We start from the raw sequence: 288,358 nt of genomic DNA on the forward strand, positions 1-288,358 counted from the left end.
AATTGTAGTAGCTTTCTGGAGGTCTCAGGGCAATGTGTTACTTATTAAAAATATTTCAAAAGCAGAGAGTTGCACATATTGAATCAGAAGCAATTGTAGGCAGTCATTCCAGTTTGTAACAGGCATCTGTTAGAGCAGCTGGAATCTGAAATTACCTGCCCAGTTATTTATGGCAAGTCTTAATCCACATGATGGCATTGAGGAAATCTCATATTTTAGTCATGTTTAATTTGTTTGCACATAACAAAAAATTTTATCAAAGTTGCATTTATTTTTATACACAACCAATTCAACTATCTTGACCAAAATGTCTAATCAAATCATCTTTTTAATAATGAACAAAGAATATTTGTTTGTAGCAATTTTATTCACCACGAAGGCACTAATACAACATTAATCCACTTAGAGAAAAAGGAAGATTAGCATGAATATGGAGCTAGATGTAAATTAGTCACATCACTATGATCATATCATATTTCTTCCTGACTCACAAAAACAAGCATCAAATATCTCATTACTTCACTGATAGAAGTGCTATCCATCACATATTTGGCATAATTAACCAGGCTAAACAACTAAAAATATCTTGATTGAGGGAAACACCAAGGAGTCATCCATAGGAAGCCCATTTTCTGGACTATGTAACATCTTACCAGATTTTACTGAATTGTTTTATGATAAATGACAGTAGTCAACTGCAATGATAAAATAATCAGTCTAGTTTTATTAAGATTTGATCATTCATTTCCACATGCACATATGAAATAAATATATGGAACATGGATTTTTCAAGATTTTAAAAATGTAGGATGTTCCAAGGTAGGCAGACCAACTCTACAGTTTACCTAAGACCGAGTGGTTCCTGGAGGGTGGGATTTTTAGTGTTAAAACCAGGAAAGTGGGATGCCTGGGTGACTCAGTTAAGCATCTGCCTTGGGCTCAGGTCATGATCTCAGAGTCCTGGGATCAGGTCCTGCATCAGGCTCCTTGCTCAGTGGGGAGCCTGTTTCTTGCTCTGCCTGCTGCTCCTCCTGCTTGTGCTCTCTCTCTCAATCTCTCTCTCTGACAAAATAAATAAAATCTTTAAAACCAGGAAAATCCTGGATAAACCAAGATGGGTTGGTCACCCTATCCAAAATATTTGAAGGTATGCTCTGAAAATTCTTGAATATTCAATTACTTTAAAGGTTTAAATGAAGATATTCCTCACTAATCTTTGTTGGGCAAGAATAGTTTAGATGGAAGTGGGTAGTACGAAAAGAGCCTGAAAGCTATGTGAGTAGTAATTCCCAAATGAGTGGGAATTGGGTATTGAGCAATTTAATTGAATTTGATGTATACGTGAAGACTGTCTACTTAGTTCTGTGCTCCGGGTCAGAGGCTGCAGGTTTAGAGATGATCAAAGATCAACCCATGAACAAGAATAATCAATAAAATGTAGCCTGTCTTTAAGAAGCAGGTATGTGTTTTATAATAACTCCAATAATTCTCAATGTGCCAAAATGTAATAATAGAGGAAAGTACAGAATTGTAGATGCTGAAGGAGGCTCTGACCAGCAATCATTGTTGCTGCGCAGAGATAAAACATAAAGGTGGTTCCATATACAATGAAAACATGTACAGTGTTTAAAGAAACACTACAAAAGCATTTTTAGTAAAACTAATTGGTTGAGGAGAGCCTAGATAGCTCAGTCGTTTAGGTGTCTGCCTTCGGCTCAGGATATGATCTTGAGGTCCTGGGATGGAGTGCCCCATCATGCTCCTTGCTCAGCAGGAGTCTGCTTCTCCCTCTCCTGCTACCCTTCTCCCCAACTTGTGTACTCTCACTCTCTTTCTCAAATAAAGAAATAAACAAAATAAAACTAATTGGTTGAGAGCATCCTTTTTTGATTATAGACATGTTTTTGCTCTCCCAAATAAACTCACCAATTACCTTTGAGGTAGCTTTTACTAATTTATTTTTCTTAATGAGAAGTGGTTTTCCAGTTTTTGTAAAATTGTTGACTCTCTGAGAATCAACTGCTATGTCATAAATTATGGGAATATACCACATTTACAATTAAACAGATTCCATCTAGGGTCACACTCTCTTTTCTTATTCCAGGTACTCCCTTTCTCTCCCTTTCTGTCACTCACTTTTTTTTAATGCTTTGGTTATTTTTTCCCAACAGGGAAAAAAATTAAAAATGCTGTCAATGCCATGTTATAGTTAAAGCTTTTAATAGTAGTATGAATTGGGTAATAATAAATATTTTATAAGTAGGAACTTGAGTTAGGTCTTCTTTTGATGATTTATGTTTGAGGAAGAATAAGATGGAATGAGGTCCCTGTTGAGCTTCTTCCCATAGTAGACCACAGTAAGACCTGTCGGGGGTTGACTTGCTATAGGGAGATTCACAGTGGACAAAAAGTCACTGAGCTCTATTGTCTCTCAGACAATAATAAGCATCAAGTCTTCCAAAGCAGCTAGCAGAGCAAACTGTTGGGAACCCAGAAGTAAATAAACTCTACTTATTCCTTTTAGAGATTCTCTGAGAAATACATTTCCTGATTAAGATATTTATTTAGTAAAAGTTAAGATTATTTATACATATATTTTTAAAAAGAAGGCTGTAAATGAGAGAAGAAAACAATGTTTGGAGAAGAAAATGGGATAAGGAGAGATTTGTTCTTTTTTTTTTTCTTTAATCACTGAATAGACTTGATCAGACCAAGGTTCTAGGATAAAAGTAGATGCTGAAAATACTTTTTCAGAGAGAGAAATTATTAAATTGATGTCCCCTGAGTCAGTTGAAAAAGAAAGAATCTGGAGTTCAGGAATGTTGCAAACGAGAAAGAATGAGAAGATAGGTAAGTATGAAGATAGATGTTAAAAAGTTAAGAAACTTCCCATCTAGTGACTTTTATACCTTATTCTAAAAATAAACCAAAGGTACACAATAAAATGGTGTGGGAGGTTTGAGAAGAGGAAAGAATGCTTGAAATAGCTTCTGAGAAAATTGGAAATGAAGGCAGACTTGGAAAGCATGAGTAATTGCTAAGCAATGGGGAGGCATTTGAAGTTGTAGACTATGATTTCCTAAAGGCACTAATTAACATGTTTCAGTACTGAACAATCCCAAATCTATGGACCTACAGAATAATTCTCAGTTTGGGCTTCGTTAAATGAATACAACGGAAAAAGAATAAGACAAGTGAGTTGGGGATTTTTGTTATAAATATATTTTCAGTGATGGGTCATGAGTTCTAAGTTGAATAGAGTGTAAGATAAAGACAAAATGGACTAATAGGTGAAGAAGATAAAGTCTAGGAACCAGAGAAATAAATATTACAGAAAAAAGAATACTTAGTAAATATTCCTAAAAATAACTTAATTAGATGTTATAATGTTTAAGCCAAATGTTGAATTTAAGATTTTAAGTTGAGTCAGTAAGGGATATCAGGATACTGGATAACTAAGTCAATGTAGAAGGAACTAAGAATCTCTAATAGCATATTCTAATAGAATAGAATTTTGGTACCTGTAACAAATTTTTCAGTCAATAAGAGGTATTCAGGAGGGGTGCCTGGGTGGCTCAGTGGGTTAAAGCCTTTGCCTTCGGCTCAGGTCATGATCCTGGGATTGAGCCCCGCATCAGGCTCTCTGCTCAGCAGGGAGCTGCTTCCTCCTCTCTCTCTGCCTGCCTCTGCCTACTTGTGCTCTCTGTCTGTCAAATAAATAAATAAACAAAATCTTAAAAAAAAAAAAGAGGTATTCAGGAAGTGAGCTATAGTCAAGAGTATAAATACAAATTAGAAGAACCAACATGAATAAGGCTCAAAGTTCAGATTAGCAGGAGTAGATAAAATTATAATAAAATTCAATTACAATGGAATGGGGTAAAGTTTAAATGCAGGAGGCAGAATGGATGATTTAGAGAGAAAGGAGAAAAATGAGACTTGGGCAAGAAAAGAGAACACAGAGCAATATGTGAAATTAAAGAAAGGATGGATAATAGAGGACTTTTGTTTTCATAATGAGCAAAAACTACTAAAACACTAGGTCTCCAAAGCAAGTATTCTCAGAGTCTTACTTGAATAGACTATGCTCTTGGAGGAAAATTGTCCTAAGGTTATGATATTATTACTGCCTTTGACATCCATTCTCATCTGTTTCTGTGTTTGTGCTTGTTTCAAGGGAAGCTCAAACACTATCTCTCTGAGTCCCTAGGAGCTTGGACTCTCAATGGGAACTAGGTCCAATAATGAGATGCACTTCAGGAAGTCTGGAAGGCAGAGGGGAGCCAGAGACCACATACCTGCATCTGTGGTGGGGGACAGCAATTTCCCATAGACATCAACATTTCTAAGTGTTGGGTCATACATTCTATTGCCCAGTCACACTCTGCTGTTAGGGGCAGTGGCAGGAATGGTAGTATCATCAGCAGTTTTTCTAATACTTGGATCTACACATTTAGTAATATTCCCTTATTTCTGCTTCTTCTGTCCTTCAAATGATTTTGCATGTACCCAGTTCCCTACATTAAATCCAATCCTAGTTTTTGAAAAAACTGAAGTGATTTCTCTATCCTATAACCATGACTAAAGGTCAGCAAGAATAGACATCTCCAATGGTCCTCATTATATATCCAAAACTGAGCACATCTTCTTGAAAGAGAAGTCTACCCCTTCTTCATAAAGAGTCCAATTAATTGTGGTCTAAATGGTCTTTTGGCTCAATGAAATAAATGACATAATTCCCAAGACTCTTATGCAAGCTAGGAATAGCAGCCACTTCAGGTGGATGGGGACATGAAGGCAGTAGAGAGAACCCGAGGTGTAGTGAGGAACCAGAGCCTTCTTTATACACAATCCTGGACCTAAGATAGGACATTAATTGGTTCCCAGGACAGATATGGTATTTGTTTTTCCTTTTATCAGCTCAACATTTTTTATTTTGAAAATTTGTAGATTCACAAGAGGTTGCACAAAAAATGTATAAGGAGACCCTATGTATTTCCCCAAGCAAAATCAACTTCAAACACAACTGTAGTATAATATTAAAATCCAGACATTGGTAGAATCCAGAGTTCATTCATATGTCACCAGTTACACACGTGTTCATTTGTGTGTTTGTATGTATGTATGTGTGTGTATCTTCACAATTTTTTCAACTATATCTTCTTAACAACCACCAAAATCAAAATATTCTGCTGTACTCTTACTGCAAGATTTCTGTGTGTTACCCCTTTAAAACCCCTCCTAACTCCTCTCTTGTCCCTAGCTCAGGGCAACCATTAATTTGTTCGCCATCTTTATAATTATGTTATCTCACAAATGTTATACACATGAAACATGTAAGATGTATCTTTTTGAAACAGTCTTTTATTAATGAAAAAAAGCAGTCTTCCTGAAAATTTAAAAAAAAAAAGCAATAATGTTTTGCATGTTTCGGAGTGATGTATATGGCATTGTGTAAAGGGGATAATATGTAGAAAAACAATTCCTGGGTAAAAACATCTTGATTATAAAGTGTTTGTCATTTTAAAATATGGTTTTAAGTCCAGAAATGACTTTCAAGTAACTCAGCAGTGTTTAAAAAAAAGACTATTGAATTTATTTTCAAAAGAAGGTAATTCCTGCGGTACGTGACCTCATTTCCCATAGGAAACAACTGCACAGATCCAACTACAGAGACTTCACTTTTTTTTTTTTTTAATATTCGTACTTTCAGGCAAATGAGCTTAACATTTATGAACCTTGACAGTGTTTATTTTGGAAAACAATATATTCCACCCACCTTGCTTTTAAAAATCGGAGGAAACGCAACAGAATTCAGCAACCTTTTTTCCGTGTGGGAAAAGTTGAAGTTAAAATAGAAACCCTGAGGAGAACACCTATAACACTGTCTGATTACAGGAGTACCAGAGTGAATTAAATTATTAGCAGGAACATATAAAGACCAGAGGCTCATTTTAAAAACTCTTTCTCTCCTGCTGGAACCCTGTATCTTGATCACAAACTCCACAGCTATTCCAACCCAGGAGCTGAGGAACCATCTGAGCCACTAAATAAACATTTGAACACTTTTTACCCCCAAACAAGTGAGCTTGTGTACACAGATGAATTTTGTACTACTTTCAGCTAGGTGGGACAACTTGGAATATGTAAGTTCAATAATGAAATATTGTGACTCTTTGAGTATTTTTATGGTATGTAATAAAAAGAAGAAATTTAGGCTTATTACATAAAATCTAGGATAAATATCCAACACAAATGTAACAAGGTCGAAGAAACCTTTCCTTCTGTGCTAAGAGTTTCTATTAGCTTTTTAGGGTTGCCAAAACAAAGCAACACAAATTGAGTGTCTTAAATAGCAGATATTTATTTTCTCATAGTTCTGGAGTCTGGAAGTCTAAGATCGAGCTCCTAATACCATTCGTTCCTTCTGATAGCTTTGAGGGGAGATTCTGTTCCAGTCTTCTCTCCTTGGGTCTGGATCACCATTTTCCAGCTTATGTGGCATTCTGCCTGTGGGCATGCTCTGCCCAAATTTTCCCATTCATAAGGACACCAATTGTACTGGCTTACTCTACTCCAGTATAGGCTCATCTTAACTAATCTAAAAAATATATTATTTCCAAATAAGGTCACATTCTGAACTACTGGGCATTAGGACTCGGACACATGGACGGAGGATGGGAATAAAATGCAACCCATAACAGGTTTCATATTATTTGATGAAAATAATCTTTCCCTGTACTTTACCCAAACGTTTTTTCCAGCAGGAATTGGTACCTGCAGAGAAAATCGTGATTGAGCAGAACTGTAAAAGCTTCTGGTCATCTTCCTCTGTGAGTGGAGACAAGTCACCTTGGACCACATTTTGATTTTCAGGAAAGAGTCACTTGTGAAGCTCTTTCTAGTTTTATTACTGTGCAGTAAGCTGACAGTTATTACCTTGAGAATAAAATGTGACAGGGCCTTCACTGATTAGTCTGACAAAGACAACTTCTTTCAATAACCTTGTAAGTGGACCTTGCTTGCAGAGAGATATTGGTAAAATTATGGCAGAGCATCCTATAAGGAAAGTGATTGAGAACCCCATTCCTTTGTTTTGTGGAGTCTCTAATGGACTAAGACAGTCCCCGCTGAGACTCATCAACACTGAAAATACCAGTAGTCCTCAAGAAGAACTTTCAGTAAAGGTAGAGTTATTTCAACCAGGGAACTGGTTTAACAATATAGGAAGTTACTGGGAAAAAGGTTAGTTCGGGTATATTGTAAGTCCATGTCAAACCTCTGTGTCTTGTCACAGAGACATCGCCTGTGAGTATACATCCAAAGAGCAGAAGTCTCAGGAGACCAAAGTAGAGTGATTGTTGTCATGCAAAACATGGAAGACATTGTCCTTGCTAAAAGGTCACTGAGAGCTGCCCAGGGAGCTGGGCTAGCAAGACAATTGTCACAGTATTGGGTAGGAATTCCCTGAATAGGCAACCGAGATCAAAACAATGGCAGATGAAATCCAAGGCCCGCCATTCACTTTTCACCCAGTGTTTCAAGTAGGAGTGGTCCCTTTGGCAATAGTCAGACTGCTACATTTCTAGGAAAATCTGAGAAAAAGCTGCCCAGGGCTGCACAGAGTGGTGGGTCTCCTGGAACAGATCCTGAATATCACACTAATTCTCATAAGTCATGTGAATAATGTAGCAATTTTGAAACATGTGATTTTATATATTTAGCATATGAGCACTAACTGATTTTATTATTGTTCCTGTTTTTCCCTTCTTATAGGAGGAATACACTTTCCTACCATTTTGATATCAGGTTTGACCACATCACTCGCTTTGGCCAATGAAATATGAGTAATGCACAACACCTTCCGGTAGAACCTTCAAGAGTTATCTTCTGGCTCTGCCATTTTTTTCCTTGTCTTTTGCCACAGGACAAGAATTGTTCCAGAGAGAAGCTTTTTTTTTCAAGCAGAATAAAGAGAGAGCAAAGCTACATCAGAACCAATTCCTAATGAACAGGAATGTGAATGAGAATTACAATTTTATTGACAAAGCCTTTAAGATTTTAGGGGCTGTTTGTTACACAGCTTAATTTACCTGGACCAAAATAGGAGATCTTATCAGTTATAATCCCTTTCTTCATTTGATAAAAGGAATTTGAACAAACTCTAGGGTTATTACTAATTTTCTAGAAGATAGAATTTCGGTACTAATATTCTAAGAATTAGAATATTACTGAATGCTTCTGGTGGCAAATAGCAGAAACCCAAATCAAAGTAACTTCAAGTGTTTTTTAAAGGAACTATTGGTTTACCTACTAAAAAGTCCAGAATTGGCGGTATTCCGGATGTCCCCAGATATCTTCACGACTTTGTAGTTTACTCCCTATTCCCTGGTTCTGCTTTTTGTTTTCGTTGGCCCCTTCTCCACTCGTTTTTATCTCATACCAACAAGATGACTTATATCATATGTTCTCAGCAAGAATATCATCTTTAGCTCTGACTAGTCAGGGTTCAAACTCCCATTGAATATTTAATTTTAACTTCTCTATTTCATATATTCTCTCTTCTGAGACCAGAGGGAGTTGACTGGTTCCAGGCTATTTAATTTATGGGCTGGGGTAAGGGGGGGGCTGCTTTACGTGATTAAATATGAATTAGGAACACAGTCTAAGTGTGGCACAGACCAAAGATGCTTATTTCTTGCAGAAACCTCATTTTTTCCAACCACAACAATCTTCCTTACCATTTCTGTAGTCCAGGGGGAGAAATTCGTCAAGTTCCCATTTATCTTATGATAGGGTAGAAGTGTTCTAAACTTTACACAGGAGACTCAATACCAGCTCCCCAAGTACACAGAGCATGAAGCCTGGATACCATGCTCTGCATGGAGGCCCGAACCTCATGCCCTAAACATTAAAGTACAGGTCAAGTTCATATATACACATGCATCCTTCAGCCATGATTCTTGGTTATTGCTGTTAGAGATTATTCATCATAGCTGACTTTTTTTTTTTTTTAAGATTTTATTTGTTTGGGGCACCTGGGTGGTTCAGTCAGTTAAGCTCAGGTCATGATCTCAGGGTCCTCGGATGGAGCCCCATGTCAGGCTCCCTGCTCTCAAGCAGACCATGCTGAGCACGGAGCCTGACACCAGGCTCGATCTCACGACTCTGAGATCATGACCTGAACCACTTAAGCGCCCCCATCATGGCTGAGTTTTAGAGTTTTCTTTTCTAAATCAAGCATATATGATCACTAGATAAAATATAATAATTTTTGATCCATAGCCATTAAGAAAGCAAAAGAAAACTCTAAAACTATTTTGTTCACTTCAGAATTTAACACTGAGTTGAGCATCTAGTAAGCACTCAATACATATTTCTCAAATGAAGAGAGGCAGTAGAACATAGGTTTAAAATTTTGCTTGAACCCAGGTTGCCTGAGTTCAAATCCTACTCTATCACTTGCTAATACAAGCTGTTGAAATTCGGCATAACTTTTAACCTCTCTGTGCTGCAGTTTCCTCATGGGTAAGTAGAGTAATAATGACATACCTGCCTCATGAGGTTTTGGTAGAGATTAAATAGTTAATATCTATGAAGCAGTTAGACAGATGCCTGGCATGTAATAAGTGCTAATGGAGTGTTAACTCTTATTCTTTGTATCTGCACTATTAATAACAAATTCCCTTAGGAGTAGGTAAAACTTTTAATACTACAGAGTACAAACAGTTGTCTCCTCTCCCTAGGTGTAGAGCTGGCAGTGGGATCAAACCTCGAAAAATAAGTGCTAGAAAAAATAGCTCCGAACTGAGATCTGGTGTTTGTGAATCAAGTGTGATAAATTACAGTGAAATCAGCAAGTTCTTAGAGGCTCAGAGCTGTTCTCTCACTCAGCAATCAAGTGGCCAACTGGGGCCAGGTGGGTGGGGACTGGAACCCACAAAAGCAAAAAGAATGTCCCAGTGTCTTAAAAACACCCCAGAAAAAATGTTTAAAGAAACTCCTATTTCCTACTAAGTACTGAATTCCCTCTTAAGGAGTAATCTATTTGTATCAGAATCAAGAATTCCAAAATGTCTCCAGGGAGTACATTGGTAGAAACATCTTTCTAGGTTGGGGAGAAAAAAAAATAAAAAAGACATACAACTAGAAACACTGATTTGGGAAAAGTGCTTCGGTCCTAAGAATTGCCAAACATTTAAGTTCAGTGAAGAATTGCCCACTTCCGGCTTAAAAATACTCATGCTCTTGCAATATACAAAACTCACAGCTGGGGGAGTCCTACTGCTGAATCCTACTGATTTAGATGCACCAATGTTGGAATCCTATCTCAAAATAGAAAGAAAAAAACCAGGCAGGGACGATTTATGTATCAACAGCAGTGATGCTATTTCTACTCCCAACACCGACTGTATAAAAGGTTTCCATTGCATATGAATGTTTTGGCCTTGGTTGCTTTCAAAACTATTTTTAACTGATATATTTAGCAAAATAATGTGTGAACATCTTCCCTAGTTTTGACAGGGCACCTGAAACTGAACTACCCTCTCTGATGAACTGAAGGCCTGGGAGAACAGCAGGGTCTCTATTCGCTCTTTTAACAGGCAGGGCAGTCGTATAGGAACAATCAAAATGTCCACAAAATGAATTTAGTCTGGCTTTCTCACTTTTGGAGGGCAAAGGACAGAATGGATTTGCTTCAAACTATCATAAGCCTTTAAGTCTTTGTTTCTGATTTTAAAGATGTGGGGGTGGCAGGATCAGTGAATAAATAAATTAACATATACAGTATCATCTTCTATTAGAATCAGACAGCTTCATTTAGGACAATATTAACATAATAATTACTTGTGCTTGCAGAAGATGATCAGGTAGATAATATGCTTCTCTACAAGTCATTAATGGAAAGAAATCTACATAATTTTATCCGGAATATATTTAATCCAATTTAAACATATTAGCATATCTGTAGATGCTATCTGCTATCTGAAAAGGATGATATAACAGAGTGCAGGGTTAGCATACCTTGGCAGTATTGATGTTTTTGTTATTAACCGTAGAGAAGTTTATTGTTAGCATAATAATAATTAGTTTAATATGATTTAATATATTAATAAATAATATTAAGTTTACTGGTATATGATACCAGTGATAATAATAATGAATGAATGATAATAATGAATCAAGCATGTTTAAAATGTTTTATTTTATTTATTTTATTTCATTTTTTATTCCAATTCAGCCAGCCAACATATAGTTCATCATTAGTTTCAGATGTAGTGTTCAGTAATTTATCAGAACAATTGTACTACTAAGTATTTACCCCAAAGATACAGATATAGTGATCAGAAGGGGCTCCGCACCCCAGTGTTCATTAAGGAAATATCATTGAGCAAATACTTTTGAGTAATACCCAAAATTGTGTTTTCCTGTTAGAATATACAATTTGAGAAACATGAAATTTCTGGAAATAAATTTAAGCATTTTAGCTTACAATTTACATTTGAATTTGACTAGGTGTTATGATAAAGCTTTTTATTTTACTCAAAGTAGAAATGGGTTAGTGAATAGCTTTCCGTGTTGTTTTATAAACACGTGTATGTAGCTGTATGGATTTAACCATTGATTCTTTTCCTTCCTTCCCTCCTCCCTCCCTCCCTTCCTTCCTTCCTACTTTCCTTCCTTCCTTCCTTTCTTTTTTGCATTTGATTCTTGAATGCCCCTGCACGGACCCCCTACCCCAGAGCTTAAGCTTCATCACGGTGCATCCTTCCAGAGTGTGGTCTGCAAAACGCTTGCTGGGCTCCCCGATAACATGGAGACAGCTTCTGATTGCTAGCGCTACAAGGGGTGGGTTATAGCCAGCCTGACCTTCGACAGAAGATAACAACTCAAAAGCTTTCCTTTAATTTTAGACACGTGAACAAATAATAATTAACAACAAAGTGCTTTGTTTTGTTTCTTCCCATGCTCCGCTATAAACACCCTTTTCACCCGGTCTCTAACAAAGTAGGGCAGATGGCTTACTACTTCCTAACCCCTTTTAAGCATAGACTCCTAAACAAATGAAACAGTAGATGTGTCCGCTCTGTTCAGGAATGCACAAGACATTAGTAAACACGGGGCAAGTTCTTAGGAAAAGTGGCAGGAAATGTAAGAGGCCACAAAGACAAGTCTTAGTTAGATTGTAAAGAATACTGTTGGTAGGCTCAGGAATTTGGCCTTTATAGTATCTGTAGTATAGTATCTGTAATAGTCCTGGATGGAAGGATTTTATGCATTTATAACTGAGCCCTCTACTGGCAGGGTAATCTGTGGGTATAATATACCTTTAGTGGACTTTTTGCAATAATCCAGGTGTGGGCTGATGAGGGTCTGTGCTAAGGCAATGGCCATGGAGAAATGGAGAATGGAATGAACCAAAAAATAATAGGTGGAAGTAATTGTATTTGGTCATGGACTGGGACACTGGAAGAGAGCACGTGCCAGAGAGTCAGGTAGATGTGAGTAGAAATACTGGTTCCACCACTTACTGCTTAAGACTAGTTGGACATGTCATTTAAACTGTGGCTCAATTTCCTCATTGGTAAAATAGAAAAAATAACAATAAATAGCTAGTAAGCTTGTTATGAAGACCACACTTAATACATACAAAGCACATAGTGCACTGCCAACTACGAAGTTAAAAGTCCATAAATTTAACTTCCTATAGGATGGGTAAACACTTAAGAAAATCTCTGAATTTTCTGACTGGGCATTGTATCAGAATGCCACCGAGGCGATTAACACGCTATACTTGGTGAGAATCCATGATTCAATGAGTGGAAGAAAATATAATTCCTATGACAGAGATAAAAACTATTTTACAGAGCACAGGCTTTTAAATTTTTTTTTTTTTTTTTTTTTTTTTTTTTTTTTTTTTTTTTTTTTTTTTTTTACGTTTAGTATTAATGACCTGCAGCAGAATCTCTGGTTGTTGATCTTACCCTGGGCGACCTGTCTTGCTTCTTTGATTAATTGATCCTTGTAGAATTCTAAGAGACAGCATTTGACTCTGCAGCTTTAGAGGCAACCCTTATTTCAAAACTGGCTGATCATTCTAGGCTCGGTTTCCAGCTTCAGGTCATGCCCTTGTCAGGGCGTTCCAGCTGCTCCGCACCAGGAGGCGCCTGGCTCGCCATTAAATGCGTCCTGTGAAGCCCTGGTAACCATGGTGATAATCCTCAGAAGGCACAGCCCCATCACCATCCTGACCTTTTGACCATCCATAGTGAAAACCACAATTCCTTCCTCTTTGAACGTTTTAAATGATACACTCATGTGGTCTGCTTTCAGTCAAGGGGAAATACACTGGCTCGTGCAGACAGCTGCCTCAGATCCATCAAAGCAAGATGCCAATGATAAAACGCTGTTCTAACATAATTTGGGACAAAATGCAATCAGTCTTTTATCTCTAAAGGGCAGCCAACATTTTCCAATTCTTCGACTATTCTGGGGTTAGGAACATCTGCTTACCGTTTTAAAAGACTTTTTTGTATGAACAAAGAAATGTTCAGTGTTTCCCTAAGAGGAATATTAGAAGCAAAGAGTGTTATAATTAAAATGAGACCTAATGAATCGTTTAGCTCTCTAATTCTAAATAAAAAACATTCTAAAAAAAAAAAATTCTAAGTAAAACAAAAATGAGACAAAATGACTGGCCCCAAACAACAAGCCTCTGAATGACCATGCTGAGACTTTAAATTTCTTGACAGGCTTTTTTTCTACTGCATTCTACTCCTTGCTGGGTACCAGAACAGTAGTGCAGCTGATTATGCTGTTACAACTGGGTTTTTTCTATTTTAAGGATCAACAGCAACAAAATAGCACCACCAGTAGTGGGAAGAACAATCTTCAAAGTCAGACAGATGAGCTCAAAGCCAGCTTCTGCCACCCTGAGCCAGTTTACAATCTTTCATGTTTTTAGTTTCCTCATTTACGAAGGGCAACAAGTTATCTGCTCACAGTGCCAGTGTGAGAATTAATTAAAGCCATCCATATAAAACGTCTGGCATTAAGGCAAGTACACAATGTACAATGTACATGCATTTCTTTTTCCTAGTGTGGGGGTGTGGAGAGAGGAAGAGGGAGAAACACTAATTCCAAATTTAATAAAATGATAGCCTGGCTATATTAAATAATAAAAGAATTAACATTAGATTAAATGAGGTTTCTTGGGTTATTAACAGGGTTCCCCTGGAATAAATTATTTAACTTTCCTGAGGTAGTTGAAAATTGGGGAATGGAAAAGTTTATTATTCTGTTTTTTAATTATGTGGATATATTAAATCCTGCCACTGGAAACTATATTTCCCCCCATGTGACGAGTATCTGAGAAATAATACTTTAGTCTCTCTGTATCCAAATAGAGGTGCCAAATGTTGCACAGTTTTATTCATTATTAACTATGCAAAGTTTTTCAACATGTGCTTTGCACCCCTCTTAGGAGAAGCAACTTTAGTTTTATTCAGAAGCCCTATGCATAGGTGTTAAATAAGAAAGGATATTGTATTAAATACCAAATTACAGTATCATGCTTCTCCACTGTGTTAAGAGAGCCCTATGGTGTATTATTGGAACCAGGGCTCTTAGGAGCTTCTGGTTCTGAATCTTCGGTCTGGCGAGATTATGGGTTGTTCAAATTCTCCTTGTGCATTGCAGAATGCCTTGGGAGGTGAATGGTCCCGTGGTACGTGCAGTCCGGCAGACAGTCCGTGTCAGGGATGGACCGCAATGCAGACTTGGGAAATATCAGAATGGCTTTTGCACAAAGCCTCTGTCAAGCAGCCTGAAAATCAGAGGCACTCTTTTAATGCTGTATCTTCAAATAAATAAATTATATAAATCATCCTTATAAAATGTCTTATACCATATTTTGAGTGTGATAGAGATAGAACCGTTTAAGGTTGAGAATCAAAAGTCCTGGATCTCGAGCCCAGTTCTGCAACATATGACTCTGAAAGTCAATTGACCTTCGGGTATCTTGTTTTCATCACCAACAAAATGAGATGAACACTGCTTGTGCTACCTCACAGGACTGTTGAAAGACCTAAAGATCAGAAATATACTTTGAACAGCATAAGAAAAAAATGCAAATATGAGGCTAATGTGATTTTTTTAAAACTTCAGAGTTACTTTTTTATAGATTTTTTTTTTACATGTTTGGAAAAAGAAAGTGCCTTTTTAAGCAGTGTGATCTGAGACATTACATCTTTTGGAATCAAAACAACAGAGTAACTTTCTTATCAGTAGATAGTAACATTTTTTTGTTAGTCAAATGGAGTATATCAACTCTATGATAAACTTCAAAGAAGAAGTCGAATGTTTGCTATAGTTTTTTCCTATATGAAAATAGGGCCGGAAGGTGGCCCCTCATGGTCTAGGTAGGCACCTATTCCCGGATCCCAGGGAGGATGACATTATCAAAAACTCCCTGGGATAGAATTCTAAAATAAACAGGCTGGGTTCAATCAGACACCATGAGGTTGGCCACTTTCATATGGAGCCCTGCTTCCTTCCAAAATTGTAGATTCCTTGGGAGCAGAGAAAGTATCTCATTCCTCTTATTATCCCTCCCTCTTTTGTAAGATAGAGTTGTGTGAATTGTAGACACAAATGATAATTTGTTAAATAAATAATTATCATTTCTATGTGTGTAGCTATTTTGCTAACCAGCATTTATTGAGCACATACAAAGTGCTTGGTCACTGTGTTACAGACAAATCTCAATTTCTAAGGGGATGATATAAACAAAGCTTAGAATATGGTAAGTCCTTAGTAAGTGCTGTGATTGAATTAACGATCATTCTCGCTATTTCCCTTTAACGGATGAGGAAACTAGGTTTCAGAAATGTGAAGCTGACCAAGGTCGCAGGGTCAATATATGTTAAAGCAAAGACTTGCACAAGGATCTATCTGATGGTAGACCTTGTGCTTAGCCATTTTCCTCTACTGCCTCTCCAAACAAGAGGTGGGTATGATACTGAAAGGTTGCCCCAGACTAATGTAGCATGTTTGTCTCTTATTACAAAATTACTTATGCCTCTCTATGATTTGACAATACCTTTAAAAAAAATCTGTGAATAGTGTGGACAACTCATTGTGTGTCTCCTTAATAAGATCCCGTTTCAGATGGTTTTCTCCTCATCGTACCTGCTCATTCTGGCCTTTGTTCATATGTGCATTTCTCACAGGCTGACTTTCTGTGTTAGTAGCTTATGATGCTTACCAATGTGTATGCTATGATATTTCTTTGTTCAGATGAACAATCTCAGCTTTGTGTTACTTTATGAAATATTATCGTTTAATAAAATATATTTATTATAGAGAACTTAGTAATACAAAGAAGCAACAAGGAGAAAAAAGACTTACCCATAACTACATTATTTACTGCTGTCCACAGTTTATTTTTTTAAGATTTTATTTATTTATTTAATAAATAAATAAACAGAGAGAGCATGAGCAGGGGTGTAGGGCAAAGGGAGAGGGAGAAGCTGAGCAGAGAGCCTGACATGGGACTCAGCCCCAGGACCTTGGGATCATGACCTGAGCCAAAGGCAGATGCTTAACCGACTGAGCCACCCAGGAACCCTTACTGTCCACAATTTAGTAGATGTTCTTTCCTATGTTATGATATGTATGTGTATGCTTTTATAAATAATGAACGTGTGGGTATATACATAACCATACACACTATCATACCACACAAACCATACCCATTAGGTGAATTCTGTTTTCTAACTTAATAATATATCTTGAGCCTCTTTCCATTACATAAAAGAGCCTTTCAAATGATTATTTAAGTGCTTACATAGTAATGCCTAATATAAACATATCACATTATTTAAGCAATTCTCTATAATTAAGTACTTTAATTCCTATTGTAAACACAAAGTTGCAAGCCTTATCATGTAGCTAAATATTTATTCACATCATTAATGAGTTCCTTTAAATTACTTCTAGATTTTTGTCATCTCCAAATTTGTAATTTTACACAGAGGGGACAAAGTTTGCAGTAAACTGTCTATAGGAAGGCGATATAGCTTAACGCACAGAGTGGCTTGGATTATAGTTTTCCTTATATATGACTTAAATTCTCTGCAAGTTCCACTGTACCATATGGTCCCCTGTCACAGCATACTAGTCTACGTACAAGCTACATACCCAAAATCCATAAGGGAATTTTAAAAAGAGAAATAGGAATGCTTATCCCAGGAAAATTGTAATTTTGATGGTGTGGTCATATTTTGGAATCATCCTTGCAGTTAAATTTTTAATCTGCAAAATGCTTGAGGGAGCTGGACATAGAGTCTCTAAGTTCCAGAGGTCTAACCATGAAGTATATTGGCCTTTCTAATGAGCTCAGCAATTTCAAGGGAAAGAAAAATGCATTTATTGATTTGGCTCAGCTGTCTCGATTTGGGAGCTGTCCCAGTAATCTCATTACTATGGTATGTATGCTTTTATTCCCTCAGCATCAGAATTAAGTCTATATATAGAGCCAGCAGCTGCATTCTCAGCAAGACCTCAAGGTATCAAATGCACCCAGGAGCTCTCAACTACCCATTTTCATTAACACAAGACACTAATGACAAATATCTCTTTCTTTACCTGAAAGTTATTTCCAGCCCATGGATTTTTTTTTTCATTGCTCCTTTATATATCTTTGTCTAAATTAATGCACAACTTTTTTGATTTCCAGATTCAGGCCTTATACTCTTTAGATTTTGGCAGAGATTCAAATATATTCTAGCAACCTTCTTTTTAATTTGATTCATGAAATTACCATATTGGCCCTTAGAATGTTTCAGGAATTTAATACAAAGAAAACTGTAATAACTAAAGAGAGACTACCTTGTTTCATGTTCTTTTACATCATAAAAAATTTTTTAAATAACTACATTTTTTTCCTCACCAAGAGAACCTCCCTTCAGTACTATTCCTTTACATTTTCCTCTCTTCTGCGAGGAAAAATATACTTATATACAGAAAGTCTGTCTTGCTAGAGTCTCCAATTCACCATCACTTGCCATATGCAGTGCATAAATTTATAATGTGTTAAGCTTCAAGAACAGCTGACAACAAATTTCAGCTTTCCGACCTAAGTTTAATTCCACCTAGACTCTCTGTCCCCTTATATTAGATCTGTGTGCTGTGAAATGCTTTTATGACTAATCAAATATCTTCTGCTGCAAAGATTTTAAAGGCTCTTAGGGAAAATGAAAACCTGTATTAATAAGAACTTGTGAAGTGCTAATGAATTTTGTTTGTCTGAATGCCACTTTTTTCCTCCCTTATCCTTGAAAGGTCATGGGCTTTTGAACAGAGGTTTTCCCTATGACCAAATTCTATGACATTCAAGTGAAATGTTGGGTTACCTTCTTAAACAGTAAGATTAGTCCTTGATTATTACCATATGAATTCCAGTATCCCAGGCAGACTATGTTCATTTTATTTCCATTTGCTAGAGGCAAGATATAGCATAGTTCATCTCTTGCCACTAAAAAATTATGTAATTTTAAAGGAGAAAGACACTGTTTTAGCAATTTCTTTTATAGATAAAATAAAGGGAAGTTAATGCCACACAACCAGATAATGACAGAGCTGCAGCTAAACTGCAGGTCTCCCAAGTACCTTTCAAAATAACACACAGAGATACATTTGATCTTCCTTAAATGTTGAAGTATAAGTAGAAAGCCTACTTGCCTATTTAAATTACAATGGGATCTTCAAAGAAAGAAAAGAAGATTGAGAAGAAAACATTCAGAAGCCTAACAAAGAAAGTGTTTTGCTTATTTGATTAAAAAAATCTCTCACTAAGTAATGTGTCAAATCAAATCAATATTGGGTACCTACTAATCCAAATTAAGATAAAATGAATCCATCTGAGAGCAGCAGGATAATGAAGTAAATTATGACAGAAAAGAAAAGATCCAAAATGGTTCCAAATAGTAAATCATCATTAACTTGAGAGTTTGAAATAAATGATGGACATGGTGAACAGCTCATTAATTATCTAAAAATGATTTTTTTCTTAAATGAGAGATTAGGGCACTTTCTAGAATGATGGCTTCTTGAATAAAAACATCTCAGCCACTTTCTTACTTAAAATTTGCTGAAATGACAAGAGGCATATAAAGCTGGGAGAAAATATGTTCCATCCCTGGAAACTAAAATAGAATGCTGTCAATATCTTGTAACACAGGAAGTCACATTTTGCTACAAATAGGAATATACTGAGTAGTAACAGTAAGAATTAACTCATGACCCCTCTCCTCTGGAACACAATACAATTTCAAATGAACTAACAAAAGATATGTGAGGAGAACACTGCTAACAAATCCCAGTTTGCAAAGGCAGAGGTAAGATATTGATGCATACATAGCAAGCATTCTGAACCAACTGTGCTAGAAAAACCTAGAGGGAGTTTTGCTACCGCAAACTGTGAAAATGAAGCCTCTGTCCCAGCTCTACTATTTCCTCTTCATGTGACCTCCATTAATCACTCTTTTTGTAATTTTCATTTCCTCAAATGTAAAACAATGGTACTTTTCTCATAGGTTTGTGGAAAGGGAGAGATAAAACAATATATACAAAGCTTTAATCATGGTGGTTGGCTTAAAAATAAGCACTCAATATGTGGCAGCCACTACTACTATTAAGCATTATCATCATAATATCATCATGACCTGATATCATAATCATGATTTTCACCACCTAAAGAGGTGTGGACCTTCTTCCCTCTTTATAACAGTGCAAGGAAAAAGGACAAGCTCTCCTATGTGGAAATAGGACAGGACAGAAAATTAGCACCAGAAAGCTTGTTCCTGGTGGTAGATTTATGCAACAAAATAGCATGGAAACTAAGTTCCCTATGCTATAACTGTACCTCAGATCCCAAACCATTTTTCTCAGAATGTTGAGATCAAAGAGCTGGTGGTATAAATATGTATCTACCAGCCCTTTAACTTAAAATCTGAGAAAAGGATTCTAAAATCACTCAAGTAAGAAGTCTATTTTAGAACATACTTCCGGAAGGGAATTCTCATCCTATCTAAATATCAAAGAACAAAAATCAATATGGAACCTGTGGTAGGCTGAAGAATGCACTCTCACCCCCACCAAGATGGACACATCCTAATCCTCAGAACTTTTAAATATGTTATCTTATATTGTAAAAGGGAATTTGTAGGTGTGATTTAATTAAGAATCTTCAGATAAGGAAATTATCCCAGATTATCCAAGTGAGCCCAATGTAATCACAAGAGTCCTTTTAAGAGGGAGACAAGACATCAGTTAAGTCAAAGAGATATGGCAATGGAAGCAAGAGGTTAGAATGGTGCACAGAGAGGGTCACCAGCCAAGGAATGCAAGCAGCCTCTAGAAGCTGGAAAAGGCAAGGAAACAGATTTTTTTTTGAATTCCAGAACTGTAAGATAATAAGTTTGTGTTGTTTTAAGCTACTAATTTTGTGGTAATTTGTTACAAAAGCAATAGGAAACCAAAAAAGTCTTTGACATTATTTTTCAAGAAAAGGCAAGGTTATAAGGTAGCACTTTAAAAACATACAAGAACATTCTTGGAAAAACGATTAATGCAAAAAAAAAAAAAAAAAGATGGAAAAAAGAAAGTCCTCTCTGTGGTATAAGCAAAATTAAAAAATATCTGGAAAAATGCAGAAATAAATATGAAACTGTAAGGGGAAAATGGAAGGAAGGGATAAGCAGAAATAAGAAGAAAAAATGAAAATAATCACCATGATCTGAATGTCTGTGCCCTCCTCCCAAAATTGATATGCTGAAATCCCAAACCCCAAAGTTTATGGTATTATGAGGTGGAGCCATTTTGACATGTTTAAGTCAGGAGAGTGGACATCTCATGAATGAGATTAGTGCCTTTTAAAGGAAGCTTCAGAGAGTTTCCTTAGCCCCTCTGGTTACTTAAAGATACAATGAGAGGTCTGAAACTCAGTAAAGGGTTTTCACCTGATCTTAGGTTAGGCTCTCATCCTCCAGTACTGTGAAAGATAAAAGGTTGTTGTTCATAAGTCAATATGGTATTTTGTTATAGCAGTGCAAACAGACTAAGAGATTTTTTTTATTATTTTTAAAGACTGTATTTTTAAGTGCTCTCTACACCCAATATGGGGTACTTGATAATTGTAAAGCAGAACTTAAAATGACAATAAGAACAGTTAAGTGCAGAAGGGACACTCCAGAAAAAAGATCAGTTATACATAAGATAAACATAAACGGTGATCTCAGGATGCAATACAGTAGATGAAAATGAAAATGCTAGATGGGGAAAGATAATAGAGATCGAAAACACATGCTATTCTTCCTAAGGAAAAGGGTGTATCAAAGAAAAGTAACGAGAAAAAGCACAATAGCAGTACATTGGTTGCATTCAATTAAGATAATATGATTGAAGAACATTAGACAAAATGCTTTCCTTTTTTTTAAAGATCACTACTATAATCAAGCAATCCAACTCAGCTTCACTAATTGTGACAGCATGGGATTATGTGCTTCCTGATGAGAGGCAATATAAAAAACATAATACTATTTATTAATACTTCTTACAAAACCTGTTGAGCCTGAATCTAATCAAACCTTTGACCCAACTTCCATTTTATCTAGGAATATATGGGAAAGAAAAACAAGATAATAATATCACAATCAGATTGATGTAGAATATAGACCACCCTATAATGCAACAATCTCATTGCTTCAAAATAAATGCCATTCAATTGGAACAAGAACTATTTTAGAATACAAGGCCATAAAATCAACTATAATTTATAAATCCTATATTTGGTTTGAAAAATACAACAATAGAAGTTATTTTGGAACAATTAAAGAACTTTGAAGATTTATCAGTTTTAAGATGGAATAATGTAAATATTACTGATTTTTAGGTGGAGATCAGTGTATCATAGTACTGTATAAAAATAGTAATTTTCTTAAAAATATTCATGCAGTGCTCAGGTAATAAAGTCTGTAACTTCTTTGAAATAGTTCAACTTACATACATATACATACATGTTTGCAAATAGGTATGACAAATATTAATGTAATTATTTCTGAGAAGTGAGTTTATCAATATTCATTGTATTATTCTTTATCTTATATATTTAGGAATGAGTGAAAAGCACTGGAAAGAGTAAATGTAAATAAATACCAGATTCACAAAAATAATAGTATAATGCTTTTTGAGTTTGAAGTACATCTAATCAAAATGTAGGACATTAATAACACACAGGTAAAGGCAATTAAAGTATTCTGTGCATCTCAGCATTACCAGAGAAGTGTTAAAAGTAAGAATTTGCATTTGATGATAAGCCATAAATCATGTCGTCTTCTTTAAGGTAGCAACTGAAAGAATAAAGAAATAATTTCATGTTAATAAAGGGAAATAGAATATTTAAAAAGATGGATAATTGCCCCCCAAATCCCCAAAATTATAAAAGTAAATATAATGTTAAATAGAAGGGTAAAATAGAAAATACAAAGTAGAAAGATATAATCCAACTACATCAATAATTACGCTAAATGCAAATGGACTAAATACACTAAGTAAAAGGGTAAGATTAAAAAACAGATCAAACATCAATATAAAAATAATACAAGTAATTATATTCTCATTAAAAGAGAGTATTTGTTAACTTTAAAAACAAAGAAAAGTGAAAATAAGTGGATATCCTTTTATATTATATATAGTGTATATAAACATATAGAATTTATATATGTTATACATTGTTATATTTGAACAGGTTGATATATATGTATATAAATAAAAATGGAGTTATTTTACCTACACAAATATCAGACAATGTAAACTTTAAGGAAAAAAGATTAATTCAAAGAAAGGATATTTTATAATGATAAAAAGTTCAAACTACCAAAAGATATCACAGTCTTAATTTCTATGCACCAAATAACTTAGCTTCAAAATACATAAAGCAAAAATTGACTGAAATAAATGGAAAAGAGACAAATCCACAATCATAGTATCAGAACTCTTCTAATAATGATAGAAAAGACAAAACCCAGGAAGCAGTAAATATATTGAAATCCAAACAACAAAGTTAAATATGAACTGATTGATATATATAAAATGTTATGCCAAATAACTTAAAAGTTTATATATATTTTAGAGGCAGATATAACATTGAATAAATGTTAAGCCATTAAAGAAAGGTTAGCAAAGAATCCCTTTAAAAACTAAGGAGCAGTTACTATGGCACAACAGGCTAGGCACCAATTAGCCAACAGGGTCTTCATCTTGAATGCTCATACCACCTCCCAGACCAGAAAGAGTTAGTTGTCCCTAACTCCATCAAGCCAAGCTCATTTGTTTTATTAGTGAATTCTCTGCATACTCTTTGAAAGGAAGATGTTAGTTACATTGGATTTGGAGAAAAGTATTACTGCTGATGACCCTTTATATTTATTCATATGTTAAAGTGAGATCTCTTTTCACTGCCTATTGATCCTACATCCTAGTAGACAAGACTACGACCAGAATATAAAAGCATAATTCACAAGCTTATTATGCTGCTATTGATAACAGTACTTTATTAAAAAATGAAAAAGTCAGGGAACCTGAGTAGCTCAATTAAGCATCTGCCTTTGGCTCAGGTCTTTATCTTGGGGTCCTGGGATCAAGCCCTGCATTGGGCTTCCTGATCAGTGGGGCGTCTGTTTCTCCCTCTGCCCCTCCCCCTGCTTATGCTCTCTCCCTCTCTTTCTCTCTCATATAAATAAAATCTTTAGAAAAGCAAAAAACAAAAAAAGTCTAGGATAAATAGGAAACCAGGTAAGATATTAAAATAACAGTGGTAAACTGGGACTTTCCCAGAAGAACTAGGAGATATGGTCTCACTAATCTTGGCTCAATTAAAAAAAAAAAAGTGAGATTTCTTTTTCAGCTTGCTTATTTACTAATAGACAAGATGGGATTTGTTGATTGTCTTTCTCCCTGTTCTTTTGCCACAGACTTACTGGACAATTTCTCTTTTCTGTTTAACAGCTGGAGGGCAGAATGACAGGCGGAAACCCTCAGGTGACTTCCTTTTCTTATTCTTGCTTCTTGATTCTCATTATTTTAAGCTGGGGTAATATACATATGTAAAGTTAAATTCTTAAATACACCATTAGTAGAGTGCATTAGCAACTTACTTGTGGGAACTATATCTTCTGAGATGCTATCAGCCTTGATTGTCATCCTAAATGCTAGTTGTTTTCTAGGTTCCCCAAATAAATATACATATTTAAAGAGGAAGGGACAAAAATAACCTGGATGCTTAAAATGTAGCACCCATATTGCAGAGGGGCCATTTTCTAGCAGGAATAGACCTTGAGTGTTTGAGTGTGTCTGACAAGGGGGAGAGGAGGAATACAGAGATGGGCAAGTGTTTTTATAAGAAAGTTTTAATGTTCTTTCTTTTGCATAATATTTTCATTATCTTAGCTTAGTTTGTTCCCAGTGAATTCCTTACAGATTCTTTTTTTTTTTTAAGAATTTTTATTCATTTACTTGACAGACAGAGATCACAAGTAGGCAGAGAGGCAGGCAGATAGAGAGAAGGAAGCAGGCTCCCCGTGGGGGAGAGAGCCCTAACCCACCTAGCCACCCAGGCACCTCTCCTTACAGATTCTTGTAGGTTACCTGTCAGTCTTACATTTATATTCTTCTGGGGTTTCATATATAGTGTTCATAGGTATTTAGTGGGAAATTGGAGAAGATTCACCAGAGGCTTATAGCTAGGTTCCATTTTAAATTAGTAGCCTCTAAATCAATGATTTTTAATCAGAGGACATGAGCAACATGCAGTCAAGCTGATTAGAACTCATTAAAATACAATTTCATTAAATATGGTGTTTCTGTTTTACTCTGTATCTTTCATCCTATCCTCACAGGCCATCAGGTATGCTAGGAAATAATTCTTGCTACCAGAATTAAGACTGACACTACTTAACTACAATTCCCCTGCACAGAGGTTTACAACTATCTTGGTACCTCCCTTTATGGTTCCCCTCCCACCCCAAGAGATAAAACTTTATATTTCTCAGTATATTTGATTAATTGCAAAAAAAAATAGAACTTTAAATTGATGACTTAAGCAAAGGCTTTGGGAAATATAATTCATAACAGTTTGACTATTTCCAGTTACATTGTCTCCAGATAGAAAACAGAGGTAGCATTTGTTCTTTATTTTTCCATGTCTTCTAAGAATTTTTTCATCAACATAAGTCCTATCAACACTGCAAAGGTTCAATTTGAAAAATATGGAATACGTTCGGAGTCAAGATGGCGGAGAAGTAGCAGGCTGAGACTACTTCGGGTAGCGGGAGATCAGCTAAATAGCTTATCTAAAGATTGCAAACACCTACAAATCCAACGGGAGATTGAAGAGAAGAAGAACAACAATTCCAGAAACAGAAAATCAACCACTTTCTGCAAGGTAGGACTGGCGGAGAAGTGAATCCAAAGCGACGGGAAGATAGACCGCGGGGGGAGGGGCCGGCTCCCGGCGAGCGGAGGAGCAACGGAGCAAAATCAGGACTTTTAAAAGTCTGTTCCGCTGAGGGACATCGCTCCAGAGGCTTAACTGGGGTGAAGCCCAGGTGGGGTAAGAGCGGCCTCAGGTCCCGCAGGGTCGCAGAAGGATCGGGGGTGTCTCAGTGTCGCAGAGCTTACCGGTATTAGAACGGGGAAGCCGGCAGCAGAGACAGAGCCGAGGAGTGACTCTCAGCTCAGGGTTGCCTTGAACCGGTCGCAGGCTCGGTCAGCTCGGAGCGCGGCCGGAGGCCAGGGTGACGGGAGTCATTTGGCGCTGTTCTCTGAGGGCGCACTGAGGAGTGGGGCCCCAGGCTCTCGGGTCCTCTGGGCCGGAGACCGGGAGGCCGCCATCTTTATTCCCGTCCTCTGGACTCTACGGAAAGCGCTCAAGGAACAAAAGCTCCCGAAAGCGAACCCGAGCGGATGACTCAGTGCGGCCCCGGGTAAGGGCGGTGCAACTCCGCCTGGGGCAAAGACGCTTGAGAATCACTACAACGGGCCCCTCCCCCAGAAGATCTACGGGAAAACCAGCCAGGACCAAGTTCACCTACCAAGGAGAACGGCGGAATTCCAGAGGAGAAGAAAGCAAAGCACGGAACTCATGGCTTTCTCCCCATGATTTCTTAGCCTTGCAGTTAATTTAATTTTTTTTTCTTTTTCAATTTTTTTTCTTTTTCTCTTCTTCTGCTAAATTTTTTTTAACTTTTACCGTTTTCTTTTTTTAACGTTTTTTAAATAGTTTATCTAATATATATATATTTTTCCCTCTTTTTATATTTTTTCTTTATCGGCTTTCTTTTTTTTAATAGTTTTTTTTTTTTCTTTCTTTCTGAACCCCTTTTTATCCCCTTTCCCCCCCTCACAATTCGGGATCTCTTCTGATTTGGCTAAAGCATATTTTCCTGGGGTTGTTGCCACCCTTTTAGTATTTTACTTGCTCCTTCATAAACTCTTATCTGGACAAAATGACAAGGCAGAAAAATTCACAACAAAAAAAAGAACAAGAGGCAATACCAAAGGCTAGGGACCTAATCAATACAGACATTGGTAATATGTCAGATATAGAGTTCAGAATGATGATTCTCAAGGTTCTAGCCGGGCTTGAAAAAGGCATGGAAGATATTAAAGCAACCCTCTCGGGAGATATAAAAGCCCTTTCTGGAAAATAAAAGAACTAAAATCTAACCAAGTTGAAATAAAAAAAGCTATTAATGAGGTGCAATCAAAAATGGAGGCTCTCACTGCTAGGATAAATGAGGCAGAAGAAAGAATTAGCGATATAGAAGACCAAATGACAGAGAATAAAGAAGCTGAGCAAAAGAGGGACAAACAGCTACTGGACCACGAGGGGAGAATTCGAGAGATAAGTGACACCATAAGACGAAACAACATTAGAATAATTGGGATTCCAGAAGAAGAGGAAACAGAGAGGGGAGCAGAAGGTATATTGGAGAGAATTATTGGAGATAATTTCCCCAATATGGCAAAGGGAACAAGCATCAAAATCCAGGAGGTTCAGAGAACCCCCCTCAAAATCAATAAGAATAGGTCTACACCCCGTCACCTAATAGTAAAATTGACAAGTCTTAGTGACAAAGAAAAGATCCTGAAAGCAGCCCGGGAAAAGAAGTCTGTAACGTACAATGGTAAAAATATTAGATTGGCAGCAGACTTATCCACAGAGACCTGGCAGGCCAGAAAGAGCTGGCATGATATATTCAGAGTACTAAAGGAGAAAAATTTGCAGCCAAGAATACTATATCCAGCTAGGCTATCATTGAAAATAGAAGGAGAGATTAAAAGCTTCCAGGACAAACAAAAACTGAAAGAATTTGCAAATACCAAACCAGCTCTACAAGAAATATTGAAAGGGGTCCTCTAAGCAAAGAGAGACCCTCAAAGTAGTAGATCAGAAAGAAACAGAGACAATATACAATAACAGTCACCTTACAGGCAATACAATGGCACTAAATTCATATCTCTCAATACTTACCCTGAATGTTAATGGGCTAAATGCCCCAATCAAAAGACACAGGGTATCAGAATGGATAAAAAAACAAAACCCATCTATATGTTGCCTACAAGAAACTCATCTTACACCCGAAGACACCTCCAGGTTTAAAGTGAGGGGGTGGAAAAGAATTTACCATGCTAATGGACATCAGAAGAAAGCAGGAGTAGCAATCCTTATATCAGATCAATTAGATTTTAAGCCAAAGATTATAATAAGAGATGAGGAAGGACACTATATCATACTCAAAGGAACTGTCCAACAAGAAGATCTAACAATTTTAAATATCTATGCCCCTAACGTGGGAGCAGCCAACTATATAAACCAATTAATAACAAAATCAAAGAAACACATCGACAAGAATACAATAATAGTAGGGGGTTTTAACACTCCCCTCACTGAAATGGACAGATCATCCAAGCAAAAGATCAACAAGGAAATCAAGGCCTTAAATGACACACTGGACCAGATGGACATCACAGATATATTCAGAACATTTCATCCCAAAGCAACAGAATACACATTCTTCTCTAGTGCACATGGAACATTCTCCAGAATAGATCACATTCTTGGTCCTAAATCAAGTCTCAACCGGTATCAAAAGATTGGGATCATTCCCTGCATATTTTCAGACCACAATGCTCTAAAGCTAGAACTCAATAACAAGAGGAAATTTGGAAAGAACCCAAATACATGGAGACTAAACAGCATCCTTCTAAAGAATGAATGGGTCAACCAGGAAATCAAAGAAGAATTGAAAAAATTTATGGAAACAAATGATAATGAAAACACAACAGTTCAGAATCTGTGGGACATAACAAAGGCAGTCCTGAGAGGAAAATATATAGCGGTACAAGCCTTTCTCAAGAAACAAGAAAGGTCTCAGGTACACAACCTAACCCTACACCTAAAGGAGCTTGAGAAAGAACAAGAAAGAAACCCTAAACCCAGCAGGAGAAGAGAAATCATAAAGATCAGAGCAGAAATCAATGAAATAGAAACCAAAAAAACAATAGAACAAATCAACGAAACTAGGAGCTGGTTCTTTGAAAGAATTAATAAGATTGATAAACCCCTGGCCAGACTTATCAAAAAGAAAAGAGAGAGGACCCAAATAAATAAAATCATGAATGAAAGAGGAGAGATCACAACGAACACCAAAGAAATACAGACAATTATAAGAACATACTATGAGCAACTCTACGCCAACAAATTTGACAATCTGGAAGAAATGGATGCATTCCTAGAGACATATAAACTACCACAACTGAACCAGGAAGAAATGGAAAGCCTGAACAGAACCATAACCAGTAAGGAGATTGAAACAGTCATCAAAAATCTCCAAACAAACAAAAGCCCAGGGCCAGATGGCTTCCCGGGGGAATTCTACCAAACATTTAAAGAAGAACTAATTCCTATTCTCCTGAAACTGTTCCAAAAAATAGAAAGGGAAGGAAAACTTGCAAACTCATTTTATGAGGCCAGCATCACCTTGATCCCAAAACCAGACAAGGATCCCAACAAAAAAGAGAACTACAGACCAATATCCTTGATGAACACAGATGCAAAAATTCTCGCCAAAATACTAGCCAATAGGATTCAACAGTACGTTAAAAGGATTATTCACCACGACCAAGTGGGATTTATTCCAGGGCTGCAAGGCTGGTTCAACATCCGCAAATCAATCAATGTGATACAACACATTAATAAAAGAAAGAACAAGAACCATATGATACTCTCCATAGATGCTGAAAAAGCATTTGACAAAGTACAGCATCCCTTCCTGATCAAAACTCTTCAAAGGGTAGGGATAGAGGGCACATACCTCAATATTATCAAAGCCATCTATGAAAAACCCACCGCAAATATCATTCTCAATGGAGAATAACTGAAAGCTTTTCCGCTAAAGTCAGGAACACGGCAGGGATGTTCGTTATCACCACTGCTATTCAACATAGTACTAGAAGTCCTAGCCTCAGCAATCAGACAACAAAAGGAAATTAAAGGCATCCAAATCGGCAAAGAAGAAGTCAAACTATCACTCTTCGCAGATGATATGATACTCTATGTGGAAAACCCAAAAGACTCCACTCCAAAACTGCTAGAACTTGTACAGGAATTCAGTAAAGTGTCAGGATATAAAATCAATGCACAGAAATCAGTTGCATTTCTCTACACCAACAACAAGACAGAAGAAAGAGAAATTAAGGAGTCCATCCCATTTACAATTGCACCCAAAACTATAAGATACCTAGGAATAAACATAACCAAAGAGACTAAGAATCTATACTCAGAAAACTATAAAGTACTCATGAAAGAAATTGAGGAAGACACAAAGAAATGGAAAAATGTTCCATGCTCCTGGATTGGAAGAATAAATATTGTGAAAATGTCTATGCTACCTAAAGCAATCTACACATTTAATGCAATTCCTATCAAAGTACCATCCATTTTTTTCAAAGAAATGGAACAAATAATCCTAAAATTTATACGGAACCAGAAAAGACCTCGAATAGCCAAAGGAATATTGAAAAAGAAAGCCAAAGTTGGTGGCATCACAATTCCGGACTTCAAGCTCTATTACAAAGCTGTCATCATCAAGACAGCATGGTACTGGCACAAAAACAGACACAGAGATCAATGGAACAGAATAGAGAGCCCAGAAATGGACCCTCAACTCTATGGTCAACTCATCTTCGACAAAGCAGGAAAGAATGTCCAATGGAACAAAGACAGCCTCTTCAATAAATGGTGTTGGGAAAATTGGACAGCCACATGCAGAAAAATGAAATTGGATCATTTCCTTACACCACACACGAAAATAGACTCAAAATGGATGAAGGATCTCAATGTGAGAAAGGAATCCATCAAAATCCTCGAGGAGAACACAGGCAGCAACCTCTTCGACGTCAGCCGCAGCAACATCTTCCTAGGAACATCACCAAAGGCAAGGGAAGCAAGGGTAAAAATGAACTTTTGGGATTTTATCAAGATCAAAAGCTTTTGCACAGCAAAGGAAACAGTTAAAAAAAACAAAAGACAACTGACAGAATGGGAGAAGATATTTGCAAATGACATATCAGATAAAGGGCTAGTGTCCAAAATCTATAAAGAACTTAGCAAACTCAACACCCAAAGAACAAATAATCCAATCAAGAAATGGGCAGAGGACATGAACAGACATTTCTGCAAAGAAGACATCCAGATGGCCAACAGACACATGAAAAAGTGCTCCATATCCCTCGGCATCAGGGAAATACAAATCAAAACCACCATGAGATATCACCTCACACCAGTCAGAATGGCTAAAATTAACAAGTCAGGAAATGACAGATGCTGGCGAGGATGCGGAGAAAGGGGAACCCTCCTACACTCTTGGTGGGAATGCAAGCTGGTGCAACCACTCTGGAAAACAGCATGGAGGTTCCTCAAAATGTTGAAAATAGAACTACCCTATGACCCAGCAATTGCACTGCTGGGTATTTACCCTAAAGATACAAACATAGTGATCCGAAGGGGCACGTGCACCCGAATGTTTATAGCAGCAATGTCTACAATAGCCAAACTATGGAAAGAACCTAGATGTCCATCTACAGACGAATGGATAAAGAAGATGTGGTATATATACACAATGGAATACTATGCAGCCATCAAAAGAAATGAAATCTTGCCATTTGCGACGACGTGGATGGAACTAGAGGGTATCATGCTTAGCGAAATAAGTCAATCGGAGAAAGACAACTATCATATGATCTCCCTGATATGAGGGAGAGGAGATGCAACATGGGGGGTCGAGGGGGTAGGAGAAGAGTAAATGAAACAAGATGGGATTGGGAGGGAGACAAACCATAAGTGACTCTTAATCTCACAAAACAAACTGAGGGTTGATGGGGGGAGGGGGTTGGGAGAGGGGGTGGGGTTATGGATATCGCGGAGGGTATGTGCTATGGTGAGTGTTGTGAAGTGTGTAAACCTGGCGATTCGCAGACCTGTACCCCTGGGGATAAAAATATATGTTTATAAAGCTGTAAAAAAAAAAAAAATTGTAAAATGTCAAAAAAAAAAAGAAAAAGAAAAATATGGAATACACAGACTCATGTATTACTGACTTTGGTTAGTAAAACCTACACCAATTTAATAAAAATTTAGATATTCTTTACACTCTCTATATTAACCATTTCTATCTTATGACTCCACCAATATACAGAATTACTCAAATCTGCTTAAATTAAAGCTTTTCCATTAAAATCAGGTACAAGTCAATGATATTCCCTTTTACCAATCCTTTTCATCATCATGCTGGAAGTTATAGCTAGTAAAAATAAGATAAGAAAAGGAAGTAAATGGTAAAATGTATACAGATCGGTTAGGAAGAAATAAAACTATCTTTGTTCGCAGATGACATTATTGCCTATCTAGAAAATCCAAAAGAATAAACAATAACAACAAAACTGCTAAAACTAATAAACAATTATAACAAGGTTGCAGGATACAAGAGTAACATACAAAATTCAATTGACTTCCTATATTCTGGCAATGAACAAGTAAAATTTGAAATTAGAAATACAGTGCCATTTATTTAAGCAACAAAAAATAAATAAATACTTGCGTATAGGGGCACCTTGGGTATAGGTGGCTCAGTGGGTTAAAACCTCTGCCTTTGGCTCGGGTCCTGGGATCCTGGGATCCTGGGATCAAGCCTTGCATCAGGCTAATTGCTCAGCAGGGAGCCTGCTTCCTCCTCTCTCTCTCTCTGCCTGCCTCTCTGCCTACTTGTGATCTCTGTCTGTCAAATAAATAAATAAATAAATCTTAAAAAAAAATACTTGTGTATAGATTTAACAAAATACATATAAGATCTGGGGCGCCTGGGTGGCTCAGTGGGTTTAAGCCTCTGCCTTCGGCTCAGGTCATGGTCTCAGGGTCCTGGGATCGAGCCCCACATCGGGCTCTCTGCTCAGCAGGGACCCTGCTTCCCTCTCTGTCTCTCTCTGCCTCTCTCTGCCTGCCTCTCTGCCTACTTATAATCTCTGTCTGTCAAATAAATAAATAAAGTCTTAAAAAAATTAAAAAAATATACATATAAGATCTGTATAAGGAAAACTGTAAAACTCTGATGAATTAAATCAAAGAACTAAACAAATGGAGAGATATTCCATGTTCATGAATAAGAAGACTCAATATTGTCAAGATGTCAGTTCTTCCCCAGTTGAACCAATTGAACCTATAGGTTCAGTATAATCCCAGTCAAAACCCCAGCAACTGATTCAGATATTTGTAATGAAGAGACAAAAGATTCTGAATGCTATACTGAAGAAGAAGAAGAAGAAGAAAAAGAAGAAGAAGAAAGTTGAGATACTAATGCCACTTGACTGCAAGACTTGCTATGAAGCTACAACAATTGAGACAGGATGGTATTAGTGAGAGAATAGACAAATTAATGAAACAGAATAGAGTCCAGAAATAGACCCACACAAATATACTCAGCTGATCATTCACAAAGGACCAAAGGCAATACAATAGAGCAAGAATGATCTTTTTAACAAATGGTTCTAGAACAACTGGACATCAATATGCAAAAAAAAAAAAAAAACAAAAACAAAAAAACTAAACATAGCTCTTTATATCTTTCACAGAAATTACCTCAAAATGGATTATAGAGCTAAATGTAAAACACAAAACCTTAAAACTCCTAGAAGATAACAAGAGAAAATCTACATTACTTTGGGTATGACAATGACTTTTTACATACAAAACTAAAGCATAGTCCGTGAAAGAAATATGACTAATAACTTCATTAAAATTAAAACTTTCTGCTCTTTGAAAGACAATGTCAAAAGAATGAGAAGATAAGTCACAGAAAAAATGTGCACAAGACATCTCTGATAAAGGAGCGTTACCTAAGGTATACAAAGAACATTTAAAGCCCAACAATAAGAAGACCAAAAACCCAACTGAAAAATGGGCCAACCACTTTAAAAGATACCTCACTAAACTAGGTACTCAGATGGAAAATAAGCATATAAGATGCTCCACATAATATGTCCTTGGGGAAATGCAAATTAAAATAACAATGAGGTGCCCCACACACCTATTAGAATGGACAAAATCCGGATCATGGACATCACTAAATGCTGGCAAGGATGTAGAGCAGCGGGAACTTTATTCATCACTGGTAGGAATGTAAATTGTTACAGCCACTCTGGAAGACACTTTGGCAGTTTCTTACAAAATTAAAAATACTCATACTATATGATCCAGTAAATCATACTCTTTGATGCATATCCAAAGAAGCTGAAATCATATCCACACAAAAACTCGCACAAAGATGTTTATAGCAGCTTTATTTATAATCGCCAAAAACTCGGAAGCATCCAAGATGTTCTTCAAGAGATGAGTGGATGGATGAATTGTGATATATCCAGACAATGGAATACTACTCAGTTCTAAAAACAAATGAACTATCAAGCATGAAAGGCATAGAGGAAATTAATTTCATATTACTAAATGAAAGAAACCAAACTGAAATGGCTATGTACCATATGATTCCAACAGTATGATATTCTGGGAAAGGCAAAGCTATGGACACAATAAAAGCAGCATTGGTTGCCAGGGGTCTGAGGATGGAGGACAGATGAGTAGATGGAGCACAATACCGATTTGGGTGATTATGATACATCAATATAGGGAGACCTTATGAATATGTGGGAACAGGAGTATATGATAAATCACTGTACCTTCTACTGTAAACTTATAACTGCTCTAAAAAAAGGAGCTGAGTCATTTCAAGCTACATAGGATTAAAAAGTGATCAATAAGAAGGATGTTTAAAGGGACAAACTGAAAAGAATTCTTCCAAGATCAAATTTATAAAATGCCAGAGGGAAAAATTAAAATTATCATTAAATATTAAAAAATAAAGATTTTTAAGTCTTCTGTGACCCCTATTGTTCTATGCTTGCCTAAATAATCTGTTTCTCCACCTGTAAATTTTATAATTATAGTCTTCATTGTTGTAGGTCCTGACAGTTGGCTTTTCTTTTGGTAATGCAAGAGCCTGATTTGAGCTTTGATTTTCCAGGCCTCCACTTCAAGGAAAGTTCTCTCAAACAAACACATTGCCAGCCACATGATGAGATGAAAGACCAGTCCACTCCCACCCTTAAGGATCCTTTGTTTTAGAGATCTTGTTTGATTTCTATAACAGACCATTTGGACAACTGTTGTTGTTGTTGTTATTGCTGTTGTTTCTCATGCTGTGTTTTAAATTCCCATTCTTATGTTTTAAATTCACCAATAAAAAGTGAACTGATAAGACCCTAGTTTTCTACTCTTAACCCCAATAAAGCAGAACACTAGGTCTGTGCACTCTCATGCTCTCACCCACTATCTGTAACCTTGCTAGATAACCCCAAGTGTGTTAATATCCACTTTCTATAAGTAAAAACCTTTTTCCTCCCAAAGTTTCTCAACGGTTATTGTCAAAGAGTATCTTGTGATTATAATAACCACAAGGGTAGGTCAAGCCAGGCACACAACAGTTGAACAGCATTTTTTTTTCTACATTATCAATTCTACTTACATTGTTTTATTTTTTCTGTCTTTAGCAATTTTCACAGATCCATGTAAATGATTTAATTCAAAAGCCATGAGTTGTGCTGTGGCTTCTTTTCTCCTGTGATCCTTTTGTTTTTACACCTTACATGTGCTTTTATAAAGACATATTCTTTGACTTGAATAAAATAGGATTTTATAGACCTCTAGCCAGGAAGATCTAACTTACAGGACTTACGGCCTAGAAAGAAGGAGGTAAATTTGAGCAGACCCAGTTACATGTCAGCACCCAACTAACAACCAGCACCCAGGAGCCAATAGTTAAAAATGGAATATTCTGAACTTAAGTGTTTCAATGAAGATCAAGCCAAAAACTTTGCCCTCACCTCTTCCCTTTGTTAATAGAGCTCACCTATCATCAGTGTCCAAGAGACTAGCTCCACAGTAGCCTCAGCATGAAGGCTATTTCACCTGTGAATTGGGTAAAACCAACAAGTGCATATTTGAGGAAGCAAAAAAGTTTATTTTAGTATTATCTATTTAAGTATTCATCACCTGCCCCCAAAGTATCCAATTCTCTCCTAAATGCTATAGCTGAAAGTGTAATGGCTCCATAAGTCAGGATCTTTATTACTTCACTTTATTATTATTTTTAAAATGATTTTTATTTGTTTATTTGTCAGAGAGAGAGAGAGCACAAGCAGGCAGAGTGACAGGCAGAGGCAGAGAGAGAAGCAGGCTCCCCACTGAGTAAGGACCCCAATGTGGGACTCAATCCCAGGACCCCAGGATCATGATCTGAGCCAAAGACAGCTGCTCAACCAACTGAGCCACCCAGGTGTCCCATTACTTCACTTTATATACATTATCTTACATAAGTCTTATAATTACTCTCTGAGATTGATATAATTTTTCTTTACTGATAAGGACACAAAGGCTCACATACATTAATGAATTTCCCTAAATTAACATGGCAAGAAAGTGGTCAAATTAGAATTTATACACACCTCTAGCTTGCTCTAGAGCCTTGCTCCTAAATGTCATGCTTTGTCAATAAAGTTGATTTCAATCAGACATGGAAGAAACCTGAGACTTAATCTAGTCTACTCTGAGGCCCGAAAAAATGGGTTTATTTTTCCAGTGTGTCAAGGTCAGAGTTTGGACTAGAAATCTAATGTACTAATAATGCCAAGCCCTCTGATCTTACTACAAAATGCAAAGGTTATTTATTGCTGTAATATAAATCTCTGGGAAGAAAAAACAGTTGTCCCAGGTCCTATTATTCCTTGGCTGGAATGACCATGGTCTTCTGATGAACGCCCTATTCTTTCTTTAAAACCCATGTAGTTGGGGCACCTGGGTGGCTCAGTGGGTTAAAGCCCTGCCTTCGGCTCGGGTCATGATCCCAGGGTCCTGGGATTGAGCCCCGCATCAGGCTCTCTGCTCAGTGGGGAGCCTGCTTCTTCCTCTCTCTCTCTACCTGCCTCTCTGCCTACTCGTGATCTGTCTGTCAAATAAATAAATAAAAATCTTATTAAAAAAAAAAACATGTAGTTGTTGGGGCACGGATGGCTCAGTCAATTAAGTGTCTGCCTTTGGCTGGGGTTGTGATCTCAAGGTCCTGGAATTGAGCCTCATGTCAGGCTCTCTGCTCGGCAGGGAGTCTCTTTATCCCTCTCACTCTCCCCCTGCGCTTGCTCTCTCTTTCCTCTCTCTCTCAAATAAATAAATAAAATCTTAAAAAAAAAATCTAGGTAGTTGTCATCTCCTTTGGAAAGCTATTCTTGATATTTCAGGATACTGTTACTCTCTCCTTCCTACATACATCTATTATTGCCTTACCATGTCATCTAAATTATATCAGAATTCATACATCGCATGCCTTCATCTCTTTTAAGATTGAGCCTCTTGAGAACAATCAGCATGCCATTTCATTTCCTCACCTTGTATTAAAAAATAGGTATAAAAATAGTGTATAAGGGCCCTTGGGTGGCTCAGTTAAATGTCTGTCTCAGGTCATGATCCCAGGACCCTGGGATGGAGCCCCACAACAGGGTCCCTCTCCCGCTTCCCCTGCTTGTGTTCCCTCTCCCGCTGTATCTCTCTCTGTCAAATAAATAAATAAAATCTTTTTTAAAAATAGTTTATAAAAAGGCATAGAGCAAGCAATAAATATTTCTGGAATTGAATTTTCTAAATTTCCATTTTCTTGAGAAAACTATGACTAATATAGCCTTCTAAGTTTTATCAAAATACAATCAAATAGGGGCGCCTGGGTGGCTCAGTGGGTTAAAGCCTCTGCCTTTGGCTCAAGTCATGATCTCAGGGTCCTGGGATCAAGCCACACATCTGGCTCTCTGCTGAGCAGGGAGCCTGCTTCCCCACCCCCTCTCTGCCTGCCACTCTGCCTACTTGTGATCTCTGTCAAATAAATAAATAAAATCTTTAAAAAAAATACAATCAAATAGAACTTTAAAGAAATCATATTATCCACTGTTCTAGTCTAGTATTTATTAGAATAGATAACTTTCCATGTCTATTTGAGCCATAAAAACCTAAATATAGAATTATTCTCAATAAAAATGCAATTTTTTCTTCAAATTTTTATTTATAAAACCCACTAATATTCCAAATTTCTTAGGCGACATCCCTTTGTAGTCTTACACAATATCCCTAGTAGTGCACACATTATTATGAATGTGCTTCTAGGATTAGTCCTAGTTATTATTATTTGTTCAGATTTTCCTCATATGCATGGCATCTACTATCCTGATATCACCTTCTGTCTTTTTTGCTGTTAATAAAAATATAAGTATTAGTGAAATCTCATTTCATCTCAAATTTTAGAGGAAATTTGCAAAATATTTACTTTTTTATCACATTTTATCCAAATTAATGATATGGAGAGAAATTGTTCTCCAAGAACAGACATTAGATGAAACAATAAGCTTTATAGTGGTTAAGTCATAAAATAAAAATAAGTAGTTTGAGTTGGAAGAGTCCTCTTCCAGAGTCTGCAGTTTGCCTTTAGGTTATGTTATTTTGGCGAGTGCTACTGAAGCTCATTATTTTCTGATGAGGGTGTTTAGCTTGGAGGAATTTAATGAGCATAGATGGGAAAGTTGTGCCTTAATATCAGGACCAAAAAACTATGGAGACCAGCAGCATTACTAGCATTACCCAGTTCATCTTTCTCCTACCTACAACACAATCAGTGGAAAGATCTTTCAACAGACACCTTACAAAGACTAGCAAGGACAGAGCAAGCAACTCTGCACTGTTGTTCCTTACAAAAAGTTATTGTCTCTAGATCAATGAAGCTTTCTTTCTATAGGCAATTACAAGCACAGAAAATGTCCTTTTGTAGTATCAAAGACTTCCTTGAAATTATATTACATTTAATGTAATTAATATCATTAATATGAGATGTAATCTTTACATCTTACTAATATTGAAATAGAAATGATTTGAACGTTTATTGTATTTTTTTTCTAAGGCATTTAAAACACAGAGTTTTCGAAAATCATTCAGTTTTCCAAATTGCACCTTACATTTATGAAATCCCTCCAGGTTATGAAGATTGACTCTTCGACCTCCCATTAGAGAAAATCCAAAGCAAATCAATAAAGCAGGACACTAGTTTCATATGCCACTGTAATTTTAAAAGACTACATTTTTCCTGAATGTCAACCAACCAAGAATTGCATTAGAAAAGTCTTCAGCTACAATTTACCAACCATAGACTTGAGAACATATTGGTAAGTACATCTTTATTATGATATCTGGATGCATCCTACCCATATTTGAATGGTCCAGAGTGATGAGAAAATTAACTGTATTTCCATATCACATACACCCCTTTTTTTCCTGCGGACCCCTGCTTGAGAACTGTCAATCTTTCTCCAGGTCCCTTAAACACGTGTTTTTGGTTTCTGGTTTTTCTTTTTCTTTTCTTTGCTTTCTTTCTTTCTTTCTTTCTTTCTTTCTTTCTTTTTTTTTTTTTTAATGGCTAAAAGACTGGTATAGAATTCACCCAACAAATGAAGCTAATATTTCTTTTTTTAAATTTAAATTCGATTAAGTAACATATAGTGTATTAGTTTCAGAGGTAGAGTTTAGTAATTCTTCAGTTACATATAACACCCAGCGCTCATTATATCAAATACCCTTCTTAATGCCCTTCACCTGGTTATCCTATCCTCCTAAACATCTTCCCTCCAGCAACCCTCAGTTTCTTTCATATAGTTAAGAGTCTCTTACGGTTTGTCTCCCTCTCTGTTTTTGTCTTATTTTCCTTTTCCCTCCCTTTCCCTATGATCCTCTGTCTTGTTTCTTCAATTCAAAGCTAATATTTCTTCAACCACGGATTATTGGTGAGATCTTATAAAATGTCAAAGGGCACTTATGAAATGAAATGAAAATAAGAACAATAGTAAAGAGTAGTACAATTTAGTGAAAGTATGTACTCACATACTATTATAACTTAAAATTTTAATTTAATAAAAGGCTTTGTTAGAAGGAACAAAATTATTATGGACACCAATGTTTGGAAATATTTGAAATGTTATGGTGAATCCCTGTGGTTAGCAAGAGGAAGATGAGGAACTTACCTAGAGAAAAAATATAAGAAAGAAGAGGATCAAGTTCTATTTGCATATTTGAACCTACCTGAAGGATATGAAGAAGAATAGAGTTGATGCTCAAGTAAGAAGGGCAAAGAACCATGCACAAGTTACTCCTAGAAACCCAGCGACAGGGTTACCTGGCCAATTCAAGAATATTATAATTAGACATGAAGATGAGAAGCAGAGAGGGAGAGAGAGATGGATGGATGGATGGATGGATGGATGGATGACAGATAAATAGATAGATACATACATACATACTTACATGATAGATAAATGAGGTAAAATAGCACTTAATTATGAAGTACCTTAGAGTTTTTAAGGTTCTATTTAGTTTTATTTTAGGTCAAAGATGATTGAGTGACTTTTCACAGTAAATAATAAAGTGTATGTCCTGTTGGGATGGAGTTTGTGAAATTGTTACAGCTACCTTGGTTGCATACCTTTCCTGTCATGTGGCTCTCTCCAAGTCCAATCAAACTTATGAAGGAGAAATAGTAAAAATGGAATTTTATTTCTCTTATGATCAACTAATGTTTACTGAGAGCATACTAGTAGACGCCATCATGTGCACTGTTTCATTTTATCTTCACAACAGCCTGAATGTTGAAATAACAACAGAGGTGATTATCTCTGTCCAACAGTTTATAAATGAGTAAACAGCTCGGGCATGGTAAATAATTCACTCCAAGAAAGTGTTACAACTTCAATTTGAACCAAACCTCATGTGTCTTTTCAGCAGCACACACTGACCACTTTTTTTTTTATTCATTTAGCTGGCATTTATTAAATCAGGTGTTGTAAAGAAAGTGATAAGGACATAGTTATTTGCATGGGGTTTAGAGTCAATCAAGGATAAAATTCCAGCTTTGCCATTTAGAAGCGTTTAGCCTTGGGGAAGTTACTTATCTTCTCTAAGCATTAATTGCTAATCTATAAAATGAGGATTCAAAATACACCTATTTCAGAAGATTGTTTTGATAATTAAAGAAGATATCATAATACAAAATACTCCGTTCAGTGCCTAGGTCATAGTAAGTATTCAGGAAATGGTAGTTGCTATAATTGTGATAAATATGCCATGGCCTCTGCCCTCAAAGACTGCAGATTTAAGGGGAAAGATTAGATATGCACTAAGTGACTGTAATACATAACTGAAAATGACATTGTTGAGAGGAAAGAGTGATAAATTCAGTCTAGGGAGATCATGGGTATCAGTGTGGAGGAGGACTCATTTTATTAGGGACTTGAGGAATTGCCTTATGCAGATGCAGTGACAGGGCATCCCAAGGAGAGGCTTGAACAAAGCTGGAGGCAGAGAAATAAACAAAGAAGACTGAGATTGATTTAAACATATGCTCTTTATAGGAATAATGGGAGAGTATATCAGAGACTTGAATGTACCACTAAGGAATCTATTCTTTAGTAAAGGATAATATAGAACCGCTGAAGATTTTGAAGAGAGGAGTCACAAGAATGTGATTTGAACCAGGTAAGTAAAATAGAAATGCAAAATGTAGGAAAAAAAAGAAAAGGAAAAATAAGAATCCTGTCTTTAACTGCAAAGAGAATGTATGGAAATCAAAATGTGCAATTATGGTGCATGAGCAGAATGGGAGGGTGACACAGAGAAAAGCATTGTCTCTGAGAATGATAGACACATATAGTGGAAGGAGCTGGCAAACTAATTAGGCACAAGGGAGAGGAAAGGAAAAAAATGACAGAAATTGCAAGTGAGTTGAGAGGACAGTAGAGGCACTAAAAAGAGAGGGAAATTGGAAAGACCACCATTGCAGAGCAGGAGATGAACCCTCTTGTAGACACACTGTGTTCCAAACCAAAAAGCCTCATGGAGTTGCCAAGAGAGAGCTCGTGTGACCACAGCTCAGGAAAGAGATTAGGTCAAGGTGACCAATTTGAATCAACACAAGGCTAGGAAGTGAGTCATGCTTTGCAGAAAGAAATTGTCAAGGTAGAGAAAGAAAAGAATCAGGAACAAAAATTGCATGTTGAGGGTGAGCGGGGAGAGTTACAGAAACAATGCTGGAGAAATCAGAATGTTAAAGCATCACAAAGCCAAATGAGAGGAAGTTATAAGTAAAATGAAGAGTCATCAGTGCAAAATGGTGCAGTGCAGTCAATGATTAACAACAAATAAAAGATCAATATTAACACAGAATATAAAAATTCATTGATGAATTCTCTTTGGAAAATACTTTGATGTTTCTCATCATGTTAAACACCTTATGAACAAGCAATCCCACCCCTAGGCGTCTATCTAGAGAGAAAACATATGTCCAAACAAAGATTTGTACACAGATGTTCATAGCAGCATTATTCGTGATAAGCAAGGATGGAAACACCCCAAAGGCCCGTCGATTAATGAATGCATAAACAAAATGTGGTATATCCATATAATGGCATGTTATTTGGCAACAAAAAGGAAAAAAAATACTGATACATGCTATAATAAGAATGAGCACTGAAAACATCATGAAAAATAAAAGAACCCAATCATGAAAGACCAATATTGCAGGACTCCATTTATATGAATGTCCAGAATTGACAAATCCATAGAAATAGAAAGTAGATTAATATTTGCCTAGGAATAGGGGAGATTGAGCAAAATGGGGCATCATTGCCCCATTTTGGGTTATTTTGGGAGATGGGCAATTTAAACATCCTAAAATATATTGTTGTGATGACTGGACAGCTTTGTAGATTTTTAAGTTATTTGTGTGATGAGCACATCACATCTGTTTTCTTTTTTCATTCTAGAAATAACAGTCTGATATAGGTATGAATATCTCCATTTTACAGAGGAGAAAACCAAAAATTCCAAAAGATTAATGAATTTCTCAAGTTCATGTGTAGTCAATAAATAATAAAACCTGTGTTCAAACCCAAATCTGTCTAGTTCCAAAGGTTTAGCCAGGTTAATACGATGGCTTTAAAACCGTGGAAAGTTTTGACAACCAGAACTGTTGTCAGATGTAGAGGATTAAAGTGCAAAGATATATACACAAAAGACCATAGAGGTGATGAAGTGTTGTCAGTAATCCAAAGGCATGCCAGCAGAGGACAGAAGATTTGAGTGCACAAGGGGAAAGAAAGATTTAACGCCATTTTATAATTTTTTGATTAAAAAAAAATGCAAAATCACTGAAGACTTTGCAAAAAGGAAATAAAATAACCAAAGCTCTACTTTTAGAATATTGTCCAGAAAATAGTCTATAAAAGAGATGACTTGTTGAGCAATAACCATGAATATCCACCCAGAACACATATCCTCAAACTGAAATCCTTCCTGGCAATTAGAAGCAGACTGAGCAATCCGGCTAGAAAGGTTGACTATGGGTAACAAGAGGGGAAGTTTGGGAAGTATTTGGCATGAAATAATTATGTTGAACATTTTATCAAGTGAAACTGAGATGAGAATGTGCTAAGAAATATTTATAAAATTCTATTGGATGCACTCTGCCTTGTGCTATTTATCTGTATTGGACTAATAAGAGCTACTATGTTCGCTGTCTCACGTGTATGTTTTTTTTTTCTCTACAAGTGAGAAGTACATGAACATTTTTGGTAGAAGTACGTGTTTGGTAGACGCACATGAACATTTTTCTTTTAATAGTTCCATAGACACTTTACACATTCATCCCTGATTGTAGATCCATTAAACATATGTTTCCTCATTCATTTTCAGACCAATATTCATAACCCATTCTTCATCAAACTACTTTCCAAACCATGCACTGTGCTGGGCCCTGGACACAAAAAGAAAAATAATAAAGGTCAGGAGCTCCTGGGTCGCTTAGTCAGTTGGGCGTTTGCCTTCAGCTCAGGTCATGATCCTGGAGTCCTGGGATGGAGCCCCCGAGTTGGACTACTCCCTGCTCAGCAGGGAGTCTGCTTCTCCCTTCCCCCCTCCCCTGCCTGTGTACATTCTCTCTCTCAAATGAGTAAATAAAATTAGAAAGAAAAAAGAAAAATAACAAAGGTTACACAGCATGTCAGGGGATGTCCACATGTAAACAAAGCATGATAATATGTTAAATGATGAATCTATAAGAGAAGCATATAAAGATCAGTATTTCATATCCATTAGGATCTCACCGTAACCATCTCAAGTAATTATAACAGAAAAAATTTAATATAAGTAGTTGGTTACCCAGAAAAGGCAGGATCTGAGAAGCTACAGAGTAGACAGTGAGATGACATAGAAATTATCCCATAGCAGATAGCCTCTACCAGCCAGAGACTGGAGAAAGAGAGAAGACATAGTTGTAGTGGGTTGAATGGTCACTAAAAAGATATGTTCACATCCTGATACTTAGGTGCAGTGGATATTACCTTATTTAGAAAAAGGGTCTCACAGATGTAATTAAATTAAGGATCTTGAGATGAGATTATCCTGGATTGCTCAGGTGGACCCTAAACCCAATACAGTTGCTCTTATAAATCACCAAAAAAAAAGTAGAAGATACAGAGAAAGAAGAGGAGAGATCATGTGAAGACAGAGACAGAGATGGGAGTGATGTTGCCACACAAGCCAGGGACCCTGGAAACACCAGAAGCTAGAAGAGACATGGAAGGAATTCTCTTCTAGAACTGTCCAAGGGAGCACATCCCTGCTGACACCTGAATTTCAGACTTCTGTCCACCAGGAGAGAATACATTTCCATTGTTTTAAGTGTGTAGTTTGTAGCAAATTATCACAGTAGTCCCAGAAGACTAATACCACGATGTTACCAGAGCTGGAGTTCCCTCATGAACCCTGTCCAGAGGGAGCTGGAATTTCAGAGGGAACATAACTACTGCTAGAAAAGCCACTCAATGCAGACAAGAAGGGGAGGACCTTGGCTTCTGCCCTCCTAGACCCCATCTCCTGCCAGTGCCTCTCCTTGGCTGACACCAGCCGTAAGTCAGCCAACACAGAAGACTGGGGAATGTAGGCTGGAAAGGCCCCCACCCCCCTCCATAGAGGGCAGAGCCAGGAAGGAGGAAGAATATATTGAGGGCCACAGGCTCAGGGATAGCACACTATGGGAATACACTGGCTATATTAAGCTGGATAAATCAGGATATTTCCACAGAGAAGTTGACATTTATTTTTTATCTAAATGAATGAGTAGAAAATCATAAAGCAGTGGAGGAAAGTTCTCTCAGTGGGTGAGAAAAACATGTGTAGAGTCAAGTTCAGAAGCCTTTGCAGTCTTCCTTTCCTCTACTTCTATGCTTTTGATCTCCCATGTGGAAAACTAATATGGGCTGGGTGTAATCACAAGAGGGCAGGGACCCAGTAATTGATCTGAGATGTAATCTGAAGATTTAGCCATTTTAGGTTCAAGACAGAGAGGGTGCAGGAAATCCCTCTGGGAGCTCCAGGCTTAAGCTGCACTCTCCATACCAGTTTTAAGAGCTGGGTTTTTATCTCAGAGTTTCAAGAGTTGAGGAGCACCTGGGTGGTTCAGTCAGATAAGCATCTGGTTCTTGATTTTGGGTCAGGTCGATCTCGGGGTCGTGAGATGAGCCCCAGGTCAGGCACTTCCCTGGGCGTGAAGTCTGCTTAATATTCTCTCTCTTCCTCTGCGCCTCTCCCATCTTTCTCTCTCTAAAAAAAAAAGGAAGAAAAGAAAAGAAAAGAAAAAAAAAGTTTCAAGAGTGTTGTTAAGGCTGTTAGGTGGTAGACAATCTGTAATAGAAGAGTATATTGATAGCTATTTGACTTTTCATCTCATGAGTATAATATATTTATACCTTGTGTATAAGGAATACCAGTATAGGTCAATCCCCTACCTAGTCCCCAAAAGAAAGATTAAGTTTTAGTTCACTTAATCTATTAATATATGAGAGCTCATGACACAGTTGAAGCATGTTTCAGAAATTCAAAAGAAATGTCTGGGCATGAGATAGAGGTTTGGAAATCATCATATAATAATTTCAAACCTGGTATTGGATGAGATCATCTGGGTGGATGGTGGATGAGGACTGAGGCCATATTCTAGGCAGCCTCCCAATGACAGGTGTATTGCCCATTGTTCTTGGAGTATTCTAGCACTGTCCATCAGCCACCTGCAGCGATGTGGTCTCTCTCACCTTATCCTAGAGTGAGCAGAAGTTATCAATAGAAGCATAGCTTTAAAACAATAGACAACCCTTCACCGCAATACCGGTTCTTGAGGTATTGAAATGGATTAGTCCGACAACGACACTGCAAAGCCGTCACAGCCAGGTAACATTATTTTTTAATCTATCAATTCCACTTGGATTTCAACAAGAGAGTTCATGGGAAAGGTGTCATGATCTCACTTGATTTATACCTCCTACAAATATAACTTGGTTTTTAAAGCCTCTGCTTTTTTGTTCTTGCTCACCTTATCCTTTCAATCCTCGCTCACACAAAAATACAGTGATATTTTCTCATTTCACTCCCTTGTTAAGTGACCTTGAAAGGCTAAAGAAGATGTTACAGTAAAGTTTCTAGTCTTAGTCTCAGTAAAAGAGAATGAAAATGCTGGCTTGTCAACTCAACTGGCATCGACTGGTAACAAATGAATGCAGTCCTTCTCCAGGGACAAGGCTATATCCAGGCAGAGGCAGGCATTGCTACAGTGTTGCACATCAGTGAGTGATACACTGCAGATAAAATGCAAATCAACCTGCCTTCTGGGCAGCAAGCCCAGGCAAGACCGAAACCTTGCTCTTTACAGGAAGCGTACCACCCTTCTTGTCTGCATTTCCCAAATGCTTGTAATTTCTTCAAGAGACTATCAAGTAAAGGACTAGGCTCAGTGAAGAAGCCACGATGTAGAGAGGGGGACTTCGACCTTTCAAAGTTATTATCGGATTACCTTTTCTAACGGCAGAGTCAGCTCCAAGGATTTGGATGTGATGGGAATTTTTAAAAGATTTTATTTATTTATTTGAGAGGGAGGTGGGGAGAGCACAGAGGGGGAGTGAAAGGGAGAAGCAGACACCCTGTAGAGCAGAGGGCCTGACATTAGTCTTGATTCCAGGACCCCAAGGTCATGACCTAAACTGAATGCAGACAGAGGCTTAACCTACTGAGCCACCCAGGCGCTCCTGTGATGGGAAATTTTGTTCCTTCACTGATTCATTTCAAAAGACGTTTCTAAATCATCCCAAGTAAATCTGACTCAGAACATTTATGTCTGTTTTCTGGCATTCGGAATATCGATTGCAGCTTTAAAATTTGTAATTCTGTAATAACTAAGGTCTTAAAGACAGAAATGATTTTAGAGAGCATTTAGTCTAACAGCATAATTCCTTCCTAGCAGGAAATTTCCTTTGTAATATTCCAGCAGGAAATTTCCTTTGCGATATTTTGGGACAATTCTGCTTTAGCTGTCTGGGAACAGGAAACCCACCAACTTTCAGACAGCTCATCTCTTTGATTCATAGTTCTAATTAACAGAAAATTCCTCCTGATAGAAAGCCCAAGTGTACATCACATATCTTCCCTGCCCCCACTGTCACTCCACTGAATCCCACCTGCTCTTTTCCATGATAGCTTTTATATAATCCAAAAATGCTTCTGATTTTGCAGAAACACTGCATCCATATCAGCACATGTATCACGAAGGATGTGTCATGCTGTGAAATTGACCAAGATCGTGCTTGCCCTGTGATATTGCGCTTGTCCGGTAAGTGTTAATGTCCCTTTAAGAATAGTCTCTGAGAGGTGCCTGTGTGGCTCTGTGGGTTAAAGCCTCTGCTTTTGGCTCAGGTCATGATCTCAGGGTCCTGGGACTGAGCCCCACATTGGGCTCTCTTCTCCGCATGGAGCCTGCTTCCTCCTCCTCTCTCTCTCTGCCTGCCTCTCTGCCTTCTTGTGATCTCTGTCAAATAAATAAATTAATTAAATCTTTAAAAAAAAAAGAATAGTCTCTGAAATTGTACTAGAACTTTACAATTTGTAGGGACTTTTACATACTCTCTTAATTATGTATCTCCACCAAGTGAGGAGGCAGGTGTTATGGTCTACATTTCTCAGTTGAAGATATTTGTTCACTCAGCATGTGCTAAGCACTGTTCTAGGTATTCAAATTGACACTGGGAAAAAAGGACATCTGCTTCAGTTCCTATATCCTCTAAGGGGGAGATTCAGGACTCCACATACAGGTCTTCAGATATTAAATCCTACGTACTTTATACCACATCACTTACCCTGTTTCTGCAAAAACAGAAGACAGGGCTCCCTGGTCCTGGGCAGTGTGGGGTTAAGTGAGAAACAAACTCTCCATTTGTTGATATAAAGGATCCAGTCAGCTTTTTAGTGACCCACTCTTAAATAGGAATTGACCACCTATTTCCATTTAAGTAATCAATAATTAATAATCAATAATTACCACATATTTGAGGGAAAACTCACTATAAAAGAAAAAAACAAAACTTAAAGAGAAAGCAACAGGAAGGATGCAGAGATAGTATGGGGGGAAAAACTTTTAAAATCTATAGTAATATTCTCAAAGAGATAAAAGATAAATCTATAAAGCAAAAGAGGGTACTTCAAAAAAAACTAGTAAGTGAACACTCAAAAAAAGATGTTAAGAATTAAGAATAAAAAATAATAGAAGAAGTAATATCTTTCAGAAAGTGGGACCTAAATATAATCAGTTGGAAAACAGAGAAAGAAGAAAATTGGGCAATCTTTCAGAATGCCTAATACGCATATAATGAAAGTCCCAGAAAAACAGGGCATAGGAATCTGAAGATAAGAAATTATCCATAAGATAACTTGAGGAAGTTTCTCAGAATTGTAGGATATGAGTTTCCATTTTGGAAGAGCCAACTTCATGTTCAGCAAAATGGAAAAGAGATTTAGGCTGGCACCCCTTAAAATTCCAGAACACTAGGGATTAGGAAAAGATTCTAAAACTTCCAGACAGTAAATTGTCTCTTAAAAAGAATCAAGAATCAGATGGTGACAGATGACCCAATAACAACACTGGAAGTCAAAAACTGTGGAATAATGTTTTCAAAAATAAATTATTCTCAAGGTAGAATTTTATTCAGCCAACATTAAATCAGGTATGAAGGATATTATGGATACTTGTACTACCAAACAAAAATTTTGAAAGGTATAAGAACTAGAAATTAGGGGATATAACTTGGCAGCTGTGTGTGACAGTCAAACAGAGGAGTTAGTCCTAAGACTATATTATTCTTGATGAGCACTGAGTAATACATGGAACAGAATCACTGTATTGTGCACTGGAGTACAACACTGTATGTTAAAGAAAAAAGAGTTAGTTCACACTGGAGCATGTCAAAAACCTCTGGGATATTTATTTTTAAAGATGATGATATTGGGGGGCGCCTGGGTGGCTCAGCGGGTTAAGCCGCTGCCTTCGGCTCAGGTCATGATCTCGGGGTCCTGGGATCGAGCCCCGCATCGGGCTCTCTGCTCAGCAGGGAGCCTGCTTCCTCCTCTCTCTCTCTGCCTGCCTCTCTGCCTACTTGTGATTTCTCTCTGTCAGATAAATAAATAAAATCTTTAAAAAAAAAAAAGATGATGATATTGGAAAATGCCTCATGAATCTGAACATATCAGGAGATTTACACCATTAACAGAGAGTTCAATTATAAATTAAGGATAGCTATAAATTAGTCATAGGTATACAGAAGCTAATCAAATGGGAAAAGGATAATAGCTAACTTCAGGGAGAACAAAAAAAGAAAGTTGGTGAGAAAAAGAAAGCAACTCTGGTATACAGACAGAACTCAGCTCTAAAGCATATTGATAATGTGAAGATAAAATGTTTATCTCCCGCAATGGCTCCTAAAGTGTGGTCCATAGGCCAGTCAAACAGCATCATCAAAATCACTTGGAAAACCAAAATACAAATTTTCTGGATCCTCCCCTACTGAACTAGAAAAGGGCAAGACCAAAAAATCTGTATTTCAGCAAGGTATTAAAGTGATCTCTGCATACTAAAGTCTGAGAAACAGTGATCACACCAAAATTACAGCACCTCTACTAGAGAGTGTAACGGGCTCTTTGCATGCATGTGAGGAAGGTAGGCAGAGAAGTTTAGTAACTAATGCCCTAGCCAGGCATTAATAAAACCAAGAAATGTAACCTAAGCATGATATTGAGAGATATGGAAGATGAGATGGCTGAGAGAGCAGAGAATGCTGCTGTGAGCTTCCTCTACAAACCCTGTAGGACAACTGGGTCCTCGAAACAGACATATTTCTAATAATAAAAATAAAAGTTAAATTTTCAGAAGAGCACTGACCTGCTCAGTCTGCCCAAACTGATATTCTCAGAACCACTGAAATTAACAATGTTTTCTCTTTATAAATTATAAAAATATCACCTGAAATCTTGCCATTTGCAGCAACATGGATAAACCTCAAGGGCAATTATACTAAGTGAAGTCAGATAGAGAAAGGCAACTATATGATCTCTCTTCTGTGTGGAATCTAAAAAAAAAAAAACAAAAATAAAAACAAAACCAAAAAACCAAACTGGTAGATACAGAGAACAGATTGGTGGACGTAAGAGGCTGGCGTAGGGGTTAGAAGAATGGGTAAACTGTTTTTTGGAGGGATTTTTTGCTTTAAATAAATTAAATAATAAAAAAGAAAGATTTTGATTAAAGAGGTTTAAATTATTTTCATGCATCTTCACTAAATTATTTTCAGACTTACTCATATATCATACACCATGGATCACAAAATATTCCAAAATATTCAAACTTCAATTAAAAATTAATATTACTTTGCTATTCAATTACTTTGCTACTAAAAACTAGGAAAATTTTTAATTGAACACCAACATTTGGGGAAAAGCATGGCACCATACCTTTTGGTTTTGAGCATGGTATGATGTGCCTTATTAAATATACATATAGGATTAAAAGAAATTAAAGAGATTATACATATCCGTGTGTATGTGTGTGTAACCCTCATAACAGTCTTTAAAAAGTGGTTATCTCCAGTGTAGAGATGAGGGAGTCCTGGCATCAAGAAGTATTGGAATTATTTAACATCACACAGCTGGTGGATGTGCTTTCCATGACCCCCCATTAAATTAGATTTAGATTGCAATTATGTGTATTTCCACTAGTCAGATTGTGCAGCATCTGCAGACAATTATAGAAGGCAGAGGACTCAATCTTTCTCCTTCGATGTAAGGAGCTCAGTAAGTTAAAAGGAGAAAGTGGCTCTGTAATTTTCTATGTGATCTTTAACAAAGAAAATAATCTATTAATCACCAAAATGCCACAAACCGTTTACAAACCAGTGGAGATACCTTCTTTATCTTAAAAATATAAATAAATAAATAATAAAAATATCTCAGACTCAAATCAACAGATGGAGTGAGTGAGGGAAAATCTAATTCTTTAACCTTATTTACCTTCTTAGAATTCTGTTCCAGGTTCTTCCAGGCAGTAGGAACACAGCCCTCCTGGACTGAACGTTACAGCCCTCCAAGGCCCACTTTGTTTCCTATCCTGTTTGGATACAGACTTGACCTGAAATAAGGCGGTGGGGTAGGGACCTGCCCTGCCTACACGAACTAACTGACCAGCAAAGCCGAGGAAATTGTATAGACTCTCAAGCTGAGGTTTTCTCTCTTTTTAAAGTCAGCATCACTTGAATCCCTTGTACTCTACTCATACTCAATCTTCTTTCTGGACCTCAATGCAAACATCATGTTTCCCCAAGACAAGCAGTCCCAGCCCTGACTTTGGAGCCAATCCTACATCCCTACCATGGACAGCTTCCCAACCTGGGCTCCTGAGCCTGACTCTTGTCCGAGTCCCTTTGGCTGCTTCCACTCAAGGTATTCCCCATTTGAGGGCAGTGTTTTCTTTTGTCCCAGCATTCCATCCCCAAGCTGACTTACTTCAACAGCATGTCCTCCCTGGAATGCTTGCACTCAGAGAATTGGGGGCAGACCCACCTAATTTCACAGATGAGCAGGCCCTGAACTAAGCTCGGCAACCATGCAAAATGATCGCTAATAATGATGTAACGGATTTTGGAGTGAAATTGACTTGATGTTTTGGGACTGGCTGAAAATAAGGATGTTTTCTTTTCATGGTCTGAGTAGAGAATGGTTCTTTCTATTGCCATGAGAGAGAAATTGCAGAATCCCAAGAGACAAACCTGCTACAGTGATTCACTATCTCTTTATTTCTTCATAAAAGCAATGTCAAACATTATCCAAATCATTTCCAGCTCTTCTCCCATCTTCTGCATGAAAGAAAGATCCAGGCATTTTCCCGGTGGCCCAGCCCTTCTATACTCCACTGATCACAAGGTGACAGGGCAGACAGCTGCCCTTGCTGGCCCTATTAGCATCCATTCCATCAGGTGATAAGGCACACAAGGAGGAAGTGAGTCAAGTATTCTAACCCCTTCTATGACTTCCCTCATCAAAGAAATATGTCTTCCCAACGGGAAGTATATTTCTGTTCTTTTTTAAACTTTTTAAAATTGTGAAATGTAAAATACAGCGTATGTACAAAAAGATTTATAAAATATAAATGCACAGTTTAATAAATTTTTGTAAACGTTTTTAAAATGACCTCCAAGGACAAAACAAACAGACAAAACCAAACAACACATATGGCATCCTAAAAGCATTCAGCATACTGTTTTTAATCAAAACTCTCAACTTTACCTGAAATAACCCTGATCTGGCCTTTATGGTCTTTTTTTTTTTTTTTTTTTTTTTTTTGCTTTTTGTTCTAGTTTTAATACTTAGTGTGAGCCTTGAAATCATGTAGTTTAGTTTTGCTTATTTTTTCACCTTTCTGTAGACAGAATTATACAGTATGTATCTTTGATATTCTTTTGCTCATTGTTATATTTTTGAGATGTTCCCATGTGCTTATCTCATGAAAGTATAGCAGACATCCACTCATGCTCATTGGTATGCAGTGTTCCCTTCCATAAAATATTAAATTGCATCCATTCCTGTTGATGAATGTATGGGTTTTTTCTAATTGGGACCATTATGAATAACCTTATTGAGAATATTTTTATATATATCTCTATTCATGCTAAATGTCACTAACAGACATACAAAAATGAACAAGTCAAAAAGCCAAAGGAGACTTCTAAAGGGAACTTTCATAAACAGTGAATTTTGGAACACTGAAAAAAATAAAATGAAGTTTAAAAAAAACAAAGGGAACTTTTATATCTTGTACATTTTTTTTTTCTTTTACTGCATTCCTGAAGAGGAATGCGCAAATCCCTGTTGCCTTACTAGTCTGTTTGTCCTGCCTGCTTTCTGTGGGATGGAAAAATATTTTCGATCACAAGGTTGGAGGAATTCAAGGTCTTAAAACCCTTTCTTTACCAAGGGAATTGCGTACTGGATTCTGGAACTGTCATGCATTATTTGCCAATAATAAAACCTAGAAAAAAGTGACCTGACGTCACTAAGCTCCAGGATTTTTAAATTATCAAATGAAAAAGGAAATAAATTATTATTATAAATTATGATAAATAATTATTATAAATTATTATTTAAATTATATATAAATAATAAATTAAATTTAAATTATATTATGTACAAGACATTTTGCCGTTCATGTACCCTAATGTCCTATTAAAGCACTTCTAAAATTTGGCAAAATAGGTATTATTAACCATATTTCTACTTTGCTATTTCTATCTCCAGAGTTGTTTTGGATAATAAATGAAATAATATATGCAAAGTGATTAGTACAGAGTTGAAATGAAACACATGTTCACATGTTCATTATAATTAATCTTGCCTTATCACTGTCTGTGCATGCATTTTTTTTTAATGCTTCCAGTCACTAAATTCATTGTATCCACATGTGGCCAAATCAGTCATTATATTTATTTATGTCCGGCCCCTTTATTTTGGTTTGTTTCAGTCTAAACGGGTTGTGGGAACAAGAAGGCAATAAGAAATACAATTAATATAAGACATAAACTGAGTTTTCACCCAAACTTAGTAACTTTCTTCAAAATATCTTTAGTCCTCTGATTAAAACACAGTGAAAAACTGGACTGCAAATTGTAAAAGTAGCTCTTTTTTAAATAAATCCCATGTCCCTGGAAAGTACTGCTCAAAGCTAAGGACCACAGTGCATCTCCATTTAGGTTGCAAAGAAAAATAAAGAAAGATGTGAGGATTGTTGCAGTTACATTCAAGATCTGATTTTTCTCTGTGTCAGGTTGGGAGCTTTAGCACATTATTTCACTGTGAAATGATGCAGCTTCTGCAGCTCCCTTTTACAAGGCTTGTCTTGCCACAGGATAGGAAGGGAGCACTCAGTCACGTTGAATCCACTTCTTAGAATAGGAGGAAGCTGTCACAGAAGAGGAATGAAATCATTACAGAACAGCTTCCCCCCCGCACCCATCCCTGCTGGTTCCCAGCTGTTCTCCTGTTTCTATCTCTTGGTGGCCAACAAGATAATGCATCACGCTAACAAGATGAAGACTCCTTAGGTATCATGGCTGCTGATTCAAAGGCAGAGGACAAAGAAGCATATGAGAGCCATTGTGCAGGGAAAATATTTACTGAGTACAAATTGTGCATAATGTACTATGTAAAGCTGTATCAGCAAGCACAGTACAGCTGTCAAATCACAGAGTTATTGCATAGATTTCAGCTTTACCACTCAGCATTATAGATAACGCATAATTATTGTTTTAAAAAAAATTAAGAACATTTATCCTCCAGGTGCCCATCCACCCTCTGGTGCTTTGGTTTCTCAAATCTGGTTTATTTTGCCTTTTTTTTTCCCCAGTACAAATTTAGTCTCTTGAAGCCAATCCCTTGGGAAGTTATGTCAGAATCCTTAGCTCATGTTTATCTAAAAGCCTGATTCCTGAGGCTTCTTTAACATCATGTGAGGGCCTGCAGCAGAGACGGCAGCCAAGGGAAACAGTAGGGATGATGTTCCAGTATCTGAGCAAAAAGAGCATCAGCAGAATCAAACGCTAAGCTTTAGCCATTTGGACCTGGCTGTGTACCAAGCCAGTCCTCTGATCATCACTGCAACTCTATTTCCCAACCCTGGAATTAGACACAATAAAATATAATCCCTGGCAAAGGACTAGTCTGTGAATATAAAGTAATGGGGTTGAGTGGATGGTATGGTTTATGTAATCTGTTTTCTTTCTGGCTGCAGTGTGACAAAGTCATCCACACTACAGTTTAAGATTGGCTATACAATTGTACTAAATTTTCAACAACTCACTAAAAAAATAGTGAGTTTCAAGAGGGAATTAACTATGATTGAAATTGGTTTCATAAGTTGAAAGTTCAAAATAGTGTTCATAACAGCAAGCTTGGTTCTGTTTATCAATATATCGGGTATCTCTTTTGAAATTCCTCATAGACAAAGGAACCAAAATGCACCTTCTTGGAGAGGGAAAGACAGTAAACAAGAGAAAATAACCCATCTAAACTAGCCAAGAATTTTTAGGAAAACCCAGTCTTCTTTATAGTAAGATACCATGTAATTTCAATACTGCAGCTATGAGTCCAGAGGCCAAAATATAAAACTCTCTTTAAAGAAACAAGAGTTTCATGAGTTTTAGTCTAACTGAGGGTAAGGAACAATCTCCATAGCAACAGTTGCAATTATTTAAGTACTTCCTTTTGCCAATCACTATACCAGGGGTTCATATGCCTAATGGCCAAGCTCCCACACAACTTTGCAAAGTAAATATTACAAGTCGATTTTTAGTCCTCCAAATTGAGATCTGGACTCATTAAATAACTTCCCAATAAATTACAGAACTGATGTTGAAAATCAAATTCCACCTCATTCCAAATTCTATTTTATTTATGTTCATTATTCTACTTCAACTTCTTTTTCTCTGAAGGAGACATTCATTTTTTCCTTCATTTAGAAATTAGTCAATGCCCAATATGTATTAGACACTTCTCCAGATGTTAGCATCATAGCAGTGAATGAAACAAAGTCCCTACTCACATGGATCTTACATTCTAGTAATCATTCTATAAAGAAACTCAAAGTAGGAAAAGGGATGGGACTAATGGAATATTATTATAAATAAAGTCTCTTCTTCCTGGTCAGGAAAGATCTCCCCAAAGACATAATATTGAGCTGAATATAGAGAAGAAAAGGGAGAAATATAGATCTTTATCTGAAGGAAGATTTTTCCAGGTAAAGAAGAAAGAAAGCACAAATGTCCTGAGAGAGAATTCTCTATCTTATAGTGAAGAAATGGCAAGGTGGGAACTGCTGGAGCCAAGTAGGCAAGGAAAGAGTAGAAAGTCAGAACAGAGGAGCAGCAGGGACCAAACCTACAGGTTCTTATTGACTATAGTGAGAAATGGGGATTTTATTCTAAATGTGATGAGAAGTCATTAGATGGTTGAAAGTACAGGAGTTGCATGATCTTGTTTCCTTTTGAAAAGGATTATCTTGGCTCCTGTGAGAAGAATCAGCTTTAAAGTATAGGCTAAGAATGAAAGCTAAGAGAGGAGTTAGGTAGCTGTCTCGGTGGTTCAGATGAGTCATGATAGTGACAAATTTGATATCAAAGAAAGAGAAATAGCAAGAAAGACTCCAAGCTTGGTGGCCTGAGTAACTGGATGGAATGAGGTACTACTGTTGACGCTGAAAGGCTGGAACAAGAGTAGATTTAATGGGGAAGGTTTGGAATGAGTGCTCAGATTTGAACATGTTAAACAATAGAAGTCTCAGGGTTTTATCTGGATATGACAAATAAAAAGTTGAATATAGGAATATGAAATCCAAGATGATGTCAGGAATAAAAACAGCTATTTCAGTGGAACATCTAAGAATATCTCTTTTTATAATCATTTGCTATGTGTGATCTTAAATCAATCCAACACTCTATTCTAACTCATTATTAGGTTAATCATTATGAATAATAATGGATACCATATTTAAGCACATGTTATAAGTCAGACATAAGTACTTAAAATGCATTATCTTCTTCAATTCCCACCACACTTTAGAGGAAAGTTCTATTATTATCTACTTTTAATAAACATGAAAATTGAAGTTCAAGGAAAGTTAAATACTTTACCTACTATCCTTCAGCTAATAAGTGAGAGAACTTAGATTAAAATCTAGGAAAAAACAGACCACCAAGGGATATCAACACTATGCAATAGCAGGTAGCTCCAAACACTTATCCTTTTACAGAAACATTTAAAAAAAGGAAGAAAGTGTTAAAATAACTTTTTTTTCAGAAACCTGAAAAATAGTCGTAGATTTACAAAAATTCAAGCGAACACTGAATGGACAAAAAAGAAAACTTTGAAATGTTCCTGTCAGGGATGGCCACTCTCACCACTGTTATTTAACATAGTATTAGAAGTCTTAGCCTCAGCAATAAGAAGAAAAAAAAGAAAAGAAAAGAAATAAAAAGCATCCAAATTGGCAAGGAAGAAGTCAACCTTTCACGATTTGCAGATGACATGATACTCTCTATAAAAAAACCAAAAGACTTCACCAAAAAGTTGCTAGAACTGATACACAAATTCAGTAAAGTCACAGGATATAAAATCAACTCACAGAAATCTGTTGTATTTCTACACATCAATAATGAAGCAGCAGAAAGAGAAATCAAGGAATCAATCCATCTACAATTGCACCATAAACCATAAGACACCAAGTAATAAACCTAACCAAAGAAGTAAAAGAACTGTACTCTGAACAGTATAAAACACTGATGAAAGAAATTGAAGATGAGACAAAGAAATGGAAAAATATTCCAAGCTCATGGGTTGAAATAACAAATATTGTTAAAATGTCTATACTACCCAAAGCAATCTACACATGTAATGCAATCCCCATCAAAATACCAACACCATTTTACACAGAGCTAGAATGAACAATCCAAAAATATGTATGGAACCACAAAAGACCCTGAATAGACAAAGCAATTCTGAAAAAGAATAGTGAAGTGGGAAACATCACAATCCAGACTTCAAGCTATATTACAAATCTATAGTCATCAAGACAGTATAGTACTGGCATAAAAACAGACACACAGATCAATGGGACACAACAGAAAACCCAGAAATGGACCCGTAACTATATGGTCAACTAATCTTTGACAAAGTGGAAAGAATATCCAATGGGAAAAGATAGTCTCTTCAACAAATGGTGTTGGGAAAACTGGACAGCAACATGAAGATGAATGAAACTGGGCCACTTTCTTACACCAACACAAAAATAAACTCAAAATGGATTAAAGACCTAAATGTGAGACAGGAAACCATTAAAATCATAAAATAGAATACAGGAAGTAACCTCTTTGACATTGGCCATAAGCAACTTCTTACTAAATATGTCTCCCGAGGCAAGGGAAATAAAAGTAAAAATAAACTATTGGGGACTTCATCAAAATACAAAGCTTCTGCAGAGTGAAGGAAATGATCGACAGAACTCAAAGGCAAACTATGGACTGGAGAAGATATTTATAAATGACATATCTGATAAAGGGTTAGTGTCCAAAATCCATAAAGAACTTATAAAACTGAACACCCTAAAAACAAATAATCCAGATAAAAAGTGGGCAGAAGACATGAATAGACATTTTTCTAAAGACATATAGATGGCCAACAGACACATGAAAAGATGCTGAATGTCACTCACCATCAGGGAAATACAAATTAAAACTACCATGAGATAGTACCTCACACCTATCAGAATGGCTGAAATTAACAACACAGGAAACAACAAGTCTTGGCAAGGACACAGAAAAAGGGGTACACTCTTGCTCTGTTGGTGGGAATTCAAACTAGTGCAGCCACCCTGAAAAACAGTATGGAGTTTCCTCAAAAAGTTAAACATAGAGCTACCCCACAAGACAGCATTTGCACTACTAGTTATTAACCCAAAGGATATGAAATACTGATTTAAGGGATTATATGTACCCAATTTTCATAGCAACATTATCAATAATAGCCAAATTATGGAAAGAACCCAAATGTCTACTAACTGGTGAATGGATAAAGAAGATATGGATATGTAGTCCATATAAACAATGGAATATTACTCAACCATAAAAAAAATGAAAACTTATCATTTACCATGATGTGGACAGAGCTAGAGTATTATGCAAAACAAAGTAAGTCAGTCTGAGAAAGATAAATACCATATGATTTCACTCATATGTGGAATTTAAGAAACAAAACAGATGGACATGGGGGGGGGATGAAGAGAGAGGCAAACCTTGGAACAGACTCTTAACTGTAGAGAATAAACTAAGGGTTACTGGAGGGGAGATGACTGGGAGCATGAGTTAAATAAATGATGGTATTAAGGAGGGCACTTGTGAGCATTGGGGGTTGTATGTATGTGATGAAGCACTAAATTCTGCATTATACTATATTTTAACTAACTGGAATTTAAATAAAAACCTGAAAAAAGAATTAAACATAAAACACCCCTATCATTCATGGAAATCTGTCAAAACACTAGCTAAATCCAAGTGAAAAGAATAGAGATTTTAAGGACCACACATGAAACATAATACAGTCTTTGCAAAAATATTTTGTAAACATCACTAAACAACTTCAGCCTTCAACAATCAAGAACAGGAAGTCTGATTATCAGAGTTATCACATTTTAATATTCAAATGTCCAATTTTCAGCAACAAAATCACAAGCCATACAAACAAATAGGAAAGTATAGCTCATTGAAGGGAAAAATATTACTCAACAACAACTACTTGAGGATCCCAGACACTGGGCTTACTAGATAAAGATTTTTAATAGATTGTTTTAATAGGCCCAAATTGATGAAATAAATCATAAACAAGCAGTTAAAGAAAAATAGGAAAATGATGTATGAGTGAAGTGAGAATGTAAATAAAAAGAAATTTTACATATAGGGCTGACAAGAACAATAGCTGAAATGAAAAATTCACTATCAGGATTCGACAAAAGGCTGGAGTACACAAAAGAATCAGTAAAATCTAAAAAAAAAAAAAAGAATCAGTCTGTGAAGCAGAAAGAAAAAAGAATGAAGACATGTGAGCAGACTAAGGGAATGGTGGGACACCATCAAAAAGAGCAGTACATGCATTGATAGGGTTCCAGAAGAAGAAGAACGAAAGAGGAATAATTAAATATTTTAAGAAATAAAGTTGAAAACCCCCAAATTTGTTGAAAGACATGAATCTACACTTATAAAAAGCCAAATGAACTCCAAGAGTAAACTCAAAGAGATCCAAACAGACACATTACAATTAAACCATCACAAACCAATTACAAAGAGAGAATCTTGAAAGCAGCAAGAGAGAAGCAACCTGTCACATACAGGGGTCCTCAATAAAATTAACAATGTATCTTCAGAAACCAAGGAGGCCAAAGGGCAGTGATATAAATAAGTGATATATTTAAAGTGCTAAAAGGAAAAAACTGTCAAAGAATTCTATATCTGGTAAAAACTACCTTTCAAAATTGAAGAAAAAATTAAGACTTTCCCATATAAAAAAGAGCTGAAGAAGTCAGTAACCAGTAGAACTACCCTACAAGAAACATTAAAGGAAGTTTCTAAGAATGAAATGAAGTTACTAGACAATAACTTGAAACCAGGTGAAAAAATAAAGATCTCCAGTAAAGGTAAATATAAAAGATAGTACCATTGCATTTTGGTTTATAACACTTTTTTAAAATTTTTGTACATTTTAAAAGGTGTATGGATAAAAGTTTATGTCTGTGTCATTGGACACACAACAAATAAACATGTAACATGTGACAATAATAACATAAAGAAAGGGAGACAGAGCTGTAGAAAAGCAGAGTTTTTAGATGCATTGAAGCTAAGTAGGCATCAATTTAAACTGGGACATTATAACTTTAGGATGTTAATTGTAATCTCCATGGTAACTGCTAAGGAAATATATGAAAATATACACAAAGAAAATGAAGAGGGGATCAAAATAGAACAATAGAAAACAATCAGCTAAACACAAAAAAGGCAGTTATGGAGGAAATGAGGGGCAATAAAGGTATAGAGTATGCAGAAATCAAATAATAAGATGGTAATCTTTCCTTCACAGTAATTACTTTAAATGTAAAAGGACTAAAAATGCAGAGATTGGCAGGATGGCTTAAAAAGACATGATACAATTATATGCAGTCCACAAGAGATTCCCTTTGGATCCAAAGAGACACATAGATTGAAAGTGAAAGAAAGAAAAAAGTTATTCCATGCAAACACTAACCAAAAGGGAGGTTGCAGTGGCTACAGTAATGACAAACAATAAAGACTTTAATTCAAAGACTATCCAAGACACGAAAACATAACATTATATACAGATTAAAGGGCCAATTAATGAAGAAGATATAGCAATTATAAACATATATTCACCAAATCATAGAGTCCCCAAATCTGACACAAATATTGATAGATGAATGGAGAAGTAGGTAGTCCTACAATAATAGCTGAAGGCTTTTATTCCAAACGCTCAAGGCTTTACTTCCAATAGTGGATAAAACACTTAGAGGATAACAAATAGATACAAGAACTAAACTACACTATGTGCCACTTAGACCTAGTAGGCCTATATAAATACTGCCCAACAACAGCAAAACACACATTCTTCTCAAGTGTACATGGAAGATTCTCCAATTTAGACTATATGTAGGTCACACACAGAAAAAAACTTCAATATATTTTGAGAGATTGGAATCATACAAAGTATCTTCTCCAAACATAATAGAATGAACCTGGAAATAAATGTCAAAAGGAAAACTGAAAATACAGAAATATGTGGAAATTAAACAAACACATTTTTAAATGACTAATAGGTGAAAGAAAAAATCAAAAGGGAAATAAAAAAATACTTTGAGACAAACAAATATGGAGGCACAACATGCCAAAACTACGGGATGCAGGAGAGACAGTGTTGTCTGACAAAGATGAAAACAGGGAAGACACAAATCACTAGAATAAAAAATAAAAGTGGTAGCATTACTACTGATTTTAAGAAATAAAAATAATTAAAAGACAATAATACTATGAACAATTGTATACCAACAAATTAGATAGCATTAATGAAATGGACAAATTTCTAGAAACACAAACACCAAAACTGACTCAAGAAATTTAAACAGACCTATACAAGTAAAGAGATTGAATCAGTAATCAAAACCCCCCTGGCAAAGAAAATCTCAAAACCAGAGAGCTTTACTGGTGAGTTCTATCAAACATGTAAAGAAGATTTAACAGTAACCCTTCTCAAGCACTTCCAAAAAAATGATGAGAAGGGAACACTTTCTAGTTCATTCCAGGAGAAAAAAAAGAAAATTACAGAAAAATATCAATTATGAATATAGATGCAAAGATCCTCAACAAATTATTAGAAAATCAACTTCTATAGCATTTTAAAGGAATATATACCATGATCAAGTAGGATTTATCCCAGGAATATAAAGGTATAAGAAAATCAAGCAGTATAGCATACTATATTAATAAAATAAAAGATTTTTTTAAAAAACACACAACTTCCTCAATTGATACAGAAAGACTTTTGACACAATCCAACACATTTTCATGATAGAAAACAGACACACACACACACATATACATAAAACTAGGAATATAAGGGATTCCCCAACATAAATAAAGGGCATTTGTGAAAAACCCATTGCTAGTAATGTACTCAGTGATGGAAGACTAAAATGTTCCCCCTTAAATTCAGGAACAAGACAAAGATGCTCACTTTCATCATTTCTAGTCAACATTGTATTGAAATTTGGAAGTTCTAGCCAGAACAATTAAGCTAGAAAAGTAAATAAATATTTAACTTTTTAAATATATTAAAAATACATATTTAAGTTAACTTTTAAAAATTCTTAAAAATAAATAAAAGGCATCCAATTTAGAAAAGAAGGAATAAAACTAGATTCACAGATAACATAATCCTATCATAGAAAATCTCTAAAACTCTACAAGAAAACTACTAGTTTGATAAACATGTTCAGCAAAATGGCAGGGCACAGGATCAACACACAAAAGTTAGTTGTGTTTTTACACATCAGCAATGAACAATTAGAAAAAGACATTTTGAAAAATTCCAATTACAATAGCTCTGAAAATAAAAATACTTAGCAATAAATTTGGCCAAGGAAATAAAAGGCATGTACTGAACAATATAAAACATTGCTGAATGAAATTAAAGAAGGTTTAAGTAAATGGAAGACATGCTGTGTTCATGAATTGGAAGATCTAACATTGTTAAGATGTCTATAATACCTAGAGTGATCTACAGATTCAATGCAACCTCTATCAAAATTCTCATGGACTTTTCCCGCAGAATTGGAAAAGTTGATCCTATATGTATATAGAATTATAAGGGTCCCCGAATAGTCAAAACAATCTTGAAAAAGAAGAAAAAAGTTTTGATTTCAAAATTTACGACAAAGCTGAACAACATGATATTGGCATAAGGATAAACATATAGATCAATAGAATAAAACTGAGAATTCACAAATAAACTCACACATCTATTGCTAATTGGTTTTCATTAAGGGTGTCAAGGCCATTCAATAGGCAAAGAATAGTGTCTTCAACAAATGGTACTGGAACAATGGGATATCCACATGGAAAAGAATGAGTTTGGACCCCTACCTCACACCACATATAAAAATTAACCCAGAATAGCTCAATAATCTAAATATAAGAATGAAAATCATAAAAATCCTTACAAGAAAACACAGTGTAAATCTTTATGACCTTGGATTTGGCAATGGATTCTTAGGTATAACACCAAAAAACATGAGAAACAAAAGAAAAAATAGATTTCATCAAATTTGAAAACTTTTCTATAACAAAGGACTTTATCAAGAAAGTGGAATAACCTACAGAATGGAAGAAACTATTTGCAAATCATGTAACTGATAAAGGTCCTGTGTCTGGACTATAAAAGAATTCTTAACAACTCTACAAGAAAAAGATCCAATCTAGTTTACAAAATTAAAAAAGGAGTTGAATAGACATTTCTCCAAATGGCCTCTAAACCCATAAAAAGATGCTCAAAACAGCTTTTAAGGAAATGTAAATCAAAACCACTATGAGGTGCCACTTCCCACCCACTAAGATAGTTAAATCAAGTTCAACACAAAATAACAAGTGTTCATGAGGATGTGGAGAAATTGAAATTCTGAATATTGCAAATGGGAATGTGAAATAGTTTGGCCACTGTGGCCACAGTGGAAAATAGCTTGATGGGTCCTCAAAAAGTTAATTATGGAATTAACTATGTTAACCTAATTATGACCCTACAACTCTACTCCTAGGTATATACCCCAAGTAATTAAAAATAGGTACTCAAAGAAGTACATGTATACACCTTAATAGTAACTACTCACAATAACAATGACAAATGGACAAATTGTGAGAGATGTATTCAATGGAATATTATGTAATCATAAAAAGTAATGAAGTGCTGATATCTATTACAGTGTGAATGAACCCCCAAAGCATTATGCTAAGTGAAAGTAGCCAGATACAAAAGGTCACATACTGTATGATTCCATTTATGTGACATATTAAAAATAGATAAGTGCATAGAAACAGAATATGGATGGGTACTTGTCAGGCATTAAGAAGAGGGGAGGAGAGGGGAGAAACTGATTAAAAAAGTGAAGGAATGTGAAATATTTTGGAATTAGATATGACCATCGGACGTGAATGTACCAAATATTACTGAATTGTTCATGCTGAAGTGGTTAATTTTATGTTATTTGAATTTCCCTTCAATAAATTATTGACATATATATTTTTTAAAATCTGGATCAGACTCCAGAGTCGCGACTCTTAATGATAATTCTGTAGTGATATTGCCCAGTATGCTGCAGACTTGACATTCCAAGACCAATCTCAAAACACCGTTGGTGTTTTTATAGCTGTCCTCAGGATACTGGCTTCCTAAACAAGGTAGGAAGACTTCTGGTATGTGTAGAATATTTTAAATATTAGAAGGACCTGCGTGGTGGACACTGGGGAGGATATGTGCTATGGTGAGTGCTATGAATTGTGTAAGACTGATGATTCACAAACCTGTACCGCTGAAACAAATAATACATCATATGTTAATAAAAACTATTAAAAGCATAATCAAGTGAGCTGTTCAGCTAAAGTAAATTAGCATTGATGGCAAGAATTGAATACTTTTCTCATAACTGACACCCAGGGCTTCAAACTTAACCAACAAGACTGAGAATTAATGATGTAATTAAATCCACTCAATGAAAATTTACCACACTGCCATCAATTTTTTGTTTTTGTTTTTGTTTTTCTTGCCACTAATTTCTCTCCCCCTTTTGGCTTTAAAGCCATGACTCTTGAGCTTGTGGCTGTCTCTTCAGACCAAAGTGAAAGAGACACATTCTGTCTGTAGAAAGCACCTTGTTGTTTAGTTTGAAAATAGAACCTTGTTTGCTTGTTTCTAACACCACACCTGTGCCAAAGTGGACTGATCTAGGACAGCCATAAAGAGAAGTGAAGGTTCTGGAATGGCCACCCCTATTTGTATAAATTACAAGATAGCCTTCTATTGGGGAGCCTTTTCACTTTAGACTCACCAAATTCATAGAACAGTCTCTCTGATTTTCACAAAGCTCTATGCATCAGTTCATTCAACAAACATTTATTAAGAACATGTTATATGTCAGGCATCTATATATACATAATTATATACATAATTGTATATAATAAATAGATAATATATTCAAGTACATTAAATATATTTTATTTAAATTATATAGATTATATTAAAATACAATAAAATACATAATTGTATATAACATTATATTTATAAGCTTTCCCATCATCAGAAACTTTGCAAAGGTAAAATCTAAAAGAAGTGAAAGATTTCATGAACCATAAAGTTACCTCATAACAGTTAAATAACATTGTGAATTTTCTAATGCTTGACTCTGAAACAAATTCAACATGTTAAAAATTCTTAAAGGAGACACTTAATTTTCCTCCACATGGAGACTCTCCATTTCAGACTTTTTAGCCAGCTAAGCAGTTCCCTCATAGTCGCCAGCATGCTCAAGAGCCTTAGAAATGGCTCCACCAAGTGCCTCTCACACTAACACATATAGAAAAATGAGGTTGTGAAGGAACTTGTCTCTAGATGTTTCTCTAGTGCTCCCTCCACCATCACCACCTCCTCCAGCTTAGACAAGCTTGCTTCCCTTGACTACCCCACAGCCTCTACCCCATCTCCCTTCTCTGTCTCTCTCTCTGCCTCTCTCTCTCTCTCTCTCTCTCTCTCTCACACACACACACACACACACACACACACACACACACACACAAAATCTCCTTCTAGTCTTCTCCCTCATTTACAGGTCATCCTTTCAGGAGAAAATAATGACTTGACAAAAAAGTAGCAAAAGGGAATATTTTTCCTAAATGCTAATCTCTCTGAGCTCCCCTTAAGATCCTACTTATGTATTAAGAGCCATATTTATTCTCTTAGTTTCCGTGCAGCCTTTCTTGATTGGTCCAACCTATGTTGCCCCCTCCCTTCCTTGAACTTTGGCAGCAGTGGGGGCCACGTTCTGCATTTCCACAAACAGAAGGACTTTCTCCTTAATAACATTCACATTTGGGGTGCCTGGGTGGCTCGTGGGTTAAGCCTCTGCCTTCAGCTTGAGTCATGATCTCAGGATCCTCTCTTTGTCTACCTCTATGCCTACTTGTGATCTCTCTCTCTCTCTGTCAAATAAATAAATAAATAAATAAATAAATAAATAAATAAAATCTTTAAAAAATAATATTCATATTCATGTTCTTTTGTGCATCATTGTTCCATCTCTGGGGTGATTCCTCACCTGTAAAATCTTCACCTATAAAATCTCTACCTTGCAAGATATTGTCAAGATTAAAGGTAATAAAATATTTTTAAAATAAGTATCCCATCTACCACACAGAAGCTGTTAAATAAATAATTCTTCTCTTCCTTTCTTTTGTATCTCCCATAGCCAGCACAGCTCTTGGGTAAATAAGTGTGTCAATAAATAGAAAAAGAGGTATTGATTGATTGTACCCATTTCATATTCTGATCTTTTCTATTCCCTTTGGCATTACATAATTTTTCAAGGCTATAGTGAAAGAATCCACTGCTCTTTATGCTCCTTCTCTTGATTAATTTCCTCCCAATTACTGTTCTGTCTAATTATATAGGGCCTCTTTAGGCCTATCTGCAGTTATTAGCTGATTCAAAGGCTTGTTTGTTTGTGGCTTTCATTTAAATTTTGACTTCAAGGGCTAATTTCTAATGATGTCATTAAAGTAAACAGTTCAGGAAAGCTGCCAGTGTGTGTACTATGAATCCATCACTGGCAAAAGCCCTTTCTCTGCCAAGCATACACAGAATGTATTAAATATTCAGAATGGAAGCTGAGTTTGTCACATAGCAGAGAATATCCCAGCATATCTGCAGCTCAGCGCAGAATAGCAGGCAAAGACTGGAGCCCAGAAAACTCTATCACACAGGGCTGGTATTTCTATTTATGGTAAAGAAGGAGAAGAAACTCTTGGCTGGGCTTAAACATTACCTGAGATCTAGGTACTCCGAGAAGCTTCAGGAGTGCTTGTGAGCATCTTGCTCTCTAATGAGACAAGAACATAACAACCTTCCTGCAGTCCTTGTGTTCCACAGACCTGATGACTATTCTCAGGGGCAGGAAGGTCAGTTAGCCTATCCCACCCCCAATCTCAGCCACTTACACCAACCAACCATTCTAATGGTCTCCATGCCCTATGGCCAAGCTCTATAGGTCACAAGCTTTACATGGCAGAACATTCAGCTAGTGAGCTCCCCCTCTTCATGTCCTTGAGACTTGTGGCCACTTCTCCAGAAATGCAGTGTTGGTTATTGAGAGACTGATGTTTTCAAACATGAAGAGCTATTCTAAAGCTCATACATAAGTGGGTGGTAGAAGTGTTGGAAATCCCACTGCACAGAAGCAACCAACATAGTTAAAGCACCTGTGAGCTGTGATTTCTGTGATACTGAAAAGCCTTCCTTCAATATTATAGTTCCTTCCTACCTGAAGCTCCTAAAAGTGAAAAACTGATTTTATTCTTTAATTAGAAATAGGATCAGAATTATAGATGACTACAATTCAGTGACTTACATTCATAGCAGAAAAAAAAAAAAATCACACATCCCCTTCCCCCCAGACTGTGAGCCTCCTCCATGCAATCAAGAAATAGATGATATGCATTGATTCTTCATCTACTTGTCAAAGATAGTACTCATCAATTATAGCAGAGCATACCTTAGAGCTGTGAGATGAAATGGATGGAGACAAAGGCAAATGTGGCTTCGAGAAACAACCATTTCTATTTTAAGTGTTTTTATTTCTGCTCTTTTGAATCTCTAAATTATGATAGTCACAGGAAAGCCAATGAACAGAAATGACCGTGAAGATTCTGGTTCAAGGTAAAATGGAGCCTACATATTTAACTGTCCCTGCCTCTCAAATCCCATTAATATAATAAAAGGAATGTCAAAAAACAAAATCTACACCGGTGCCTAAAAAAGGAAACAGTGCCATTCACTTGCATGAAATTTCAAGGGATTTCTGCAAGAAACAATGTTAGCAAGACTAAGGTGAGGGGCCACTTGACCAGCACCGGGATCACTGCATGAAAGGAAAACCTGCCCATGATTGAGCCAGGGAGCCCCAGCAGGGGAAGCCTGGGGACTATCAGTGCAGATTATACCATGATGCAGCCACTGTCTCTGGAAAATGTCCTCAGTGCTAACACCCAGGAAGAATAATGAGCAGCACTGCCCCCTCTTGGCTTTCATGTGGCAGGGCCCCAAGCTAAGTACGGGCCTAAGGAGGCAGGCCTTGAGAGTCCATCAAAGAGAAAATTCAGCCAAGGTCCAGGGGAAGAAACAATAAAAAATCAAAATCCATCACTTTCCTAAGTGTTGACAATATAGAATATACAGTGAAAGGAGAAGAAACCTCATTTAGAATAACATGTAAATTCCAGAAAATTCAAGACTGAATGGTAGGAAAAATTTTTTTTAAAAGTCTATTAAATATAGTGTGGCTTATATTAAAAATCTGTTAGAAGAAAATAGAAATACTGATCTACATATAAAATATAATATATTTTAATTCTTCTCAAAATATGACCCCAAAGACTATATCTTAAAGGAAAAGAACAATTTGAAAACAAATACATTTAATATAAAAATATTAAATAATTAAAATTCCTATAAATAAGTAAAATTAAAAATTTAAACACTATTAAAATATTGAGGGATACACTAAAATCTATATGACAAATCCTTAATATAAAAAGAAAAGAATGCTAACATGTTAATATGAGAAAAATAAGGTCTTTGAAATCTTTTTTTTTTAAAGGTTTTATTTATTTATTTGACAGACAGAGATCACAAGTAGGCAGAGAGGCAGGCAGAGAGAGAGGAGGAAGCAGGCTCCCCGCTGAGCAGAGAGCCCGACGACGTGGGGCTCGATCCCAGACACTGAGATCATGACCTGAGCTGAAGGCAGAGGCTTAACCACTGAGCCACCCAGGTGCCCCAGGTCTTTGAAATCTTCAACAAAACAGGAATGAGCCTCAAGTATATTAACAAAATGTTTAACACCAACTAACATTAAAACCATGCAATATGATTTTTAAAAATACCAAATACCAAACAGACTGCATAAAAATTATAACTCATCAATGGTAAGAGTCAAAAATGGACAGTGTTAGGGCTATGAGAATATAAATCGGCACAATCTTTCTTTAGCACAATCTTTCTTCATCTTTAGTTTGAAAGATTATATATATTTACATATATATATAAGTATATGTAGAGAGAGAGAGGGAGAGATGTATATCTTTAAAATGGGCACATTTTTCTAATAGCCACATGACTAGGTAAGGATTCTAATAAGTACAAATATATTTAAAAATATAGCCAAAGGATGTCATTGCAGCACTGTTTAAAATTGCAAGAGATCACAAATAAAAACAGAAACTGTGTGAGGTGTTGGATGTGTTAACTGACCCCATTCTGGTGATTGTTGAGTAATATATTCGTACATCAAATTATCACGTTGTACACCTTAAACTTACATAATGTTATATGCCAACTATATTTCAATAAAGTAGAAAAATTAAAAAAAAATAAATTTGCAAAGGAACTAGAAATAATCTAAATGTTCAACATCAGGGACTGCTAAAAGTCATATAGTTACATGTAGTCATTAAAAAGTATAAACAGTTAACAAAAATATATTTTATGACAAAACTACGTATTTAAAAAGTTGCATATAATTGTGATTTAGTTAACATGCACCTATGCAATCAGTCACTCCCTGATGGCAATATAGAACTTGCATTTGAGTAGAAGTCTATATATTTCACAACACATATATTTAGAGGGCTAGAGATAAACATGATCATAGCAGTTACCTCAAGGTGATTGAATGCTTCTTATTTTTAAAGTAAATTTGTAAAAATTAAAAAACTCTTTTAATTGACAGTTAAAAAATATTAGTACCATGATTGAATTAAGTCAAATTGCCAGTTACTACCTAGATTTTTAAACACCAATGTTTGTATCCCAACATTTACTTTGAAATAACCTTCCAAGTACAGTCCACAATTAAATCCACAGATTGTTTTACGTAATGATTTTCATTGAATTAATACTTTCATTAAAACCTTTTCTTCTACAAATGAATGTGAATTAAAGGAAAAAGAATCATTATTTTCTTCCAGCATCTTTCTCTCTCTTCTCTATAGAATCAAACATATATTCTCCCCAAATTTAATTGAGATTCAATGGCTATTCCTTAATGGATATATGTAAATCACACAAAAGTTTTCCTTTGAAGTGAACAACAGTGGTAGAGTCCTCACATTCAAAAAAAGTGCTGATTCTGGGTAACTATCACTTGTAGAGTACTAATAATTTAAGGATGCTAGAATGATGAGAAAAATGACAATTTGTGTGCTCAGAGCCATTATATAAATATCACTTATTCTATATTGCTGTCCTGTTTTTTCCCAAGCTACTTAAAAGGTTTTGCATTCAACATCATTTTCATGACCTTCTCTTACCCACTTATCCCCACCTAGTTGGAGTACATTTCAAGAAATCCCTTGCTCTGGGCTTTACTGTCAGCACCAGCAAAGCTGGATTTTCACCCTTCGTCAACTCATATAACATCTCAGGAGAGAGTACACATATATCTGAGAATTATTAAAGTATTATTAAATAGCATGTCTCAGTTTCACATTGCCTGTCACACTAACTTTTAATTCAGAAAAAAATGTAATTACTGTAATACTGACACTCCATTTTTTTAATCCATAAAAGAGAGAGATTTAACAACAGCCCTTCTGTTTCTAACAGAGATGTTTCAAAATGGTTGCTAAACACATACCATATTAAATGCTTTGCAAAGCTCTATTCTTCTATATGCAACATGGCGGATATATAGAAGCGACTTGCATCATCTCTGCATTCAAGTTGGAAAAAAAAGATAAAGCACTAAAAAAGGGGTCTAATATTTATTCATGTGTTATGATATTGTGTAATGTAAGACACACCATCCCAGAAGCCCTATGAAGAATGTAAGAACACCTGTTTTGAGAAACCAAAGCATGAGAAAATGGTAAAGTGGCATGTGCCAGGCCCCACAATGGTGATCCAGTAAAGCATTCCTATGAATAAAAAGGAAGCAGAAAGTGTTTTAAAACTTAGAATTAATGCCTATCTTATACCAAGTCTGCCAATTACTGTTGAATACTCAAATATGAAGTTACCAGGACGTTTTATTACATCCTCTGATTTTCCTTAAATCTAGACTATTGGACTTAATGTATCTATGCTTTGGCTGTCCACACATTGATGCTTTCATTAGTAGAAAGCCAAAGTACATTTAAAAATAAGATTATTATAGAATGACAATTATCCCCCCCCTTTTTTTTACCCCTATTATCATCACCCACCACAACAGTTCAAAGATTTTGCAGCAAATCTTGAAAAAAAAAAAAAAAAGACTATCTGGCCATTTTTTATTCAACACCTGATAGGCTTCTGAGAAATCAATAAAAAGTAAAAAACATTTCTTAACTCATGCATTAGTTGTAATTGTTCTTATTATAAGAACTGTTAAGTTCTTATTCAGTTGTGTTTATAATCATATATGTGTATGAATCAGTCTTTTTGGAAACAGTCATCCCAACTAGTTTGTACAGAGGACTTTGATGACATGACACTAATCTCTTGACCTACGAATTTCAATGAGAGATTCTACATGTCTCAGTGATTTTACACAGACTCCTCTTCACCTCTCAAAAATAAGAAACAAACCATGAAAATGTCCCTGACATCAGGAAAGATTTGCATTTAGGACTTGATCTCTTGAACACCTACCCTTTTCTGAAAAGCTCCCCCATCCCAATTTACCTGATCATGCTTTCTCCACCTACCAACGTGCCTGCCCATCCTTACCTGCTCACGCCCACTGATGCTCACGCCCACTGATGCCCCAACATCCCACAAGACCTTCCACTGGGGAAGCATCTGCACTCATCATTACACCAGTTCTCTTTCCATATCTTTCATTCTATGGAGAATATAAAGATCAGACAGTTTTCCTTCATAGCTGCGGTACCTCCTATCTTTCTCTCAGTTTCTTTCCTTCCTCCTGACCCAGTTCTATCTTCAAATTTCTTCCTCTATTGCTTCTTTCTGTCAATGTTTCATTATCTCTCTCATTCACTTCTCAGTCATACTTGTTTTTTTCTTTTTTAAAATTTTATTTTTAAGTATCCACACCCAATGTGGGGCTCGAATTTATAACCCCAAGGTCCAGTAAGAGTTGCACGCACCATTGATCAAGCTAACTTTCTTCTCAGCCATACTTTTTATAAAAGGATCCAGTCCCTAGTCCTCAGATGCCATCACTCCTCAATCCATTATAAACTGGCCTCTTCCACAATCCCTTGGAAACTGCTTTTGGATAAATTTATCAGCAGTTTCTAACTCTTTGCTCTGTCTTTAAAATATGTGTAATGCAAGCATTTTTTTAACCACTAGAAGTAAGCAATTATCAAAGACAATTCAGTTATTCTTGTACATGTCTGGATGTTCTGTTTAAGGGCCAGTGAATGTTCAGTTGAATAACTGAATAATGACATGTATATTTGATCGATTATTACATACTATTTTTGTGACATCATACCTGTAAAAAGCTCTTGTTTATATCATTATGATTGTTAAAAAGAAGCAGCAGACACAAAATGGAGTCACTTGAGTTAAGCCCATGACACCAAACCAAGATTTAATACATGACCTAATTGCAGTTTCAACTTTCCCCAGGAATGTAATTCTAACCAGTCAGTCTGGAATTTTCTGGCCAGCACCAATGAGGTAATCTGCCACATAGACCCTTACCAATCCCCAAAGGAAGATGAGGTAACCCCCTATTAGACCCTTTTGTTCCCCAAAGGAAGGTGACCTCACCCAAAACAACCCTTCTTTCATTAATGACTTCCTTGTCCTGCCTTTAAAAACCTTTCCCTTTTTGTAGTCCTTCAAAGCTCCTTTCTACTTGCTAATTAACGTTAACTACTTTATTTAGGTGAATTTTATTTTTTACAGAGAATCAAGGTTTTATTTTTTTTTCATTGTGTTATGTTAGTCACCATACAGTACATCATTTGTTTTTGATGTAGTATTCCATGATTCTATTGTTTGCGTAAAACACCTGGACACAGATTACAATGAGCAGAATCTGGGTTTCTTTTTTTTTTTTTTTTAAGATTTTATTTATTTGTTTGACAGGCAGAGATCACAAGTAGGCAGAGAGGAAGGGAAGAATGCTCCCTGCTGAGCAGAGAGCCCGATGCTGCTGGATCTCAGGGCCCTGGGACCACGACCCAAGCCGAAGGCAGAGGCTTTAACCCACTGAGTCACCCAGGTGCCCCAGAATCTGGGTTTCAACATAATCTGTGTACCTTGAGAGTAACTAATGTGAGATTAGACAATCTTGTTGTTTCTACATTTTTTTCTTTTTAGTAGCTTTGGTCTGGAGAAACATTGCTAAGGCGATAGAAAATGTAAGTCTTAATAAAATTTTTACACAACACTAGATTCAAATGTACTTTACATATCATGTTTAAATAATGGAACCATATGTGATAAATTATTATCATTACAAGATATTTTTAAAAATTTTTAATTTTAACGTATAAATTATCACACATCATATTTATCATCTCTTAAAACAATGCCTACATCTATTTTTAAAATTATTCTTATTACAAATTTTAGGAAATCAAATGAAAAAACAAAATTATCAATACTTTATTCAGGTTGTCTAAATCTCTTCTTAATTGAGACTATACCTTGAATTATTATTGCCATAGAAGTGTCTATTGAACTTATTATCAGTATTTTGTGCACAGGAACATTCTCCTATGTAGATATACAAGAATTTATATTTTATTGGAATGTCACATAATATTGCATATTTCACATAGTTTGTTTTAATTTAGACAAAGAAATTCTTTAAATTAAAAATATATAAAAATTAAAAAATGTATAATTTTCTAAATTTAATATATATGTATATATGCACACACTATATATATTATAATTCTTTTAAAAGTAAAATAGCAGAACCTGGATCTGTTTGTGTTTCTTATAAATTTTGCTAACATCACTTATAATTTTTTTAAATGGTTGATAAAAGATAATTATGGAGAGAACACACATTCAAAATTTATTTCAATTTTCCTTCAAACACAATTCACCTTTGTGGATGTTGTTTAGCTTAACTCTTCAGTATAAATTCTGTCTTACCTAAATTAATTCTAGTTACTTCAAAGGTGTTTTGTCAACATTTATATTGTGTTTACAAGTAGTTATAAGTTAAATGTGTCTGGAAATTCTGTTTACAGCTTGGGGAAGAGAATTTCCCCACACCAACAAGCAATTCTCTGGACACCAGTAGGGTGTCCTACAATTCAACTCAATTCAACTCAGTTCTGAGACAACATCAGATCCCACAGGTTAGGAATTTGGTTCTACAAGACTGTCCCCACCCGACCATCACATAATTCAGATGCCGGCCACAAAGTCCAGATTGGTAGTTGTGCTTCTTGACATACTGGCTGTAAATCAGAAGCTCCTCGGAACCCCTCCTTGGGTTTGATTAATTTACTAGAGTGGCTCAAAAAACCTCAGAAAAACATTTTAATTAGTACTTTACTAGTTTATTATAAAATTATGTAATTCAGGAATAGGCAGATGGAAGAGATGCATAGGCCATGTTATGGGGAAAGAGCATGGAGCTCTCGATACCTTCTCCATGCACACCATTCTGCATTCTGTCTACGTGACCACAAAACTGGAAGCTCTCTGAACCATGTCCTTTGGGGGTTTTATGCAGCCTTCATTACATAGACAAAATTGATTAAATCATTGACCATTCGTGATTGAATTCCATCTTCAGCCCCAGTCTCCTGTCCTGAGGTCAGAGGGGTGTCCTGAAAATTCCAACCCTCAAGTCACTTGGTTTGTTCCACTAGCAACCAGCCCACCATCTTTAGGTGCTTTCCAAAAGTCACCTCATTAGTATAACAAAAGACACCTTTATCACCTAATACTTATGAAATTCCACGGTCTGGGGAGCTCTGTGCCAGAAAAGAGGACAAGACCAAATATATATTCCTTATAATAAATCACAATATCACAAAAGCCAAATATATATGTTTCATCAAGAAGTTTCCTATTTGGGTAAATGAGAAAAATATCATATATAATCTCTGAATTGTTAGAAAACATGCTAGAAAAACTGAGGCCATGTCCCCTCTAAAAAAGTTAAAATATAACTTATGAAAGACACATACTATGCTTCTAAATTATGAGCTAAATTTTGTCATGTACCTTTTTTCCTACCAACTTTGTATTATTGTTATATGCTTGCTCTAGACCATCTTTGGATAAGGACAATTAAGAGGTGTTCTTAAATTTAAGTCAAAACTATGCTTTTCGCAAGAGATCTAAAAATCAATAAAATAATCATTGATTTTGGTATCTGGGTTTTTAATGCTGGTAATTGAACAATTCATATAATAAATCCTATCAGTTCAATGTGACTGCACAATATTCCTGGTATATTCTAGTTGAACTGAGTAATATTTATCTTTTCTATTATAGTCATAACTTCTTCTCTTACCTATTAATTAATAAGTTCATTTTGAATTCTTCACCTAAAACAGTAATCACTTCTTTCACTAATTTTTTAAAAGATTTTATTTGTTTATTTGACAGACAGAGATCACAAGTAGGCAGAGAGGCAGGCAGAGAGAGAAGAGAAAGCAGGCTCTCCGTGGAGCAGAGACCCCGATGTGGGGCTTGATCCCAGGACCCTGGGATCATGACCTGAGCCAAAGGCAAAGGCTTTAACCCACTGAGCCACCCAGGCGCCCCTCTTGCTCTATTTTTTTTTAATCTATCTTAGGGATTCAGTCACTCTAGCATAAAATTTCAAAATCATATCTAGAAATTAAATCTAGAAATTTTCCACTATTGTATTTTGGTAAAAAAACTGTGCTCTTTGCACCATGGAAAGCATCATTATGATTAGACACATCATAAATTATAAGCCATATTCACTCCACAGTTATATTGGTGTTTGTTAAATATTCTCAATTATTACTGTTTGTTCAGAGTTTTATTAGTCCTAGTAATTGCATAAGTGCTTTTTCATGGGCATATGAAATCGGCTCACTTATTATTTCCAATTTTTAAGTATTTAAGGACATGTCTTTTTGAATATATTCATTTCTATTTTTATACTCATGTTTCTGGGTTTTGTTGAACTCCATTTTACTCTTTTGTTTCCATTATGATCCCAATATATAATCATTCTAAATGATCTAAAGATTAGATAACAAAACATTTATTCAAGTTTATAAAATACATGTATTTTTATCAAAGAATGTAAAGTAAGATAAATGTGAAAATATAAAATTAAAATTATTTTCATTTTCTCAAGAAGTTTTCTAAAATATTCAGAATTATCTATTTAAATTAAACTGTAAAATACAAATTATAATAATGCATGTAAATCATTTCCATCAAAATTACGTCTTGTTACATCATTACTTTTTAAAATTTAATTGCATCTTATTAAATATATTTACAAAAATAACACTATTTGCAAAAGTGGAATTCAGTGTCCATCTGCTTGCCATCAATTTCATGCTTCAGAAATATTATGTCTACACCAACGTACATACAAACTTCAGAGCAATGTTTAATATTGCAAAATATGACCTAGCTTCTATGTGCAAGTGTTGAATGCAGCACTTAAGCCTCTAATATTGGGAATAGAGCTGAAGAGGAGCAAGAAAATGGATGATCAGCACTAATGAGAAATGAAATTTTGTTATTAAACATATTGCACACATGCTGTTTGAAAAGAAGCTTTGACAAATTGATTGATTTCTTCACTTACCTAAGCCCTTCACTTTCCAAGTTCTCCCTGTGCTCTGAAACAGTATTCATTTCTGATGTCAGCATCAGCATGACCTACAAATCCTAACAGCTTTAGGACACAGTGGAGTTTTGTTTTGAATTTCTTAAGGCCTGATTAGTCATGATAATGGCTGTTTAGAGGTACAGGGTACAAAGTGGCAGTGCTGACACTGGCTCCTGAGTGACAAGGAAACCAGGTATCATATTATTTATTTACTTATGATATGGGACCGCTAAAGGATGGGGCCCAGTGGAGGACTGCTTCCTGACCAGGGTTATGGGCAGTACTTCCTACAGTACTTAAGTGGGAAGTTGAAATAATACTATCACCATCTCTACTTAACAGATCCAAAAAGAAGAAGAAGAAACAAGCCATAGTGAGATGAAGTATTGTGTCCGTGAGCACAGATCCAGTAAGAGACACATGTGAGATGTCTTCATCTATGACAGACATCTGTGTCTTCAGATCTATGATTGTCTGTGTTTATAGGTCCTCCGAGAATATCTGTTCATGTTTCAGGAAATAAAAAGCCAGAGCGCCTTAGTACAATCCAACTTTCAACTTTCCTGAGTTAAAATTCAGAAAATTCAAAAAAGAATATCTTGCACAGTACAGTGTGCCTCCAACATTTGAAGGTGCTTATAGCATCAATTCTTTGTTATGAAAATTAGTAACTTAGGGAAATAATTATACATTTGCCTTGCCTTGAGGGTAACCCAGTAGCCCTAATCAAATGAAGGAAAGTGAAAACAGAACAAAATAAAACAAACAAAAGTGTTATTTCTTATAACAAAATAAAACAAACAAAAGTGTTATTTCTTATAAAATACGTTTGTAAATACCTAGTCACAAAGGAGACACCGTGGCTTAAAATTCAAAATACTTAATCTTTTCTTTCCTTTTTTATTTTCTTTCTTTCTTCTTCTTCTTTTTTAAATTATTTTTGCCATTCCAAAGCATCTCTTTTGCAGATGCTGGATGACATAATAACAGAGAAATCACTCTAGAGGGAGTCACTTGCCCATTTTCCTCAGGACGAAAAGTAATCATGCTGCAAGAAAAAATTAATTTATGCTAGTAGCTTAAAACCTTGCCAAAATGTTTCTTGCTATCTCCATTAACATTTAAGATCTGGTCCATAATTCAGAGTAATATATGCTAGCTACTTTAATATGATTTTTGGTATTGATAGAGTCATTGACATTCTGCAAGGTTTTTTGAAGATTGCTTTTATATTAATCTGAATCTGCTAATGAAAAGCAAAGTGACCAGAGTATTATCAGATTGAGTAATGTCTGCAACACATAAAGAATGTTCAAAAGAAGGAGAATCCATTGGAGTAGAATTGTTTTCTATGAGGACCTTGGTTAAGTTTTCAAACCTTAATACACATTACTGTTCTAATTTCAAGAAAATACCCATCAGAGAGAAAGTGTGAGATACCGGGAAATTATTATCGCAAATAAGGTTTGGGAGTCATGCCAACATCTCTATTGCTATCTCTTTCTACATCCCTGTACACCAACAGACCAGTCTCTTAATTCTAGAAGCTTCTATTTTATGTCCACTAATATTCAGAGCTTATTAACTCATATCCTATAATTTAATAAACTCATGTTAATGACTAAAAATTGTGAAGGAATATTCTTCTGCTGTTGTGTTTGCAATTTAGCATGGGATTCCTAAATTCAGTCAAAGCCATGAATTTCAAACAGTGAAATTTCAGACATTGTGGCAAGTCAAAAATAGAAGGCTGAGAAGAAAAGAATGGAGGGAGTCTTCATCTTCTCCCAATCACCCCACATGGGTCCCATTAATGATTAAGGCAAGCCCTCTCTGTATAGGCAAAAAGAACCAAGGAAACCACAGCTATTAATATTCTTGCCTTCAGATCTCCTCTTTTCCCTGATTACTGTAGGGCATCACATTATCAATTGTATGGAAACCTATGGAGTTCTTGAAGATAATATTACTTGAATAATGCCAATTGATTTTTTTAAGAGAGAGAGAGAACCCAAAGAGGGGCAGAAGGAGAGGGAGAAGGAATCTTAAGTAGGCTCCATGCCCAGGATGGAGCCTGATGTAGGGCTCAATCTCATGACTCAAATCATGACTCAAGCTGAAATCAAACCAGTCACTTAACTGATGGAGCCACCCAGGCACCCCTGAATTTTTGTTTTAAAGGTACTTTCATAGACACCAAGATGTTTAAAACAAACTCATCATTTCTTCAGGCTTAATGCAGCAGTTTGTGTTCCTTTCTCATGAGAAATGACCTCTACTGGAACTAAAGTACTTCCATAGAATTACAGGATGTTGTATTGGGAAGACTTCTTAAGAGTTGATCTAGTTTACTACATTTTCCCAAATCCTCTCCCACCTTCCTTTATTTTTCTGATGAGGAAACAGAGGAAAACTTGAAAGAAGTAATAGCATCCTGATAGTTCTGATCTACCAACAGAAAACAAAAGGGAGATAAACTCCTTCTGAGAAAAGTAGTCAGGAATAACTTCCTTCAGACACCTTTCTTAGCATCACAAAGTAACCCAGAAACTCAGAAGAGCAGCCAGGGAAACCAAGGGAGAGATAGGTCAAGGCAGAGCATGGCAAGTTCAACTGCTACAGGTTCCTAGATGATCAGTGAGATGAGGCCATAGGAATGGGAAAGGATATAGAGCAGAGATTAGGCAGAGATCCAGGGGGACCCAACATACATTCCCCATCCCCTGTGTCCCTGTTCCGTGTTTCCAGATTACAATTTTATCTGGGGAGTCCTAGTGACAAAAGATTTTCTGCCAATACAACTAGAAAAGTCAATAAGTACCTTACTGACCAGGGTTCCAGGAAAGCTGGAAAGCACCCTCTAGGCCACAGCAAGGCTTAGAAGAAGGTTCCCAAATTGCCTGGTCCTGGGAATTATCAGGGATCCTATTTAAAATACAGATTTCTAGGCCTATGTCTTAGTGTCTTAGAGATTCTGATTCAGTCTGTTGGAGAGGAGCCAAGTAATCTGTGATTCTTAGGATCAGACAGGTTTAGGGAAAACATGAGATAGTAAAGATTATGGGCTTTGCTTCCATGGAGGTCTACTTCATTGTTCACCTCACTCAGGGATCTTATTTTTCTGAAAATCATCTATAAAAGAGAGATACTAATGAGAGAAGTGAATGTTAAATTGGATCCTGTAAGTAGGTTCTAGTTGCATGCATAGACATGACCTGCAATCTACTTATTAGCATCTCTTTCTTATCTGTCAGTTTCCCTAGCAGTAATTCTAGATTTAGGGCTCCACGCACCATAGAAAATTTCCAATTATGTAGTCATAGTACTAGACCGATTTAAAAGAACAATGTAGGTCTATGGATGATAAAAAAAAAAAGAATTATTGAGATAAGAGCCTAGATGTCAGACTGTGTTTGCTGAGCATGGCTACTAAAAAATGGACAAGATGTGACCTTACAAAAGGTATATATAGACTGAAATATAAAGGGTCTATCTTTGCCTCTAGACTGTGATCTATATACTTGGGTACATACTTCTGCTTTATTTAATCCTTGATTTTCCTGATCCCACTTGAGATGATATGCACCGTCCAGAACTCTCTTTCAGCTGACTTTGGTTTGGTATTTGGGAATAATACACTTATTACACTTGTTTCACCCTTGATCCAGGACTCCTTCCAATATGCCCAGCCTCTACCACCATGTTACAAAGATTTTCACCCTAAAATAATCTTCTCTTGAGTGCAATATCAGATTAACAGAAACCAAGGCTGTAATTTAGATTTTAAACAGTGGCTACATGTGTTATGAGCTTTCAGCTTCTTCCCCTTAAAAGATATTAAATGGGATTCCTCTAGGCACAAAATGATATAGAAACAAATATAAAGTAAGAATTTCTAAAAGAATTAACAAAACAAACTTACTTTCCACTGAGTTATAAATCGTTAATGTATCTTTTCCTTTGTCAGGTTCTAGAGAAAATGAGCAAGAGAGGGGAATGGAAAAATAAGGATATAGGAGAAACTGAAAGGACTCATAATAAAGAATCTGAGGAGGGCAGATGAAATGTTTGAAAACAAACATTTGCCTGCCAGTCTTGTCTTACAGACCAATCCTGTGCTAATAAGTATCTCTTAGAGTTTAGGGATTCACTTTTAATAAATACTGAAGGTAATAATCAAATGAGATTAACAGAGGTAGAACATTATTTCCCCATAGAATGTATTTCAGTGAATAGATCTTATTTGGATTCAGCTCTTGTAAGAAGAGCCTAGAAAAATGGATGTGGAGATACGCCAATGCCTTGGGATTAGGCTGCACAGATTTCCAGGAATACTCCCAGGCACTAAGAAGTGTACGCAACAGAAAACATGGTGAATCATTCTAGTATTTCTATCTGCATTTATGTATAAATAGGCTACCATCCCCTTTGCAGAGACCGGGTAGGATATAAGCAATTTTGTTGAATTTCATTTTATGGTTACCTTGTCTTAGAAAATATTTCTCTCTGGATAATTTTTTCCTAAAAATCTTTCTCAGACATAATGGTCTATTTATTTAAGTTAGCAAAGAAATATAATGAACCCTGATAATAATCTGAAAAGCAGAGAAGTCCCAAATACCCTTTAAAAGGTTAAAAACAAGACTGTCTGATATAAAACTTCCCAAGGAAAGTGAGAAATGGTTTTGAGAAGTTTTTGTCAGAAGGCTCCAACCAATAATTTATTATATCTTTGTAATTTTTTAATGTCTACTTTCCTTCCTGATTCTCTCTGTATCTTGTCCAACTAGTATTTCTACCACCTATAGGCTTGATATTTAACCCGTTTTTTAACTTGGAATTGACAACAGCCATAACTACATTCAGAATGAAAAGTATTAGGAAGAAGTGGAGAAGGAAAAACAGTGAAGGAGGGTAGCAAAATACATTGTGTACCTGATATGTTTAGGTATTGTCTGGTGGTTTCTGAGAACATTTATACATTTTATGCTCATTGGTATCCTATCCTATATGTATTATGGTTTCCCTCTGGCAGTTGAGAAAACTGAGAATCAGAGAGACTGTAACTTACCCAAACACATAAAAATAGTGGGGGCAAGTGCTAAGATTTGACTTCTAAGCCCAAATCCAGCCCCTTCCATTTCTTCAGACATGAAAATTTCAGACCTAAAACTTCAGACATAAAAAATTCCAGTTTTATTCAGGGATCCATTACTTGGAATAAATGCTTCTATCTCAGCTCAGGCATTACTCTAGATGAATCTCTGCCAATTAGTCAAATCCCAATTCCCTTGTCAATGTTGGATTTCAGGGCTGTGTCTATGAACTAATTCTGGCCAGTTGGGTGTTTGAAAAAGTTTGCTGAGAGGTTTCCAGAAAAAAGTTTCATGCTCTTAAAAAGTGAAAGAAATTAATATTGTTTGATCAGATATTATTGTAATGCCTGGAACAGTAGCAACTATATTTTGACCATGAAGCTCAAGTCTAAAAGCAAAGCCAATACATGAAGGAGATCAAATCAGAAGATGAAAAGAATCTGGGTCCTTGAAAGTCATTGAGTTACTGAATTGATCAGCCATAATACTGCCATCTTCTGGGACTCCTGTAATGGAGGATAATAAAGGCTTATTTTTATTGAAGACATTCAGAATTGGATTATCTGTTACTTGCAAATGAAAGTATAAACTGCATTGTGGAAGATACAATAGATGGAATGCCAAACCAACATGGGGGCAGAGAACATCATGTCAGCTTATGAATAATTAAAACGGTATGGAAATGAAGAAGTCACCTCTAGAAGCATGTGTTACTCATACACACACACACACACACACACACACATACACAGTGCAAGAATAGCATCTGAACAACTTTCTAGAGGAAAATATCATATCAACAGATCATCCCATCCCTTAAGTCTCAAAGTCTTACAGGGTTTTATTACAATGGATGAACACTGGGACCACAGGGAGGCTTTCAAAATACCCAGGCCTGAGCCATCCCTATGGATCATGATTTAATGCATCCTCTACAAAAGATGGCGCTGAGAGTTTAAAAGCTTCCAAGGTGGTTCTAACACACAGGAAAGGTTGAGGAGCACTGTTCTATAAACTTCAGCATAAATAAGCAAATAACATTGTTTCAGGATGCTTACTTACCCAAGAGATAACCCAGGCTCCACCACATCATACTGTATGGATCTGTATTCCCTTTCCCCAATAATATTTCAGTTGTTGGAGTAATTGAGAGGAGGTAGAAGCAGACTGGAGCAGAAGTCAGAGCCACAGAAGGATCAGGGCACCCAAAGTTCTGGGTGGTAATTGATAAGGAGCACTGGCTTGGGAGCCAGAACATCTGGGTTCAATAGCTGGTCTTATCATTTAGTTGGGATCTCAGGAAACCACCTGCTGACTCTGGTCTGGTTAAATTGCTGACTGTGGAACTGGTTAAATTATGTGTGTCAGATGACTTGTAAACAGCAAAGCATCCTACAGGTGGGTGTGAGGTGAGGTGTTTGTTTTGCAAATGAACAAGGACAGCTTTAGTAATTTCCAGATTATCACCTACTGGTTATTCTATGCTTGAATAGCTTTGCAATAGCTAAGGTATTCTCCATCTTTTCCACTCATTAGAATTTCATGGGGAGCTTTTAGGGATCACCAATGCCAGGTCCAACCTTCAATAATTCTAACTTAAACTGTCTGGGGTGGGGGTTGGCCATCAGTACTTTTTAAAACTCCCTGGTTATTTCCAACAGGCAGCCAATGATCTCCAAACCCAAATGCATCTAAATAGCAATGTTCTGTTGAGATTTTCCTTCCTTAGAATTCAAAGAGCCCTCAGCCCCGACCTCCCTCTTGGAGATGAGCCCATCAGAGGCGGGCAGCAAATGTAATCCCTATCGTCCTGCAGAGAACGTCTCTGGGAGGCAGCTCTCAGCTCCTTGTTCCCTTTCTGACTTCAGCTCCTAGGTCAGGAGGGGCCTTCTCCCTGAGTCGTCCTTCCCTATCAACAACCCTGGAGTCAGCTTGTTGCTCCTCCTGGCCCAGCCACAGATGCCTCCTGCTCCATTTAGCCCATTCATATGCTCTGCTGAGGCAGCTCTCACCTGGCCTGACATGATGTGTAAATCCTCTCCAGTTACCAGCTGCAGGTCATTTATAGGTCATACAAGGAGGAGAGGGAGACAGAAAGAGAGAGAGAGAAGACATTTCTATTGTAGTTCTATATACAATTGCATTACTTCCTGAAGAAATCATTCCAAACTCATCATAAATTCATAAAATTAGAAGAATAAATAATCTTACTGCTATGCAGGTCAATTCTGATCAACACAGGCCTCTCATCCAGAATGCACCCATAGAGTTTGCTAGCTCCTTGGGCACTACCTCTTCATTGGACTTTGGGTAGATGTGTAGGTCTTGAAAGGGCTGTTGATCCAGGAAAGTTTGGGACTGTGGAGTACTCACTCAAGGAAAATGCATCTTGGACCATGTGGTTGGACAGGGAAGACATACTAGTTCCATTATGGATGGACATGGCTGACTTTTGTGGTGTCCAGTTTTCCCAAAATGCATTCAATTACATCACCTGATTTTGTTAGCTTTCCAAAATAAGCATTTTGTCAGGTGAGAAAATAGAGGCCTGGAGAGTCCTAGTGAATAGGAACATTTTGACTCAATTCCAATTGCTCTTCTGTCCAAAAGAATTCAAACAGCATTGGCAGTCAAATAGAAATTCTAAAATCACAGCCACAAAAAAGAGAAGCAACAATAAGACAAACAACATTGGCAGTCAAAGAGAAATTTTAAAATCAGAGCCACAAAAAAGAGAAGGAAATAGATAATCCAACCAGGCAAGTTGATATGCTTGCTGTGAAGTGCAAATATTACCCTTAGCCCTGCGTTACTATGAGTAACAGATTACTGTGGACCAACTATTCTTGCTGATGCTCAGGGCCGCTGTCTTTGCTTCCTCGATAGACTTATCAGTAGGTTTCTTTTTATGTAATTCTTGACATTCAAATCATTATCTCCCTTGCTAGCCTGTGAACTTTTAGAAGGTGAAACACGTATTTGATTCATATGAGAATCTCCAAACAAGCTATTGCAGTCACTGGCTCTCCGTAAAAGGGTGTGGATGAATGGATGGTGAGTGACTAAATGAATGAGTGAAAGAACAGGACTCATCCACTGTTTTATCAGACCACTGTAAGTGATAGTTACTTGTAAGAGTTAAGAGTCACCCTAGTAGTGGAGGAGTAGGAACAGAGGATTTGAATGAGCAAATGAGTTTCAGGAAGTTATGGTGGCTGTCACGATGAGCTGTCTCTGACTCCTGTTCTAACCACACTGTATCATTTCCAAAACCAAGGATTCTCCGCCCTTCTCTTACCCTTCTGAAGTGAAGGGGCTGTTCTCCACACATACTGGGTTTCTCTCATGGGCATTAGATAAGTTCCCTACTGATGTCCACTAAAATGCAATGTTCTCAGCCACGTTTCTGCAGTCAGTACTGTTAGCTCTATCTTCAGGAAAAAGACTTTTGGGGTATGGTTTGTTCTCTTTGCTGTTCTATATTTTCTCCCTGTTCATTTGCAGCATGATTTGGTTAGAACTGAAAAAACCACTTTGAGACCTGGCAATGTGGAGACTGAATCCGGGAGCAGGTGCTCTGCACGGGGCCTGGGAAACAAGTTCCCTGGGGAAGGTGAGAAGTTGTGCATGAATACATGCTCTCATCTAGCATTTTAAACTTTATAAGATTTTCTAGGTAAAGAGCATGATAATGTTCCATGCCTAACAGTGACCTTCTCGCATTTCCTATCATTAATTCCTTTTGCAGAGGAAAATCACTATTCCTGGTTTTATTGTGAGGCCACTTTATTTGAAGGGTTTGCATTTTGGGTTGAGCTGCCAAAACAGCAGTATTTAAGTCTTAAGGAAACCTTATATTGCTCTTATTTTTTTCCACTCCCATTTGTCTAATCAGGCAGCAGATTCTAGTTGTCCTTAGCCCCACATGTTTCCCAGTGCGTAGTTTGTTTCCACTCACCTGGGTCATGACTTTAGTAGAAGAAATAGGGCATTTAATGGAACAAGACTGAAAGATGCAGTTTTAATGCCAAATACTGATTCAATTCAAATTAATTAACATTTACTTAGCATTCAAGATGCTTCAGACTGTCCAAATATTCCATTTATTCCTTAAACAAGTTATGAGATAGATATTAGCTTATTCAATTGACAAATGAAAATACTGAGGCTCTAACATGGTATAATATTACACACTTTTAAGAGCAAACAAAACAAAATTATATATGTGGTAAAACCACAAATATGTACGATGAGAAAGAAACAGATAACTATAGTTATTTCTGCATGATAGAATTATGAATCTTACTAGATTTATCCTTTATTTTTTCCTGCCCCCATTTAAATACCTGCAATGATCATGTATTATTTTTTAAAATAATGAACAATATTTAAAGAGAATAAGCAACAACAACAACAAAATCAGAGACTACCATTGCTCATGGGGGCACTGGTAGTAAACTTCTGAGCCATGACCTTAGCCTTCCTAGTGGAAAATTTTCCCCTCTTCTCCACGAGGCCTCAAACGTCTGTGAGGAGCATAGACACAGGGAAGCACCCACTGCAGACATGGCCTGCCCTGAGACTTCTCCACTTAGCATTCTGGGGACTTGAAGCAGATGTGGGAAAACAAAACAAAGTAAATAAGGAAAGAAGAAATGAGAAAGAAAACAGTATGGGCATGGGCAACACCTACTGGGAGAGGAGTTGAGATTCACCGGGGAAATGGACACAACCATCACCATAGTCCCAGGGAGCGTCTTCTCTTGCCTTCCTTGTTTCCTCATGCTCTCACCACTAGATTCAAAAGGATACAAATGATCATCACCAGAATTCCAAATCTAATGATTTTCCCTTTTATATAGGGTCATTGAGTCACGAAACTGGCATCATTCCAAGTGCAAATTCCCTTTCAAAGAATATTACAGAATGAATTCTGAGCTCAGGAATGAAGGTTGTGCTCCAGAACACTCGAAAGGCATTAACGTTATGTTGGTGGCTGCTGGCCCATGCTGGTTGGACATGGCTGACTTTTGTAGTGTCTGGTTTTCTGAAATGTACTCAACCACATCACCTGATTTTGTTAACTTTCCAAAATAAGCATTTTGTCAGGTGAGAAAATAGAGACCTTGAGAGTCCTAGTGACATAGGGACATTTTGACTTAATTCCGATGGCTCTTCTGTCCAAAAGGATTCGAGATGGCTTAAAATAAGACAAACAACATTGGCAGTCAAATGGAAATTTTAAAATCACAGCCACAAAAAAGAGAAGGAAGTAGATAATTCAATCAGGCAAGCTGATATGCTTGCTGTAAAGTGCAAATACACCCTGAGTCTCTCTGTAGCCAGGACAAAAAGGTAACCATGGGAAATTAGCTCATTCTAAATACAGCAGGGGGCTGGGGCAGGGGAGAAAATGCCACTTTTTCAGAGAAGCAGAGTTTTTTTAATCTGGTAGTAAACCGTAAATGGAATTCTTTATAAGAGACATTGGAAATTGGCAATGACCTTGACAACAGATTTTACAACAGATTTTATAGCAAATACACCAAAATGAATTTCATATGGCTTTTTAAGGCTACAAATTATTTTAAAGCTATAGGGACTTATATTGTCTTTACATGAGTTGTATCATTAAAGTCTTGCAAAAATTCTATGAAGCATTTATTATTACATTATCCAACCAAATTAAGAAATAAAGGCTTAAAGTGGTTAATTAGCTCTTCCAACCTCACACAGTCAATAATTGACAGAGTTGGGTTTAAGCCCAGCTTTGACATCTTAAATTCTGTGGATAAGACACTAAAATGCAATTATATAAAGGCAAGTGGGCAAACTGTCCCAACTGTATTCTTCCAGTGGTCTGATTTAGCCAACAGTAAAACTTGGATCCAAGCAGTGAAGGGAAAGCATGTCACAAATTATTTTCTTTAAGAATTATTTCACTTAACCAAACTTTTGATAAAATCCAAATGACAAATACTTACAGGTTGTTCATTAGCAAAGGCTGCTGGTTGAAGACACCCTAAAAAGATTTACCTAAGGTTATACAGGTAGGTCATGGCCCAGCCTGGTTAAAATCCAGCCTGCTAACTATCAGTAGGTCATAGGTCCTTCCCTTAAATCAAATCAATCTCTTCTCATCCATAGGCATAGTCCTTGAGGTCAAGGGATGTGCACTAGATATTGACATGTATTTTTGAATCTGATACAAAATAGTCCTCATGTGCCTGGTGCTTCACAGGAGACTGAGATGATTAAAGCTGAGAGAAGCAGCAAACAGGAAAGGATTATGAAACAAATTCTCCCGGATAGTGTGCTGTGTTGGGAGTGAACTGAGGACACGCTGATCAGGAGGAGACCATAAGGGAAGATTCACAGGGAGATAAATCTCCAGAGCCTCGGTGTTCTCTGTTTCCTCTCCCTCACAATGGTTACATCCCTCAAAGCCTGCCACTTAGTCTCAGCAGCATTCTTGAGGCGCTAACTCTTAATGAACAAAGCTATGACTCATTCCAGTAACTCATTCCAGAGTAAAAGGTTTGCTGGAAAAAATATTAGATGTTTTCCACAAAGTTGATGTTTTCTGAAAAATAAAGTTTATTAGAACATAGCCAACTGAATCACACTTACTTACCATAAGGTAAATACTCACATAACACCAAAATGTGCAATTTAATATAGCAAAATAGTCTATTATAGGAATTAAAAGTACACACTTTGGACCTGGAAAACTCTGGTGCAAATGCCCACCCTACAAGGGACTGCATGTAAGGAATTGGCAGGTATTCCTCCTTTCTGGACCTCAATTTTTTCATCTACATAATGAAGATGTAGCATCTACCTTGTTGAGTTTTTCTGAAAATTCAGTTTATTGTTATATATAAAGACATGACACAAAGTAAGTATATAAAAATGTTATGTATAACAATTATAATGTACACGGAACTGAGGAAGGAGCTGAAAAAGTAGATCAATATGACTTAGTTTTAATTCTCAAGGAATGAATTTAAATAAAAATCAAATGAAAGAGCAATTTGTTCTTAATGGGACTTCATCAATTACTTTTCGCTATGTAACAAATCATCACTCAAATATAGTGACTTAAAACAATAACCATGTTTAGCACAAATTTTTACATATTGACAATTTAAGTTGCATTCAGCTAAGCAGTTCTTCTGGTCTGGGACTCAATAAATTTCAGCTGGGTTTGCTCATGTTTTACCGTCAGCTGGTTACTGGCTTCTTTACTACTGTCTCTTCCTGGATAGTCAAGTCCACAGGGGTCTTTGTCCCCATGGCCTCTAACCTTCCAGCAAGCAAGACCAAGCTTGTTCACAGAGCAGCTCAAGGGCTTCAAAAGGAGCAAGAGAACAAATCCCAAAACACAAGCCACTTTCAAGTTACTATTTGCATCAAGTTTGCAACTGTTCCACTGGCCAAGCAAGTCACATGTCCTAGCCCATAGTGAGCATGGGATGGGACTCCCCAAGGGTTTGGACACAAGGAGATATTAACAAGTATAGAGTTATTGCAATCAGCACACTACAGTGGGTAGCAGAAATTACTTCTTGTACAAAGTAATCTTGCGTTTTACTCCGGGATTAGCAAAATTTTGATAAAGAAACATAAGAAAAGTGGTGGTCTGTGTACAAAAAGTGCCATGGATTGAGATAAATTGGAATGAATATGACAGTGTGATGTGCTCTAATTGAAAATTTTTAAAGGGAAGGAGGTGAGATATGACTTCTAATGCTCACATGTAACTCCAAGATCCTCTTTCTGCCAAATAATTTCAGTTTATGAAGTGTCTCCCACCTACTCTTATTATGTCTGTTACATCTTCTAAACAATGTACTCAGCACATTCCTTGATTTATAGAAATACAAACAGAAAAGTCCCTTTTACAAAAGGCAAAATAGACTTTAGTGTAGACTTGGGAAGCCAAAACGGGGTCCATCTGACAGAAATCCAAATCACTTCCAAATGAAAATTTGACCCTGTTCTCTTATATACCCTTTAGCTCTCTCTCTCTCTCTCTCTCTCTCTTTTTTTTTTTAAACCACTGGACATATTTCATTGACTACATCACCACATATGGTGCCCCAATATGTACTATTGGCTCCTGTTCCTCTCTCCTTTTCTACTTTTCCCTACCCCAGATGCATCTCAGTTTGCCTTTCTCCAGGCTCTACTTCCCAGTGCAGCTCTGCCCCTACATTTTCCTGGACAAATACCATCAGGATTCTCTCAGCATAAGGGATCTTCAGTACAATAGGGTTTACTCTTCTGAGATAGCGCTTGTGTTTTTTTCTTATTTTAGATATGCTTTTTTTTATTATTTTATAATTGATAGTCTCTTTTTTCAAAAGAAAATCAGCAGTGGTACCAGAGTTGCAGAAAAAAAAAAGAAAAAAGCATTATAACTAGATTTAACAATGTTGGACTAATGCATAATATCACTTCCTAATATTTCCCCCTTATGTGCCCACCTGCAGTTCCAGCTTTTCTGTTTGTTGGAGGCCACGGCATGGTTGGAGTCGTGGATCAAACCAGGCCCTGACTTGTGTCTCCTTTAAAGTCCAGACACCTGGGGCGCCTGGGTGGCTCAGTGGGTTAAGCCGCTGTCTTCGGCTCAGGTCATGATCTCGGAGTCCTGGGATTGAGCCCCGCATCGGGCTCTCTGCTCTCTCGGGGAGCCTGCTTCCTCCTCTCTCTCTGCCTGCCTCTCTGCCTGCTTGTGATCTCTCTGTCAAATAAAAAAAATAAATAAATAAATAAATAAATAAAGTCCAGACACCTTGATAAGGGGTTAAGAAAGTTGAGTAACACTGAGAAAGGGTCTGTGCTATGTGTCGTGCGCTTGCCTATGTGACTTCCCACACATTCTCCCTACAGAAGGGAACAATGTGGTCAGGGTCATAAATTCTTAGTTGGTCCTTGTTGTTCCTGTACTTCCCATAACCCACTCCCTGGTTGATTGTAACTTCTTGTATCAATAGTAGCTAATGGCATTAGCTGTGACTACCTGGCATCACGAGATTTGTTTGTAGTTAAGGTAAACTTGTTATAGGAACTTGCGGTTATCTGACTAGATACTGATGTATTACTCCTTCTATTGTGGTCTGCCTTATAAATGCTTAATAGATGTGGAATAAAATCGGCACTGTTGAACATCCTCCTCAGTGCTCCTCCTGCCCCCATCTCTTTGTCTCTTAATTTCTTTTCACCATCCTTTTACCCTCACATTCCTGGTCGATTTGTCATGCCGGCCGCGACATCTGTTACCAGTTCGGAACTTTTTAATGTGCTCTAGTAAGGAATTTAAAGCATCCATTGATAGTGTATTAGTGTATTAGGTGTATTAGGTGACCTGGGTCACCTAGAGATGAATTTAGCCCCTTGACAATCCATGTGAATGTTGAACATCAGGTTGCCTATCAAACTCATACAGCAGAGGGAAAACCCCTCCAGCTGGTCCTGGGTCCCCAAGTCCAGTGTGCACTCCCAGTTGTTTCATTTCATCCTGTTCCCATACTTCAAATCTACCCATAATAATCTCTCTGGGTCATGATTAAGACAGTTACCTGAAGACCATACTCAGACTCAAACTAACTGCAAAGCTGTGCTCACACGTGGAGAAAAAGACATAGGAATTTTGGGCAACAGCAAGCTCGGTGTGTAGCATGTGTGTGATGCGGTCGATAAAACAAATCAGTACTGAAGTATCACAAGTATGAATTCCCCACAACAAATCTAAGTTGCATATAGATCAGGCGGATTTGGATTTTTCAAACCACACTATCTCCCCTTAAATATTAATGATGATGTATTATTTAAGGAGTAATGCCCATCAGCCTGCATTCTATTTCATGCAAGTATACAGAAATAAGAAACAAGCAAAATCAAAGAGGAGGAAAATTTCCAGTTCCTACCAACAGATAGACCCTATATTTGGACATACCTCAACTTATCAAATGATGGGCAAAATGATACCAAAGTAAAACAAATGTACCTAAGAAGACATACTATAAAAGAAGAAAAATGAATTGAAATGGCATAGGAAAAAAAAGCATAATCCTGAAAATGATCTATTATTGATTACTGGTGGGTAAAAGAAGGAAAACTATTTGACATGTTCAACAAAATAAAAAAATAGCCAAAATGAAAAAAATATATCACCTGATGTCAGCAAAAATGGCAGAGTAAAGAACTCTGAAGTCCACCCCTCCAAAAAAGCAATTTAACAAATTGGAAAAGCTGTCAGAATTAACATTTCCTAATACTAGAAACTAACTAAAATCTTGGAAACCTCAGAAAAGGCTTAAAAACAAAAAGCTAAATCTTGGTAAGAACAGTAAGTTCTGTGGCTTTTTAATTTACTCTAACACATCCCTCATTCCAGCTTAGCAGTAACATAGAAAATAAAAACCCACATTCCTAGTTATCAGTAACAGGGAGCAGATTAGACCTCATTTGCAAAGATTTAAAATCATTTGTACCTATCTTGTGGCTCCCTGGAAAATTAGATCAAAGGTTTGATTTGTGTTCCTAACTTGAAACTCACTCAGTCCTAAAGCCACTATGCTGAGTGTCTTTGTAGAAAACACTGACAGGCAAACATTTTTATTACTGCTGACACAGGCAACGGATAATACTTAGAGAAAAAAACAGATTAAGAAAATTTTGGAGGAAAGCCTAGGGAACGACATGCATTGGGGAACAAGGACTTTGAAAAGCTCTAACATAGTTCTAGGAATCTTGAAGGCAACATACATGTCCAGGGCAGTGTGCATGCTAACGGAAGATCAAAGGCCTTAACACATCTGGCTGAGCTTGAGTCTCTGCACGAGCAGGAAATCTAAGGTGGAGTTATGAAACACCTAGCTATGTTTTGAAGGCATGCCCAACCCACATGCAGAGCTTCTTTGGGAAACCTGGAGATTTACCCTGTTCCAGGTGTTAAAGGAAATTTCTATCCAATCAATAGATGACCACTAAGTTAATGGAACCGAGACTTTGGTGGCAACACATAACAAAGAATACAAACTTTACAAAATTAGTTCAGAAGTCATGAAACAAAAAAACTACTACCACAAGCAGCAATAACAAATCTGGGGGAAGAAAGAATCTGATTTTCATAGATGTCACACTGTAATATTCAAAATATCCGGTTTGCAACAAAATGTTATAAGACATTCAAAACAGAAAACAAAACAACAACAACAAAAATACATCCTATACCCGAGGAAAAAAGCGATCAGTACAAACAGTCCCTGAGGGAGCCCACATTGGACTCATTAGACAAGTATTTTATTTTATTTATTTTTTTTTAAGATTTTATTTATTTATTTGACAGAGAGAGATCACAAGCAGGCAGAGAGGCAGGCAGAGAGAGAGGAGGAAGCAGGTTCTCTGCTGAGCAGAGAGCCCGATGCGGGGCTCGATCCCAGGACCCTGAGATCATGACCTGAGCCGAAGGCAGCGGCTTAACCCGCTGAGCCACCCAGGCGCCCCTAGACAAGTATTTTAAATCAGTATCTTAAATATATCCAAAAAGCTGAAGGAAATGATATCTAAGGAACTAAAGGAAAGCATTAAAAATAATGTCTCACCAAATAGAGAATACAAATAAAGAGATAAAAATTATAAAACGATATCAACGAGAAACTTGGGGGTTGAAAAGTATTATAACTTAAGTGAAAAACTTCCCTAGAAAGGCTGAAGAGCATATTTAGGCAGGCAGAAGAAAGAACCAGTAAAAGTGATGACAGATCAATTGAGATTACCCATTTTGAGAAACAGAAAGAAACAATAATAAAGAAAAATAAACACGACTAGAGAGAACTATAGGATGCTATAAAATGTATTAGATTACACATAATGGGATTTTCAGAAGGAGAGGAAAGACAGAAAGGGGCCAAGAATATTTGAAGAAATCGGAGGGAAAGACAAACCATGAGAGACTGTGGACTCTGAGAAACAAACTGAGGGTTTTGGAGGGGAGAGGGGTAAGGGTTTGGGAGTTTGGAGAGTGGTGGATATTAAGGAGAGCACATTTTACATGGAGCACTGGGTGTGGTGCATAAACAATGAATCTTGGAACACAAAAAACAAAATAAAGTTTTTTAAAAATTTTAAAAAAAGAAATGATAGTTAGAACTAGATAGAAAGAACTCTAAGTAGGAAAAAACGCAAAAGAGATCCACACTGAGACCCATCATATTCAAAGTGACAAAAGGTGGAGACAGAGTCTTGAAAGCAGTGAGAAACAAGTGACATCATCTGTAAGAAATCTTCAGTGAAATTAACAATTGATTTTTCATCAGATATTACAGATACCAGAAGGTAGTGAATTAAGAATATAATATCCAGCAAAACTGTCCTTCAAAAATGAAGGAGAAATTAAGACCTTACAAGATAAAAGAAAAGATTCTGTTATCAACAAAACTGCCTTATAAGAAATGCTAAAGGAAGTCTTTGAGGCTGAAATGAAATGAAACCAGAAAGTAACATGAATCTATTCAAAGCCAAGACCACCAAAAAAAGGGTGTGTGTGTGTGTGTGTGTGTGTGTGTGTGTGTGTGTCAGTGTTGTTTTTTTAACTTCTTTTCAATATCTGATTTAAAAGACAAATGCACAAAGTAAATCTATGTTGGAGAACACAGTGTTAAAGGACATGCTTTGTGATGATAATAGCATGAAGAGGTGGGAGAGGAATGGTGTTATAGGAGCAAAACTTTTGTGTACCATGGAAGTTAAGTTGGTACTAATCTGAACTACATAGGCATAAATTAAGATGCTGATTATAATTATTAGGGCAACCACTAAGAAAATGACTAAAATACATATGGTAAAACAAACAACAAGGGAACTAATATAATACACTGCAAAATATCTATTCAGTGCCAAAGGAGACAGTAATGAAGGAATTGAAAAAGAGAAAGATATAACATATAGGAAACATACCAAATACTGAAATGACAGAATTAAGTTCATCCTTATCAGAATTCAATGTAAACGAGTTAAGCTCTCCAATTAAAAAGCCACCAGGATATTATAGCTATAGGACTATAAAATGATGTTTGACCGTCCCTCAAAAAATTGAACAGAATTACCATGTGACCCAGCAACTCCACTCTTAGGTATATACCTAAAAGAATTGAGACGTATGTTCACACAGTGACTTATACAGGAATGTTCATAACAACATTATCCATAATAGCCAAAGACCAGAAAAAACCAACATACCCATCGACTGTGAATGGATAAACAAGATGTGGTTTATCCACATGATGGAATATTATTCAATCATAAAGAACAGAATACTGATAGTTGTTACAACATGCATGAACCTTGAAACATTATGCTAAGTGTAAGAAGCCAGATGCAAAATTATAAAAAAAAATACAAAAGTATTCTGTGATACTCTTTACATAAAAAGTCTAGAAGAGATGAATTCACAGAAACAGAAAATAGATTAGTGGTTGGCAAGGATGAGAGGAAGGCAAATTGGGAGGTATGTGGTTTCCTTTATAGGTTACAAAAATATTCTGGAATTTGATAGTGGCGATGGTTACATACATTGTGAATATAGTAAAAACCACTGAATTAAACACTTTAAAATGGTCAACATAGTAAGTTTTATGTTATATGGCTTTTACCTCACTAAATAAATTTTTAAAAATTTAAAAAACAACAACAAAAGATGCCCTTATCAGCCTCATGTTGCTTATTCTAGAAAATTTTCCCCTTTCTGCCTATACCATCAGCACCCTGACTTACTTGTGTTCAACTGAATTACTTACTGAACTGAAATACATAGTTCCCAATTCTCTTAGAGATCACAAGAACTTTTCTCATAGGATTATTCTTCAGCTGCTGTGTTTTTAGTTTCCTTTCAATCTTTCTTTACTTTGTTTTTCTTTCCAGCTCATCATCCTTTTTTTTTTTTTTTTTTGGTCTTTAGAGATTTTTTTTTTTTTTAGATTTTTCTTTTAATGGAGTTTTCAGTCTCTTCTACTGAGATACAAAGAATTTCCTAAATTTTTCTTACGCAGGTTACTGTAACTCATGTTAAAAGAAATCATTTAAAAGCGCCTGGCACATTGTATGTGCTAAACATTGGTTAATAGAATCATATTATTATCTAATTCTTTATTTTTATTATTGTGAAAATGAGTAAAGAAAACCTCATTTAAAATGGTGTCTGGAAGCCCCAGAGGGGGAGTTCTCACATAGGGACCTCTCTTTGCAAACTGCAAACCAGCAAGGAAAAGGAAGATCCCTCCTTACCCCAGCAAAAGTGCATTAACCACCTTTCCAAACAACGAGAAAACTACCACAGCCTCAAACTCTTCCTCTTGAATAGACTGTTATTCAAAACAACCATCCCCAATTTCCTCCTAACACCTGATAAAATCTCTCTTCAGATTTGCCTATAGTTTGCCATAGTTTTCTTTTCCTAGATTGCTCTGCTATTCCTCAATAAACTAATTTTCATGTAAAATAACTGGCTATTTTATTTTTAAGGTTGACATAATTGTAGAAATTAAAAGGGATTTGACACAGCAAATTCAGGAGTTCTCCAGGAATGACTCAATTATTTGCTGCCATGAAGTTTCGCAATATCCCCATTTTCTGTCTTAAATTCCTGAGTCTGGGAGTGGAATAGTGTTCTTCAAATTTGCAAGCTCACAAATTTGACCACGACAGAATACCAGGACTACGCATCACATCAAGCTTATAGAAACTGAAACATAAACAGGAGTGCTAATGTATTAACTTACAATAAGAAACGTCGTTATAAAAGGGCTAGATAATAATAATATTTTCTAAACATTATTTAACAAGCCCTGCACTGTCTTATCTGCATTAAGCATTTTTAAAATTTTTTTAAAAGATTTTATTTATTTATTTGAGAGAGACAACAGGAACAGGAGGGAAGGGCAGAGGGAGAGGGAGAAACAGGTTCCCCACTGAGCAGGGAGCCCAAAGCAGGGCTGGATCTCAGGACCTTGACATCATGACCTGAGCCAAAAGCTGATGCCTCGCTGACTAAATCACCCAGGTACTCCTGCATTATACCATTTAATCTTCAAAATAATTATATGATTATTTAAGTTGAAGAAAATTATTTATTGTTCCCTGAGAGAATATGGGAAATTTTTTTAGGAAATGGTAGCCCTTGAAGAGCTACTAAATTGCTTCAGTGTCATCAGTATGACTTAAGAATACCTAAACCAGGGCACCTGAGTGGCTCAGTCAGTTAAGCATCTGTCTTCAGCTCAAGTCATGATCCCAAAGTCTTGGGATTGAATCCATATCGGGCTTCCTGCTCAGTGGGGAGTGTGCTTCTCTCTCTGTTTCTCTCCCCTCCCCACCCTTTTGTATGTGTGCTCTCTCTTGCTTTCTCTCTCTCTCTCTCTCCCTCTCTCTCCCTCACAAAAATAAATAAATAATTTTTTTTAAAAAAAGATACTAAACCAAACAACCCAGAGGGGATAAATTACTTCCTGGGCAAGCATATACATTCTTTCTCATTTCAAGAAACATATCCCAAGAACATGGTGTTTATAATCATTTTTATTGGAATTATGCCATCAATATTCTTAGGACGAAAATGGTAGTCATCTTGAAAATTACTAAAGGAGATGCAGTTTAGACTACTGCTAAAGGTCTTGACATTCCCGACCTGATGAGCCCAAGTCTCCTTATTCATGATCCTTCTAGTAATCCTTTTAATGGTAAAAGATTCATTACTAGGAATATTGGAAAGACAACATAACAAAGCAATCTCTCATCTCACTCAGGCAGCTTGGTTTTTTTTTTTTTTAAACACTGATATATTCAAAGCCATATAAAAATCATTTCCTAGAACCCCAAAAGTCTTCTTCTCTGGTTTAAGTAAATAAAAAGAAATAAGAAAATAAACCTGTTTCTAAATGCTACTTGAAAGCCTAACATAATGGAGTGTGAGGCTGTTGAGGCCTCACTATATCTCTCTTCAGAGGCGGGTCACTTTGGATAATGGCTTCTGCAGACTCTGGTCTCACGGATGATGTTATTCTTACGGAAATCTGAATATTGAGAATACAAATATTTGAAAAGTTGACTCCCATGACATTTTTTCCAGTTTTATTGATAATTATAATTAGTATACCAAAAAAATGCACATAATTAGTGTACATAATTTCATGAGTTTGGACACAATGTTACTATCACCATAATCCATGTTAAATATATTCATCACCTTTTGCCTCATGTTCCTCTGGTTTTTTGTTTGTTTTTTGTTTATTTGTGATAAGAACACTTAACATGAGATCTAATCTCTCATCAAATTTTTAAAGACACAATACCTTATTGTTAACTATCCCCACTGTGAGTAGAAACTGTACAGAAGTTTCCCAAAAAATTAAAAACAGAGCTACCATGTGGTTCAGCAATACTGCTTCTGGATGAATATCCAAAAGAACTGAAGTTAGGATCTTGAAGGAATATCTGCACTCTCATGTTCACTGCAACATTATTTATAAGAAATGTAAATGGCCAAGACATGAAAGATATGTAAATGTCCATCCACAGTGGAGTGATAAAGAGATGTGGTACATACAATGGAATATTAATCAGCCTTAAAAAGGAAGAAAATCCTGTCATTTGTGACCACATGGATGAACCTGGAGGACATAATGCTCAGTGAACTAAGTCAGTTACAGAAGGACAAACAATACACGATTCCTCTTATATGGGGCGTCTAAAATAGTCAAACGTATGTAATCAGACAATAGAAAGGTGGTTACCAGGGGATTGGGGGAAGGGGAAATGGGGAGTTTTTCCATGGGTATAAAGTTACAGCTCTACAAGAGGAGTACTTTCACAGATCTGCTGAGCAAAATAGTCCCATGACTTTTTCCATGATCAAATCTTGAGGGCTGACTTTGACATATTGATTGACCTCTAGAATGACTCAACAGCTAGGTGTTTCCAAATGCTGTATTTCTAAAACAAGCTTGAAATAAAACTATAACTGATTGGGACTCCTGGAATGTTCAACCACCTTTATTATATCATAAAGTCTTTGGTTCTTTCCTGAGTCTTGTTTTTAAATCTTACAATATTGAGATTTAACGCCTCATAATTTAAGCAGATCAGATAGAATTTACTAGGCATTGGAGCATGCATTAATCTTTTCTAAATTTTTATTTTTAAAAAAACTCTGAGACATCCAGCAATCAATAAAAGTAGAATCAATTATCTTTTATCTCCTTGCATGTTCAGGAAATGAATCAGCAAGCACAGCAGTGAAAGGCTGTTCTGTTTTTTTATGAGACAACTATGCAAGCAGTAAAATGTCTGAGAGAGTTGTGGGGATTCGAGCTGCCAAACTCTCTGCAATATTTAAAATATAGCCTACAAACATATTCATAGCAATTAGTATTTGTGTAATACATTACATTATGACACATTTTCATATGTATTACCATATTTAAATCATCACAGAACACCTGAGACAAGTATTTCTGTCTTGAAGAACCTAAAGTATAGAAAGATTAAATGGCTTCATAAAAGACACAAAGAGCTGCGAGGTGACTTCTGGTTCCATGCCCAAAGCTCTTCCCCGTTTTCTGTTTCATGGCAGCATCCATAAAGCTAACACTGACTCTTGTCTCCTCCTAAGGAAATATGTTCTCACAAATGGTTATCATAAATGCAGGCTCCTTGCAAACATTATCTTTCTTAATGGTTTTTAGTTATTAGTCGTACAACTTGGGGGTAATCATATTTGGTCAGATGTAATTAATTTCCCCAAGAAATTATGAAGAACTGGACTTTATGAATGTTGTTGGGCATTTTAAAATCATAGACCATAGGAAACTATAGCTAAGATGACTTCTCTGTCATATTGTTTATCACAAATGCATGAAATCAATTATCAATTACTCAGATCATCATGGTATATAGTTTTTAATCCTAAAATTATTTCTTCCTTTCTCTAAACATGCTTCAGATTTTATCACCTTAATCAGGGAGTACAAATGAACGTGAATCTTGGCTTTAAAAAAATGTAATTAGGATAAGAGACATAATCTATATGTCATATGTACGAATACCTTTTGCTACTTTATTCTAACTGTATAAATAATCAAAAGTTGATTGATAGAAATAAGTAAGTTATTAAAATAAAGCATATACAAACATATGTCTACATATATAATGGATCTCACACACAGAGACACACATGCACATGTACAAAAATGAATTCCTACTAAAATTTCCAGTGACAAACTATCACCAACAGAAGGTTCAGTCTTCCCCCTTTCTATATCCATGACTCCCCTCTCTGACAGTGAGACATGTAGTTCACATTATACTCAATATATGCACTTGATTGCCTAATCATAAAATACACAGAAATTAGTTCACAATTGTTAACACTGCACACAACAAAAAAAGCTACTAACTAGAGCTCGATATTTATTTATAGCTTTTTAAAAATGTTTAAGGCATTTAACATACAGTTAACATACAGTGTTTCAGTGTACAATATAATATAATGATTCGACAATTCTATATACCACCCAACGCTGATCAAGGTAAGTGTACCCTTAATTCCCATCACCCATTTCACCCATCCCCCATCCACCTCTCCTCTGGTAACCATATGTTTGTGCTCTGTTGTTAAGAGTCTTTTTTGGTTGTCTCTTTTTTCCCCCCTTTGTTCATTTGTTTGTTTCCTGAATTCCACACATAACACAGTGAGATACCATCTCACACCTATCAGCATGGCTAAAAAGAACGACACAAGAAGCAGCCGGTGTTGGTGAGGATGTGGAGAGAAAGGAGCCCTCTTACACTGTCGGTGGGAACGCAAACTGGTACAACAACTCTGGAAAACAGTATGGACATTCCTCACGAAGTGAAAAATAGAACTACCCTATGATCCAGCAATTACACTACTGGGTATTTATTAAAAGAATACATACACTAATCCGAAAGGAGACATACACCCCTATGTTTATTGTAGCATTGTTGACAATATTTATAGCTTTTTCAAAATTTTTAATCTGCGGGTATTAAGTCAGATTACTGAGTTCGAAAGCTACTCAGATTAAGTAAACTTCCTCTCCATGCAGTGTGACACTATTACTCATTTGAATTATAGTTATAGTCAATTCTTTTGGTTAATTTTTTTTTATTTTATAGTTCTCTTGAGTGTGGACAACATCATTATGGCGCTAAGAAGTCAAAACTCTCTAAAGGGCACACTTAGGAAAGGGCCATCCCCACACAGTCCCTTCCACTTCACTCCCATCCTCCCTGGTGTGCTGCCAGTCTGGTTATTTTCTAGTTGCCTTTCTTATGCATTTTCTTATAAAATACACAGGCACAAGTAAAATCTTATATTTTCCCTTTTTGCTTAACCAAAAGTTAGTGCACTGTGGTTGCTTTTCTGCTCATGTTTCCTGGAATCACTCTACGTCCAGTCACAGAGCTCTTCATCGGCTGCAGAGCATCCTATTGTACAGACACACTACAGCCTGCTCAACTACCTTCCATATATGGCCATTCAGGATGTTCCAATAGAAAAGTGCTGCAGTAAATATCCTTGAGCAAATGTAATTTTACATTGCTGGAGATACAGGTTGAGGTTAAACTCAAACCGTGTTGCTTGGTCAAAACAATGTAAATGGAGCATATCCTTTTCTTAAATTTTGCCAAATTCCGTCCATAAGGGTTTACCAGTTTGCATTCCCCCCAACAATGCAGACGAGTGCCTTGTTTCCTGCATCTTCATCAGCACTCTTAATTATTATTTTACACTTCTGGAAATCAGAAGTCCAAAACTGACCTTCACCAGGCTAAAATTGAGGTATAGGGAAGATGGTATTCCTTCTGGAGGCTCTAGGGGAAATATCTGTTCTATGCTTTTTCCAGCTTCTTAAATGTCTCCTAAATTCTTTAGATCATGCATGACCCTCTTCCTCCATTTTCAAAGCCAACAACATCACACGTCTTTTCCTTTTTCTGCCCATGACTCTCTCTCCATATATAAAACATCAGCCGGAAAAGTTTCTTCACTTTTAAGGAAGTGATTACATCGGGCCTGTGATCACATTGGGCCCAGGCAGATAATCCAGGACAACATCCCCATCTATATTCATCACCTTTAATCACATCTGCAGAATCCCTCCTGTCAAGAAAAGTAGCATATTCAGATTCCTGGTGATTAGGACATGGACATCTTTAGTACCACATACATTTTGTCATTCAGTATCAAAATTTTCTCTCTGGGGGTGATTTTTGTCAGTGTTTCATCTAAATCCTCTCTCTTCTCCAACTTCAGATGCAATTTCTTAAGGCTTCCCATTTCCTACTTTTCCCTCATAGGCTCAAAGGGTCAGTGCATCTCTGTTGCAATTTGGAATTTAGTTTTCCACAGGTTATCTGAAGTTCATAGGATAGTATGTCTCCTAGTAGTGTAAGGCTAAAACCATGAGTCATGTGTGGTTTTGTTACACTTCTCATTGAACTTCATATTTAGGAGAGATTATGTATGGAGAGATTTGGATGCAGTTGGCTACAAAGTTGCAGGTTTTGACAATTCATGTATGATTTAGGATATTTCTAAAGCTTCCTTTAAGGTTTTGATAGCGTTATTACAGATGTATTTTGAAAACGAGAATACCATATATTGTCTCTGATGTCAGTAAAGAATCAAGTTCAAGAAGCATTTTGAAAAATGGAAGGGATTGGGTGTGTGGGTGGCTCAGTTGGTTAAACGAATGCCTTTGGCTCAGGTCATGATCCCAGGGTCCAGGGATCGAGTTACTCATCGGGCTCCCAGCTCCTTGGGAAGTCTGCTTCTCCCTCTGACCTTCTCCGCTCTCGTGTTCTCTCTTATTTGCTCTCTCTTTCAAATAAATAAATAAAACCTAAAAGGAAAAAAAAGGGAAAATGGAAGGGATAAACTGTTGCTGTCAGACAATGAGAACTGGCAACTACAATGTACTACGGGCAAATAAACACTTCATTGGAAGACAAGGCCTCCTAATTAATTATATTTGTCATCTAACACCTACATCTAACACCTACATCAAGTTAGCTTTTACCTACAACTGCTATAATCAATTTTGTTTTGGCAAGCATTACTCTTTTATGTTTTCTAGTAAAACAGAAACATAAAATTTAAAACTTCTCAGTATCTACGTTTGAATGTCTCACTGCCTATGTATTGCTCTCTTTATTTACAAACACTGGTCACGTTCTCTCTGATCACTTTACAAACATTTTCTCCTTCCTAGAAAGAAGGTTTCCTGATTTTATCTCTTAACCAAATGAACATACCATACAAGAATGTTAGAGGAATTTTAGGCAAGTTGATTTCTGTTAATTTTTGTTAAATGTATTTTTAAAAGCAGTGTATTAAAATCAAAGGACACAAAACTGTACACTGTGAAAAGCAGGTCTTCATCCAAATTTAAATTCTTATTTCCTCAGTTTTCTTTGAAAAGCAACTTACATTACTATTTGCTTATTCTTTCAGACAAGGTTCATTCTACTATAATGACATACGCATACATTTCCCTTCACAATACACAAGCAGGAGCAAATTATACTACCAGATCTTCTAGTACTTTTTTTTTACTTAACTATGCACTTTGTGATCTTTCCGTATCAACATGCAAATCTGTCTCATATTTTCACAGCTGCATGGCATTACTTTGAGTAATCCATGATTTATTTAAGTACGCCTCTATTAATGGTTTATACAATTAAAATTTTAATTTAAATTTCTATTATTATGTACATTATTTAGCATATTTATTTGCTGCAAGCCTTTTTTTTCAAGAAGTAAAAGTAAGAACTTATGGTATAAAATGGAATCTGATCGGCAAATAAATAATAAAAACATAGGAGCATCTTCCCATATACAAAGAGCTTAAAAATTAGTACTCCCAACTTTACAAGAGAATTTGGACAAACTGAAGTCACTGGACCCATCAGAGACTTGAGATCATAGAACAAATTGTTACTCCAAAATCAGACACAGGCTAATGGAGACGCATAGCTGAAATCGGCTTACCCTAAGTCATGGAGCCATAAACTGGTAGGAACAACTAAATGGTAATTTTGACAAATTGCTGGTGGCTGAATGTGGTCTAGCATGAAAGCTAGAAACTCCTGGGGGCCACACTGTCATTGGTTTTACCTCTTGCAAAGAGGTAGGTTACCTACTACATTCTTCCACGAAAGAGCCAAAAAAAAAGAAAAAGTCTCCTCTTGGCTCTAAAAAGAGAAAGGCAAAAGTAACCATTCTGAAGCATACCAAGATAATTCTCCATAAGGGAGGCCTACTCTGCAGTTTATCCCACCTAGGACATATACCCTATTCTAGCCACCTCCAGCCTTCTTGTCTCAGATAAGGCTGGAAGGGGTTGGGGAGGCTAAGAAACACTTGTAAAGATCAAAGCCTGGAGGATACAGACCCACTAGAAAACTGAGATTCAATCATAAGTTATGGAATGCTTCCCTCCCCCCACACCTTACCGCCACATTAATAGGACTCCAACACAGTAACAGTTGATAACAGCTGGGAAAGCTACAAGGCACAGACTCTATTTAAAGAAAAGTCCTTCAGGATACACTGAGACAGTAGGAGAAACAAAGAAAAAACACACTAGAGGAAACTGAAGCCTCCGGCGCCTGTAGCTACAGCAGACCTAAAACAGCCAAGTCCTATGCGGACTGATGTAAAACCCTCAGACTAAAGGACTGTTCATCTCAGTCCCTATTACTCAAAGTCTGGTTTCCAGAAAAAATGCATAAGACTTGTTAAAGAAATTGAATCAACAATTAACCACCTTTCCATTCACTGGTGAATCCTACTGAATGTTTAAGTAAGAAATTACACACCAATTCTTCACAATGAACTCATAAAATAGGGACAGGGAATATTTCCTGACTCATTCTGTGGTGCCAGCCTCACTCCAATACCAAAACAGACAAACACATTAAGGAAAAGGAAAACTACAGACCATAATCTCTCACGTACATGGATACAAACATCATCAATAAAATATTACAAGCTAGATAACGCTCATGGGACTGACCGCAGATCTCAGCAGAGTGAGCGCAAGTCAGCACTCTCCAGCCAGTTTGTTTGTTTGTTTAATTCAAACTTCACGGTGTGTAATCATCACCAGAGGCCTTCTTCAAAAGGAAGAGCCTAAGATCATTTCCAGATGTGGAGTCAGTGGTAATGCCATGGAGCCCAGGACTTTGGACCTGTAATGCTCTCAAGTGATTCTGGCACAAATGGTTATGGACCGTGTGAGGAGCACACTCAGGCATTGGAGGTGCAATCTGTGAGTGTTCTGGTGGAGCAGAAAGAGAGAAAGCATGTGTGTGAGGAGAAAATCAACGTGTTACCAGTACGAGAGTCCCCTTGGTAGGCAACAGAGTTTTCTTAAAAAATTATCTCCCTAGGAAACAGGAGGCAAAGCAAAGGAGGACTTAAGACCTGGAAACAGAATGAATGAAGCAATAAAGAGATAGGTATGGACGCGTGGGTGGCTCAGGTGTTTAGGCAGCTGCCATCCGCTCAGGTCAAGATCCCGGAGTCCCTGGATCAAGTCCTACATCAGGCTCCCAGCTCCATGGGGAGTCTGCTTCTCCCTCTGACCTTCTACCCTCTCATGCTCTTTCTCTCCCTCACTCTTTCTCTCTCGAATAAAAATAAGTAAAATCTTTTTAAAAATAAATACAAATAAAGAGATAGGTATGTTGATATGCCAGAGAAATAAACAAGACAGGGTAGTAGTATATAGGGAAGAGGCAAGGTGACTTTTCAAGAGGTTGGCACTAATGGGAAAAGATGACCAGGGAAAATTAAGAATGGTGATAAAATTTTAAGACCTGAGTTGCTAGTCAATTCTAGTTTGTGTTGCTGCTGATGTGAAAATGCCTTCTGACTCTCCAGACCGTCTCTAAAACCTGACTTGTCTACAGGAGATATAACAGTGATTAAAGGGATGGGTAGCTGAACGGAAGCACGATCTCCTTCTATGAGTATCTCCATGGAGCTTCATGGTGTTGGGGTGGTTCGCACCATGCTTTGAGTTGGTAGACAGTGATCTACAGGACAAAGAAGCACAATCAAGTGGTAGCGAGGGAAACTGATTCAGGGGTCATGGAGGAACAACCTTCCATTTCCCACAGTATTAGAAAATTGATCATTCAAATACACATTTATTCATCCATTCAACAAATATGGACTATAAGACAATGGTACTCTGTGTGTAATGAATTATAAAAGGGAGAAAAAACAGCCACAGTCCTTGTACTTATGGATCTTACAGTATAGTGAGGAAGATAAAAGTAAACTGAATAATCCTACAAATCTAATTACAACTTTTTGAGGTCCTAGAGAGATGAGTCACATATCACTGTAAGAGTCATTAATAAGGAAAGAAGATCTAATGTGGGCGATAAGATAAATTTTCCAGATAATTAAACTGAGTGTTGAAGGGTGAGTAAGAGTTAAATGGGGTTGATAATATCTTAGCACAGTGTCAGTTACAGGAATAACTGAAATATCATATGAAAAGCTTCAGACCATGGCATATTACCTTGATTCTAAGATAGTATGAATGAAAAGACACATTGACTTAACAATAGTTTGTGGAGAATAAAGAAACATTACCACCTACCTGAAAACACCATGTAAGGTGCAAGTTCATTTCTGAAATATTAAAAGGATGACACCCTGAGGCAACAGGATTCTTTATACTTCAAGCCTAGCACAGTGCATTTGTAAAATGCACACAAGCATTTCTAGAATAAATTCATATCTATCCCTCTTCTGTTTCTCTTTTATCTTTCCTTTCTTTCAGGTATTATTACCACATTTTGCTTGTCAGAAACACAGATATTTAAAGATATATCTATTCCTTCTTCTAACAGTAATTTTGTTCGGAAAGATGTATGGGAAAATTTAATGGACCACACCTGAGAAATGAATGCATAATGATGAAATTTTAGGCATTTCTATTAGAACATTTTTGAGATGAGGGTCTTCCCAGAAACCTTCGAAACAGAACATGTAAAACACAACCATGTAAGGCATGAAAACTGGAATTTTTTTTAGTCACTTCTTTAACAACAATAGTTCATTATTTGATCGAGTCACTGTCCAATGTAGATAGACAAGGCACTGCTCTGTTCAGTACAGTCTTTCATGGGCCTCTCTACATCTTCTGTGTCTCTGCTTTCTCATAATTTCTTGCAGTTCTCTCTATTCAGGAATAGTGTAGAAAGACTTTATAGTAGAGATACTTAAAGGCTAGGCTGGCAAGAGATAAACATCAATGCTGTTCAGTTCCATAAGCCAGAACTTGGTTTCATGGCCACATCTAATTGCACATTAATACCAGGATTGCCTTGGAACCAAAGCCTAATTTCTGTATATAAACAAAGCAGAACTAACTGGCACATGTGTGAATGGATTCTGCAACAGGGATTGTGAGCACAGACCCTAAGGAAAACTCCATGATCACCATGCCCTGTGTGTTCCCCTCTTTGTGGAATCCTCTCCCCTTGACTACGGGCAAGACTTAATCTGATCAGTAAAATATGAAAAAGGGGATAGAATGTCACTCCCATGACCATGCATTATATAAAACTCTGCCATATTACTGAATTCACTCTTTCTCCCTTTCAGTTTTGTTATGAGAGGGCCTAGGGGGAAGATCAAGTGGCAAGGAACTGCTGGTGGCTCCAGGGGCTGGGATAAGCCTCTGGCTGCCAGACTTCAAGAAGTTCTGCCAACAACACAAGTGCAACACAAAAGCAGATCCTTCCCTAATTGAGACTTTGGATGAAAACCCAGTCCAGCTAATACCACCCCTGATGAGACCTTAAACTTAGGACCCCACTAAGCTGAGCCAAGATGCCTAAGCCATGGACTTGTGAGATCATAAATTGTGTTGTTTTAAGTAGCTAAGTTTGTGGTAGTTTGTCCAATTGAAAATTAATATAAAGACCTCATTTGCTCCTCTGAGTTATGCAGCTACAACATGAATCAGTAATCTTAATCTTTAAAACTTTATTGTCCAAGATGGGTTTGACAATGGATGAATTAAGAGTTAATCCCTATTTTACAATCCTCCAGAAAGGGGGCCCCCAGGATTGGCTATGCTAATCATCCTCCCATACTGATAGTGTTTTCTTGCCAGGTTTACTAGATACACACTTAGCTTTCTTATCTGTGCAACTTCATGCCTGACTGCGTCTTAAATTTATAAACATCATCCCAAACTTCACACAGATGGAACATGAAAAAAGATGGTAAATGAGCAGAACTAAGCACAATTCTTATTCAAATTCCTAAGGAGCAGAACAGCATGGAACCTTGTGGCTGCCAATACCATACACCCTAGACTGCTAGGGCAAGGAGCACTTGGATCCATTCCCTTCACCCTGGCCCAAATATCAGGTCCTTGGAGAGTAAAGAAATGCTCAGAAGCAGCCTGAAGTAGTGCTTTGAACTGCTGGACTCTTCAGCCACCTGGAACGACTGACAGATGGAGCAGGTTATGGAGCCAGGTGGTGAGGCTGAGCCTTAATCTAGCTGCCCACCCATCAGCCCATCCTTCTGTTGCTCTGGGATGTCTCACAGGAACCCGGGTGGCAGCTGGGAATTGAAAGGATGGGAAACACCTTAGCAATAGCTTCTAAGAGAGGTCACAAAGCACAGCCAGTATTTGGGAATATGATCCAAATGCCCCCCTTGCTTTGCAAAAACAAGATCAGGTACCTCCCCCACAATAGGGAAAGGGATCTGCCCCAGACCGTGGAGGAGAAGCTAGCCATATGTTGGCTTCATCCTATAGGCAGGATTAAATAAACTCCCCACAGAGGTCCATGAAATCACCATTTCAACTAAATAAAAGGTCCTGAAACACCTATAATACACCATTTTGCTCAGAAAATAAAGAATTTTGGTAGCTATGGTCACTACCATCTCACCCACCTCTATCAATACAATTTTCAGCTTTAATTTTTCTCTTCTTTTGCTGCTTCTCACCCACAAAAACATGAAATGAATCTTGGATTTTTTTTCCCCTATAGCTATCCTATCATTTTCCCTCTGGTCACATCTTCAACTTTGCAAATAACAGAGAAATTTGCATACACATACCTCTTCCATTTGAAAATATATATTCCTAGAGAGGAAGTGCAAAATGAAAAGAGTAGAAACACATATTAAAAGTTTAACTTGGGGGAAAAAAAATCCACCAATGTAGATATACTGTGTATAAAGAACCAAAAAATAATTCCTGGAAAAAAATCACCCTCATCTTGCACACAAATCAGCAACATTTATTGAGCATCCACTATACTCAAGACACTAAGCTTGAAGTTAAAGAAAATATAAATGTATTGAAATTGGAAATTCTCTCCTTAAAAGTTTATCATTTGGGCGCCTGGGTGGCTCAACGGGTTAAAGCCTCTGCCTTCGGCTCAGGTCATGATCCCAGGGTCCTGGGATCGAGCCCCACATCGGGCTCTCTGCTCAGCAGGGAGCCTGCTTCCTCTCTCTCTCTCTCTCTCTCTCTGCCTGCCTCTCTGCCTACTTGTAATCTCTGTCAAATAAATAAATAAAATCTTAAAAAAAAAAAGTTTATCATTTATTTTGCAAGCTAAGAAAAAGAGGTTGGAATTACACCACAGTATATTTGCGAGTATACCGTCATTTATAAGTCATTTTTAAATTCATATTCTTGGTTAACCCTTAGATAAAGTTTGCCTTTTAAATAGGTAAATCTTTGGGATGCCGGGGTGGCTCAGTCCTTAATAAGGGCACGATCCCAGGGTCCTGGGATGGAGCCCAACATCAGGCTCCCTGCTTGACAGGAAGCCTGCTTCTCCCTCTCTCACTTCCCCCGCTTGTGTTCCCTCTTTTGCTATGTCTCTCTCTGTCAAATAAATATGTAAAATCTTTTAAAGAATAAACAAATAGGTAAACCTTTTCCTGATAACACTGACAAGAAAAATGTGTCTCTGAGTGTGGTCCGCTGAAGGTCACCCAGCAAATAGGTCTTTGAGCTGAACCTTAAAACACAGTTCTTCAAACCCCAAGCTCAATGCCCTTCTTACATCTGTGTTTAAATGAAACAAACTCCAAGTGTCAAGGATGTCCACAAATGGAAGAAACTACATAGAATCCCATAAACAAGTTTGTCAGAAGGGATATGGAATGTGAGCTTGGCCCTGTAACTTCAGCAGATAAAGGAAAGAAGGAGAAGCTCTGGGTTGGAGAAATGTTGGCTGAGAGCAAAGGCTTAGACGCATGAATGAGAATATAAGAAAGGCCCTGTATTTACAGGTTACTGAATGTCTCCCTCATTTCTCACTTATGATTATTTTCCATATGTATAAACTTAAAAAACATCTCTGCAATGTAGGAATATATTTTCTCCTTTGAGGTATAGTGGCAATAAAGGGTAGGGGGATGTTAAGCAGCAACCCTGTGTCTGTTAAAATCAGCAGTTATATATGTGAACTTGTTCCAAACTGCCTGAGGTCAGATCTCATTTCCATAACTATCTGCACATGCAACCTTGCAAAAATTGCACCAGTTTCATTATCTATCAGTGGAGATTCTGAAAGTACCTGACTTAAATAACCTTTGTGAGCATTCAAGGAGTTACCTCCTGTAAAGCACTCATCAAGTAGGTGCTCAGTAAATACTGCATTTGGATCTCCCCAAGCATCCTATATTTTTCTGCAACAATCATCAAACAATCCAACCTAGAACCATCAAAGCAGGAAAGATTGAGAACATGCCCTAGGGCCTGGTTCTGGGCAGTAGACTGGTAGTTCTAACAACAGCACAGAGCACTGGAAACTTCCAGCTGCTATAGATGAGTTGCTTTGGAGCCAAAATAGATTCTAAGCAAGCAAAATTTTACAGATCTAATTAGAAAGCATAGCTTTATGGCCCCAAAGAGTGGATAATATACATTGTATGTGTGTTTTTCACAGCAGCCATAAAAATTAATTGAAAATCTGTCTTCAGCATCTGAAACAGTGTTTTCCCTCTTTATGTCATCTAAACATTTAGAATTGATTACAAAAAATTAGCTTCTACATATTTTATTTATTTTGATTTTGAATACTTCTAATTCATAAATGATCCAATGGTCTAGTTTTGTTTTGCTTTTTTTTTTTCCTTTTTTTTTACTTTTTTTTTTTTTCTTTTTTGGATGTTTGAGCAAATGCAGCCTTTGACTTTCACAAACGTTCTCTATTTTTTACGATTTCTACTTTAGTGGTAAAAGTCAGCAAAAATCCTTAACAATTAAGTAACACAATCAGAACACTGATACTTAGATTAGATATAAGAAAGTCTCTGAGCATTTGCTACATTGTGAATATTCTAAAAGTTGAGCTAAATATCAAATGAATAGCAAAGGGAAAATGGAAAGAGGAAATGGAGCATAGATACGATGACTATATTGTCTGAACTAAAATTAGAAATGATAAATAATTCTAACTTCATAATTTATCAATAAAAGACTCACAATGACATAATAAGAACATCAACTTTATTTACATGTTCAGCATATCACTGTCATATTAAAAAGAAAATAATTTCTTAAAAAATATTTTTAGAGGTATGTATAAGTTAAGATAATCTTTGAGATCACATTTGCTCAGATAATGCATATAATTGATGTAAGAAAGTGAGTGCTTGGCAAGGACGTATAATGCCTATGATGCCTGGTCTGTGCCTGGTGATTTATACACGTTATTTCAATTAATTTCCCCACATACCTGAGAAGTGGTTAGTTCTAGTTCCATATTAGCTCCAGCTTCCAAATTATCTTACCGTGGTTCATAAAGAAATAGTTTCCTCAAAACCCACATCAGACAAAAAGCAGTATGAAGATTCAAGCCCAATTGTTTCTGATGATAGAGCCTGCCCATTTGCCCCTGTTGCCTGCTGCCTCCCAAGAACCAAGGAAAGTCACAAACATTCCTGGGAGGAGCATACTCTGCTCTTTATTCTTTCTAACCTAGTGCTTTCCCAGTGCCTACTTTGGCCTAGAATAAGACCTCATCCCCAAAGACAACTGCTTTTTTCTGTTTATCTTCATCATTACTTATGAGATTAAAAAATAGGGGGGATTCTAGAAAATTCCCCACTTCCTTATGAGCTACTGAATAAAATTCAGGATAGTAGAAAAATACAGGTATGTTTGAATATGTAAACTTATAGGTACATAAAAACATAATCATAAGGAAGAAGCAGGACTATGGTATAGAGAGTGAAATAGGAGGATCCTGTGCTCATGTCCTCCCATGGACACAATGCAATAACAACTACATCTACATAACTACCTTGGGAAAATGATCTGAAGCCTGCCAGAACAGGTGTTCCATAGCTGGTCATAGAGAGAAGGCCACATTGAAAAGGGGAGGAGAGCTGAAGACACAGTTGGGAACCAAATCCCTGGCATAGCTAACTACAAACAGGAGAGATATCAAAGCACAAAGGAATGAGAAGAACAGATGCCATACCAAGCACCTCCAGCACTGGGGATCTGCAGTGAGAAGACAAGTCCCCATAACATCTGGCTTTGAAAACCAGAGGGCCTTAACTCCAGGAGCTTTTAAAATCACTAGGGCTTAATTCTGGGAGCTTTAAAAATCAAATGCTTAAGTCTGGGAGAGAAGGAGAGTGATGAGAAACTGAGTCCTCACCTTAAAGAGGCAGCATAATGGAAAACTTAGCCCAGAAGTAGCCCTAAAGCAGTAGTTTGAAAAGCACCTGAAATATATGTGAAGATTTATTGACTAATTTTAGAACATGTGTTGTAGGGACAGGTATCTGCCACAGATTTCTCTGGGAATAAAAGTGCTGGTTGAAGCCATTTCTCTTTCCCTCTGCAAGCCTAGATAGTCAGATGCTTGTGGGACCCAGTGCTAACACTCTGCACCCACCTTGCCACTACTACATGCTTCACCCATATGTTCCCCTACAGACCCATGCCACCAACCCACACACCTCAGCAGGTGTTCCTCCAAAGTGGCTCCTACCTACCACACATGACATTCAGCACCAGTCAGGACCAGTGGCACTCCAAAGTGACTTCTGCTCTGGGGAGAAGGGAGGTAATCCCATGCAACAGTGTATACTATACACAGCTAGGCTGACTGCTGGCCCCACCTACCCATGAACCCATAGCAGTTAGAGCTGGGGAGAAAACCCTGTCTGGTATGCCCACAGAAGGTAAAGCCAGTCATTGTAGCCAGCTGAGCTGAAGGCAATTGTGGCTCAGCCACAATAGGAGAATGCATGCAGTCCATATGGGGACACCCATGGAATACTTGGTTCTGCTGACCTGTGGGGATTGTGCTACAGGGCACAACAGGACATCTTCTACACAAGGCCACTACTGTCAAGACCAGAAGACATAGCTCACCTACCTATACATAGAAACAAACACAAAGTTAGGAAAAATGAGGAAACAGAGAAATATGTCCCATATGAAAGAATAAGACAAAATTAGAGCAAAAGAAATAAGTTAATTAGAAATAAGCAATATGACTGAGAAGAGTTCAAAGGACACTTTGAAGGACACTCACTGGACCTGAAAGTAGAGTGAATGAATTCTGTAACTATTTCAACAAAGAGATAGATTTTTGAAATAAAAAAGACCAGTCAGAGCTAAAGAACTCAATACCTGAGATGAAAAACACATGAGTAGGGGTGTCTGGGTGACTTAGTCAGTTAAGTGTCTGACTCTTGATTTCAGCTCAGGTCATGATCTCAGGGTCGTGAAATAAAACCCCATATCAGGCTCTGCATTGACCATGGACCCTGCTTAAGATCCTATCTCTCCCCACCTCTCCCTATGTCCCTCTCCCCTCAAAAAAAAATACACTAGAGGGAATAATCAGCAGATTCAAGGATATAGAAGAATGGATGAGCAGTCTAAAAGACAAGGTAATGGAAAACAACTAAACTGAGCAGTGAAAGAGGACGAGAATAATTTAAAAAAAGACTAAGGGAAATCTGTGACATCATAGCAATGTTCATATTATAGGAATCCCAGAAGGAGGAGGAGAGAAAGAAGGGAGCAGAAAACTTGTATTAAGAAATAATACCTGAAAATTTCCCTTATCTGGAGAAGAAAATAGATGTCCAGATCCAAGATACAGAGAGTCTCTAACAAGCTTAACTCAACAATGTCCACACCAAAACACATAATAATTAAAATGGCAAAAAATAATGATAAGCAGAGAATTTTAAAAAGTAGCAAGAGGAGAGGAAAGAAAAGAGTTACATACAATGGAAACACCATGAGGCCATCAGCTGATTTTTCAGCAGAAATATTGCAGGACAAAAGTCAGTGGCATGATATATTCAAAGTGTGGAAAGGAAAAAAATCAACATCCAAAATACTGCACCCAGCAGTATTATCATTCAAAATTGAGAGAGAAATAAAGAATTCCTTAGACATAAAAGTTAAGGGCATTCATCACCACTAAACCAGCCTTACATGAGATATTAAAGGGAATTCTTTTTTTTTTTTAAGATTTTATTTATTTATTTGACAGAGAGAGATCACAAGTAGACGGAGAGGCAGGCAGAGAGAGAGAGAGAGGGAAGCAGGCTCCCTGCTGAGCAGAGAGCCCGATGCGGGACTTGATCCCAGGACCCTGAGATCATGACCTGAGCCGAAGGCAGCGGCTTAAACCACTGAGCCACCCAGGCGCCCTTAAAGGGAATTCTTAAAAAAAAAAAAAAAAAAAACAAACCATAAACAGAAGTAAGAAAATTATGAAAGCAAAAAATTTCACAGGTAAAATCAATCATACAGTAAAAATAATAGATCAATCACTTATAAAGTCAGTATGGAGTTTAAAACACAAAAGTAGTAAAATTAATTTCATCTACAAAATTTAGTCAAGGAATACACAAAATAAAAAATTAAAACTATGACATCATAAACATAAAATGTGGAGGAGTGAGTAAAAATTTAGTGCTTTTGGAATGTGTTCAAATTTAAGCCACTTTCAACCTACTATCCACATAGGATGTTATATTTGACCCCAATAATAACCACAAATTAAAAAACCTATAATAAATACACAAAAATTGAGGCACCTGGTGGCTCAGTGGGTTAAGCCTCTGCCTTCAACTGAGGTCATGATCTCTGGGTCCTGGGATTGAGCCCCACATCGGGGTCTCCACTCAGCAGGGAGCCTACTCTCCATACCACCCCTGCTTCTCTCTGCCTGCCTCTCTGCCCACTTGTGATCTCTCTCTATAAATAAATAATAAATAAATATAATAAGGTCAAATAAATAAAACATTTAAAATAAATAAATAAATACACAAAAATAAAGAGAAAGGAATCCAAGTATAATACCAAAGAAAACCATCAAACTACAAAAAGGAAAAGAGCAAGAGAACAGCCAGAAACAATTCACAAAATGGCAATATGTACATACCTATCAATAATTACTTTGAATGTAAATGGACTAAATGCTCCAATCAAAAAACATAGGGCAACTGAATGGATAAACAACTAGACCTATCTCTATACTGCCTATAAATGACTCACTTCAGACCTAAAGATACATACAGACTAAAAGTAAAGGAATGGAAAAGATATCCCATGTAAATGAAAGTGAAAGGGGAAAAAAACCAAGGTAACAATACTTTTATCAGATAAAGGAGACTTTAAAACAGACTTTATGAAGAGACAAAGAAGGGCATTACATAATGATAAAGAGAGCAATCAAAAGAGGATAGATCAGGGGCGCCTGGGTGGCTCAGTGGGTTAAGCCTCTCCCTTCGGCTCAGGTCATGATCTCAGGATCCTGGGATGGAGCCCCACATCGGGCTCTCTGCTTGGTGGGGAGCCTGCTTCCTCCTCTCTCTCTGCCTGTCTCTGCCTACTTGTGATCTCTCTCTCTCTCTGTCAAATAAATAAATGAAATATTTTTCATTTTATTTAAAGAGGATAGATCAACTGTAACTATCTATGCACTCAACCTAAATACATAAAGCAAATATTAATAGACACAAAGGAAGAAACTGGAGGCAATACAATAACAGTAGGGGACTTTCAAACTACATTTGCATTAATGGATAGATTATACTGACAGAAAAATCAAGGAAACTGGTTTTGAATGACATATTAGATCATATGGACATAACAGACATATACAAAACATTTGATCCCAAAACAGCAGAATTCACATTCTTTACAACTGCACATGGAACATTCCTCAGGATAGATCACATATTAAACCATAAAATAAGTCTCAATAAATTTACAAAAATTGAAATCATATCAAGCATCTTTTTTGACCACAATGCTATGAAACCAGAAATCAATTATAATGAAAAACTGGGAAAAAAACACAAACACATGAAAACTAAACAATATGCTACTAAACAACCAATGTGTCAACAACAAATCAAAGGGGATATATATGGAGACAAATGAAAATACAAATACAGTGGCCTAAAATCTTCAGGATACAGCAATAGCAGCTTTTATAGCCTTATGGGGCAGTCTCAAAAAATAAGAAAAAGCCTAAGCAAACAACCTAACCTTATATCAAAGGTATTAGGAAGAGAAAAACAAAGCCCAAGTTAGTAGAAGAAAATGAAATAATAAATATTAGAGCACAAAGAACTGAAAAAGAGACTACTACTTCTACTACTAGAAAAGATCAATGAAATCAATAGCTGGTTCTCTGAAAGATAAACAAAATGAATAAACCTATAGCCAGATTCATCAAGAAAAAAAGAAAGACCTCAAATAAATAAAAACAGAAATGAAGGAAGAGAAATAACAACGGACACCACAAAAATACAAAGAATTATAAGATACTATTAAAAAAATTATATGCCAACAAATTGGACTACCTAAAAGAAACAAATTCTTAAAACCATACATATTTCTAAAACTGAACCAAAAAGAAATAAACCAAATTTGTACAAACCAATTACTTGTAATGAAATTCAGTCAGTAATCAAAAAAATCTCAATAAACAAAATTTCAGGACCGGTTTGCCTCATAGATGGATTCTATCAAACATTTAAATTAGAGTTAGGGGCGCCTGGGTGGCTCAGTGGGTTAAGCCGCTGCCTTCGGCTCGGGTCATGATCCCAGAGTCCTGGGATCGAGTCCCGCATCGGGTTCGATGCTCAGCAGGAAGCCTGCTTCCCTTCCTCTCTCTCTGCCTGCCTCTCTGCCTACTTGTGATCTCTCTCTGTCAAATAAATAAATAAAATCTTTAGAAAAAAAATAAATAAATTAGAGTTAATACCTGTTATTCTCAAAGTGTTCCAAAAAAACAGAAGAGGAAGAGAAACTTCCAAATTCATTCTATGAGGCCAGCATTACCTTTTTTTTCAGATAAAGAGAAAAAAGAGAAAGAGAAAGAAAGAAAGAAAAAAAGAAAGAAAGAAAGAAAGAAAGAAAGAAAGAAAGAAAGAAAGAAAGAAAGAGGAAGTGGGGGAGGAAGAAAGGAGAAGGGAAGGAGGGAGGGAAGGAGGGAGGAAAGAGAGGAAAGGAAAGAAAAGGAAAGGAAAGGTAAGCTAAGCTAAGCTAAGCTAAGAGAAACTACAGGCCATTATCTTTGATGAAGATAGATGCAAAACTCCTCAACAAAATATTAGCAAGCCAAATACAGTAAAAGGATCATTCACAACAATCCAGTGGGATCTATTCCAGGAATGCAAGGGTAATTCAATCTGGGCAAATGAATCATTGTGATACACCGTGTTAATAAGAGGATGATGAAAACCATATAATCTTCTCAATAGATGCAGAAAAGTTTTGACAAAATAGAACAACCCTTCATGATTAAAACTCTCAACAAAGTGAATTTAGAGAAAACATGTCTTAATAAAGTTTATATATGAAATACCCAGAGGTAACATAATACTTCTTGCTGAAAAACTGAGAGCTTTTCCTCTAACATTATGAACAAGATAATGTTGTCCACTCTCACCACCTTTAAACAACATAGTACTGGAAGACACAGCCACAGCAACAGCCATCGGATAAGAAAAAGAAATAAAAGGCATCCAAATTGGTAAAGAAGAAGTAAAACTATCACTATATGTATACAACATGATATACTATATATAGAAAACCCTAAAGACTTCATCAAAAAACATTAGTACAGGGGCGCCTGGGTGGCTCAGTGGGTTAAGCTGCTGCCTTCGGCTCAGGTCATGATCTCAGAGTCCTGGGATCGAGCCCCGCATGGGGCTCTCTGCTCAGCAGGGAGCCTGCTTCCTCCTCTCTCTGCCTGCCTCTCTGCCTGCTTGTGATCTCTCTGTCAAATAAATAAATAAAATCTTTAAAAAAAAAAAACATTAGTACAAATGAATGAATTCAGTAAACTTCAGGATACAATAATTTTATATATTAATTATATACAGAAATCTGTAGTAGCAGAAACAAAGTAGCAGAAAGAAATTAGAGAACAATCCCATTTATAATTGTATCAAAAATAATAAAATACCTAGGAATAAATTTCACCAATAAGGTAAAAGACCTCTAGTCTGAAAACTATGACAGAAATGAAAGAAATTGAAGACAACACAAACAAATGGAAAGATATACCATGCTCATGGATTAGGAGAATTAATATCATTAAAATGTCCATATCACCCAAAGCAACCTACAGATTTAGTGCAATTCCTCTCAATATACCAATAGCATTTTTCATAAAACTAGAAAAAGCAATTGTAAAATTTGTGTGGAAACATAAAAGATTGGAATAACTAAAGTAATCTTGAGAAAGAAGAAAAAGTTGGAGGTATCACATCCTAAATTCTAAGATATACTACAAAATGATAGTAATCAAAGCAGTATGATACTGGCACAAAAATAGACACATAGATCAACAGAACAGTCTTGAGAGCCCATAAATAAACCCACACCTATATGGTCAATTAGTCTCTGACAACAAAGGCAAGAATATACAATGGGGGAGACAGTCTCTTCAGTAAATAGTGTTGGGAAAAACAAACAGCTACATGCAGAAAGATGTAACTGGACTCCCTTTTTTTGGCACGCTTTTTAATGAAAATCCATAAAACACTGTGGCCAAACAAGTTAATTTAGAAAATAGTTACAGATGTTAGAAAAGCAATGGACTGATACAAAGAGATCAGACAGAAGTTATTTTCACTATATTAATATGATAACCAGCTGATTACAGTTTATCCTAATCACCAAACACATTCTCCCTTACTGTGCTCATTTACTTTTTTTTTAACATTTTATTTTTTAAAAATTTTTTCAGGGGCGCCTGGGTGGCTCAGTGGGTTAAAGCCTCTGCCTTCGGCTCAGGTCATGATCTCAGGGTCCTGGGATCGAGCCCCGCATCGGGCTCTCTGCTCAGCAGGGAGCCTGCTTCCTCCTCTCTCTCTGCCTGCTTCTCTGCCTGCTTGTGATCTCTGTCTGTCATATAAATAAATAAAATCTTTAAAAAAAAATTTTTTTTCAGTGTTCCAAGATTCGTTATTTATGTACCACACCCAGTACTGCATGTAATATGTGTCCTTAATAGCCACTACCAGATTCACCCAACCCTCTACCCTGCTCCACTCCAAAACCCTCAGCTTATTTCTCAGAGTCCACAGTCTCTCATGGTTTGTCTCCCCCTCCGATTTCCCCCAACTCACTTCTCCTCATCCTCTCCCAATGTCCTCCATGTTATTCCTTATGCTCCACAAGTAAGTGAAACCATATAATAATTAACTCTCTCTGCTTGACTTATTTCACTTAGCATAATCTCTTCCAGTCCCAGCATAATCTTTTCCAGTCCCATCCATGTTGATACAAAAGTTGGGTATTCATCCTTTCTGATGGATGCATAATACTCCATTGTATATATGGACCATATCTTCTTTATCATTCATCTGTTGAAGGACATCTTAGCTCTTTCCACAGTTTGATGACTGTGGCCATTGCTGCTATGAACACTGGGGTACAGATGGCCCTTCTTTTCACTACATCTGTATCTTTGGGGTAAATACCCAGTAGTGCAATTGCAGGGTCATAGAGTAGCTCCAACCAATACCAAAAGATTGAGATTATTCCCTGCGTGTTCTCAGATCACAAAGTTTTGAAACTGGGACTCAACCACAAGAAAAAGTTTGGAAGGAATTCAAACACTTGGAAGCTAAAGACCATCCTGCTTAAGAATGTTTGATCAACCAGGAAATCAAAGAAGAACTTAAAACAATTCATGGAAACCAATGAGAATGAAGACACATTGGTCCAAAACCTGTGGACTCTTTTTTTATACCATACACAAAAATAGACTCAAATGGATTAAAGACCTAAATGTGAGACTTGAATCCATAAAACTCTTAAAAGAAAACATAGTCAGTAATCTCTTGGATCTCAACTAAGCAAAATATTTACCAATATGTCTCTTGGGCAAGGGAAACAAAAGCAAAAGCAAACAACTGGCCTGCATCAAAACAAAAAGTTTTTGCAAATCAAAGGTAAACATCACCAAAAGGAAAATTCAAACTGTTAAGTGAAAATGGAAGAAGATATTGCATATGAAATATCTGATAAGAAGTATACCCCCCCAAATTAAAGAACTTATAAACTCTGTAACAATAGCAACCAAAAAATAAACAAATTCAATTAATAAATAGGCAGAGGACCTGAATGGACATTTTTCCAAAGAAGACATGTAGATGACCAACAGACACATAAAAAGATGCTCAACATCATTTGTCATCAGGAAAATGGAAATCGAAACCACAATGAGATATCACCTCACACCTGTCAAAATGGCTGAAATTAAAAAAAATAACAAACACAAGAAATAACAGTGTTGGTGAGGATATGAAGAAACAGGAATCCTTATGCACTGCTGATGGGCATGTAAATTGGTTAGCCACTGTAGACAACTGTATGGAGACTCCTCAAAAATTAAAAATAGAACTATTATATGATTCAGTAATCCCCCTACTGGGTATTTACCCAAAGAAAATTAAAGCACTAATTTGAAAAGATATATGCACCCCTATGTTTATAGCAGCATTATTTATAATAGCCAAGATATGGAAACACCCAAGTAGATGAATAGATAAAGAAGTTGTGGTATATATGTATGTATTATGGAATATTATTCAGCCATTTAAAAACATGGAAATTTACACACAACCAGCCAAACGAAAACCCAACAGCAAACACTTTAAAAAAAAAAAAAAAAAAACATGGAAATTTCTACCATTTGTGACAACACAGACCTTGAAGGCATTATGCTAAGTGAAATGTGTCAGAGAAAGACAAAAATTGTATGATCTCACTTATATGTGGATTCTAAAAATAAACAAACCTCATAGAAAAAGAGATCAGACTTGGTTACCAGAGGCAAGGGGTGGGAAGAAGGGAAACTGGAGGGAAGGGATCAAAAGGTACAAACCTGGGGCACCTGGGTGGCTCAGTGGTTAAGCCTCTGCCTTCGGCTTAGGTCATGATCTCAGGGTCCTGAGATCGAGCCCCGCATCGGGCTCTCTGTTTGGTAGGGAGCCTGCTTCCCCCTCTCTCTCTCTGCCTGCCTTTCTGACTACTTGTGATCTCTGTAAAATAAATAAAAATCAAAAAAAAAAAAAAACAAAACGTACAAACCTCCAGTTATAAGATAAATAAGTCCTTGGGACATCGTACAACATAATGACTATAGCCAACACTGCTATGGGATCTACAGAGTAGATCCTAAGACTTTTTATCACTAGAAAAAAATTTTTTCTTTCTTTTATCTATATGAGTAACTACACTTATTGTGGTAATCACTTCAAAGTATACGTAAATCAAACCATCATACTGTATGCCTTAAATTTATACAGTGATGTATGTTAATTATTTCTCAATAAAACTGAAAAATAATTGTTAATACTCTGACCAATGTACCTTTTTTCAGTTGGAAAAGCAATATAAGGTAGTGGCTAAGAATGTATGTAATCACACTGGTTGATCTGAAATTGGAGCTCCTCCACTTGACAGCAATGACCTTTGACAATTTACATAAATGTCCTGTCAGTTTCTTTATTTGTAAAGTTGGAATTTACAATAATACATACCTTATGGGGTTTTGTTAAGATTCAATAAGAAAAGCTATATAAAAACTTTATTTCCAATACCTGGTATATGGTACTCTCTATTTTTACTATGTTTTATTTTAATCTCATTTTATATTTTGATTTTATTGTAAGTCACTTCTAATTTTCATTGACTATAACTAAACACTAAATGCATTAGACACTGTTCAAATTCTTCAGCTATCTTAACCACTTCACTCTACTGAGTCTCCACTAATAATAGTTTAATTAGTCATGAAAAACAAGTCTGTTAGTTGTTAAATTTGGCTCAACTATCCCTGCCACAAAAGGACCCAAAAAGTAAAATCCCATAAGCCATCTGATTCTCAACATCTGATAGAGAGAAGTAAGTCATAAAATTTGCCATTTCATCAGTTTGTGGTTAAAAAAAAAAAAAAAAAAAAAAAACCCTAAGGACATTACGTATGTAGAAGTGCTTTGGGAATATTGTATTTTCTGCTTTCATAAAGATGACAAAGCAAAAAGTATGAGTGCAAAAGGAATCTTTCCATACAAGTAAAGACAACCTAAGTAAACAAAGCTAAAAAAATAAAGTGATAAGGAATTGGTTGAGTGCAGCCAAATAAAATAAAAGGCTGGGACAGGATGTTCTTGGTTTTGGAGAGACTACCAACTTGCAAAGTCATGATCACAGGAAAATCCCTTTATATTTGATCCACCTTCTGAGAAACAGAGGCCAAGACATTAGTGTGGGTGGATTGCAAATTCCATGTTTGGTGAGGGTATGGAAATTCCTCACTCTTGGTCATATATGTCAGGATTAAGAGATGTAATATCTTGAGGCCAAATAGCCTTGGCAATAACTATAACTCTATAGCATTCATATTCATTAGCTTTTAAAAGATGGCACAAATTCTTTAGCATTCTATCCTTAATTTTAATAACTTGAAGACTTTGACAGGTACATTAGGACTGATTAATAGCAGTGCATAAGATTTCATTCCAGCAAGTAGCCAGACAGTAAAAATAATAATCAGATTTAATCAAGGCTGCATTGGACATACTTCATTAATGACTTTATCGATTAAACCCTTACAAGAACAATAGCTTACCATGTGCCAGTTACCATTCCTAAGTGCTCCATATATACCTTCTATTAACTTTGACAGTCCTAATCCTGTGAAGTAGTTACCGTTATTATCTTCCGTTTCGTGGGTCAGAAAACTAAGGCACAAAGAGATTAAATAAGTTTTCTAAAACTCACTCCAGTAAGGAGTGGAACTAGGATCTGAACCAAGGCACCCTCTCCACCACTACTCTCTACTGCCTCTTAGGTACCTTGCACATTTCTCTAACTGTAGCACTTAACACAACAGAGCATCATTTTGGTTTACCTCTTTCACTCCCTACTGAATATAAGCTTCTTTATTGCAGAAACTTTGACTTTGGGCTCCCAATGCCTAGTGTAGAGGAAGGGAGGAAGGAAGGAGGAAAAAAGGAAAGAAGGAGGGGAGGGAAAGAAGAGGGACAGGAAGAGGGAAGGATAAGAAAGGAAAGAAGATGGGAAAGAGAGATGGACTTGATTTTTTTCTCCGTATTAAACAGAGTCGCTCTTTCAAATGCATAGTACTCAGGACTCCTCTACATTTAAATGAGTTAGATGTGAAAAGGCTGACTCAGGGCTATAAATTTGTCACTAATGCATGAATATATTTTTTAAAGTAGAAACAAAAGATCTGGAAGAAAGAAAAGAATAAAATAAGGGAAGAAGCAAAGCATACTTGAGGTTACTTTGAAACTGCTTAGACACAGAAAAGAAAGCCAGCTCCCTCTGTCCAAGGAGATACTTAGCTGATTAAAACAGGAACTGGTTCACTTCCAAAGACTGCATCACTCTCTGTTTATTAACTTTTATCCCATCTACAGATTGAGGTATGCAAACATTTCACCTGTTTAAATACCTCATGTCTTGGAGACAGCCTTCAGCTGCAATTAATTTTACCCTTTTGCTGACGACAGCTGTGATCCCTCTGCCCTTCACCTGTCTTGCTCCTTCCTTCCCATTTCCAACTTTCACCAACTTGATCAACAAAATCATGCAATCTAGCCTTAAAGATCTATTCTTCTCTGAACTTAGAATCATCATTTGTTCTCAAAAACAAAACAAAACAAAACAAACCCACAAAAACCAAAACAACAACAACAACAAATCTGGCAACCTCTACTTCTAAGGATTTTAACCAATGGTGCCTGGAAATTCTTTAATTTCTTCTTCAGCTGCCCCCCACCTGGAATGGTACCTGTGCATCTTCTTTTTTTTTTTTTTTTAAGATTTTACTTATTTATTTGACAGACAGAGATCACGAGCAGGTAGAGAGGCAGGCAGAGAAAGAGGAAGGGAAGCAGGCTTCCCGCCGAGCAGAGAGCCCTATGCAGGGCTCGATCCCAGGACCCTGGGATCATGACCTGAGCTAAAGGCAGAGGCTTAACCCACTGAGCCAGCCAGGTGTCCCTGTGTATCTTCTTAACTTGTTTCTGGTTTGCCTTGTAGCTGTATATTTAAGCATCATTTTCTGCCTTTTTCAGCTGGCCCAAAGGTTTAACTTTCCTATAAATGTCATCCCAGTGCCTGAGATGGATTGGTTTGGAGGCACCCAAAGCCATTACTGGGCTGACCCAAGAGACCACAGTTCCTAGCAATAGAACCTGTGTCATGAAGCTGGCAATGCAGAGCCTCCCTGTATTTGTAAATAATGAAATGATGAGAGCTATTTGGGACTGCTCTATATTTCATCCATTAATCTAATAGTCTTTTTTAAAGCCAATGCCTTACTTTATCTCCCTGGAATAGAAAAGCCATTTGTACCAACCCAGAATAATTTATTAAAAGTTTAAGAGAAAAAGAGTGGGTATGCTTTCCTTTGTGATGTCCCTTGCTTCCATTCTTCTGATCTGTTTTTATTACATTTTATATTTTTCCTGGCATCACAAACATGGCTTTGAAATAAAGTCTAATATTTCCCTCTTTGGGGGGAATACTTCCTATTAAAATGTTGGGTTTAAAGATAGGGGCTTTAGATTCAGGCTGGATGTATCACTAAGTCTCTTGGTGAACTCAGTCAGGTAACAACCTCTCTAAGCCTTAGTTTTCTCATCTGTAAAATAAAATAATAATAATGTCAGCTTTTCCAGGTTGTGTGACAACTAAATGGTGATACGTATAAAATTCGTTTGTGTTGGGCACATATGCAATTTTCTGTAAATGAAAGCTGTTCATTAAGAGCATGTGGTTCTCAAAGGACTTCTGAAACTGTCTCTCTTTTCTCTCTGACTACTGTATTTAACATCTCTGTGAGCCATTAGGGAAGGGAGGAGGAAGAAGGTGGGACACCAAGTAGCAGAGCAGTTTGCTAATTTGACATGTGCTGGCCTCCAAACACTTTTTTGAAGGGTTCAAATTAATGTTATGCCTTAATATGAAGCTGCCTTAAATGCATGACAATCTTCTAAATTCATTTTCGGCATATTTGGGGCTCTAAAATTTGCATGAAAATAGTCATAAAAATTTTACCCTCTCCAATATCTGCTGCATATGTTTCTTACAACATCAGAAAGTTCCTCTACTCAGACGTACTAAAAACAACACAGAGGTAGTGGATTCCCACCTGGTCTTGCGTGCACTGGCCCAAACATGTCAGGTGTCTGACACCAGATGCCTACTGAAGGATCAAGTCAATGCCTCCACCTTACTGCATTCTACTTAGAATTGTGCTTATTTATATTTAATCCTCCACTAGATAGAAAATGCCTTGAAAGCAAGATCCACTTCTAATTCATATCACCAGCCTTTGCAGTCCCCACAATATCAAGCTTACAGTAGTGCAATGAGTGTTTGTGAACGAGTTTTAATGACTCCGAGCCCAGAAGTGAGATGTCAGCCTGAACAGACTTATCTGACCTTGTCATAACCATCCATGTCAAGGATGATTTCTGCTTTACTTAAGGGAAATTGCAGAACTATGGGGTTAGACTTGTTTTCTCTACCTAATTCCCTTCTGCTTAGGCAAAAAACTCTAGTTTAACCTCTTCAACAGACATTCTAGCACCCAGTGTCATGGATTTTATTAATCATGAGCTTTGGGGTCAGACAGGGGGCTCTGTGTGAAATTAGACTAGTGATATTATCAGCTCATTTTTCATCTTGAAAATGAGAAGAACAGTAATGCCTTCAGCACAAATTTGATAGTGAATATTAAACATGTAAAAGACATGGGCATTAGACATTCAATAAATATGAGTTAGCTTTCTCTTAACTTTTTTAGGGTTTGGTCTAACAGGGAGGGGAAGAAATGTTCAAATTCTTTAGCAATCAGAAACATGCAAAATACAACATTTTGGACATTACATCTTTCATGTCCATTATATAATACCAAATTTTGGCAAAGAGGACTTAAACAGGAAACTTCTACACTGTGAGGTAGAGAATAAACAAGAGCAGCCATTTGGAAAAACATTGTCAATCTTTGTGAAACTTAATATATATATATATGTGTGTGTGTGTGTGTGTGTGTGTGTGTGTGTGTGTGTGTGTGTGTATGTGAATATATATATATAATATATATGTGTGTGTGTGTGTATATATATACATACATATATATGTGTGTATATATATATGTGAATAGCAACCAGATATCCCAACCTTGGGTATACATCTCAGAGGTATTCTTATGTAAGTCCATAAAGAAAGCAAAAGGAAAATAATTATTGCAGTGTCATTTATTATAATAGGAAGCTGAACGTCCCCAGTGCCCATCATAAATAAAACAGAGTGGGTATATTCTGTGGAATTCTATGCAACTATTAAAAGATACAAACAAGTGTACATAGAACAAACACAGTTTAAGAAAAAGAAACCTCTAGATATCCTTTATATAAATTGAATACACATGAAAAATAAGACTAAATATTTTATAAGAGAACACACAAATTTACAGTCATGTACCATGGGGCATATGGAGAGGAAATGGGAGCAGGGACTTAATGGTAAAGGGGAGAAAAATCTAAAAGGTCCATTATAGAGACTAGTGATAAGGACAGTATGCCATAAACTGAAGGGAATGATTAACTCAACTCTGCATTTGAAGTTCAGAAAACAAAAATAGAAAGAAATAGAATTTTAAAGTTGTGTGTACATCTATGCATGCACAAGCATGTCTATGTGTATGTGTGCACATATGCATGCTTTGATAGAAGAAGTTTTTTTCTAAAGTTATTCAACAATTTCAATTATGGTTATAGTTACATTTGGAGGGAGGTTGGGGGTTGACCAGGACAAGGAGAAGGGAGACTTTTCATTTTATACTTTCTGCATTATTTGAATTTTTACCTTATGCCAGTATGACATCCATTTGAATAATTGGTTTTTTGAAAAAAAAATTAACTTCTTAATTCCTGTCTTCCAATTTAATCTCCAATTATATATTTTCCACATTGGTATTGGAACCTTTCTAAAATGTTCCTGCCATCCTCTGATGTTTCCACTTAAAAGCCTTCCAATGGCTCCTATTTCCTAGGAAACAACTTCCAACTCTCTAATTCAGAATGGAAAAACTTTTGGAATGTGACTGATATTCTCCACACTTCAGCCATTTTAAGCCAGTAAGCCCTTTACTTTTGGAAAAATTGGCGACTCAACTGTTTCCACACTGTCAGTTACCATTACATTCTACGTTTTGGCTCATGCTGTGTTCTCTGTGCAGAATATTATCCCCTGATTTTACTGTCAAATGAATTCCTATATATCCATCAAGGACCACATCATATTTTCCCTTCTCTGGACTTTTTTCTGGCTCCCTGCCTTCCTAAGTAGGCACTATTACCTGCTCCCACATTTATTTTCCTGTCATGTTTTATACAAACTTCAATTGAAGTCCAGTCAACTCAATGACCTGGTGCTGTTTGTTGTCATGTCTGTCTCCCTGGCTAGAATGTGAGGTTGTTTTTCTACTAAAAGCTGAAATCTTAATACCTTGCACAATGTCTGGTGCATACATATCATGTGCCATGAGTGTTTGTTGAACTAAATTAGATATTGTATTCTCCGGATATGCCTTTAAATGAATTGTTAAATCATCAGTCCAAGCCAGGAATAGAGCTAAACCGAGCTAAACCAAGCTAAACAAACAAACAAGCTAAACCAATCTATCCCAAATGTAAATGTCAAAAGACTTTAATGAGCCTTCCAGTTCTGGAAAAGAAAGTATAGACTCACTTTTCTCTGTTCCTCTCCTCCAAGTACAACTAAAAATCCTGGAAATAATCTAACAGTCAATCATAAAAGAACTGTAAAAAGAGAAGAGAAAGAATGGTGAGGGACTAAGGCCCTGAGGAATGACATGGTAGTGAGTATACTGGATTTTCCTTCTATCTGCCATATATATTCCAGACCGCTTAAGAGACTTTTAACCCAGATTTTCCAATAGGCATAGACAAAATAAACAAAAGGCCCAAGAAAAGTCTGTTTTCTCCAGCTGAGGGATGAGGAAAGGAGCAGGTGGGCAGGACAGTATCTTTTGTTTATCAGCCCTATGCTATCCAAACACCATGAACTGCCCACCACTTGTGAGCCAGCAGAAGCTGAGTGGGGAGTACCATCTTCTGTTGCCATGGCGAGAGCAGGCAGGCCAGGGGTAAATACCTTCCTCCCATACTGGTGGTGCCAGTAGAGACCAGGTAGAGAATTTGATATTCTATTTCCCACCAAGCAACAGCAAGTCATCCAGGCAGCACCCCCAAATATTCCAGCTTAATAGGAGAGACAGATTGGGAAGGTATGATCTTCCCAGCACCCAAAGCCTTCCAAACTAGAGAGTGAGGGCAAGATCAAGGAGAGAAGAGAAATGGAGAAAGGGATTCCTACAGACTACATAAGAAGGTCTAACCAAGTCAGACATGAAACTGGCCAGAATCAACACACAGGAAGGTTCGAGAATTGAACTAGAGCTTGAAATTCCATGCGGATTTTCAGAATGGCCTCATAGTGTAAGCACCTGACATTAAGATTTTAATTGCTGAGGCATCCACCTCAGAAGACATCAATCCTGAATGACCGACCATATTGCCAGCTATGTGACACAGCTACTGGCAAGACAAATGGATAAGGAATAAGGCTGCCCCCTCCCCACCTGAAATGCCCTTTCAGAAAGCCTAGATAACTAACTAGACCTAGATAACTAACTAGACCTAGATAACCAACTAGACCTAGATAACTAACTGCTTGAATAATCTCACTTCTTCCTTCCCACACCCTAATTCCTGCTCTTATGCTTTAAATTAGCCAATAAAAAGTAAACTTGCAAAACTTAAAAAAACCCACCCTTGGACCCTAATAAAGGCAGAGTTCCTGGTCCATTCTCCCTCACTCTCTCCCTCTTTCTCTCCTTTTCTCTCTGTCTCCTTCTCTCTCTATCTGCAACCTCACTGTGTGGCCCTCAGGCATGCTTGACACCCTCCAGGACCTGTGAATAATAAATCTTATTCCTTAAAGTTCTCTGATGGTTTTTGCTAAAATGCATCCTGCAATTATAATAAGAACCACAAAGGCTAGTCCAGCCACAACACTGACCCCAGGGGAAAATTTCTGTGGGGGCTCGTTATAAGGAATACAAGACTAGGTGGGTGCCCCAGACATTCCTAGCCAGTTAGTATCTTTATCAATAGGCTGAGATCAATTGGGCAGACCTCTAAGGAGAACAAACATGAACCAATCAGAACCTCAAGGGCTCTGAAAACTAAGATGTTATTGGCATCACAACTCACAGAAGCAAGACAGAATGTGTGTACTAAACCTAAAGAGGCTAACTTTCTGCTAAAATAAAAGATACAAATAAGAAGAACCAGGAAAATCACAACTTGAATAAGAAAAGACAGTTTAGAAATGTCAATGCAGAGATAACTAAATATTAGAATTAACAGGCAAAGACATTAAAGTATCCATTATAAAAATACTCCACAAAAATTACAGATTCTCTTGAAACCAATGAAAAAGGAAAAAAAATAAAAATAAATTAAAAAGGGGAACCAAATGAAACTGCAGACATGAAAATATTATAATAGGTTTCCTCATAAAACTTCACTAGGTATACTCAAAATAGAGTAGAAACAGCAAAGGAAAGAATCACTGAACTTGAGGACCAATCAATAGCATTTACCCAGCTGGAACAATAGAGAGAAAGTAGACTAGAAGAAATGAACAGAACTTCAGAACAGTAACAAGATATTTTACATTTATGCTATCAGAGTACCAGAATGATAGGGAAAAAATGTGGAGCTAAACAATATTCACACAGATAATAGCCGAAAATTTCCCCAGTCTGTGAAAAACCTATACCTACAAATTTAAGAAGTTGAGGAAATTCCAAACACTCAAAGAAATCTATGCCACACATCCATGCTTCATAATCAAACTTCCAATAATCAAAGAAAGAAAACTCTTGAAAGCAGCTAGAATGAAATGCCATATACAGGAGAAAACTGATCCAAATGATGGTGGAGACTTCATCTGAAAGTATGCAGCCATAAAGAAGTGACAAAGCATATTTCAAATGCTGAAAGAACAGAACCACTAGCTTTGAATTTTATATCCAGCAAAAATATTCTTTAGCAATGAAGAGGAAATAAAGGCATTCTCAGATGCAGGAAAGCTTAGAGAATTCGTTATCAGCAAATAAGAATGGCTACAAGTCCTCCAAACAGAAAAGAAGCATAACAGAAAGACTTGAACATTTGAAAAGAAAGAAAGATCAGTGGAATGGGCAAAATTAGAAGTAAATAAAATAGGCTATTCTGCTCTTCATGAGTTTTTAGAGCTATCTTTTATGGTTGATGAAAATATAATACTACCCAATGTGATGTTCGATGTATGTAGAGGAAATACTTAAAACATTATTTTTAAGTCCTATTTTTTAAAGTTTTTTATTTTAATTCCAGTGTAGTTAACATAGAGTATTATATTAGTTTAAGGTGTGCGATGTAGTGATTCAACAATTCTACACATTATTCAGTGCTCATCACAGTAAGAACACTCCTTAATCCTCATCACATCCATTCCCCCCCACCACCACTAACCATCTGTTTGTTCTCTATGTTGAGAGTCTGTTTCTTGGTTTACCTCTCTCTCTTCCTTTGTTTATTTGTTTTGTTTTTAAATTTTTTATTTAAATTCAATTAACAAACATATAATAATACATCATTAGTTTTTGATGTAATGTTCAATGATTCATTAGCTGTGTATAACACCCAGTACTCATCACATCACATGTCCTTAATGCCCATCACCCAATTACCTCATCCCCCAACCTACCTCCCTTTCCACAATGCTAAATTTGTTTCCCAGAGTCAAAGTTTCTCATGGTTCATCTCCCTCTCTGATTTCTTCCCATTCAGTTTTCCTTCCCTGTCTCTGTGATCCTCTGCACTATTCCTTATATTCCACATACAAGTGAAACCACAGAATGTCTTTCATTGATTAATTTATTTCATTTAGCATAACACCCTCCAGTTCCATCCATGTCAATGTAAGTGGTAGTATCTATCCTTTCTGATGGCTGAGTAATATTCCATTGTACATATGAACCACATCTTCTTTATCCATCCACCTGTTAAAGGATATCTTATTTCCTTCCATAATTTAGCTACTGTGGACACTGCTGCTATGAACATTGGGGTACATGTGCCCCCTCTTTTTCCAGTACATCTGTATCTTTGAGGTAAATACCCAGTAGTGCAATTACTGGGTTGTAGGGTAGCTCTATTTTTAAATTCTTGAGGAACCTCCATACTGTTTTCCAGAGTGGCTGTACCAGGTTGCATTCCCTTTCTCCACATCCTTGCCAACATTTGTTGTTCCTTGTCTTGTTAATTTTAGCCATTCTAGCTAGTGTAAGGTGGCATCTCGTTGGAGTTTTGATTCGTATTTCTCTGATGGCAATGATATGGAGCATTTTCTCATGTGTCTGTTGGCCATTTTTTGTTTTCTTTGTAGAAGTGTCTATTCATATCTTCTGCCCATTTCTTGACTGGATTGTTTGATTTTTGGGTGTTGGGTTTGATTTGTTTTGTTTCTTAAATTCCACATATAAGTAAAATCATATGGGATTTGTCTTTCTTTGACTGACTTATTTCACTTAGCATTATACTCTCTAGATTCATTCATGTTGTAAATGGCAAGATTTCATTATTTTTTATGGCTAAATAATGTTCATATATATATATCATACCTTCCTTAGCCATTCATTTACTGATGTTTACTTGGGCTGCCTCTATAATTTGGCTATTGTAAATAATATTCATAGGATTGAATATATCCTTTTGGATTAGTGTTTTTGTATTTTGGGGATAAAGACCCCATGATATGATTACTGGATTGTAGGGTAGTTCTATTTTTAAATTTCTGAGGAACCTTTGTTTTCCACAGTGAATTCAACAATTTGCATTCCCACCAACAGCACAGTTCCTTTTTCTACACATCCTTGCTAATACCTATAGTTTCTTGTGCTTTTGAATTTAGCACTCTGACAGTTTTGAGGTGATATCTCATTGTAAATTTGATTTGCATTTCCCTAATGATAGTAATGTTGAGCATGTTTTCATGCATCTGTAGTATCTGTTGGCCATCAGGAGGTCTTCCTTGGAGAAATGTCTGTTCATGTCTTCTGCCCATTTTTAATTGGGTTATTTGTTTTCCAGGTATTGGGTTGTAACCAAGGGGATGAAAGAACTTTACTCTGTAAACTATAAAACACTGATGAAAAAAATTGAAGACAACATAAACAAATGGAAAGATATTCCATGCTCATGGATGAGAAAAACAGTATTGTTAAAATATTTATACTATTCAAAGCAATGTACATATTTAATACAATTGCAATCAAAATACAAACAGTATTTTTTATAGAACTAGAACAAATAATCCTATAATTTGTATGGAACAAAGACTCCAAATAGCCAAAACAACCTTGAAAAAGAAAAATAAATTGGAAGTATCACAATTCAGATTTCAAGCTATACTACAAAGCTATAGTAATGAAAACAGCATGGTACTGGCACAAAAACAGATACATGATCAACAGAACAGGATAGAAAGCCCAGAAAGAAACCCATGATCATATTGTCAATTAATCTTCAATAAATGAGACAAAAATATGCAATGGGAAAAAGACTGTCTCTTCAACAAATTATTTCGGAAAAACTGGACAGCTACATGCAAAAGAATGAAGTCAGACCACTTTCTTATACCATACACAAAAATAAACTCAAAATGGATTAAAGACCTAAATGTAATATCCAAAACCATAAATATCCTAGAAGAAAGCATAGGCAATCAGAGATCAATAAAATGGAGAAGAAAGCATGGCCCTGACTGTATGCTGTCTACAAGAAATTCACTATGAACATGAGATAATAGGTTGAAAGTGAAGGGATGGAAAAACACACAGTATGTAAGCATTAAAGAAAATCAGAGGAGACTACATTAATATATTCAGAGCAAAGAAAGTTATTATAGACAAAGAGTATCATGACCTAATAATAAAGAGGTCAATTCACTTAGCAATCCTATGTGTATGAACCAAACAACAAAACATCAAAATACCTGAAGCAAAAACTAACAGCACTGTAAAGGAAAAAAATTTTAGGCTCCTGACTGATGAGTGAGGATCAAATCCCAGAAAGAGTAAAGGAAAACTACAACAATCTCTCAAGAACTTCTCCTTGACAGGAGTCTTCTGTATTGAATGCAAAATATACTTTAAGGATCTGCCATTTTCCTGAATTAGATTAAAAAAAAAAAAAAAAAGCAGTTCCCCAAAATGGGAAGAAGGTGGGGGTTTTTTTTGTTTGTTTGTTTATCATGATGGAGAAAAATGTCCTCTCACATCAGCTACTGGTATTTTGCAAAGAATCACACTGTATTACTGTTTACATGATTGTACAATAAATATTGGTGGGTAACTCAAGAGCACTGTTACTTTAAGGAAAAGAAAAAGGCATGGCTTTGGAAGAAACATCACACACAGTTCATTTTTAGGGAGCCCTCAAGCATCTGGACTCCTATTGCTCTGCTTCATCCCAGATATGATCTGGCTGTTACCAGAAGCTAACTATTGTGAAACGATATTTCTCCTGGCCCATTGTTTATTGGCTTTTGATGATAGCATCACTTGATTTATAAGTTGTAGTTTCTACCATTCACATAATCAAAAAGAACTTCTACTTCGGCTAAGATGTGATAACAGGAACCAGATTTACCCTGCCATTTCAAACAATCAAACAAAAATTTTAAAGGACAAAGTACATAAAAACTATTTAAAGACACTATACATCAGGCAACAAAGACAGTGATCTGGGAGATGGAAAACAAATGAGATAAGCCTTATGACTGGCCCAGCTTATTGTCTCAAGAGTTTCTAGGCCACAGTGGCGGGAACAAAAAATCAAGGCAGAGGCCAGTGGACTCCCTCAGTTGAGTAGGCAGAACTAAAACTCTGGGGAAACAAGCCAACTAGCACTGTCAGGAGAGAGTACCAAGGAGGAAACACTACACAAGAAGAACCCCAGAGATCTGCAGAGCCTTACTGGATTATTCATCATTCCATTGCATGTCTATGAAGAAATTACCCAGGGCCAAGAGGAAGAACTCTTTGAAGGATTAGAGAAAGCACCATCCAGTGATGATACAGGTCAGATGATAGTTTGTGTTATCACCAGACAGATTAGAAAACCTCATCATTCATGGAGCCCTGGGTAGAGTGCTTGGAATAATTTTGCCTCAGCAGGGAATTGTGCTACTCTGATCCCATCAAAAAATTTTAAAAGCAAAAATACAAAGATTTAAGCTGTTTCCAAGTAACTTAATTGCAAGCCAAAACAAAGGTAAAGAGTATTTAGAGTGATACAAAATCATCCAGCACCCAATGAGGTAAAATTCCTAATGCCAGAACCAATTAAAATCATCAGTCATGCAAGGAAGCAGAAAATTATAACCCGTAGTGGGATGGCTAAGAATACCATCCTCTTCATCTCACCACACATGCCTCTCCCACATAACTGGGGCAACTGGCATTTATTGTTATCCAAACGAAATAATTAAATTGGCATTTATGTTATGATTGAAATGTTTGGTTTGGTTTCGGGTTTGTGTGATTTAAGATCTCCTCTTTAGGATGACAAGATCCCAACACTTCCTCAAGGTCAGTGGTTGCTATCAATTCAACATCTATTTCAGCATTTTAAAAATAAATGCAAACATGCATTTCCCCCCCACCAGCGGATTGAAGGTCAAAGTCTTATTCTTGTCAAGTCCTAATCAGAAGATCTCAGCTCAGAGAAGTGAAAATTATGATATGCTTGAGAGGTTCTGAGACAGCAGCTTGTTGTATTTGAAGAACTTATGTAGGTAAGCACAAATTGAACAAGGGGAACAGTTGAAATTTGCCTGTGATTATGCTTACCTTGCCCAGCTGTTGAGAATGGCCAAGTGGAAAGTCAATGCTGACCCTGCATTCTGCAGATTGATAGTGTCAATAATCAGATTACCTCCTGCACAAATTGGTTTTTGCTGAAACCCATACTTAAGAAAATGCAGAAAGGAAATCCCAGGTACTACACTGGCCATGACTTGAAAGTCCTCTGTGAACATTTAATTTACGTCTTTGATTGTGACATAAGATGTCAGTTTTTCACTCTCACTCTTTGCATGACCTTGAGCAAGACGTGAAATATCTTTTGGCTTGTGTGAAGAGATGCAAAGATGGAATGAAATCTATTTTCCATTAATCTTTCTCAGAGAGAATAATAAAATCAGATTGTGTACTCAGAGTTTTCCTTTGAAAGGTCTTTGACAGATATTTAATACATTATTGTTTCTGGAACCAACCCCAGCCTGTGCCTTGTAAACAGAGGTACTCAATCAATACCTTTGGTTGATAAATTGGTTCAGGAAGTGCACATGTCCATGTGAGAAATCTACAATCAGAAATAGCCCCAATAAAATGAACTTGGCAGAATCTCTGAAGTGTGCAAATGTAAATACCTTCTCTCTTCTGAGCCAAGTGAGAGACAGTGAAGGGACAAAGAAAATTACGAAGATACAATATATCTAAAATCCAAGAAGTCCCTGCAAAATATGTAAATCCAGTGACATAAAGTACCCCCCAAAAGTAGTGACACTAACAGATTTATGAAATACAAAATTACATTTATTGGGAAGAATCTAGAATTCCATAACAGATAGCACATACAAGGAATTCCTCTGTTAGCTAACTCTCCCAAACTCGGGAATTACTACCTATTTTGCATATGGTGGATTGTTCTACTAGTCCAGGTTTTTCCAGAAAAAACATTATACAAAAACTTATTAGACATAGAGTCTGGGAAATTTTTCCAGCAAAACACACTCTCTATGTATGGCTATAATGAACCACAGTTCATTAAGCTCTACATATTAAGGGAGAAAAAGATTTGATCATTTTAAATTTCAAAGTTTGAGAGAGATTTTAAGAAAATTATTGCCTGAGTTGTATTGTTATCTCACTAGAGTTAGGAAAAAAACTTACTTTGCTAGTGTTATCTGCACTATTTCCAAATATTTGCTCCAAATTCCAGTCCTCCAACTGAGCACAGCCCTTCTCATCCTGTATACCCCTGCTATAATGTTAGTGATAATCTTTTGGTATTACTCTGGGATGTTTGGTAGGCACATACATTAATAGTTCTGATAATCTAAATTGCAAGATCTAGAAGGAATTTCATATTGGGAACCAAAATCAGCAGAAATCATTGTATTTGATAAACTTAGAACCATCTTTATCGCTTAACAAATAGGAGCTTGGAAATATTGAGAAGACGACCCAGCAGGGGGTGAGAGTGGAAAAATCTGCATTAGGGCTTACAGCATCTTATATGAAAAAGACAAGTATTCTAAAAGATGTGGGGAAAAAAATGAAAGGGTAGAAGCAGACAAACAAATTCATTTTGCTTTATAGTCTTCACTAAAATTTAAAGGCATTTTAATTTGGGTAAATACAGCATGATTTAGAGAACAAGGGATCAGAAAATCACAGGCTGTCTCAGAGTGGATATTTGGATAAGATTCTGTATCATAATTTAAGATATATTAGAGGAGATAGCCCCTTAGCTAGAAGAGGTGTCATATGACTATAAACTCAGGTCTGCCAGACCAACACAAGCACACTCAGGCTGCCCTCCAAGCCATAGGAGGCAAGGGCTGCAGAATCTGGATGACTGTTTGAAGGGGGAACAGAGGAGGAATGCTCCTTGCCAAAACTATTGAAACCCTCAAGGTTTCAATAGTCACCTGGGCTAAACAGAAGGGATATGCTCCTTGACAAAACTATTGAAACCCTCTAAGAACAGGGTAAACCCAGAGGCTGACCTTGTAGCTCTGAAGATAAAGAACAGATCGATGCCGTTTAAGTGGGGAGAAAATTCTCAGGCAGCCAGACATTGATAAATGATTTTTAACTGTGATCCCAAAACAACAGAAATGCATGAAATGGGTGCTGGCAGCATCTAGAGACAAGGAACACAGTACTTGCATTAATCAATCCATCCCTGTTCCTACAGGAGACATGATTCATAAGATTGTGTGCTGCATCAAGAAAAGCAGCCAGATGCTATGAAAAGGGCACTGTACTTGAAGTCAGGAGCTCTAGGAAGTACCTTCAAACAGTAGTCAATTATCATATGGTTTCACTTACTTGTGGACAATAAGGAATAACTTGGAGGACATTGGGAGATGGAGAGGAGAAGTGAGTTGGGGAAATCAGAGGGGTATACAAACCATGAGAGACTGTGGACTCTGAGAAACAAACTGAGGGTTTTGGAGGGGAGGGGCGTGGAGGGTGGGTAAGCCTAGTCGGGGGTATTAAGGAAGGCACTTGTTGCATGGAGCACTGGGTGTGGTACATAAACAATGAATTTTGGAACACAGACACACACACACAATTAAATTAAAAAACAAAACAAAACAAAACAGTACTGAGCCTCTACTAATTTCCAGATGCTATGCTAAGTGGTTGACCAACAGTATTTAAGCAATCCTGCCAGTACCCTTTGTGATAGGCAGCAGTGTGTTAGAGCTAGGTTGTACCAGTTTATGAGAGCATTTCTTTGCTCTTTGCATCACTTCCCATGTTCACATTCAGTGACATCACACTGGTAGCTTGAAACTAAGCCATGCTGGGATTATCTGTGTAAGAACAATCAGCAAATGCAACAATTCGGTATTTTTTGTTTTCCTCCAAAGAGCTGGTCATTATTTACCAGCACACTATTGGTGAGAAGTACCATTATTATTCCCTCTTTAAGAATAAGGATATAAGAACTGAAATGTTAGGAAACCATTCCAAAGCCATTCAGCTGGGTCGTGTTGGAGCCTAAACTCAGTCTTACGTCCCTTTGATTCCAAAGCCCATGCCTGCAACCCATCTGTGCTCAGAAGATCCCTGGTCCAGTGCCAAGTCTGATGACTTGGAACTCATCTTCAATCTTCTTTGAACTCCAGCCTTCCTCTCAGTAAATTGGATAGAGTAAAAGGAAAGTCTGGTAGTTTTATACAATTCCTTTAGTCTATTTGTGTGGCAATCACTCAGATGAATTCAACCCCATCATTTAAACCTTTCAAGAGAGAGACTCAGTGTTGTTGACCTTAATTGACAATTTCTCTAGCATCCTATGCATTTTCTTATGTTCACAATACGTTCTCTTGTCAATCAGTATCCTTCTTGTCACCATCCTGTACATGTACCTTTGTGATACTGTGATTTATAATAATAAATATATATTTGGGGGTGCATGTGTGGCTTAGTGGGTTAAGCCTCTGCCTTCAGCTCAGGTCATGAACTCAGAGTTCTGGGATCAAGCCCTGCATTGGGCTCTCTGCTCATCAGGAAGCCTGCTTCCCCCTCTCTCTCTGCCTGCCTCTCTCCCTACTTGTGATCTCTGTCTGTCAAATAAATAAATAAAATCTTAAAAAAAAAAAAAGAAATACATATTTTGTCTTCATCCCCATTCCTGGCACAAAGCTTGGAATTTCCTAAATGTTGAGATGATAAATATATGTTTTGTTATGTTAGTAGGGTGACTTTGGGGAATTCCTAGTAACCTAAGGATGGGGGTTGATTTCCAGGAAGTCAACCCCCTAATTAGAGAGTTGGCATTTACAGTCTCACTCTTCACCCCTGGGGAGGGGAGAGAAGCTGGCAATTGAGTTCAATTACCAATGATCAATGATTTAATTAATTATGTGATATAATAAAGCCTCCATAATACCCCAAATCACAGGATTTGGAGAGTTTCTAGGTTAGTGGAAAGTGCTGGGAGAGTGATGAACTCAGAGAAGGCATGGAGGCTTCACATCCTTTCTCCATAATTTGTCCAATACATCTCCTATCTGGCTGTTTCCAAGTCATATTCTTTTATAATAAACCCGTAATCTAGTGAGCAAAATGCTTCTCTGAGTTCTGTAAACCACTCTAGCAAATTAATCCCTCCTTAGGGAATTTGTTGTGGAACATCCAATCTATAGATGGTAGTTCAGAAGCCCAGGTGACAACCTGGACTTGCAGATGGAGTCTGAAGAGGGTGCAGTCCTTTAGGACCACCCCCTTAACGTGGGAAGCCTGACATTAACTCCAGGATTAACTCCAGGCAGATAGTGTCAGAATTGAATTAATTGCTTCATGGTGTGAAAAAAGCATACTTACTGGAAATGGAGTCAGAATCAGAATTTTTCATCTTTCATGTCCTGGCTCATCTTCTTGCTCTCTGAGCCAACATGTATTTTGACTGGGACAAAAGACAGATTTAAGGTAATTTGAGACATTTGAATATTTTGAGAGAGAGGTGTTACCCAAGTGGAAGACCTCAGTGGGAGCCACAGGACAGTAAAAGGACATAAGATGCCATTGTTTGTTTAAGATACTAGTAGAGTGCCTTAGTTCTGAGTGGGTATTCAGAATATGTCTGTGAAACAAATAAATGGTTGAAAGAAAAAAAATTCTAATGTCTAGCCATTAAAATTCATTCTTTAGAGGAAAAATTCTAAGGCAAATATTATTCCTCTGGCTAAGGGAACCACATTTTGCATTCAAAGAATTTAATCTTGCTACAGTGAAAACCTTAATGGAAATGAAGGGGAAAAAGCTGTATCCTAGAACAACATCTCTCTCTCTCCATATATATAATATATATTTTTATTCTTTTATTATGTTATGCTAGCCACCATACAGTACATCATTAGTTTTTGATGTAGTGTTCCATGATTCATTGTTTGCATATAACACCCAGTGCTCCATGCAATCAGTGCCCTCCCTAATACTCATCACTGGGCTAACACATCCATTCATCCCCTTCTACTCTAAAACCTTCTGTTTGTTTCCCAGAGTCCATAGACTCTCATGGTTTGTCTCCCCCTCTAATTCCCCCCCTTTTATTTTTCCCTTCCTTCTCCAAATGTCCTCCATGCTATTCCTTATGTTCCACAAATAAGTGAAACCATATGATTATTGAATTTCTCTGCTTGACTTATTTCACTTAGCATAATCTCCTCTAGTTTTATTCATGTTGATGCAAAAGTTGGGTATTCATCCTTTCTGATGGCTGAGTATTTTTCCATTGTATATATGGACCACGTCTTCTTTATTCATTCATCTAAAACCATCCTCAATGGAATGCTTGATCTTTGAGTTCCTCCTATCACCTTGTGATCTTAGGAGTTTTCTTCAGTCAGGGGACTCTCTGCTGAGGACTCAATTAGTGTGAAATAGCCTAACAGATGACAATATTTTTGAGTCATAAACAAGAAGATAATACATGTATAGTCATTTAGAGATACCATCGATATATATAAACATTCATATTTGCTGGTGTTCACTCTTTCCTTAAAAGAGCACACTGTAGGTCAAGATGGCAGAGAAGTAGCAGGCTGAGACTACTTCAGGTAGCGGGAGGTCAGCTAGATAGCTTATCTAAAGATTGCAAACACCTACAAATCCAACGGGAGATCGAAGAGAAGAAGAACAGCAATTCTAGAAACAGAAAATCAACCACTTTCTGAAAGGTATGACTGGCGGAGAAGTGAATCCAAAGCAACGGGAAGATAGACCGCGGGGGGAGGGGCTGGCTCCCGGCAAGCGGCGGAGCAACGGAGCACAAAATCAGGACTTTTAAAAGTCTGTTCCGCTGAGGGACATCGCTCCAGAGGCTTAACCAGGGTGAAGCCCACACGGGGTCAGCGTGGCCTCAGGTCCCACAGGGTCACAGAAGGATCGGGGGTGTCTGAGTGTCGCAGAGCTTACAGGTATTAGAACGGGGAAGCCAGCTACAGAGACAGAGCCGAGGAGTGAGCTCTAAGCTCGGGGTTACCTTGAACCGGTCGCAGCCTCGGTCAGCTCGGAGCGCGGCAAGAGGCAGGGTGACAGGAGTAATTGGGCGCTGTACTCTGAGGGCGCACTGAGAAGTGGGGCCCCGGGCTCTCGGATCCTCTGGGCTGGAGACCGGGAGGCCACCATCTTCATTCCCATCCTCCAGAACTCTACGGAAAGCACTCAGGGAACAAAAGCCCCTGAAAGCAAACCTGAGCGGATTACTGAGCCCGGCCCCTGGTAAGGGCGGTGCAACTCCGCCTGGGGCAAAGACACTTGAGAATCACTACAACAGGCCCCTCCCCCAGAAGATCAACAAGAAATCCAGCCAGGACCAAGTTCACCTACCAAGGACTGCAGTTCCAATACCAAGGAGAGCAGCGGAATTCCAGAGGAGGAGAAAGCAAAGCATGAACTCATGGCTTTTTCCCCATGATTCTTTAGCCTTGCAGTTAATTTAATTTTTTTTTTCTTTTTCAATTTTTTTTTCTCTTCTTCTGCTAATTTTTTTTAACTTTTACCCTTTTCTTTTTTAACGTTTTTTTTTTAAAGATTTTATTTATTTATTTGACAGAGAGATCACAAGCAGGCAGAGAGGCAGGCAGAGAGAGAGGAGGAAGCAGGCTCCCTGCTGAGCAGAGAGCCCAATGCGGGGCTCGATCCCAGGACTCTGAGATCATGACCTGAGCCGAAGGCAGTGGCTTAACCCACTGAGCCACCCAGGCGCCTCATCTTTTTTAACGTTTTTAAACTAGTTTATCTAATATATATATTTTTTCCTTTTTATATTTTTTCCTTTCTATATTTTTTCTTTATTGGTTTTCTTTTTTTAATTGTTTCCTTTTTTTTTTTCTTTCTGAACCTCTTTTTAACCCCTTTCTCCCCCCCCCCCACGATTTGGGATCTCTTCTGATTTGGCTAAAGCATACTTTCCTGGGGTTGTTGCCACCCTTTTAGTATTTTACTTGCTCCTTCATATACTCTTATCTGGACAAAATGACAAGGCGGAAAAATTCACCACAAAAAAAAAGAACAAGAGGCAGTACCAAAGGCTAGGGACCTAATCAATACAGACATTGGTAATATGTCAGAACTAGAGTTCAGAATGATGATTCTCAAGGTTCTAGCTGGGCTCGAAAAAGGCATGGAAGATATTAGAGAAACCCTCTCGGGAGATATAAAAGCCCTTTCTGGAGAAATAAAAGAACTAAAATCTAACCAAGTTGAAATTAAAAAAAGCTATTAATGAGGTGCAAACAAAAATGGAGGCTCTGACGGCTAGGATAAATGAGGCAGAAGAAAGAATTAGTGATATAGAAGACCAAATGACAGAGAATAAAGAAGCTGAGCAAAAGAGGGACAAACAGCTACTGGACCACGAGGGGAGAATTCGAGAGATAAGTGACACCATAAGATGAAACAACATTAGAATAATAGGGATTCCGGAAGAAGAAGAAAGAGAGAGGGGAGCAGAAGGTATATTGGAGAGAATTATTTGAGAGAATTTCCCCAATATGGCAAAGGGAACAAGCATCAAAATTCAGGAGGTTCAGAGAACCCCCCTCAAAATCAGTAAGAATAGGTCCACACCCCATCACCTAATAGTAAAATTGACAAGTCTTAGTGACAAAGAGAAAATCCTGAAAGCAGCCAGGGAAAAGAAGTCTGTAACATACAATGGTAAAAATATTAGATTGGCAGCAGACTTATCCACAGAGACCTGGCAGGCCAGAAAGAGCTGGTATGATATACTCAGAGCACTAAACGAGAAAAACATGCAGCCAAGAATACTATATCCAGCTAGGCTATCATTGAAAATAGAAGGAGAGATTAAAAGCTTCCAGGACAAACAAAAACTGAAAGAATTTGCAAACACCAAACCAGCTCTACAGGAAATATTGAAAGGGGTCCTCTAAGCAAAGAAAGACCCTAAAAGAAGTAGATCAGAAAGGAACAGAGACAATATACAATAACAGTCACCTTACAGGCAATACAATGGCACTAAGTTCATATCTCTCAATAGTTACCCTGAATCTTAATGGGCTAAATGCCCCAATCAAAAGACACAGGGTATCAGAATGGATAAAAAAACAAAACCCATCTATATGTTGCCTACAAGGAACTCATTTTAAACACGAAGACACCTCCAGATTTAAAGTGAGGGGGTGGAAAACAATTTATCATGCTAATGGACATCAGAAGAAAGCCGGAGTGGCAATCCTTATATCAGATCAATTAGATTTTTAGCCAAACACTATAATAAGAGATGAGGAAGGACACTATATCATACTCAAAGGATCTGTCCAACAAGAAGATCTAACAATTTTAAATATCTCTGCCCCTAACATGGGAGCAGCCAACTATATAAACCAATTAATAACAAAACCAAAGAAACACATCAACAATAACACAATAATCATAGGGGACTGTAACACTCCCCTCACTGAAATGGACAGATCATCCAAGCAAAAGATCAACAAGGAAATAAAGGCCTTAAATGACACACTGGACCAGATGGACATCACAGATATATTCAGAACATTTCATCCCAAAGCAACAGAATACACATTCTTCTCTAGTGCACATGGAACATTCTCCAGAATAGATCACATCCTCGGTCCTAAATCAAGTCTCAACCGGTATCAAAAGATTGGAATCATTCCCTGCATATTTTCAGACCACAATGCTCTGAAGCTAGAACTCAATCATAACAGGAAATTTGGAAAGAACCCAAATACATGGAGACTAAACAGCATCCTTCTAAAGAATGAATGGGTCAACCAGGATATTAAAGAAGAATTGACTAAATTCATGGAAGCAAATGATAATGAAAACACAACGATTCAAAATCTATGGGACACAACAAAGGCAGTCCTGAGAGGAAAATATATAGCGGTACAAGCCTTTCCAAGAAACAAGAAAGGTTTCAGGTACACAACCTAACCCTACACCTAAAGGAGCTGGAGAAAGAACAAGAAAGAAAGCCTAAACCCAGCAGGGGAAGAGAAATCATAAAGATCAAAGCAGAAATCAATGAAATAGAAACCAAAAAAACAATAGAACAAATCAAGGAAACTAGGAGCTGGTTCTTTGAAAGAATTAATAAGATTGATAAACCCCTGGCCAGACTTATCAAAAAGAAAAGAGAAAGGACCAAAATAAATAAAATCATGAATGAAAGAGGAGAGATCACAATGAACACCAAAGAAATACAGACAATTAAAAGAACATACTATGAGCAACTCTATGCCAACAAATTTGACAATCTGGAAGAAATGGATGCATTCCTAGAGACATATAAACTACCACAACTGAACCAGGAAGAAATAGAAAGCCTCAACAGACCCATAACCAGTAAGGAGATTGAAACAGTCATTAAATCTCCAAACAAACAAAAGCCCAGGGCCAGATGGCTTCCCGGGGGAATTCTACCAAACATTTAAAGAAGAACTAATTCCTATTCTCCTGAAACTGTTCCAAAAAATAGAAATGGAAGGAAAACTTCCAAACTCATTTTATGAGGCCAGCATCACCTTGATCCCAAAACCAGACAAGGATCCCATCAAAAAAGAGAACTACAGACCAATATCCTTGATGAACACAGATGCAAAAATTCTCGCCAAAATACTAGCCAATAGGATTCAACAGTACATTAAAAGGATTATTCACCACGACCAAGTGGGATTTATTCCAGGGCTGCAAGGTTGGTTCAACATCCGCAAATCAATCAATGTGATACAACACATTAATAAAAGAAAGAACAAGAAACATATGATACTCTCCATAGATGCTGAAAAAGCATTTGACAAAGTACAGCATCCCTTCCTGATCAAAACTCTTCAAAGTGTAGGGATAGATGGCACATACCTCAATATTATCAAAGCCATCTATGAAAAACCCACCGCAAATATCAGTCTCAATGGAGAAAAACTGAAAGCGTTTCCGCTAAAGTCAGGAACACGGCAGGGATGTCCGTTATCACCACTGCTATTCAACATAGTACTAGGAGTCCTAGCCTTAGCAATCAGACACAAAAGGAAATTAAAGGCATCCAAATCGGCAAAGAAGAAGTCAAACTATCACTCTTTGCAGATGATATGATACTATATATGGAAAACCCAAAAGACTCCACTCCAAAACTGCTAGAACTTGTACAGGAATTCAGTAAAGTGTCAGGATATAAAATCAATGCACAGAAATCAGTTGCATTTCTCTACACCAACAACAAGACAGAAGAAAGAGAAATTAAGGAGTCCATCCCATTTACAATTGCACCCAAAACTATAAGATACTTAGGAATAAACCTAACCAAAGAGACTAAGAATCTATACTCAGAAAACTATAAAGTACTCATGAAAGAAATTGAGGAAGACACAAAGAAATGGAAAAATGTTCCATGCTCCTGGATTGGAAGAATAAATATTGTGAAAATGTCTATGCTACCTAAAGCAATCTACACATTTAATGCAATTCCTATCAAAGCACCATCCATTTTTTTCAAAGAAATGGAACAAATAATCCTAAAATTTATATGGAACCAGAAAAGACCTCGAATAGCCAAAGGAATATTGAAAAAGAAAGCCAAAGTTGGTGGCATCACAATTCCGGACTTCAAGCTCTATTACAAAGCTGTCATCATCAAGACAGCATGGTACTGGCACAAAAACAGACACATAGATCAATGGAACAGAATAGAGAGCCCAGAAATGGACCCTCAACTCTATGGTCAACTCATCTTCGACAAAGCAGGAAAGAATGTCCAATGGAACAAAGACAGCCTCTTCAATAAATGGTGTTGGGAAAATTGGACAGCCACATGCAGAAAAATGAAATTGGATCATTTCCTTACACCACACACAAAAATAGACTCAAAATGGATGAAGGACCTCAATATGAGAAAGGAATCCATCAAAATCCTTGAGGAGAACACAGGCAGCAACCTCTTCGACCTCAGCCGCAGCAACATCTTCCTAGGAACATCGCCAAAGGCAAGGGAAGCAAGGGCAAAAATGAACTTTTGGGATTTTATCAAGATCAAAAGCTTCTGCACAGCAAAGGAAACAGTTAACAAAACCAAAAGACAACTGACAGAATGGGAGAAGATATTTGCAAACGACATATCAGATAAAGGGCTAGTGTCCAAAATCTATAAAGAACTTAGCAAACTCAACACCCAAAGAACAAATAATCCAATCAAGAAATGGGCAGAGGATCTTTCCATAGTTTGGCTATTGTAGACATTGCTGCTATAAACATTCGGGTGCACGTGCCCCTTAGGATCACTACGTTTGTATCTTTAGGGTAAATACCCAGCAGTGCAATTGCAGGGTCATAGGGTAGTTCTGTTTTCAACACTTTGAGGAACCTCCATGCTGTTTTCCAGAGTGGTTGCACCAGCTTGCATTCCCACCAACAGTGTAGGAGGGGTTCCCTTTCTCCGCATCCTCGCCAGCATCTGTCATTTCCTGACTTGTTAATTTTAGCCATTCTGACTGGTGTGGGGTGATATCTCATCGTGCTTTTGATTTGTGATATGGAGCACTTTTTCATGTGTCTGTTGGCCATCTGGATGTCTTCTTTGCAGAAATGTCTGTTCATGTCCTCTGCCCATTTCTTGATTGGATTATTTGTTCTTTGGGTGTTGAGTTTGCTAAGTTCTTTATAGATTTTGGACACTAGCCCTTTATCTGATATGTCATTTGCAAATATCTTCTCCCATTCTGTCAGTTGTCTTTTGGTTTTGTTCACTGTTTCCTTTGCTGTGCAAAAGCTTTTGATCTTGATAAAATCCCAAAAGTTCATTTTTGCCCTTGCTTCCCTTGCCTTTGGTGATGTTCCTAGGAAGATGTTGCTGCGGCTGAGGTCGAAGAGGTTGCTGCCTGTGTTCTCCTCAAGGATTTTGATGGATTCCTTTCTCACATTGAGATCCTTCATCCATTTTGAGTCTATTTTCGTGTGTGGTGTAAGGAAATGATCCAATTTCATTTTTCTGCATGTGGCTGTCCAATTTTCCCAACACCACTTATTGAAGAGGCTGTCTTTTTTCCTAGATGTCCATCTACAGACGAATGGATAAAGAAGATGTGGTATATATACACAATGGAATACTATGCAGCCATCAAAAGAAATGAAATCTTGCCATTTGCGACGACGTGGATGGAACTAGAGGGTATCATGCTTAGCGAAATAAGTCAATCGGAGAAAGACAACTATCATATGATCTCCCTGATATGAGGGAGAGGAGATGCAACATGGGGGGTTGAGGAGGTAGGAGAAGAGTAAATGAAACAAGATGGGATTGGGAGGGAGACAAACCATAAGTGACTCTTAATCTCACAAAACAAAATGAGGGTTGATGGGGCGAGGGGGTTGGGAGAGGGGGGTGGGGTTATGGATATTGGGGAGGGTATGTGCTATGGTGAGTGCTGTGAAGTGTGTAAACCTGGCGATTCGCAGACCTGTACCCCTGGGGATAAAAATATATGTTTATAAAGCTGTAAAAAAAAAAAAAGAAAAAAGAAAAAAGAATGGATGAATTCCCAAGTTTTGTAGCAACATAGACGGGACTGGAAGAGATTATGCTGAGTGAAATAAGTCAAGCAGAGAGAGTCAATTATCATATGGTTTCACTTATTTGTCGAGCATAACTAATAGCATGGAGGACAAGGGGAGATGGAGAGGAGAAGGGAGTTGAGGGAAATTGGAAGGGGAGGTGAACCATGAGAGACTATGGACTCTGAAAAACGATCTGAGAATTTTGAAGGGGTGGGGGGTGGGAGGTTGGGGGCACCAGGTGGTGGGTATTGTAGAGGGCACGGATTGCATGGAGCACTGGGTGTGGTGCAAAAATAATGAATACTGTTATGCTGAAAAAAATTAAAAAATTAAAAAAAAAAGAAAAGAAATGGGCAGAGGACATGAACAGACATTTCTGCAAAGAAGACATCCAGATGGCCAACAGACACATGAAAAAGTGCTCCATATCACTCAGCATCAGGGAAATACAAATCAAAACCACAATGAGATATCACCTCACACCAGTCAGAATGGCTAAAATTAACAAGTCAGGAAATGACAGATGCTGGCAAGGATGCGGAGAAAGGGGAACCCTCCTACACTGTTGGTGGGAATGCAAGCCTGTGCAACCACTCTGGAAAACAGCATGGAGGTTCCTCAAAATGTTGAAAATAGAACTACCCTATGACCCAGCAATTGCACTACTGGGTATTTATCCTAAAGATACAAACGTAGTGATCTGAAGGGGCACGTGCACCCAAATGTTTATAGCAGCAATGTCTACAATAGCCAAACTATGGAAAGAACCTAGATGTCCATCAACAGACGAATGGATAAAGAAGATGTGGTATATATACACAATGGAATACTATGCAGCCATCAAAAGAAATGAAATCTTGCCATTTGCGATGACGTGGATGGAACTAGAGGGTATCACGCTTAGCGAAATAAGTCCATCAGAGAAAGACAACTATCATATGATCTCCCTGATATGAGGGAGAGAAGATGTAACATGGGGGGTTAAGGGGGTAGGAGAAGAGTAAATGAAACAAGATGGGATTGGGAGGGAAACAAACCATAAGTGACTCTTAATCTCACAAAACAAACTGAGGGTTGATGGGGGGAGGGGGGTTGGGAGAGGGGGGATGGGGTTATGGACATTGGGGAGGGTATGTGCTATGGTGAGTGCTGTGAAGTGTGTAAACCTGGTGATTCACAGACTGTACCCCTGGGCATAAAAATATATTATATGTATATAAAAAATAAAATTTAAAAAAAAAAACACACTGTACACTTGTTATGCCATAAACATATGTCACTATTCCATGCTTCATTGCTTGGGAGCTCAATCACATGCCTAAGCAGATGAAAGGAGTCTTTATTTCATGAAAGCTTTACTTCTTTCCTGATTCTTTGTCTTCCTACTTCCTTCTTTTTGGTGAATATTCTACCTCTCCTAGTCAAATATAATTTTATTCCTTATTTCTTCTCATTAGAACCCCATGAGTCGCTGTTTTTCTCAAAATGTACCTTCACTCACCAGAGTACTCACGAAGTTAATTCGAGTACCTTTACTCTTAAGAGCATGATTAACATTCCTTTGCTATGATTACACAATTAGTGCATGTTCTTCACAAAATGTTTAAAACTGTAGAGAAGCTGACCAAAGAAGAATTTAAGATTATATCTATCTTCAACACAAAAGATTTCCACTGTTAATATTCTATAGTATTCTATATTGAGTCTACATTTTTTTCTAGCTTAGCATGCATTTAGGTCAAAGATTTCAACCAATTGTTCTCAACCAGGAGTGATTTTGCTATACTACTACCTTGTCCTCCACCCTTATCTCAAATGTTATCTCCAGACAACATCTGGAGACATTTTTGATTGCCACAATTTGGAGAAGGATGCATCTAGGGGTTAGCAACCAGCAATGCTTATAAACACTCAACAATGCACAGGACAGACTCCCACAACAAAAAGTTATCCAACCCAAAGTGTTAGGATTGTTAAAACAGAGCCTATGTATTCTAGGGTTTCCCACACCCTCTATATTTTGGGAACCTCTGATACTCTAAATTTTCTGGTTTATCCTTTGTTTGTCTTCCTCTTATAGTCCAATAAATTACCATTCACACAGATTTGCCAGGCAATTAGCGACACACACAAGTAAATGAAGAACTTGTTCCTTTTCTGTCTCTGTTGTAGTCTTGTGTCTCTCTCCAGCTGTGATTACAAACTATGATTTTGATTTTTTCCTCCTTGTTAGTTCTCTCTCTTGACCTCTCTCCCTCCCTCTGTTTCTTTTACACACACAAAGTTGTTTTTGTACCTAAATGCTTTGAATGGATCTTTTCCACATTTTATTATGAACTCATTTATTCTTCACATCCACTGCAGGATTTGGTCTTCAAGATGAATTAACAAAAACAGATGGCATCTCTAGAGAGGAGGAGTTTTGCTATGAGGACTAAGGGGAAGGAGATAATCAAGAATTGCTCTGGGTACCTGGGATAATGAAGAAGGCACTGAGATTGTCTGTTGGGAAAGTCAAGGGATGGTCCCCAGCTCACCTAGTTCTAGACACATAGCATCAATCAGAGGGCCATGGTACAAACTATAGGCACCCCAATGTCAACAAGACTTCCCTTTTCAAATGCCTAGAAGAGACAGTGTCAATAATGCTACATAAAGCTAAGCCACTGTGATAAATTCAGAAGCATTGTGTACACTGTGGAATTCCTTCCTATTAATGAAATATCCTCCTATTCTGAATATAAAATGCTTCCAAGGAGTGCTGGGTACTGTGTAGATCTCTGAGGTAGATTGGGAAGATGTTTGAGCTAAAAAAAAAAAAAAGTTATCTTCTGTCCTATTCTTTTACCCATATTACAAACATCTTGGGTACTGAAGGGATAAGTATTCATGAAGAATTAGATCTCCAATAATAATCCAAAATAAATAGTTAAAACTGGATAATCATCATGGCCAATATTTATAGGATTTTATAAACTGCAAAACATTTTCACAAACTTTATGTTACTTACTTCTCACAATCTTGTCAAAACTATGGGCACTTGGTTTTACATTAGAATTGGCATTTACCTAACTGCTAACTTAATAGTATTTGACTTTAGGCAAGCCACTTAGCCCCTTTGTTTTTCCATCTGTAAAATTAAGGTAATTGCATCCTTTTTACCTGGTTCTGGTAAGGTTCAAATAAGAAAATGTATTAAAGAGAATTTTTTGGTCAACAATAAATCATGTTACAAATACAAGTAATTATTTTGTGTGTGGGAAACATAAGCTGTAAAGATTAATGACATGTACAACACAGCAGTGAACCTTAAGGTAAACTATGGATTTGGAATGATTACAATGTGTCAGAGTAGGCATCATCAACTGTAACAAAAGTTACCACTCTGATGAAGGATGTTGATAATGGGGGAAGATATACAAGTATGGGGGCAGGAAATATTTGGGAAATCTCTCTATCTTTCTCTCAATTTTGCTGGCAATCTCAAAATGCTCTAAAAGAGTAAGCTAAAAAAAAGATTTAATGAATTCTTGAACATTACACATCTATTAAGTTCTCTGACATTAGTATATTCTGACATTGGCATATTTTGTTACTAAAGATAACCAAAGATGAGATACATGCATATCTCATTTTATTGTGCTTTACTTCATTGTACTTCACAGATTTTTCTACAAATCTGCATTTTTTTAAACAAATTTAAGTTTTGTGGCAACCCCACATTAAGTAAGTCTATCAGTGCCATTTTTTAACATTTCCTCCAGTTCATGTCTCTGTGTCACATTTTGGTAATTGTCATATCTCAAACTTTTTCATTATTACTATGTTTTTTTATGGAGAACTTTGATCAGTGATCTTTGATGTTTCTATTGTAATTGTTTTGGAGCCCCACAGACTACACACTCATTGGAGATGGTGACTTAACCAGCAAATGTGCATGTTCTGGCTACTTTACATAACAGCTGTTTCCCCAACTCTCTTCACCTTCTCTCTCTTCCTTATTCCCTGAGATATAGTAATATTGAAATTAGACCATTTAATAACCCTATAATAGCCTGTAGGTGTTCAAGTGGAAGAATGACTTGCACACCTCTCAGTTTAAGTCAAAATCTAGAAATGATTAAGACAGGCCAAAAGCTAGGCATCTTGCATCAAATACAAATGTGGAGATAAAAAAAATTCACACAAATAATAGCCAAAAATTTCCCCAGTCTCTGAAAAACCTAAACCTACAAATTCACGAAGTTGAGGAAATTCCAAACACTCAAAGAAATCTATGCCAGACATACACATCATAATCAAACTTCTAATAATCAAAGAAAGAAAACATCTTGAAACCAGCTAGAATGAAATGCCATATATAGGAGAACACTGATCTGAATGATGGTGGAGATCTCATGTGAAATTATGCAGCCAAAAAGTGACAAAACATATTTCAAATGCTGAAAGAACAGAACCACAAATTTTGAATTCTATATCCAGTAAAAATATTTTTTAGGAAAAAAGAGGAATTAAAGGCATTCTTAGATGCAGAAAAGCTTAGAGAATTTATTAGTACCTACAAATATCTATGGGAAGTTCTCCAAACAGAAAAGAAACATAACAGAAGAGACTTGAACATTTGAAAAGGAAGAAAGATCAATGAAAGGGGCAAAAGTAGGAGTAAATAAAATGCACTATTCTTCTCCTCTTGAGTTTTTGTAGCTATCTTTTATGTGAACGCAAAGGAAAAATTCTTGAAGGAAATTAAAAGTGCCTTCCAGTGAACACATGAATGATAAGAAAACAAACTAACATTATGCTGATATGCAGAAAGTTTTCATGGTTTAGACAGAAGATCAAACCAGTCACAACATTCCGTTAAGCCAAAGCCTACTCCAGAGCAAAACCCTAACTGTCTTTAATTTTATGAAGCTGAGAGAGGTGAGGAAGGTGCAGAAGAAAAACTGGAAGTTAGCAGTGGTTGGTTCATGAGGTTTAAGGAAAGAAGCCATCTCCATGACATAAAAGTGCAAGGGGAAGTAGCAAGTGCTAATGTAGAAGTTACAGTAAATTCTCCAACATTTAGCTAGGACAATTAATGAAGGAGGCTACACTGAATAACAGATTTTTAATGCAATGAAACAGCCATAGAAGAAGATGCCATATAGGACTTTCATAGCCAGAGAGTGGGAGAAGTCAGTGCCTGGCTTCAATGTTTCAAAGGACAGGCTGACTCTCTTCTTAGGGGATAATGCAGTTGGTGACTTTAAGTGGAAGCCAAGGTTCATTTACTATTCCAGAAATACCAAAGGCCTTAAGAATTATGCTAATCTACTCTGCCTATGCTCTCTAAATGAAAAATCAAAGACTAGAAGATAGCACATCTGTTTACAACATAGTTTGTTAAATATTTTAAGCCCACTGTTGAGACTTACTACTCAGGAAAAAAAAAAGATTCTTTTCCACATATTACTGCTCATTGACAATGCATCTGGGCACACAAAAGTTCTGATGGTGGTATACAGTGAAATAAACATGGTTCTCTTGCCTGCTAATACAATATCCATTTTGTGGCCCATGGATCAAGGAGTCATTTCAAATGTCATGTCTTATTATTTAAGAAATATATTTTACCATAGATAGTGACTCTTCTGATGGATTTGGGCAAAGTAAACTAAAACTCTCTGGCAAGGATTCATCATTCTAGAAGCCATTAAGCACACTTGTGATTCATGGGAAGAGGTCAAAATATCAACATGAACAGGACCTTGGAAAAAGTGGATTCCAACCCCCATAGTGACTTTGAGGGGTTCAAGACTTCAGTGGAGGAAGTAACTGTAGATGTGGCAGAAATAGCCAGAGAACTAGAATTAGAAGTGGATCCTAAAGATGGGATTGAATTGCTGCAATCTCATGATAAAACTATGAGAATGAGGACTTGCCTCTTATGGATGAGCAAAGGAAATAGTCTCTTGAGATGTATCTACTCCCGGTGAAGATACTGCATAGATAGTGGAAATGACAATTAAAAATATAGAATATTATATAGATTTAGTTGATAAAACAGCATCAGAGTTTGAGAGTATTGACTCCAATTTTGAAAGTCCTACTGTGGGTAAAATGCTATCAAACAGCATTACATACTACAACAGAGAATTCATTCATAAAAGGAAGAGTCAATCAATTTTGCATACTTCACTGCTTTATTTTAAGAATTTACCACAACCACCCAACCTTCAGCAACCACCTATCTGATCAATCAGCAGACATAAGGATCAAGGCAAGCACCCCCTTACCAGCAAAAAGGTACAAGTTGCTGAAGGTTCGGATAATGATTAGCATTTTTTTGTAATAAAATAGTTTTAATTGAGGTGTGTACACTGATTTTTTTAACATATAATGCACACTTAATAGACTATACTAGAGTATAAACACAATTTTTATATGCACTGGGAAACCAAAAGAACTGCATTTGACTCATTTTATTGTGATAATCACCTTTTTACACTGGTCTGGTGCCAAACCCATAATATCTCTGATATATGCCTATATTCATTCCACTAATTGCTTTAGGTGACTTCAAATCTTAGAAACTCCATAATTTATAGTCCGCTTACATTTTAGCACAGTACAATAGATGCCTGATACAGTGGTAGTCACAAAAATCTGTAAATGCTAAATAAACACTCTGCCTTCTTGAGTAATACCTGAAAGTTAATTATGGAATAAAACACATATTTCTATGAGTATTACAAGATACTTCTATACTTAGAGGAAATATTGCATGATGGATATGAATTAGAATTCTAAAATCAGGTAATTCCAAGCTTAAAACCAGGCTCTGCCTTTTATTAGCTATGTAACCTTGATTAAGTTACCTATTAACAGTGAAACTTTCCTTAGCTCCTTATCTATAAAATGGGGGCAGTTATAGTTCATAAACTTTTTGTGAGAATTGAAAACATACTGCAGAAAAAGAACTAAGTGCTAGACCCAACATATTTTATGTACTCAGTAAATGTTTTCTATATCTTATTTTCTGCCAAATTTCTGAAAACTGTTTGTGTGTGTGTGTGTGTGTGTGTGTGTGTGTGTGTGTGTGTGTGTGTATTTTGAGCTAATTTTATTTTAGGCAGACAATTTGGTATTATAAAAGAAATATCTATTCCATGTGCTGAAAGCAAAGATTTGCTTAGAGGGCAAGAGGGAAAAGTAAGAGTGGAATGGAAAGAAATATCCCCCTTGCATTGGTGCCCAAAGAGATTTATCTCTTTTCAAGGAATAAAAAATAAATTTAAAAAAAGGTGTGAAGTCAATTTTCTCCAACAAGATCTATAAGTGAATACAAAGAATTCTTTCTTCCAGTTCTGTTCACTATAGACATAGAGTGTATCGGTTACATCATGACCTGATTAAAAACACAGTAGTCTCTAAGACAGAAAAGATTTGTCTTGCTCAAAAACCAAGAGACAAATGAAAGTACTTAACATAGAAATAATTAACGGGGATCACTGAGTTGACCACAAGGTTTTTAGAAGGAAGATTAGGAGTTTTATTTTTAACTACTAGGGGTGAAAAATAGAAATTAAAAAAAAAAATTACACCCCTGACTGACCTTAAATAATTGAAAGGACCTGCTGCTTAATTCCTTTTTGTCACTTACTCCCAAGGGCCTCCACCTCCAAGCCTTCGGGCAAGGGCAATTTTCTGTTAAAATCTATCTGGGGAGAAAAAAAAAAACTGCTTTGTTGCTGGATTGTGTCTTGCCTGTCACAGCATGGGGGGTTGTTTTCCTGCCAGAGCTGAGCAAACACCTGAAAAGAGAAATGTCTTTGGGAAGAGCTGACATCCCAAATTATCAGGCTGTAAGCTCTTTCTTACACCAATTTCCACACATTGTGAGAATAAAGTCAGTCAATGACTCAGAACAAACTTTTCCAAACACTGTTTTTCTCATTACTGTCTCTGCTGGGGAGCTCTATTCTTCAATAACCTGACCTTCTGGTTCAAAGCTTCCAATCAATTCCCCAGTTAAATATTGTCTCTCGGGAATTGAGAACACCATTGAAATTTCAAAGACTGACATTTCTGAACACCTGGGTGAGAAGCTCCTGGTGAGACAAAACAGAAAAATGATAGAGTGGGCTCATCAATATACTGCAAACCTTTGGTATTCAGGAGAAGGACACACAATAATTAATAAGAGTAACAGCTTAATACTTTTGGTCAAGGTTTCTAGCTGATGGCCAAATATACTCCTCTTAATGTGATATGCCCAGGTAAGGAGAACTTCTTCAGTCTCCAAAGATTTCATGCTCTTCTCTTTTTATAACCAGAGATAGGTGAGTCTCCATTGGAAATAGGTGAATCTCCAATGGAAATCTCCATTGAGATTTCTCCTTTTCAAGATAGAAAATATTCAATGACAGACTAATATTTTGGGGGTTGCTCCAAATTTTATATCATCAAAATCCCAAAAGGTGCACGTCTACCTCAAAGAGGGAAACAACAACAACAACAACAGGGCTGGACTTCAGAAATCCCAGTTACATGATTATCAAAGGAGCTTCCTTGCAGAAACAATGATGAGAAAGTCAAGTCAGACAAACACAAGCATCAGAAGCAATTCTCTCTCCTGCTCACATAGCATGTGGAATGCCTTATTTCAGAGGAAAAGCTGGCAGGCTTCTCCCAACACAAGATAAGAAACTAGGAAAACTCATCAGAGAACAGAAGCATTTTCTTCCTGAGGAGCACAACAGTATATATAGCATATACATATATAAATAAGTAAGAAAGTAATGAAAAGGTGCAATCAATATAAGCAAATTCAATGAGAAAGATGGAGTTCAATTACAGAGAATGTGGTGAGGTCACATCTAGACTTTGAGAGAGTAGCATTTTCAAAAAGTAAGATAAGCTCATTCAGGATGGAACAAGGGAAATGGGAAAACAATTGTCCATCAGCAAATAAAATTAATTGTCCATCAACAAATAAATGAATAAAGAAAATATTATATATAAAGTAAATGTAATATTCAATTGTTTTGTGTATATACACACAAATGCATATATGTATATAATCAATACTCAATATTGTGTGTATATATATCTATATAACAAATACACACATATATACACATATACATAGTAGTATATATACAATACACAATATTTTATATATATATATATTTATGTGTGTATTACACAATGGAATATTATTCAATCTTTAAAAAAGAAGAAAATCCCATCATTTGCAACAATATTGATAAACCTGGAGACATTATGCCAAGTGAAACAAGTGAGACACAGAAAGAAAAATATTTCATGACACAATTATATGGAGAATCTAAAAAAGTCAAACTTTTAGAAGCAGAAAATAGAATGGTAGTTGCCAGGGGGTGGGAATAAAGGAGATGGGGAGATGTTGGCCAAAGGGTCCAAACTTTCACTTATGCAGTATGAATAAGTTCTGAGGATTTAATGTACAACAAGGTGACTATAGCTAATACCACTGTATTATACTTGAAACTTGCTAAGAGAATTGATTTTAATTGTTCTTACCACAAAAGCAAAAAAAGGTAACAATGTGAGGTGAAGAATATACTCATTAGTTTGACTGTGGTGAACATTTTACAATGTACATATATATCAAAACATCATGTTGTATACCTTAAATATTAAAAAAAATTTAATTGTTAAGTATATCTCAATGAAGCTAGGGGAAAAAAATTAAAATTGAAGAGGAGTTCAAGATCATAGCAGAGGAAGATCCTGAACTCACTTCTTTCCATGGACACACCAACTCTATAACTACATATGGATCATTTCCCTCTGAAAAAAATACAAAAACTTCCAAAACTTTAAAGATCCTATAAGAAAACATGAGCTCTCCCATCAACAGATGAATGGATAAAGAACATTTGGTATACATATACAATGAAATACTACTCAGCCATAAAAAAAAAAAAAAGAGCTCTTACCCTTTGTGGCAACATGGATGGACTTCAAAGTATTATGGTAAGCAAAATAAGCAACACAGAAAAACAAATACCTCTATGTGGAATCTAAAAACAAAACAAACAAAACAAAATATATCCTGGACTCATAGATAGAGAAAACATTTTGGTAATTGCCAGAGGGGTGGAGGATGGGGGGTTGAAGGGGATTAAGAAATACAAACTTCCAATTACACAATAAAAAGTCATGGTGATGCCAGTTAGAAAGGCCAAAATTAACAAGACAATAAACTATGTGTGTTGGAGAGGATTTGGAGAAAGGGGAACCCTCTTACACTATTGGTGGGAATGCAATTTGGTGCAGCCACTTTGGAAAACATTGTGGAGATTCCTTAAGAAATTAAAAATAGAGCTTCCCTATGACCCTGCAATTGCACTACTGGGTATTTACCCCAAAGATACAGATGTAGTAAAAAGAAGGGCCATCTGTACCCCAATGTTCATAGCAGCAATCGCCACAGTCACCAAACTGTGGAAAGAATCAAGATGCCCTTCAACAGATGAATGGATAAGGAAGATGTGGTCCATATACACTATGGAGTATTATGCCTCCATCAGAAAGGATGAATACAGGGTACCTGGGTGGCTCAGTGGGTTAAAGTCTCTGCTTTCAGCTCGGGTCATGATCCCAGGGTCGAGCCCCGCGTTGGGCTCTCTGCTCAGCGGGGAGCCTGCTTCCTCCTCTCTCTCTGCCTGCCTCTCTGCCTATCTCTGTTTGTCAAATAAATAAATAAAATCTTTAAAAAAAAAAAGGATGAATACCCAACTTTTGTATCAACATGGACGGGACTGGAAGATATTTTGCTGAGTGAAATAAGTCAAGCAGAGAGAGTCAATTATCATATGGTTTCACTTATTTGTGGAGCATAAGAAATAACACGGAGGACATGGGGAGATGGAGAGGAGAAGGGAGTTGAGGGAAATTGGAGGGGGAGATGAACCATGAGAGACTGTGGACTCTGAAGAACAATCTGAGGGTTTTGAAGGTGCGGGGGGTGGGAAGTTGGATGAGCCTGGTGGTGGGTATTATGGAGCGCACGTATTGCATGGAGCACTGGGTGTGGTGCATAAACAATGAATTCTGGTACACTGAAAAGAAATTTAAGAAATAAAAAATTTTTTAAAAAGTCATGGTGATGTACAGCATAAGGAATATAGTCAACAACATTATATTAAATTTGTAAGGTGACAAATGGTAACTAGACTTATTGTGGCGATCATTTAACAGTGTATACAAATGTCAAATCACTATGTTGTACACCTAAAACTAATATAATATTGTATGTCAGTTATATCAATAGATAAAAAATAAGAAAAATCTTTAAAAAATTAAAATTTTAAAAATTAAAATATTTTGAAAAGATGGAACCAGAGAGCTCCGAAGCAGGATCCAGCCACCCAGAAAAGTACTGGTATATATAAAAGGAGAAGGTTGTGGTTCTTAGTCACTTTTCAGGGATTCAAATTAAGGCTGCATTTCCTGAAGAGAATGAAAGGAGAGCCTGACACCAGGCAGTTGAGTTAAGGACCATTCAAACAAAGTAACCCATACATGATAAGAAAAGATTCATTCAGTTAACTTTCAGGGTTTCCACATGGATTCCAAATTCCAAATTTGTCACTAGGTCCAAGACACTAGGGATGCTGGGAATTACTGCTGGAAGCATAAAGGGAATGGGGTACATTAGGGTAGATCTAGATAATGTTGGCTGGAGAGCATTTTCCAATTGTACCACCAGTGACTTCATTCTCACTGAGCCTGGTCCTGGATAGGCCTGAATTAGCAGTAGTAGAATGCTTTGCAACAATCTTTCTACCCTCTTCTTTTCCCTGGGATCCATCACTAGTGAATCAATGGGTAGAGCAATGAGCTTTTTGTCATTTTTCACAATTCAGCTGAATGTTTTCATGTAAAATGACAACTAGAGAATTATTTATAAAATGGAGATACTTTATGTACCTCTAAAAATTGTTGTGAAAGAAAAATGTGATAATTCATGTATGGTTTAGAGTTATGGTGTTTAATAATACTATGCACTCATTATACAGCAGTTGTAATAGTCAAAATGATAATAATGATTCAAAACATAAGCATCTTTCTCTCCCTTAGCTGATAATTAAAATACTCAAAGGAGCATAAAAATATAGAGAATTCTACATCAACAATGAAAAAATAGACAAAAGTACAATCCAGTAGACAGATATTCCTGCTAGTTATGTTGCAAAGAACTCACTCACAAAGTCATCATGCAGAAAGTAGTACAATGCTGCAGGTGGTAAATAGAAAAGATATTTGCGAACTGTCATGAATATCCATTTATTCAAAGGGGAAAAAAACTGAAGGCAAATGAGGGCTGTGAGAGATATGGGGAGACTTCTACTTAATCCCATTTTTCTCACTCCTGAACAAGAACAAACAAAAGCAATTATTCTGGGTGATGTAAGGAGAAGTCAGCATGTGGTAAAACCTCTAATGCAGTTGCTTCTAGAAGGAATCCATTCACAGCCTCACTAAAACCAGTGATTCTCAAGCCTACCTGAATGGTAAAATCATTTGGGACCTTTAAGAAATATTGATGGCTAAAAAAAAAAAAGAAAGAAAAAAAAAAAGAAATATTGATGGCTGCATCCTTTTCCCCAGAGATTCTGTTTAATTGGTTCAACCAAGTTCTGAGAACCATTGAACCTGAACTGTATAGGCCACGAAGAATTAAACCTAGAAGCAAAAGGTTGGCTCCTAATGCAACAGCTTCATCATCACAGAAAAAAACTCTGCAGTTCATCCACGATGCTGACTCACTCTCTACTCCCTTGGGCAGCAGGATCACTGGATGGCTGAATGCAACATTCTATGGAGCAGGATATGAGGGGATTCCAAGAGCATGACAAGGCACCAGTCCAACCACCTTGCATTTGATCAGGTTTCAGACTGTGGGAGAGCTCGCACAAAAAGCAAGTGAACACAGCAAAGCCAGCAGAGCTTATAGAAAAAGAAAAATCATCATGAACAGAAAGAGAATAACATACCCAAGAAGATAAGAAATAAACTACTTTTGAAAGGTAAACAGGACATTTTTTAACAGTGTTTTGTGCTATTAATGAAATTTCAAGAAAATGTGAAGTCTATAATAATGAACAGGAGATAACAAACAAAATAAAGTAGCAAAGAGTACTTTATGAAATTCACTGTACAAAAGTGGGTAGCATCATTGCTCCAGTTCTCAGCTATACTTAATTATTTATTTATTAAACCAAATGTATTATCAGTGACAGAGTTTTTCAAGGAAGAGGTGTGGCTGAAAAGTTAAAGCACTCAAAATGATTGATCAAATGTGGAAGCTTACAGAAGACATTCTCACAAATGCAAACCATCAAAAAATATACCACTTGAGGAACTATGCAAAAATATATATATAAGTAAAAAACAAAGATTAAAAAGAGTCTCTACAACATAGTCCTGACAGCCAAAAGACTTAATAAATACATATAAATGGTACAAAAGTCTAGACTGTAGTACTATAAATGAAGAAATAGGAGAGGGAAAGCTGTTAGGAAATGAAACTATACCATTTTTTTCACACTATTGGAATATTAGGTATTAAAGGAATTGATAGATTAAAATGGATATTTACTTTCTAAGTTACTAAAAAAAGATAGTATGACATGTTATTCCCTAATGGAAGAACAGGAATAATAAAAAATCTATTAGAAATAGTGACAGAAATGAAACCAATATATTAATTATCTCATCCAATCTCATTAAAAATTTAAGTCTCTCAGGTTGGATTATAAATGCATATATGTTTGTACATAAGAGATACAGCCAAGATAAAGTGACAAAGATTATAAGAATTAAAAAAAAAAAAACAGCAAAGATATTCCAAGCAACAGGAAAGGTAATGGAAGCAGGGGTGCAATATTAAGTCAGACAAAGTAGAATTCAAACCAAAAAAAGCATTAAAGACTGCAATTATGTTTTTGATAATGGATCCATCCATCCATTTTGGATTATATCCAAAGTCAGAATATATATCAACCATGGACATTTAAGCACCACATAGCAGAGCATCAAATCAAAGCAAAAATTATTAGAAACATATGGAAACAACAGAAGAAACTAAATAAGTAGTGGGAGATATTAACTTCTTTCATTTTTTTTTGTTTTTATTTTTCATTTTACTTTATTTTGTTTTATTTTATTTCTTTTCAGTGTTCCAGAATTCATTGTTTATGCACCACACCCAGTGCTCCATGCAATACGTGCGCTCCATAATACCCACCTCCAGGCTCACCTAACCCCCCACTCCCCTCCCCTCCAGAACCCTCAGCTTGTTTCTCAGAGTCCACAGTCTCTCATAGTTTGTTTCCCCCTCCTATTTCCCCCAACTCACTTCTCTTCTCCTTCTCCCAAGGCCTTCTGTGTTATTCCTTATGCTCCACAAGTAAGTGAAACCATATTTTAATTGACTCTCTTTGCTTGACTTATTTCACTGAGCAAAATCTCTTCCAGTCCCAGCATACTCTCTTCCAGTCCCATCCATGTTGATACAAAAGTTGGGTATTCATCCTTTCTGATGGAGGCATAATACTCCATATTGTATATGGACCACATCTTCTTTATCCATTCATCCGTTGAAGGGCATCTTGGTTCTTTCCACAGTTTGGTGACTGTGGCCATTGCTGCTATGAAAATTGGGGTACAGATGGCCCTTCTTTTCACTACATCAGTATCTTTGGGCTAAATACCCAGTAGTGCAATTGCAGGGTCATAGGGAAATTCTATTTTTAATTTCTTAAGGAATTTCCACATTGTTTTCCAAAGTGACTGCACCAACTTGCATTCCCACCAACAGTGTAAGAGGGTTCCCCTTTCTCTGCATTCTCCCCAACACTTGTTTACTGTCTTGTTAATTTTGCAAATATCATCCTCAATAGGGAAAAGCTGAGACTTTTACTTCTCGTACTTGATTAATCAAGTATTTGTGTGCGTGTGGGTGTATGTGTGTGTGTGTGTTCAAGTGTGAAAAGGGAGAGAGGGAATAAGGATCTAAATAATGTAAGGTTTATTACATTTGCCTCTAAGCAAAGAAAAATAGCAAAGTTGAAAGTGGCACACCAGCAACAAAGAGTCAAGATCAGAAATACACTGTCACCTATAGCCATACCCAATAAAATAAAAACTGGTAAGGCATGCATCTTTTGGCACATCTTTTTATACATGAAGTAACTAAACACAGTTTAGCATTGCTATGATGTTGAAATACTTGAGAAAAGATGTCTATATTCATGTATACAATATCCCTTTAATAAATTGTATTTTATTCTTAAAAAAAATAATAATAATGGTGCAGTGGTGGTGGCAGAGAATAAAAGAACACCACTTCAGAAAACACGCTATGTTTATAGTATGATGATATGAATGTCACTGAGGTCTCTTTACCTCTCCTTTCTCTCTCCAGGTTGGTGAGTACCATGCTTGTTCATATCACCTCTGTATTTGTTAGCAGAGCTAAATGACACTACACTTCATTCCCCTTCTCCTTACACATCAGTGTCAATGTGGCCCCGGAAAAAGTTCTGCAACTAAAACAAAACTGTTCAATGCAACCTACTATACTATTTATTGCCTATTACCATTTTTTTTTTTTCAGTGAATTCACAATAAGCCCTTTCTATTTTGGGAGGGTGAAGAATAGTTATTTCCCTCTATAGATTGCCACATAATTAACACAAGATCATGCAAGTATTTACCTATAGTAACAGTATTTAAATTTTGAATTTAAAATGTTTCAGGTAAGGGGCACCTGGTTGGCTCAGCCTGTTAGGCATCAGCCTTCAGCTCAGGTCATGATCCCAGAGTCCTGGAATTAAGTCCAACATTGGGCTCCCTGATCAGCAGCAGCTCCCTTTCCTTCTACCACTCTCTCATACTCTCTCTCTCTCAAATGAATAAATAAAATCTTTTTAAAAATGTTTATAATAAAATAAAATTCCAGAGACTAGAATTTGGATTAATTATTTATTAAAAAGATAAAGTTAATAATGCTTTAAATATTTTTATTAACTTTTAAATCTGAATTTGAGTTTAAAATAAATTTTAAGTAAAAATATAATTCTTTTTAAATAAAACAAGATGGGATTGGGAGGGGGACAAACCATAATAGACTCTTAATCTCACAAAACAAACTGAGGGTTGCCGGGGTGGGCAGGGGGAGAGGGTGGTGGGTTTATGGACATTGGGGAGGGTATGTGCTATGGTGAGTGCTATGAAGTGTGTAAACCTGGAGATTCGCAGATCCATACCCCTGGGGCTAATAATACATTATATGTATATAAAATTTTTAAATTATTTTTAAAATATATATATATATATATAAAATTCTTTTTTTTGCTTCCTAAAGTAATTTTTAAGTTTAATTTAATTTAATTTAATTAACACATAGTGTATTATTAGTTTCAAAGGTAGAGTTCATTTATTATCAGTTAGAAATATATTTTCTTGGGGCACCTGGGTGGTCAGTTAGATAAGCATCTGCCTTTGGCTCAGGTCAGGATCCTGGGTTCCTAGGATGGAACTCAGCATCTGGCTCCCTGCTCAGCAGGGAGTCTGCTTCTCCCTCTTCCTCTGGCCCTCTCCTCCACTTGTGTCTCTCTTGCTCATTCTCTCTCTCAAATTAAATAAGTAAATACCTTTTCTTAAATACTGAATGACAACACAGAACTATGACATTGATAACTACTGTACAATTTTTTTCAATTAATTCTTGCACAATAAATTTTTAAAATTTCTCATATTCTGTCTCATTTCATCTCATCAATAATCCCAGGAGACAAATAAGAAAGATATCATCCTATTTTGAAAGAAATAGAACAAAGCCAGCTAGAAGCAATTATCTCCTCCAATAGTTAATATTTTGCAGAATCCAGTCTAACTGGCATGAGTTGCAGTTTTATTGTGGTTGGGCAAATGGCATGGGCAATTAAAAAAAAAAAAGAAAGGGAACTAAGATTTTTTGAATGCCTGCTTTATGTGAGACACCATTTATTGGAACAAATAAAAGTAATGTCAACACTGTTATTTAGTACAGCTAGAGAATGTAGGTTTCAGTTACTCAAATATTCTGATTATAAAAATATCTAAATATTTGTTAGTTGGCAATCAAAGAGAGGATTGCAGTCATTGTAAGACAGGTACCATCTGAACAAAGAGATGGGTTATAAAAATGAAGAATAAAACACTATGATAAATGACTTACCTACAGGATGATTCTGTCAGGAATATACACTATCGTCCCTAGAATCTCAACTCCTTATTACTGATATAAACCTCATTTTGGAGTTTAGTTTTAATCCTGGATATAGCATTGGATTCTATTAATGTCCAATCCACCCAGTTTGGCTTAATATTTTCATAAAATGCAGTTCTTCTTCAGTTCTACTCTGTTCTGAAAGGTTCTTCTGGTAAATCTCTCTGATCATGCTCAGTATGATGAACCTGAATTATCCAGTATGGCAGCCAGTGGCCTTTGTAGGCTACTGAACAGTTGAAATGTGGCTAGAGTAATTGGAAATGTACCATAAGTATAAAATACATACTGAATTTTGAAGACTTCGTACAAAAAAATAATGTGAATTATCTCATTAATACATTTTATGTTGATTAGCTATTGAGACAGTTCATATTATTGGGTTAAATAAAATATACTATTAATATAAATTTGTCTATATTTTTAAAGTTTTTTTTAATGTGGCTACTAAAAACTTTTTAAGTACAAGTGTGGCTTACATTACATCTCTACTAGAAAGCACTATGATAGACTGTCTTGACTCTCTTTTAAATGGAACATCAGTCAGATATATTCCAAACCATATTAAGAATAAACAGCTTTCAAAGAATTAAAGTGTATCAAACTATGTCTAACTCAAAGCACCTACCAAATCAAATGTCTCTTCTGAAATAATTTGGAAGGCAAATTAAAATTTTTTATGGCTCAGCATAATTGCAATAAATAATAGTTTGCCCAAGTGGTGGGAAGGGGTAAGCTGAGACCTGTGTATTCCATGGCACATGGAGTACATAACTCAGACTTCTTCGTTGCAAATAGCTTGCATAGTTCCTGGATAGTGTAAGCTGAATATCAAAAGATATGGGATAGCTCACAGAATCACTAAATGACCTGGAATAACAGACTCAAGTCTAAATTTCCAAGAACATGATTTCAAAGCCAAAAAATGGATATATTTGCCAACAAAATGAGAGCTTGTTTCTAATCCTATTCACATTACTCATTTCTGAATCAAAGTTCCCTGAGAGAATTTTTGTTTGGTAGAGCCTAAGTCAATGCCAGTGTCTGAACCATCCAAGGAACCGGAATTTGAGTTGTGAATTATATGTTGGAGAGCGAGGGTTTAACACATGGGAATTTTTACAAGGACATTCAAAAGATTATGGTCTGCTGAAAATATAAAAATCAGCTACTACAAAGAATAAACCCCTTTTCTAGAAGACAAATCTCTTGAATATTCATTATTTTCTCTACTATAGAATGAAAACAAAACATTGTCAATGGGTGGGGGAGGGACGGGGAGTCTCAGTCAGTTAAGGGTCTGGCTTCCACTGAAGTCATGATCCCAGGGTCCTGGTATCAAGCCCCCCATCAGGCTCGCTGTTTCTCCCTCTTCCTTTGCCACTCCTTCTTCTTGTGCCCTCTCACTCTCTCTCGCTGTCAAATAAATAAATAAAATCTTAAAAAAAAAAGCATTGTCAATGGAAAAGTAAATTTGTACAACCTTTATTCAGACACACACACACAAAATATATTTTCAATGATTCCTTTTATATGAAACATAAGAAAATGTAATGCCAGTCTCTAGCATTAGAGATACCAGGAAAGTGATTATATATATCAGTTAAGAATTGACTGGAAAGAGTAACAAGGGAACTTTCTGGGTTGATGAAATCATTCTATATTCTGATTGAGGTGATGGTTTCATCAATGTCTACATTTATCAAACTCGCCAAATTGTGTACTTATAGTCTATGCATTATGATATATGTAAATTTTGCTTTGTAATGAAAAAATGTTTAAATACAGAGTGAATGGCTTTATAAGTTTTAGCTTACTTTTCTAGTCCATATCATTCTAGACACAGAGCCTTTTTTAAGGTATCAACCCCTGTAGACCAAGCCTTTGTAGGCTTCCTGAATTTTTAGTATTAGGCAGTAAATGAGGTAATCAAAGTTAGGGGAGAAGGAAGTGAATAGGAATTAATAATAAAATATATATAATTATTAGGAAAAAAGTTAGCTAAAGAAATGAAGATCATTATACCAAAAACCATAAGACCATAACAAAAAAGTTGAAGGCACAAATACATGAAAAGATATCTTGTGTTCCGGATTAGATGACTTAATATTTCTAAAATGTCCATAGCCAGCTATAGATTCAATGCAATCCCTACCAAAATTCCAATGGCATTTTTCACATAAATAGAAAAAATAATCCTAAAATTCATATAGAACACAAAAACTCCAAATAACCAAAAGAATCTTCAGAAAGAACAAAGCTGGAGGTCTCACACTTCCTTGTTCAAACTATACTACAAAGTGATATAACCAAAACAGAATGGTACTGGCATCAAAATAGACACATAGATCAATGGAACATAATCCAGAGCCCAGAAATAAACCCATACATATATGGTCAACTAATATTTGGCAAGAGAGCCAAGAATACTCAATGAGGAAAAGTTGATTTCTTCAATAAATGGCATTGACAAAACTGGATAGTCACATGGAATAGAATAAAACTGGGACCCTATCTTACAACACTCAAGAAAATTAGCTCAAAATGGATTAAAGACTTAAATGTAAAATCTAAAACCATAAAAATCCTAAAATAAAAGATAGCGAAAAGTTTCCTTGACATTGGTATTGGCAATGTTATTTTGCATTTGACAACAAAAGCACAAGAAACAAAGGCAAAAATAAACAAGTGGTACTATATCAAACTATAAAAGCTTCTGCACAGAAAAAGCATCGATAAAATGAAAAGGCAAACTCTGGAATGGGAGAAAATATTTGCAAATTGTATATCTTCAAAGGAATTAATATCCAAAATATATAAGGAACTTGTGTAACTCAATAGCAGAAATAAAAATAATAATAGTGCTCCAATTTAAAAGTGAACAAAGGATCTGAATAGACATTTTTCCAAAGAAGACATACAAATGGCCAACAAGTACATGAAAAGGTATTCAACACCACTCATAATCAGGGAAATGCAAATCAAAACCACAATAGGATATCTCCTCAAATCTGTTAGAATGGCTATGATCAAACTGACAAGAAATAACAAGTGTTGGTGAAAATGGAGAATAAGGAAATTTTTGTGCACTCCTCTTGGGCATGTAAACTGGTGCAGCTACTATGGAAAATAGTATGGAAGTTACTCAAAAAATTAAAAATATAACCACCCTATGATCAGTAATTGCACTATTTTACAAAAAAATTAATAAAAATGCTAATTTGAAAAGATACAATCATCCCTATATTTATTGCAGCATTTTTTTTTACAATAGCCAAGACATGGAAGCAATGGAGGTATCCTTCAATAGATGAATTGATAAAGAAGATGTGTACATATACATACAATAGAATACTACTTAGTGATAAAAAGAAGGAAATCTTGTCTTTTATGACAACATGAATGGAACTTGAGTTCCTTATGCTAAATAAAATAAATTAGACAGAGTAATTCCAAATTATCTCACTTATATGTGGACTCTAAAAAAGCCAAATTCATAAAAACAGAGTTGTTTCCTCAAGCAAGGGGGTGGGAGAAATGGAAAGATATTGGTCAAAGGGTAGAATCTTTCAGTTATAAGAGAAACAAATTCTGGGGATCTAAGGTACAGCATGGTGACTATATTTGACAATACAGTATTGTACACTTGAAAGTTGCTATGAGAGTAAATCTTAAATGTTCTCATGACAAAAGAATTCTAATCAAGTAAAGTGATGAAAGTGCTAACTATTGTAATAATTATTTTACAATATATAATCATATCAACTTATCAGTTATCAGGTTGTATATCTTAAACTTACACAATGTTAAATGTCAATTTTTTTTTTTTTTTTTAGTTTCAGGTTTTTACTTAAATTCTAGTTAGTTAACATACAATGTAATTTTAGTTCCAGGGGTAGAATTTAGTGATTCTTCACTTACATATAACACCTGGTGTTCATCACAATCAGTGCTCTCCTTAATACCCATCAACCCATTTTACACATCCCCCCACCCACCTCCCCTCTAGCAACCCTCAGTTTGTTCTCTATAGTTGTCTTTTTTATGTTTACCTCTCCCTTTTAGCCCATCTTCATTTGTTTTCTTTCTTAAATGTTAATTTTTAATTAATTACTTTTTTATTTAAATCAATTAACCAAGGGCACCTGGGTGGCCCAGTCGTTAAGTGCTGCCTTTAGCTTGGGTCATGATCTCAGGGTTCTGGGCTTGGGGCCCCATGTCAAGCTTCCTGATCTGTGGTAACCCTACTTCTCCCTCTCTCAATTCCCCTGCTTGTGTTCCCTCTCTCACTGTGTCTCTCTCTGTCAAATAAAATCTTTTTTTTAATTTAATTTAATTTTTTTCAGTGTTCCAAAATTCATTGTTTATGCACCACACCCAGTGCTCCATGCAATATGTGCCCTCCATAATACTCACCTCCAGGCTCAGCCACCCCCCCTCCCCTCCAAAACCCTCAGTTTATTTCTCAGAGTCCACAGTCTCTCATGGTTTGTCTCCCCCTCCGATTTCACCCAACTCACTTCTCCTCTCCATCTCTCAATGTCCTCCATGTTATTCCTAAGGTTCCACAAGTAAGTGAAACCATATGATAATTGAATATCTCTGCTTGACTTATTTCACTCAGCATAATCTCTTCTAGTCCCATCCATGCTGATACAAAAGTTGGGTATTCATCCTTTCTGATGGAGGCATAATACTCCACTGTATATTATGGACCATATCTTCTTTGTCATTAGTCCATTGAAGAGCATCTTGGTTCTTTCCACAGTTTGGTGACTGTGGCCATTGCTGCTATGAACATTAGGGCACAGATGGCCCTTATTTTCACTATATCAATATCTTTGTGGCAAATACCCAGTAGTGCAATTGCAGGGTCAGAGGGAAGCTCTATTTTTAATTTCTTAAGGAATCTCCACACTATTTTCCAAAGTGGCTGCACCAACTTGCATTCCCATCAACAGTATAAGAGGGTTCCCCTTTCTCCACATCCTCTCCAACACACTTTGTTTACTGTCTTGTTAATTTTGGCCATTCTAACTGGTGTAAGGTGGTATCTCAATGTGGTTCTGATTTGAATCTTCTTGATGACTAATGATGATGAACATTTTTTCATGTGTCTGTTACATTTGCATGTCTTCTTTGGTGATGTGTCTCTTCTTGTCTTCTGCCCATTTTTTGATGTGATTATCTGTTTTGTGTGTGTTGAGTTTGAGGAGTTCTTTACAGATCTTGGGTATCAGCCCTTTGTCTGTAGTTTCATTTGCAGATATCTTCTCTCATTCCATGGGTTGCCTCTTTGTTTTGTTGACTGTTTCCTTTGCTGTGCAGAAGATTTTGATCATGATGAAGTCCCAAAAGTTCATTTTCACTTTTGTTTCCTTTGCCTTTGGAGACATGTCTTGAAAGAAGTTGCTGCGGCCAGTGTCAAAGCGGTTACTGCCTATGTTCTCCTCTAGGATTTTGATAGAAATAAAATCTTTAAAAATTTTTCAATTTCCCATCATATATTACATCATTAGTTTCAGGTGTAGTGTTCCACAATCCATCAGTTGTGTATAACACCCAGGGCTCATCACATCATGTACCCTCCTTGTCAATTATTTTTAATAAAGCTGGAAAAAATAAATGAATGATTAAATGAAAGACTTGAGATACATGAGCAGCTGGAACAACATTATGACCAAGCCAGAAGCATGAAAGCTAATAAATACATTCATATCCAACTTTCCATGTACATTCTTGTGCCATCTATCTGCTTGGAATGTTTTCTCACTACTCTCTTTGTTGGTCCAAATCCACCCAGAAATAGTCACTTGAGGTTCCAACATCGAGTAGTAAGATACCTGGGAAGTAACTAAGAAGTTCAAGGGTAGTGGCAAGCTCTCCTAGTACCATATGTGCATCTTTTTAAAGTTTAAGCTTCTTAATTTGTTGATGTGGTAGAGATGGGACTACAGTATTGTCTCAATAGAGCAGTTGCTATTGAAATGTGTTCTGTCTTGCTAAGCTGCTTGCCTCCGGGTGCTTTTGGATGGAGAGTGGGCTTTTGTTGGGGGTTTTTGTCTGTACCTGTTGACATTTCTGGTTTGCTCATTTCTTTAACCCCAAGTTCAGGATATATGAGGCAGAAAGGGAGCCCAGGCAACTCACCATCATATCATTCCTGGGACATGAGATCTGTTTCCTGTCTGCCTTCATATCCATATCCTTCCAAGGTTCCTTGTGTTTTCTACTAAATGTCTGGGATTTTTAGTTGTACTTAGCACAAGAATTATGGAAAAATACTAACACCATCTTCCTGGAAGCAGTCTCCCCTATATGTACTTTGTCATACTCTTTATCACTCTAGAGTGTTATTGCTTACTTTTTTATATCCTCCATATTAAGTATTTATTGCCATAGTACTACTGTGGGACAAACCTCAATGATTAAAAACTATATGCCTTTGTTTGCTCATGAGTCTTTGAGTTGGTGATATGGAATGGGCAGTTCCTCTGCACTTAGCTGATCTCATTTGCACACCTGATAATTGACCACTTGTCAGTGTTAGGGTCTGTGATCAAAGGAATGAGACTGATACAAAGCGAAGGTCAAGCAAAGCTTTATTTCGCGCCAAGCATCAAAAATCAAACTGACCAGACGGGGCCGTCTCTCACAAAGAGGCAACGACAACGAGGAGGAGGATGACCCTGACAGCAGTGCCGCTCCCGACAACTACTACTACTCCCCCCCCCCCCAGCCTCACAGGCTAACCTTTATAGAAGTGGTTGAGCCTGGCCCACACACAGGTGGCCAATGAGATTGCAACACACAGGGAAAACTGTACAGTCATGCTTAGTCGGCAATACAGGCGGCCAATTGAATTCCAATTCGCCATAGTAAATATATGCGTGCCCCACTGATTGGATGTCTCCATCCAGCCTGGCCTGCCCCTGTATCCTGGGTTTGCAAATAAGTTTCTCTGGGAGGGGCAGGGTCAATCCAAGTTTGACTGGATTGGCTCCTTCTGGCTAACCAGGCCCTTACAGTCAGCTCAGATTATTTCACATGTTTTCATAGTCTTCTAGATGGTTCACCCTCATTCAGGTTCACAGTTGAAGGAAAGGTTGCAAAAATGGAAGCAAAAGTTGCAAATCCTTTTTCAAATCTCAGGTACCTCACATCAGCTAAAATGCATAAATACAGAAAGCAAATTCATGGTTGCCAGTGGGAGGAAGAGGGGGAATAAAAGAGAAGGGTATAATAAGTGAAGGGCATTAAGAGGCACAGACTTCCAGTTATAAAATAAATAACCATGGAGATGAAAAGTACAGCATGGATAATATAGTCAATATTATTATAATAATGTTGTAAGGTAACAGATGATAACAACACTTATCACAGTGAGCATTGTATAATGTATAGAATTGTCAAATCACTATGTTGTGCACCTAAAACTAATATAACATTGTATGTCAGCTATACCTCAATAATAAACATTTTTTAATAAAATAAAATGTCACATGGCCAAACTCAGAATCAAGGTGCATACAAATAGGCTATGCTTTCAGGGAGAAGAACTCAAAATCTCAAGGCAAAGCATATATACACAAATAAAGATCAAGAATTGGAGTCATTCATCACGACACATGCCCTCCTTAATACCCTTCACCTAGTTATCCCATCCCCCCCTTCTGTAACCCTTAGTTTATGACTAATTGAACATAATTTTAAAAATGAATGAATAAATGAATATGCACATAAATAATTGGGGGTCATTCACACAATCAGTCTAACAGTCTCCCACCAAAGTTTACACTTCTTAAAAGCAAAGAGAGATATTTTGTCTTATGCAGCCATATATCCCAAAAACTTAAAGTGCAAAAAGTTCAAAGTGCTCATTAAATGTTTGAATGAATAAATGGATAAATGAATGATTGACAAGCAGTGTTTCAATATACTTGCCAACCATTTAGAGATGGAAAGACAGACTTCTTGGTCTCTAGAACGCATCTTTAGATTTGAGTCTTTGGTATCTAGGGAGTTGCTAATAATACACCTCCCACCAGGACATTTTTCCACTTAGGAGATCCTGGCAAACAACTTTTTTCAAGGAATCTTAACTTTCTACTGCAAACTACTTTACCATGAGTACAATTCACTAACAAAAAGATCTTGTTTGTACCAACAATAACATTAGAAATTTCAAAGCAGGCAACATTCTCCAACATAACAAGATCTACCTCATTTTATATTAATCTGATCATTTGCCTATAATGGATTGGAGTCTTGCTACATTCACTGAGACTTGTCTATTTGGGATTGCAGATGGGCCTTAGCTCCTGACCTAACTATTTCTCTGAGTTTCTAACACTTTCTTCTTCCATTCTGGTTTTTTCCATGTTGCTCACAGCATGAAGAGCATTACTATCTTATAATGACTCGCATGCCTCTGTTGGAATCAAAGTTTAATGTTAGTGCATATATTTAGACAAACCCTAAAGATGTTCATGAACCTTTAACTGGAATGATGCAACCAACATAAACCAACTTTCCTCAGACTTATGCTGTGAAACCTAAAATTACAGCACTCATTTCTTTTAAGATTATGCAGACTGAAAATATAATTTATTTTGAGATGACTATTGACATTCCCAATGATTGATATATAATATCTTTATGATGAGTATTTCATGACGCTGCCCTCCGCTTTGAAGTGCAACCTTGCTGTCATACAAAATGTCTCTCAACTCCCAGGACAAAAGAATTTATAATGACTCTTGAAACCTTTAATTTCCTTTCCAAATATATTGGTATGTGGTAAAAGATACATAGTAAATTATGTCTCAAGGCAATTTGGAAAAGTTACATTTTGCTTTAAAGAAAAATCAACTGCAGCAAGGAGAACTGGTCTTATGTTTAAATTTCAAGAAACACCTAGAATTTAAAAAAACAAAAGCAAAAACAAACAAACAAAAAAAACCTCATCCCATTGGAAAGAAAATGTGAATTTCATAATGCACAAGAAATGTTACATATTTTCTGCCTTTACTTCTGTAAAAGAAATAAAATAAATATGAAAAGGAAGAAAATGGAGAGAACAAGGAAAGATGTTTCCTTGTTTTCTCTTTCTACTTTTATATTGCCATGCTTAACTATTTCCAACTATTTCTGTAAGGATCCAACAGTTTCTTATCCCTTTCTGGTCTCTTCCACATTGCTCATAGCAGTGTGGTATTAACTATATAGTATTAACTATAAAACCCACCTGTTTTATATAATGAGACTGATTAAATAAAAACATGAACCAAAGGCAAAACTTGAAGTAGTTACAAGAATCTTGTTGAGGAACTCATAATTATTGCAAAATTTAAAAAAATCTATTTATGCAGCAATGACCTGCAGGGATTTTCATTCATTGACCTATCACTAAATATTTAATGAATAGCTATTATGAGTAAGGCATGCTAGATATAGTAAGACAATAAAAGGACTGATCTGTGTCTAAAAAGTTCAGAGCTACTAAAGAAGATAAAACAATGAAACTAGATAAATGGATAGATAGTATATGATAGATAGGTAGGTGATAAAGAAAAACAGAGACAGAGAGAGACCACATAATATAAGAAGAGAGAGAAGAAAATTTAAACAATGGAAAGTAAGTGCTATGGGTAATCAAGAGAGAAATTTCCTTGGCCACCAGAGGAAAATGGTGGTTTAAGATCATAAAAGAGGTAAGAAGAGTATAGATATGAGGTGGTGAGAATTGCTCTTTTAGTGGCTAGAGGGAGTGAGATGGAGTACAAAAATCAGGAAATTTTGCAAAACAGAAAAGTGTGAAAATACCTAGGGAAAAAGAAGTGGTTCCATTTGGTCGGAGCACAGAGAACATGCAGAAAATATAAGAAACAAAGATTAGTAATGTAATTCAAGGCAACTTGCAATTTTCCAGAGGTGGAAAATTACATGGAAACCCAGCATCAAACAAATTTTAAATTAAACAGATATTGTGTTTCTCTTGCCTATTAAATTTTTAGTGTAACTAATTCTAAACTTTCTACATAAACTAGCTAAGATTGTGAAAACAATCACTAAACAAACACCAGAACATTTAAAAAAATAAGAATATATTTTACTGTATCCCTGATACTTTTCCACTTACAATCCTAAAGAGCAATCCAAGGTTTTCCTTTGCCTGGATATTTAGATGATAAATTGAAATAATTTTCCAATCCCATTAGAAAATGCATATCCCAGGCTAGAGCAAATAGCAAAAGCTAAATAGAAAAATAAACACAGGGGCGCCTGGGTGGCTCAGTGGGTTAAGCCGCTGCCTTCGGCTCAGGTCATGATCTCAGGGACCTGGGATTGAGTCCCGCATCGGGCTCTCTGCTCAGCAGGGAGCCTGCTTCCCCCCCCCCTCTCTGCCTGCCTCTCTGTCTACTTGTGATCTCTCTCTGTCAAATAAATAAATAAAATCTTAAAAAAAAAAAAAGAAAAATAAACACATAAGCAACAAAAAGAGAAAGAGAAAAATCAATATTGATCTAGAAGCCAAGAAGTTCTCTGAAGAATTACTGGTCTATGCCATATTTCACCTTGTGTTGAAAATTGAAAGAAAAAGTACTGTAGCAACCAAAGCTATGCAGATATGTTTTTATTGCTGCTTCATTTGTTTTACCACCAAAGCCAGAGCAAAAAAAAAACCATAAACCTTTCCATGCAACCCTGATCTCTGGAAGGGTGTGTAAATGGAACTATAGAAAATACACTGAAAGCTGATACTTGGCAGTCAGTCAAGATTGCTCCATTTCTGAAATTAAATGGCATGGCCTCTCCAAGAATGGGAGATGAGGGACTCGAAAGGCTGCTGCATTATTTCTGCAACTATAAGCCAGATGGTTTTAAAAGTCAAATGCTCCACACATGAGTAAGTCGCTGCTCTAAATGAATTACCTTGGGATCTGCAAAATGGAACCTGAGCTGTCTATGCCATTGGGACATGTTCCATTGCAATTCAACCTGTGAGTAAAATGCTTACTAGCTCATTCAACATTTTACCTAAAGAAAAATCATGGCAGCCAAAGGCCCTAAATAGCATGTTTAGAAAAAGCATAATGTAATCCTCAGCATGCACAGAATCCCTAATCATGTGAGACAAAAATATCTTTTCATTCAGGGAGTTAGGGACTGATAGAATAATAGCAGGTGTATTTAAATTAATTGCTCCTAATAAAGTGAAAGCTGTGGAAGCAACACAGCTTTAATGAAGTACAGATTCTAGAGCTAACGTAAATTTAGTAAAGATACAGAACCTATGAAATCCAAAATGTCCTAAATATCCGATTGAAAGATTCTGATCATTACCAGGTAAATACCATAACTGCTGTTCCTGGGCCTCATTCACTGCTCCTATAACTGCCTGTATACCATCTCCCAATCTGCCAACGCTGCCTTAGCCCCTCAGGGAACAAGAGTGCCTTTTCTGTGCCATCTTTAGAGTTGTATCACAGTTGAAAAATGGCAGGGAATTAGGGCACCCAGAAGCTCTGCTTGTTAAACGTCCAACTGTTGACTTCATTTCGGGTCATAATCTCAGCAACATGTCGGGCTCCATGTTGGATATGGAGTCTGCTTAAGATTCTCTCTCTCCCTCTCCCTCTGCTCCTTCTCTCTCTTTCCCTGTCTCTCTCTCTCTCTCACTCTAAAAAAAATGGCAAGGAAACTAAGAGATATAGCTCTTAACATCCGTATTAATCTGTAGCAATCAGGCTTCTCCAAAGAAACAGAACCAATAGAACATATATAAGAGGAGATTTATTGTGGGATTCGGCTCACACAATTATGAAGGCTGACACCCACCACAAGATGCTGTTTTGCAAGCTGGAGAACCAGGGAAGCTGATGATAGAACTCTCAATGCAGGCTGAAGGCCTGAAAACCAGGAGCTATGATGTCCAAGGGCAGGAGAGAAAGATCTTCCCCAAATCAGGAGGACAGTTAACTCACCCTCCTTCCATTTTTTTTTGTTGTTGTTGTTCTGATTGGGCCCTCAGTGATGCCCACTCACATTGGTGATCTACTTAGTCTACTAAGAAATTCAAACATTAATTTCTTCTGGAAACATCCTCACAGCCACACCAGAAATAATGTTTTGCCATCCCTTAGCTCACTGAATTAACACAAAAGTTAATCATCATAGCTTTCCATTATTAAAATAAACAAAAACACACGGGGCCTTTTTCCCCAAGAAATAATTTCAACACCCAGATCTAAATGCTGTGTTCAGAAACCCACTGTCTTTACATTCCCCCAGAGAGTACACTGCCCTTTTTCAATGAAAGGGTCCAGTCCTACTTCTTGATGCTTCCAGAAGATTTATTTACTACATCTAACACAGCTGCTACTACTACCACCACACTGCTAGTGGAGACTTGGTCATGCATCTCTTCTCCCTCTGGCAAGGGGTAGCAAACTCCTACCACAAGACCAGCTCCAGACCGTTTCACCTAAGTGCCAGGACCAACAAGTGTAGGAAGCTCATTGCTTCTTTCAATTCTCAGGCATGCCTCATGTTTTGCCTTATTTTTAGAATGACTGCCAGTGGGAATGTCCCGTTCCTTCATGGGAAAACTCATTACATTTACAACGGTAGGGCCATGCCTCATGACTTAAAAATTAATCACAAAATAATAAGACTTGGGAAGATATTTTTAGATAGGAATACTGGCTAATTGTGTCTCATTTCTAAGGAATTATTTACACTCCATTACATTTTAGTTAGACATCTCCCTGAAAGCATGTGAGTTGGCTTTCATATCACCCATTAGTTTAACAAAGCTCCACCAAGTATCTATTATGAGCAAGGCCAGGCCTGAGATGCTGAGGAAAGGGGGTAGACAACTGTATGAAAAGTGTCCCTGCCTTCAAAGCACTCATAATTTGGTAGAGAAGATAAGACCTGTGTATGGAAATACATATGGAATACAAGATGGTGGGAAGTAAAGAAGAGCTTGTGTAAAACCTAACCTACAAAAAAGGGAAATTCAATCCTTAATGACCTCTTACAAAGGCCTTCTAAAGTTAGTAGCATCCAGAAAGTCCTTATGTTTCATTTTCTGTCTTTGATACAGAAAGAAACAAAGAAGCCTGATTTTCTTTCCTTCCTTCCTCCCTCCCCCCACTTCCTTCCTTCTTCCTTCCTTCCTTTTTTTCTTTCTTCCTTTTTTCTTTCTTTCTCTTTCTTCTTTCTTTTTTTCATTCTTTTCTTTTCATTCTCTCTCCCTTTCTCTTCTTTCTTTTCTTTCTTTCTCTCCTTTTCCTTTTCTTTCCTTCTCTTTCTTTCTTTCTTTCTTTCTCTCTTTCTCTCTCTCTCTCTCTCTCTCTTTCTTTCTTTCTTTCTTTTTCTTTCCCTCCTTGAAAATCCAATAGTGATAGGAGGAGGTGTACAAGGGAAGATCTGAAAAGCCTTCATAAAAATACCTTGGGAAACCTCTCTGAACCAGTTGACACCTCTTCTTTAACCAAATTTGACTTTAGTATGCAAAGGGAATGCAGGATAATTACACAGTAGAGTTTATGGAAATGGCAGAGTGAAAATTATTCTTTGCTTGCTGTTAGAGTAAATTCCATCCGATCATTATTGAAAGTGAGTAGACAATTCCTCTAGGATGTTTAAAAGGTCTTTTGTCCTCCATTTCCTGAGGTCTTCCTTTCATCCTATTTTTTCTCCTCTAGATTTAAATTAATACTAAATAAGCATACACTGAAAGTAATAGGATACTTTACAAAATCATTTCACTTCAAATATTTGAACATCTATGATAGAAATCCACAGTTTCCATTCACTTGCTTTGATGGACCTTAATATATCAAAACATAGAATAAATATAAGAACTAGAAAGCTCCATGGTTGTAAGGATAATTATCCCTGTCTTTTCCATGGGGCTGTCATGCTCAAAAGGATTCTTACTGATTTCATTTTTTCATGTATGAAACACTAACAGTGCTTGGGAATTGTTTTACATAATGAAGCTCTGGACTTCAGCTATTCCCTGTGTCTTGCATTAGTTGTTGCTTATACAATATCATGCCTCCTCAGCTAGGATGGAAACTTCTCAAAGGCTTGATAACTTGCATTCACTTTGTGTTCTTTTCAATACATAGAACAGCACAAAGTAAACTCATGGTTGATTTATCAAACATACTTAATTGATGCATTGGTTGAAATGTGTACTTAAAAGTGTCATTTTAATCAAAATAACATTTTGGAAGTCTATGTTATCTTTTTAAAGGTATTTTATCTTAAAAGGGATGATATTTCTTAATTTATCACATTTGCCTATATTTTTTAGCCCTATTACCATTCTTCATCATCCACTTGCTCTTGTCTTCCTAAATATTTAATGACTTAAGAACTGACACAACTTCACTTGGGAAAATAAACTTATTCATAATCTGTTTCTGCCCAAATCTTAGTCATAAAGAATTTAGTCTTTTAGAATACTGGCTTAACTCTTTTGGACTATTACTTAAAAATATCATAGACTGAGTTGCTTATTAAACAACAGAAATTTATTTTTCAACAGTTCTGGAAGCTGGGAAGTCCAAGATCAAGGTGCCAACAGATTCTGTGTTTGGTGAGAGCAACTTCCGTTTCACAGATGGCACATTCTCACTCCCTATGTCCTCAGGTAGTGGAAGGGATGACAGAGCTCTCTGGCACATCTTTTATAAGGGCACTACTAATCCCACTCATAAGGGCTTTGCCCTCATGACCTAATCCAAACTCCCCACATCCTAATACCATCATCTTGGGGGAATAGAATTTCAACATATGAATTTTGAGGGAATACCATCAGCCCATACCAAATAAAAATAACCACTACCATTCTTAATTTATTCATTACCTTCTTAGATATCACTTTCTTAAAGAAGCTATAAGCCAACTAATTCATTCTACAAAAGTGAAAAAAATTAATATGAGAGTGAGCCTCACTATTAGCTGTGAACTTTGGGGTCATCACGTGAATTCTCTGTATCCTTGAAGACATCTTTCCTTTCAACTTTCTAGCCACATGAGGAATAAGGGAAAATAACATAACCCCCCCCAAAAAAAAACAGAAGCTTTAAAGACTTTTTAAATTAATATCTCACCCTTTCTATTAGTACCATAGTGTGTCATTCAGAGAACATAATGGCAGCCAGTGGTGGTAGAAATATTAAGAAACAGAAGATAATTCCAATTAAATAAGCAGACTAGAGTTCCATAAAAACAGAAAGTTGTCAAGAGCAAGAGTCATGACTCTATTATTTTTCCTATCTTGAAGCCACCACTATACCGGAAGTAACCTGGAGAACAGAAGATTAATGAAAATGTAGAGATACCCTTAGAAAGTTGAAAAACATCTAAGAATCCCCTTAGGTGAACTCACTCTTGCAGAAAGCTTCAGGAGTAGGTTGAGCATGAAGCATAAGCCCCTGAGGTTCCTCAGATCCACCTGTTCCTCCTTGACACATTATGGCAAGGAACTGAAGCCTGTCTTCCAAAGAATACTGAAGGACTGACCTTAATCATTTAGTTGTCTGTTGATATGGTAGCTCAGTCACATCGTCTAGTCTGGAAATACAAACAAACGTGGGTAACTGTGTATGAGCCAGAATTCATGAGATTTGGATTTTATGCATGGCCTTAAATCCTACAATTAATGAGATGCTGAGTTATGGTACTTCAGTTAACCCATCCACACATTAAGGAACATATTGATATTCTCACCTTTATGCAAGGAACTGACTTCTTGCATATGAAAACTCATTAGAACAGAGATTTGAAGGCACATTGACTCAAAGAAAAATGACACCCTTTGCAAAAAAAAAAAAAAAAAAGAGTCTTGAATACTCAGCAGAACATCTCTGCTTTGGTCTTTTACCAAACGCTGAAGATTCCAGGCCCTATAAACTAAGACATTAAAAAGAATATGCTTCAAAAAAAGGCCATTCTGGGTAAAGTTATTTCTATTCATCTCCATTACTTTGAGAACAATCTGTCAAACAGAAATTAACTGCCTAAGGAAACTTACCAAAAAATCTGTGTTCCCAAAACTGAAATATCTTAATTTTTCCTTGGCCTCCACTTGCCAAAACCATACATCACAGAATATCTCCATCCATGCTAGTGCCAAATTACAAGTCTCTCCTCTGGCTGTCATCTGGAAGATGGCTCCTAGTCAGGCTCCTGTTCACTATGTGGAAAGATGTGAATATTTTATGACAGCTTAGGCAATAAAAAGTCAAGAAAGAAATCATTTCTGAAAGTTCCTGAATCAACAGTTTTGAACCTATCTCTTCTCTTCATTAGAAAAGGTAGGTATCCCTGTTCCTACAGTGACAGAACCATCAGTACCAAAGTACTTGGGAGGAGTTAATCTGCTGAGGAAGACAGCCTGAGCTTATGAAGACTCAAGGGGGTCACCTACAAAACTTGGGTTCAAGTTGAGTTTTTTCAGTAAGAGGGAGGGCAAGTTTGAGCTTGTCACCTCCTTGATAATCCTAGGGAGTGTTTTTCATGGCCTTGAGATCTCATAAAAAAAAAAAAAAAAAGTCTAATGACATCATTGGAAAAGACCTCAGACCCTAATTCCAATCCACTTATTCTTGAAACTCTTCCAAAACATCTTGAAAAATAATGTTCCTGACGCCTATGCCTGAAAGCCTCCACGCCTCCTCACTCCCTCAAAAACCTCAAAAACTGTTTGGTTTGGCTTGATCATAAAGAAGCTTTGCAGGAAGTAAGACACTAGAAAGTACATGGATTTTGGTGTCAGGGAAACTCAGGTTTGATTCTTAAACTTGGGCTAATTATTTACCCCCAATTTTAACCACAGAGTAATAGGCTATTATCACCTAATATGTTACAAGTTTGATAATAATTATAAGTGGGTTGAGCATTCAGGAAAATATTATTCCCCAATTTCCTCTAACTAAACGCAGGATGGCTTCAAATGACCACAACAGCTGTACTCTTTCAACAGCTAATTTACATATACCTAGGGTTCTTGAAGTTTGCCCTAGGACACCAAAGATGTTGGCCATGGCCTACTGGGACTATTGAAGTATGAGACAAGGCCATTGAACAAGAAGAGGTCCGAAACTTCTCAGAACTGCTGCAAAATTTTTCAGCAGCAAACTCTTATTTCTGACAAGGTTCTTCTGTGTCACCCACTCCTACCCTTGCATACAAATGTGGATGATCACCTATTTCATGCGATGGTGAAAGAATCAGAAGACAACCTTAAAAGATTGGGAGCTTGTGAAATCTTTGAGAAAACTTGTCTCAAAATCAGCTGTGGCTTAGTCATTACCTGATTCCCAGGCAGGCCTACAAAATTTGACATCTGGCTATCAAATGTTACCTGTTTCATTACATTAGCCCAGCCAAGGATATAAAAGGGAGTTGGTTGTCTTAACCAAAATTCCAACTCTTAAGGCTGTTACGATGATTCCAATGAGATAATGTGTGCAAAAGTAATTTCTGGTGCTTCAGTCATATAAGGTAGCAATGATTGATTGATCAAATTGCCTTTCTTTCAGACATTAAATTCTGAAGATTCTTGTTGAGCAAATTTTAAATTACAATGGATATGTAGTTTCTTGTAAATGTAGATGTGTTAAATCTATGATGTTCTCAGTTTATGGACATTTTGACATTTACACTTATTTCCACCCTAAAAAAATCGAGAGATACACTAATTCTTATCCCTACACCTTATATAATCCCCAAACTTCATAGCTCAGGAATGATATCAGACTATCAAATTCAAAACAACTTAACACAAGGAAAATTATTACATAGAGTAAGAGGTCCTTAGAAAGAGTGACTCCATAATTTAGGAGAGTTGCTGAGTAGATAGTTTCATTATTTTGGCAACCTCATCTACGACCCGGGTTCTTTCCATCGTTCTGCTTGAACATTCCAGCACTTCTGCTTTGTTCTCGGGCTAGCTGCCCTCAGGGCTGCCAGATCCCACTTGCACGGTTTCAGGATTCAGATCTAGGAATAAAAATACTTTTTTCCTTGTACCTTTTTAAGACAAGAATCTTTCTTCAAAACTGCCAGCATATACCCCTCTTATCTCTTTAGCTAGAACTAAATCACATGGACAACCTCAGTGCAGTTATCTACTGGAGAAATAGAATTACTACAACTTAGATGAATGAGAATGTACCTTATAACTGGAGCTAAAGTCATCCTTCCTAAACCCACAGCTGCAAGGAGAAAACAGCTGTCCAAACAAACCTGGAGTTCTGTCTAGAGGAAGAAGGAGGAGTATTCAATGGTGAGTATACAACCAACAGTGTCCCTTACACTCTTTAAGAAAAAAATAAGTGTTTTTATGTTTTAAATATTTGACCAAATGGATTCATTTATATGATCTGAAAAACCAAGTCAAATAGAGATTAAAATGAAAAACAAAACTCCCTTGCCCCATGCCACTTAATCTCTAGTTTTTCTTACAAGGATCACACTAAACTTTAAAACTATTTCTAAAAATATATTTCTTTTTTTTAAAGATTATATTTATTTATATGACAGACAGAGATCACAAGCAGGCAGAGAAGTAGGCAGAGAGAGAGGAAGGGAAGCAGGCTCCCCGCTAAGGAGAGAGCCCAATGCGGGGCTTGATTCCAGGACCCTAGGATCATGACCCGAGCCAAAGGCAGAAGCCTTAACCCACTGAGCCACCCAGGTGCCCCTCTAAAAATGTATTTCTGATGATCACCTTCAGTCTTTAAATAATCTGCTTTTTCACTGTTTTTCTTGATAAATTCATTAGAAATAGCATCTACTGATTTCTTATTCTGACATGAGATTTAATTCTCTTATATCATCCCAGGCCTTCCCTTCCCCTACCTAACAATATGACTCTTTCCATCCTTTTTAACTTTTTGTTAAAATTGTTTTTGTAACATTAAATAACTGTTCACCATTATATTTATTTTTGTAACAACATCACTTGCCTTTAAATTGTCAGATTTGATAATATATATATTCTTCCAAGGCCATAACTGTTTTCTGTGCTTTGTTTATAGTTTGGTTATAAAAGCAGAAAGTTGGCTAATCATGTTTTGTTATTCCTCTCTAGGTACTGTTTACTGCAGAGCCAAGTAGTCGATTATGATTGATTTTGCTTATTTGTGTAACTTTTTAAATTTTTCAGAGTTTTTAATTGTCTTCTTATTCTTTCACATTGCTGGTCTTTATTACATTCTTCAGTAGTTCTCTCTTCTTGAGGATAATATCAAATCTATGAAGTGCCATTTCTTTGCTAGATGCCTTCCTCCTAGAACCTCTGTTCTCTTACTTTTGTCTGGATTGTCATTCTCCAGCTCTGCTGCCAACTGCTGTTTGGGACTCCTGCCTTTCTCACCTACCCTAAAGCTGTCTTTTCTTGGATTTCACGTCTTCCAAATTGTTATGTACTTTCCTCATTTTGCTAAAGTAAATCCTCAAGTAATATCCTAAGAAATTTTGTCTGGGAAGTAAATTCCTTTGTTTCTATAAATGACTTTATTTTTTACTCATCCAGATTGAGAGCTTGACTTGGTATCTTGAAAATATCTTTGCAAATAATTTTTTTCTCAGAACTTTGAAAGCACTTTTCTACTTCCTTTTAGAATTCAGCATTACAGATGTGAGGTTAACATTAGTTTAATTCTCATTCATTTTTATGTGTCCTGGTTTATTCTCCCTGGGAGCTTTTGGAATCTTTCATTTATTTTGGCATTCTAAAATTTCAAAGTGATTTGTCTAGGTGTAAACTTTTTTTGTAATTCATGGTGCTCTACCTACCCCCACTGAACCCTGTTAGTCTGATGGCCCTTATACTTCAGCTCTTTAAATTTCTCTTTTAGTATTTATCCTATAGTTTCCCTGTATTTTGTCTGTACCTCCTCTTAGTCAAATGTTTACCACCAGTTTCAGCCTTTTATGTCTCTCATTATTTCATTTATCTTTTCTTTCTACTTGTCTTTTTTTCTGTAGCTAGTAAAATTTCATAAAACTCATACTCCAATTATAAGTTGGAATGTATATATTTTTACTGTTTTTAATTGCATAACTCTAATTCTTAGTCTCTAATTTTTTTACTAATTTTTCAAGGCTCATCTGATTTGTTAGTAGAGATGATATTTTCCTAAATCTCTCTGAGAGACTGAGTTATTTCACAGTTCTATAGTTATCTTAATTTCTTTTTTTTCTATTAGTTTTTTTTCTATTAGTTTTTTTTTTCTATAGTTTTTCTTCACCTTTTTCCTATAATATTCCCAATTTCTCTCATGCTGATTGAATGATATGTTTATGTAAGCAGAAAATTCACCATCCAGCTTCACTTTAGAGCCATTGGCAGGTGGCTGGGGACTCATGAGTGTCAGAATGTGCAGGTCTTTATTAAGCAGTGCTGCAAGTCAGAGCTTCTGACTTCTGGCATCTCTGGAGCTTCTGATTCAATAGATCTGAATAGGTCCTGAGAGTTAGTATTGCTGGAGCAAGTGCTCTGATGACAATGATGCTGATGATCTGAGAACCTCACTTTGAGAACCACTGGGAGTGCACCAGCTCTGCAAAGGAGAGCCACTCCTGCTTCCATTGAATATATCTCAGAGCCCAATTTCCCTCACCTTACTTCATGAGCCATCTGTTCTCTCCCTTCTTTCCGTCTTCCACAGAATTGCTAAAATCTCTTGTTTATTAACGGTCCACCATCTAAACCCTATGTTAGGGATAATAGTTTTGTTTTGTTTTTTTTTGCCTCTGTTTGCTATTTATTTGTTTGTCTTAATTCTTTACTCATTTTGATCACGTTTGGAGTCAGCCCGCCTTGTTGAGCCAAAGTCATACTGTTATAGTTAGTTACATCAACATGTCCCTAGCATCACGTCTGTCTTTGATCTTCCTCTGCATCCATAGCTCTCACTACCAACAATTTCAAGTCAAATTTTTAAAAATTGATTTTAGTTGTAAAAATTTCAGGTACCTGACAGCATATAAAAGAGGTGAGAACAAGAAAATATTTTTTAGTAACACAAAAATTAAATACAGCATAGTTGGGCTAGATGTTTACCAAGCCCAATTTCTCTTCTGGGACACCTGGAAAGTCTATGTGTTCTAGTTCTTGGTAATGGGCTGGGAGTGGAAATGATGCAGCCAATGTGGTTAAGAAGTAGATGGACCTCCTTTGCCTTCTTTTTCACCCATCTGCCAGCTTAATGCAAAGTGCTCTGAGGTCCTAGAGGATAGCAAATCTACAGATGGAAGGAAACTGAGTGCCTGAATGATTGACCAAAAAGAAGAGCAGTTGATCAGGAACAACCTCATGAACTGCTATATGCCAAGTCACTAAAACATTTGAGTTTACATTACAGCAAACTAATTAATCCTACTTAAAATAAATGATAAAAGAAGATCCCCCTAACCATGTGTTGGATGAATTAACCTTGTGTTGGACTATTTTCTACATGAACTTCTGTTTTATGAAAGCTAAAGATCCACATAGAATTTCACCACGGCAATGTGTTAGATCATTTTCAATTGATTTCTTGCTTAAAATTTAGTCTTATAAATCTAAAGAAATTGTTCTTGATTCATTTCCACTTTAATAAATAATATCCAACATTAAATTATAATGAATTGAATAGGATAATAGATATAAATATACTTTCCCAAAAAAGATATCATCTAAGTGTCACATAATAATGAACTTTTCTTAAGAACAAGGGTGAATTAGAAACAATTCTAAATTTTTTCTTTGTATTAATTAGTTAACTCAACTTGTAAATTTCAGATTCTTTCCCAATAGGCAGCAGATTCAAGATTATTGGAAAGCTTAAATTAGTTTTCTCAGCTTGGTTCCTAAGTTAGAGCCACTGCACTGTTGTAACAAGCTTAATTTTCATATTATTCAATTTGTAAGACATGAGAAGTTCTAACTGAACATCATCAGTGCTTTTAACCTTTGGAAACTCTGAGGTTCCAACTGCAATACATCATAAGTCATCTAAGATGATTGAGGACCTTAAAGGCCAAATGAGTCTAATCAGACACATTTCCACTTTGGTAATTGAACCACTGGCTTCATTCCATATGCCTAGAGAGGACTCTCAAAAGTGAGTTGTTATCCTCCAGCCCTAAGCTTCATTATTAAGACCTACATACAAAGAGATAAGAAAGGAGAAAAAGAATTTTGAGAGCACTTCAGTTCTTCTGCAGATGTAACATTCAGTAGATTACTTATAAACACTCAGGTTTCTACACTTCATCTAGCAAACATATATATATATTTTTTAAAGATTTTATTTATTTATTTGACAGAGATCACAAGTAGGCAGAGAGGCAGGCAGATAGAGAGGAAGGGAAGCAGGCTCCCTGCTGAGCAGAGAGCCCTACATGGGGCTCAATCCCAGGACCCTGGGATCATGACCCGAGCCAAAGGCACAGGCTTTAACCCACTGAGCCACCCGGGCGCCCCTAGCAAACATATATTAAACACACAATATATATCACATTCTGTGAGATGGCCAGAAGGCAAGGGTAGAGAATTCACCTTTATTTGATAGCAGAAAATTCAGTTCTCAGCCTTACTTTTATAAGACAAGTTTTTCAATTTTCTGTGTAACAAAACCTAAAATATTCATGTCTTAAATTCGCACCAGGAGCGATTTGCAAAAAAACCCATAAAACTCATCAGTTCAGACTAGTCCACTTGTGATTGTTTTGACAGGAGCTGGATTGGCAATTGCTTTAGTGCTTGATGGAAAAGAAATAAAAATATAGTGAGCAAAGAAATAGTGTTAACAAAAATAGAAAGGAAAAAGTTTACTTTTTTAAAAATAGAAATTTTAAAGGTTTTATAAATATCCACATGTAGAATACAATTAATGGACTAACGCAAACCACCAGTATTATAGCACTCAAGCAGGACTGGAAGAACTTTCATTCGACAACATTAGTTCAGCTGGTGTTCCTGTCAATGCTTAAAATGATGTAGCACTGCTTATCGATAAAGTCTAGTCTTGTATATATCTGGGCCAAATTAGCTGTTCACTAATCACTCTCAACGAGAGTTTAAACAATGTTTATTGAAGATCTACTCTGTGCCACTCTGCTTATCATTGACCCAAGATTTAATAGGTGTGGTCCCTACCCTCAAAACCCTTGAACTAAAAATGAAAACATAATGAACAGTAACAGGCAACAAATGACAATCAAATGATATAACCAAGTTCTACTACAGCCCAGAGGAGGCAAAACTCGCTTCCAGTTTCAGTTTTCTCAAGACTTTTCTCAGAAAGGTGAAATTTCAGCTGGACCTCAAGGACAGATGGGATTTCAACAGGCAGTGAGAAGCAGGGAGTTTATTTCAGAGCAACAAAATATGTCCATAGAAAGATGAGAAAGCCCAAAGCAGTTTTAGAGCATTAAGAAGTCACTCATGAATGTGAGATTCATGACTGGGAGAGTAGGGAAGAAGGATAGAAAAGTAATTAAGTACTCAAAATTTCAAGCTACTAAGGAAAGATTGATGCATGAGCTTTGATGACAGGCAGATAGGTCTGGTTTCTCGTCCTGCAACACCAACCCACATGGCTTTGGACAATTTAATCCCTCAGAGCCTCCGTTGTATGTTCGTATAATGGAGATGATAAACCTAATCACTGATCTGTGAACCACTAACTATGAAGGTGAAATAAAACACTATATGAAAAACACCTAACAAAGAAATGCATCAACATGTTAGTACTTTCTTCCAGTAATACTTCCATTGCATATTCACTTTGGTAAGTAGTTGAGTGGTATATATGCTTCCTGATTAAATTGGGATCTGGTAGTACTAGCTAAGAGAAATACCCAGGGCCAACCAGTCACCTTCTCTGGGTTGTGAGGATTTAAAAAAAAAAAAAGATAAGGCATTCTGTTCTAACTAAAAAGTTTTATTTAGCTCAAAGTATATCTTAGTCAACTTATCTTTCTCATACAAGATGGTCAAAGAACAAGAAATTCTACCCCTGTTTGATAAGCAAAGCAGAAATATAAGAATTCCATAATGTAAATAGAAGTAACCTATACAGAGGCCCATGGGTGGCTCAGTCAATTAAGCAACCGAGTCTTCATTTCAGCTCAGGTCATGGTGTCAAGGTTGTAAGATCACGCTCCACACCATGCTCCATGCTCAGTGTAGAGTCTGCTTGTCCCTCTCCCTTTACTCCTCCCCCTACTCTCTCAAATAAATAAATAAATAAAATCTAAAAAAAAAAAGAATATGTACAGAAACATTAGAAAAGCTAATTAATTTAGATGTCTAACTTTCTGTATTTCAAAGAGTTCCTCAGTTCATGACTTCACTGGTGAAAACTAGCAAGGTTTTAAAGAAGAAATAATATAAATTCTACATACACTCTTTAAAAAAAAAAAAAAAGGAGGGGAAGAAGAACTCTCCAACCAATTTTATGAGGCCAGCACTATCTTAAAATCCAAATCAGACAATTATAGTATTTTCAGTGATGAAATGAAATGAATAAATTGCCCTACTTAGGTGTCATGATTATTATGAGAACTAAAACATAACATAGGTGAAGGTCCCTTGGAAAGTTACATATGCTATACTGAAAACCCACCTGCTACACTGAGTCGTAATCTGCAGTATTGAACTTGCACTTAGAGTCAGTCTACAACGTTACAGAGTCCTCTTCATACTCCACTCCCAACACTGCATAGTCCTTCCTTGCATTCCTTGCATTTCATAGTTCCAGGTGCATGTCTTTGCAACAGGCACAGAATCTCTTTCCCATACAGACATTCCCCCACCTCTTATCCATAGGGCATACATTTCCAGACCCCCAGTGGATGTCTGAGGATGCCAATAGCACCCAACCCTCCATATACTATGTTTTTTCTTACATATACATACTTACAATAAAGTTTAATTTATAAATGAGGCATAGTAAGAAATTAACGATAACTAGTAATAAAATACAATTATAACAAAATACTATTAAAAAGCTGTGTGAATGTAGTCTTTCTCTCAGAATAGTTTTTTATACTGTACTCTTCCTTTTTCTCCTTGTGTTGATGTGAGATGATAAAACATCTATGTGATGCGACAAGATGGCATGAATGACATACGCACTATGACATAGTATTGGACTACGACTGACCTTCCAACAGTACATCAGAAGAAGGAGCATCTGCTTTCAGACCGTGGTTTACTGTGGGGAACTAAAACCACAGAAAGCAAAATCATGGATAAGGGGCGACCAGTCATTTTATTCTGACTAATGTTATTCACCACTATCAATAGATTGTAGGATAGGATTTGCAGGTTTATCTAGTCATTGAAATCACAAGGAAAACTGAATGATACAACAGGCAATACCCAAGCTGTAGAATTAGGCAAAATGACTTTTTTTTTTTTTTTAAGAGGGAACAAAATGTAGAGGAGTGGCAGAGGAAGAGGAAGAGAGAAACTCAGGACCCTGACATCATGCCCTGAGCCAAAACCTAGAGTCAGATACTCAACTGACCGAGCCACCCAGGCATCCAGAATAACTTTTATTTTTTTAAGTCTCTGATTTACCAGCACTTACCGGCTATGTGTCATTAAGCAATTTAACCTCTTGGAAGACTTTTGTGTAAGATGGGAAAATATGTTTCTTACAAGCTGTAAATTCTGGCACCTAATAAGTGCTAAATGTTTCATTCCTTTCCTCTTTCCAAGTACGTAAGCTGAGGATTCAATGCTACTTTACAACTGCAAAGTGCTGTTATTAGTGTCAATTTATAAGCCATAGGCTGCTGCAAATAATGTTACCCACTTATATATTAAGGTGATGATGGAAAAGGAAGAGGAAGAGATGAAAGCTGACAACAAAGCACATCACCACAGGGACTTGGAACAGGACTTGATGGTTCAGAATCTTAATCCTGTGTATTTTTATATGATCTCAGTGTTATGTATGCTTTCTGGTATCCAATCCAAAGTCAATTGGATATATAACTCAGAACCAACAGCTGTTGCTAACATTATTATATCACTTTTTATTTTTATCTTACTAACCACGCCTAAGTTGGATGAAATAAATGGATCTGAAATCTAAGTAGGTGTCTATGCTGAATTTTGCACTGAATTTATAAATAGACTAAGCATGAATTTCAATAGGGTTCCATGTACTTTTGCCCTTTCTTCACTGTTTTAGAATTGAGGTTAACTTATCTCATGAATAATGAGATAATGTCAAGAGAAAATACTTTGCCTTTTAGATGATTAAAGCAAAATATCTGGCTCATCTTCACAAAATGAAATCATTTTTGTCAAATATAAAAAATTAAAATGATTTACACAATAAAGTACACCCAATGTCTGTGCCAATAACATTAGATTTCTCCACCAAGTTTCAACCAATTTTACCTTATCATTATTAAAATAATATTAAGTCATCACCATATATAAAACAATAGTTCACAGCATATTATGCATCAAATAATAATCTGGTATTTATATATTATTAGCTATAATAAAAACAGCACCAATTAAGCCAGCCTATGGAGTCTAACTTCACTTTAATAACCAAGTCACTGTGGTCCAAGCCCCCAAGCATTTTTAATGCAGAGTTTGACCAATTTCATCCTTTCAAAACTAGTTATTGTTTAAGTTTGTAAGTAGAAATTCTTTTCTCTCATTTAAAGAATGAAAATGAACCACTGAAGGCTACTGTAATGTTTTGGACAAACTGGAAAGTTTATCGCTGGGGACCACTGGCATGTTTCTTAAGCCAGTTTCGTTGCAGCCGCGCCCCTCTGGCCCTGAGCTCTTACTCCATCCATCCTCCACCAAGCTTCCCTAGCTGCACCAGAAGCCCTGCTACAAGGTTGTAGTTACTCAGTTGCCAACAAAACCAAGTCCGTAATTTCACAATGCAGTCAACATTATGCTGGGAAAATTCTCTATCAGTTCCCTTTTTGAAGTCTTCCTTCTCCTATTTTCTTATCAACATTTTCACATCCTTTTCACAATTTTCTCCATCCCAGCTTGTGTATCGCTTGAAACAAAAGAGCACTAAGATCACCACAACCACAGTTCCATGGGAACAGGAAATGAGGTTTGGAGATACGAAACTAAATGTAGAGGAAAGTTTACCAGTTATGAATATGACCTACAAAGATGTGGCTCAGTTAAAGGGGTTACCAATTTCAGGTTACTTTACAAAATGCTCCCTTTTTCAGGCTGAACCATTAATATTTGGAGTATTTCATTGAATTCAGGTCTTCTATGAGAATAAGTGAGAAGTTAATTTTGACTTGCCTAAGTGGAAGGGTTATCATTTCTAAGGGTTAGTTTTTTTTCCCCAGATCAGTGGGTCAGTCTTCTCCAGTTTCCATCTTAGTTGCTTACGATGTTTCAAATAGTTATGAGATGGTTACTGTTATTGTTATTGTTGTTCTTTTAGCCTGAAAAAGCTATAGGTACAGATTCCATTTTCACCACCTGCTGAATTATAATCACTGTGTGCTAAAAATATATCTGCCCTGGTGATTGAAAAATGAAAAAAACTAAGACCCACAAATACCGAGTTATTTGTCCTACATAATGTAATCCCACAGATGGCAATGTAAAAACTCTAACTTTATAAAAACTATAACTTTCAATCTTTCTCAAATTCAGTAACTATCTAGTGAGTGAACACATAAGCTATTAGGAATGGTTGAGAAGTAAATTGTCAGGAAATAAATTTTACATGCTTTATTCCTCCATCGAAAATATAAGTGATATCATACAGTATTTGTCATTCTCTGTCTGACTTCTTTCACTTAGAATAATGGCTTCAAGGTCCATCCATGTTATCACAAATCTTACTCTATTTTGTGGCTGAAAAATATGCTATGAAATAGTATTCAGCAATTTTATATATATCTACCAACTTCTTTATCAATTCACCATGTCTTGGTTATTGCAAACAATGCTGCTATGAACATAGGGGAACAGGTATCTTCTTGAGCTAAGTGTTTTCATTTTCTTCAGATATATTCCCAGAAGTGAGATTGCCAGGTCATATGGTATTTCTATTTTTAATTTTTGAGGACCCTCCATACTGTTTCCCACAGTGGCTGTACCATTTACAGTCCTACCAACAGTCCTCAAGGGCTCCTTTTTCCTCCAGAGCTGTGCAGGCATTTGTTATCTCTTGTGGGGTGTGTTTTTTGTTTTTTTGTTTTTTGTTTTTTCATCTTAAAATGGGTAATTTAATGAAATCTCCTCTTATTTTATTTCTTTTCAGTGTTCCAAAATTCATTGTTTATGCACCACACCCAGTGCTCCATGCAATACATGTCCTCCATAATACCCAGCACCAGGCTCACCCAACTCCCCATCCCCCTCCCCTCCAAAACCCTCAGTTTGTTTCTCAGAGTCCACAGTCTCTCATGGTTTGTCTCCCCCTCTGATTTCCTGCAACTCACTTCTCTTTGTGTTTTTGATGATGGCCATTCTAAATAGGCATGAGGTGATATCTCATTGTGGTTTTAATTTACATTTCTCTGATGATTGGTGATGTTGGGCATCTTTTCATTTATTTGTTCACCTTTTATATATTTTCTTTGGAGAAATGTCTATTCAGGTCCTTTGCCCATTTTTAATCAGGTTATCTGGGGTTTTTCCTCTTCAGTTGTATGAGTTCTTTAATGGTTTGCCCATATTTTTTCCCAATCCATGGGTCATCTGTTCACTTTATTGATAATTTTTTGCTTTCTTTTTTGCTGTGCAGAAACATTTTTTGCTCATTTGAGACAGATTAAATATGAGCAAATTCTTTGACTTTCTCTTGATCAACAGACAGAACCTAGATTTCCTCCTCTTGAGTCTGCAAGGGATATATTATTGCTTGGCCAATACAGTGTGGCAGAAGCTATGCTAGGCTCAGGTCTTAAGGGACTAGCAGTTCCCACTTCCTGTCTTTTTGAATACTGCCTTTTAAAATCCACTCACCATGTTCTAAGAAAGCTGAAGCAGCCCTTGGAGAAGTCCCTAGATTGGGACAGAGGCCACTAGATGACAACTGTGGTTGAGCGCCCTACTGATAGTAAACATCAACTGGCCAGCCATTTTGAAATGAGATACTCCAGTCCAGTTCAGTGATCACAACCTGATGCATGAAGGAGAGTTGAGCCATCTTGCCCAAATTGCAGATTTGTGGGCAAAATTTAAAATTGATGTTTTAAGCCACTGTTTTTAATTGGTTTGTTACACAGCAATAGCTAACAAGAATACTATCTTAAGGTTACGAAGACTTGTTGCTTGTTCATCTAGAGGTTAAATAACTTTGGATCTTACATCCAGTTCTCCGATGACTTTCAAGTTACTTTTTATAAATGGTATGAGGTATGGGTTGAGGATTATTCTTTTTCCATACAGATATCAAGTTGTTCTATTACGACTTTTGAAAAATCTTTCCATTCCTTTCCCCTGCCCCTATTAAATTAACTTTGATGAAGATCTACTGACCAAATATATGAAGACCTATTTAGAGACTATTCTATTCCATCAATGTATATATTTATGCATATGCTAATATCACACTGTCAAACTGTAATTTATAGTTATAGAACTACATAGAGTTAGCTTGGATAACAGACTCCTCTTTCAAAAGTTGGGAGCTCTAATAGATTTTTACATTTTAATATAAATTTTAGAATCAGCTTATTCATTTTCACAAATAAGCCTGCACAGAATTTTATTGAAATTGCACTGAAATCCAGAGATCAATTTTGGAATAATGAACATCTTAACAACATTGAGATTCCCAATCCTTGAACGTTATATATCATTCCATTTATTCATGCCAGCAATACTTCTTGTGCTTAATTCCATTCAGTAGTATTATGTAGTTCAGCATAGCAGTCTTGAACATCTTATGTTCAATTTATCCCTAGTCATTGCACATTTTAGTCTATTGTAAGAAGATTTCCAATTGTGTACTGCTAGCACATAGAAAAGCAATTGATTGTTGAACTTATACTCTTCAACCTTGATAAAGTCACTTATTAGATCTAGTGATTGTTTTTAGATAGCTTGGGGTTTTCAGTGTTAAAAATATATTATATAACAATGACTATAGATACTGTTAAATGCTCTTTTATAATCTATGTGCCTTTTATTTCTCTTTCTTGGTTCATTGCAGTGGCTTAGACCTCCAGTACAATTTTAAATAAAAGTGGTAAAAAATAACCTTATTCCAGATCTTAAGGGAAGTATGATGTCAGCTGTAGGTTTTTTTCATGGATGCCCTATAGCAGAATGAGAAAATTCTTATCTATCTCCAATTGTGCAAGAATTTTGGTGATGAATGGGTGCTGAATTTTGTCAAATACTCTATCCACATCTGTTAACATGCTTTTACTTTTTGTCCATTTACTCTGTTAGTATGGTGAATTAGCATAGTTGCTTTTTGAATTTTAAACCAAACTTCCATTCCTGGGATGAAAACTATCTACTCATAATATACCTTACTTTTTATGTATTTCTGGATTTGGTTTGCTAATGGTTTGTTTATGGGTATTTTTTGCAGGTACTTAGTCTGATTTGGATATCAGAAAAATGCTAGTTTTATAAAATTGGTTGGAGAGTTTTTTCTCCCCCCTCTTTTTCTTTAAAGATTGTACATAAAACTTATATTATTTCTTCTGTAAAACCTTGCTAGTTTTCACGAGTGAAGTCATCTGAAGAACTCTGTGGGAAGGCTATGATTACAAAGTATTTGTTTTGGCAATTTGTCTCTTTCAAAGAATTTTCCAACTTCAGCTAGCTTTCAGATTTGTTGGTATGAAGTAATTAATAATATTTCTTTATTTTTATTTCAATTCTATATCAAATGATGCTCTCTCAATCATTTCTGATGATAATAATATATAATTTCTTTCTTCCTTTATTAATTAGTCTAGCTAAAGGTTTATAGATCAAAATAATGTCTTAAAAGAAATCATTTTGCTTTCATTCATCTTCTTTATTTTATTCATATATGTTCACTGATATGTGCTGTTATTCTTTATTATTGCCTTTTCTCTATTTATTTTGGGTTTACTTTGCTTTCCCTTCCTGAGTTCTCAAGATAGAAGATCACTGTTTTGTGACCTTTCCTAATATAAGTATTTAATTTTTTTCTTAGTAGTTTTTAAAATCAATAGACAGATTTTAAATTGTTTATAAGTTTACATAAACAGAAAATACAGACAGTTCTCATATATTCCCCTCTCACCCCCTCCCTACTTCCGAAATTGTTAGCATCTTGCACTAGTGAAGTACATATGTTAAAATTAAGGAATGAATATTAATAAACCATTATTCATTAATATTAATTATATTGATATTATAATATTAATTGTATAATTATTATTATATATTATGCTTATGTTATGTATCATTCTATCTAATTATTAAATACTATAGGAATATTATATTATACATCATATATTGTAATGCTATATTATTATATATGTTATATAATTAATATAATAACAGATTATTATATTATCTGTTATATATTAATTATATTATTCATATACAATAAAGTCCATAGTTTGCGTGAGGGTTCACTTTTTGTGTTTTGTAGTCTATGGCTGTTGACAAATGTGTAATGACATGTATCCACCATTACAGTATTATAGCAAATAATTCCAACATCCTAAATATCCCCTGTGCTCCACCTTTACCTCTGACCCTTCCCTTTTTCAAAGCACCTGGTAACCACTGATGTTTTTACTCTCTGTAGTTTTGCCTTTTTCAGAATTCTGTGTAATTGAGATCATGCAGTATGTAGCATTTTTATATTGGCTTCTTTCACTTAGAAAAATGCATGATGTTTTCTCCATGTCTTTTGTAGCATGATAACTTTTTTTAAAAATCACTGAATAATATTCCTTTGTGTAGGTATATTAAAACTTATCCATTCACCTGCTGAAGGACATCTTGGGTGATTTCAAGTTTTGTTTATAATGAATTAGCTTCCATAAACAGATATGTGCAGGATTTTAAATTGTTTTATTTATTTACTTTAAAAAAAAAAAAGAGAGGGAGGAGTCAAGATGGTGGAGAAGTAGCAGGCTAAGACTACTTCAGGTAGCAGGAGATCAGCTAAATAGCTTATCTAAAGATTGTAAACATCTACAAATCCAACGGGAGATTGAAGAGAAGAAGAACAGCAACTCTAGAAACAGAAAATCAACCACTATTTGAAAGGTAGGACTGGCAGAGAAGTGAATCCAAAGCAACTGGAAGATAGACCGTGGGGGGAGGGACCGGCTCCTGGCGAGCGGAGGAGCAACAGAGCAAAATCAGGACTTTTAAAAGTCTGTTCCGCTGAGGGACATCGCTCCAGAGGCTTAACTGGGGTGAAGCCCGCGCGGGATCAGCGTGGCCTCAGGTCCCGCAGGGTCACAGAAGGATTGGGGGTGTCTGAGTGTCGCAGAGCTTACAGGTATTAGAACGGGGAAGCCGGCTACAGAGACAGAGCCGAGGAGTGAGCTCTCAGCTCGCGGTTACCTTGAACCGGTCGCAGCCTCGGTCAGCTCGGAGCGCGGCCAGAGGCAGGGTGACGGGAGTAATTGGGCGCTGTTCTCTGAGGGCGCACTGAGGAGTGGGGCCCCGGGCTCTTGGCTCCCCCGGGCCGGAGACCGGGAGGCCGCCATCTTCATTCCCGTCTTCCAGAACTCTACGGAAAGCGCTCAGGGAACAAAAGCTCCCGAAAGCAAACCCAGCAAACCCGAGCGGATTACTCAGCGCGGCCCAAGGTAAGGGCGGTGCAACTCCGCCTGGGGCAAAGACGCTTGAGAATCACTACAACAGGCCCCTCCCCAAGAAGATCAACAGGAAACCCAGCCAGGACCAAGTTCACCTACCAAGGAGTGCAGTTTCAATACCAAGGAGAGCGGCAGAATTCCAGAGGAGAAGAAAGCAAAGCACGGAACTCATGGCTTTCTCTCCATGATTCTTTAGCCTTGCAGTTAATTTAATTTTTTTTCTTTTTCAATTTTTTTTCTCTTCTTCTGCTAAATTTTTTTAACTTTTACCGTTTTCTTTTTTAACGTTTTTTAAATAGTTTATCTAATATATATTTTTTTTTCCTCTTTTTATATTTTTTCTTTAACGGCTTTCTTTTTTTAATAGTTTCTTTTTTTTTTTCTTTTTTCTTTCTGAACCCCTTTTTATCCCCTTTCTCCCCCCTCACAATTTGGGATCTCTTCTGATTTGGCTAAAGCATATTTTCCTGGGGTTGTTGCCACCCTTTTAGTATTTTACTTGCTCCTTCATATACTCTTATCTGGACAAAATGACAAGGCAGAAAAATTCACCACAAAAAAAAACAACAAGAAGCAGTACCAAAGGCTAGGGACCTAATCAATACAGACATTGGTAATATGTCAGATCTAGAGTTCAGAATGACGATTCTCAAGGTTCTAGCTGGGCTTGAAAAAGGCATGGAAGATATTAAAGCAACCCTCTTGGGAGATATAAAAGGCCTTTCTGGAGAAATAAAAGAACTAAAATCTAACCAAGTTGAAATCAAAAAAGCTATTAATGAGGTACACTCAAAAATGGAGGCTCTCACTGCTAGGATAAATGAGGCAGAAGAAAGAATTAGCGATATAGAAGACCAAATGACAGAGAATAAAGAAGCTGAGCAAAAGAGAGACAAACAGCTACTGGACCACGAGGGGAGAATTCGAGAGATAAGTGACACCATAAGATGAAACAACATTAGAATAATTGGGATTCCAGAAGAGGAAACAGAGAGGGGAGCAGAAGGTATGTTGGAGAGAATTATTGGAGAGAATTTCCCCAATATGGCAAAGGGAACAAGCATCAAAATCCAGGAGGTTCAGAGAACCCCCTCAAAATCAATAAGAATAGGTCCACACCCCGTCACCTAATAGTAAAATTGACAAGTCTTAGTGACAAAGAAAAGATCCTGAAAGCAGCCCGGGAAAAGAAGTTTGTAACGTACAATGGTAAAATATTAGATTGGCAGCAGACTTATCCACAGAGACCTGGCAGGCCAGAAAGAGCTGGCATGATATATTCAGAGTACTAAATGAGAAAAACATGCAGCCAAGAATACTATATCCAGCTAGGCTATCATTGAAAATAGAAGGAGAGATTAAAAGCTTCCAGGACAAACAAAAACTGAAAGAATTTGCAAACACCAAACCAGCTCTACAGGAAATATTGAAAGGGGTCCTCTAAGCAAAGAGAGACCCTAAAAGTAGTAGATCAGAAAGAAACAGAGACAATATACAATAACAGTCACCTTACAGGCAATACAATGGCACTAAATTCATATCTCTCAATACTTACCCTGAATGTTAATGGGCTAAATGCCCCAATCAAAAGACACCGGGTATCAGAATGGATAAAAAAACAAAACCTATCTATATGTTGCCTACAAGAAACTCATCTTAAACCCGAAGACACCTCCAGGTTTAAAGTGAGGGGGTGGAAAAGAATTTACCATGCTAATGGACATCAGAAGAAAGCAAGAGTGGCAATCCTTATATCAGATCAATTAGATTTTTAGCCAAACACTATAATAAGAGATGAGGAAGGACACTATATCATACTCAAAGGAACAGTCCAACAAGAAGATCTAAAAATTTTAAATATCTATGCCCCTAACGTGGGAGCAGCCAACTATATAAACCAATTAATAACAAAATCAAAGAAACACATCGACAATAATACAATAATAGTAGGGGACTTTAACACTCCCCTCACTGAAATGGACAGATCATCCAAGCAAAAGATCAACAAGGAAATCAAGGCCTTAAATGACACACTGGACCAGATGGACATCACAGATATATTCAGAACATTTCATCCCAAAGTAACAGAATACACATTCTTCTCTAGTGCACATGGAACACTCTCCAGAATAGATCACATTCTTGGTCCTAAATCAAGTCTCAACCAGTATCAAAAGATTGGGATCATTCCCTGCATATTTTCAGAACACAATGCTCTGAAGCTAGAACTCAATAACAAGAGGAAATTGGGAAAGAACCCAAATCCATGGAGACTAAACAGCATCCTTCTAAAGAATGAATGGGTCAACCAGGAAATTAAAGAAGAATTGAAAAAATTTATGGAAACAAATGATAATGAAAACACAATGGTTCAGAATCTGTGGGACACAACAAAGGCAGTCCTGAGAGGAAAATATATAGCGGTACAAGCCTTTCTCAAGAAACAAGAAAGGTCTCAGGTACACAACCTAACCCTACACCTAAAGGAGCTGGAGAAAGAACAGAAAGAAAGCCTAAACGCAGCAGGAGAAGAGAAATCATAAAGATCAGAGCAGAAATCAATGAAATAGAAACCAAAAAAACAATAGAACAAATCAACGAAACTAGGAGCTGGTTCTTTGAAAGAATTACTAAGATTGATAAACCCCTGGCCAGACTTATCAAAAAGAAAAGAGAAAGGACCCAAATAAATAAAATCATGAATGAAAGAGGAGAGATCACAACGAACACCAAAGAAATACAGACAATTATAAGAACATACTATGAGCAACTCTACGCCAACAAATTTGACAATCTGGAAGAAATGGATGCATTCCTAGAGAAATATAAACTACCACAACTGAACCAGGAAGAAATAGAAAGCCTGAACAGACCCATAACCAGTAAGGAGATTGAAACAGTCATCAAAAATCTCCAAACAAACAAAAGCCCAGGGCCAGATGGCTTCCCGGGGGAATTCTACCAAACATTTAAAGAAGAACTAATTCCTATTCTCCTGAAACTGTTCCAAAAAATAGAAATAGGGACGCCTGGGTGGCTCAGTTGGTTGGACGACTGCCTTCAGCTCAGGTCATGATCCCGGAGTTCCGGGGTCGAGTCCCGCATCAGGCTCCCAGCTCCCTGGGGAGTCTGCTTCTCCCTCTGACCTTCTCACTCGTGCTCTCTCTCACTGTCTCTCTCTCAAATAAATAAATAAAAACTTTTAAAAAATAGAAATAGAAGGAAAACTTCCAAACTCATTTTATGAGGCCAGCATCACCTTGATCCCAAAACCAGACAAGGATCCCATCAAAAAAGAGAACTACAGACCAATATCCTTGATGAACACAGATGCAAAAATTCTCGCCAAAATACTAGCCAATAGGATTCAACAGTACATTAAAAGGATTATTCACCACGACCAAGTGGGATTTATTCCAGGGCTGCAAGGTTGGTTCAACATCCGCAAATCAATCAATGTGATACAACACATTAATAAAAGAAAGAAGAACCATATGATACTCTCCATAGATGCTGAAAAAGCATTTGACAAAGTACAGCATCCCTTCCTGATCAAAACTCTTCAAAGTGTAGGGATAGATGGCACATACCTCAATATTATCAAAGCCATCTATGAAAAACCCACCGCAAATATCAGTCTCAATGGAAAAAAACTGAAAGCTTTTCTGCTAAAGTCAGGAACACGGCAGGGATGTCCGTTATCACCACTGCTATTCAACATAGTACTAGGAGTCCTAGCCTTAGCAATCAGACACAAAAGGAAATTAAAGGCATCCAAATCGGCAAAGAAGAAGTCAAACTATCACTCTTTGCAGATGATATGATACTATATATGGAAAACCCAAAGGACTCCACTCCAAAACTGCTAAAACTTGTACAGGAATTCAGTAAAGTGTCAGGATATAAAATCAATGCACAGAAATCAGTTGCATTTCTCTACACCAACAACAAGACAGAAGAAAGAGAAATTAAGGAGTCCATCCCATTTACAATTGCACCCAAAACTATAAGATACTTAGGAATAAACCTAACCAAAGAGACTAAGAATCTATACACAGAAAACTATAAAGTACTCATGAAAGAAATTGAGGAAGACACAAAGAAATGGAAAAATGTTCCATGCTCCTGGATTGGAAGAATAAATATTGTGAAAATGTCTATGCTACCTAAAGCAATCTACACATTTAATGCAATTCCTATCAAAGTACCATCCATTTTTTTCAAAGAAATGGAACAAATAATCCTAAAATTTATATGGAACCAGAAAAGACCTCGAATAGCCAAAGGAATATTGAAAAAGAAAGCCAAAGTTGGTGGCATCACAATTCCGGACTTCAAGCTCTATTACAAAGCTGTCATCATCAAGACAGCATAGTACTGGCACAAAAAACAGACACATAGATCAATGGAACAGAATAGAGAGCCCAGAAATAGACCCTCAACTCTATGGTCAACTCATCTTCGACAAAGCAGGAAAGAATGTCCAATGGAAAAAAGACAGCCTCTTCAATAAATGGTGTTGGGAAAATTGGACAGCCACATGCAGAAAAATGAAATTGGATCATTTCCTTACACCACACACGAAAATAGACTCAAAATGGATGAAGGACCTCAATGTGAGAAAGGAATCCATCAAAATCCTTGAGGAGAACACAGGCAGCAACCTCTTCGACCTCAGCCGCAGCAACATCTTCCTAGGAACATCGCCAAAGGCAAGGGAAGCAAGGACAAAAATGAACTTTTGGGATTTTATCAAGATCAAAAGCTTTTGCACAGCAAAGGAAACAGTGAACAAAACCAAAAGACAACTGACAGAATGGGAGAAGATATTTGCAAACGACATATCAGATAAAGGGCTAGTGTCCAAAATCTATAAAGAACTTAGCAAACTCAACACCCAAAGAACAAATAATCCAATCCAGAAATGGGCAGAGGACATGAACAGACATTTCTGCAAAGAAGACATCCAGATGGCCAACAGACACATGAAAAAGTGCTCCATATCACTCGGCATCAGGGAAATACAAATCAAAACCACAATGAGATATCACCTCACACCAGTCAGAATGGCTAAAATTAACAAGTCAGGAAATGACAGATGCTGGTGAGGATGCAGAGAAAGGGGAACCCTCCTACACTGTTGGTGGGAATGCAAGCTGGTGCAACCACTCTGGAAAACAGCATGGAGGTTCCTCAAAATGTTGAAAATAGAACTACCCTATGACCCAGCAATTGCACTGCTGGGTATTTACGCTAACGATACAAACGTAGTGATCCGAAGGGGCACGTGCACCCTAATGTTTATAGCAGCAATGTCTACAATAGCCAAACTATGGAAAGAACCTAGATGTCCATCAACAGACGAATGGATAAAGAAGATGTGGTATATATACACAATGGAATACTATGCAGCCATCAAAAGAAATGAAATCTTGCCATTTGCGACGACGTGGATGGAACTAGAGGTTATCACGCTTAGCGAAATAAGTCCATCGGAGAAAGATAACTATCATATGATCTCCCTGATATGAGGGAGAGAAGATGTAACATGGGGGGTTAAGGGGTAGGAGAAGAGTAAATGAAACAAGATGGGATTGGGAGGGAGACAAACCATAAGTGACTCTTAATCTCACAAAACAAAATGAGGGTTGATGGGGGGAGGGGGTTTGGGAGAGGGGGTGTGGGGTTATGGATATTGGGGAGGGTATGTGCTATGGTGAGTGCTGTGAAGTGTGTAAACCTGCCAATTCGCAGACCTGTATCCCTGGGGATAAAAATATATGTTTATAAAAAATAAAATTTAAAAAAATAAATAAATAAATAAACAATGGGGAAAAGGTAATTCTCTAAAGGAAATATAGGCTATTGTCCATAAAGGGGAGAAATGAATGCCCCCAAAGGCAAAGAAAAAAAAAAAAAGAGGCATTAACAAATCTTTGCAAAAATCCTTGACTTTGTCATCTACATCTACTATTGTAATATTAACTGATGCATATACAAGAAATGTAAATAGATTTTAGTATTAACCTACATCAAATAAAAGAGTAAAAATCATACAGCAAAAAAAAAAAAAGAGTGCAGTGGGGAGGGCCAGAGGAAGAGAGAGAATCTCAAACAGGCTCCATATCCAGCACAGGCCCAATGCAGGGCTAGATCTCAAGACCCTGCAAACATGACCTGAGTTGAAATCAAGAGTCCCATGCTTAACCAACTGAGACACACAGTCACCCCTTGTATGTGCAGGTTTTTGTGTAGACATAAGTTTTCAACTCTTTTGGGTAAATGTCTAGGAATGTCTTTGCTAGATCATATGGTAACAGTACACTTAGTTTTGTAAGGAACTGCCAAATGTCTTTCAAAGTAACTGGATTCCCACCAGAAACGAATGAGAGTTCCTCTTCTTCCACACTTTCATAGCACTTGATGCTGACAGTGTTTTGGATTTTAGTCTTTCTAATAGTTATATAGTCATATCTCATTGCTGTTTTATTATTTTTTTGAAGATTTTATTTATTTATTTGACAGACACAGTGAGAGAGGGAGTACAAGCCGGGGGAGTGGGAGAGGTAGAAGCAGTCTTCCTGTGGAGCAGGAAAACCGATGGGGGGCTCGATCCCAGGACCCCACGATCATGACCTGAGCCAAAGGCAGACGCTTAATGACTGAGCCCCCCAGGCACCCCTCATTGCTGTTTTAATTTGAAATTCCCTAATGACATGTGAGATTGAGTAACTTTTAATATGCTTATTTGCTATCTGTATATCTTCTTTGGTGAGGTTTCTGTTCTGGTCAGGTCTTTTATCCAATTTTGAATTTTTTTTTTCTGATTGTTGCATTTCTTTGTTATATAATGTTATATTTGTTTCTGGTGTATAACATAGTAATTTGGCAATTATATACATTATGCAATGTTCACCATGTTGTGCGTAATTACCACCTGTAACCATACAAAGTGATTACAATATTATTGACTATACTCACCATTCTGTATTTTCCATCCCTGTGACTTCTTTATAACTGGCAGTTTGTACTTTTAATCCCCTTATATTGTGGCAATGCCAGTTTGTTCTCTGTTTATGAGTCTGTTTCTGTTTTGTTTGTTCATTTATTCTTCTTTTTATTTTTTTTTCATTTGTTTTTTCAGATTCCCCATATAAGTGAAATCATATGCTCTTTATCTTTCTCTGACTTATTTCACTTAAAATAATACTCAAGATCCAGCCATGTTGTCATGAATGACTAGAATTCGTTATTTTTTTTTAAGATTTTATTTATTTATTTGACAGAGAGAGATCACAGGTAGGCAGAGAGACGGGGAAGCAGGCTCCCAGCTGAGCAGAGAGCCTGACTTGGGGCTCGATCCCAGGATCCTAAGATCATGACCTGGGTTGAAGGCCGAGGCTTAACCTACTGAGCCACCCAAGATTTCAGGTGCCCCAAGATTTCGTTATTTTTTAAGACTGAGTAGTATTCCACTGTGTGTATACCCCCACATCTTCATTATGTATGTATGTATGTATCTACTGATGACTACCTAGGTTGCTTTCATATCTCGGTTATTGTGAATAATGTTGCAATAAACACAGGGTTGCATATAATCTTTTCAAATTAAGTGTTCTTATTTTCTTTTGGGGAATACCCAAAATATTATTGCATTTTAAGAGTTCTCTGTATATTTTGGATACCAATCCTTTATCAGTTGTGTGTTTTACAAATATTTTCTCCCAGTTTATAGCCTGTTTCACTCTCTAAATAATAAACTTCACAGAGAAGAAGATTCTAATTTTAATGAAGTCCAACTTATGAATGTGTTTCCTGCACTGAAACAAGTGGGTGCATTTCATGCATTCTTTTGTATATAAAGAGTCATCACCAAGCCCATGGTCACCTGGATTTTTCTCCTGTGTTATAATTTTTTTTTTCTCGCATGTGGGTTTCTCCTTCTTCTAGCACTTCTTAGAACTTTTATTTTTTATTTGTATTTTTTAAAGATTTTATTTATGTATTTATTTGAGACAGAAAAAGGACGAGCAAGGGGGAAGGGCTAAGGGAGTAGGAAAAGCAGGCTCCCTGCCAGCAGAGGACAAACATGGGTCCATTTCTTAGCATTTTTAAAATGCATACTACAAATTTTGATATGTTGTGTTTTCACTGTCATGTAGTACAAAATATTTCCTAATATTTTGACATGTGGGTTATTCTGAACTATATTAATTTCTAAATATTTGGTGGTTTCTACATATATTGTTGTTATCGAGTCATAATTTAATTCTGTTGTATTGAGCGATCATTTCCTGTAAAAGTCATCTTTTTTATTATTGAAATATGTTTTATGGACCAGCATATGATTTTTCTTTGTGAATAATTTTTGTGCAATCATGAAGAAAATGTATTTTTCTATTGTTGAGTGTAGTGTTCTATATATGCCAATTAGGTCATCTGTGTCCAGGCTGTTCAAGTCCTCTATAGAATTATGGGTTTTCTATCCAATTATTATATCAATTACTTAGAAGTGATGAAATCTTCACCTATGACTTTGTATTTGTCTATTTGCCTTCAGTAGTTTCAGATTCCCAATATGCCTTTAAGATATTTATGTCTTACTGTTTCCTTAGCCTTTTGTCTGATAATATTCCTTGTTCTGCAATCTACATTGTCTGAATTAATATATCCACTCCAGCTGTTTCACATTACTGTTTGCATGGCATAGCTCTTCCTATGCTTTTGCCACCAAACTGTTATTTGTTTACTATTCATCTGATGTGTTCTTTTTCCTTCTTTCTCTTCCACCTTTTGAATTAAATGAGTATCTTTAATGTTTCTTTTTATCTCCTCTACTGGTTATTATCTATATCACTTTTCTTTTTTAGTGGTTGCTCTAGAGTCTACAATAAGCATCTTTAATTTATCATTTCCTACGTTCCACTAAATTAACGTCACATATAATGTAAAAACATTAACAAACTATAAAATACTTCCATTTCTCCTCTCCTTTCTTTTGTATTTTTGTTATACATTTTATTTTATAGAAGCTATTACTCATAATACATTGTTATAATTTTTACTATAAGCTGCCGGTTATATTTTTATATTTATTCCATATTATCTATTATCACATATCACATATACTAATGTTTACTGACATGTTCCTCATTTGTGGTGGTCTTCACTTTTTTGTGTAGACCTGAGTTTCCATCTGGTTTCACATTCTGTCATCCCAAAGAACATCTTGTAATTTTTTGGTGCAAATCTCCTGGCATGAAATTCTCTCAGTTTTCATCTGAAAAGAAAAAAAAAAAAAAAGTTGCCTTCATTTTACCTTCATTTTTGAAAAATATTTTCACTTAATATACAACTTCAAGTTAGCAAGTTTTCTCTTAGCACTTGGAGAAAGTTTCATTGTCTTCTGGCTTGCAATGTCTCCAACTCATTCTTGACTTTGTTATCCTGAGTGGAATGGGATGAAATGGAAAGTAGTTTCTCTGGGTGCTTTTCAGATTTTGCTTTGTCACTGATTTTCAGCAGTTTGATTACATGCGCGTTGGTGTGGTTTTCTCTGTGTTTGTCCTGCTTATGACAGAGCAAGATTCATGGATCTCTGCTTGATAGTTTTCATCACATTGAAAAGATAAGCTACTCTTTCTTCAGTTTTTCTTTATGCCTTGACTTGTACCTCAACCCTTTCTAAGCCTATCATTGCCTGTCTGATACTTTAATATCATTTCATAGATCAATGAGTCTTCTACTTTTTTCAGACTTCTATCATTTCTACATTGCAGTTTGGATCATTTTACTCCACTGCCTTCACACTCGCTGATTTTCTTTTTCTTTTTCAGTGCCTAATCCGTTAAGCCAACCTAGTGAAATTTTAACTTCAGATGTTGCATTTTTCAATGCTAAAAATAGTTTTATACCTTTCCTTTATCTCCTCATTATGTCATTTTTCTTTAAATCCTGAAAATATTTATGATAGCTGTTTTAAATATTCTTATATAGCAATTCAATCATGTTTGTCTACTTTTATTGCCTAATTTTTCTCCTGGTTATTGGCACAATACTTTGCATATCTAGTATCTTTTTTAGGATGCTAAAATTTTTAACTGGTTACTTTACTGAGCATCTGGATTTTATTGGCTCCATTTAAAAGATGTTAGCTTTTGGGGTTTTTTTTGGGGGGGGTTGTTTGTTTGTTTTTAAAGATTTTATCTATTTATTTGACAGACCGAGATCACAAGTAGGCAGAGAGGCAGGCAGAGAGAAAGGAAGGAAAGCAGGCTCCCTGCCGAGCAGAGAGCCTAATGTGGGGCTCTATCCCAGGACCCTGGGATCATGACCTGAGCCGAAGGCAGAGGCTTAACCAACTGAGCCACCCAGGCGCCCTGTTAGCTTTTGTTTTTGCAGATAGTAAAGACATATGTGGGCCCACTTGATCTTTTTGAGATGGGTTTTTAAGGTTTGTTAGAGTATTTCTGGAGCAGGCTTTACTCCACAATGGACTAGCTCTACTACCAAGGCACGATCCTTCTGAGACAGCTACAAAATGTCTCGAGTATTCCTTGAGGTATCTGCACTGTGGCTTATCAGAACTTAAAACCTTCCTACCACTTCGAGAACTCATGGAATCTCAGTCCACACATGCACACCTTCGTGTTCAGATAATGTCTCAATAGGATCCTTATACAGATTTCTGGGGTTCCTTCTTTGCGTAACTCCTACCTTTCTCACATTCTTTCCCACATATTCCAGCTGCATCAGGTTCCCTGAACTCTCAAATCTGTGTTCTACCCTCTGGAATATCACCTTCCTCTGTTTGGGTTCCTTTTATCTGCAATGCAGAAGGGGCTTTCCAAAAGAAACCCAGGGGTGATTTTCTTGCTCATGTTGCTTTTTACTCTTCTCTTAAAAATCTCAGTCCTGTGCTGCTTGCCTTCCAACATCTTTAAACAGTTGTTTTGAATACATACTCAGTCTCCTAGTTGTTTATGGCAGGAGGAAAAGACTGATACCAGTTATGTCATCGGGCTGGAAGTGGATGATTTTTGTGATTTTTAAACCCATAACTACCATTTAAATATTGATTTTTCTGGGTTGTTGTCCCCCCCCCCTTGGTGGTGGTGGGGGTGCAGTTTGCATAGGAAGGAGGAAATGTGACTCATCCATAAGCTCACTACTTTGTTAGCCACTATCATTACTGCATAATTTTTTCCCATAAATCCGTATAATCCTTACACTATTCAATTCAGACTATACATGCTATAACCAACTTTTGTCACAACTTCACTTTTTTTTCATGATACTACTCTTCCTGCACATAGTTCTTAATGCCTTTATCTTATAACATCATAAAATACATGTGCCAAGACATAGGTAATTTGTGAACATTTGTGTCCACTGTAATGTCAAGGCCCCTCTGTTTCCTTTATCCTATTCTTCTCAATGATTCAGGAAAATAAAACAGGAGAGTTAATGGCTCTTAGAGGAGGGGATATGTTCAAATTTGAGAACATAAATTAAGTCTGTATTGTTCAAGCAGTGAAGCTTCAAAGGCATGAAATTCTGTGTTCATAAGAATTGCTATTTTCATTGTCTTCTTTGAAGCCACATTGGCCCACACAGATACTCTGGAACAGTGGAATATCCAATCCTATGTCTCTTTCAAGGCAAGTAAGTCTGTCTTTCCCAGGTAGAGTCCATGCCTAGGAAAGTTACACAGGACTCTGAATATCTGAAGGAGATAATTTCAAACATCAAGTTATTGGGAAGAAAACATTCACTCTTGATTTTTGTTCTCTTGCAACTTCATTTCAGCTAATGTAGTGGGTATGGATTTTTTTGATTCACTAAAATGGTAAATTCTGAGAAAATCCAGGGAAAAAGGCAAAGAATATGGCTTTGCCCCTCTGGGTCATTCAAATGAGCCTGTCATAATAAAAGTTTTCTCTATACATCCCAGTCTCCCATCTGAAATTCAGAATCAGAGCCCCAGCTAAAGTATAATTGTGTCTTGCATTGAGATTTTTTCCTTTAACATATGTGGAAGTACATTTCCCTCTGGGCTTCTTGGAAAAAAGATGTGATGGAACCAAGCTATATTGACTCATTCCTGGGTCTTTTATTTCTTTTATATTATTACTTATTTATTATTTGGGGGGTCTTTTGTTTTTATAGCAAAGTAATAACCTGACAGTTTGAACCTAACTTCTTACAGATATTTGTTTCCAATATTTCACTTTTCTAGATTTCAATTAACATATTTATATTAAATCTTTATATGAAACTTTAATTGTTCAGTGGGAATTATTCTTGGAAGTTGAATTATGCTGCTAAAAAGTAGAAACTGAGCATTACTTACATTTTTAATGAAAATAACAAATTACCCTCTAAGAAATGTGTGCAGATATATTTGCTTATTACTACAAAAGGGATTTATCTTTTTATCATATTCTCATCAATACTGATCATCTTTAAAAAAAAAACTTTGCCAAAATTGCTGGGGAAAAATAATCACATTTTGTTTATTCTATGGTATTTTGATTACTTTTTACACTTATTGGGCATTTATTCTTTCTGTTTTGAATTGCCAGCTCATGCTTATTGTCTGTTTTTCCTATTAGGGTTTTTATCTTTATCTTCTCCTTAAAGGTTGTCTATTTTTTATAATAATTTCTTTGTTTCTTTTTCTTGTTTCAGAACTTGTCATATGACTATTATCTCTACTTACGGAGTAATGTCTTTCTTATGCATTGAAATTCTGCCACCCGCCCATTTTTCAGTTATGATTGACGATCAAATCTATTTATACTTGGATTTCTAACACCTGACTGGTTAAGTATCACAAGATCTTAAGCATAATGGCAAAGTTAACATAACGTCTAGATATAGTGGTCCTTCAAATCACCTTTTCTCTCCTTTCTTGCAATTTGACACCACCTGACTGAAAAGCCAGTTCCCACTTGTGTGCAGAACTCCAGGCCTTGGGAGGCAGAAAGGGACTCTGAGGAGTAAAAGTATATCCCATATTTATTTTTTCTTTCCTATCTATCAAATTCCACATTCCGTTCTTCCTCCTCGGGTCTGTCAAAGATAAAGCCCCATTGTAGCATTTCTAACAATCACCCTGAGGGTATTTATCTATGAGACAAATTAATTAGTGCTTAGCTCAGAAGGACCAGAATGCACACCAAATATCCTGGTGGGGTGACAGGACGAGAAATGTTGGGGTGTGCACCTATAGTCAAGGCACCCTGGTCCAGGTCTCTGGGAAGCTATACTGGGCTGAAAGCATTGGCTTCTCCTGCAACCAGGAGAGAGGACAGCAGGGCAGCTGAAGAAGGATCTGGAGTGCTAGGATACCTGGGCCTTCTTCCAACTTGCTCTAGGCTCCTCAGGTTTTCTATTCTTTATTTTAGTTTCCTTTCATTGTGAAGACACAAATAGTAACATCTAAAATGCCAATCTCTCTGACAGTTCTTTTTTTTTTTTATTTCTTTTTTTAAACAGGGGAGGGACAAAGGGAAAGGGAGAGAGAGAATCTCAAGCAGGCTCTAGACCCAGTGTGGAACCCAAAGCAGGGCTCGATCTCACGACCCTGAGATCATGACCGGAGCTGAAATCAAGTCTGACCCTTCACCGACTGAACCACGCAGGCACTCCTGAAATTTCATTTTTAAAAATTAGTTTACAAAACAACAAGATCTTTCTTTTATAGATTGAAGCCCTGGAACATGTCTTCAAACTGAGGGCCTCATGCAAAGGTAAACTTATATACAACAGGCAGTATCATGCTAATGCTTTGGAAGACATTCAAGCATTCTTCCTCTGATTCTAGAGACCATATGGATCCAAGATGCAGGAGTAACAGAGAGATAAACATCAGGAGAAAGGTTCATGTGCAAGTACAAGAAGACATTCATGAGGAAAAGACCTTCATGATTCTGTGGTAATTCCGGTTTCATTTACCATCAGTAATCCTCGGCACTGCTACATTTGTAAATGTTTATGTAACTGAATTAGTGTAAATAATTCAAAGCAATATTATCTTTGATGCTCAGATGGATTTTTCTCTGAACACAACTTGGATAGCATTAGGGCAGTATTGTCTTAATTAGAAAATGTTTTGATGTGGTGTTGTGTGTGTGTGTGTGTGTGTGTGTGTGTGTGTGTGTGTGTGTGTGTGTTTAAGCAGAATTCTCTAAGATTGAATTTGTGAATGGCTGGAAAAGGCTTTCTCAAGTCAAAGTCATGTTAGAAGCAATTCCGATGCAGGAAGAAAAATTGGATACCTTCACATTTCTAGTGGAAAATAAGGCACACTCCCCAGGGATGAAAGTCAACTCAGTCCCTGTGATGGGTTATTTGAATCTGTGGAAACAGAAGAGTCCACAGAGAGGGAGCTAAGCTAGTGAAAGAAACCAGGTGATAGTGAGGAAGAGTGAAGGAGAAGGGACCTTTGGCCCATGCTCTCAAGGGGATAAGTTTTTATCCAAGCCTCGGCCCTTGAAGATTCCCTCTCCTGTTTATTCTGTAATGACCTTGGAGCCTCTGGAAAGGAAAAGGCTGGTGAGACTAGTGCTGCAGTCTGTGAGAACCAGCTTTACTCTGGCCTCAGAACATGAATGAACAATAAAATACATCTGGCCTCAGAGTATGAATTGGGTTCTGTACGTGTCATCAAAGATGCCCCTTAGTCCCTGATAAAAGTCCTCTAAGAATCCAAGAGAGGTCAGTCACCTGGCCTGATTTGCCCGTGATCCACCCCAAAGGGGACTCAAGAGCCACAACCTCTCCAGGTCCCTCCGAGCACTAGGCTCCTGTGAAAAAGCATCCTGCTCACTTCCTCCCTCCCAGCCAATTGCTAGGGGCAGCATGCTAGTCTTTAATGAAACCGCCTGCAACCCTACACTTCCCCCGGGAGGCAGTGTAGGAGCAGGAAGCTGGAAAGCAAAGGACGAAGAGTACAGATTGCATTTTGAGGCAGGAGGGGGAGGGAGCCTCTCTGAGATCTGAGCTCCAGAGCAGCCAGCTTCATTGACCTCTGCCTCTCTCCTTCAGTCTGTGCTGTTCCTTTCTAGTTCGGTTGCTTTCATCCAGGAGTGTATGTTATGCATGGTATGAGCTAAACCATCAATAACCAACACATAACGCCCCCAACACCCAACAGAATTAAATGCATGAGCAAGCATGCCCTTTCTTATGCCCTCCTGAGAAACTTAAGTCACTGATATCCGCAAAGAACTACTTTGCCAAGTAGCAGATAAACTCGGGGTCTGGAAGGAATGAACTCTTTCCCAGTGGGCCTGTCTGTTCACCTGCCCCTTTGAAGGAGAGTTGGCCTGGGCCACCCATTTGGGGACAGCAAGTGCACTGACTCTCTGAGAACAGAAAATCTTTGCAAGGTGGGTGAGGCAGCTTTTTCAAACCTTTCATTTCTGTGGGACAAACTGTTCTAGTTACAGGCTGCTTAATTGCTACATCAGGGGCTCTGCTTACAGGAAAAAGGAAAAGGAGGTGGAGAGGTGGATCTTAATTCTGCAAATCTAAACGCTTGTAAAAACCCATCTGGGGATTTGTTTCAGGCAGGACCCAGAGGACTATCTATCAGGCTAGTGGAAGGCAGAGAGTTGGATGCTTAAAAAAAAAAAAAAAATCCAATTCAGCTTCCTTGTTTCCTGACAGCAGATGTCAGATTTTAGATTTAAATCCTTTTGAAGAGGAAATGTTTCCTTTTGACAAAAGGAACACCACTGGACACCCCCGTGTTGCATATACACTACACAGGGACCTCACCACCACCACTCCAAATAACTCAGCCAATGGACTTGACTTGGAGGCTGGTACTGCTTTTAATGAGAAAAAGATGAACTTCCTGTACATTTTTTAAATTAAATAAGCCATATGAATTATTCATTTTTCACCTCCCCCCAAAATATGGATATGATTATATTTTAAACATTATTCCTTCCCCAATAGAATAATCAATTTCTTTCATGATAACCTCAGCAGAAAGAAATCTCTTCTCTGAATTGCTGTCACATTTATGACCAGCCCCACTCAATGGTTTGCTGCATGGACAGCCTTACAGCCACTTAGGAGCACAGGCCCTCCCTGGTAGAGCCTGAGTAACCACCCAAGAGAGAGGGATAAGAACCCGAGCCCCAGAGCCCTCATTTGTCTTGCTCGCCCTAATGCTAGGTGACTGGATCTGTCCACCTCATCTCTGACAACCTGGTAACTGAGGGATGCAACAGAGAAGCTGGCTGCAAGCTTGCCAAGGGCAGAGCGGCTGAATTCAAATCCCACGTACAAGCATCAGGGGTTGAAATTGTATTTATCTCAATCAATCCTAAAGGTTAATGTACAGACATGGTTAGCTCTGTAGAAATGAGAAAGAACATTTTCTTCTCTTCCTGGCTCTTTGCTATGAAAAAAAAAAAATTCATCTTCAGAAGCCAAGAGCAGATCATTAAAAAGCAAATGTCGGTCTGCTTCCAACACATCCATTTTCCATGCCCGACCACATGTGTTGCCCTTCCTGCAGTGTCCTTGGCCAGGATCACCTGAGTGCTCTCCAAAAAGAGCTCTGCTGACTCAGAACTCTGCAGTGATTGCCTTAACTGCAGACCATCTTTTCCTTTGTGAATCCTCCTCAGCCCATTTGCTCAGTCGGCTGATGTCATGTTACCCAGAGCCAACCAAAGGGTGGGTGCCTATCTCACCTTCTCTCTTTTGCAATCCCAAAGGAGTTTAAAAAATATGCACACAAGCTTCTAGAAGGCAAAAGGCAAAGGGAATATCAAGCTGCTCTGATGGATGATTCTTGAGGCCAGAGCAGCCCGGCCCTTTCTCTGGAGTTCAGCACAATGAGGAGGCGCCTGGAGCCAGCATCTTCTGGCAAGGGGGAGGACTGCATGCGTCAGCTCTGCTGAAGTGTTGGAGCAAAAGGGCTGAATGGCTGGTCTGCAGTGCAAACCCCAGGAGGTTTTTTTTTTTTCCACTTTCTTGCAAGAGTCATACATCAGAGCCAACAAACACAAGGAAAGGGATGGGATGAGGTGTACCAGCTGGTCAGAGGTGGGCAGGGAAACAGCCCCAGCAAAGCTTTACAATAAGTCAGCAGTGTTCCCTGTATCCAGGCAGCAGCATCTGTGAAACGAGTTGTGGCTTTTAGGTTATTGTTTCATTGCCCCATATGGAAGTAATCTCTTAGGCAGGTGTTCTTTTGGTTATTATTATAATGCATATCATCATAGGACTCAAGCAAGCACACCCCAATCCCTTTTACAGAAGGAGACAAAGACACAGGAAAAAATCATGGTGACGGGGGATAGGAGGCCAGTTCTAGATCTAGCTCTGCCACAAACATCCCATGTAATCAAAAAGAACCACATCACCTCTCTGTGTCTTAATTCTGAGGCAGACATTATCGGTTGCCAAAAGCCATATCTTTTTTTTTTTTAATTTTTTAAATTTTATTTTTTATAAATATATATTTTTATCCCCAGGGGTACAGGTCTGCGAATCACCAGGTTTACACACTTCACAGCACTCACCATAGCTCATACCCTCCCCAATATCCATAACCCCACCCCCCCTCTCCCAACCCCTCTCCCCCCATCAACCCTCAGTTTGTTTTGTGAGATTAAGAGTCACTTATCAAAAGCCATATCTTTCTCTCCACATACTTCTTCCTGGCAGAACCCCAATTTTGTTTGGCTAGTCAGTCTCCCCTGAGCTCAAGGAAGATGGCTACCTCCCAGTCTCAAGGGATGAATATCAATTATCATACTTCCATTCTCCTCACTGTGATTAGTGTATGCATGAATGTGTCAAACCTGGCAAATGAGATGTAAGACTGCAGCAGACCTCTGAGGACATTTTCCTCACTCATTAAAAAGAACACTGATGGGGATTTGTCCCTCCTTGTATTTGAACCTTCTCTATCAGGACATAATTAATGTTTGGAGCTACGGCAGCCATACCACAGCTATGAGGAGAAATGCCATCCATATACGAAGAATGGCAGAGTAGGAAACTAGAAAACACCTGAGTGTTTGAGTATATGGTTATGCCACTGAATTAACCCTGGAAAAATGAAAAATTCATCTTTTATCAACAAGCCACTCTTAGTTAGGTATTCTATATCATGCAGCTAAAATAATTCTCTGAATCCCAATCCTGCTTCCCTTCCTTCAATCACCTCCACATTCTACCTGCTATACCCTTCCTTTCCTGCCCTATCCTGACCTCTCCGGCCTTGACCAGCTGGGCAGCAGCAGTGAGGTGAAGGAAGGAGAAAAATGTGTCGATCATTCAGTGCACCTACTGCATTCTCATTTTGTGCTAAGTGTTGTCTGGGGAAAAACAGGAACTTGTGAAATAGATGCAAGAAAAAGCCATATAATGTGAGAAGCCTTGGAATCCACAGCAAAATTGGATATGTGATATATGGAAAAACGTAAGAAATACAAGACTTCATTGCAAGGAAATTAGAGCACCATTCAGAATAAATAGGGGACATGAAGAGGTACATGAGATCTGAAAGTCCAGGTAGGAGGTTTGTGGGAGAGAAAGCTGTCCCCCAGCAGTCACCACAGACAGCCATCTATAGCCATCTACACATCTACACAGACATCCCCATTGGGGACTCATCTGAGAATAAGGAGCACAGTGTTGTGGTGAGAAAGTTTCCAGACATAGAGTCCCTCTGCATCATACTCAAAAGTATGTTAGTGCCCCCAGAAGACACAAGGGCTGCTTGAGGCCTTCTCAGACTGAAACTGAACTCTGTGCCCTCTAATTCTTACATCCTTCACCCAGATTGAAATAAGAGGAGTTGATGTGGGCTTGGAAGTTGTTTATAGAAGTGTCTATACCTCAGGGCTCAGAATGGCTCCTTAAATGTTTGCTTTCCTTACAAGAAGTCTCTGTCACCCTACTGAGATCAGATGCTCCAGACCAAATACATTTGTGCCCCCTTAAAAGTTTTCTTGAATGTCTAGGGACCATATTAGTTTTCGATTGCTGCATAACAGATTGGAACATAAACCCATACCTATATATTATCTAACAATTTGTGGGGGTCAGGAATCTGTATATGACTTAACTGGGTCTTTGGCTTAGGTTCTCACAAAGCTGCAAGTTGTCTGCCAGGGAAGCTCTCATCTGGGGACTCACCTAAGGAAGCAGCCACTTTCCTGCCCATGTGGTTATTTGTAGCATTCAGTTCCTTGTAGCCATGGGGCTCACGGCACCTTGCTTCTTCAAAGCCAGCAAGGGGGGGGAGAGAGCTAGAAACCTGAATCTGCTAGCAAGCCAAAAGTTTATTTTAAAAAAACATGGATCGCCTGTGCCATATGCTGTTGGTTAAGAGCAAGTCACAGGTCAAATCCAAACACATAGGGAATGAGGAGGCTACCACAGTTTGTCCACCCAGGGACAAAGCTGGTAATGCAGGTCGGATAACATGGTTATTATGTTCTTCAAATCCTCCTAGAACATAGATTGTTCTCATCCTTCCCTCCAGCCCCAAATTTTATTAACTTCACTCGTTGGGTAGAAGGGTTACCAAGGAACATGGATACCATGAGATTGAACAGAATCAGAAGCTAAGTGTGACCCTGAAGTCTAATAGACCAAAGAGCAAACTTTAAACAGTCCCAAAAACTTGGCTTAAACATAACATTAAATGAGGAGCTATTATCAGTATGAAGTAGGTTTCCTAATTAACTAATAGGTAAGTAGGAAATCATGGGTTTCAGGGTCCAAGCTGGAGGTCCAGTAGCCCCCTTCAAGTGACATTTTCTGCTACGAACACTGACAGAATATAGTGCTATTTTAATAAGGAATGGGACTATCCACAGTCAAGTACTAGTCATCAAGTCACCAGATGATTATGCTTAATTGGTGTCACCTGGTAGATAAAATCTGTCTAAAAGATCAGATCTTGACAGACACGAGAACTTGATAACGAAAAAGACACTGAGACTAAAGATTAAGAGTGGGAGGCGGTATCTGGTGGTAAATCCCTTACGAAGGCGAAGCCACACTAGACAGCACTGGAGGGGACCTCAGGGGTCCTGAGAAAATGGAGCCCCTGTAGGGGCTTGTTCTTGAGTCAACAGAGATGGAGACGGGAAACCAGTGTTCTGCAGTAGCTGGTTCCCCTTATGGAGAAGCTCTGCATAGAAACGAAATGGGTCACACTGGATTCTCCATGGAAGCCACTAAAGAGGAATTCCAGTCCCTCACTCACTGTTTGCTCTGACTTTGAGGAGGGGAGATGCAAAGATCTTGTCCTTTAGGCCATATTTGGACACTTTTAGAGTTGCAGCAAAGAGTGTTAAAACCATGACTTGTATCCTCTTGGTTTGGTCTTCAGATTGTCTTCTCTCTGCGTGCATCCAGTTAACTGGAATGTTGGTTGGCTTGCTACCAAGCAGAGGCCCAACCATGGATGGTTCTGTTGGCTCTAGCCAGACTGCAGGAAGAAAGACATCCTCTTGCAGCATTTTACCTGGGCTTAGATTTTCTTCTCTGTTGTCCCCATAAAGCAAGACAGAACAAGCCAGGGAGATGGAGGAAAGGATGAGTCTCCCTAGAGTCCTTCTGGGAAGGACCCTAGGCCAGAGATCCAAAAGAAGTTTTTATAGGAAATGATTTACTCCTACTTCTCAGCCATAAGTGGATCTGAATCCACAATTTAGGCCCATTTTCCCTCTGTGTCTCCTCCTTGTGAAACTGACATTATAGTAGAAGCTCAATCAACAATCTTAAGAGAAAAGATATACTGAATGTAAGGGTGCTCTTTTCCTGGCCCTTCTCCAGGGAGCACAGAATAGCATTCCTCCATCCTCATACTAAGAGTGGTCATGTGGCTGAATTTGAAATGTGAGAGCCCAGTTGACGAGTAGCTTTAAGAGCCAGTGCTTGATTTGCCTGCTCTTTCCCTCCGGGGCATGTCTGGGACCGGTCCAGGGGCTGCTCTGTTATCCTAGTTCCCTAAGCGGCTGCAGTAAACACAGCCCCACCAGCCTGCAATGGCCACGGAGTCTTAACAAGAAACGAGTCTGCATTGCTTCGTACCATTGAATTTTCTTTTTGCTTGTTGGCTTTTCTTTTTCACAGCAAGACCTGGCTTATGCCAACACCTACAGACCATATTGCCTCCGGCCTCTGAGACTGCACAGACAGTGATAGAATCCTCATGAAGGCTGTGATCCGGGGCTCGAATTTTATGTCTGAAATGTGGGATGCACTAAGCCCCACCCTGTGAAACATAGGCTGCTCGGCAGTTTGCTGGGGAGCATGCAGGCTTCTATGAGCAATAACCAAAATGATAAGGCTGAACGTTTTATCCCTATTTACAAATTGCTTACTGGAAAATTCCCCCCACGTTTTTATTTTTGAGCTAATAGGTGGAGGATGCCTATGGCGGTGGGAGGAGGGAAGCGGAGTGAAGGGAAAAAGGAAGGAGGGGGAGCTTTCTCAGGGGCAAGTTCCTACAGATTATATGCTGTATGCTAGGTCTGAGGCAAAACCTTACTGATGTCATGGAGGAGGAAGCTAGACCCATTAAGATATTTACTTTGGAAAGTGGCCTAATTGTGTCATATTTACTTCTCTGAGGCAGTAAAATATAAGCATTTTTGGAATAGAGACTCAATAAGAACATAACAATAGAAGGTATCAAAGGTATCGGGGCACCTGGGTGGCTCAGTGGGTTAAGCCTCTGCCTTCAGCTCAGGTCATGATCTCAGGGTCCTGGGATCAAGCCCCACATCGGGCTCACTGCTCAGCAGGGAGCCTGCTTCCCCCTCTCTCTCAGCCTGCCTCTCTGTCTACTTGTGGTCTCTCTCTCTGTCAAATAAATAAATAATATCTTTTAAAAAAAAAGTATCAACAACACGGTACCAATGGACAAAGCCCTTAATTCTTCCATTAAATTAAAAATAAAAGGAGAAGAAAATAAAAAACAAGATCTGTAAGAAAAAAAAGGACACTCATAAAAAGGGCTGTAAATAGTATTTGCGATGATAGTACTTGAACTGGAATACTACCTATAAGAGACTACTAACTTGAAAGTAAGTAATGACAGATAAAATTTCTTTTTCTGAGTAGGAATGGAGGTAGTAAAGGAAATTAGAAATAAAGGGAAAATGGTGATTTAATTTTATGTGTGTTTGGTTTGTGACAATCTGATTCATATCCAACACAAGAAAAATAAAATCAGTTACTATAAGAAAATTGTATAATGTATTACATCGAGTAACTCATGTAGTAGCCAGGCCACAAAAAGACCATATGAAAATACTGGAACTTTGGTGCCATCAGGAAGGTCGGAAGAGGTCAACATGCTAATTGCAGAGAACTCTGAAATATGAAAGATAGAACAGGAAATAGAGATTCTGACTCCACATAAAATGAAGTTCTTTCATGGTCCAAGTGCCATGATCACAGAAGTTCCAAGTGCTGAAGCTAAAAATCCTCTCAATGCCTACAAAATTCCTTTTGGAATCAGGATAAAGTAAGATAAGTCAACCACAAAGTTGACAGAAGAAACCTCCTCCTGACCTATATTCCTCTGTATTCTAGATGCAGGGATGATGTTCCAAAAGGTGAGAGGAAGGCTGGGGGAGCCTGGGTGTCCAGATGTTAATTCACTATCCCCAACAGATAGCCTCCTGGTATGAATAGGTTCTCCAAGAGTTATTTTATACCCAGACTTGTTAGAGGTCCTGACACAGAGATGTGGCACCAGAAAAGAGGTGCTTTATCACCAAAGACAGCTTTATCAGCATTCCAGGAGAAAATGTAGCCCAGTGGTAAGAGCATTAATGTCAGCAGCAAACAGACCTAAATCCAGTCCTCATTCTGACATCTACTCATTGTGTAACTTTGTGCAACAGCATCTCTTGCTCTCAATTTTTCCATGTATGAAATAGAGATAATAATAGAATCCACCCCAGAGGGATGACTCTAAAGATTAATCAATATAATGCTTATAAATGTTCAGTTCCTGGCGTTCAGTACAAAATCAATATATGTTTGCTATTGTTAGAGTGTAAATTTTTCCCTTTGGACAAAGGAATGTCCCAATCTCTTTCCAATATTAGGTCAACAACCCCAGTACAGTTGGAGCATTTAACCTGCATACATTGTTGACATTCAGCCCAGAATATGGAAGCCTACTTAGAATATCTATGCCTCCGGAGAGGCAATTAGGAATTACAAGAGGTAATGTCATTAGGATACATAGAATAAAATCATTCCCTTAGGACAAGATGGAAGTTGTAAAGTTCTGATCAGTTCTCCAAACCTAGACTGAAGTTAGAGGTCACTCGAAATTGGTCTAATACTATTGGACATTTATTCTTTAGTGTAGGTCCCTGCTTTCCATTTTGACTGACCTCCTGGAAAAGAAGAAATCAAATTAGTGCATCGTACCTTTTGATTGTCCCAGACAACAGTACAGGAGTGCTTGGCACTTAAAGATCCTTAAAGAGGATCAAGTCTTTGCTCAAAGCCCATCAGGCTTTTGAAGTAATTAGGAATCATGAGGGATTTTAGTCTCAAATTTTAGTGCTCAACATTGAATCAACAATAGTTTGATTTCCTGATAAAATATCTTAGCAAATTTAAGAATGTGATAAGTGGTGATGTTTTTGGAACACTTTGAGTTAAAAGTTAAGAAAGATGGAAAGAGCACTGGGTGTTATATGCAACTGATGGATCTCTAAATTCTACCTCTGAAACTAATAATACAGTATATGCTAATTAAATGGAATTTAAATAAACTTTTTTTAAATTAAGAAAGATTGAACATTTGGGCCAAAAAAAAAAAAAAGTGCTAACTGGGAGGGGAAGCTAGAGTGAAATGGCATTGGCCACAGATAAATAAATCCCTGTGCACATGCTTTCCTTTAGTTCCCATAAGAAGTAGATACGCGGGACACCTGGGTGGCTCAGTTGGTTAAGCAGCTGCCTTCGGCTCAGGTCATGGTCCCAGTGTCCTGGGATCGAGTCCCACATCGGGCTCCTTGATCATCAGGGAGCCTGCTTCTCCCTCTGCCTCTGCCTCTGCCTGCCATTCTGTCTGCCTGTGCTTGCTCTCTCTCCCTCTCTCTCTCTGACAAATAAATAAATAAAATCTTTAAAAAAAAAAAAAGAAGTAGATACGCAAGCCATATCTACGAAGCCAAATCATTTATTTTTGTTCCTCTTTAAATTCATCCTTTATTTCATTATCTTCTGGAAAGTCATCTATAACTGATATAATTAACTTCATTAGCTTGAGATACAAATATGACATATATCTCTTTTAGTTTTTGAATTCATTGCACTAGTCAGAAAGTGTCTTCATTAATACAAAGCTTAATGTTGAAGACTTGTCTTGAACAGTCCAAAGAAGATTTATGTTGAGCATATAAGTTTTTGAGGATAATGATTTCTATGGTCCTAAAATTATGACTAAGATCCAGAGCCAAGGAAAAGAACACACTAAGGACCTTATACTTTGAGGTCAGGACCTACCAGCAGCTGGACTCAGTCACTTCCCAGCAATGTTTACTGAGAGGCACCCGTACAGAAAGATCTTCCCACCACAAACCAATAGAAGAGGATTTAGGAGAAGGAGTATGTTTTCAGCCTTTTGGGAAAGAGCACTGTCCTTTGAAAGAAGCTATTCCCTCCCTTTTCCTGAGAAGCCAAGGAAGAGAACATTCTAGAAAACGGAGAAGATTAGGAGTTCCCGAAAGAATGGTAACTGGAATTTTGGTTCTTCTTTAAATATTCAAGTATCCAACAACCCTTTCAATATGCCCCTGTGCTACATAAACAGATGAAAAAGGAATTGGAGAGAAATGAAGGGGGTAGGAGAAGGGCCTGCAGTGAAGCAGCCTGTGAGTCCACCATTCATGTGAAGAGAACACTAGCACTATCTTGGGGGTTGAGTGGACACTCAAGAAAGTAGCTGAGCTTGAACCCTTTCTCTGGGTAAGGATACCCCACCAGCGAAGGTCTACTTTTAGTGGTGGGAGGAGCTAACAGTTTTGTATAAAGGGCTGAGCCAGAATTCAATCTCTCACATTACAGAAGTATATATGAAGGGATCCCAATGAATCTCTGAAAGACATTCGCATATGCTAGCATTTGAATACCAGCTCTTCTGAAGGTAGAACAATCAGATAATGCTGGACAGAAAAGCAAGGATCCCTGTTAATGGTATACCAAATCCAGTGTATGATCTATCCCAGATGCCTGTATTTGCATGGTTTTCTGGCCAGGGCAGCCCTAGAAAACACTAGTGATGTGCTTCTGTTTGTTGGAGGCAGGTCACTGATCTTACCTCAGCCATCTGAGTCTAGAGACTCAGTGTAGGGACTAGGGACTTTGAATATGGGCTTTGTCTGAGTCTAGGGACTCTGAATATGGTTCCACCTTAGAAATATGGATTGAACCTACCAGGTATCTAGCTTTCCCCCAATAACTGCTTACAAAGGTTGGGCAACACAACCCAGAAGTATGGGGGGGTTAACATCTCATGAGGCATGAATTAGTCAGTGGAATACAGGGGATGAGGCAAAACTAGCTGACAAATTCTTCCTGAAACATATTGTAAGTGTATACACTTAATGTTCCTCATACCATTCTCCAAGAAACACTGCAGCCAGTAATTAGGGAAAGTAAACACAGCAAAAGTGGTCTACCCAGACCTTTTGAGTACTGTATTATGGGTCTGAACAGCCACATAACAGAAGGCCTAAAATGTCATCAGGAGCTTTTGGTAATATGCATGAGTGGTAAAAATTCAATTTTATTTTGTCTTAAGTTTGTTTCACAATGCCTCCACTGGGTTCAAGATCCCACCTAGGTTTTTGGTTTTTTTTTTTTTCACCAGTATCCTAATTGAATAATTGGGATAAATACACATTGCCATTGGAACCTTTTAAATTGATTCCCTGATTCGAGAAGGAGGGTTATTATGGCGGGAAAGACCAAGTGGAAGCCCAAAAGACTCCCCACCTCCAGCAAAGGGAGTAAATCAGAAGTAATATAGAAGACCAGGAAGACTACATATAACTTAGGCTTTGCAAAACCCAGATAGACTGGGGCTATAGCATGGACTAAGGCAAGCCTGACCAAGGGGAAAACCCAGTTGAAGCTGCGAGACTGAATCACTGCAGTCTCTGACACTTGGTCTGGAGATCTGATCTGGTACAATCTTACTTCTCAATCTCCATCAATAGGGAGGGTCAATAGCAGTTGGCTTTCTCTTGCAAAAGCAGCAATATCCATTTTCCCTTTTCCTTCAGGGCTCTGCTAACTCTCTTGCTCTCTGTAATTAATTGGTCTGCAGGAATCTTGATATTCTTGACATTTTGAAAAACATAACGTTGGTCCATTATATTGATGACATCATTTTAATTGAACCTATGAGCATGAATTGGTGAGTACACTAACTCTTAATGAGACATACATGTGCCAGAAGGGAGAAGAAAAACTCCACAAATATTTAGGGACATGACACATTGGTGAAGTCTTTAGTTTCTGGCAGTACCTTTTTGGATTTGGGACACACCTTCTCTAATAATGGACACACATCAGTCCCAGCTCTGGACCAATCCAGGAAACAAAAGCAAACATGAATAAGTGGCCTGGACTTTCAGGTCACTGACCATTGTCATAGTATGACTACACCTCAACTCAGATCTTTGGCCTCTTGGGGGTTCCTATGACCAAATGATGAAGGAGGAAAGAACTTGGCCTCATTTGCAGATGAACTCATGAACTGTGTTGATGTTTACAGGAAATGGACTTCTACATTTCAGCCCCACTCAAAGGTGATCCTAAATAATAGCGGTAAAGGGAAATCATTCCTGTGGTCAGAACTTCAATCAGTATATTTGGTAGTTTATTTCATGTAGGAGAACAGATGCCTGTAACACATGAAACTTATGGAAGATGGGAGGGAGTGGCAAATGGCTTGTCTTTTCCAAGTCCTGAAAAGTACCATTTCTTAGATAAACCAATCAATCACTCAATCATAGTTACTAGACCCCCTCATCTTGGATATGTCAGTGGTTTCTTCTTACTAAATTCAATAGTTCTCCAGATATGAGTTTGCCTTCCCTGAACATAGTACTTCTGCCAGTACCATTTTCAGTAATTTTTGAGAATGCCACATCTTGTCAATATGCTATACCACACAGAATTGCCTCAGGCCAAAGAAACTATTTTGTAACGAGTGGTGTGTGACAATGGCCCATAACCATTGGATTCACTGGTCTGACTCCGTACTTGATCAGAAGCAGTAGCCCAATGGCAGAGTGGAATGGCCTATTAAAAGTTGGGTTAACTTTCTCCGATTGACTTATTTCGCTAAGCATAATACCCTCTAGTTCCATCATATGATCTCCCTGAAATGAGGAAGTAGAGATGCAATGTGGTGGGGTTGAGGGGTAGGAAAAGAAAAAATGAAAGAAGGAGAGATTGGGAGGGAGACAAACCATAAAAGACTCAATCTCAAAAAACAGACTGAGGGTTGCTGGGGGTAGTGGAGGAGGGAGAGGGTGGTGGGGATATGGACATTAGGGAGGGTATGTGCTATGATGAGTGCTGTGAAATGTGTAAACCTGGGGATTCACAGACCTGTACCCCTGGGGATAAAAATACAGTATATGTTTATTAAAAAAATTAATTAATTTTTTTTAAAAAGTTGAGTTAAGGTGTCTGTTCAGGGAAAATGCCCTACAGGGCTAAGGACAGGACATATGGTCCAGGTTGCAGTATATGCTCTGAACCAACAACCAGTATGCTGGACTATGTTCCCACTGTCTAGAGTAAATAAGTTCAAAAAAGACATGGTGGAAATTGGATTGGTCCTTATCCCCATAATTCCAGAGACCCACCTATGGAGTCTGTGCTTCTCTCCATGAATCTTATGCTTTTGTCAGAGTATACAAGAAGGGATCTATGGAACTAGAAGATGCCTTTAAACATGACAACTTTGGGCTTCCCAAGCCAGCAGACCCAGAGGCAAAGAGAGATGTCACTGTGGTCCTTAGGATAATTGATTCTGATTACTATAAAAATTTGGGCTGCTGATACACACGAGGACATAGGGGTCACTGGCACATCCTTAGTGCTTCTGTGCCTATTACAGACTGACAGCTTTAGGAAACATGCCTAAACAGGGCAAGATAAGTAAGGGGTCAGATTCTTCAGAAATGGAAATTTGTGTTATCCCTCCAGGTCAGCAACTCAGACTATTTATATTATTATCCCAGAATAAGGGAAATGAATAATGAGTGTCAGAGAGATGACAGTGAGGAATATCAATTAAAATCCCAGGACTAGTTGGGCCTGAAACCAGCTAGATTTACTGATCCTCGTTAAGCCTTTTTAAGACTAAAACCCACCATCACCTTGAAGAACTGAACCTTTTCTTTTAAGGAAGAATTGAGGGCATCTTGTGGTGAGGTAATGTGTGGACATCACAATAGAGTGTGTTTCTAAGTGACACTAGAAATGGACGGTACCCAACTTAGTTTATGTGCCACCTAGTTCCTGGGCCTGCCTTGTTTCCTGGCCAGAATAAACCTAACAACTGTATGTGTATTGCTGATGGTCATGGAGTTAGTTCACTGTTGCTGTCACCATAGGTCCCAGATCTAGGAGCTCTGCATGGAGTTGCACTGAGTCAAGAGATCACTGAACCACAGTGAAATTAGAGGGACTCTGACCTTCTCAGTGATCATCTGGAGTAGTCAACTGACGCAGCCAGATAGTGTGGGAAGTTAATGCCCATGGAGCAAATTGGGATCAATGAGAGAAGAGCCTGGAAGGGAGCTGAAGAACAAACTGTGCTCTCACTTGCCTTATTTAGACAACCTTGAGATACAGTAGTTTGTTCAACTTTTCTTGAAAACAAGCAATCAGCTGCACTCACTGTAGCCAGGTCATTTAGACATCATCTTACATTTGCTTCCCTTTCTTCTTTGTGTCATTTATCCTTTTCCCTCACTTTGCTTTCCTGTGTGTGAATTCCCAGCAAAGTCTTGGTATATAGGCTCTTAACTTCAGCCCTCTTTTCTGCACAATGTGGAAGGGTAGTTTTCATCTCCCTCCTCTCTCTCAGTGCTCTCAAACTAAACACCTAATGAAGAAAAGAGGAACACATGTGTGAAGACACCATGCTTCAGCACTCCTAACTAAACCTATGGAGTTAGAGATAGGCTTTGCCTGCCTAGCATGATTTGGGCAGGAATCAGAAGAACTGAGCTTTGTTTCTCAGGGAAACAAACTGAGGGTTTGGCAGGGAAGAAGACTGGGTGGTTAGGTGAACCTGGTGGTGGACATTAAGGAGGGCATGTATTGCATGGAGCACTAGGTGTGGTGCATAGATAATAAATCTTGGAACACTGAAAAAAATTAAATTAAAAAAAAGAAGAGTTGAGCTTTGAATCAAGTTTGCTCTTGCATTTTCTCATGAACAAGACTAAGTCATAAACATTGGATTGATACTGTTCCGATAATCGGACATATCTGAAAAATCTTAGAGTCCAGCTAGATGTTAAGGGACATGTCACCACAATAGGAAGTAGGATTCCACATAGCACAGTGGAGTTCAGTTATGGAGGAAAGGGTAATACTTATATATAATCAGACTGAGGTGCTTTGATCAAGGATCACATCCTCAGGGAGGTATTCACAGATACATCCTTCTAAATCAGTTAGGTATACACACTACTATAGCAATGTCCTTGTGCATCATAATAACAGCACTATTATACTATTATTCTTCTCTGAGCCTATATTCACCATTCAAAAAATATAGGGAGCAGACAGTATTCTAGGCACTCATAATCTATTGTTGGACGGAAGTAGACAGTCTCTACTTTTATCAAACTTATAGCATAGTGGAAGAGATACATATTAACCCAGTAATCATGCTAACATTTCTATAGTTAAAAAATTCTCAGAAAAAATGTAGGAGCATATGGTAGAGGAATGTGACCAAAACTAGAGAATCAATGAAACCTCCTAGGGAGGCTGAGATCTTGAGCTAAGAATTGAAGGAAACATGGGAGTTAAGTAGAAGTTGGCTCAAGGGGATGGGACACTTTCCAAACAAAAGGGAAAGTGTGTCCAAAGATCCTGCCATGGAGGTAGTAGCAAGTGGATTTTGAGAAGATAAGATCTGTTGGAGTTGGAGTTGGAGATAAATACAGAGGAAGAGGACAATCAAGTGTGAGTCTTCAGTATCTGCCTGTAGATAATGCCTGCTCTGGACCAGAAGACACTGCAGTGAAATGATCTGGGAGGAAAAATCATGAGTTTGATTTAGATGTATTAAGTTTTATGAAGTTTTTTCCCTTTCAGACTACAAAGTAGATTCAAATTCATCCATATATTTTAAAACAATCTTATTTATATAATTAATGTGTTTAATTCTGTGCTAAACATAGCATGGAAGAAATTAAGCACAGTTGGAGACTCAAGTGGAAGGTACTTAATGCCATCTTCTCTGAAAATTCAATTACTCAGGACTTAATAACCTTTTAGCGTCACAGGCTCACTCTCTCTCTCTCTCTCTTCCAGAATATTTTTTGAGCACATATATACATGTGGTTTTGTTCTAGGTGTGGCAAATACAACAGCAACAAGATCTGTCTTTAAGGAATTCAGAGCTTTGGAAGAATTTTTTTTAATAGATCATTACAATGCCATGTAATAAAGGCTTCAAAAGCAGACACTAGAGAGTTCTATGGGAGCACATAATAAGGACCTTTAGGCCAGCTTTGGAGTGTGGGATTAAGAATGCTTATCAGGAGATAGTGATGTGTTGTCAAAATAAGCTAAAGGCTAGGTCAAGGAAGGTGAAAACAGAAAAGTGCATGTAGGTTTTAGTAACAGGAGGTATCAGTGACACTGGCACAGTGTTCTGACTGAAGGAATGAAATGCCTTATTATGGGTTCACATAACCTGCTTAATACCTGATTTTGGAGGATGTGAGGAGGCACTGTCGAGCATTCAAAAACATGTATCAGGGTACCTGGGTGGCTCAGTGGGTTAAAGCCCTTGTCTTTGGCTCAGGTCATGATCCCAGGGTCCTGAGATCAAGCCCCACATCTGGCTCTCTGCTCAGCAGGGAGCCTGCTTCCCCCTCTCTCCCTGCCTGCCTCTCAAAAAAAAGACGGGGCGCCTGGGTGGCTCAGTGGGTTAAGCCGCTGCCTTCGGCTCAGGTCATGATCTCAGAGTCCTGGGATTGAGCCCCGCATCGGGCTCTCTGCTCAGCAGGGAGCCTGCTTCCTCCTCTCTCTCTGCCTGCCTCTCTGCCTGCTTGTGATCTCTCTGTCAAATAAATAAATAAAATCTTTAAAAAAAAAAAAAAAAAAAGATGTATGAAATAAAGAACTACCTCTGCTGCCTCACGAAGAGGATGGCCCCAATCCTACTGGCCTGGCTATTTCACAAATAACAATAGTTCTACCGACTTACACTTTCTAAGGAAACACTTTTATTTTTGCCAGCCTCAGCAGTAACCTTATAATCTTCATCATTCCCAGAGACTCTGCTAAACCCCCTTTCTGAACCGTTTGTCGGGGCTTTATAAAAGACTCAAATTCCCAAGATAACCTGAGGGAAAAAAATCATTCCTGTGTTTCTTGGGAGTATCCATTCAGGAAGCATGACTTAAGTGCTTTTCATTTCTTTCTGTGGTATTGATTTTTGGCAGGCAGACTGGGAGACTTGGTTTCTCTCTCTCCATCAAGATCAGGCCACAAAGATTAAAATGTTTACCAAGCTTCCAGAAATAACGTTGATGGTTTGCATTCGTCAGGGGCACTCCCTAGAGAATGTAATGACAAGAAAAAACAGGGGGTATCAACACTTCAACACAGGTGCAATGTATTTCCCTGCCTTTTAGAGATCTCCCGAGTCATTAGCGCCCCCACCCACCCCTTGGGCACTCCGAAGCAGTGTATCTGTGATGGAAAATTAACGAAGCAAAATAAAATCTCAGATGGGTCCAATTCTCATTTATCCATCATGAGGAAATACAAATGCAACTGACTCCTAAGTGGTCCTCCAGTCTTATATCCCTGTGACCCATTCATCACAGTTACCAGAGTTTATTCATGAATCACAAAGTCAATCTGGTGTTGCCTTGCAACATCTTTAACGGCTCCTTTAACCTACAGGATAAGCCTATAGCTCTTCATTTGGGCTAATCCCAACAACAATAAATAGTAACAACAGCTAAATGACACACACCAAGGACTGCTCTGAGCTTGTTGGAGGTTTTGCCTCCTCAAACATTTTAAAGATCCTATAGCACATCACATTTTAGGAATCATTAGTACCCCATTTTGCAGGCTAGAAAACTGAGGTATGCAGGAGTTGAATAGTATCTTCAAAGGCAGACACGTATTAGGTGGTAAAGAAGACTTGACACCTGAAGGTGTCTTCAAGTCTAGGACCTGAGCCACTATAGATACTACCATCAATCTCCCCAGCATTTTCTTCTCCCGCTCCAGTAGGTGTGTTCCAACTATACCAAATGTACAACATGCTGGGTTTTCCCCTAAACACTAATAATAAAGAAAACACAACAGCAACAAATATCATCCAAGTTTCCGTGTCTCTCATATGCTATCCTTTCTTATACAAAGGGAATTTCTTCCTTCCTCCTTATGTTTATGGAATAATCCTAAGTATCTTTCAAGCTGCAAATCCTCTGATGGTCCTTTCTTCAATTTGCCAACATACACCCTTATAACAAACAGCCTTGCAATGTAAGGACATATATTAATCTCATTTGACAAGCAGGGTAATTGAAGCTTTAAAAAGCTAATTACCCACTAAAAGTAGCAAATTTGTGGTTGTGTCAAAATTTTGTGCCTGGATCTCTAAACCCAAGACCAAAATCTCTTTATTAACATATTTTGTATAATCATTCTATCAAAGGCTGAGATAGATATGTTAAATCTCCAGCCACTCCTGCCTGCCATTTGATTTCATTATTTATTTCTACATAGAAATTATTTACTTTAGGGGCACCTGGTTGGCTCAGTCAGTTAAGCCTCTACCTTCAGCTCAGGTCATGATCCCAGAGTCCTGGGGTTGAGCCCCACATTGGGCTCCCTGTTCAGCAAGGAACCTTCTCCCTCTCCCTCTGAAGCTCCCCCTGTTTGTGCTCTCTCTCTCTCTTTCTCTGTCAAATAAATAAAGTCTTTTTTAAAAAAAATTTTTAAAGAAATTATTTACTCTATATATAGTCTAATGATATGTTATCTGAACTACAAAGCCTCAAGACTATTTTGACATATTTGGGGATGGTTAAAAGAAAAAATTCTCCTGTAACAAAAGCAGTTTTAAGAGGGAAGTTTACAGCAAATGCATAAGTCAAGAGGTTAAGAAAAAAAATCAGGTAAACAAACAAACCTTATACCAAAAGAAGCTAGAAAAAGACCAACAACAATATCAACAACAACCAGAAAAAAAAAGAAAAAAAAACCAGCAGAAGTAAGAGAATAAAAAAGATTAGAGCAGAAATAAATTATATAGAAACTAAAAAAATCAAAACAGTAGAACAGATAAATGAAACCAGGAACTACTAAAATAAATCAAATTACAAATGAAGAAGATTAAATAACAACCAACACCACAGAAATACAAACAAATACTTAAAAAAATTATGAAAAACCAAATGCCAAAAAATTGCATAACCTAGAAGAAATGGAAAAATTCCTAGAAACATAAAACATATCAAAACTGAAGCAGGAAGAAATAGAGAATTTGAATAGACTGATTACAAAAAAGGAGATTGACTCAATGATCAACAAACTCTCAAAGAACAAAAGTCCAGAACCAGACAGCTTCACAAGCAAATTCTACCAAACACTGGAATATCCATTCTTCTCAAAGTATTCCAAAAAATAGGAAAAGAACAAAAGCTCCCAAATTCATTATATGGAGCCAGCATTACCCTGATACCAAAACCAGATAAAAATACCACATAAAAGGAGAACTACAGGCCAGTATCTTTGATGAACATCAATGCAAAAATTCTCAACAAAATATTAGCAAATCAAATTCAACAGGGCATTAAAAAAAAAAAAAAAGTCACCATGACCAAGTGGGATTTATTCCCAAGATGCAAAGGTGGTTTAATATTTGCAAATCAATCAACATGATACATCACATCAATAAGAAAAAGGATGAAAACCCATTTGATCATTAAAAATGAAGAGAAAGCATTTGACAAAGTACAACATCCACTCATGGTAAAAGCCCTAACAAAATAGGCTTAGAGGAAAAATACCTCAGCACAATAAAGAAAAACCCACAGCAAACATCATATTCAGTGGGGAAAAACAGAGCTTTGTCCCTAAGGTCAAGAATAAGACAAGGATGTCTACTCTCACCACTTCTATTCAATTTCACGTCCAGTGAAGTCCTAGCCACAGCAATTAGACAACAAAAAGAAATAAATGACATTCGAATTGGTAAGGAAAAAGTAAAACTTTCACAATTTACAAATTACATAATAGTTTATATAGAAAACACTAAAGACTCCAAAAAACTACTAGAACTGATAAATGAATTCAGGAAAGTCACAGGATATAAAATCAATATGTAGATATTTGTTGCATTTCTATACATTAATGAAGCAGCAGAAAGAGAAATTAAGAAAACAATCCCATTTACAATTGTGTCAGCAATAATAAAATACCTAAGAATAAACCTAACCAAAGAAGTGAAAGAGCCATACCTTGAAAACATTGATTAAAGATATTCAAGATGATACAAAGAATTGGAAAGTCATTATTTACTCATGGATTGGAAGAACAAATACTGTTAAAATATCTATACTACTCAAAGCAATCTACACATTTAATACAATCCCTATCAAAATACCAACAGCATTTCTCATAGAACTAGAATAAACAATCTTAAAATTTATATGGAACCAGAAAGACCCCAAATTTCCAAAGCAAATTTTTAAAAAGACAGGAAAGGAAAGGAAAATGAAAAGCTGGAGGCATCACAATTCCACACTTCAATCTCCATTACGAAATTATAGTAAACAAAACAGCATGGTTCTGGCACAAAAATAGACACATAGATCAGTGGAACAGAATAGAAAACCCAGAAATAAACCTACAATTATATGGTCAGTTAATCTTGACAAAGCAAGAAAGAATATACAATGAGGAAAAGATAGTCTCTTCAACAAACAGTGTTGGGAAAACTGGACAATATACAGAAGAATGAAAGTGGACCACTTTCTCACACCAGACACAACAATAAATTCAAAATGGATTAAAGGGCTGAATGTGAGACCTGAAATCATACAAATTCTGGAAGACAGCTTAGGCAGTAATGTCTCTGACATCTGCTGTAGGCACATTTTTCTAGCTATGTCTCCTGAGGCAAGGGAAATAAAAGCAAAAATAAACTATTGGGACTGCATGAAAATACGAAGTTTATGCACAGTGAAGGAAATGATAAATAAAACTAAAAGGCAACCTATAGAATGGGAGAAGGTATTTGCAAATGACATATTCAGTAAAAGGCTAATATCTAAAATATATAAAGAACTTATACAACTCAACACCCAAAAAACAAATAATCCAGTTAAAAAGTGGACAGAAGAAATGAACAGACATTTCTCCAAAGAAGAAATCCAAATGGCCAACAGACACATGAAAAGATGTTCAAATTCACTCATCATCAGGGAAACGCAAATCAAAACTGCCCTGAGATATCACCTCACACCTGTCAGAAAGTTAAAACAAAAACACAAGAAATAATGGGTGTTGGCAAGGATGTGGAGAAAATGGAACCCTCTAGCACTATTAGCGGGAATGCAAACTGGTACAGCCACTGTGGAAAAGAGTATGGAAGTTCCTCAAAAAGTTAAAAATAGAACTGCCTTATGGTTCACTAATTGTGTTACTGGGTATTTACCCCTAAAACACAAAAACACTAATTCAAAGGTATACATGCACCTCTATGTTTATAAGAGCATTATTTACAATAGCCAAATTATGGAAGTAGCCCAAGTGTCCATGGATGGATGAATGGATAAAGAAGAAGCAGTATATTCATCTATATTGTGTACATATACATATATATGTTATCCATATATTGTATATCTATATACATAATGAGATATATATATATGGAATAATGGAATATTGTGTGTGTGTATACACACACACAACACACACACACACACATATATACAATGGAATATTATTCAGCCATAAAAAAGAAAGAAATCTTGCAAGGATATGGATGGAGCTGAGTATTATGCTAAGTGAAATAAGTTAGGGAAAGACAAATACCATATGATCTCACTCATATGTGGAATTTTAGAATCAAAACAAATGAGCAAAGGCAAAAAGAGAGAGAAACTAAGAAATAGACTCCTAACTATGGAGAACAAACTGATGGTTACCAGAGAGGAGGTGGTGGGGTGATGGAGATTAAGGATTGCACTTGTGATGATGAGCACCAGGTAGTGTACGGAATTGTTAAATAACTATATTGTATACGTGAAACTAATATAACCCTGTATGTTGACTATACCAGAATTAAAATTTAAAAATAAAAAAAGTTCCTGTATGTCCCTATCTTTGAAATTTATGTTGATGTGGCAACCACTGCAATTTTTTACTACCTTAGGTTTATATGTCCTTTTACAACTTTTTATTTTTAATTTCTTGGAGTCAACAATTTTTGGCTCTTATAAATAACATTTCTCCCCCAATCTAATAATCTATGAGTTATCTTTCCGCTTTTCTATATATGTATCCTATCTACTTTTGCTAGCATATAGAAATGCATATTTATTGTAGAAAGCTTAGAAAATAGGAGGGCCTAGGTGGCTCAGTTGGTTACGGTCTGCTTTCAGCTCAGGTCGTGATCTCAGGGTCCTGAGATTGAGTCCCACATCAGGCTCTCTGCTCAGCCTGGAGTGTGCTTCTCCCTCTCATTCTCCCCCTGTGCCCTCTCTCTTTCTCAAATAAATGAGTAAAATCTTAAAAAAAAAAAAAAAGCTTAGAAAATACGAAAAGAATTAAGGAATTCATACATTCACAATTCGTTGTATTCAGATAATATCACCACCAAGATACAATAACTATATATATATATTCCACTTCTTCTACACATTTTTATGTAATATACAATTAAAATTAATATTTAATATGCATATATAGTATCTAAGTACTCTAAGGGTTTTACATAGGTTAAATAATTTCTATTTCACAACAGCCATATGCGATATACCTTATTACTATTTCCATGTTAAAATGAAACAACAGAAGCAAAGAGAGCTTAAGAAATTTCTCTCAAACAGACATTGGATATAAACCCAAGGAGGATTGCATGGAGCAATGAGTGTTACAAGCCAAGGAGGAGTCATGGAACACTACATCAAAAATTAATGATGTACTATATGGAGACTAACATAATATAATTTAAAAAAAAAAAAAACACAGGAATCCAAAATAAAGAAATAAGTAAATAAACAAATAGTTAATAAATAAATAAATTGAATTAATAAAAGAAGATAAACCCAAAGACATGTGATTCTATGGGCCATTCTCTGATTATGCTATAATTATAATAGCACTTTGATAGAGAAAGATAAAATAGGAAGGTGGGTAGATAGGAGTCAGTAGAGAGGGAGGGGGTGAAGATTCCACACACAAAACTGCATCTTGTTTTATATTGTGCTTTCTTCTCTTAAAATAGATCGTAATTTCCCTTATTACCTATTCTTTCGAACCATGATATATGACTCTATAGTCTTGTATTATATAAACAGGCAATCACTCGGTAATCAATTTCCTGTAGTTTACCATCCAAACCAAGGCATTTTCTTTATTTCTTTCTCTTCTTGTGCTCGCTTTGGCAGCACATTTACTAAAATTGGAGCGATATTTCTTTCTCTTCTTGATGTAATGGGTTGTTCTAACAAAGGAGTTTCATAGTGAGGCGCAACCAGGTCAAAGAACTGCAGAGTCAGGGTTTCCTTAAGCAGGTTGATACTCCAAAAGTTACAGTTGCTTTGGTTTCTTTGTTTTTAGTCTCTTATAATTTAAAGACAAATTAGTTTTGCAAACCCAGCATTCTTGTTTATCGGCTTGATGGCCTTCTTTTTGGTTTGTTTTTGTTGTTGTTTGATGGATCTCTGTTTTGTTTTCTTTTTTAAGATTTTATTTACATATTTGACAAAGAGAGACACAGTGAGAGAGGGAACACAAGCAGGGGGAGTGGGAGAGGGAGAAGCAAGTGTCCCATGGAGTAGGGAGCCCAATGCAGGGATCCATCACAGGACCCTGGGATCATGACCTGAGCCAAAGGCATATGCTTAATGACGGAGCCACCCAGGTGCCCCTGGATCTCTATTTTTGTGTTCTCACCTGGAAAGAGCATCCAGCCTGGAATCACTGCCCCCTCCCTTCCCCATTCTCTCATCCCCAGCTTCCATCCCCCAATTCTAGGGGTGTTCATTTGCCTTAAGGGTATACAGCCCCTTATTCAATAGGCAAGCTTCACAATAAAGCTGCCTAAGAGGCTGACAGAGGGAGTCACCTCCCCACACAAGATAAGGAGTGATGACACTGGCCTTGACCACGTCTCCATCTATGAGGAATCCAGCACTTCCAAAACACTTTTTTGCCAAGGGGAAGTCAGACTCACTGAAGAACTTCTCTTTCAATCTGTTGTTGATGTCATTATGTTTTCACTTTATGTCTACTTCCAGGTATCATTTCATGTTTAAAAAAAAAAAAAAACTCCATCAACATTTCTGTGACCATTAATTCGCTCTCCCAATTTCTTCTCTCTTATCTCAATTACAGTTCCTATCCTGTTACTTCATTCTTTCACTTCCTATTTTCAATATTCCACTACATCTCACCACATGCACACACATACACAGATACCTCTTTTATTTATTTTTATTCTTTTTTTTAAGATTTATTTATTTATTTTATAGATAAAATAAGAGCACATGAACAGGGCAAGGGGCAAAAGGAGAGGGAGAGAATCTGAAATAGACTCCAAACTGAGCACAGATATCAAGACCTTGAGATCATGACCTGAGCTGAAACCAAGAATCCGACACTTAGCCGACTGAGACACCCAGGTGCCCCACAGACACCCTTCTTTAAAAATCGTATTTAGAATTATTAGACTGTGTACTATTATTATTTTTAACTTGGGCATCTACTTTTCATCATTGGGTAAAACTAGATCTGGCCTGTTCTGTCATTTATCTCAAAGGAGCGTACATAGTTTCTTTCTGACTCTCCATATTATTCCTCCAACTTGTATTAGAATTCTCCCATATCTTTGTCTGGAGGTCAGATGATGTCAGCTTACTCAAATTTTTCTGGTCCATGACCTAGCAGTACAAGAAAGAGAGGGACCTGATGCTGAGGATCAGTCCAGCAGGTAAATTTTGTCTCTGCATGGCTTCTTCCCTGTGTTTACTGAAAATATTATACCAGGGAGTATTTCTGCATCTAGTCTCTCTTCAACCCAAGCCTCCAGCCGAGACACACTCTGTGGCTTGAGTGGTATCACTATCTGTCTCATCAGGAGATAACATGTGGTATCCAAAAACAATCCCTACAGCATGAGGTTGAGACCTGAAACATTCTGGAAGAACCTGAGTCAGGAGCAATTCTACAAGCTCGGTTTAGCTTGGCAGCCTCACCTGAAATGTCCAAGTATAGCCATTTCTGGATGTGAAAAGTGTTCACGTGGAGCAATCTCTCTCTCTCTCTCCTCTCTGCTTTCTCCCCTCCCTCTCTCTCTCCCACACAATTCCATGTCTTATGTCTATTTTAGTTCCTTGAGACTTCCCAGCATTTTCCATGGAGAAGGCTTATGAGTTAAATGTCTGACTGTTTTTATACGGGTTCCATTTGCCTGAGAACCAGCAGAGACTCTTTTTGCCTTTTGTGGTAATGAATGAATACCCCTTCTTAGCTTACATCACTGATCCTGGTTTTCTTCTATTCTTATATTTCTTTGTCCATTTCAGCCAATTCTGGTGGGAGGGGAAGAAGTGGGAGCTGAGTATTTGTGCCCCCCTGCCCTCTTCCCAGAATCCTGGCAGCGTATGAAGATAATCACTGCCACATTGAGTAAATCCAACTTGACCATTCTGCTAACAGAGACACTCTGATTTTCCAAACCATTGTGAAGGAGGCACTACTTTAAAAGATGAAGCCACTGGCATGTATTATTATTTAATAAGTATATTTGAATTTAATTTAATTGTCCGCAACATATACAGGATCCTCTGAGACAGAATGTTCATCCAAAAACAATAAAGATTTGATTAAGATAGATGATAGAAGTTGTTCTGGGGGCACCTGGGTGGCTCAGTGGGCTAAAGCCTCTGCCTTTGGCTCCGGTCATGATCCCAGGGATTAAGCCCCGCATCAGGCTTTCTGCTCAGCGGGGAGCCTGCTTCCTCCTCTCTCTCTCTCTCTCTCTCTCTCTGCCTGCCTCTCTGCCTACTTGTGGTCTCTGTCTGTGAAATAAATAAATAAAAATCTTAAAAAACATTTTTTTTACTTTTGAAGATTTCTGAAATGAGGGTGAAGATTATAATCAACAAAAAGGATGCTTTGTGCCATCATTTAAATGGCTACTTTTTTTCCCTTCAAGTAATACATAATATAATGATGGGTCTAAAATTGAAGGTCTTAGATGCAGTGAAATACAGTAGGATAAATTATATCTACTTCTTGCTTGATGTTCTCCAGGGCCTTCCATCTCCTTCAGAGTAAAGTCATTATTGAGACCTCCAGCTGGGGCCCTACCAGTTCCCCCTTGTTCCCTGTCACCCTGACCTCACTTCCTAACCACTCCCTCACTCACCCACTGAGTACTGACCTTCTTGCTGTCATCCAGAAAAAGCAGATCTTCTCTTGCTTTAGGCCTTCCTCTTTCGGACTGAAGCCTTGTACATGACTTGCAGCTGTTCTCTCGTGTTCTTGTCTTTCCTCGAGGGCCCCCTTCTCAGTGAGATCTTTCCTAACTGCCTTTTGCAAAATGACAACTCCTCTCTTCTCTATTTTTGAACATAGACTTCGCTCTAACATAATATGCATGGTTTTTACTCCCTTCCTCCAACTACAATACAGCTTTCTAAATCTGAGCCGTGACACCCAGAAGATTAAGGAAAAGGAGATCTTGATGACTTAAAACTATATAATTGACTAAGTTTTCCAGCTGTGTGCCTTTCCCTCCAGGCTCTTAGGAGTCTAGTATTTACGAAATTTAGCAATAGTTAGTGTGTAGAATAAAGAACTCTCCCTAAGCTTGAAGATAAACACTGTCCTCTTGGGGATTCCATTTTGACAGTATTCACTTTACAACATTGGGTTTTTCAGCTGCTTGTGTGACAGGACTAAAGTCATTAACCTTGATTACCCACAGCTTTCTCCTCTTCCCACTGCCCAAGGAGACTTCTGTGTTGACCTGATTGTTCCTGCTCCTCAGCATGGTATTTAGGGTCCTGAACAAGTTGACAAGCTTTCCTCCTGTTTTTCCTTATTTTGTTTTTCCTCTTAAGGCCATGTGCCCCTCAAAAGGTTTCAGTCAAGGCCCCATTGTTCTTCCTCCTCTTATACTTTCATTAACAATGGTAAGCCCACCATCGCTTCCTGCCTGAAATCAGAGCCATTAAAGCATCTGAACTTTGACAGAAATTATTGGCTGAGCAATTCATTGACTATTATACATCGTGACATTTCTTTTATTGTTGTCTTGAGTTATTCAAACACTTTAGTGTTGTTTAACTTGCCACGTATTTTCCTTTTTTTTTTAATGCCTCAGCACTTAGGCCTTAAATATAGTAGGCTTTGACCAAATGGGCAATGATACAAACACCATGATAACTGCTTAAAAGGTAAGTTGCTTGACTGAGCAGCATTAGCGTCACATAAATAAGTTTTCTGCCTGAGTTTTTACTAATTATCAGCTTTGATGTCTCCAAAATTGTTAATTGGAGAAGAAAGTCAAGTAAGAAAATTTGATGCTAAGGCTAGACCTTTTCAAAAACCACCAGGGTAGTTGGTCCTTATTCATAAATTCATACTATGACTATCAATTTTTGTTAGTTCATCATGAAGTAGGAAAACAGAGGACCCCTTACAGAGGGTTAAAGGTTTTGCTTTTGAAGCTAACCAGCACAAACAGTTGACTTCAGTAATCAAATACCAAAGAAGATAAATCAGATGCCCCACAAAATACAAAAGATAATAATTTATATTCACAGTTTCTAAGTATTTATTTTTTAAAAAATAGCTATCCTTAGGTATTATTGTGAATTAACTAAGTAAAAGTCATATAAAACTGATTGCATTTACTAAGTATTTTTTAAAACATTTTATTTATTTACTTGTCAAAGAGAGCGGGAGAAAGCACAAGCAGAGTAGCAGTAGAGGGAGAGGGAGAAGTTCACTCCCTTCTGAGCAGGGAAACCAACACAGAGCTCAATCCCAGGACCCTGGGATCATGTCGTGAGCCAAAGGCAGACACTTAACCAACTGAGTCACCCAGGTGCTCAGTAATTTACTAACCTCCAAACTGACCTCCAAACTGTAAAGTCAGGAAAATTTAATAAGTATAGTTGAAAATAATTTTTAGAAAAGGCATTGACATATTCCTTTTTGAGATCTTTACAGAATAAATGAAAACATATGCAATACACTAAAGTTTTATCATATGCATAATTAATTTATTCAAATTCAATGCCAGGTTAAAGAGAAAAATAAATTTCCTAGTAAAAGGTGGGGAGGAATACCAATTATCAAACTATGTATAGCATCCATCCTCATGGTCTCATTATTCATCATACTTGGCTTACACATTTCTATGTGGAATTTTATATACAATTCTCTCTATATAATGCTTTTGCATCATTTAAGGACGATTCAAGAATAATTCTGAGTACAAATGATTTTTATCCTAACATTACATGAGTATAAACTGTAGTGAAATCACAGAAGTTTTATATGTTTCTATTAGGAGACAATTCTCTCTGCATCTCTGTCATTACTAAATGTTCTAAGTCTTTTAAGCAAAGGTATTTATAGCCCATTTAATAATGTTTGTATAAGGTGATATTCCAGGATAATAAGGCATTCCTCCTCTCCCTAATGTAGATTTATTTAATATTCTAGGGTAATAAAGATAATATCTCTGGAGGGGATAATATGCAGATTTGCAGAATTCTCTTATAACCTTATTAATTTCCTAAACTGAGTGCTCCTCAGGTGTGATACAGGTCTACTGTATATAGCATTTCACTTGCCCCACTCGTTGTCACTCCCAATGGGATTAGAGAAGCAAGGAGAACTGATGTGAAGGCAAAGCTCATGTTGTCTGCTGGGCCATGGGTAATAAGCCATATAAAATCCATTAGGGCTCATTTTCTTCTTACCAATGGAATTTATGGAAATGTGGCAAGAAAACCTAGCAACTGCCTGCTGCTTAGGGACTGCTTCACCACAGAATAATTTATAGCTAAACCAGGTACAAAATTTTTTATTCACCTATTAGTTAAACAATTTTGTTTAACTGATAAACTTCATTATTCAGTAATATTTGCAATTGTTCAATAACATTTTAGCAACTATTTGAATTATTATAAAGAAGACATATAGAAGAGTTTGAGGATGAACATACCTGTAAAAGAAAATTAACACCATGGATAATAAAATAAAAAAGAACTCAACAGGCTAGAAGAGTGGTTTAAAACTAACAAAAGAAGCATTCATAGAAACATATTTAAAGTCCTAAATGTTAGTTTAAAACATAGCTGCCCATGAACAGAATAAGGGAAGTTCAAATTAGTGATTCAGATGAAGGAAGGAGAAGAAAAAAATGAAAAACACTCAGGGGGCTTGCATTTCCAAATATAAGAGAATAAAATAATTATTATTATTTTGCTGTTACCTTATAGAAATGTGTACACTACCTAAGTTTTCTTTTGAGGAAAATTATACACCTATAAAAAATTGCCTTGACAAAAACAGTTCTGGTTTGACTAATCATTTTGTTTCTTTAAACGATGAGTGTTATGCAAGGTGGACCCTTGATGAGCCAACATTGCACTGTGGATACATATCTATGTTTACGCGCTATTAGAACAGAAGGCGTTGTATATAGAAATGTTGCTTTGAAGCAATATTTGCAAAACATGCAAACTTCTGTATCTGTATTTGGAAAAAATAAAACAGGTTTTTGTTGCTATGTTTCAAAAAAAAAAAAAAATAATAATCAAGAATTTCCCTCCTGCTAAAAACAATTGGAAAACTGTAGAAAACATAGAAAGTGATCATAGAAATTTTTAGATATTGAACAACAAGCATTACAAGACTGTGATTCTAAAAAAGCAGAAAAACATTTTCTGCCTAAGATAATCTTGGATGTGGACCAAGGAGAGAGAAAACTGAATTCAACAATCTTGCTTAAGATTATGAAATTGGAGTTTGATGAGGCTGAGTCAGCTATCATTGCAAAGGAAAATTCCTGAAAAGAGGAAGTTACACAGATAAATAGCTCCAAAAATGTCCATAGCGGTCCCCTTGAGTCTTTGATTAAAAATCATTATACGCATGTGTATGGTTAAACCCAACAAGGATGGAAGAGAACAACTTTCAAGGAAATAACTATTAACGGAAGACTAACAATTTCCAGAGGTCACCTGGGACTGAATCACTTGAATTCCCTCTAGCAGGGATGGAGAGATTTTGTTGAACATATGAACTATTCAGTAGAGACCCATGAAGGCCCAAATCAAAAAAAAAGAAGAAAAAGAAAGGAAAGAAAAGAAAAAAAAGAAAAGAAAAGAAGGCTAACTTATCTCTATAATAATGGCTGCTCCCAACCTACCTAAAGAGGTCAAAAACAAAGTTCAAAATATTCAAACTGAACCTTTTAATATGCATGTAATTTAACTGCCTGTGACAAAATAAAAGGGCAATCTTCTTTAAAGGAACACAACAAAATCCATCACTAAACAATGTAAATCAAAAATAACTATCTTGGGGGTATAGCTCAGGGGTAGAGCATTTGACTGCAAAAATAACTATCTCTATGGAAAACAGGAAAAAAAAAAAGTATTCAATAGAAATAGACCCAGAGAAATACATTAAACTACTAATTGTAAGTATGTTCCATATACTTAAGGATGTAAAGAAAAACATGAATATTATAAGGCAAATATGGAAGATGTAGAAAATATCCAAATCAAATTTATGCTGATGAAAAATAAACTCTAAAATGAAACATTAGAAAAGATTAATAACCAATTAGATACTGTATAAGAAAAGATCAAATCATTTTTACTTGGAAGACTTCTACTTCTAACCAGTTGAAGTAATGGAGATGATATATATCCACCCATCTTAAGACAACTAGAAAACTGAAAGATATATATGAAATAATGTTTTAAACAATTGGAAAACAGTCAGTGTAGGACTGTGAACCCTGAGAGAAGGAGAGAAAAAAACAAGGTGAAGTTTATGCCTGTGCCACCTTGGAATCTGAGGAGAGTTTCCAAGCCTCAGTACACAGAAGCGTATCCTAAGCAGCCGGATATTCTCACCAAATTTACAAGACAGTCTGGGGTTTAAGCCATCCAAGGCATCTGGAATTTGTGAGGCAGAGCACCACAGAGGAACAAGCTACATGAAGAGAGAGCTCAGGAAACCTGCAGAGGATCTTTCTCTCTCAGGTCTTTGCTGTGGACTGTTCAGCATGTGGATGAGAGGAAATCACAATAAGCAGGCAATAAGCAGAACACCTCTGGAAGTTCATACAAGCTAGGGAATCGTTTGATTTTTCCATCAGCCAGAGTGAAAAGGCTTCATAATACCTAGAATATCAGGTACAAACCCATCATCCTACTAGTGGGACTAAATTATTCCTACACTAAATGCTTCTCTGGACATGACCTAACAAAATGTAAACTTAAATCACAGAAGGTTCCAACTATCTCCAAGTAATTTAACTAAGGTACAGAGGGAAATTAAACACTTTTAAAGAAATGATAAAATCTAGCAAGCAATAATGCAAAACTCACAATATTCAAAAATTAATAAAAATTATCAGATATGAAAAAATTAAAAAGGGGAACCCATGCTAGAAAAAATAAATACATAGAAAATTCCTCAGAATGACACAGATGATGGAACAAGAGAAAAACATAGTAAAATAGGTATTATGTTATTGAAATCTCAACAACATTTATTTGTAGACATAGACAAGAGTATTCTAAAATTTAAATGGAAACACAAAGGAGCTAAAATAGCCAAAGTAATTTTGAAAAAGAAGTGGAAATAATCATTTTACTCAACTTTAAAACTTACTTTATAGCTATAATAATCAAGACTGTGTAATATTTAGGGGTGCCTGGGTGGCTCAGTAGGTTAAAGCCTCTGCCTTCAGCTCAGGTCATGATCCCAGGGTCCTGGGATCAAGCCCTGCATCAGGCTCTCTCTCTGCTTAGCGGGGGGCCTGCTTCCTCCTCTCTCTCTCTCTCTGCCTGCCTCTCTGCCTCTGCCTACTTGTGATCTTTGTCAAATAAATAAATAAATAAATAAATAAATAAATAAAATCTTTAAAAATCTTTTTAAAAAAAGACTGTGTAATATTTATAGAGACATGAAAATGAAACCGAATAGAGAAATCAGGAATACACCTACACAAGTATAACCAATTAATTTTGGTGAAGGGTCAAAAAGCAATGAAGGAAGGAGAGTATTTTCAACAAATGGTGCTAGAGCAATTGGACAGCTATAGGAAAAAATAATGAACATTAATCTAAATTTCAAAAATCATACAAAATTAGCTGAAAATGAATCATGGATCCAAATATAAAACATCAAGCTTTTAGAGGAAAACATAGCAAAAAAGCCATGGGAACGTAGGGCTTGGTGAAGAGTTCTTAGACATGACACCAAAAGCATGATCCATAACAGAAAAAAAAAATCAGTAAGATGGATTTCACGGAAATTAACTTGTTATGTGAGGAAAAACCCTGTTAATATGATGAAAAGAGACTCTAGAGACTTGGAGGAAATATTTGCAAACCACATTTCTGACAAACGATCTATATCTGGAAATATTTTTTAAATCCTCAAAACTCAGCAGGAAAAAAAGCAATCAATCCAATTGGAAAATACAGGAAAGATACAGACATTTTACTAAAAGGATATACAGAGTGGAAAATAAGCACATGGAAAGATGTTTGGTATCATTAGCCATTAAGGAAACATAAATTAAGTTTCCAGAGAGATAATGGGAATACATATATTCTTATACATTTCTGTATTAATGTAAAATGGCAGTCACTCTCATAAACAACATGAAATTTCTCTTAAATGGTAAAAATACACTTACCGCATGATCCACGAAAATTTACTTTTACATAAAAATCTGTACACAAAGTTCATAGCAACTTTATTCGTAATAACCAAAAACTGGAAACAACCTCAATAGATGAATCATCAAACAAACCACGGTACAACCATACTGTGAAATACTATTCAGTAAGGAAATTGATGCATACAACAACTTCGATGAGGCTTTATGGTAATTTGCTGAGTGGAAAAAAAAAAAAAGCCAACACAAAGATCACATACTATATGATTTCATTTATATTAATAATCTCAAATGGTGAAATTATAGAACAGATTAGTAGTTGCCACTGATTAGGGAAAGCGGGGAGGGGGGCATAAGTGTGAGTGTAAAGGGATAGCACAAGGTAGATCTTTGTAGTAACGGAATAGTTCTGGATATTGAATGTGGTGGTTACATAAATATATACATGTAATAAAATGATATACGCATTGTATCAGTGTCAATTTCCCAGTTTTTATATTGTACTATAGTTGCATAAAATGTAACCATGGAAGGAAACTGGACAAATAGTACTATTTGCACAACTAAATGAATCTACAATTAACTAAAAATAATATACACAGTATGTGTGTGTGAGTGCAATTTCATGTGGTTCAATATAATACACATAAGATTAAATGTAATATAATGGGCTAATAAAAAAGATATATTATTTTCAAACTTAATTTCTAGTATACTATAAGAGAAAGAATTACGTGATGGAACTCAGATTTCAAACGAATGAGTCTTCAACCCTGTCAATGTTTCTCTCTCATGTATAAAGGAATTTGCTTTGAAAATAAGTATTAAAATATTCCTGACCTATCTTCAAAAGAAGATAAAAAAAAAACATAAGATGGTAAAAAAAAAAATAAAAATTTTTTAAAAGACCCAAAATGAACCTGTAGAGAATACACACATATGCAAAATACACAGGATGAAAATAATAACAGATAGGCTTCCAGATAGTAAATTTGAAGACAAAGCAATATAAAATATCCAAATGAAATATACAAAGAAATAAAGAACAGAACTTCACTATACTCTCTGACAGTGTTAAGCAGTCTAACATTATTGAAGTAACACAAGAGATAAAAAGTATTTGAAGAACTAATGGCCCCAAATTTTCCAAGTTTAATAAAAAACCATAAATCCACAGATCCAATAATCCTCAGAATAAGCTTAAGGAAAAACACACAAGGGTAGATGATAAACAAATTTCTGAAAATCAGTGATAAATAGAAAATCTTCAAAGTAGCCACAAAAAAAGACATGTTATGTACAGAGGAATGGACATGAAACCGACCATTTAGTTCTCATTAGAAACTATTAAAAACAACAAAAGCAAAAATCATCAAACAGAATTACATCAAACTTAAAAGTTTCTGCACAGAAAAAAAATTAACAAAACGTAAAGGCAACCTCCAGAATTGGAAAAATTATTACAAACTATGTATCAGATAGGGAGTTAATACACAAAATATGTAAAGAACTCATTTAACTCCATAACAATGACTTTTTTTAAAAAAAGCAATTTTATTTAGAAAATGGGCAGAGGGGGTGCCTGGGTGGCTCAGTAGGTTAAGCCTCTGCTGAGGTCATGATCTCAGGGTCATGGAATCAAGCCCTGCATTGGGTTCTCTGCTCAGCGGGGAGCCTGTTTCCCCCCCCCCCCCCGCCCTCCCCCCGCCTACCTGTCTGCTTACTTCTGAACTCTCTCTGTCAAGTAAATAAAGAAAGAAAGAAAGAAAAATAAATAAAAAATAAAAAAATAAAAATAAAATGGGCAGAGGAACTAAATAAAGATTTTTCCAAAGAAGAAATCTGAATGACCAACCCATACATGGGAAGATGCTCAGTATCGCTAATCATCAGGAAATGTGAATCAAAACTAGTATGAGATACCACCTCACACCTTTTAGAATGGCTGTCATCAAGAAGATAAAAAAGGTAAGTGTTGGCAAGGATATGGAGAAAAGAGAAAACTTGTATACTGCTGGTGGGAACCTAAATTGGTTCAGCTACTATAGAAAAAAATGGGAAGTTTCCTCAAAAACATAAAATTAGACCTATCCTATGACCCATCAGTTCCACTTCTGGATATCTATCAAAAAGAAATGAAGTCAGTATTTTGAAGAGACATTTGCACTCCCATATTCTTTGCAGCATTATTCACAACAGCCATGATATGGAAACAACCTAAATATTTGTCAATGGATGAATGGATAAAGAATTATTCAGCCATGAGAAAGGACATCCTTCCATTTGTGACAACACAGATGAAACTTAAGGACTTTATGCTAAGTGAAATAGATCAGAAAGAGAAGGACAAATACTTTATGATATCACCTATATATGAAATCTAAAAACAAACAAACAAACAAAAAACCTCCTAAAAACAGAGAGTAAAGAAGTAGTTATCAAGAAATGGTGGGAAGATGGGATAGATGTTTAAGGGTACAAACTTGCAACATGTAGTAAATAAATCCTAGAGATTTAATGCACAGTATAGTAAATACAGACAACAATATTGTATTATAATCACTGAACTTGTCATGAGACTAGATCTTAATTATTCCAAAAACTAAAGGGAAATTATAATTATGTGATGCGATAGAGGTGCTAGTTATTGACACAATAACAATTATATGACAATATATAAATATATGAAATCAACATGCACAACTTAAATTTATATAATGTTATATGTCAAATATGTTTCAATTTTTTAAAAAAACCTATTAAGACTAAAAATGGAATGGCATACTTAAAGTGCTAGAAGGGGAAAAAAATTGTTAACTTACATTTAATTCCCTACAAATACATCTTTCAAAATATGAAGGAAATGGTTCAACATTAAAAAAAAATCAATGTAATAAACCACATTAACAAATAAAGGGAAATGAGACCACATTATTCATCTCAACTAATGCAGGAAAAGTATGCAAGAAAATTTAAAATCGTTTCATGATAAAACACGCAGAAAAGTAAAAGAAGAAAGAAATTACTTAGACATGAAAAGGCCTTATCTTAAAAAACCCACACAATGTCATATTCAATAGTAAAAGACTGAAATTTTTTCTTGTAAGATCAGAAACAAAACAAAGATGTCTGCTTTCACTACTCAACACAGTATTGAACATCTTAGTCAGAACAATTAGGCAAGAAAAATAAACGAAAGACATCCAAATTGAAAAGAAGGATAAAAAAAAAAGTATCCCTGTTCACAGATGACATGAACTATCTACAGACCAAAGAATAAAGTTGGAATCTTACTTTATTTTACATCATATACAAAAATTAACTCAAAGTGGATCAAAGACTTAAACATAAGAGCTAAAAGTATAAAATACTTAAAAGAAAATATAGGGGGAAATCTTCATGTCACTGAATTTGACAAAAAAAAATACTCTGGTTCTCTTTAGATCATCTAACTCTTCTGCCTTTTACAATTTTTTCCTTTTGGAATGGGAATGTCTATCCTATGCCTATCCCATCATTGTATCTGTGACGTATATGACCTGCTGTCTGGTTTCACAGTTCCATGACTGGAGAGGAAATCAGGATGAACCATACTTCAAGTCTCACCCATACCTCAAGTATATGGTATTTAGATGAGATTCTGGACTTTAGAGTTGCTGCAGGAATGGCTCACGATTTGGAGGAGTGGTTGGGATGGAGTGAATGTATTTTGTATGCAAGAATATAAATTTTGGGAAGATGGAGGACTGTATTATGGGTTGAATTTGTCCTCCCTCAAAATTCATGTTGAAGTCCTAACTCCCAGTATCTCATGGTCAATATGTCAGTATGACTATATTTGGAGATAGGATCTTTAAAAGAGACAATTCTGTTAAAATTAGGTCATTAGGGTAGGCCCTAATCTAGGATGACCATTGACTTTATAAGAAGAGGAACTTTGGCCATGCAGAGGCAAAAAGGAAAGATACAGAGGGAAAATAGCAGTCTACAGGTCAAGGAGAGAATCCTCAGAAGAAACCAAGACTGCCAACACCTTGATTTTAGACTTCCCGCCTCCAAGATTGTGAAAAATAACTATTGCTGAAGCCATCCAGTCAGTGGTACTTTGTTATGGCCACCCTAGAAAATTAAGATACCATATGATCTAGCAATTCTACTTCTGAACATATACCCAAAAGAAGTGAAAACAAGAACTTGAACAGATATTTGGATATCCATATTCATCATAGAAGCATTATTCACAATAGCCAGAAGTTAAAAACAATTTAAGTGGATGGGTGAATGGATAAACAAAATGTGATATACACAGATATGCACAGATAATATTATTAAGTCTTAAAAAGGAAGGAGATTTCAACACATACTACAACATGGATGAACATTAAAGACATTATGCTAAGTGAACTAAGCCAGTCACAAAAAGACAAATACTGTTTTTTTTTATTTTTATTTTATTTATTATTTTTATTTATTTTTATTAACATATAATGTATTATTACCTCAGGGGTACAGGTCTGTGATTCATCAGTCTTACATAATTCATAGTACTCACCATAGCATACACCCTCCCCACTGTCCATCATCCAGCCACCCCATCTCTCCCACCCTCCTCCACTCCAGCAATCGTTTGCTTCCTGAGATTTGTTTCCTGAGATTAAGAGTCACTTATGGTTTGTCTCCCTCCCTGGTTTCATCTTGTTCCCTTTTTCTCTCCCTTCCCCTATGACCCCCTGTCTTGTTTCTCAAATTCCTCATATCAGTGAGATTATATGATAATTGTCTTTCTCTGATCGACTTATTTTGCTTAGCATAATACCCTCTAGTTTCATCCACATTGTTGCAAATGGAAAGATTTCAATTTTGATGGCTGCATAGTATTCCATTGTGTAAAAATACCACTTCTTAACTATCCATTCATCTTTTGATGAACATCTAGGCTCTTTCTATAGTTTGGCTATTGTGGACATTGTTGCTATAAACACTGGGATGCATGTACCCCTTTGGATCCTACATTTGTATCTTTGGAGTGAATACCCAGTAATGCAATTACTGGGTTGTAAGGTAGCTCTATTTTCACCTTTTGAGGAACTCTGGAAAACATTCCAGAGTGGCTGCACCAGCTTGCATTCCCACCAACAAAGGAGGAGGGTTCCCCTTTCTCAGCATCCTCAATAACACCTGTCATTTCCTGACTTGTTAATTTAGCCATTCTGACTGATGGGAGGTGATATCTCACTGAGATTTTGATTTGTACTTGCTTAATGCCAAGTGATGTTGAGTACTTTTTCATGTGTCTGTTGGCCATTTGGATGTCTTCTTTGCAGAAATGTCTGTTTATGTCTCCTGCCCATTTCTTGATTGGATTATTTGATTTTTGGGTGTTAAATTTGATAAGTTCTTTATGGATTCTGGATATCACCCTTTATCTGATATGTCATTTGTAAATATCTTTTCCCATTTGGTTTTGTTGACTGTTTCCTTTGCTGTGCAAAAGCTTTTTATCTTGATGAAGTCCCAATAGTTCATTTTTGCCCTTGCTTCCCTTACTTTTGATGATGTGTCTAGGAAGAAGTTGCTATACCTGAGGTCGAAGAGGTTGCTGCCTATGTTCTACTCAAGGATTTTGATAGATACCTATCTCACATTTAGGTCTTTCATCCATTTTTAGTCTATTTTCATGTGTGGTGTAAGGAAATGGTCCAGTTTCATTCTTCTGCATGTGGCTGTCCAATTTTCCCAACACCATTTGTTGAAGAGGCTGTCTTTTTTCCATTGGACATTCTTTCCTGCTTTGTCAAAGATTAGTTGAAAAAGAAAACCAAAGCTAGTAGCATCACAATTCTGGACTTCAAGCTCCATTACCAAGCTGTAATCATCAAGACAGTATGGTACTGGCAAGAAAACAAACATAGATCAATGGAACAGAATACAGAGCCCAGAAATAGACCCTCAACTCTATGATCAACTAATCTTTGACAAAACAGGAAAAAAAATCCAATGGAAAAAGACAGTCTCTTCAAGAAATGGTGTTAGAAAAATTGGACAGCCACATGCAGAAGAATGAAACTGGATCATTTCCTTACATGACAAATATTGTTTTATCCCAAATTACATGAGGTTCATAGACCAATCAAATTCATAGTGACAGGAAGCAGAATGGTGGTTGCCAGGGAGTTGGCGGGGGTGGGGGAGAGTGAGGAGTTCGTGTTTAAATGGGTATGTATTTGCAATTGGGGAAGACCAAAAAATCTGGACATGTTTAGGAGTGAAGGGTGTACAATAACATGAATGTAGTTAAAGCCATAGAACTGTAGACTTAAAAATGGCTAAAATGGGAAATTTTAAGTTATGTATATTTTACTGCAATAAAAAGTCAAGGAGAAATAAACACTTTTTCAGACACATGAAGTATGAGAAAGTTCATCAGCAGCAAACCTGCACTATAAGAAATTTTAAAGAAATACAGAAAATGCTAACGGTTAGACATTGGCTGTACATGAAGAAGAACACTGAAAGGGATAAATGTGTGGATCAGTATAAAAGCCATTTTTATCATTTTTATCTCTGTAAGAGATATTGACTGTTTAAAGTAAAAATACTGACAATGTGTTGTGAAATTTTTTACATATACAGAAGTAAAATGTCTGAAAATAGCTCAATGGACAGGAGGGGGAAATAGAGTGTTTTCTGCTGTCATTTTTATACCATATGTGAAGTGGTAAAGTATCACTTGAAAGTTAAACCCTAACTTTCAAATGATACTAAAGTTCAATGCAAAACAAGCAAACAAAAACAACAAGATAGAAAATATCAATACGAAATAATCATTTCTTAAAACTCAAAAGGAAGGAAGGGAAAAGAACATAGAGCAAATAGAAGTTGCCAAAATATACCAAAATGGTAGTCTTCAAAACAAACCATATTGAGAATGATATTAAACAGTCTATTTCAGTTCGTCTTCAAATAAACAGATAACAAAATGAGATTTAATGGGCAAGAGACTTATTGGGAAACATGCTTGTGAAAGAGCAAAGAGAGATGCCTGGAGCAGGCTGGGAAAGCCTTGCAACCACAGTATCGATCTGGCATCTGTGAAGGAACACAAAGAAGAAAGGAGAATTGACTAGGACACTCGCCAGACTATCACACAGTTGTGAGAATGTCACAGCAGGCTGATGGAAGCTCACCGAGCCAAGGTTTCCCATTAGAATAAAAAATGCCCCATCCCTGGTAGCCCCATTATTATATAGCCCCATTATGGTAGGTGGTTTCAAGGCCACCACTGGGACTGATCACCTCCATCCTCTATCATGCACTCTAAATTCTCCTACTCCCAGGTAATGCCTATGCAGGTTTTGGTATCTAATTTGGTAGTGTAAACCAAACCTTCATTTCTGAAGGATCTAAGTCCATGGTCATCATGGTCACCATTCTCAGAGGTGCTGCATGTGTTCACTCATAGTTACAGCAGGGCAAGGGAGAACTAAGAGGCATCCAGGGGTACCACAGATGTTCTTCTCTTCTCACATTGTATAAAAGCAGATCTGCCTCTCCCTAATCTCAGGGTCAATTACTCCTGTCAATATGATTACTCTTCTTCTCACCTGTTGGTACTTAGATAAAAGACTCTAGAATGTCCTGGCAGCAGGTACAGCAGATAGTTCAATAAGTTCTCATTGTGCCCCTTGTAATGGCACGTTCCTCTGGGGGCCAAATTCTCTAACCTGCAGAGCCCGTAGCTGCAGGGATGAGAAGAACAGACTCTCCCAATAGTACATTAGATCCCCTCAACTTCTCTATAAACCTAAAACTGTTCAAAAAGTTAAAAGATATTAATTTTTTAAAAGAGGGAGGAGTCAGATTATGTCACTCCTCTGCTTTAAACACTACAGTCACTCCCCATTTCAGAGTCCCAGCCAACAACGTCTACAAGGCATATAGGGCCTCCCACCATCATCCCTATGACTTCATCTGCTACTAATTTCCCTCTCGTGATTTTACTCCAAGCAGACATCTGGCATAGGACCTTCGCACTGAGCTTTTTCCATTACCTGGAATGCTCTTCCCTGAGGTATCCCCTGACTATTTCCCTCATCTCCTTCAAGTCCTTACTTCAAATAATACATACAGTGTATAACCCACAAGAAAAGGCAAATAAGAAAGACAAAGAACCAAACTGAAAGACAATGGTCACATGATTTAAATAAATTCTTCATAAAATGGGAAATCCAAATGGGTACCAAAAAAAAAAAAAAAAGATGTGATGAGCTCATCAGCAACCAGGGAAATGTACATTAAGACCACAATGGAAAAACCATTACATATTTATAAGATTGGCAAAAATTATAGTATATGATAATTTTAAATGTTAGTAGAAAGTAGAATAGGAACATTCTCAGGAGTAAAAAAGAAAAAAATTATGCAGATACTTTGGAAATAGTTTAGCATTGTCATATAAACTTGGAATTATGCATGCCCTCCTTATGATGGCTTACCCCTAGGTATATACTCTGAAGAAACAATAGTACGTAGCCAGGAGATTGATACAGTAGCACTCATAGCAACATTGTATAAAAAAATCCCCAAACTGGAATGAGCTAAGGTGCTTCAGGGTAGAATCAATATAAAAATTGTTAACTATGAATATGATATTGTACAATATAGCAATAGAAATATATAAACTATATATACATCAACATGGGTGAATCTTACAAATATGTTATTACGTGAAAGAAGCAGCCACAAAAAGAAAAAAACTGTGTAATTCACCTGCATGAATTTCAAATTCAAACTGAAGTCCTCAGGGATTAAACTAGAAGAAGATAAATCTAGAGAGACAAGCATGGACAGATGGTCACATTTCTTTTGTTGATGTTATCTGGTGAAGGAAGATTCTGTTCTGACTATGGAGAGGCACGTGACAAGTCCCTGCTTGGCCTGAGTGGTTCACAGATGTCGTTTTGTAATTACTTTTTAAGCTGCACATATATGCTATGCACTCTTCTGTATGTATAAAATATTTCACAAGAATGAAAACAAATTCCAAAAAGACAAATCAATGATGGATCTAAATCCACAGCCATAGATATGAATGGAAGAAAGATGCAGTCAAAAGAGTAAGAGAACACCTTGTTTATATTTTTTCTCCACATTTCTCATGGCTTTGGTTTGCATTAAGTACTAATTATCTACTGTTTTGTTCTGCCTGTGCATTTTAATAGCTGTTCACTGATCTAGCCTGACCTTCTGTTTAGTAATTTTAAGTAGTCAGCAGGAGGCATTAAATTGCATCAAGACATAATGCATTATGTAATATTGTGACAAAAATAAGGTAAGATGATGCTAGGGCTTGCAAAGTAGCAAAATGTAAATGAGACCCTTTGGATATAAGACATGACTTTAATTGGAAGAGAAATGTCACACAGTTGAAGTACACTGGTCTTGGGGGAATAAAGACTAAAAACATCTTGCTTCCTCCTACTCCCAGGATTCTGAATTGAAATCCCTTTAATAATTTTCTTATTTTTGGATTTCAGTTCTGAGCAGGAGTATTACACAATTTGGCAAATTAGTTTCAGAAAGTCTGTTGCCAAGGTCATTTCCTAATCACAGAGGGCAGGATTGTTTGAAAAATAAACTAAGGCAGAGCCAGGATTTGAAAGCAAGTATTTCTAATTTTAGAAACTTTATTAACCTACATGTGACATAGTCTCCTTAAAAAAGGGATGATGATTTTCAGAACTATTATTCAATCTCCTTTAAGGTCATATTCATAAATCTGGTTTGGTATGTAATCGTGACTGTAGAAGTTGTATGAAATCTGTCCTCCCTAATCAACTCAAAAATAAAATAGAAATGGTTTCAATAATACAGTCAATTTCTGTTGAGATATTTCTACAGGTGCAAGTTAAGAAATAAAATGTAGTGTGATATCTTAGAAAGCCCCCTAAATCAGGACCCAAAGACCTTATAGATAATGTGACCTTGGGCAAGTCATTCAACCTTTCTGTGTATAGTTAATCTGATCTAAATGATGTAATAATCTCACATGTGATGGACCATATAAAATGGAAGATATGGAAATGGTTTGTAATTTTAATTATCCTGCAAATATTTTACTGGTATTACAAAACCCAGTGAAGAAGACACTCAAAATTTCTGCTCTTTAAGTCCTCAAATATTACACGTATCTAATGGCAACTCTCTTCCCAGTTACAAACATGGCAGCTCAGCTCCCCAGATTTAATGGTGCCAGTCCCTTAATCTCCATTGGCAAGACTGGTAACTCCACAGAGGTCCACTTTATAGGGATGTGATGGGGAAAATGAATAGAAGGGCAGAAGACATAGAGGACTGGACTAAGTTTGGGTCTTTCTCTATGTGGCATTAGATGTGGGAAATGGATGATTGCTCATGACCTATCTATTCTAAAGCTTAATAAAAACAGTGCATTGAGACAGGAGCCCTGCTGACTGTCCAGCCATAAAATGTATGTTTTGAAGTTTTCTGGAATAATGGTAATAGCCTGGCTCCAACCCAACTCTCCCTAGGACTTCCACTGTGGGGTCATTTTCAAGTTGAACCCACCACTAACACTTAATGACTGTGGTCATAAAAGAGAGTTCCTTCCTGTGTAAAGTAAACCGGACCATACAGGGTCTAAATCCATGACCTTGGCCTTGTTAGCCGTGCTCTAGGTGAGGTAATAGGCCCAGATGGTAACAAGATGTAGAGCACTTTGCAGAAGTCACTCTGTACTTAGGTAGATCAGAGATGACTTCCAAAAACTGAATCCTTTGATGACATGTGTTGTTTAACCTCTAGGTACATAGTCTGTGGTTCTACAGAAGCAAAAGTAGGGAGACAGATGGTCAAGCTGGAGGGAAGGAAAAAGAGAACAAACATAAAGGGAAGGAAGAAAATGTTAGGCTTCTGGCCAATACCCAGAAGAGTGAAATATAATAAAAAGCTTATAAATCTCAAAGCATGAGAAGCCTAAGCATAGACATTAGTTGCTACAGTACAAAGCTTAGCCATCAAAATGAAATATCTCCCCTTCAAGGGAACACATTATCATCAAAACACAATATAATACACAATTGGATTGGTAAATATTCATGAAAATTTTCCAACCACGAAATATGTGTTAATGTGAATGAAAATAATCCTGAAGTTTCAAACGCTTAAGAAGAACTCCAAAGTTACAGAAATCAGGGGCAAGACCACTGGCTGGCTGGGGATATCTCCAGCAGCAGCAGGAAAATAGTTCTTCCCAAGCCTTTTTACTAAAGAAATTTCAGATCCTGTCTATAAATAGCGCCCTACCATTAGCCCCAACAGAAATGAGGTCCTACAGCAACACTCAGCTCTGCATGCTGTTGAATATTTCATCTAACCCTATCTTTCTTTCTTCCCTTTCTTCTTCCTTTCTTTTGTTTTCTGCTAAAAGAAAAATAAACATCACAAGAAAGAAAAAGAAAGAAAAGTTGACAGACGGATATAGCTCAAGACTGCAATTGCTTCTTTTTCATAGAAGCACTCCTTAAATTCCTGCAGCTATGAAAATAATGCATATGACTCTCTTGTGTTAAACTAGGTAGGAAAAAGTTCAGTTGTGATATTTTCAAAGGTGGAATCTAATACATGCTCCCCATGTGTCTGTGAAGGAATGTATATGGTAACTCAGTAGCTTTCCTTTTATTGGATAAACTAATTCCCTTACAAAGTTTCTTCTATCCAAGACATTCACAAAATAGAACTTTTTAAAAAATTTTTCAGTATTCTTACTGATAAATTATAAACTTCCGCTCCTACATATCACCATTATTGCCTCTTCTCCCCAATTTTTTGTTTTTATTTTCTTTTTAACTTATTCCTACCAAGTAATTGAGTAGTTTGAAAATATTGGTTGATTTCAACAGATGTAAACATTATTTTGGGGAAAAAAATGGCTGTCATACAACTTCTTGGACATCATTCTAGTGAGCAGTTTTAATCAAAATTGCTGCATTTAGAATCTTCAATAGTAATCTTTTAATAAATACATGGTTAGAGTGAAGCTGACTCTTGTGGCCCCCTTTCCTGCATTCGGATTTCTTCTACCCAGAAGGTCTGTAACCGTGTCTCAAGACCACTGGCTTAGCTCACCTTAGCCCACGTGGGTGTCCTACCTGCTTTTCTCTTCCCTTTTGAAGCAAAATTTAACTGTTTCCCCAAACTAATATGTAAATTCAATGCATGTTAAGTCCCATTGGGATTGATAAACAAATTATAAAATTTATCTAGAGATAAGCAAGAATAACCAACGAATGTTTTTTTTAATTTTATTTTTATTTTTTTATTTTATTTTATAAACATATATTTTTATCCCCAGGGGTACAGGTCTGTGAATCGCCAGGTTTACACACTTCACAGCACTCACAATAGCACATACCCTCCCCAATATCCATAACCCCACCCCCCCTTCTCCCAACCCCCCTCCCCCCATCAACCCTCAGTTTGTTTTGTGAGATTAAGAGTCACTTATGGTTTCTCTCCCTCCCAATCCCATCTTGTTTCATTTATTCTTCTCCTACCCCCTCAACCCCCCATGTTGCATCTCCTCTCCCTCATATCAGGGAGATCATATGATAGTTGTCTTTCTCCAATTGACTTATCTCGCTAAGCATGATACACTCTAGTTCCATCCACGTCGTCGCAAATGGCAAGATTTCATTTCTTTTGATGGCTGCGTAGTATTCCATTGTGTATATATACCACATCTTCTTTATCCATTCGTCTGTTGATGGACATCTAGGTTCTTTCCATAGTTTGGCTATTGTAGACATTGCTGCTATAAACATTCGGGTGCACGTGCCCCTTTGGATCACTACGTTTGTATCTTTAGGGTAAATACCCAGCAGTGCAATTGCTGGGTCATAGGGTAGCTCTATTTTCAACATTTTGAGGAACCTCCATGCTGTTTTCCAGAGTGGTTGCACCAGCTTGCATTACCACCAACAGTGTAGGAGGGTTCCCCTTTCTCCGCATCCTCGCCAGCATCTGTCATTTCCTGACTTGTTAATTTTAGCCATTCTGACTGGTGTGAGGTGATATCTCATTGTGGTTTTGATTTGTATTTCCCTGATGCCGAGTGATATGGAGCACTTTTTCATGTGTCTGTTGGCCATCTGGATGTCTTCTTTGCAGAAATGTCTGTTCATGTCCTCTGCCCATTTCTTGATTGGATTATTTGTTCTTTGGGTGTTGAGTTTGCTAAGTTCTTTATAGATTTTGGACACTAGCCCTTTATCTGATATGTCATTTGCAAATATCTTCTCCCATTCTGTCAGTTGTCTTTTGGTTTTGTTCACTGTTTCCTTTGCTGTGCAAAAGCTTTTGATCTTGATAAAATCCCAAAAGTTCATTTTTGCCCTTGCTTCCCTTGCCTTTGGTGATGTTCCTAGGAAGATGTTGCTGCGGCTGACGTCGAAGAGGTTGCTGCCTGTGTTCTCCTCAAGGATTTTGATGGATTCCTTTCTCACATTGAGATCCTTCATCCATTTTGAGTCTATTTTCGTGTGTGGCGTAAGGAAATGATCCAATTTCATTTTTCTGCATGTGGCTGTCCAATTTTCCCAACACCATTTATTGAAGGGGCTTTCTTTTTTCCATTGGACATTCTTTCCTGCTTTGTCGAAGATGAGTTGACCATAGAGTTGAGGGTCTATTTCTGGGCTCTCTATTCTGTTCCATTGATCTATGTGTCTGTTTTTGTGCCAGTACCATGCTGTCTTGATGATGACAGCTTTGTAATAGAGCTTGAAGTCCGGAATTGTGATGCCACCAACTTTGGCTTTCTTTTTCAATATTCCTTTGGCTATTCGAGGTCTTTTCTGGTTCCGTATAAATTTTAGGATTATTTGTTCCATTTCTTTGAAAAAAATGGATGGTACTTTGATAGGAATTGCATTAAATGTGTAGATTGCTTTAGGTAGCATAGACATTTTCACAATATTTATTCTTCCAATCCAGGAGCATGGAACATTGTTCCATTTCTTTGTGTCTTCCTCAATTTCTTTCATGAGTACTTTATAGTTTTCTGTGTATAGATTCTTAGCCTCTTTGGTTAGGTTTATTCCTAGGTATCTTATAGTTTTGGGTGCAATTGTAAATGGGATGGACTCCTTAATTTCTCTTTCTTCTGTCTTGTTGCTGGTGTAGAGAAATGCAACTGATTTCTGTGCATTGATTTTATATCCTGACACTTTACTGAATTCCTGTACAAGTTCTAGCAGTTTTGGAGTGGAGTCTTTTGGGTTTTCCACATAGAGTATCATATCATCTGCGAAGAGTGATAGTTTGACTTCTTCTTTGCCGATTTGGATGCCTTTAATTTCCTTTTGTTGTCTGATTGCTGAGGCTAGGACTTCTAGTACTATGTTGAATAGCAGTGGTGATAACGGACATCCCTGCCGTGTTCCTGACCTTAGCGGAAAAGCTTTCAGTTTTTCTCCATTGAGAATGATATTTGCGGTGGGTTTTTCATAGATGGCTTTGATAATATTGAGGTATGTGCCGTCTATCCCTACACTTTGAAGAGTTTTGATCAGGAAGGGATGCTGTACTTTGTCAAATGCTTTTTCAGCATCTATGGAGAGTATCATATGGTTCTTGTTCTTTCTTTTATTAATGTGTTGTATCACATTGATTGATTTGCGGATGTTGAACCAGCCTTGCAGCCCTGGAATAAATCCCACTTGGTCGTGGTGAATAATCCTTTTAACGTACTGTTGAATCCTATTGGCTAGTATTTTGGCGAGAATTTTTGCATCTGTGTTCATCAAGGATATTGGTCTGTAGTTCTCTTTTTTGTTGGGATCCTTGTCTGGTTTTGGGATCAAGGTGATGCTGGCCTCATAAAATGAGTTTGGAAGTTTTCCTTCTATTGCTATTTTTTGGAACAGTTTCAGGAGAATAGGAATTAGTTCTTCTTTAAATGTTTGGTAGAATTCCCCCGGGAAGGCGTCTGGCCCTGGGCTTTTGTTTGTTTGGAGATTTTTGATGACTGTTTCAATCTCCTTACTGGTTATGGGTCTGTTCAGGCTTTCCATTTCTTCCTGGTTCAGTTGTGGTAGTTTATATGTCTCTAGGAATGCATCCATTTCTTCCAGATTGTCAAATTTGTTGGCGTAGAGTTGCTCATAGTATGTTCTTATAATTGTCTGTATTTCTTTGGTGTTCGTTGTGATCTCTCCTCTTTCATTCATGATTTTATTTATTTGGGTCCTTTCTCTTTTCTTTTTGATAAGTCTGGCCAGGGGTTTATCAATCTTATTAATTCTTTCAAAGAACCAGCTCCTAGTTTCGTTGATTTGTTCTATTGTTTTTTTGGTTTCTATTTCATTGATTTCTGCTCTGATCTTTATGATTTCTCTTCTCCTGCTGCGTTTAGGGTTTCTTTCTTGTTCTTTCTCCAGCTCCTTTAGGTGTAGGGTTAGGTTGTGTACCTGAGACCTTTCTTGTTTCTTGAGAAAGGCTTGTACCGCTATATATTTTCCTCTCAGGACTGCCTTTGTTGTGTCCCACAGATTCTGAACCGTTGTGTTTTCATTATCATTTGTTTCCATGAATTTTTTCAATTCTTCTTTAATTTCCTGGTTGACCCATTCATTCTTTAGAAGGATGCTGTTTAGTCTCCATGTATTTGGGTTCTTTCCAAATTTCCTCTTGTGATTGGGTTCTAGCTTCAGAGCATTGTGGTCTGAAAATATGCAGGGAATGATCCCAATCTTTTGATACCGGTTGAGACTTGATTTAGGACCAAGAATGTAATCTATTCTGGAGAATGTTCCATGTGCACTAGAGAAGAATGTGTATTCTGTTGCTTTGGGATGAAATGTTCTGAATATATCTGTGATGTCCATCTGGTCCAGTGTGTCATTTAAGGCCTTGATTTCCTTGTTGATCTTTTGCTTGGATGATCTGTCCATTTCAGTGAGGGGAGTGTTAAAATCCCCTACTATTATTGTATTCTTGTCAATGTGTTTCTTTGATTTTGTTATTAATTGGTTTATATAGTTGGCTGCTCCCACGTTAGGGGCATAGATATTTAAAATTGTTACATCTTCTTGTTGGACAGTTCCTTTGAGTATGATATAGTGTCCTTCCTCATTTCTTATTATAGTCTTTGGCTAAAAATCTAATTGATCTGATATAAGGATTGCCACTCTTGCTTTCTTCTGATGTCCATTAGCATGGTAAATTCTTTTCCACCCCCTCACTTTAAACCTGGAGGTGTCTTCGGGTTTAAGATGAGTTTCTTGTAGGCAACATATAGATGGGTTTTGTTTTTTTATCCATTCTGATACCCGGTGTCTTTTGATTGGGGCATTTAGCCCATTAACATTCAGGGTAAGTATTGAGAGATATGAATTTAGTGCCATTGTATTGCCTGTAAGGGGACTGTTATTGTATATTGTCTCTGTTTCTTTCTGATCTACTACTTTGAGGGTCTCTCTTTGCTTAGAGGACCCCTTTCAATATTTCCTGTAGAGCTGGTTTGGTGTTTGCAAATTCTTTCAGTTTTTGTTTGTCCTGGAAGCTTTTAATCTCTCCTTCTATTTTCAATGATAGCCTAGCTGGATATAGTATTCTTGGCTGCATGTTTTTCTCATTTAGTACTCTGAATATATCATGCCAGCTCTTTCTGGCCTACCAGGTCTCTGTGGATAAGTCTGCTGCCAATCTAATATTTTTACCATTGTACGTTACAGACTTCTTTTCCCGGGCTGCTTTCAGGATCTTCTCTTTGTCACTAAGACTTGTAAATTTTACTTATTAGGTGACGGGGTGTGGACCTATTCTTATTGATTTTGAGGGGGGTTCTCTGAACCTCCTGGATTTTGATGCTTGTTCCCTTTGCCATATTGGGGAAATTCTCTCCAATAATTCTCTCCAACATACCTTCTGCTCCCCTCTCTGTTTCCTCTTCTTCTGGAATCCCAATTATTCTAATGTTGTTTCATCTTATGGTGTCACTTATCTCTCGAATTCTCCCCTCGTGGTCCAGTAGCTGTTTGTCCCTCTTTTGCTCAGCTTCTTTATTCTCTGTCATTTGGTCTTCTATATCGCTAATTCTTTCTTCTGCCTCATTTATCCTAGCAGTGAGAGCCTCCATTTTTGAGTGCACCTCATTAATAGCTTTTTTTATTTCAACTTGGTTAGATTTTAGTTCTTTTATTTCTCCAGAAAGGGCTTTTATATCTCCTGAGAGGGTTGCTTTAATATCTTCCATGCCTTTTTCAAGCCCAGCTAGAACCTTGAGAATCGTCATTCTGAACTCTAGATCTGACATATTACCAATGTCTGTATTGATTAGGTCCCTAGCCTTTGGTACTGCTTCTTGTTCTTTTTTTTGTGGTGAATTTTTCCGCCTTGTCATTTTGTCCAGATAAGAGTATATGAAGGAGCAAGTAAAATACTAAAAGGGTGGCAACAACCCCAGGAAAATATGCTTTAGCCAAATCAGAAGAGATCCCAAATCGTGAGGGGGGAGAAAGGGGATAAGAAGGGGTTCAGAAAGAAAAAAAAAAAAAGAAACTATTAAAAAAAGAAAGCCGATAAAGAAAAAATATAAAAAGAGGAAAAATATATATATATATTAGATAAACTATTTAAAAAACGTTAAAAAAGAAAACGGTAAAAGTTAAAAAAAATTTAGCAGAAGAAGAGAAAAAGAAAAAAAATTGAAAAAGAAAAAAAAATTAAATTAACTGCAAAGCTAAAAAATCATGGGGAGAAAGCCATGAGTTCCGTGCTTTGCTTTCTTCTCCTCTGGAATTCTGCCGCTCTCCTTGGTATTGAAACTGCACTCCTTGGTAGGTGAACTTGGTCCTGGCTGGGTTTCCCGTTGATCTTCTGGGGGAGGGGCCTGTTGTAGTGATTCTCAAGCGTCTTTGCCCCAGGCGGAGTTGCACCGCCCTTACCTGGGGCCGGGCTGAGTAATCCGCTCGGGTTTGCTAGGTTTGCTTTCGGGAGCTTTTGTTCCCTGAGCGCTTTCCGTAGAGTTCCGGAAGACGGGAATGAAGATGGCGGCCTCCCAGTGTCCGGCCCGGAGGAGCCGAGAGCCCGGGGCCCCACTCCTCAGTGTGCCCTCAGAGAACAGCGCCCAATGACTCCCGTCACCCTGGACTCCGGCCGCGCTCCGAGCTGACCGAGCCTGCGACCGGTTCAAGGCAACCCCGAGCTGAGAGTCACTCCTCAGCTCTGTCTCTGTAGCTGGCTTCCCCGTTCTAATACCGGTAAGCTCTGTGACACTCAGACACCCCTGATCCTTCTGCGACCCTGCGGGACCTGAGGCCGCGCTGACCCCTCCCGGGCTTCACCCCAGTTAAGCCTCTGGAGCGATGTCCCTCAGCGGAACAGACTTTTAAAAGTCCCGATTTTGTGCTCCGTTGCTCCGCCGCTCGCCGGGAGCCGGCCCCTCCCCCCGCGGTCTATCTTCCCGTCGCTTTGGATTCACTTCTCCGCCAGTCCTACCTTTCAGATAGTGGTTGATTTTCTGTTTCTAGAATTGCTGTTCTTCTTCTCTTCAATCTCCCGTTGGATTTGTAGGTGTTTGCAATCTTTAGATAAGCTATTTAGCTGATCTCCCACTACCCGAAGTAGTCTCAGCCTGCTACTTCTCCACCATCTTGACTCCTCCCCCTAACTGTATATCACCAATGAATGTTTTTAAAGGAAGAATAATAAGGGAGGGACTTGCCCTACAAAATACCAAAACATGATACAAAACTGCATTAGTTGTAACAGTAACTGGTGTCTACAAGCAAATCAGTGGGACAGAAAAGAAAATCCAGATACATGACTATGTATTTGCATACATATATATGTATATAAATTTAAAATATGAAAAGGTGACATTTTATTTTTTTGTGACATTTTAGATCAGTGGGAAAATTTATTGGACAATTGGCTATCCATTAAATAACATCACACACTGTATGCAAAATTAAACTCAAATTATTAAATGATCAAATACTTTAAAAATTTGAAAAATACTATAAGAAAATGCAGGAGACTAACTTTATAAACTTTGAGTGGGGTAAAAGAGGAGAAGAGTAAGCAAGCCATAAATCCACAAACTCCAAAGGAAAATATGAATATATTTCACTATAAATGCCTTCAAACAATCAATATAGTGAAAGACACTGTAAATCAAGAATAAATAATAACCTGAGAGAAAATAGATATATAACAAAATGTTAGTATCCAATGTTAGTATCCAGTATATAAATCTTAATAATCAATAAGAAGGAAAGAAATAACTTAGCAGAAAAAATAAACAAAGAATATGAACCAAAAATTTGTAGAAGAGGAAATACAATGATAAGCATATGAAAAGATACTCAGTCTCACTAGAGGTAAGAGAAATGCAAACTAAAATAAAATGAGATTTTGGTTTTTAGCTAGCATAATGAAAAAATTAAAGATTGATAATAGCTAGATTTACTGAAGTTGGGGAGAAAAGGATTTCTTATACACCCTGTCTTTACTGGTTAAACTTTTTTTTGCCTACTCTGGCTGCTCATATGCAGCTGGAAAGATCTGGAGAAAAATACATAATCACCCTGAAAGTTCAACTTCAAACTCATCGTCATAAATCTCAGTCACACAACACTGCCCAAATGATCTCACCACCCTTTCCACACTCCAAAAACATCATTTGCTTTGTGTTCCTTTTCTCTCAGAACTTTGATCTTTCCAACCCTCTTTTACAGCCACTTCCCTTACAGCTAATCTTGTCTGATATTTCATTAAGAAAAAATGAGCAATTATTTTTTAACCACTTGATTTGCATGCATCTGCATCTATACCATATTCTTTCCCTTTTGTTCCTGTGGATAAAGTGTCCCCAGTCCCATCTAAGGCCAGTCTCAAATTTGGATCCCACCACTTGTTTTCCTTTGTTTTTAAGGACTTAATCCTGAATTTCTCATCACTGATTTCTCCTTCTATTGGATCTATTTCATTAGCATAACAACCTAATTGATCACCATCCTTCTTAACACACACACACACACACACACACACACCATAAACCTACATCCTCCGCCAATTAACACCCCATTTCTTTGTTCCTTTACTCAGCAAAACTTCCATTCCTCCTATGAGTTATCTAGTTCCTCAAATCACACTATCTTCTCTACCCTGAGGCACTGGGCTTCCATCACCACCACTCCACTGAGACTGAAAATTAAAGTGACCCATGAATTCCATGCAGCCAATTACTTTTCTGTCTTCATCTTATTTGACCTCTCAGAGCATTCAAAAGAGTTCACCTCATCTGCCTACTTAAAATAGTTTCTACTTTTGGATTCTGTCACCTCAAAACTATTACATCCTTCCTATTGCATTATCTGCTGATTTTTCTTTCTTCACTTGACATTTATATATGAAATGATTCAAGATTCTCCTGTGTCTTGCACTCTTCTGTCTATACTCTCTATATTCCTGTGTCCTTAAATACCATGTATATGTTGGTGACTTCCAAGTTTGCATCTTCAGTGCTCACATTTACTCAACTCTAGCTTTCTATATCTAAGATCCTTCTTGCATCTCCTCATTAGAACCTAATAATGATCACAAAATTAATATCACCAAAGAAAAATTCTTAATGCACCTCACCAAATCCAAGGTTATACTTTTTCACCTTCCCCATTTTAGAAAATGGCACCACTAACCAACCAGTTGTGCAATAGCACATTAACTACTCTTTATTTATCCTACATATCATATCAAAAATTAATTAGCAAGTTTTGTCACCTTCAACTCTAAAACATATTCCTAATCCATTTAATGTTTGCACTTCACTGCTAAAACCCTTGTCAAGCTACTCTCCTTTCTTCAGTAGGGTTTGGTGGATTACTGGCCTCTTCTCTTGCTCATTTGAAATTCATTCTTCACAGAGCAGCCATATATCTTTCTGAAACATAAATCAGATCTCTCCCTGCCCCCACCTCACACACACATACCCTCTTCACCTACCTATATCTAAAAACCTTGTCATGGCTTTCCACTGGATTTAAAATGAAAAAGCCTTCCATTCACCTGACTCCAGCCTATATCTCCAAATTTATGATTTTCAGTAGGCTCCAGCTGCACAGATCTATCTCTCTTTGATATCCCAAATGTCTTAGAACTGTCTGTGTGTCATTCTGTTCCTTTTTCACTCTGCTTCCAGAATTGTACTTCGTTTGCTGGTTGACAGGGGGTTGGGGGGGGGGGTGTTTTTTTCTTTCATTTCTAAGCTTAAACATCATCTTACTTTCTCAATAGAATTTTCTCTGATCATGTAACCTAAAATAACTAGATTGTAATCACTCTTTATCACATAACTTTTTATACTATGTATAAATTTAAATGGTTATCTTGTTCATTTATTTGTTACTTACCTCTCTTTAACGCATCCCACCCTTAACTCTGCTGGTTTGTAGGCTCCATGATGGATCTGGTTTTTTTCATAACTATATCCTTTGTACATAAAAACATGTCAAAAATAACCTGGGGGGGCGCCTGGGTGGCTCAGTGGGTTAAGCCGCTGCCTTCAGCTCGGGTCATGATCTCAGGGTCCTGGGATCGAGCCCTGCATCGGGCTCTCTGCTCAGCAGGGAGCCTGCTTCCTCCTCTCTCTCTGCCTGCCTCTCTGCCTGCTTGTGATCTCTATCTGTCAAATAAATAAATAAATAAAATCTTTAAAAAAAAAAATAACCTGAGGATTATCCTGGATTATCTGAGTTCACCCAATGTAATCAAAAGTGTTCACATAAGAAAGAGAAAGGAAGATCACAATCAGAGAGAGAATATGTAAAGGCAGAAGCAAAGAGTAAGGAGGAGATTTCTGACTTTGAAGAGGGAGGAAGGGGTCAAAGCCTCCTGAAGCTGAGAAAAGGTGGAGTGAGCTGTCCCCAAGAGCTTCCAAAAGAAATGGATGCCTGCCAAAACCCTGATTTTAGCATGGTGAAATTTATTTAATATATCTGATCTCCAGAACTGTAAGATATTAAATTTGTGTTGTTTAAACCCTTAAATTTGGTGATTTGACTGATTGGTGGTAATCTGCTTAAAGCAGCAATAGAAGTTAATACAATGTGTCAAGATTTGGATTTACATGTTTTTTATGTCATACTTTCACCTCAAGAAATCTATCCTATGGAAAGACCAGATCATTTGATTTTGCAACCTAATGTTAAGTCTTGAAATTGGGTAGTGTGCATCGTCTAACATTGTTCTCCAGTATTCTGTTACTTTCCCATGTAAACCTTTTTATTTCCACATGAACTTTAGAATTAGTTCTTGGTCTCTACAAAATAGTTTGTTGAGATTTCAATTAGAACTGTATTGAATTAATGGATCAAACTAGGAAGAATTGACATCCTAATTTTATCAGTTCTTCCAATCCATGAACAGAAAATATATTTCCATTTATTTAATTTCTTTTATCAATGTTTTCTAGTTCTCCCATTAAGGTCCTATACATATTTTTTAGATTTATAACTAAGCATTTCCATTTTTATGTAATTATAAGTATTATAGACATTTAATTACAATTTATAATTATTCATTGCTAGTATATAGGGAAGCAACTGATTTTGTATATAGCCTTGAATCCTGCAAATTTTACATACTTTCTTAGTTTTAGAGCTTTTTTGGCAATTTTTGGATTTTCTATATAGACAATTATATCTATGAATAAAGATTGGCCTATTTCTTCCTTTCCAATCTTTAAATCATTCATTTCATTTTCTTGTACTTTGCCATACCTAGGACTCCCAACATGATGTTGAAAAGGAGTGCTAAAAAGAGATATCCTTGTCTTGATCCTGATCTAAGAGGCCAAGAGTCTTGTCTCTCTCTCTCACTACTAGTAAGTAGTAGGTTAGCTATTGATTTTTATTTTTTCAGATCCTCTTTTTCAAGCTCAGGAATTCTCCCTCCTTGTTTGGTAAGAGTTTTTATCATCAATAAGTGTTGGAAATATTGAAATGCTTCATTTTGCATCATTAATCTTTATTTGCATGACTGATCATATTATTTATCTTTTTTAGTTTTTTTTTTTTAATAAGATAGATTACATCAATTTTCAAATGCTGAAACAGCCATGAATACCTATAATAAATTCCACTGGGTTACAGTATATAATTCTTTCTTTACATTTTGATTTCAATTTGCTAATAGTTTGTTAAGGATTGTTGCATCTATGTTTCTGAGAGATATTCGTTTGTAGTTTTCTGTTGATGTATTTTTCTTTACCTGATTTTGGTGTTGCCCAATGCAATACTATTCCTATAGCTTTTCCCTTGCTTCTATTTTCTGGAAGGATTGTGGAGAACTGTTCTTATTTCTTCCTTTAATCTATGGAGGAAATTACCACTGAAATCATCAAGGCTGGGGACTTCTTTGTTGAAATATTAATACCAATTCAATTATTTAATAAACATAAGGCCTCCAAAGACAAGGTAAACAGAAGCAAATAAACTATTGGGACTTCATCAAGATAAAAAGCTTTTTTGCACAGCAAAGGAAACAGTCAACAAAACCAAATGGAAAAAGATATTTACAAATGACATATCAGATAAAGGGTAGTATCCAGAATCCATAAAGAACTTATCAAATTCAACACCCAAAAAACAAATAATCCAATCAAGAAATGGGCAGGAGACATAAACAGACATTTCTGCAAAGAAGACATCCAGATGGCCAACAGACACATGAAAAACTGCTCAACATCACTTGGCATCAAGTAAATACAAATCAAAACCACAATGAGATATCACCTCACAGCAGTCAGAATGACTAAAACTAACAAGTCAGGAAACAGATGCTGGCAAGGATATGAAGAAAGGAGAACCCTCCTACACTGTTGGTGGGAATACAAGCTAGTGTAGCCACTCTGGAAAACAGTATGGAGGTTCCTCAAAAAGATAAAAATAGAGCTACCCTATTGCCCAATACTTGCACTATTAGGTATTTATCCAAAGGATATAAACACTGTGATTTGAAGAAGTATATGCACCCCAATGTTTATAGCAGCAATGTCTACAACAGCCAAAATATGGAAAGAGCTGAGATATCTATTGCCAGACAAACAGATAAAGAAGATGTGAGATATAGAGAGATATAGATATAGATAGATAGATATAGGTAGATATAGATAGATATAGATATATAATGGAATATTACTTGGTCATCAAAAAGAATGAAATCTTGCCATTTGCAACAGCGTGGATAGAACTAGATGGTATTGTGGTAAGCAAAATAAGTTAAAGAAAGATAAATATGTGATTTCACCCCTATGTAGAATTTAAGAAAAAAACAGATGAACATAAGGGAAGGGAAGGAAAAATAAAATCAGGTGAAATCAGAGAGGGAGACAAAACATAAGAGACTCTTAACTATAGGAAACAAACAGAGGTTGTGGGAGAGAAGAGGGTTGGGGGATGGGGTAACTGGACAATGGGCATTAAGGAGGGCATTTGATGTAATGAGCGCTGGGTGTTACATGGAACTGATGAATCACTAAACTCTATCTCTGAAACTAATAATACACTATTAATCAATTGATTTTAAATTTTAAAAAGTGAGTTTATTGTAAACAACATATGATTGGGTCTCTTCAATTCCCTTTATCACTGTATTTTAAAAGGTGTGGTTAGATCATTTACATTTAAAGTGATCATTGATATCATTGGATTAATATCTACCATGTTTGTAACTGTTTTCTACTCATGCATTTGTTGTTTCCTTTTTAGCCTCTTTTTCTGACTTTTATGGTCTTAATTAAGCAATTTTTTATGATTCCATTTCATCTCTTATCTTCGTATGTCATTTATACTTCTCTTTTTAGCTGTTTCTAGTGATGCTGTGAAGTTATCAATATGAAATTTTAACTTATCTACAGTTTCCTTCAAATAACAGAATACCACATACCATCTCACATATAGGAAGTAACCCAAATTCCTCCTTTCTGTCCTTTCTGAAATTACTGTCGTTCAGATCAATGGGGATACAACAGACAGAAGATTTCTTCTACCTTCCTTTATTTCTTCTCTGATGCTTTTTCATGTAGATAAAATTTTCTGACCTATATCATTTTTCTTCTAGTTGAAGAACTTTTAACATTTCTTGCAGTGGAAGTCTGCTGGTGATGAATTCTCTTAGCTTTTTAAATTTTCTGAAAGTCTATTTCTTCTTCACTATTAAAGCATAATGTTGTTCGATATAGAATTCTAAGTTGGTGGTTTTTCTCTTTCAGCCCTTAAAATATTTCACACTGCTCCATCCTAGCTTGTATGGTTTTCTGATAAGTTTGGTGTAATTCTTATCCTTGCTCCTCTATATGTTTTCCCTCTGGTTTCTTTCAAAATTTCCCTTTGTCTTTCCTTTCCTGAAGTTTGAATAAGACATGCCTAGGTGGAATTTATTTTTGATACTTATCCTTCTTAGTGTACTCTGAACTTCCTGGATCTTTGATTTGTTTTCTATATTTTGGAAAGCTTGCAGCCATTATTACTTCAAATATTTCCTCTGCTCCATTCTTTCTTTCTTTTCCTTTGAGTATTCCAATCATGAATAAGTTACTCCTTTTGAAATTGTCCCACATTCCTTGAATGTTCTATTCTTTTTTTCCTTTATTCTTTAATCTTTTGAATTTCAGTTTGGGAAGTTTCTATTGACCTATCTTTAAGATCATTGATTCCTTCAGTAGTTGTGTTGAATCTACTGATGAGTCCTTCAAAGACTTCCTACAGTTGTTACAATGCTTTTGATCTAACATGTTCTTTTGCTTTTTTCTTAGAGCTTCCTCTGTTTACATTACATAAAAGAATATTGTCTACTTTTACCACTAGAATCCTTAACATATTAATCATACTTATTTTAGATTTCATTTCCAATCATTACAACAACAACCAGACCTGAGTCTGGTTCCTATGATTTGTCTCTTTTTTTTTTTTTTTTAAGATTTTATTTACTTATTTGACAGACAGAGATCCCAAGTAGGCAGAGAGGCAGGCAGAGAGAGAAAGAGAAGCAGGCTCCCCGATGAGCAGAAAGCCCAATGTGGGGCTTGATCCCAGGACCCTGAGATGATGACCTGAGCTGAAGGCAGAGGCTTAACCCACTGAGCCACCCAGGCACCCCCTATGATTTGTCTCTTGAGACTCTTTTTCTTGCTTTTGACATGTATTGTAATTTTCTCTTGAAAGCTGGACTTGATAGATTAGGTAATAGAAACCAAAGTAAATAGACCTTTGTTATGAAGATTTGTAATAATTTGGCTAATCTTGGTTGTATTTAATGTTTTTCATAGCCGGAGGCATCAACTTCCTCTAGTGTCCTTGTTTTTGTCTCCCCTGTTGACTTTGGGTTTCCCTAAGTACTTCTCTTCAGGGAGAATCTAAGTCTTAACAGAGCCCGAATGCAGGGATGAGTCCGGTCAGGTGGAGACATCCAATCAATCAGTGGAGTACGGATATTGTCTCCCTAGCTACCAAGGAGTGTGGGCCCTGCCTTTTGGGCGCCAATTCTGACCAAAGAGATAAACTAGTTCAAATAGCTACTATGGGGTGAATTGTAATTCAGTTGGTCACCCGTGTGGGACCTAGCATGACTGTGCAGCTTTCTCTGTGTGTTACAATCTCATTGGCCACCTGTGTGTGGCCAGGCCCAACCACATGGCCTTTGCTCTATAAAAGTTAGTCTGTAAGGCAGGGAGGGGTCGCCTCTTTGCAAGAGACAGCCCTGGCCGGTCAGTTTGATTATTGATGCTTGGCACAAAATAAAGCTTTGCGTGACCTTCGCTTTGTATCAGTCTTGTTCCTTTGACCATGGACCCAACAGTACTAGACCTCTGTCACTGTGGTGATAAAGTGTGGGAGAAGAGAAACATTCTATAATCTTATAATTAGATCTCCGTCTTTTAGTTGGCCAGTGTTTCCAGTTTGTGGCCTTTACAAGTAGCTCTTCAGTGATACAGTTTTTATTCCTCTCTGTTCTCCATTTGGTTTTTAGGCCACAACATTCCCAATATATTTCGTTAAAACTCTGATCCATGTTTACTATGTTTGTCTGGGTTTTCTTCCTTCCTATAACTGAAAAGGAATGTTAGAGTGGCTAAAGTGGTTAAATGCCCTTAACAAACTAAGGTAAGGCTCTGGCATAGTCTTCCTTTGGAAAGCAAACTTCTTTTTTTCCTTCAAGTTTTTATTTTAATTATATTAATAATATGTTAGTTAACATATATCATTATATTAGGTTCTGGTGTCCTACATAGTAATTTAAAAGTTCTATGCTTCACCCTGTGTTCATCACCAGTTCACTCCTTAATCCTCATCACTTATTTAACTTATCTCCCTCCTCTCTCTCCTCTGGTAACCATCAGATTGTTCTCTATAATTAAGATTCTGTTTCTTGCTTTGACTCTGGAGAGCAGGCATTTTTTATGAAGAAGGCTGTGAGTGTATTTCATAAGGATTATTCTTCCCTTCCCCCAGCCAGACCTTGAAGAGGGTATTCCTCAGATCTTCAGGAGGAGAACCTGGTGGGGACTCATGGAGATAAAACCCACAGAGGTGTGAGAGACTCTCTGAGAATGTTGCCCCCAGTACTCTCTCTCTCTCTCTCTCTCATGTTAGTCCACACTCAGCTTCCAGCAATTCATCATACTAGTCACTTGAATGTCCTACTGGCTTGTGGCTGCAGAAGCTTCTATAGGCAAAAGAGGTAAAGACAGCAGAGACCCAGTGGTGTTGGGAAAAAAATACAGTAAACCTTGAATGAAGAATGCTACTGTGAGCAATGACATACTGACGATAGGTCTGAGGCCTGATGGATCTGTCTACTAAAAACTGAAAGGAAGAGGTTTTCTTATTTCAACTTTTTGTTTGCTATAAGTAAGTGAAAACTTACATAGACTTTGCAGATAAGGTAAAGGAATACTCACGTACAGTATTCAAAATTAATCTATTGTTAACATTTGGGTTGATATATAGAAATACTATTTTTTTCTGAATCATTTGAGAGGAAGTTGGACACATCATGGTCTTTTATTTTATACTTCACTATATGTCTCCCAAGAAAAAATTATCTTATATAACCACATTATGGTTTTCAAACTCAGGAGATTTAAAGATTTTATTTATTTATTTATTTGACACAGAGAGACACAGAGAGAGGGAACACAAGCAGGGGGAGTGGGAGAGGGGGAAGCAGGCTTCCCGCTGAGCAGGGAGCCGGATGTGGGCCTCGATTCCAGGACCCTGGGATCATGACCTGAGCCGAAGGCAGACGCTTAACGACTGAGCCACCCAGGCGCCCCAAACTCAGAAGATTTAACATTGATATACCATACAATATTATTCTATAAGCCACAGCCCATAATCAGGTTTCACCAATGGCCCCCATGACGATGTCTAGCTGTTTTAGGATTATGTGTTGCATTTAGTTGCCAGGTTTCTTTAATCACCTTTGGAATGAAAGGGCTTGAGGTGCATTGGAGTTATAGTAGGCTTGGGAAAACATTGTTTCCGGGGAAGAGAATGGTGACTTGAAATGAAGAAACATACCTTGTAAGCTTCAGAGTGGAGAAAAAAAGAGAGAATAATAGCTGAAATTTTTGATAATTATCAGAATCACAAGTGAAGAAAACACATCAATTCACAATAATTATCCACTGATTAAAGAAACTGCACTTTACTATACCAACAGAAGACTGTTCTTCTGACATAGGAAATGTAGAACACAATGAAACCCCTAAAGCCTGTCTACAAACACCTATTAACGTTGTTTCAGAAAAATACAACACATTTAAAGATGAAGAGAAAGATGATACAAAAGTACTTACAAAGTCAGTACAGGAAGAAAACTTTAAATGAGAATAAAATACTGCCACTAATGTCAAGTCCCCTTAAAAATCAACCATAAAACAGAGGAAAACTGTAATAAACACTCCCATATCAATGAAATACTTTTTTAAAATGTTTTAAATAAAATAATTCTTTGAGGGACACCTGGGTGGCTCCGTCGGTTAAGCCGCTGCCTTCTGCTCAGGTCATGATACCAGGGTCCTGGGATTGATTCCCACATCAGGCTACTTGCTCGGCAGGGAGCCTGCTCCTCTCTACGCCTCTGCCTGCCACTCTGCCTGTTTGTGCACTCTCTTTCTCTCTCTGACAAATAAATAAATAAAATCTTTAAAAAATAATTATAATTCTTTGAGTCAAATATTAAAAATCTCAGAATTGAAATGAATGAGAAGGGGGTAGAACGAAAAGTGATCACCCAAATAGTGAACTGAAGAAAAATTAGTCATAACAGAAAATAAAATGAAAGTACAAGGTACCCAAGGCTATACCTGGAAAAAGTAGATCTAGTAAGATTGACAGCAAAGTGTGTGCTAGAAACTACTAAACCTCAAAGATAAATAAAAGTGTAGTAAGTATACTAAGCCTGCAGGTAAAAGACCATGTTACTGACAAAAGAAATAAAATTAGCTTTTTGTTAGACAACTTGATAACACCACAAAAATCAAGACTAAAAAGAAAAAAAGTAGTTTTAAATGTCAAGGGAAAAAAGTGTGAAATAGCTTTAGATGTTGTTAAATAGTCCTTCAAATATCAAAGGTAAAAGACAAAAAATATTTAGTTGGTAGGTTTAAGAACTCAGATTTTGTTTATAGATGTTTCATGGAGAATTTTGTACATGAGAGTTTCATTCAACCACGAGTTTGACTGAGGGAATTTTGGCAAAAGAGTTTTAATATATTTAACTGGAAATCTTAAATTACATCTTTAATCTTAAGATTAAAACAAAGGTGAGCACAAGTAAAGAATAGCATTTAACTTATATGTTATAACAGTGGAAATAATGCAATTGATGTAATAGGAAGACAAGAAAGAAAAGAGTACAATCAACTTAATTATTATCCCTAAATTTTCAGTGAGAATTAGTATTTATTACCTAAAGCTGAAAAGCCAAATAGTAGAGACCTAAGTAAAGAAAAAGGAACCGACATAATGATGGAAAAGTAATGATTAGAACAAAAACAAAGCCTTCCAATATTCAGAAAAAAAAAATTTAACAAAAGAAAATAGACCAGGGCGCCTGGGTGGCTCAGTGGGTTAAGCCGCTGCCTTCGGCTCGGGTCATGATCTCAGGGTCCTGGGATCGAGTCCCACATCGGGCTCTCTGCTCAGCAAGAAGCCTGCTTCCCTCTCTCTCTCTTTCTGCCTGCCTCTCCGTCTACTTGTGATCTCTCTCTGTCAAATAAATAAATAAAATCTTTAAAAAAAAAAAAAAAAAAAAGAAAATAGACCAAATAGAGGAGGGGAAAGTAAATGTAATCTACTGTTTAATGCTAGAAGAAAAGAAAATAAGAATTTGCTTACGTTTGCAAAAGGAAACAGGATAAATCAGAAATTAAGGGGAAGTTATTTATAGGGTTGACTAAGCCAACACCTTGCAACAAATAAATATGAGAGTGAGATATTCTAAGTCTTTATACATATGTGAATGAAACCTATAAATATTTTATTTCCTCAAAAAATTAAATCAAAAAGAATAAATATGCAAATCTAAAACTTGACCATAAATAGAAAGAAATATAATGTAGTTCTATATAAAATTAATAACAAACCACATAAAAATTAATGATTTTTAGATGCAGTATTCCATATAACTTTTATAGGCTATTTCCTAAAGGCAGAAGAACTCTAAGGAAATCTTGAAATTTATCTGATAGGGTCGGTATTGATTGGTAGTATTTAGTATGCCAATACTGAACCGTTGTTTTTTTTTTGTATATTATCAAATAAAGCAGAGAAGTAGACATATTAATGTTGCAGGGAATCAGGGTTTCACTGTGGTTAGAAGGATAAAAAATATGGAATGAGAGTTTTGCTTTCAACAGATGGAATAACTAGTAATGAACTAACCTCACAAGAGAAAAAAAAAACATAAAAATAAACAATATATGTGAGGTACTTTTTTCAAACATGGATAAATAGGTAATAAAGAGCTATTATCCCTGAGAGAAAGGAAACTTGTGACGTGTGTGTCAGAATCTCACTGGGCCTACCTAGGAACAATTTCTCAAGCTAGCCACTGTAAGCTGGAGTCCAAGCAGAGCATGGCAGTCTCACTGAACAAAGGTCAGAATTCAGGGAAGCTGACATGGTCAGTGTTTGCAGGGCAAGGCAGTGTGTGAGCAAGAGGAGGGAGCTGTGTAGATGAGATGTACGAAGTCCCTGTTTGGAGTTCCTGTAAGTCCGACTGCTTATGCACAGTTAAGTCTACAGACATCTTGCCAGAGAGTGGCTTTTCAGGGTTTTAAATAGAACACAAAGTGAAGCACTTCTGGCAGAATGAAGAGACCTCACTAAGTTTAACTCATACTTGATAACACCCCAGGATTCCAGCTGAGGAGCTAGAGACCACAACTACACACCTACAATAAATACAAGCCAAACCTGCCTTTGCAAAATCAAAAACCAATTGTTTACATAACCATTGAAAAGATAAAGTTTGGAGGGACTTGGAAAATACCTTTGGCATTGAATAGATCTGCCCTAATAAAGTGTAAAACCAAGCTTACACAATTTTAGAGTGATGAGCTCAATAAAAATCAACATGTTTCAGAAGAAAGTAAGAATCTAGAAGTTCTATAAGGTAAAATCAATGATACTTAATTAAAAACTATTAGACATGTGAAAAATAGGTTTAAAATATTTTTTAAAGGGATAATGTGGTCCAAGTCAAAGAAAATACAGTCAATAAACCAACCCCACAATAGCCCAGATGTTGAATTTATCAGAGAAACATTTTAAAGCAGATATTCAAATGTGTTTAAAAAACTAAAGAAAAATATTTTCAAAGGATTATTTTAAAATATACTCTCAATAAGAGAAGACATAGGATATCTCAAAATATAAATTGATATATAAATTGAAATTTGAAATTTTATAACTTTAAAATTCAACAACTGAATTGAGAAATTCACTAGATTGATTTATTAATAGATTTGCAATGGCAGAAGAGTTAGTACACTTCAAGATACAGCAATAGAGATTAGCGAGTCTGAAAAATTGGAAAAAAGAGATTGAAGGTGGGGGGGAAGAGCCTCAGAGACTTGTGGGACAATATCAGAGGCAAACATACATATAATAGGAACCTGGGAAGGAAGAAAGAATGAGAGTTTTCATGAGAAATATCAACGGCCAGAACACATTGGAACCACATTTGTAAAGTGCTGAAAGAAAGAAAAAGCATTTAACAGCAAAGGAAATAAAAATTACCAAGAATCATATGAAAAGATGCTCAAATCTGTTAGTAATCAAGAAAAGAAAAATTAGCATTACAAAAGATACCATTCTGTATCTCTCTATAGGCAAAAATTAAGAAGTCTGAGAGTCCCAAAACTTGATGAGGAGGCAATTCTCATAAATTAACCAGGTTTTTTGAAAAGTTATTTGGCATACCATTATAAAGCTGAATTATGTACAAATTGTATCATCTAATAATTCTCATTGCCTCCTATAAACCCCGTGCTCCCTCTATTAATGACAGGAAATAATCAACACTTTTGTTTTAGCACTTTGTAATAGCAAAACCAGGAAACCACACAAACTCCTACTATGAAAGGAAGAATTAAATAAATAAATGGTGCAATATTTACACAGTGGAATACTATGGTGTTTAGAAAATACAGATCTATAGGTATAGTCAGTAAGACTCTTGAATCTCAGACACACAATGCTGTGTGATAAGGCAGTCCACAGACTCCATATATCATGTGTATAAAGCTAAGAGTCAACAGTATTAATGAGAAAAGTCTCTAAAACTATTACAAAATTTAAGGATAATCAAAACTAAGCAATGTATGATATAAAGAAATTATATATATAATATATATGTTATTATGTGTAATTTATAATATATTATCTAATTATAATATATAGATTACATTATAATCTCATATATGTGTTATATATGTTATATATGTAATTAAATTAATCTACAATAAGCAAAGAAACAATAAATACAAATATGTAATAAGGATTATTTTGAGAGATGATGGAGATAGAATAGAGAACAAGCAAACAAGAATCTTCAATTACTAGTATTATTCTACTTCTTAAGTTGAGTGGTGGGTTCATGCCTGTTATTTTATATACTTTGTATCACACATATATACTACATACACTCTTTTGTTTGTATTAAAAATTTTAAGTCATATAAATTAAGGTGTAGGAGTAATATTTTAAATATTCCACTTAAAAAAGAGTAAGGCAACAACCAACCCAGGCTTACATTTCTTATAGGAAGGAAAGAAGATCCCAGTGCTATCAACTGGACCAGACACATTACTTCCATGGTTGGATTGTGGGAAGTAGGGATAGGGATGCTGCAGAATGGAGATGCACATCAGCCAGGGGCATGTAAATGCTATATATAGAAGGTAAGCCATGCACATCATTACTGAAGAAATTTACAAATTAATATAATGAAAAGTAGTTTATACAAAAGTGATGTTCAATGATTTAATGATCATTTCAAATTCACACTGGCTGTAACTTTCCCTAAGAATAGATATTGTCTCTGGTTAGGAAGCATAATTTTATTAAATTTTCCTTTTGAGAAAAAAGTCACTGTAAAATTTCTCAATAATAAAATAATTTATTAAAGGAAATGCAGTTCTTGTATTGTACCAAGAAATAAACAAACACAGAGTTACCTGGCAGCATCTTTGGGAGATCTACATTAATCTGACTTACAGAGTTATCACATTATAAAACTTAAAGACCAGTTTTCAACCAAAAAATCAAAAGGCATGAAGGAAATAATGGCCCATTCAAAATAAAATAAATAAATTGATAAATCAATAAATTGATAAATCAACAAAAACTGTCCCTGAAGAAAACAAGGTGGTAGTCTTTCTCAACAAAGACTACATAACAATTGCCTTAAAGATGTTCAAATTGCTAAAGAAAGGTATGAACAAAGACAGGAAGATAATGTATGAACAAAATTACAATATTTATAAAGACAGAGATTATAAAACAAAGCCAAGAAGAAATTATAGTACTGGAAGCACATTAATTGAAATTAAAAATACACTAGAGGTATTCAAAAGTTAATTTGAGCAAGCAGAAGAAAGAAACAGCCAACATGAGGATAGGGCAATTGAAATTATTGAGTTTGAGGAACAAAAAGGGCAAAGAATGAAGAAAAGTGAACAGAGCTTAGGGACCTTCAGACACCAATAAGTCGACTAACATATGCACTGTAGGAATATAAGAAAAAGAAGAGAGGAAAATGAGCAGAAAGAATATTTCAAGAAAATGGCTGAAAAGGGGCACCTGGGTGGCTCAGTGGGTTAAGCCTCTGTCTTCAGCTCAGGTCATGATCTCAGGGTCCTGGGATCGAGCCCCACATTGGGCTCTCTGCTCAGCAGAGAGCCTGCTTCCCCCTCTCTCTCTCTGCCTATCTGCCTCTCTGCCTACTTGTGATCTCTGTCAAATAAATTAAAAATATATTTTAAAAAAAATTAAATTAAAAAAAGAAAATGGCTGAAAAAATACCAAAATTTGATAGAAGATATAAATGTACAAATCCAAGGAGTTAAAGTTCAAGTAAAATAAATCCAGAGACCTACATCAAGGTCTAATTGTCAAAAGAAAGGCAAAGAGAATCTTGAAAGCAATTAGAAAGAAACAAATCAGCAGATAAGTGATCCTTTATAAGAGTTGTAGCTGATTCCTCAATAGAAACCTTGGAGGCCAGAAGTAGTGTACTGATATATTTAAAAAGCTAAGAGAAAAAACTGTCAACCAAGAATCTTACATCTGGAGAACTGACTTTCAAAAATGAGGGAGAAATGAGAATATTCCCAGATAACCAAAAGCTAAAGACATTTGTTACCATTAGAACTGCCCTGCAAGAAACGTTAATTAGGAAATCCTCCCAGTAAAAATAAAAATGTTCGGGGGCACTTGGATGGCTCATTTAAGTGTCTGACTCTTGACTTTAGCTCAGCTTAGGGTTCTGAATTCAAGCCCCATTTTGGGCTCTATACTGGGCATGGAGCCTGCTTAAAAATTAATTAATTAATTAGTTAGTTAGTTAAAATAATGAAAATGTTGGACCATAACTCAAAGTTGTGTGGAAGAATAAATATCTCCTGCAAAGGTAAATATATGAGCAACTATAAAAGTCAATATTATTGTAATTTTGCTCTGTAACTCCACTTTTTATTTTCTATATTATTTAAAAAACAAATGCATTAAAAATCTTTATTAATTTATTTTAGTGGGTACACAATGTATACAGATAAATTCTGTGACATCATTAACAAAAGGAGGAGTGGATTTATACAAGTTAAGTTGCTATAAATTCAAATTACAACTTTAAGCTGTTATATTAGCTTGCTTAGGATGAGTTCTGGAGTCTAGAAGTCCAAAATCAAGGTGTCATCAGGGTTCATTTTTGGGGAGGCCTCTCTTTCTGGTTTATAGAGGGCTACATCCTTGCTGAGTTTTCACGTGGCCTCTTCTTTATGCATGGATAGGGTGAGAGAGATCTCTGATGTCTCTTCCTCCTCTTATAAAAACATCAATTCTATCAGATTAGAGTCCCAATTTAATGACTTTATTTAGCCTTAATTTCCTTCCTAAGGGCCTTATCTCCAAATACAGTATTCTAGAGACAGGGCTTCAATGTGAAAATTGAGGGGGGACATAATTCAAATCATAAAAGACCTTAAATTTAATCTCCATGGTAACACACACACACACACACAATATCTAGAATATATGCAGAAAAAAATGAGAAGGGAATCAAAATGTTTCACTACAGAAAAAGGATCAACTAAATACAAAAGACAAAAATGGATAAAATAAGGGACTAAAAAAGTTATAAAGTATACAGAAAATGAATAGAAGATGGCAGAAATAAGTCCCTCCTTACAAGTATATGAATGTAAATAAATTAAACTCTAATAAAAATAGAGATTGGACTTTATTGAGATTAAGAACTTGCATTCATCAAAGGACACTGATAAGGCAAAAAAGACAACTTACTGAAAGGGTGAAAATGTTTGCATTTCATCGATCTGATAAGGGACTAGTATCCAGAGTAAATAAAGAACTAAAATTCAACAATAAAAAACAAACAACACAATTCAAAACTGGCCAAAATTCAAATAGGCATTTCTTCAAAGAATATATACAAATGCCCAATAAACACACAAAATGATGTTCACAGCATTAGTCATTAGAATCAAGTCAAACCTACAGTGAGATACCAACTTCATGGGCTTACGATGGCTGTAATTAAAAACAAAAATAAAAAAAATTAATAAAGTGTGAGTATAGTGTTGAGGGTTATGCAGCATTTTGAAAGTATTGAATTGTACAATATGAATGGTTAAAATGATACATATTTTGTTAGCTGCATTTAACCACAATAATAAAACTGATCACAAAGGAAAACACATAGCAGAGTAATGATAATAGATGCAATCTGTTGAAGAGGATGATAAATTCTGCCAGGCATCATGCTCTTAAAACCAATGGCAAAGTATCTTATGGCAGTGCTTCTAAGAAATACTGGGGTCATTGGGGTTACTGCTCTATTTTTTTAGATGGTCACAAATATAATTGGTTCAGACAATTTATCTCTGCCCAATATTTATAATCCTAGTTGATGACACTTTCATGAAACAAAGACTGAATCATAAGCTATTTGAGAGATGACACCAAAAACAGTAAAAAGAACAATGGCCATTGTAATAAAGTTTAAAGGATATAAGTATATAACATAACTATGTGATTTTAATCTTGAAGAACTGGCTGTAGCAGTTATATTTAGTCTGGACATTTTGTCAGTGATTAAGCAGAAGTACAGCCAAATATTCATCATCTGTTTAAGGTCAAATAGTTATTTCTATCAGAACCATGTTTCCTGACTTTTAATTCAGAAGCTCCTCTACCTTACCACACTGATCTAATTTTTATTAATCCAGGTGCAATAAATTGACATTTTTGAGAGTTAAGCACTGTATAGTCATTGGACAACATCAAATCTGTAACTTGAAAATGCTGAATGACATTTAAATTAAAATTAATTAAAATTAAACTCCACTGAATTTCAAAGCACCCAGGCCCATCCATGAAAGCATCTTGGGTCAGAGCAAAGGCTGTCACAGCCATAAGCACTATCTCAGAATTCATCTAGTCTCTCTGACTAACTGCTCCTTGCTCCTGGTTTTCCGATTAATCAATCCCCTCCCCCATGTTGGCTCCACAGCTTGGTCATCTAGTATCTGTGATTAACTACCAATTCCTGGCTTTTATCGTAGCATATCATTCTCCACCCCACTCATGTCCCATAATGTGATTGTGTTATTTGTTCTATAAACTTGTGGGCCACATAGATAAGAGGCAACACATGCTTGGATTATCTGGGACTGAACAAACCTCTTCCAGGGCTGTCAGAGGTTGCTGAAAATGTTGGGAGACACACTAAAGATGACCTAATTTTAAAATATAACATTTACGCCATATTATCAATAATAATGTAATATCCCAGCCCCGCCTGCCTGTCTGTATCTTGTAACTAGACTGGCTATTTCTAGCTGTTCAAGAATATTTTCTCACATTTAAATAACCTGCATTTCCTGACTTCTATTCCACTGGCTTTAGTTATGTCACTTGGAGTAAAACAGTATTTATCTGTTCCATCTTCCACATGATCCCTTCAAATATTCTTAAAGATTGTTACGAGTCCTCCCTCGAAATTTGCTGTCCCCCATTCTAAAACACGGGATTTCTTCAGATTTCTTCAGATTTCTTCAGAAATGCATAAAGTGACTTTTTTGAATCCCTTAATGCCCCTGTCACTCTTTCAAAACACTGTCCAGTTCTTCCATGCTCTTCTTCAAGTGTGATTTTTAGGACGAGATACAACCCTGTCCAGGTATTTTCTACCGCTGCTGTGAGGAGCAGGCATGAGATTGCCCGTGTTTCAGAGGCAGCATCTCAGCCTGTGCTCCACTCTCCTTTTGCCTCACGCTGCCTCCTGCATCTTGCTCCATTCACATCTTCATCCTTTCCCAATGCCTGAAATGCTCTCTCTTTCCCATGGGGCTGCAACTCACCCAACTTAGGATGAGCATCTTTCCCTCACGAAACTCCAGTGTTCCAGTTTCTGCTCCCTATCTTTCTTCTTTGTGGAAGAAAAAGGGTAACTCCAATTCTTCCAGTAAACCTCAATTAAGCAGCATTTCCCTAGCCTTCTGAGTGCAGGGACTAACTTGCTCTTCATGCCTATACAGCTGAGAATTATCACAGAAGATAAGTATAGCATATTTCCTGAAGGCCACTGAAAGTTCCTTTTTTGTTGTTTTTTTTAAATGACCAGCTACATTCTAGCGTTTTTCCAAAATTAGAACCTCCCTAAAAGTGCCTCACCGACACCCAAAAATCCTGGCTATACATAAGAATTACCTGTGGAATTTCTTAAAATTAGAGATGGTCCCTCTCCCCACATTCTGAGTCATTAAGTCTTTATTGTTATTGCTGTTGTGGATGTAGATGTTTTTGAGCTCACTGGTGATTTTTTTTTTTTTTTATCTAAGGCCTGGATTGAAAACAATCCTCAAGGCTCTGAAGTCTTGCTCAACCATCAGTTAGTAGTGAGATATGGGCAGTTGCTTAAGCAACGGGAGCTTCAGTTTCTCACCTATGAAATGAATGCAATAACATTAATTAAAATGTGAGCTATGTAAAATATTTAATACCATGTTTGATGTAAAATTAATATTTGATTCACGGTAGCGCCTCTCAGCAAATTTCTGCCATTGCAAATAAATGCCTACTTATGCTATCTATTCTAACTTAAACACTTCCCCCCTCAAAGACAGCCTTCAAGCTTCCCAAATGTAAGTACTAATAGTACCTCATATTCTCTCAGTTATCATACTCTTCCTATAATCACATTATAAAGACCTGGTGAATAAATATTCCTTTGAGAATTTTAAGTCAAGCCAGTAGTCCTGAAATTTTTAGCTCTGATAAATATATTTTTTAAAGATTTTATTTATTCATTTGACAGAGATCACAAGTAGGCAGAGAGGCAGGCAGAGAGAGAGAGAGGGGAAGCAGGCTCCCTGCTGAGCAGAGAGCCCGATGCGAGGCTAGATCCCAGGACCCTGGGATCATGACCTGAGCCGAAGGCAGGGGCTTTAACCCACTGAGCCACCCAGGTGCCCCAGCTCTGATAAATATTTTTACTAACTATTCAAACATGTTTGTCTTACTTATCTATGACCTTTACCAAGAACCCTCAGTAGATTATGTAAAATGACCAAAAATCACCTAAAGGACCAAACCAATAGCTAGAAGATCAAATTCTATTAAAACATAACCTATATGCTGTTTGAAATTTTAGTTTCTTTTGGGTGGTTTTATTTTTGTTTCTTTATCAAAGAGACACAAAGAAGAGGGGGAAAAAGAACTCTATATTCTAATTGCAAATCCATCACATAAATTATTGGCAGACTCACTTTTGCTGGATGAGCTAATGTAATTTTCAAAACTCCCAACTGAGCTAATGTGATTACGCTCAGTTCCCATTAACCAGGGGTCATCCTGGGCTGGCTGGGTCAGGCTCCAACCTACCACAGGCTGGGGTCGATAATGGAAGAACAATGGCAGCTGCTCAATAATGACAGTGTCCCAGTCATCAGAATGAATGTAGAAAGGCAAACCTATGTTGACACTGCTCTTGTCACTCACAGAATGTCCAGAGGGACATATGTACACATCCCAAAGACAGCAAATTTTTCATACCAGAGCTAGAAAAACCTCAGAAGTTCAACTTCCTTTTACATGCATGAGGAAGTTGGGGCCTAGAGAGGAGAGACCATTTGCTCTAAGTCCAGACTGTGGCATGACTTTTTCCATAACACCATGCCATTTCAGATACTTTGTAGCAAAAATGCAGCCTCGGCCCAGGATGGGGTCATTTGAAAGTGCATTATCTATAAAATAGGCTATGGAACTTAAAGATTCCTTCTATCCACCCCCAAAAAGAAAGAATTGCAAGCAACCTCATATGAAGATTTATTTGTAGTAGTTTCCAAGTGATTACTATGCGAACCTTTTTTTCTGAATGATTTATTATGCCTTGTGCAATACTGTTCTTTCTCATGACTCTAAAGAATTAAAGTATTCTATTCTATGGAAATACATTTGCTGACAAACCGAGGTGGACAAACCCAGTTCTCCCTTCCCTGATTCCATGCTTCTGGAGATAAAGGAGCTTTGTCAAAAGATGATATTTACAAAAATCATTTGCATTGACTGGTTCAGCTATAAAACACTTGCCCCCAAGGGTACTTGGAGTACCTCACGCTACATACATTCATTGCCTAGCACTCAATACATCAAAATTAATTTCTCTCACACTTCTTCCTCTCCCTTTCCCCTCATTGCCACTTTCTCGTTTCTCAATTCCCATCTTCCTCTCTCCCCATTTCCCATCTTCTTCTCTCCCCTAGACTTCCCCACACCTTTTTGGATGGGTTTCTCTCCCTTTCTATTTCAAAATTACCCCCAATTTTGTCTTAAATTGGCTAACATATAGCTCTACAAGTCAGTCTCATCACTAATCCGTTGTGAGCATTACTGCAGAAATTAATCCAAAGTAGTAGTATTAACGGTTAAAACTTGAATATTGGAAATTGAGAAAAGTTAATCAAAGAATCATATATTCCTGGTGAACTTCTATCCACAAAACCTGACCAAGGAGTATGGGATTTAAAGAAATTGATTGCCATCAAAGAAAACACTCTAGTGTCAGGAGGCCAGGATGAATAACATTTGATTGATGAGTCAAATATTAGTCTAATAGTTAAATTGGAAAGAATAGATCTTTAAAAATTAGTTTATGAAAATGAGAACATTGAAAATGATGTCACTGCTCTTTTTTAAAAAATCAGCCACAGAATTAAATTGATTTAATATAATTGTCTTAAAATTTTATCTGTGGCATAATTGTGATTGAAATGCTTGCCATAAAATAGCTAAGTCAAAATATTCTGTACCCCATGAATAACTGCCAATGATAGTTATATGATAATATATATATTATGATATATATATATCATAATATATATAATACAATAATGATAATAGTAACCCCACAGTTTTATTCCTGTGGAGGCACATAATAACCTTACCTTCAATAATAAGCATATTCAGACTTAAAAAAAAATACTATATGTATGCTATGCTCCAGGAACTGGTGCCCACCTCTAAATGTAAGATTTCAATTATGATTGAGATATACAAGCAGGGCCACAGATTGCCATATATAATTCAGTTTTATGAATCTTGTATGTCCTTTATAAAGTAAAATGTATAATTATTATATACTAATATATATTATATATATATGTTATATATATTATATATAACATAAAAGCCATCTGTGAAAAACCCACAGAGAATATCATTCTCAATGGCGAAAAACTGAGAGCTCTTCCCCTAAGTTCAGGAAGAAATAAAAAGCATCCAAAGTGGCAAAGAAGAAGTCAAACTCCCATGCTTTGCAGATGATATGATACTTTATGTGGAAAACCCAAAGACTCCACCCCAAAACTGCTAGAACTCATACAGGAATTCAGCAATGTGGCAGGATATAAAATCAATGCACAGAAATTAGTTGCATTTCTATACACCAACAATAAGACAGAAGAAAGAGAATTTAAGGAGTTGATGCCCTTTATAATTGCACCCAAAACAATTAGATGCATAGGGCTACATCTAACCAAAGAGGCAAGGGATCTGTACTCAGAAAACTATAGAACACTCCTGGAAGAAATTGAGGAAGACACAAAAAAATGGAAAAACATTCCATGCTTATGGATCAGAAGAACAAATATTGTTAAAATGTCTATGCTACCTAGAGCAAACTATATATCCAATGCAATCCTTATCAAAATACTATCAACTTTTTTCACAGAAATGGAACAAATAATCCTAAAATTTGTATGAACCAGAAAAGACCCCCAATAGTGAAGGAATATTGAAAAGGAAAAACAAAGCTGGTGGCATCACAATTCCAGACTTCAAGCTCTATTACACAGCTGTCATCATCAAGACAGTATGGTACTGGCACAAAAACAGACACATAGATCAATGGAAC

General features: G+C 36.9%; 1 long non-coding RNA gene across 2 annotated transcripts; it reads right to left on the reverse strand.

Annotated features, from left to right (window-relative positions):
* Positions 1-21,951: 21,951 nt before the first annotated feature.
* On the reverse strand, positions 21,952-198,472 carry LOC125092885 (uncharacterized). Of its 2 annotated transcripts, none has more exons than XR_007125092.1 (4): positions 198,428-198,472; positions 181,925-182,086; positions 181,280-181,464; positions 21,952-22,412 (listed from the first exon to the last, which is right to left on the reverse strand). It is a non-coding gene; the product is annotated as an uncharacterized LOC125092885 (long non-coding RNA). The 2 variants fall into 2 exon arrangements; XR_007125091.1 differs by lacking the exon at positions 21,952-22,412 and adding an exon at positions 172,494-173,033.
* Between the last annotated feature and the right edge of the window lie 89,886 nt (positions 198,473-288,358).

This window comes from Lutra lutra, chromosome 2, assembly GCF_902655055.1.
Source record: "Lutra lutra chromosome 2, mLutLut1.2, whole genome shotgun sequence".
In the NCBI taxonomy this organism is placed as follows: domain Eukaryota; kingdom Metazoa; phylum Chordata; class Mammalia; order Carnivora; family Mustelidae; genus Lutra; species Lutra lutra.